Source organism: Euleptes europaea, chromosome 19, assembly GCF_029931775.1.
Source record: "Euleptes europaea isolate rEulEur1 chromosome 19, rEulEur1.hap1, whole genome shotgun sequence".
Classification (NCBI taxonomy): Eukaryota; Metazoa; Chordata; class Lepidosauria; order Squamata; family Sphaerodactylidae; genus Euleptes; species Euleptes europaea.
This window is the reverse complement of record NC_079330.1, coordinates 21,560,049-21,848,406: the sequence shown is the minus strand read 5'-3', so window position 1 is coordinate 21,848,406 and position 288,358 is coordinate 21,560,049. Positions and strand designations below refer to the sequence as shown.

At 46.1% G+C, this 288,358-nt stretch overlaps 4 protein-coding genes across 5 annotated transcripts; 2 read left to right on the top strand and 2 right to left on the bottom strand.

Moving 5' to 3' along the window:
- Nucleotides 1-14,583: 14,583 nt before the first annotated feature.
- RFC2 (replication factor C subunit 2) lies at nucleotides 14,584-27,333 on the top strand. The gene is made up of 11 exons (XM_056865170.1): nucleotides 14,584-14,672; nucleotides 16,264-16,333; nucleotides 16,734-16,775; nucleotides 17,388-17,494; nucleotides 18,235-18,336; nucleotides 19,507-19,607; nucleotides 20,964-21,121; nucleotides 24,003-24,068; nucleotides 24,206-24,286; nucleotides 25,462-25,575; nucleotides 27,205-27,333. Exons 1-11 carry the CDS (start codon nucleotides 14,584-14,586, stop codon nucleotides 27,313-27,315), a joined length of 1,041 nt encoding a protein of 346 aa, XP_056721148.1. The 3' UTR covers nucleotides 27,316-27,333.
- A 26,728-nt stretch (nucleotides 27,334-54,061) lies between these two features.
- On the bottom strand, nucleotides 54,062-86,758 carry EIF4H (eukaryotic translation initiation factor 4H). Its single transcript, XM_056864992.1, has 7 exons — nucleotides 86,643-86,758; nucleotides 71,457-71,641; nucleotides 68,777-68,841; nucleotides 68,573-68,672; nucleotides 64,856-64,921; nucleotides 56,067-56,216; nucleotides 54,062-54,204 (listed from the first exon to the last, which is right to left on the bottom strand). The coding sequence occupies exons 1-7, from the start codon at nucleotides 86,699-86,701 to the stop codon at nucleotides 54,062-54,064; spliced, it is 768 nt and encodes a 255-aa protein (XP_056720970.1). The 5' UTR covers nucleotides 86,702-86,758.
- A 5,975-nt stretch (nucleotides 86,759-92,733) lies between these two features.
- Nucleotides 92,734-145,973, top strand: MYBBP1A (MYB binding protein 1a). Its single transcript, XM_056865105.1, has 27 exons — nucleotides 92,734-92,913; nucleotides 95,052-95,150; nucleotides 95,988-96,071; nucleotides 96,802-96,876; nucleotides 98,226-98,333; nucleotides 98,793-98,983; nucleotides 100,723-100,890; nucleotides 101,869-101,986; nucleotides 102,206-102,495; nucleotides 102,834-102,950; nucleotides 103,508-103,633; nucleotides 104,842-105,048; nucleotides 106,844-106,952; nucleotides 107,513-107,606; nucleotides 107,697-107,851; nucleotides 110,361-110,450; nucleotides 111,636-111,821; nucleotides 112,088-112,252; nucleotides 113,594-113,751; nucleotides 114,622-114,756; nucleotides 117,524-117,641; nucleotides 118,969-119,100; nucleotides 119,345-119,413; nucleotides 133,991-134,104; nucleotides 141,683-141,784; nucleotides 143,466-143,590; nucleotides 145,471-145,973. Exons 1-27 carry the CDS (start codon nucleotides 92,734-92,736, stop codon nucleotides 145,874-145,876), a joined length of 3,921 nt encoding a protein of 1,306 aa, XP_056721083.1. The 3' UTR covers nucleotides 145,877-145,973.
- An 11,234-nt stretch (nucleotides 145,974-157,207) lies between these two features.
- LOC130491376 (sphingosine-1-phosphate transporter SPNS2-like) lies at nucleotides 157,208-280,188 on the bottom strand. Of its 2 annotated transcripts, XR_008933861.1 has the most exons (14): nucleotides 279,897-280,188; nucleotides 233,942-234,007; nucleotides 217,507-217,643; nucleotides 197,625-197,776; nucleotides 193,263-193,329; nucleotides 188,152-188,294; nucleotides 186,291-186,443; nucleotides 184,635-184,824; nucleotides 181,492-181,557; nucleotides 177,109-177,207; nucleotides 174,133-174,296; nucleotides 169,803-169,891; nucleotides 159,376-159,422; nucleotides 157,208-157,268 (listed from the first exon to the last, which is right to left on the bottom strand). XR_008933861.1 is itself a non-coding variant. In XM_056865096.1 (13 exons), exons 1-12 carry the CDS (start codon nucleotides 280,186-280,188, stop codon nucleotides 159,380-159,382), a joined length of 1,572 nt encoding a protein of 523 aa, XP_056721074.1. In that variant the 3' UTR covers nucleotides 157,208-157,268; nucleotides 159,376-159,379. The 2 variants fall into 2 exon arrangements, 1 of the variants encoding a protein (XP_056721074.1); XM_056865096.1 differs by lacking the exon at nucleotides 169,803-169,891.
- Nucleotides 280,189-288,358: the final 8,170 nt, after the last annotated feature.

Genomic DNA, 288,358 nt, shown 5'->3' with positions numbered 1-288,358 from the left:
TCCAAATACTAACCAGGGCTGATCCTACTTAGCTTCTGAGATCGGAGGAGATCAGGCTAGCCTGGGCCATCCAGGTCAGGGCCCTGTCCCTTTAATAGAGGCTTAATGTGTGTGGAAATGGGCAGATGAAGCTTTTTATGGCATGGGAGTAAAGAACATCACCTGGTAAATAACAGCCTATTAAACCTCTGTTAAAAGAATAGGAGAGTTTTTTCCTCCAGGTAGCTGGCAACCCCAGCACAGGATAGGAGAATTTAAAAAAAACCTTCCCCCCCCCACCTGATTTATATCCCTCCCAGTCCCTTGTGGCTGCTTTTTAAGGCCACAATACATACTGGAGGTTCAAATCAGACCGCTAACATCACCTGCATTTGCCTACCTGTGAGCCAGTCTGGCCTAGTGGTTATTGAGGGTGAGCTAGGATTGGGGGGAAACCCTACATTATCTTGGAGAGAAATTACTGGTGATGCATTTGACCGGTGAGCTGTGAATGATCCTAAATGATCCTAACAGGCCTGGAGAATAATGTCCTGTCTCTTTAACAGAGGTTTATTTTATGTTATTGTAATGTTTTGTATGGTGGATTGTGATGGCCTTCGGCCGCAGACAATAAACTTTATCACTTATCACTTTAATAGAGGTTGAATATGTGGAAATAGGCAAGGAGCCTTTTCACGGCATGGTGGTAAATAACATCCCATTAAGCCCCAATTAAAGGGATAAGACATATTTTCTCCAGGCAGTTGGCAACCCTTTGACCAGTAATGCTTGGTGGTTCTCTCTTTTTAGTTTTACCACATCAGACTAACACGGCTATTCCTCCTAAGAATATAAGGATAGCAACCATTCACAGCAGCAGAAAAAACACAAGCATCCCAATTTTGCTCAAATAATTTAACATCGGGTAGTGAGGGCAAACGTTTTGCCTCAGTTCATCCCACAAGAAACATAAATCAAATATTTCTGATATGTTCGAGTTCATCCATTTCACATCAGCAAGAAACTGGGGTGCTGATCTAGCCGGCTAGAGAGCCGGTGTGATGTAGTGGTTAAGAGAGGCGGACTCTAATCTGGAGAACTAGGTTTGATTCCTCACTCCTACGCATGAAGCCTGCTGGGTGACCTTGGGCTAGTCACAGTTCTCTCCCAACGCTCCCAGCCCCACCTACCTCACAAGGTGTCTGTTGTGGGGAGACGAAGGGAAGGCGATTGTAAGCCGGTTTGAGAGTCCTTAAAGGTAGAGAAGGAGCCTTGCGGCTCCTTCTGAGTGGTCAGCTGCAGCACTGCGGTCCCAGCTCTGCTCATGACCTGAGTTCGATCCCAACAGGAGTCAGTTTCAGGTAGCCGGCTCAAGGTTGACTCAGCCTTCCATCCTTCCGAGGTCGGTCAAATGAGTACCCAGCTTGCTGAGGGTAAAGGGAAGATGACTGGGAAAGGCACTGGCAAACCACCCCGTAAACAAAGTCTGCCTAGTAAACGTCAAGAGTCCAGTAGTACCTTAAAGACTAACAAAAATATTTTCTGGCAGGGTATGAGCTTTCGTGAGCCACAGCTCACTTCTTCAGTAAATGTCAGGATGTGACGTCACCCCATGGGTCAGGAATAACTCGGTGCTTGCATAGGGGACCTTTACCTTTGTAAAAGAAGGGGAAATTGGCGTATAAAAACCAGTCTTTCTCCTTCAGACCATTTTTCTGCTCCAGCAGAGCTCTTTTTTGTCTTCCTATGTTCCCTGCATGGGGTTCTTCTTTTTTCACATTTGGAATTGATCCGGCACACTGTCGCCAGTCAGCCAAATCTCGGTGATGAAATCCAGATGTCAAGATTACCCATAACATTTTTACAGACTACCCCGCAGACATAAAACATTCTCGCCTGTTTCCCAGCTACCTGTTCCTCGCATCTCAATAACAACCCTTCCGCAAAAAATATCTAAAACGTACTTTATGAACCAGGTCTGAATTAACAGTCCCTGCTGCAGATAAACAGGGATGTATGGGGCCAGATTCTTGCTCTCTGACAGTATTTGACATGTTTCAGCTACTCTGGACTTTTTTTAAAGAAATGCACAGCATATATCTGGCTTATTATTAATTGACTATTTATTGTATTTACTTTATTTACAGTCTGCCTTTCTTACTGAAACAGGCCTTTTATGCAGGGATGTTTCCCCGCGGTCACCCCTACTGACTGCTTCGGGGCTTCCTTTTGATTACGCGTGCCTTTTCCGCCCATCAGAGGTAGCCTTGCTCTCCCCGCACGTTTTCCAGTTTCTGGCTAAAATAGCATCTGGAAAACACAGGCAAAATCCGTGGGGAGAGCAAGATGACCTCTGACAGGTGGGGGAAAAGGTAAAGGCCCCCTGTGCAAGCACTGGGTCATTACTGACCCATGGGGTGACATCACATGCCAATGTTTCCTAGGCAGACTATATTTACGGGGTGGTTTGCCATTGCCTTCCCAGTCATCTTCCCTTTACCCCCAGCAAGCTTACTCATTTTACCGACCTCGGAAGGATGGAAGGCTGAGTCAACCTTGTCGTGAGCAGAGCTGGTACTGCAGTACTGCAGCTGACCACTCTGCGCCACGGGGCTCATTGACAGGCAAAAAAGGCATGCGTAATCCAATGGCAGCCCCAAAGCAGTCGGCAGGGGTGACAGCAGGGAAACGTCCTTGCATAAAAGGCCTCAAGGAAGATTACACAGTTCAAAACAACACAAAAAGAACAGTGTAATACAATTTAAAGGTGGGTCAGTAGGATGAGAAAGGTGTTTGGAAAGGTTGCAGGTCACAATCCAGAGAGACTGAATATGCATTCTCATTGCCCCTCCACCCCTCACTCTTACTTACGTTCAGCATAACTTGTGAACAACAGTCTCCTTGTGTACTAGTGTATTATACGTAGTGCTATCTTGTATGTGTGTTCTGTATCCTACATTTGGTGCAATTCCCAATTGTGAAGATAGCGCTTCTGTGCATTCCCTTGTATGCGTGCGGCCTCTCATTCACAAGCTGTAGGGAATGCTCTTACAGGCAGGATGAGCAAGCATTATGCCGTTCTCCTCCAATGCATGAGCTGTGCGCTATTCTGTCGCTTAGCAATATCCCCCATGTTCCAGGGCTATGTGGGGGGACTGCCATTTTGTTAGTATTATTCTTACAAATGTGGTATTGTGGTCCCCAGCCTTTTGAACCCGCAGGCACCTTTGGAATTCTATCAAAGTGTGGTGGGTATAGCCTAGGGTTGCCAACCTCCAGGTACTGTTTGAAAGAATAGTACAAGGCTCTCAAAATTCTACAAACAACATAGATTAATGGTGGTGACAATGTGAAAAGTGCTGTACGAACATCAAAGTTCAATAATGACAAAACTGAAATATGAGAGTCTTATGAGACTAATAACAAACTTAAAACAACTTTTGTAACATCTTTGTATTTGATACTATTATAGGTTAGCTACAATCTGTGGTTTTTGTCTTGTTCTGTTTGACTGTCAGTTTGTCATTAGTGAATGTTACCCTTCGTGGGAACTGATCTGTATCCAGCACTTTGTAATTTATTATCAAGATGTGCAATATAAGAGAAAACTGCTTGAAGGACTGATGAAGAATTCAAATCGCAAAGAATTTGAAACGGCCGTATCCTCCATGAAGTTATTCCTCCTGAATGAATATTTATTACATCTGCTTACTTACCTGCATGGGATGAATACAGAAGATTGCTGTGCATATTTTGAGAGAGACTGCACCTTTGAATCGAACTGTTTCTATTCACCACCATCCTAGAGATGGTTTTGTGTATGTGTGATACAACTGTATGAATGGTTCTTTTTGTGTATTTATGAGTGCGTATTATATTAGACACGGTAGCATATAAATAGTTTTTGCACTTATAAGTATTCTTCGCTCCTGTACTGATTTCCTAATCTCTTGATACTAGTACAGTGGTGTCTATTTTTTTCCGCCAACCTCCAGGTAATAGCTGGAGATCTCCTGCTATTACAACTGATATCCATCCGATAGAGATCAGTTCACCTGGAGAAAAATGACCGCTTTGGCAATTGGACTCTATGGCACCTTCCCAAACCCTGCCCTAATCAGGCTTCGGTGGCGAAGAGGGACCCAGCAACCTTGAGGGTTCAACTCATTCTTCAGGGTCTCTAGAAGTTAAAACTCCAAGCAGAGAAAAGATGCATCTTCTCTTAGGCACACATGAGTCTCAAAGCATGCGTAACCCAGGCAGGCCTAATGAACAATATCCTACACCTGCAATGAACATTATCACATACACACTAAGTACAGCTGCTAACCTATCATAGAGCAATTCTGTTCCTCTAGTATCAAGTCAACATGGTATAGAGTGTTGACTAGAATCTCAGAGACCCAGGTTCAAATACCCACTCAGCCATGGAGGTCGCTGGGTGACCTTGGGACAGTCACACGCCCTCAGCCTAACTTTCCTCACAGGACCATCGTTGTAAGAATATAATGAAAGAGGAGGAAATAACATTGTAAGCTTTTTTGGGAAGAAAATCAGGGTATAAATATCTAAATGAACATGCACCTATTTACTTAATTTAATTTCTTCCCAGTGGGGACCCAAAGTAGCTTATAACGTCCTTCCCTTCATCCATTTTATTCGCACAACAACCCTCTGAGGTAGCTTTGGCTGAGAGGTTGTGACTGGCCCAAGGTCAGCCAGTGGGCTTCCATGGCGTAGTGGAGATTCGAACCTGGGTCTCCCGGATCCTAGTCCCACATTCTAACCACTTCACCACACTAGCTTGTATATCTTTAGTTTAAAAAACTGCCCCTGTGGCTTTTAAATCAGTGGAAGACTGGTTATTTCAAAGCAAATGAATTCAGCATACAGCCAGGCAGATCTGAGCCATCTGTAATTTGTGACATTGGCTGAGGCTCGTTGGGTGTTTTAAAAATGCACACCTAATATTTTTCTCAATGACACACTAGTGATCACAGCCTTCTTTTGCTCCTCTTACAAGCCCTTTTGATGTCTATCAGCATTCACTGGTGTATCTTTAGGAAATCTGACATCCCCCGGAGGTGAGAAAGGAAGGTTGACATTGAACATGGCCCGATCTCCTTTCTTCAGCCTGTCACAGTAACACTGACAAGGCCATCCCCCAGTGGGCCTCCTGCCCATCCATCATTTCCTATCAAGGTAGCTGTTGCAAAATCTGGACAACTTTTCAGAGACAAGCCAGCTCCTTTCCCCCACCACCCTCTTCCATTCGACCTCACCTGCCCTTGAGCCTGCCGAATGGCGGATTACGAGCATCTCCCAGCACCCAGGTCTCTGTCGCCAGCGTACGGAGGCTGCGTGATTCTCATGAAAATTACTCTTCGAATGACACCCAGCAGTGACCTTTGAATCCCGAGAGGCCAGGGACAGGCAGCTAATGGCTCCCAATTCCCAGTTTATGGCGCCGCTCGTTCATCATTTTGAAATTATACAGATGCTGGGCCGGGAGCTGATAACAGAGAACCTCTCACCCATAGCAAGGTTGATGCTTTCTGCCCGGGCGAAGGAGGAAACGGGAAGGAGACCAGAGACCCGAGTACTGCCGGCTGGAGTCAGACATGCCAGAGGCTCGAGGGCCCGCCACCGGACGCTTTCTCCTCCTCCTCAGTTTTCTGTCCAGAATGTCGACTTTTTCAACATGCGTGACTGACGGATTGATTTCGAAAAGGTAGATGCCGCCTCTCCAGAACCTGCTCCAGACCGCTCACAACTTAAAACACAAAACAATGCCAACAAGTTAATAAAAACAAGTCAAGACAATAAAACAGGTCAGCACGAACATACAAACAGTGCTGCAGTCCAAGCTCTGCTCACGATCTGAGTTCGATCCCGACGGAAGTTGGGTTCAGGTAGCCGGCTCAAGGTTGGCTCAGCCTTCCATCTTTTCGAGGTTGGTAAAATGAGTACCCAGCTTGCTGGGGGTAAAGAGTAGACAACTAGAAGTTATTTCGGGTTTTGTGTATTTTTAAAATTTGGATTTGTCAGCCATTTTGAACCATTGGGAAAGAAAGGGTATAAATATTTTAATTTTTAAAAAATCTATGCTTCAACAGCAGATCTGAATTGACAAAATTACCCTTTGCAACTGGCCGGTAAACCCAAATCAGAAACTATGAAGAAATATGTCTGCAAATTAGGGTTTGTGTTAGCGACAGTTCAACATGATGTCTTATTTGCCACAACATAGTTGCAGTCCTCTGTCCATCTCTACAGGAGGTCTGAGCACCAGATGAAAAAGAAAAGCTGACTGGCAGCTCTAAACCACAGTTTGCCTGGAAGTTCAAACTAAGCAAACTGTGGATTGTGAACCATGGTTAACACCGTGGTTCAAGGCTCAAAGGTTACAAAAATGAGGCTAAAAACACTATAAATTCATATGAGTAACACACAAATGATGCCGTTTTACCTCAAGTCTAGCTGCATTCTCTGTTGCTCTTTGGAAGAGTCTCTTGGACTTTCTTAATAAAGGAGCACAATAGAAGTGTGAACAAGAGAATTAATGCTGGTGGGAGGTATTTATAAAATATATGATTTCTATTCGGCTAGTGCGTGAAATGCATCCCGTTAGTTTTCCTTGATACATACCATTTCTTTTTAAAAAAATACTTTTTATTGCTTTTTCCATAAAAATAATACATTTCTTATTCGGTATTCCATATAGCTTTTCTTTCCATATATTTATGAATAATAATGTATAGCTTAATGCATGAACTCCCCCCCACACTTCCTCTAATCCATTCTTAATCAAGTCACTCCTTTATATTACTATTTGTCTATACCTTCTAAACTAGTATATATTTATTTATAATTGTCTATTTCTTTCTAGTGTCCATATATACTCCATAACTTAGTAACCCAATCTCTAATATATTCAATTAGCATTAAGGATATTTAAAGATACTATTAGGATACATAATTTCTCCAAAAACAAGGATAGAACTATATATTCTTTACATTATCAAGTAAGTTAAAAAACTCATTGTTATTTCCCTGCACTTCCCCTTACTCCCAACATTTCAGTACCCTCCAACCCTTTATCCCTTCTTTTTGAACGACTTTTTCTGTCGGGGGTTTCTATTGGTTTTTTCTTGCTTTCTTAATGTAGTCTCTTGGAGTCCATGGTGACCAGTTACTTGATACATACCATTTCGAGGTCCTTCTCCCTACTTCAATAGAAGAAGAAGAGTTGGTTTTTATATGCCGACTTTCTCTACCAGTTAAGGGAGACTCATCCTGGCTTACAATCACCTTTCCCTCCCCCTCCCCACAACAGACACCCTGTGAGCTAGGTGGGGCTGAGAGAGCTCTAACAGAGCTGCATCTTGCCCAAGGTAACCCAGCTGGCTTCGTGTGTAGGAGTGGGGAAACAAATCCAGTTCACCAGATTAGCCTGCGCCGCTCATGTGGAAGAGAGGTGAATCAAATCCAGTTCTCCAGATCAGACTCCATCGCTCCAAACCACTGCTCTTAACCACTAAACCACGCTGGTTTTCCACATCCCATACCTCAAGAAGCAGGTGTGGGGTGCTGGGTGGTTAAAAATTGTACCCACTGGTTTTCTTTGTGCTGGGCCCAAATTAAATGAGACGGCAGCAATCTGCCTTTAAAAGATGGCTAGTCACATAAGACGTGGAGGAGAGTCTGTGTGGTGCGGTGGTTAAAGTGTCAGCCGACCACTGGAGCGACCCCAGTTTAAAACCCCACTCTGCCATGGGACCTTGGGTCGCTCTCTCAGTCTAACCCACCTTACAGGGCTGTTGTGAGGATGCACTAGTGGAAGAGCCATATACGCCACCCCTTAATTTTTCTCCCAGCCAAGCTCACCACTGACGTCAGAGCTCAGCTGAGCCTGACGCACCTATCAACGCTTACCATTTTCATTCAGGTTCCACCCATAACCCACCAAGTCCCTTTTGACTCAATAAATTCCACCCTAGCTTCTCCCCCAGACTAACCAGATTCCTCCCGGCTCTTAGAGCCGTTCTCGCCTCTGCTTACCTTGGCTCAGCTCTCCAGGTTCCACCCAAAAATTGGCCCAAAGCTTGAAAACACTTTTTCGAGCAAGGTATCTGATAAAGGGAACTTTGACTCTCGGAAGCGTATACCCTGGAAAAACTTTGTTGGTGCTACTGGACTTGAATCGTGCTCTGCTACCGGAGACCAACACAGCTGCCCATCTGAGATTTTTTTTGAGCAGTATCAGAAAACAGTCATGTAAATGCTCAATATTACAGGCATACCTCGATTTATTGTGCACCGCTTTATTGTGCTTGACTGATACTGCGTTTTTGAGCAAGTCTACTGGCGCCATTTTCCCCAACAGCACGTGCTCGCTTCATGTCTCTGTGTCACATTTTGGTAATTCTTGCAATATTTCAAACTTTTTCATTATTAATACAGTACACTGTTTTTTAGACATCACGCTATTACACACTTAACAGACTACAGTATAGTGTAAACATAACTTTTATATGCACTGGAAAACCACAAAAGTTGTGGGACTCACTTTATCATGATATTCGCTCTATTGCGGTGGTCTGGAACGTAACCTGCAATATCTCCAAGGTATGCTTGTTTTGTTATGGGATCTCTCACTTGGGACGCTGGGGTTTATTTTCTTCTAAAGAGGTTAAGATCATAAAATAGCTCGGAGGCATCCCATCTGGTTCCAGGCACAATATTTCTGGTTTCCATGGGGTGCTGTGTCTTCCCTAGGTTTATTGCAATGGCTCCCTTGATGTGAGCCATATGGGTTGAGGTGGGAGCAGTGCGAGAAAACAGAAACGTCTGTCTTCCGAGCAGGAGGTCTCATCAACCAAAGCAATACAGGGTCCTGGGCCACACCAGCTGGCAACAGTCCCCTCCTTTCATGACTCCGGTTCATATTATATTCATGAACAGCAAAGTGGGCAGGGGTGGCAGCGGCTCTGGGGGGCGGGGGAAGAATCTCAGAAGCAAAGATTTCTAGCAGGCACCCAGACTGCTATCTGTGTAAGTGCTGTCAAGTCGCTTCCAACTCATGGCGACTCTATGAATCAGTGTCCTCCAAAACGTCCTATCTTTAACAGCCTTGCTCAGGTCTCGCAAATTGAGGACTGTGACTTCCTTTATAGAGTCAATCCATCTCTTGTTGGGTCTTCCTCTTTTCCTGCTGCCTTCAACTTTTCTTAGCATGACTGTCTTTTCCAGTGACTCTCGTCTTCTCATCATGTGACCAAAGAACGATAGCCTCAGTTTAGTCATTTTAGCTTCTAGGGTCAGTTCAGGCTTGATTTGATCTAAACCCACTGATTTGTTTTTTGGGAAGTCCACGATATCCATAACACTCTCCTCCAACACCACATTTTAAAGGAATCTAAAAACCCAGACCCCAGAAACTGACCCAACTGCAGTAAGGCAGCATGGATTTTGGAAGGCATGCATGTCTTACCCCACTCCCAGTAAGAGCTGAGCTGTGCACCAAAAGCCTTGTAAAAGCTCAGTTCCACTCTCCGGGCTGTCCTGTGGTTGCAAAGTCATCCTCTTGTCTCGATGAATGATTGATTTCCAACGCCTAATGATGAGTCCCAAAGGGCTGAGATGCAAAGTGCTTAAATGGGGGCTCGATTGGCTGTAGGATGCTGGAGAACAGTGAAATCCACTCTTCCATGATCTGGAGCCCACCTTTACACCCAACCTGCAATGTGGGACCCAACTTTAATGTTTTAACAAATCCCCACCCCTCTGAATTTTTCCTTCTGTCTCCATACTGCAGATATATTGGGCATCAGCTACTCTTTCTCCCTAGGGGAAACTGAGAACTGTACTTCTGTGGCTGGATAGCTCCTCCTAATGGGGGCCCTTGGGTGAGCCTTTACCTCTCTTCTTCACCCACCCATCTGCCATATGATGTTGACATTTGGGAACCAACATACCTGAAGGACAGCCTACTCCTTTATTAACCTGCCCAACCACTACGGTCATCTTTGGAGGCCCTGCTTCCAGTACCCCTACCTTCTAAAATTAGGCAGGTTCAGAAAAGGGCTTTCTCCATCATGGCACAATTCATCTGTGTGGTGTAGCGTTTAAGAGCGGTGGACTCTAATCTGGAGCACCAGGTTTGATTCCCCGCTCCTCCACACGAATAGTAGACTCTAATCTGGTGAACCGAGTTTGTTTCCCCACTCCTTTACATGAAGCCAGCTGGATGACCTTGGGCCAGTCACAGTTCTCTTAGAGCTCTCTCAGCCTCGCCTACCTCACAAGGTTGTTGTGGGGAGAGGAAGGGAAGGAGTTTGTAAGCTGGTTTGATTCTCCTTAAAAGAACGAGAAAACCGGCATATAAAAACCATCCCTTCTTCCTTCTGTCGTCATTTTCCACCAGACTTTTTTTGTTTCGCCTTTTGTTCCCTCCATGATCCTTCCTTCCTGCCCTCTCAGCAACCTCTAATTGCATCTGGATGAGAACGGTATTCGTCCAGAAGTTAAAAATAAGAGTGTTGCAAAATATGTCCCTTGTCGTCATCTATGAATCTTCCATTTCCTTCTGAGAAGCTTGGAAAGGCACACATGGTTCCCATCTCCTCCATCTTATCCTCACAATAACCCTGTGAGGTAGGCTGAGTGAGTGGCTCAAAGTCACCAAGTCAAAGCCACCCCTTCATGGCACAGTGAGAATTGGAACTCGGCTTAGCCAAACAGTCTGACCACTGCACCATAGAATGGAAATGTCATTACAGTCAGTGACCAGCACAAGTAAAACAGGTAAGTTACCAATTTACAGTCGTCTAAAAAAACATCTGAATAAAACATGCTGGTTCATTAGTTAGTATAATGAATGAACCACTTGGTAAGAAAGGAGAGCACATATAATATAACTGTTTGCCTTCATTTTCAAGACTGCTGGTTAGCACAGCCCCTCCTCCGTCGTATGTCAATTGCAGCGGCACAGAATCTAGCAACTGAATACTTTATATCTGAGTTTACATCTTGTAGCAGGGATGACATATGGAACTGTCCAGACTGCCTGGAAGATTTATGAACTAGTGGTGAGATGAACCTTTCTCTGATAGCTGTATAATATTGACAGTGAAAAAGAACATGTTCAAGGGTTTCTATATATCCAGAACCACAGCCACTGCACCATTATTATGACATATTGAATAATAGCACTGGCAGAGTATTTTCAGAGTTTAAAGCACTTCACGTGCATCATCACAGTACGTCTCACAACAGCCCTGTAAGGCAGAACGGTATCATGACCCTGTATAACAGATGGGTGGTGGGGGAGTCTGGGGGAGAGAGAGTGGCTCACCCAGCAAGCTTGTGAATCCAATTTAATGTTGTAGCTACAGGTCATAACATAAGCATCAAACATAAACACATGCAAGAACAAACCATAAGTAAATAACCTAAGAATGTATCAAAATACAAGGATAAACTATAAATCCCATCCAATCACTATTTAAACTAGGCCCAGTACTCAACACCGCTAAAACGTAAGGCTATCATTTAGATAAAAATCCTTATTAAGTAAAGGATATAAACTGCTTTCTGATTTTAATAAAAACATTGAACTAACCATTTGAAAAGTAACATCTGCCAGTAAAAATGAAAGGTGCTCCTCATCACAACCAGAAAAATTAATAATGAACTGACGCAGCAGTTTGTTTCTTATATTTCCATAAAGAAGGCAACGTAATACATGATGCTCAATATTGTCGACCTGATCATAACCGCAGGGGCAAACCCACAGAGGAATTTTATGAAATCTGCCAAAAAGACAGGCAGAGGGGATGGTCTGGAAATGTACCCTTACAAATGCATTCCTTAAAGATGCATTAGTAAGATCACTGAAATAATGAGAGAGAAATTTGTTGTTCTTGACAGAAGTAAACCAAGTATCATGAGTAGCATCACACTCAAACAGCCAGTTACGGATTTTCTACATATCCCAGGATTTAACAACGTCATTTAACAGTGAGCTTATGGCTGAGACCAGAACCCCTGATCTCCTGAATCAAAGCTCATTGTATTCAGTCCTAAAAACTGGCGTGCCGTTTTAAGCCCATTGACTTCAACAGACTTAGAAGAGTGAACCTCTGTTTAGGACTACATTGTTAGCTGCAAGCTCCATACACCCTCTGACTCCTTTTTTTTCTTTGTCCCACCTTTTTATAATAAGCTGTAAAAAGAAATGCTTGCAAAATCCTAGTCCTAGAATGGAAATAAATTACGTTTACAAGCCTCCTTCATCCTGTGAGCTTCAGAAGGCAGAATATTGGGCTCGAACCTGACTTCAAATTCCACCTTTGCTCCGCAAGCAGGTCGTTTTGAGGAAACCTTTCTCACGAACACATGAAGATGCTTTATACTGAACCAGACCCTTGGTCCATCAAAGTCAGTATTGTCTACTCTGACCAACAGCGGCTCTCCAGGGTCTCAGACAGAGGTCTTTCATATCACCTACTTGCCTAGTCCCTTTAACTGGAGATGCCGGGGATTGAACCTGGGACCTTCTGCATGCCAAGCAGATGCTCTACCACTGAGCCACAGCCCCTCCCCTTCTTGCTCGGTTTCTCAGTCTAGGAAACAGTAGCTGTAAACACCAGCAATAATCCTAAATACAGTTACACACCCTTCTAACTCCAATGACAGCAATGGGCTTTGAAGGGTGCAACTCCGTTTTAAGATCACACTGCTAGTTTCTTTCAAATCTGCCCCCAGCCTTCTCCCACTCCATCCCATGGCATTTCTATGCCACTTTGGCCGTCTCCCATCTTTGCTTATGAACTACAACAGAATAATTCCGTTCCAGGCCAAAATGGGGCAAATCGGAGTGCCAAGTTTTCAGAGACAAAAGGAGTTTGTCCTTTCTCAGATTCAATGCCCCCCACCCCCATTTCTGGTTATCTCATATTTACAGACTCCCTCTTCCGGCCAATGTTGCAAACGGACACGGAGGGGGAGGTCCTGAATCAACAGAAAAACACTGAAAACAGTTTTTCACACACACACAAAACCAATATGTATCATATTTTGCAGAACTTGACTATGTATCACATTTTGCAGAACTCTGGCTATGAGAGAATATAATTCCTTCACCATTCATCCATTGCTGCTCTCTGGCTGCTGAGCGTAGGTAGGTTACCCACACATCAGATTTTTTTTTTGTATTTCACCGTTTTATTTTAATGATTGCTCTGCCAAACCCTCAACCATCAGACTTCCAGAGCAGCGACCAACCATCCCAAAAAGCTAGACTTAGCAATTAATTAAAAACGCAACAACAAAAGAAGTAGGAAGCCAAAAACTCAATGGAAGGGAACAGAATGAGAAAAAAAAAACATTTCCCAAAGGAGGTCAACAAAATAAATCACCCCAAGCAAAATCACCGCATAAGCAAAAACCTTTGCATTTTCTTTTAACCTGTTCCTGAAATTAAGATGTCAGTTGATGGACCTTTGATTTAGCCCAGCAAGAAAAAGAGGGGGGGGGGAAGAATCATAGAGTTGGAAGGGACCACCAGGGTCATCTAGTCCAACCCCCTGCACAATGCAGGAAATTTACAACTACCTCCCCCCCCCACACTCCCAGTGACCCCCACTACATGGCCAGCAGATGACCAAAATGCCCTCCCTCTCATCATCTGCTTAAGGTTATAGAATTGGAGGAAAAAAGGCTCTTGTGCTGTATAATATGGGAAACAGCAACAGCACAAATTATCAATGCAGTTATATATATTGGGTGCAAAAAAATATACATATAGTGACTACATAAATAACAAACAATACATGAAAGACAAAAATTCATTTAATAAAGGCAAGTACTAAACGTTGTAACTATCACTGATATGTCCATTTTCTTTTACAGAGTTCAAGCTTCCAGGTAAGTGCAAATGTCCCAAAAGTATATTGAAGACAAGTAAACAGCTGGAGAGAATCTTTCCAGCTGTTTACTTGTCTGCAATATACTTTGGGACATTTGCACTTACCTGGAAGCTTGAACTCTGTAAAAGAAAATGGACATATCAGTGATAGTTACAACGTTTAGTACTTGCCTTTATTAAGTGAATTTTTGTCTTTTATGTATTGTTTGTTATTTATGTAATCACTGTATGTATATTTTTTTTGCACCCAATATATATAACTGCATTGATAATTCGTGCTGTTAAGGTTATAATATCAGCATTGCTGACAGATGGCCATCTAGCCTCTTCTTAAAGAACCTCCAGAGAGTCGAGAGTCGAGAGACCCTTCCCTTTCATTTTCTCTTCTCCACCAAGGGCAGCTAGTTCTCGCCCACCTGCTGGCAAAAGCTTCAGCAGCCCCCACTGAGCATGCGTCAAGGAAGATGGTCTCTCCCCCACCCCCGCCCTTTCCCCGACTCACAGTTAAGGCGGCGTCCACAGCCGGCCCGTGACGCAATCAGGGGCGCGGCCGGCGAGCCGTCCGCGGCCGGCCCGTGACGCAATCAGGGGGCGCGGCCAGCGAGCCGTCCGCGGCCGGCCCGTGACGCAATCAGGGGGCGCGGCCAGCGAGGTTTTCGGCGCGCGAAGCCATCATGGCGGCGGTCGCTATGGACGCGGCCGGGCCGGAGAAGCGGGAAGGGACGGCGGTCGCCAGCGGGAGCGGCCATTACGAACTACCCTGGTGAGGAGGAGGAGGAGGAGGAGGAGGAGGAGGAGGAGGAGGGAGGTCGGTCTGTGACCGCTGCCTTGCGGGCAAGGGTGAATGCAGAGTCGGTGTAGGTTCGCTGCAGAGCTCACGCTTAAGCAAGGCGACGTGAGCAGCTGGGCCGAGGCCCCTTCAGTTTTCAGTAGCGGCCATCCAGATGTTTTCCCCGTTGCCTGTTCTGTCGGCTGCAGCTCTTACGCTAGACTGCTTCTGTACAGGGAGGCTCCATTGTCAACTGGCACGGCTCATGAGTACATCAGAAAGGGTTTCCCTGGATCAGCATCCTGTTGTGACCCCAGCAGTCGCACATGAAGCTGCCTTCTGCTGAATCGGACCCTTGGTCCATCAAAGTCAGCGTTTGTCTACTCAGACCGGCAGCTGCTCTCCGGGGTCTCCGGCAGGGGTCTTTCCCATCACCTACTTGCCTGGTCCCTTTAACTGGAGATGCCGGGATTGAACCTGGGACCTTCTGTATGCATGCCAAGCAGATGCTCTCCCACTGAGCCACAGCCCCTCCCCTAAAATATCTCTCATACAACTCTTAACACATGAAGCTGCCTTCTACTGAATCAGACCCTTGGTCCATCAAAGTCAGTATTGCCTACTCAGACGGGCAGCAGCTTTCCAGGGTCTCAGGCAGGGGTCTTTCACATCACCTGTCTGCCTAGTCCCTTTAACTGGAGACGCCTGGGATTGAACCTGGGACCTTCTGCATGCCAGGCAGAGGCTCTATCACTGAGCCACAACCTCTCCCCAATGTCCTACAATGGAAGACATGCAAAGGTCAGTCCCTCCCAATTGTTGCTGTTTAGTGACTTTTCCTTGGAAGCATACTGCCTCTGAATATGGAAGTTCATTTCCTAAACATCCTGGTTAATAGAGTTGCCCTCCCACTCAGGGGTTCTGTGGCTTTGGGGTGGGTGGTGGTTGTGTAGTGGCCAACCGCCACCCACCCCAAGGAGAGGAATGGGGAGCCTACAGTGGTTTGCTGTCAAGGAGATAACCAGACCTGACCCACCAGATCAAGACCACCATAATTTCCAGTTATGGCCAAGCAGATGTCTCTGGAGAGGTACCTTGTAAGTTTTCAAAATAAATAAAGAGTACAAGAAGAGCCGTAATGCTTCCTACACTTCAGCATCCTGTCAATCTGCAGCCAGTCAGATGCCTCTGAGAAATCCCAACAGTGTCCTATGCTCAGAGGTATACTGCCTCTGTCTGTGGAAGTTCCTTTCCCAAGTGCCTTAGATAATTAGAATGTAAGTTATGTCCTGCTGGATCAGGCTCAAGGTTCATCAATTTGTTTCTGGCTGTGGCCAGCTGGGAAGCATGCCAGGAAAACATTAAAACATCCTTCCACTGCTATCAAACCCCAATCCTGGCATTTGGCGATAGACTGCTTCTAAACATTAAGACTTCACTTTCAACTCTCTTGGGAAGTAAAACTATAACCCCTGGCAAAACTATACAGAGGAGTCATGTACCAAATTTCACGTCTTTTCCCTGCCCATGGGTGGTTTTTTTAATACTTGGAAGAGGTTTCATGTGATTTATTTTTTTGGCACAGGGTTGAAAAATACAGACCGACGAAACTCTCTGAAATAGTTGGGAATGAAGACACAGTTAGCAGACTGGAGGTACGTAGACAGCTTTACTATTGGAGAGAACCTTTTTTTCAAAAAGCTGCATTACATAAAACAGCTTATTCAGAATGGCCTCTTAAAGCCTGTGTGACCTCCCCTAGAGTCCATCTGGTTTTGAGGCCAGCTTAGTGTTGTAAATAGGTTTTGGCTATTGCTGAAGGTTCTCATTTATCACCCGCCCTACACACAAAAACTGCAAATCATTTATGAAGAAATTAAGTAGCACTGATGTCAATACTGGTCCTTATGAACAATTTCCCTTTTGACTTTTTACCATGTCCAATAGTCATAGAAGTTCATCCCATCACATCTGTTTGCTTCTTCAGTCACCCTAAAGAGAAAGCATGCTTGTTAATTTTTCACCAACTTAACCATTTTCTCATTTCTCCACCAGGTCTTTGCAAGGGAAGGGAATGTTCCAAATATTATTATTGCAGTGAGTATTTGCAGATTTGGTAAACTATCTTCTTGTGAATCTTTTCTGTTGGATGAGTATTAATTCCAGGAGAGGGCAGGTACAGAAGGCCCATAAGGACAGCACTGGTGCAAGGGTTTTTTTGTTTAAAAAATGGGTTCCGCGTTTCCCCTGAGAACCTTCTGAGAGGAAGGGGAGATGTCTTCAAAGAAGCAGGCTGCAAAATATCCCACAGGGACGCTGTTGACTTCACTGGGCCCCTGCAGGCTCCGTTCCCATTCAGAATTCCTGTGACACAGCTGGTGATCAACTGGGGTGGGGGCAAGCATACCTCTGAACTCACTGTGTGTGTGTGTAAAGTGATGTCAAATCGCACCCAGTTTATGGCAACCCATTGTGTGTGTGTGTGTGTGTATGTGCGTGTGTGTGTAAAGTGCCATCAAGTCGCAGCCGACTTATGGCGACCCCTTTTGGGGTTTTCATGGCAAGAGACTAACATAGGTGGTTTGCCAGTGCCTTCCTCTGCACAGCAACCCTGGTATTCCTTGATGGTCTCCCATCCAAATACTAACCAGGGCTGACCCTGCTTAGCCAGTGTCTTAAATTTCACTCTTTGCAATCTTGCATTTGCAGGGGCCTCCAGGAACTGGTAAAACCACCAGCATCTTGTGTCTGGCACGGGCGTTGCTGGGCCCTGCTTTAAAGGATGCTGTTTTGGAGCTGAATGCCTCAAATGACAGGTGAGTTGTCGGGCGTCAATGTGAGTTGGATTATGTCCGGCCTTGCGGGATCATATATTCCACAAATGGCACTGCGCTCCTGGCCAGAAGAATTTTCTAACAGAGCAGTTCCTCAGTGGAACAGGCTTCCTTGGGAGGTGGTAAGCTCTCCTTCTCTGGAGGTTTTTAAGGTTACATGGCAATCTGTCAGCAATGCTGATTCTATGACCTTAAGCAGATGATGAGAGGGAGGGCATCTTGGCCATCCTCTGGGGGTGTGGGGGGGAGGTAGTTGTGAATTTCCTGCATTGTGCAGGGGGTTGGACTAGATGATCCTGGTGGTCCCTTCCAACTCTATGATTGCCAGTGTGTCAGGTCTGCCCTGCCTGCTTGAAGCCCTGTCAAAAGCCCACTTGGCTCTCTCAGCAAAAACTTGTGGCTGATTTTCTGGTGTTTACCTGCCATTTTTACAAGTTGTAATTTGTATGTGTTGCAGAATAAAACTGACCTTTTCCCAGCACCTGAGTGGGTGATACGGACTCTACAATTTCTATCATTCTTGTTGCAGGGGTTGGGTCATTCCTTGAATTGGCTTTACCCAACAGGTGTAGCTTTTGCCATCTACATCTATGATAGAAACTGAATTTCACCTCTTTGTTCTTCTTTTTTTTTTTTAAGCATGCTGTCTTGTGGGTCCTCCAACTTGACATCCTTGACTGCAAAGTGCTGAACAAATGCTAACCAAACCTTTTGGTTTTCAGAGGCATCGATGTCGTGAGGAACAAAATCAAGATGTTTGCTCAGCAGAAGGTTACGCTTCCAAAAGGCCGGCACAAAATCATCATCTTGGATGAAGCGGACAGGTGTGTGACGCATTCCTTGAACCCCAGAGACCTTTGACTCGCCAGCTTATTTATTTGGACACTTGTACCTGCTTTTCTCCACAGGGCAGGGACTCAAAGCAGCTGACAGTATCACCATCACCCTGTGTAAACACAAAGAGAAAAACACAAACTCATGTTAACATCAAATGTACCTGGGCATCAACAAACTAAATGCACAGGGATGAGCAGGGTGGAGCAGACAGTACAGGTCTGCCATTGATAGTCTCTTCCCAGGCAAGGAGGCAGGCATTAATTTCCTTCCTCCAAACTTAAGAGCCGGGATGATTACACAATACAGCTTTTGGTTTGGTTGGGTGTTTTTTTATACGCCGACTTTCTCTACCACTTAAAGAAGAATCAAACCGGCTTACAATCACCTTCCCTTCCCCACAACTGACACCCTGTGAGATAGGTGGGGCTGAGAGATTGTGACTAGCCCAAGGTCACCCAGCTGGTTTTATGTGTAGGAATGGGGAATCAAACCCGGTTCTCCAGATCAGAGTCCACCGCTCCAACCACCGCTCTTAACCACTACACCACGCTGGCTTTTTAAAGTATCTATGGTTAGTTATGTTGTCTGAACGCTGCAATGCCTGAATGCAGCAATGAATCCGTACCCAAGAGCAGACCGAGGCAATTCAGTTAGGTGGAAGGGTTAGTTTTAGACTAGGACCTCGGAGACCCAGGTTCAAACCTCCCATTTCACCATGGAAGGTTGCTGGGTGTCCTGGGGCCAGTCGCACACTCCCAGCCTAATCTACCTCGCAAGGTTGTTGTGAAGTTAAGACAGAGGAGAGGAAAACGACGCCAGCCACTTTGGGTCCCCACTGCTGAGAAAGGTGGGATATAAATGAAAGTGAAAATGACCAGCCTAGCAGGTCATTATGGCATCAGTAGATAAACGATCCAGGAGCTGGGACCCAAGCGCTTATTTCTTTCCCCTTTCGCCCTCTTTCCTTTTTTAAATTATATTGAAGGAAGGTTTTTTGCATCGCAAAAGGCCTTGAATTCCCCAGCAGTAGAAAGGTGGTATATAAATATAGCCTGATTTCCACACAGGTCAAAAGCAGACAGCTGTGAGTGGCTATAAAAGGGCTGCCAGGGCCTAAATTGTGGCTTATTTCTCTCTTTCCCCTCATTCCCAACTAGCATGACAGATGGAGCTCAGCAAGCCCTGAGGCGGACAATGGAAATCTACTCCAAAACAACACGCTTTGCCCTGGCTTGCAATGCCTCTGACAAGATCATTGGTAAGAGGGAGTAGGCTTTGGGGCCTGTTTCCAAAGCTGGGGGTCCAGATCCTTCTTGTGCTGACTTCTGAAATTTTGAGACAGGCTAATAGACGCCGCTAGAAAATAACTGCCGTGGGGGCGGGGCCACTCACGAAGTGGAAGGGGCCAAGTTAAGAGCCCTCCCGCAACAGGGGCAGACATTGGAGACCAGCAAGGGTAGCGGTGCAGGAGGTAGGCCGGTGTTGGGCTGCCTTCACCCTTCTTGTTTATAATTTATTCCTTATATTTATAGCCCACCCTCATTCCCAACAAGTCGGGCTCAGATGCGGGTTACAACAATACGATCATAAAACATCGACTAAAGCATACTTTAAAACTTCATTAAAACTCCATATAGTAATAAAACCAGATAGCATTCAGTAATCCATAATAATCCTAAATAGCGGCCACTAGAAAACCCCAGCCAGGCAATAAGCCCTTGTATGCCACTTGGGGGAAGGATGGGGAGGGCGCAAACAATGACATGGGATAAAAACTTGCGGCTGCCCTCAGTTGTAAGCCTGGCGGGACAGTTCCATTTTACAGCCCTCGGAACTCATTTAGGTCTCGCAGGGCACTGATGTTGCTAGGGTGACTGTTCCGCCAGGCTGGGGCCAGGGCCAAAAAAGCCCTGGCCCTCATCGAGGACAGCCGCACTCTCCTCGGGACAGGGATCACCAGTAAATTGTTCGTAGAGCATAAGGCTCTCTGGGGGGCATACCAGAAGGGCAGTCTTCTGCACAGTTCCATTCATTTTGGTGAGGCTCATGCAAAAGAATTTGTACGCCGCTTTGAACCACGAGCAAAGGCAGACTAAAAATGTTTTAATAAATAAAATGAAGCTTACCAGTGGGGTCCTCCGAGTGTCAACTGTGTGTGTGTAAAGTGCCGTCAAGTTGCAGCCGACTTATGGCGACCCCCTTTTGGGGTTTTCATGGCAAGAAACTAACAGAGGTGGTTTGCCAGTGCCTTCCTCTGCACAGCAACCCTGGACTTCCTTGGTGGTCTCCCATCCAAATACTAACCAGGGCTGACCCTGCTTAGCTTCTGAGATCTGATGAGATCAGGCTAGCCTGGGCCATCCAGGTCAGGCCCCGAGTGTCAACTAGCAGGGCAGATATTTGGCTCCGCTGTTGCTGGCATCCAGCTGCCTCGGGCCAGGCCGCATTATAAACCAGGTAACAGTGGGTTTGGAAAAACTGCTTGCAGGAGTCAGAATGAGGGGCCTTTTCTCCAGGGGAAGGTATACAAGCGTGCGGCAATTGCGGGGGTGGGGGGAACAAGGCGAGTTTAAAAAAATAAAAACAAAGCGGCTTCCCCACCTTGTCTCCCCAGAGCCGATCCAGTCCCGCTGTGCAGTGCTCCGTTACACCAAGCTGACGGATGCCCAGATCCTCACTAGGCTGATGAAAATCGTGGAGAAGGAGAACGTGCAGTATACGGACGACGGGTTGGAAGCCATTATCTTCACGGCCCAGGGGGATATGAGGCAGGTGGGTCGAGACCGACAAGGGTCCTCAGCAAACAGGGGTTAGCGGACACCCCCAGTGAGGAGTCAGCGCCTGTATCAGGGTTGGGAAAGAAGCCCTCTTTCTTCACATCACCCTGGAGATACACTGCCAATCCAAGGATCCAGGACTGAGCTAAAGGGACCATTCATCTGACTTGATATAGAATCATAGAGTTGGAAGGTACCACCAGGGTCATCTAGTCCAACCCCCTGCACAATGCAGGAAATTCACAACTACCTCCCCACACACACACCCAGTGACCCCTACTCCAATGCTGATTGTATTAAGGTAATACAATCAGCATTCCTGGCAGATGGCCATCTAACCTCTTCTTAAAAATCTCCAGGGAAGGAGAGCTCACCACCTCCCGAGGAAGCCTGTTCCTCGGTTGCTTCCTATAACGTTGCTTCATGTTCGAAGCCAGGGCTGGGGGCTCACATGCTGTCGACTCTGATGTTTTTTCTGGTTTGTCTAGAGGTGTTATGGGAAACTCCCACCGTCTGATCTGCTACACGTTATGTGGCTTTGCAGTTGCCAGTTTTGAAGCCCTGCCCTCTGTCCAAAGTGAGTGCTCGCCTTGGCTGGAGAGAGTAGGCATTCTGCAGAGGACTTGTGGTCTCTGTTAAATAGGTCGTGTGGCAGGATTGATAATGTCATCTAAAAGCACATCGGGGACAGCACAAGACAGGGGTTCAAGACTCCATTTCCACGATGCCAGATTAACAGAAAGTCTCGGTTGTTCACTGGGCTATACATGGCCCACAAATATCGGTTAACATTATATTATTAGTTGCAACCCCTTCTTTGGTTTGGCTTCCTGCTGGAACCACAAGAAGTCCCTGATGTCAGTGTGGCAAAACAAACTATGACAATGTCATGGAGCAGGTAGAGCAAAAAGAACCGCCAACCTTGGGTGTGCCACAAAGCAGGTCTGCCCATCTACAAGTCCCTGTCCCTCTATCAGGCTACAAGCAGAAAAACAGTGCACTGTTAAATGTCTGTTAGCTAATGCCAGCTCAGCTCATTTTGCTGCCCTGGGTGATGGAAGTACCTGGGCACAGGTATCCACACACACACACCCATGCACAGTCCATCCTCGAGACGCGCAGTCACAATACAAATGCATGGGGCAGTCTTCTCCCAACCAGGAGAGTTTGGAATGGCTCTGTTACCATTCTCGACACACATGAAATCATTCCTTAGCGTGAATACAATCTTTTGGCGTTCAAAATGCTTCACGCGCATTCACGTGCAGTCCTTACAAACAAGCCCTGTAAAGTAAGCTAGTGTCATTTATCCCCATATTGCAGAGGCAGCCCCACCCCAGGTGGCTGACCTAAATCAACCATCGAGTTGGTTGCAGAGGAGAGATTTGAACCAGTAGCCCTTGCAGCCTACACCTTGGTCCCCGTGCGGCTGCCAACACTTCAGAGGATTCATGTGTCACGTACAGTCACATTATTTTCTGATGTCAGTTAATTCCTACAAGATGTGATTATGTATTGATGTTGATAGGTGGGCCTAGGTTCAGTATCATCAGATAAATTCCGTCTTTGTTCAGGATTTGAAAACAGGATTTTAAAAAAATAAATAAATTTTTCAAAAACTCTTATTGCATACAAATGATCATTTAATATCCAAAATGTACAAACTACTGTTAGAACTTTATTGTGAACAAGAACAAATAAAACCCACTATGATTAGCTGGGCACAGATGTTGAGCCATGATATACCATTAAATAAATGGGAAAGACTTTGGTCACGAGATATGAAACTCATACTTTCTCAATCTTTAAGGGAAAATATCTACAAAATGATGTATAGATGGTATTTGACACCTAAAAAACTGGCAATGACATACAAATCGATGTCCCCGAAGTGCTGGAAATGTAATAATGAAATAGGTTCATTTCATCATATGTGGTGGACTTGTGATAAAGCAAAAAACTTTTGGGACATGATCTACAATGAAATACGGTTAATTATACAAAACAATGAACCTAAAACACCTGAAACGATGTTACTAAGTATGATATCTGACTATTTTATCTGAGATCATTTTTAATATATGCCACCACAGCTGCAAGATTAATTTATGCAGCTAAATGGAAGACAATGGAAGTTCCAGACAAAAAAGACTGGATACAAAAGATGCTAGAAATGGTGGAAATGGCAAAACTTACTGCATTGATAAATCAAAAAGATAATATACAATTTATGGGTCAATGGGAGGCATGGAGGGTTTACTGTGAAACAGAAACTCAACTGGGGAAACTTAAAGGTTACTCATTGATCTAATCCATGTTTCAAAGATATTGTGGGAAATGCAATATGTTAATTTTGTTTTTAATTCTAAATTTATTACTATATACAATGCTTAATAATTAAAATTTATAATTGTTACATTATATTTGGTTTAAAACAATGAAATAAGCATTTCTGGTTTGAAACACTCTAACTATAGTTGAACTGATATGAGCAAAGGAATTATATTTAGTTACACAAAACAATATTCGTATTAGAATTATCAATACAAAAGAGCAAATAGGTTTATAACAAGATGGACGAAGGTGAAGGGGAAGTTTTTTTTATACTTTTATATTTACTTAATAACAAAGATGTATTTTCAACAATAATGCAAATTTATTCTCTTTTCTTTTTCTCACTGATAAATCATATATATTGTTGAAATGTTTGTTTATAATGTTGAAAATAATGAAAACTGTAAAAAAAAAAAAAGATATGTGGGCCTAGGTTGGGGAGAGAGAGCAGGGCATAAACAGATAAATAACGAGCCACCCTTCTGTTCTGTGTAAGTTGCTCATCGGCTTTGTATTTCTTTTAAAACTTGGTCTTCTAACAGGCACTGAACAACCTGCAGTCAACCCATTCCGGATTTGGCTTCATCAACAGCGACAACGTGTTCAAGGTGAGCGAACAGCCCTTCTGCGGAGCGGGCTGCACTCAAGTTGTGTTTCAACCTGTGGGCCCATCTGCAGCAAAAACAACAGCAGTCGGGGTTGTGTGTGTGGTCAAAGCCTTATTCCATTGTGTTCTCTCCCCCAGGTATGTGATGAGCCCCACCCCTTGCTGGTGAAGGAGATGATCGGCCACTGCGTCAGCGCCAATATCGATGAAGCTTACAAGGTGGGGTGGCCAGGGCCGAGCCTGCCTTTGGGGAGTTCTCTCCAGTTATGCCCAGGATACTGGCAAGGATCAGGCCCAGGGCCAAAGCAGCCACGAGGAAGACAATAGCTGCAAACATTAATTTGTGCGCGCTCCTTCAGTTAGGATTGGGACTGCCTGGGGAGAATGGACTTAACCAACCCTTGCTTAATTTTGCTACTGTTAACTCGCCCTTACGCTGAAATAGTTAATGCAACTCCCCTAGCTGCCTCTGGTCATGGCTCATTTTTATATTGGACAAAAGAAGAGGGTCGCACCAAACCAAAGACAGCAATTGGTGCCAGGGAAAATTTTTAATATGTAATAATAATTTTTTTTTAAAAGGTAAAGGTCCCCTGTGCAAGCACTAGGTCATTCCTGACCCATGGGGTGACGTCACATCCCGACGTTTACGAGGCAGACTTTGTTTACGGGGTGGTTTGCCAGTGCCTTCCCCCATCATCTTCCCTTTACCCCCAGCAAGCTGGGTACTCATTTTACCGACCTCGGAAGGATGGAAGGTGAAGTCGACCTTGAGCCGGCTACCTGAACCCGACTTCCCTCGGGATCAAACTCAGCCCGTGAGCAGAGTTTGGACTGCAGCACTGCAGCTTACCACTCTGCGCCACGGGGCTAATGATTAAATTGCCCCATAATTTAATATTTAATAATTGCATTCTTTTTCCTGGCACCAATTGCTGTTTTTTTTGTCTCCACTTTTATATTGATAAGTTGTTTTAATGGTAAGCCACCTCAAGCAGGACTCTGAAAAGGATGGCATATGTGTGTAAAGTGCTGTGTGGTCGCAACTGACTTATGTTGACCCCTCATGGGGTTTCCAAGGCAAGAGACATTCAGAGGTGGTTTGCCATTGCTCTGCCTCTGCATAACAACTCTGGGCTTCCTTGGTGGTCTCCCAAGTACTAACCAGGGCTGACCTTGCTCAGCTTCTGAGATCTGACGAGATCCAGCTAGCCTGGGCCATCCAGGTCAGGGCACTAAGAGGGTGGCAGAGACATCCCCTAAATAAGTCAGTTTTTAAGGTGCTGGCAGACTTTTGTTTTTGGCACATTAGTTCAACGGGGCTACCGCACAGCAATCCTTTAGACAACAGTGCTTTAAAACTAAAAATTACAGGTGACCTCTCCCATTCCCAGGTCCTTGCCCACCTATGGAGACTTGGCTACTCTCCAGAAGACATAATCGGCAACATTTTCAGAGTGTGTAAAACCTTCCAAATGGCAGAGTACCTGAAGCTGGAGTTTATCAAGGTTGGTTTTAGCATACAGCACGGTTGTGATGCAAGCAAGGATGACTGGCCCAAATCAGGCCAGGACTGACTTAATGCACAGACATATGCATGCTTGAAGCTCTGTGGCAGAGTGGGCACTCAGAAAGCACAGCAGTGGAAACAAAATCTTATCTGGCGCATGTTGCGTGTGAACCCAGGCCTCAGCTAGCCTCTTTCTGCTATGCAAAATCTTGGGACAACCCTGGCTATGAAGAACAGAATTGATGATACTCATGAACACAACCATGTGTTCACCATACTAACAGTGCAAACCTATGCAGAGTTACTCTAATCTGACCCCACTGAAATGAATAAAATTCAGGAAGAGTTCAAATTGCCTGTGTGGAATTGTTGTCATTTTAATTTACAGTGCAATCCTAAGGGGATTTACGCCAGTCTAAACCCATTCATTTCATTGGGCTTAGACTGGAGAAACTCTCTTTAGGATTGCACTGTAAATGAAAATAGCTGCTGTTCTACACAGGCAATTTGAACCCTTCCCAAATTTTATGCAGATGACATGAAATGTTGAAACTTTGCATGACTTCACCTGTACAGTTTAGAGGGACAAAAAAGGTTTGTACTACGGCAGGGGTAGTACAGTCATATCTCACACACACCCCAATTGCGCCACCCTTCAGGTTGCTAAGATGTCACACATTTTTCAAGTTAAACGCTACCAACGTCTAACACAAGTTGATTCTTAGGAAGTTTAATTCTCACAGTACCACATTTTGTACTTTACTGTGATCCCATGGAAACATTAATAACCAACCCTTTCTTGGCTTGTGCCATTTCAACAGCACTGGACTCACACTTTTCAAACACGTAGTTATCATCCTGAGGTCTAGCTACTTTAAAATCGTATACCTTACTGTTCGTTTTAACTGTCTCTTTGAATCTTTGTATTCTATGGTTGTTGGTTTTGGGGGGGGGGTTGGTTTCTTTGTTTTGTAGCTCTAACAGTGGCAAAGGTCTTGGCGCTCTGCTGTGGAGAAAGGCCCAATCTCAACCACCCCATATGGTGTACCCTTTATTCCACCAAGGGCCATTTGGATATTTATAACATCATTCGCGGGCCATACAAAATTATCAACTTAAAAATTAGCCGACCCAAGACGTTTCTTAATGTCCCGGGTGGGAAAGGGTTAACACAGTTTCTTGGGCGGTCCTAGCAGCTCCATAGTTAACGACTCTTCTGCAAGGGGGGGAAAAGGTTCCTTTTCTCGGCAAAACAAACTCACATCTGCCTTGAATAGAGCCTATTCCTGTCCACTGGAGGGGGGCGGATCACCAGTCTTAGATTCTTCTGAGCTAGAGATCTTCCAGGACCCATGAAGCACCAGATGAAATGATTTTGCGGGCCTTAAACGGCCCCCAGGCCTGACGTTCCCCCCCCCTGCTTTATTCAAATCCTTCTACCTGCCCGACAGTGACACAGGGGGTGTTCCTACTCCACATGCAAATGTATGTTTCATTTGCAATCTCAAGTCAAGGGAGTTTGCACCTTCCCCCCACCCCCTTGCCAGAGTTTTACTAGGCAAATCATTCCTTGTTGCAGAAGAGATGGATCCGACAGGTTCCTTAATAGCTGTCTTTCTACGACTAGGAAATCGGCTATACTCACATGAAGATAGCAGAAGGGGTGAACTCGCTGCTGCAGATGGCAGGCCTGCTGGCTCGGCTCTGTCAGAAGACTGCTGCCCCTACAGCAAGCTGAAGGAGGATGCATCAGTCCTGTGAGGCCTCCTTTCCACTGGGAGGAGAGAGTCGCGCAAAGCAAGCGTGCAGAAGACTGTTCACTCAACAGCTCGCAGGTGCCAGCCTCCCCTTACCCAGGGCGGTCCTGGCTAGAAGCATCCGAACTGTTTTGTGGTTTCATCAGGTTCCTAATTTTGTAACGTTTCAGATCAAATATACTTGCAAGACAAAAGCTGCGTAACTCTGTGGTTAAAGAAGATAAAAGCCACCTGGTTTTGTAGATTGCAGGTCTAATGTTGCTTTTTAAAGCTTTAAACCCAGCACTTGACAGTGCACACACACACCCAAGTTGGCAGCTAATGCTCCTTTAAAAGTAGCACCTGCAGCTTCTTGGTCCTTGGTTTGGGGAGTGACAGTATTGCTTTTGGAATGTGATGAGTATGGGGAGCTATGCCCAGGCTGAAGCTTAGGGGTCAACCCCCTGCTTTGCTGGAATTGAAGCTGTGAATTTCCACATGTACATCCAGGTAAAGGGCCTCTGATATCAGGGTCAGGAAAAGACCTCTCTCTGCTGACAGGGTGGATAATTCTGGGAGGTGGGCCAATGAGGCAGCTGCATATGGTCGGAGAGGGACTTTAGCAGCTGCTTTGCAGAAGATCCCAGTTGAGTCCTTCAGGCAAAGGATCTCAAGGTAGCAGGTCTTGGGGCACCTCAGTGAGCACACACTTAACAGACTGGGGAAGGTTTAAGAAATTTCTGAGTACGCTGCATTTGGTAAATTTGACAGGCACAGATTGAGGGCTGGGGAGCAGGTCGTACTAGGCTGCCAGGCCCTCCACTCCCGTCAACAGCGAGGTGTTCAGCATACTACAGGAGCTGCAATTAATCTACTGGAGATAAGAAAAAATGTGTTGAATGAATTGAAGGAAGGGAAAAGAGCCCTGCTGTACACATTTCTGTCTGCAGAAACTGGAGGCTCAGCATAAGAACATAAGAAAGACCATGCTGGATCAGATCAAGTCCAGCAATCTGTTCACACAAAGAAGAAGAGTTGGTTTTTAATTGCCAACTTTCTCTACCGCTTAAGGGAGACTCAAACCGGCTTACAATCAACTTTCCTTCCCCTCCCCACAACTGACACCCTGTGAGGTAAGTGGGGCTGAGAGAGCTCTAACAGCTGTAACTTGCCCAAGGTCACCCAGCTGGCTTCATGTGTAGGAGTGGGGAAACAAATACAGTCCACCAGATCAGCATCCGCCACTCATGTGGAGGAGTGGGGAATGGAACCTTGGCTTACCTGTGAGTTCCTTCTCTACTGAGGGAGGAGGACATCTTCATCAGCGGGTCTTATCATCCTATGCTCAGGGAGGAAGTTAAATTCTTCAAACCCTGTCCTCTGGCTAGGATTGCCCCCTGCTGGCCAGTTCTCCTGCCTTAGAGGGAGAAGCCGGTTTAGGGAATAGCTCAGTTGGTGAATCAAACCCGGTTCTCCAGATCAGATTCCACCGCTCTTAACCACTATACTACGCTGGCTCAAAGTAGCACCTGCAGCTACTCTAGGTGCCTCTAGGAAGCCCACAAACAAGACTGCAGCAGCATTGTCCTGCCTGTGTTCCACAGCACCTAATATAACAGGCATGCTCCTCTGGTCCTGGAGAGGACAGGGATGGATCATCACTAGTATCCATTTTTACTAATAGAGCACCAGCACAGTTAAAAGCCCTGAGGTAGCCGCCATTCGGAAAAGACCTTTCATCGTTCTGAGCTTCTGTACATCACACTAGGTAATCCTGAACCAGCTTAGAATGTAAGACAGCTTCACATTCATTCCTTCAACACAGCCATTAAAAAAATAAAGTACTCCTGTCATGCAAATATGAAGATGTATGTTTGGGCATTCAAAACTGCCAAAGGCACGCAAAGCTGTAGGATAAGCACTTCCTTTGAAGCAGGGGGCAAGAGAAGATAACTCTTCGCTGTTTTATGGCAAACAACAGCTTTATAAAACTATGACTCTTAAAGCTTCTAGACCTCTGTTTTACGACAAACAATAGCTTTATAAAACAATCACTCTAAAACTTCAAGATGTGAAGATTCGGCAACTTACATAGCACTGAAAGCTCTTTACCAATTAAAAAAAAACACTTCAGGAACTATTTCACAACACAGATTACTCTAGTTATTCCATCCCCTACTATTTGTGGTGTTAAGTTCCACCTGCGTCCCTTTTACTTTTGAAGTCACGGAAGTTGCATGAAGTTCATAAACCACCATCTGGCTATTTTTAAAGTATAAACTGTCCATTCCCCCCTCCCCAGTTCTGGTTGACTTTGGCGTGGAGTCCTGCTGTTGAAGTTTTATGCAGAGTTGTAGAGCAGCATGGAAGAGGCTGCATGAGACTCGGAAATCCTGAATGGCATCATGCTCTTGTCTGGGAGGACTGATGAGATCCTGGCAGCTGTTGAGTCATTCAATTCTTAAGCAGGAAACCTGGACAAGGAGAAGAATACTTAAACCTTCTAGAGTGTTTTTAGTGCTTCATGCATCTTATGTTGCAATCCTTACAACAGCCCAGTAAGGTAGACAAGCTTGATTACAGGGACTGATCAATAGCAGCTTGCCTAAGGCCACCCCAGATCAGCAGAAGAGATTTCTCTTCATTTATCCCATTTAATTCCTTTCCTTTATCCCTTAGAAGCTCTTTGATCCATTAATCCTGAGCAGAATAGTTTTAAATCTAATTATTTGGAGGATATAAGGACTGAAATGAATTTTGCCACTGTAGCCTTGGGATCACTTAATAAAAAAGGCATCATATCAGATACAGAGGTATTAGACTTGTCTGTTAAAAGAGGAGAAATATATCGTAATCTAAGATCCTCATAGAAACGACATTCCAAGAACATGTGAGCTAGTGAGTCGATGGAGCTGGAAGAGCACGAACAAGTCCCCTTTTAATTCCATCCAATTTGGAATTGGAACATTGGTTAATTATGTGGCTGTCCTTTTATTGAGTACTGTGCTGCAGAGGGGAAGCAGAAGAAGAAGAGTTGGTTTTTATATGCCGACTTTCTCTACCACTTAAGGGAGACTCAAACCGGATGACAATCAGCTTCCCTTCCCCTCCCCACAACAGTCACCCTGTGAGGTAGGTGGGGCTGAGAGAGCTCTAAGAGAGCTGTGACTAGCCCAAGGTCACCCAGCTGGCTTTGCGTGTGGGAGTGGGGAATCAAACCCGGTTCTCCAGATCAGCCTCCACTGCTCTTAACCACTACACAGCAGAATTTTTAAAACTGGGAAAAAGTATATAATTTTTTTAACTAAAGAAAACATGAGTTCCTGCAGAGCTGCTAGCAGCCAGCATTAGCAGGCGATTTGGAACCTCTCTATAGGCCACCCCACTGTGTATTGCTGTTTCCCTCACTGCATTCTTGACACTTGCTTTTAGCTAACCTCTTAGGGGAGGGGTGGAAGGAGATGGCTTTGGATTTTGTTATGGTTAGGGGAAAGAAGATTCAACACAGGGATTGTTCTTTTAATTTGTTTTGCAGCAAAGTGGATTTTGTTTCGTAGAAAACTTTATATGCTACCCTTTCCAGGTAGCTGCTCAAGGTGGCTCACAAAGTAAAAAATCTAAGTCATGAAATGAGCATAAATACTATTAAAATTTACAAGCCATTAAAAAACCCAAACAGAGCATAAAAACAGTACAAAATTCAGCTGCCTGAAACAGGGTAGACGGTTAAAAAAAAACTTAAACAGAACAAACCCTTTAGGTGAAAGCCTAGGTAAAGACAAATGTTTTGGCCTGCTGCCTAAAAACAAAGTAGGCTAGGTGCCAGGCAAGCCTCAGAGGGGAGGACAAGTCCACATGTGAGGGGCCGCCACTGAAAAAGCCCTCCCCCATCTGCAGGTGCGGGCCCAGATGGCAGGACTTATCAGAAGGGTATTAACTTGTGGTTTGGACAGCACCAGGGATGAAATCACTTGCAAAGGGGGTGAGCTGCTACGTCTTGGCTCACAAAGGAGACAGCCCAGAATGTTAATAGAACAAATAATAGAATTATAGAGTTGGAAGGGACCACCAGGGTCATCTAGTCCAACCCCCTGCACAATGCAGGAATTTCACAACTACCTCCCCCACACACACCAGTGACCCCTACTCCACGCCCAGAAGATGGCCAAGATGCCCTCCCTCTCATGACCTGTGTTAGGTCATAGAACGAGCATTGCCGACAGATGGCCGTCTAGCCTCTGCTTAAAAACCTCCAGGGAAGGAGAGCTCACCACCTCCCGAGGAAGCCTGTTCCACTGAGGAACTGCTCTAACAGTTATAAAATTCTTCACAAGAAAATTCCACACAAGCTACAGCCCAGTGTGATGTGGGAGACCTGCATATGAACCCATCCATGTGATTACCTGCTTTTGGGCACGCAGCCAGGCCCGGCATTGACATAATCCGCCTCACCATCATCACTGGAGCTCCCTGGAGGAAGAGAACCGTTCATGAGTGGAACAGAAGGAGAGAGGGGACGTTGTGCTTCCAAGGGCTGGACCCAATTACTTCGGCGCCTTGGAATGGGAGATCCAAACAGCCCCTGCCACATCGGTCGGCACAATGGATCAGCCACAGATGCCTTGACCTGCATTTTTTTTTTTTTATAGTGAGTGTGCCCTCATGCAGCCACCCTTCATCTGCAGAGAAGGTTCGGGAAGGTCATGCCCCTTGGAGGGCTCAGATTCTTCTCTCTCAAACAGCTGTCTCAGGGCTGATTGGGGCAGTTCCGTTTCCTGCAATTTCCCCAGTTGCCTTTTATCCCTTTTTCTCTCGGATATGCTCTTCTCATCGGCGCAAGGTCACTGACTATTTTGAAGACAGGCCTCACACTGGCATGCATAGAGCATTGTGCAAGAGGTGTGCATTGCACCTACAACAGTTCTGATCAACAGAGTGGAGAAGCCCGGCCCTTACCTGACCCAGGTGGAGTTTGCCATAACTTGAGAGCTGCGCTGTTTTCATAGACGCCCACCTCTGCAAATCCTAAAGAAGGAGAACAAAATGTAATGGAAAACCAGCAACTAAAACTGTATTGTGCCTTCACTTCAGGTGCTAGAATTAAAAGAATTAAAAGTATTGCGCCTTCTTTCCAAACATTTCCTCCCTCTCTCCAGTTAAATCCCTTATTTTCCTCCTGCGTTAATTTCTTTTTTAAAAAGTTTTTTATTTTAAGAATATACACAAAACTTGAAAGTAAAGAGAAACAAAAGGAAAGAAACAAAAAGAGAAACAAGACTCGGATGCGAGGCTCCGCACCTTTCCCGTCATTCACAAGCTGAGTTTATCGGACACAGCTGAGTGATTTTGGACTCCTTTGCTCTGTTTGCAGATTACCTGTTCATCTGCTGGATATTAGTATTGTATTTTTGTTAGTGATTGGTTACATTGGTATTTGTATTATTATATTCTTGAAATTTGAGCCATCTTTGCTTGTTTATTACCTATTACTCAGCATAGGTCATTTTTGTTTTTGCAAATTACATAAAGCCTGGACAAGCACATATATAAATCATTCCAGATGCACTTTTTAATAATGCTTTGCAGTGTATTAAACGGGAAAGGCAGAAAATCTCCTGGCCAACAGAACTTACCACACCCGGTGCCATTCGACGGCCCAGCAACATTTTGATAGGAGTGCGAAGAGTCCTCTGGTAGCGAGGAAAAGGTGACATTTACCACATAACAAAAGCGGAGGGGGGATATTGGGAGGGCTTGACCTAATCGCTTGAGGAAAACTAGTTAACTCTGGTTTTGAACACTGGGATGTTAGAGGAGTCCATTAAACTACAGCATCCCATTTCCTAACCAGAGGACTCAAGGAAGTCCAAAAGCGGGGCAGGAGGCCAAGACGCCTTCCCCCTGTTGTATGTCCCAGCACCTAGTACTCTGAGGTATACTACTACTGTGCCTGGAGGCTCCAGTCCCAACCAGCTACATTAGAGATCAGGTTTGTCTAGTCTAGCATTCTGTTTCCAATGGTGAGCAATCCTCCAGGAAGCCCACCAAGAGGGGAGAGTCATTGTGGGGTAATGTACTGGGATAGAGCCAGATCTGAGTTCAAATCTCAGTTCAACCAAGAAACTCATTGGATGACCTGGGGCCACTCACTCTCATAGGGTCATCAGGAACAAAAAATGAGGTGGGGGAAACTGCAGATGAACCCTGAGCTCCTTGGGAGACAGGCCAAAATAAAACGTGAGAGATAGACAAAGGGGTGCAAGGCTCTCCCCGTCCTGCCCCATGACTGCTTTTCAGCAGTTCACTGCCTCCAAGCATGAGGGAAGCAGCTGGCCTTTTGGTGGAGGGGTTTCCTGTTCCCTTCCATGTTTTGTGGGCTCCATCAGGGTTGGATCCAATGGATCTGTTCCACTAACGGTAGTGCTTTTCTCAGGTGCATGGAGTATTAGTAGAACAATTCCAGACACTTTCTCTCTTAAGGAGGTAAAGGTCCCCTGTGAAAGCACCGGGTCATTCCTGACCCATGGGGTGACGTCACATCCCGATGTTTACGAGGCAGACTTTGTTTACCGGGTGGTTTGCCAGTGCCTTCCCCAGTCATCTTCCCTTTACCCCCAGCAAGCTGGGTACTCATTTCACCGACCTCGGAAGGATGGAAGGCTGAGTCAACCTTGAGCCAGCGACCTGAAACCGACTCCCGTTGGGATCGAACTCAGGTCATGAGCAGAGCTTGGACTGCAGTACTGCAGCTTACTACTCTGTGCCACGGGGCTCCTCTTAAGGCAGTAGGGAGAGCTAAAACAGCCACTCCCCTCAACCTTCCACCTCTGCTTACTTCTGCCCTTTTCTCTGCATTACAAAACCAAATCACCTATGCTCCCCATTTTCCCTCTGCGACATTCTATACACAGTGTGCTGTTTTTATGCCTGGATTTGGCATTTTTAAAAAATAGGGATGAAAATAAAAAATATCTCCTTCCCCCATGAAACTATTCTCCATAGAGCTTTCTCCACACCCTTGTATCCTTCTTCACCACACATGAAGCTGCCTTATACAGAATAAGACCCTTGATCCATCGAAGTCAGTATTGTCTACTCAGACTGGCAGCGGCTCTCCAGGGTCTCAGGCAGGGGTCTTTCACCTCATCTACTTGCCTGGTCCCTTTAACTGGAGATGCCAGGGATTGAACCTGGGACCTTCTGCATGCCAAGCAGATGCTCTACCACTGAGCCACGGCCCTACCTTTTGTATTTAATTTTAAAGTCAGTGTACTTCAAGAAATCTGGATGCAAGACAGATACTACGTTAAAACGTTCTGTTAATTAAGATGTAACAAAGTTTTAAAAATCACCTATGCTCCTACACCAATCTTGGGAAGAATTGGCCAATCTCTTAATACAGGGTAGTTAAACTGTGTCTCTTTATCAAGCTTACCGCTGGGTCGTCTTAAGAATTTTCTGCAGTTGTAGTAATCCATACAGATGGGTTCACTGAAACAGGGAACAAAATGAAGATTGTAATTCATAAATACTGACTATTGGCATTAAAGATGAGAATGACCACCCATAAGTCAGAACAATGGTCTGTCCAGCTCTATAGTTTTCAAAAGCAGTCGTGGAGGGTGCTAATTATCCTGCTTGTTCTTTAGGGGTTCTATACTTCAGAATTCACTTCTGCCTCTCCAGATCAGTGGCAAAAGAGAGACATCCCCACCAAACATGAGAATAATCCTTTTTTCTACCAGCCAGTGAGAGCCAGTGTGGTGCAGTGGTTAGGAGCAGTGGATTCTAATCTGAACAACTGGGTTTGTTTCCCCGCTCCTCCACATGAAGCCTGCTGGGTGACCTTGGGCTAGTCATGTTCTCTCCGAACTCTCTCAGCCCCACCTACCTCACAAGGAGTCTGTTGTGGGGAGGGAAAGGGAAGGCGATTGTAAGCAGCTTTAAGACTCTTTAAACAGAGAGAGGAAAAAAAGGTAAAAGTCCCCTGTGCAAGCACTGGGTCATTCCTGGCCCATGGGGTGACGTCACATCCCGACGTTTACTAGGAAGACTTTGTTTACGGGGTGGTTTGCCATTGCCTTCCCCAGTCGTCTTCCCTTGACCCCCAGGAAGCTGGGGACTCATTTTACCGACCTCAGAAGGATGGAAGGCCAAGTCAACCTTGAGCCACAGCTACCTGAAACCAACTTCTGTCGGGATCGAACTCAGGTCGTGAGCAGAGCTTGGGCTGCAGTACTGCAGCTGACCACTCTGCACCACAGGGCCCTTAAGAGAAAAGTGAGGTATAAAAATCAACTTCTTCTTCTACCCTTTGGCCGTAATAAGGTGCAAACTCTGGGCACCTTTCTCAATCAAGCAATTCCTTGCTAGGAGAATTTTGAGGCTTTGGGACAAGGATTGCCGGACAACAAGCTGCTGGTTGTCTAGCCAGGGTGGGGTGACAAATGTCTCAAGACACCGCCCCACAGCCGATCGCTACTCTGGACTTACACATATGCAGCCTCCTGATCCGTCTGGATTTCTGAAAGGACAAGTGATTTGCAGTTAGTTCCCAAATACTTACAGACCAGCTGCACCTTATCAAGGTGCCCAAGCTGAGCCTCGAGACCATTTTCTAACCTAGCGCACAGGTGCTGGTGTAGGGCAGCGGCTGAGAGAGTTACAAATCAGGAAGCCACTGGTTCAAATCTCGCCACTGCCATGAACTCATCAGGTGGCCTCAGACAAGTCATCTTGTCTCAGACATTAGGAATAATTTTCTAACAGTTAGAGCGGTTCCTCAGTGGAACAGGCTTCCTTGGGAGGTGGTAAGCTCTCCTTCCCTGGTGGTTTTAAAGCAGAGGCTAGGTGGCCACCTGTCAGCAATGCTGGTTCTATGACCTTAGGCAGTTCATGAGAGGGAGGGCATCTTGGCCATCTTCTCGGCATGAAGTAGGGCTCCCTGGGGGTGTGTGGGGGAGGTAGTTGTGAATTTCCTGCATTGTGCAGGGGTTGGACTAGATGACCCTGGTGGTCCCTTCCATGATTCTATGATCTTCTCTCAGCCCTTCAGTCTACAATATGGGGCAGGATCCTACCACACCCAGTGTGCAGGACAGAGAGTTTTCCTGCATTCCTGTAGCCCCTTCCAAGTCCTTGAAAGATCATTCCCGACATTACAGGACCCACACAGAATAGCTGCATTAGTTAGGGAATGGAAGGAGGGAAAGGCAAGAGGGGTGGCTTTTCATCCCTTTGTCCCTCCCCACTGCACTTGCCCCCAGAAAGATCTTTGGGAGAATCAGAAGGGGCAGCAGGAAAGGGAAGTGCGAGGACTGTTGTAAGGATCACAATATATGTGAAGCAATTTGAACCCTCTAAAAGGAGCGTACGCAGGCCAAGTATTGTTATTAGATGGGCACGTGAGGCACGGAAGGAGGACAAAGAAAACCAACGAACTTAGGGGGGAAACGGTGTTGCTATTAGAGAGAGCTGGTGTTGTGTAGTGGCTAGAGCATCCAACTAGGATCTGGGAGACCCAGGTTCAAATTCCCACTCTGCTAGTGAAGCTTGCTGGGTGACCTTGGGCCAACCACACACAGCCTAACCAACCTCACAAGATTGCTGTGAAGATATATAAAGGAGGAGAGGAAAACGATTTAGCAGCTTTGGGTTCATCTTGGTGTGAAAGGCAAGGTTTAAATGAAGCAAATTACGTAAGAAGGCAGGTGGAATAGCAGGTACGCCAGGTATAAAAGACTGGACGAGATCTGGTATGCAAAAGAAGAGGGAATTCTAACTAGTGCAGCTTCTCTTCCAACCCTTCCTTTGCCAATTCTGTAGACACCAACAAACCTAGAATTACAGTCTCTGCTTCCTTCTTTTCACTTGAGACACGTTAAAAATTATACACATACCTTTCCCAGCATTTTGATATCTAGGCTGTGCACAGTCACCTGAAAGCAAAATAAATGGAAAGTCATTAGGTGGAGGAACTTCTCAAGCAACTGAGTTTTTTGTGCTATAATGTTTATTGAGCGTCCCATCCTGACGATTATATTGACTCGCTCAGCCTTGAGTCCAAGTGAGAAAGGCGGACTATAATTAATTGCAAATAAATAAATATATAAATAAGATTGTGTCTGTCCTCAGTTTACCATCTGTAGAATTTGTAACCTCCTATTTCACGTAACTGGAATGACAGTAAAGAATGGAGATTGCTGTGGGCACGATCCAACCAAACCCCTCTTCAATCTCATTGACACTAGTAGGAAAAACCTGACAACCGGCTACATGAGAGACTTAATTTTAGCTCAACTGTGCTTTCATTATAAAATATTTTTTTAAAAAAATACTTACCAGCATTACTTGGAATTGTACGATGTTTGCTGCTTTTGCTAAAATGAAAGGGGGGGAGGGAATGTATTTATGATTTTTAGCATTACTACCCGAAAGCACCACAACCAAAGCCCGTTCACTGCATGTTTGTCCTGCCCTACCTCCAAGGCAACTAAGGTGCCAAGGATGGTTCCCCCTTTTTTCTTCTCACAACAGCCCAGTGAGGTAGGCGAGACTGAGGGGCAGCGTTTGGCCCAAGGCCCACCCAGCAAGCTTCACAGCAGAGCAGGCATTTGAACCCAGATCCCGGCGCAACTGCAATACCACATTGGGTCTCAGCCTCCCCCAATAGGACATGCCCTACCTTGTCTTTGGGGTGCTGCGTGGCATCTTCAGCTGCTCTTGTCTTGACACTATAGGGAAAATGTGATATCGAGCGATCATTTTGAGGCGCAAACATGACACGAATATTTCCCAGACTATTTCCCATCCCCTATACTCGGTGCTTTCATGCATTGCTGTCCCTTATTTTTGCCTTTTGGGGGATGTCTTGTTAGGTTTAACACCCTTTCCCCCAGTCTCCTGAAGTTTTCTGTGAGGGGGAAGGGTTCATTTCCTCTAGCACGTCCATGTCAACACACACACATACACCAACACTAAAGCGCCCAGCAGGGCAGAGCTTGCCATTTTCAAACCCATGGCACCCACTGATACCTTTCCTGGCACCCACTAAGTGTTTTTAGGAAGTGGGTAGTGCCAGGTAGGGCTTCCCATTGGCTGTGCAGAATTTTTAAAATGTTGCTTAGGCAGCAGCTGCCACCATATCACAAGGAACTTCACTGTGTGACTGAAGTTAATCTGCGGCAGACATTTTGCAGCTTGGTCCACTTTCTGCAGCAGGCATTTTGCAGCAGCCCTTTTGTGGTGGCACCCACCACACCGTGACAGAATTCCAAAGGTACCCACAGGCTCAAAAAGGTTGGGAGCCTCTGGTATAAGTCATCTTTTTGGGAGAAACTACCCTGAGATTCACTTTCTCATGCCAGGGTACCTCAGCCTTCTGGACCTTCCTCCCAAGTGCTATGGAAGATTTTACCACATGTGAGAAGCAAGTCTGTGGTGTGGGAATTAGGGTTGCCAGGTCCCTCTTCGCCACCAACGGGAGATGTTTGGGGAGGGGAGGGACTTCAACACCACAGAGTTCAATTGCCAAAGCGGCCATTTTTCTCCAGGTGATCTGATCTCTATCAGCTGGAGATCAGTTGAATTAGCAGGAGATCTCCTGCTACTACCTGGCAGTTGGCAACCCTATGTGGGATAATGGCCCTTGTAACACGTCTATGTTGGCAACCCTATGTGGGATAATGGCCCTTGTAACATGTCTATGTTAGCAACTGCTCATTCTGATACACTCACTCGAGTAGGAGTGTACCACTTCAAATATTTGCTGGTCTTCATGCCTGGAAGGAGAGAGATAGAGAGAGATGTTGACTAATGTCCTGGGGGAACGACATTGCCAATGAAGATGGCCAACAAACTGTACAGATATCAGCCAGTGAGATTTCTGCGTTGATGCCCACTGGCACAGCCGGAACAGAAGAGTCAGCTTCCAAGTTAGAACATAAGAAAGGCCCTGCTGGATCAGACCAAGGTCCATCAAGTCCAGTAGTCTGTTCACACAGTGGCCGACCAGGTGCCTCTAGGAAGCCCCCAAACAAGACGACTGCAGCAGCATCCAGCCTGTGTTCCACAGCACCTAAGATAATAGACATACTCCTCTGATCCTGGAGAGAATAGGTCTGCATCATGACTAGTATTCGTTTTGACCAGTAGCCATGGATAGCCCTCTCACATGACTCACTGAGTACCTGGGCCTTCTGACTGGAGATGCTGGGGTCTAAACCTGGAACCGTCCACAATGAAAGCAGAGTCTCTACAACTGGCCGGTCACGCCAACATGCTGTCTGCTCTCTGGATAACAGAGCAGCCCCCAAGAATACACAGGGGCATTGCTTATCACTTTTTTGTGGTGGAAAAACTTTTTTGTGGTGAAATCACAGCCAACATACGGCAACCTCATAGGGCAGAGGTGTCAGACATAAGGCCCATGGCCCGGAACCGGCCCCTTGAGAGGCCTTAACTGGCACGCGAGCCAACCAGGCAGCTGCCGCCACCCTGCTCTTGATCTGGGCTGGCGAAGCACAGCATGGCCCAACAAAGACCTCCCAAGCCATGGTCTGACACTAACCATTCACCACACTGGCTCTCAGCACTTATTCCTTGTAGAGAAATACAGTAGACATGGTGATGGATTTACTTACTGATTCCTCTCACTGTTCAGTCCCTTTCCCTCCTGTTTACTCCCTATAGAGAAGGGGAGAGACACAGAAGAATTTGTGGGCGATGCTCAAAACCCAAAGAAAATGAAACGTGATTGAGAACAGCATCAGCACGGCAGCTAGAAAAAAGTGAGAACAGCAGAAACATGGAAGCTAGAAAAGAGGATGCAAAGGAAAGCAGCTTCACCCCAAGATCCGCCAAAGCAGGTACATTTATTCCATAGGTCTCCAACAGGTAGCTCACCAGCTGCTGCTACCTAGTGCCTTCCCTAGAGGACCCAGAAAAATATCTGCTCTCAGCGTTGTTGTTTTTTAAAGAAAGATTTTAAATTCATAAAAAATTTCCCCCTCTGTGCTGCTTAGCTGACAGCTTCCTTTCTGGTGTTCCCCCCACCCCGCATTCCACGTTCTGTTTCTCCCAGAGAACAAAACGTGGTAACATGCCTGCGGGTGACGGGGAGGAGTATGCCTGGGGCGTTTTTGTTACTCAGAAGAAGCTCTCGTTAAAGAAAAAAGGTTGGGGATCCCTGATTTAAACAGGCTGTCATTGTTATTATTTCTGTACCCGTTTTACGGATGGGCAAACTGAGGTTGAACACTTGTGGCTTCCCCAGCACCACATGCTGAGCACATGGTCCGGGCCAAGAGCCAAATTCAGATCCTCGTCCTACTCGCTCTTCACCTAGACAAGGGATGTCAAACATGCGGCCCGCGGGCCAGATCTGACCCCCAGAGGGCTTTTATCCGGCCCGCGGAGGCTAGGCACCTAGTCCCCCTTCCCCCCCGCCCCCAGCCTTTTCTGGGCTTCCCAGGGCCCATGCGTGGCCGGGGAAGGAGTGGGGAAGGCTTCTGTCCGGCCAGGCCACAAGGAGGGAGGCTTTGCTGGCAGCCGTGCTGGGCCGCAGGGTAGCTGGCGTGGCCAAGAGTGTGGGGGGGGAGGCTTTCCTCTTTCTGTTCTTCTCTCTCTTCTTTCTCTCCCTTTCTTCCTCTTTTTCTGTAACTCTCTCTTTCTTTCTGTCTCCCTCCTTTTCTTTCTCTTTCTTTCTGTCTCCCTCCTTTTTCTTTCTCTTTCTTTCTGTCTCCCTCCTTTTTCTTTCTCTTTCTTTCTGTCTCCCTCCTTTTTCTTTCTCTTTCTTTCTGTCTCCCTCCTTTTTCTTTCTTTCTTTCTTTCTTTCTTTCTTTCTTTCTTTCTTTCTTTCTTTCTTTCTTTCTTTCTTTCTTTCTTTCTTTCTTTCTGTCTCCCTCCTTTTTCTTTCTTTCTTTCTGTCTCCCTCCTTTTTCTTTCTTTCTTTCTGTCTCCCTCCTTTTTCTTTCTTTCTTTCTTTCTTATTTATTTATTTATTTATTTATGTAAACATGGCCCGGCCCAACCAAGTGACATTTATGTCATATCCAGCCATCCTTACAAATGAGTTTGACATCCCTGGCCTAGACTATGCCTACAGCTTCTTTTGGATAACGATTTAGATTTTGGGATTCCCCCCCGCCTCTTTCTGTAGGCAACTATCTCCGCCATGCAGCTGTATGAGAAGACCCAAAGAGCCATTGGGGAGGGAGAGGGCTAATCCTTACCGTCCCGGTGACATTTCATGCACATGCTCACAAGAGCTCCCAACAGCAACAAGGTCACGGCAGCCCAAAGCAACTCCACCTGGCTCATCGTTCAATCTTGCTCCGCTTTCAGTCTTGAACACATGAAAGCCGAATGGAACCGTGTAACCTCAGGCATCCATCAGATGTCACACAAGGAAATGGGTTATAAGGACTCTGGAGGATAGGATAGTTAATTCAGAGCAATCGCAACACACTACACAAAAAGATACCTAGCAAATTCAGAACAAGGACTGCTTTAAACAGAGAATAATAAACATACCAGCGTGGTGTAGTGATTAAGAACGGTGGTTTGGAGTGGTGGACTCTGATCTGGAGAACCGAGTTTGATTCCCCACTCCTCCACATGAGCGGCAAATGCTAATCTGGTGAACTGGGTTGGTTTCCGCACTCCTACACACGAAGCCAGCTGGGTGACCTTGGGCTAGTCACAGCTCTCTCAGCCCCACCTATACGGCTGCCAGGTACCTCTTCACCACCGGTGGGAGATTTTTGGGGCGGAGCCTGGGGAGGGTGGGGTTTGGGGAGGGGAGGGACTTCAATGCCATAGAGTCCAATTGCCAAAGAGGCCATTTTTCTCCAGGTGATCTGATCTCTATCGGCTGAAGATCAGTTGTATTAGCAGGAGATCTCCTGCTACTACCTGGCAGTTGGCAACCCTACTCACCTACCTCACAGGGTGTCTGTTGTGGGGAGGGGAAGGGAAGGCGATTGTAAACCAATTTGAGTCTCCCTTAAGTGGTAGAGAAAGTCGGCATACAAAAAACAACTCTTCTTCTTCTAATATAATATACATTGTAAAACCAAACGTACTTTGAAGAAATTATGGAATTCTAAATAGCTTAGACTAGTCGTTACCACGATAATTAACATATATAAGCCAGTGGAATTGCATCAGTGAGTTCCATAATTATTCCTATTCAACTCTACATGCCTTCAGTTTCTAGATAGTCTAAATAGTTACTTCAAATATGTTAATGGGTTATATATTTTTCTACTATCCATTCAAAACATGTATACGTTCCTTCCCCATCTCTTTTTAGGTATTGACCCCTCCAATATATATACACATTACACATAATCAAAAACAGGTAGACAATCTAGTTTATCCCGAAGCAATTTACAACAACTCAGTAAGGTAGGACATAGGAGGGTGGGTGGAGTGATCTGGGAGGGCCCTCCTAAAGCCCTCCAGTGTGCTGTTAGTGGTTCATATGTCAGACTAGGATCTGGGAGACCCAGGGTTGAGTTTCCACTCTGCCATGGAAGCTTGGTGGGTGACCTTGGGCCAGTCTCTACCTCACAGGGTTGTTGTGAGGATAAAATGGAGGAGAGGAGAATGACGTAAGCTGCCTTGGGGAGAAAGGAAGGGTATATATGAAGTGAATAAATGAAGCACTGAATTCATGGCTGAGGCAAGACTTGAACTGAAAACTTCCTGGATTATAGACCCCATATGAAGTCACAACAAGAGCCCCATGGCGCAGAGTGGTAAAGCTGCAGTACTGCAGTCCAAGCTCTGCTCACGACCTGAGTTCGATCCCAATGGAAGTTGCTTTCAGGTAGCCGGCTCAAGGTTGACTCCGCCTTCCATCCTTCCGAGGTCGGTCAAATGAGTGCCCAGCTTGCTAGGGGTAAAGGGAAGATGACTGGGGAAGGCACTGGCAAACCACCCCGCAAACAAAGTCTGCCTAGTAAACGCTGGGATGTGACGTCACCCCATGGGTCAGGAATGACCCGGTGCTTGCCCAGGGGACCTTTACCTTTTTTTTTTTTAATGAAGTCACAACACATAGGCAGTTCAGACCACCGACTTTTCAAGTGGTTAGAGGCACAGTTTGCAGCAGGGGAAAGGCTGTCTGCGGCGTGCATAAACTTGTCTGACGGCCCAGAAGCCAGCCTGAAAGCATCTGACGAGAAAGCTTGCTTCCCTCCGACCAATATTCGAATGGAACAAACCTTGTCACAAGGAGACTGATCACACGGTGAGGCAAGGGGAAAAAACCAAACAAACCCAATGACTCTTCTGAGCAGAAAGTCAGGGCAACTTATTTCAAATCTGCTCCAGCAGCCATTGGGAACTGTGGAATCTTAGGGCAGCGGATACCCAGAAGGTCAGCGCCAATGTACTCCTATCACAAAGAAGAATTCATTCTCCAGACTCTCCCAAGGCTCGCACACACCACCCTACACAGTCTGAGGACCACAGACCTATCCAAGACACAGTCGAGATGTGCTGCAGAAAAAGGTACCTTCAAGGCAAGATACTCAGCCGCCCCAAGAGAGCTCAAGCAAGCGAGCCAAACCACAAGCCCCAGCGGAAAACCAAGCTAGTCTGTGCATATGCCAAGAATTCTCTGTATCCCGTTTTTTGTTGAATGATACTATCCCTGGAGTCACTTTAAAGGTGGCGGAATTTTTGATGGAAGCTGTCAATATAAGGACTAAAGTCTAATCCATATTTAAATCGAAAAGGTATGGACAGTGAATTTTGTGTACTGCTTACGTCGTTTCTGAGTATATGCCAATAAAGGTCGATTGATTGATATGTGGCAGCAGCTAGTCAGTGGGAAAGGGGAGAGGGTTCAGTGGGAAGCTGAAACGGGAGGTCCGCTTCTGATTGGGGCGGGAAATATACTTATTCATTACAATGCTTACAAAACTCATAAGGCACTGACAAGTTCACGATAATATAATTATTGAATACCAGGGGCAAGAGACAAGGTTGCTGAAGCCAGGGGGAGGGGAGAACAAGGGGACACAACCCCCCTGGGACCTGGGGTGTTCTGCAGGCCTAAGAAGTCCACCTATTTTATTTTGCTCTCAAGCCAAGAGCAAGAAAGCAGTCAGCCAGAGGCCAATTGCTCAGATCTTGGGGCTTCACTAGAAGTCTACAAGAATAAAACAATTGCTCAATTTAACCCTTTGCTTCACTACAAACCATAGCAAGTGCTTTTCTGCAGCAATCTATCTCTTGTATTTTGCCAAATGAGCAAAGGGTTAAGGGCGGAAACTGAGATTCCTAGGAAGGCTTTGTTCTTCTCCAACACTGGGAAGGCCCTTTCCTCCTTTTCTCAATGTGCACCCATCAAAGGTCTCTCTCGCCCTGTGGTTTGCCATGTTAAGAGGAAGTAAGGAAGAAGTAAATCCGACAGAATCCAGTGGGGTTTATTTCTGCTTGCACGTTCCTTTTTCTCCCCACCCGCTTGCTTTCCTTCTTAATTTTGTGTTTCTTTAAACGTGCGAAAGGGGACAGGAGGAGTCTTTGTCCAAGGTCCTGAGCGGTTCTCAGCAATCCACATTAGGAACAAACAGGAGGGTTTTACCTTACTGCCCGGCATGTAGAGCCACCCCAGAGCATCTAGCTGGCCACTGTGACAGGACGGCCTTTTATGCATGGCTGTTTCACTCGCCATCACCCCTCCGACGACTTCAGGTCTTTGTTTGGATTATGCATGTTGTTTCCAGCCATCAGAGGTCGCCTCGCTCTCCCCCCTGCATTTTCCTGCGTTTTGCCCGCATTTCAAATTTGAGATAAAACAGGTCCCTGAAAAAGTGGGGGAAATGCAGGGGGAGAGCGAGGCGACCTCTGACAGTCAGAAAGAGCACGCATAATCAAAATAAAGATCAGAAGTTAGAGGGGTGACTGCAAGGGAAACAGCCATGCATAAAAGGCCGATCGAGCAAGACTCTTCTGATGTCTAAGGGCCAGTGTGATCTAGTGGTGGAGGTGTTGGACGAGAGCCTGGGAGACCCAGATTCGAATCCCCACTCTGCTGTGGAAGCTCACTGGGTAACCTTGGGCCAGTCATTCTCTCTCAGCCGAACCTTCCTCACAGCACTGTTGTCATGTGGACAAAGCGAGGAGAACGATGTTGTAAGCTGTTTTGGGTGCCCACTGGGGAGAAAATTATGTCTAAACAAACAATATTCTCCTATTCTCTGCTCGCACACTGAGCAGAGTCCAGAACTGAAGAGAGTAGCACCTCATAAAGCCCCCCCTCCCATATCGACAGTACAAACATACCTTTTCTCGAACAAACCTGTAATCCTTGTGCTTCTTGATCTAGGTTTGGAAACGCTACTCCGACATTTTTGTAACAACTGGAAAAAGAAGACACAAGTAATGAGGATGGAATAAAATTGTGCTATTTTTGGTAAATGCGTGGTAAAGAAAAACAGTATGGCTTAGGCACTTAGGGAAAGGTATCAGTGCAAAACAAATTTTTGATTATCAAGTGTGATGTACTATTTTAAGCAAAACTTCTAACATGGTTGTTTACCACTGCCTGATTTTGTGTAACAACCCTGGACTTCCTTAGTGGTCTCCCATCTAAATACTAACCAGGGCTGACCCTGCTTGGCTTCCAAGATCTGACAAAATTAGGCTAGCCCGGGCTATCCAAGACAGGCCCTAACACTTCTACTTCACTTAATTATATTTTAGGGGAATTGGTGTGTTACCATTTCTTTGTTTTATGTGTTAATTTTGACCCAGTTCTACTGAAATCTCTTTGAGGTGACTGTAAGAAAAGGTTAGATAAAAATTAAGATTTGGGAAACAGATTTTCTCTATATGGGAGGAAATTGTCTCGGCAAAGATGAGGATCTTTTTGCAAAATCATTTTGTAGCGATGAAGAACCATCCCGTGAGCAATGGGTTCTGAAAAGTCATCTCGCTGGGAAGCGTGGAAAATTTTGATGAAACCCACTTAGAAAGGTTAAAAGATAAATGAAAATACAAAACCTCTTGCACAGCTAAAGGCTGCGTAAGGCTACAAGAGGGAGCAGGGACTGAGTATTCATCTGAAGTCCCCTTCATTCTCTCACTGCAGTGCTAATGTAATTTCTGGTTGAAAATAAGTATGTATTTTCATCAATATTTGACATCATTATGCTAAAATTTTATGGCCTGGTAACTAAGGCCCCTTCCCCTAAAATACTTTTTAAAAAAACTATTCGCTTTCTTGCAAACTACAGCAGTCTTTCAGAAAAAATTGGATCCTTTCCTCTTTAGGTTTCGTACCAGAAGTTTAAGGAATTCTGAAAAGTAAAAGTTAGCTATGTAGACCTGGAGTTGATTATGGTCCCCTCGTCCCATTCTCCTGTCAGGCTTATCAGCCAAGCTATCGGCCTGCCAGGGTATGTGGGAGAAGGAAAGGCACGAATGGGGCTACGCAGAGATCCCATCTGCAGATCAAGTAAGGCAGTAAGAGCAGATCTCTCCCCTGAAGCCAATGGACCAGTAGACCAACCCCACAGTGCAATCCTATGCAGATTTACTCCCAGCTGAGCCCACTGATTTCAACAGGCTTACAGCGGAGTAACTCCGCACAGGAATGCAGTGCCAAAGGGTTGAATCCAGCCAGTTTTTCTACATTGGTGCAAAAGGGAGTCCCAATTGGCCGCCATAACATATTTTGGGGGTCATGAGACTTGCGTGAACAAAACCCATATGTGACAGGGGGCTTTAAGAACAAGGGGAATTGGACAAGGTTAAGAGAAAAAGGGGGCAGAACCCAACCCATTCCTGAAATCACACCTGGTGCTAGGTTACATTTTCACTGGCCAGCATAGAAAGAAAAGGGTCTGAACGTTCCAGATGTGGAAAAGAAAGTACAGGCAGCTCATGGGGATGTGGCCCCTCCCTATCCAAGCCCAAGGGCAATTGCCCACAAACACACACACACACACATTTTAAAAAGGGCTGGTAGAGCAGGAATAAAAACTCCCCAGAAAAAGTTGTTCAGTCCACCGGAAAGAAGGGGTTACTGCTGTGATTCTCAGCCGCCTTTGAAAAGAAATATTTTAAATAGAAATTTGAAGTACTTCATTCATAAATAAAAGCTGACGCTTAGCCATTTGGGGGATAATGATTTGGGGGGGGGATTTTTTGAATTAACTGATCATAATCAGTTAAGAAGTTTCAGAATCTCTTTATTATTGGATTCAGATTTTGTATTATTTGAAATGGGTTAAAGATGTTCAGGTTGTGTGCGTGTGTGTCCCCTGATTCAGCAGCTCATTTGACCATCTCCAAGTATTGGCAGGCAATGGCAAACCACCTGTTTGTCTCTTGCCTTGAAAACCCTATGGGGTTACCCTAAATCGGCTGCGACTTGACAGCACTTTTTACCACCACCAAGTACGAGAAGTTCAATTAATATTGGGTTCATTGTAGCAAACGTAATGTAACTCACCCAAAGGATCAACATTTGAGATTGCTCTAATCCCATATTTGTCAACAAGCTATGGTCCAAATGGGTATGGCATTATAAACACACATCCAAATTTTTGCTGTATCTTTTTTTCAAATGAACTATTTTTTGCTGGTTAAGTGATGCACAGCATGTGTTAAATTGTTACAAACTGTAGAGAGGAGGGGAAAAGAGGAGGAAGCAGCGGCTAAGCGGACAGAGAGGCTGTTCTCAGGACAAGGAAGCCAAAGTGGGGGGGAATGGAAAGGCAGGCATCCAAAAAGGCAAAAGGGGCAAGAAGCAACCCAGAGGTGGCCATACCTTGTAGTTCGGGGGCCGCTCTTGTCAGCCGGAGCAGACGCCAGTTTTTTCTAGTCTGGCCATCCCTCGCTCTCTCGCATGTTCCGTCTTGCAGACGCACCCGACCTCAATGTGGTCACTTGCTCACAGGGGACGGTGAATAGGCCTCTGGTTTCCTGTCAACCCTCTGAGTCAAGAAACCCGACATCCGCCGCTCGAGCACGGACGGCAGAGCTCTCTTTGACAACCACAAGGCCCAACAGAGACACATCTGGATCAGCAGGGTCCACTGGACTGAACAGCAGCGGCTGAATTTTGCACGGTTTCTCTCCATAGCCCACTTGTCTCTGACTGGCCCTATTGACAAACTTGGAGCAGGCGAACGCACATGAAGCCGCCTACTGAATCAGACCCTCGGTCCATCAAAATCAGTATTGTCTACTCTGACCGGCAGCAGCTCTCCAGGGTCTCAGGTAGAGATCCTCATAGGGTTTTCCACATCACCTACTTGCCTGGTCCCTTTAACTGGAGATGCCGGGGATTGAACCTGGGACCTTCTGCAAATCCCCTGGGACCTTCTGCATGCCAAGCAGATGCTCTACCACTGAGCCACAGCCCCTTGCCCCTAAGAAAGCAAGTTTTCTGTTCTGAAAGTTAGCAGTTTTCAAGATGCTGTTGAGTTGAGGAGGGGCTGTGGCTCAGTGGTAGAGCATCTGCTTGGCATGCAGAAGGTCCCAGGGGATTTGCAGAAGGTCCCAGGTTCAATCCCCGGCATCTCCAGTTAAAGGGACTAGGCAAATAGGTGATGTGGAAGACCTCTGCCTGAGAGCCTGGAGAGCCGCTGCTGGTCTGAGTACACAATACTGACTTTGATGGACCAAGGGTCTGATTCAGTATAAGGCAGCTTCATGTGTGAGTCCGGGCCACATTCAAAACGGCGTGTAAAATTGCTCACTGTGGCCAGCACCCACCCCAACCCACAAACTGCACTTTTCCTAAAGGAAGGACGTTAACGGCCACCGTACATGCCTCTTCAGAGGATCGGCACCTATTTTTCCTGCAAGTCACCCTTGCTTGAATTGCCTCATTGAGACTTCCTGATGAGAATTGTAGTTTATCCTCTCCACACGCATGCTTTCGGAAAGGCAGAAACTGGAGCTTGGTCAGAAAGTGGCAAAATGGAGACAGGCGTGTGACAGAGCGCGCGCACATACACATTTGGTGACCATCCCTTGAGAGACTTGCAAATGCCTACTGAACGTCTCTGAATGTTCAACAGTGACTCTCGATGAACACACAAGCATTCGGGGACGAGCACTGGGATGGTCTCCCATCCCTACCTCTGGCATAAGAGGAAGTCTTTCGATATATTAATCCCAAGCATTCCCCCCCCCAAAAAAAATCAGATAGCAGTGTCTCAGCACCCATTTCCTAGAACTGTAAAACAGGATGAAATTTCATCCTTGGCAATTCTGTCTTTCCATTTACATTACAATGTTCTTGGTTTCCATTTATTTGTAAATTATGGAGGTTCGGCTTTTTGTCTTGTATCAGGTAATCTCTTTAGAAGAAGAAGGGGTTGGTTTTTATATGCCGACTTTCTCTACCACTTAAGGGAGACTCAAACCAGCTGACAATCACCTTCCCTTCCCCACAAGAGACACCCTGCGAGGTAGGTGGAGCTGAGAGAGCTCTAACAGAGCTGTAACTTGCCCAAAGTCACCCAACTGGCTTCATGTGTAGGAGTGGGGAAACAAATCCAGTTCACCAGATTAGCCTCCGCCGCTCACGTGGAGGAGTGGGGAATCAAACCCGGTTCTCCAGATCAGAGTCCACCACTCCAAACCACCGTTCTTAACCACTACACCAAGCTGGTGTATCCATTGCAGGCCTTTGGGGGGAGGTTACTTAAGCAGCAAAAAACGACATGTGAAACTTAAAATGCCAACACTTCTTCGGTCAGGCCATTACTTCCTCCTCCCCATGAAGATGACAAACATTTCTCAAATCCTGAAATTGCATCTTCTAATCTGTAGAAGGCGACCTCAACTAGTTCGCATATAGCTGAGGGTTCTTTTGGATATTATCGGACTGGCAAAGTCACCGCAGGTTCCCAAATTGCCCCAGGAATCTCGGGATATGGGAAATTGAGAGGAAGCGTACCAATGCCACCATCGCTGTCCCAACCAACACGTTCCTGCACTTAGATATTACAAGAGTAGTATAGTATAGCGTCACAGGGACAGCAAAGAGCCAGAGCGGCATAGTGGATAAGAGTGGTGGACTCTAATCTGGTAAACCGTGTTTGATTCCCCATTCCTCCACATGAGCGGCAGACTCTAATCTGAACCAGGTTCAATGCCCCACACCTCCACATGAGTGGCAGACTCTAATCTGGTGAACCAGGTTGGTTTCCCCACTCCTCCACATGAAGCCTGCTGGGTGACCTTGGGCTAGTCACAGTTCTTTCCGAACTCTCTCAGCCCCACCTACTTCACAAGGTAAGCCACTTTTAGACACCTCAAAGGTAGAGAAAAGCAGAGTATAAAAACCAACTCTTCTACGTCAGCCTAGAATCTTGGTCCAAACGTCCTGTCAGGAAGCTCACTGAATGACTTTGGAACAGACGCGCTCTTTGCTTAATGTACCTCACAGGGTTGTTGTGCACATGAAATAAGATAGAAGATGCTTCTAGGAGAAGGACGGCGACATCATCAGAATGCAGGGGAAAGAGGGACATGTCCATACAGGGAAAGCCAGGTCTCAGCATCCCAACCAGGAGACATATGAGCCAACAAAGGGCAGGCAGCTTCCGAACAGGCTCGACTATCAGCGTAATTTTTCACAGCTACTGTAAGAACACACACCCTTCCCCGCTCAAACAGGAAGCCAAGACACAACAGTTGGAAACCATAATGTCTCCTTTTGCAGAGAAGTTGCAAAGAAATACTACAGATCAAAATAAACAAACTAAGCCTGGGTTGATGGCAGGGGAAGGGGGTGCTTCCTGGCCCACGGCTCTGGGAGCATCTTAGGGGTCGGGGTCTTCAGAGGCCCACATTGCCAGGAGGTCTGCATGCAAAGGTGAAGCTTCCAATGTATTGTAGCTCGGCTTGAGAGAACAAAGCTCCTTTTGCCACGCTGAAATCTCACCGAGAGGCCATCTGCACTGCTACAGGTGTGAACTCCTAGGAATTGAGCCTGCTAGCCCCTCCCCCTGCACTCCTCCCAGCCTGAGGGCCCAAATCAACATCCGCCTCCCATGAAGGAAAAGTGACTTTCCACCCTGACAGGCTCTTCTTTGCTTGGGATCCTCCTCCTGTCCGAACTTTCTCCCACCCCACCCCTTGGCTTGGCTGGCTACCAACACCAGCTTTGCTAACGGCATCACCAACCAACCCAGTCGTGATGGAGATGCTCCCCACAACACACGGTGCAAGCTTTCAACTTCACCAGAGCTCTTCATTGGCCTTGATGTTGCAAAATTTTTACAAGAGATAGAAGGGTAGATGGAAGGCAGAGAGCGCGGGCCATGATCTTAGTTTGATCTTGCAGGCATCTCGTGTGGGAGAACTCCACTAGGGTCAGGGCAGCCCCAAACACAGGTGTCCTATACCATTCTTCCCCCCCCCCCAAAACCCATTACCTCAGATCATTATATGAGAGATGCTGAAGACCTTCCGCATGCCGAGCAAGTGCTCTTCCACTGCGCCACATCCTCCCGCGCACATCTGAACCCAATTCTCTGCAACCCCTAGCACAACACTCCTACCACAACACTGCCATGGCCCTTCTGCCACTTGGAAGACTGGCAAGATTTTGGATCCCAGTGCAAGTTCTGCAATATGATTTGACCAAACATTGTCTGGTTTGCTTCTGCTGAAACAAACGACCTCCCCCGCTCCCAAAACAAACCTCCTTTACTATACTGAACAAGTTCTTCAATTACTGGAGTCTCTCCACTTTCCCGAATAGCAATACAAATTTCAGATTAGACCAGCCTTAAGTATTACTTAATGTTTTCTTTATTTAAAAGATCATTCACAAAATACCATATCCATAAATTTACTTTGTCATGAAGCAGAATGTGTTAAGTGTCTGGAAGGTTCGTTTGATATTTTACACATTTAAAAGCCAAATGTATCGACTCTCAGTGAGCTTTGCGTGGGAGCCTTTTCTAAATTTTTTTTGCTCTCAAAATCTTGGGGCTTTCCCGCATTTCAGAACAAAAGAGAGGGTCATTGGATGGATCTTGGTTTGGAACACAACCACACAAAAAATGCATGTCAAAGAACATTAGCGTTAAGTCAAATGGTTCTTATCCTCAGAAGTAGCTTTTAAGGGGGTGGGGGAAGTAAAGTAGAAGCCTCTACTTCCATCCGTTGCCGAGATCGGTCTATTTCCAAGAGGGGATTCTATTCGGTTGATCTAACTGGACCCCAACCTCCTGGTTTTACATAATGGACACAGCTTTTTTTAATGGGGGTGGAGGAGATCACACCTGAGGTTTAGAACTTCGCAATCTGTATGAGAGCAAGCTCCCACTGCAGCCTATCCTTTGGCCCCCCCTCGGGTAGCACAAGCATCCACATTGCCCAGAAAGAAAACTGAAACCTTCTCACCTGGGCGGAGGTGGACACCTTGACAGAAGCTGCTCTCCCCTCTCAACCGTTGTGTAAAACGGCCCACTCGCCTTTCCCTCAGACTTACATTCAAAGTTCCCAGAAGAACGACACCCCTTCAGGCGCGGAGATTCAGGTTAGCTTTATCTCTCTTGGAGATGCTTAATCGGGCCTTTGTGTCTTTCAGTGCCAATTTGGGGGAGGATTATGTAAAATCCACTATATAACCCACCAAGGGAGGCTAACCCAAGCATGAGCCAAATTGTGGCCTTCTGCCGGGGGTGTGTGTGTGTCCGAGAGACACGAAGCCCAATGCCAGAGCGGCAAAGGACAGACTCTTCTTCAGACAAACAAAGCCGAAATAAAAAACAAAACTGTTCGGGTTGTAAGAAACGAGTTAAAATGCTGGTAGCAAGCGTGTTGTTGTTGTTTTATTAAAAAGGAAAAGCTGGAAGAGGCAGTCATTGGGGGCTTAGATAGGCACAGAATTTTAGCACCGACCAGTGAGTGCTAAGGAGAATTATTGTCAGGCAGGGCAAGACAAGACATCAAGGAAGGCTGTGTCTTCCACTCTTAAACTTGCTAAATTCTGGATGCGTTTGAAACATACAGAAGTAATATATGCTCTGGTGCTCGGTTCGGATTGCCTCTCAATGATCTTGGGGCCATTTTCTTTTTTAAAAAGTTTTTTTAAGCTGCCTGCAAAAAAAAACAAAAAAAAAAAAACTGATGACTTCACATAGATTCCAGAGTGCCTGGTGACCCGAGGTGATGATCCTATTTTAATTCTGTGTTTATGTAAGCTATCTACGGGGAGCAGTATTCTAGGACTCAAGTGTCTTCCGCGAGGCCGGGACTCTAAGTCGAGGGCCACGGAAGGGGGTGCCAGCGTGCAGTGGGAAGAGAAGCACCGCGTGAGTCGGAACGATACGCAACAGGCCTCGAAGACTTGACCTGTGTGTCTTGGAAGAAGAGGCGGAGGAAGAAAGATGGAGTAGCACCTCAGTTTACAGAAGTCCACATCCGTGAAAGAAGGGAGCACTTTAGTGGCTAAAAGCCATGTACCGGGGTCGGTGGGGGAGAACTTAAGACAACGCAGGCACTAGATACAGCAAAGCCAAGAACATACTAAAAACCACTTGTTAACAGCTGACATGCATTCACAAGCTCTGGTTTGGGTTTTTTTTTCCCCATTTCTGTTTCAAGGAGGACTAGTGTCAGATGATAGGAACGGTGGCCGCAGGGTTAATATTCGAGCACAGGTAGAGACACACTGGGCTGTCTTGCGTTTTCTCCCATCCCGCCCTCCCCCCCTCAGTCCCTCCCTCAATCCCGTTCCCCAATTTCGCCCCCTCAAGCTCATTCCTGTTCTTCCTCCTTTACTACTTCCTCCCTTGGCTTGGCTCCACCGAAGATAGCAGAGTTGGGGTTGGCTACTTGGTTGAGGGGGGTAGCAACCGTCCGTGGTTTGAGCTGGAGTCTGGGCCGCTGGGCTCTTTCCTCTGGAAGCAAAGAGAAAGAGAGACGGGCTGGTTTGGGATGTGACAAGAATAAGGGAGTCCCCCAGGAGATGAGGAAAAGCAATGCCTGCTATGGATGCTTATTTATTTATTTTTTAGACTTATAACCCGCCCTCCCCAGCAAGCTGGCCCAGGGCGGGTAACATCATTAAAAGCACAACAATATATATAATCCATAATAAAATCCAACAATAAAATTCTAAAACCTAATATAATGGCGCACCAAGTCTAAAAGAAAAGCTGTAGGCATCATACCGTTGGCAACCCCTTCACTTTGTATTGTTCCCATTCAAGGGGGAGAAGTGGGGGGGAGGCCAGTAAAGATGGTATCAATAATATAAGCTGGTATAAGCAGCTGTCCTCAATCGTAGGCCTGGTGGAAAAGCTCTGTCTTACAGGCCCGGCGGAAGACTTTCAAATCTCGCTGGGCTGATGTCACCAGAGCATTCCACCAGGCTGGAGCCAGGGTCAAAAAAGCCCTGGCTCTTGTCGAGGACAGCCGCACGCTCTTAGGGCCAGGAACCACCAGTAGATTCTCACCGGACGATCTTAGTGTCCTTCAGGGGGTATACCAGAGGTGGTCTGCATGAAGAGTATGCTGCACTGCTTTGCCAGGGCTTGAGTGGAGGCGATGTGGCACACCGAGACTGCAGTGCTCCCCCTTCAAATCATAAAGCTTGAATCTCAAGTGTGCCACTTTGCACGCTGAGTGATGACTCATGTGGTCAGAGAGGAAGCCCTACCCAGTGCTTAAATGCTTAAACTGACCGATTAAAAACTGTCAGTAGACCACAGAGGCTTTTCCTGTTAACTTATGCAGATTTTAAAAAAATATTTCAAAGGACTTAATAATGGAGCATGTGTATGACACTATCAGCATTTGAAGAACTTTGCCATCATATATTATCTTCTTGCAATCCTTACAATGGCCCTTTTAGGTTGACTGGCCATATTATCCTTCCTGTTGTGGATGGAGAGAATGAATTGCCCAAGCTTCTCTTGACAGTTTGCAGCACAGGCAAGATTTGAACCGGGAACGTCCTAAATCACAGCTTGTTCTCTTCGCCACTACGCTAAACCAGCTACCAAGTATTTCACCAGAAAATAAACATTCCTCCAGTTAAAAAGAGGGCATGCCTCTTGTAAGAAAACATCTGCTCAACACACATAAGCATTTTTAAAGCTTCTCTTAGAACATGTGTTTTTCATATGCAAAGATATGTAGATTTAATGGATACACTCCCATGATTAAGTAAGAAAGTTATCAGCAGATTTAAGGCATTTATTTCCGCACGGCTAGCTTGTCTAGGAAAATGCTTCTAGCCTAGATTGCTCCAACATGCTGGTTTTCTGTACTGTACGTTTTAACATCCAATTTTGTGACACCCCCAGTTGGCATACACTGGGCACCCAGTGCTTCCATACACACCCACCCATTCCCTGGCATCTGTGCAATGTTCAATTCTCCAGTTCAGGACAGAAGCACTGAACAAAATTAGCAGAACTAAGTCTTGCGTGCTGCCTCCCCAATCAAACTCCAGAATGCTGAGCAGCCAGCCGAACTTTCACAGGTACACCCCACGAGGTAAGGAAGAGAACTAAACATTTGCACATGGGAGGCCTGAGCTGCCAAGCATGAAGGGTGCCCAGGCCAAAGGAAAAGAACAGACCCTTCAAAACATGTCAATACATTCCTTTCCTTTATCCCTTAGAAGCTCTTTGACCCATTGATCTTGAGCAGCAATAAGGACTGAAATAAATCTTTCCAGTCAATACATTCAGAAAGTGTGGACCAACCAGCCTTCTAGGAGTACCAGACCAGTTCTGCAGAAAACACAGCCTACCTTCTGTTGGCTCTCTGAAATCCATGGAAGACCCACGAAGAGGGGGGCCATCCCTAAAGCGACCAGTGCCCCCCATGGGTGGACCGCCTCCTCGCCGATCACCTGGACGCGTCCCGCCTCTGCCTCCCAAGAAGTCATCGTCTCGGAAGCCTGCTAAAGGGAACACGGGAGTCAGGACCTGTTCCTCTTAAGGTCTTGGGACCCAACAGAAGGCTGGGCTCAGTGAACAGTGAGGAAGCGGGGAAGCAAGAGAAAAAGGCACAAAGAAAGGGGTGTGTGTGTGTGTGCGTGTGTGAGAGAGAGAGGGGGGGGGAGAGAGAGAGAGAGAATTGCCGTCAAGTCGCTTCCGACTCATGGCGACCCTATGAATGAAAGTCCTCCAAAATGTCCTATCTTTGACAGCCTTGCTCAGATCCTGCAAATTGAAGGCTGTGGCTTCCTTTATAGAGTCAATCCATCTCTTGTTGGGTCTTCCTCTTTTCCTGCTGCCCTCAACTTTTCCTAGCATGACTGTCTTTTCCAGTGATTCTTGTCGTCTCATGACGTGACCAAAATACCATAGCCTCAGTTTAGTCATTTTAGCTTCTAGGGTCAGTTCAGGCTTGATTTGATCTATAACCCACTGATTTGTTTTTTTGGCAGTCCACAGTATCTGTAACTCTCTCCTCCAACACCACATTTCAAAGGAATCTATTTTCTTCCTATCAGCTTTCTTCAACGTCCAGCTTTCACACCCATACATAGTAATAGGGAATACGATGGCATGAATTAATCTAATCTTGGTGGCTAGTAACACATCCTTACACTTAAAAAAAAAAATTCTAGCTCCTTCATGGCTACCCTTCTCAGTCTCAATCTCCTTCTGATTTCTTGGCTGGAGCCTCCCTTTTGGTTGATGGTGGAGCCAAGGAATAGAAAGTCTTCAACAATTTCAATTTCCTCATTGTCAACCTTGAAGTTGTATAATTCTCCTGTAGTCATTACTTTCGATTTCTTGATGTTCAGCTGTAGTCCTGCTTTGGCACTTTCTCTTTTAACTTTCAGCAGTAGTTGTTTCAAATCTTCACTATTTTCTGCCAATAATGTAGCGTCATCAGCATATCTCAAATTATTAATGTTCCTCCCTCCAATTTTCACTCCACCTTCATCTCAATCTAATCCCATTTTCCTAATTATATGTTCTGCATATAGATTGAAGAGATGACAAGGATGTATTTTATCTCCCTAACACCTTCTCTAACAAAGAAAGGTACAACATCCTAAAAATGGAAACGCATGGCGCTGTTGAAATGACAATCCCATAAGGATTTCTCCCCCTTCCAAAGAATTTCAAGCTATGCTTTTTGTTGCAACACTGTTTTGCTCTCAAAAACAAAAGTCTCTTGGTGATATTTAGACGCAGAAATGCATTTTACTAAGGCTGCCTGTGACAAGTGTTCACTCTGATCTCAAGTTCAGAGGAAGGGCTACTGGGCACAGCGGGTGGTCTGGGAGCATCTGAAGCTCAGCAGGTGTGGCCAGCAAATCTGGACGAGAGACCCCACGGAGGTCCATGTAAGAGCTGGACAGAACAAAATGTTTCCCCGCCCCAAAGGATGAAAAAAAAACAGTTAAGAGCTGGCTACACATACCCACTGGTTTATCCCATAAATCCATATTAATGACACCCCCCCCCCCATTTTATTTAAAGAAGGCATGCAGGCTGAGCTAAGTTTGAAAAATAAGGAGCCAAGTAAAAAGAAGTCCATATCCACCAGGAGCCAGCCAGCAGAGGAGAATCAGGCCTTTCTGAATGCAAATTCCTTTATGGTCTGCAGCACACACAATACCCTCAGCATCTGCTGGACTAGTTGAGCATGGCCCAGCAGCCTGGAGAAAAATGTTCTTAACAGGATGTCATTTGCCAGGTGATGTTAAACACCACCATGCCATGAAAAGTTTCAGCTGCCCATTTCCACTCATTAAAGCTTCTCTTAAAGGAACTGTGAGAGATCCCCCTCTCTGAGTTTGCTTCTCCAAATCAGTTGCTCAGACGTTGATACAGAAACAATCGATTTATTGAAGCCTTCAGGAGATGAGACAGGCACAGGTAGAAAGTTGCAAGTGAGGGGCTATACGGGTTTACAGAATATATTGACTCCAGGGCACTGGGGCACTGGGGTTCACACTTATTGTTATGGGAAGTTACAAGCTTGGCATAATACAAAACATCAGACAGATCCCAGGAAGTCTGGGCGGCTATCACACTTCCAAGGCCGCATCGGCCTGAGGGAGTACTGGCAGGAAGAACAGCGGGGGGGGGAAGATACATGGGCCATCAGGCCTGGCGCCTGAGACCAGAAGGTGTGAACTGCTTTTACGAGTTCACTGATAACACAGCAGGTGATGGAAAGCAGAGACACAAAGACAGAGACCCTCACATTCTGCCCCCCTTAAGGCCCCCCCCCGGGGTCCCCGAGAGGACGAGGCTTATCGGGATAAGCAAGGTGGAATTCCCGGACTAAGCGAGGAGCCGCCATGTGGGGTGCGGCCACCCATTCGTCATGAGCGGAGCCAAGGTTTTTCCAGCGAACAAAGTAAAACAGTTTCCCTTTCTTCCATTTGGAGTCTAAAACCTTGGATATTTCCAAATGGGTGTCCCCTCCTACTACGGTAGGAATCTCGTGTGTGGGAGGGGGGTGGAACTGGGGGGCTGCCACATAGGGTTTGAGGAGGCTTATATGAAAGACTGGATGGACTCCTTTCAGAGTTTTTGGGAGGTCCAGTTCCACAGTAACCTCGTTGATTACTCTGGTAATGGGGAAAGGTCCCACATAACGGTCGCTCAGTTTTTTGCAGGGGCGAAGAGAGCGGAGGTTTTTGGTGGACAGATAGACTTGCTCCCCCACCTTGAGTTCCCATCCCGGAGACCGGTGTTTGTCTGCTTGTTCCTTGTACTTGCTTTTTGCCCTTTCCAGATTTTTGAGCAACCATGGCCAGGTGGATTTAACCACCTGAATCCACTCCTGAAGGTCAGGGGTAGACTGGAGCTCTGGCGAGACGGGGGCAGAACCGAAAGGGCCGAAATCCGTCCCGTATATAACTTGGAAGGGACTAAAGCCGGTAGAGGAATGAGGCGCATTGTTATACGCATATTCGGCAAATGGCAGCAGGTCGACCCAGTCGTCCTGGTGGAAATTTACATAGCAACGCAAATAACATTCTACCACCGCATTTACTCGTTCTGTTTGACCATCCGTTTGGGGGTGATAGGCGGAAGAAAGGCCCTGCTCTTCCACTCCCATTAACTTTAGGAAGGCCCGCCAGAATTTGGCAACAAACTGGACCCCCCGGTCGGAGAGGACCTTCCTCGGGATCGAGTGTAGCCTGAGGACGTGTGTGATGAACAGTTTAGCTAAGCCCTGGGCTGAAGGAAGGCCTGCACATGGAACGAAGTGAACCTGTTTGGAAAAGAGGTCTGTGATAACCCAAAGAACCGTTTTTCCCCGACTCGGAGGTAGGTCGGTGATAAAATCCATGGCGATGACTTCCCAGGGACGGGAGGGGCTCTCAAGCGGTTTGAGAAGCCCTGGGGGTTTTCCCATCCGTTTCTTGGCTGTGGCGCAGGTGGGGCAGCTGCGCACATACAACTCTACATCAGATCTCATACCGGGCCACCAGAATTGTCTTCGAACCAGGTGAAGCGTTTTTATGAAACCAAAATGACCCGCTAGCCTGGCACCATGTACAAGTCCCAATACTTCCTTGCGAAGAGAGGAGGGGACGTACAGTTTCCCCCCTTGCACCCACCAAGTGTTGGTACGTTCCAGACCAGTGGGGAGGAGATGATGCTCCTCCTCCTGCAAGGAGGCGTCCCGGAGTCGCTGTTGGAAGGCTTCCGGGATGCCTTTGAGTGTAGGGGGGGTCTCCGGTGGTCGGGCTTGGGACCGGGTGGTGACGGCTAAGCTAGGAACTTCCCCTCGCTGCTCGGGAGTGAACAGGGAGTCGACTGGGCGATCGAAATCGTTGCGATACTGGGGAAGTCGTGACAAAGCGTCGGCTAGGGCATTTTCTTTGCCAGGGACATGTCTGAGAGTGAACCGGAACTTAGCGAAAAATTGGGCCCACCGAACCTGTTTGGCATTGAGTTTTCTAGCCCCCTTGAGGGCCTCAAGATTCTTGTGATCGGTACACACTTCGAATGGCAGTTCGGCCCCTTCCAAGAAGTGTCGCCATATGGTAAGGGCATGTTTGACCGCTGCTGCCTCCTTCTCCCAAATGGCCCAGTTGATTTCAGACTGGGAAAACTTCTTGGAGAAGTAGGCGCATGGTCTCAACCTTCCCCCCTCATCCCTCTGCAATAGGGCCCCGCCCATGGCTACATCCGAGGCATCCACTTGCACCACAAAAGGCTTGGTGCAATCTGGGTGAGCCAAAACGGGTTCGGATGAAAAAAGTAGCTTCAAACGTTCAAAAGCTAGCTGGCACTGGGGGGACCATTGCAAACGGGCTGAGGGAAGCGCGGCGCTAGCCCCCTTGTCCTTGGTACGCAACAGGGCAGTGAGGGGAAGCGCAACTTGGGCAAAGTTAGGAATGAAGTTCCGGTAAAAATTGGCAAACCCCAAAAACTGCTGAAGTTGGCGGCGGGTAGTGGGGGGTTCCCAGTCCCGCACTGCCTGGACCTTGGCGGGGTCCATTTCCAACCCTTGGTGGGAGATCACATACCCCAGAAATGTAATGGAGGGTTGGTGGAATTCACATTTGGACACCTTAGCATACAGTTTGTGCTCCCGCAGCCGCTGGAGCACCTCTCGCACTAGGCGCACATGGTCTTCCATGGTTTCAGAGTAAATAAGGATGTCATCGAGAAATACCACCACCCCCCGAAACAGCAAATCATGCAAAACCTCATTAATTAATTGCATAAAGACACTCGGAGCCCCCGAAAGTCCGAACGGCATGACTAGGTACTCAAACATCCCAAAACAACTGGAAAAGGCCGTTTTGGGTTCGTCTCCTTCTTTGATGCGAATGCGGTGGTAGGCTTCTACCAAGTCCAGTTTGGTGAAGATTCGGCCCTCCTTTAATTGTGCTAGAAGGTCAGGAATAAGAGGGAGGGGGTAAGCATTAGACTGGGTGACTGCGTTCAGTCTGCGAAAGTCAATACACAGTCTTAAATCTCCCGTCTTTTTCTTTACAAAGAAAGCTGGGGCTGAATAAGGAGCCTTGGAGGGGCGTATGAAACCCCTCGCCAGATTGACATCCAGATAGTCTCGCAACACTGTCTTTTCACTAGGGCTCATGGGGTAAACCTTTCCCTTAGACAGTTTGCCTTCCCCTACAATCTCGATGGCACAGTCCGTTTCTCTGTGGGGAGGCAGTTCGTCGCACTCTCTAACATCAAAAACATCAGTAAATTGCGAGTACTCAGAGGGTAATTGAGGAGAGACTGGGGCGGGGGACCCTACCAGTGCGGCGGCTGGAGTCCTGAGTACCCGTTCCTTGTCATGCAACCCACAGGGGTTTTCGGGGAAGGAAAGCACCCGTTTAACCCAATCAATGGAGGGATTGTGCCCCCTTAACCAGTTCATCCCTAACACCACAGGGGTTACAATAGGGGCGATAGTGAAATACAACCGTTCCCAATGTTCCCCCACGGACATAATCACGGCTGCAGTTCTGTGGGTCACCGGGCCCCGTTTAAAGTCACTCCCGTCCATTTGGGAAAAACGGAGGGGTCCCGGAAGCCGCTTGCGCCGGACACCCAACTTCTTGGCAGTTTCCTCATTTATCATGGTGCGGGCACACCCCGAGTCGACCAACGCGGGGACCTCTAACGGGGGGCCCCCTTTGGGTAGGGACAGATGGACACGCACAAATACATTGTCCTCTTGGGCGCTTACCATCGGTGGAGCTCCTTGCACAACGATAGGGACGGTCTGCTGCGGAGCCCCCTCTACAGCAGACCGACGGCGTTTTTTGCCGGCTGTTCCCACTCTTCCTCCTCGCTGGAAGAGGGGGACGGGGTAGTGGCCTCCGGGGAGCCGTCCGAATCAAAGACGGTATTTGTAATCCGGGACCCCGATGGGACCGTAGAGTCGGATGCCCCATCCTGGGGACGTGCGTGGAGAGCGGAGGGTGCGCCGGAGCGCCGGCTCAGTGGTCCACTTCTGCGGCGAGGCTGGCTGTCGGCGGCCGGTTTCGTCGGCTCGGCCTGGGTTTGGCGGGGAGGGGTCGGACGGCCTGAGCGAGAGGGGCATTGCGATGCAAAGTGACCCTTTCCCCCGCAGATCAGGCAGACGCCGGCCTCGAACCGCTTGCGGCGTTCCGCGGCCGAGAGGACCCCGCCACCCCCTTGCCGGAGTTCCCGGCCACGGTCACCCCGGGGCCTGGGGTCTCGCCCAATCCGTTGCTTGGACAAGTTCAGGAGTTGTTTGCGATTCTCGATGTCAGCAGCATGGCGAACCCAACCTTCCACATCCGGGGGGTTCCCTTGCATGAAGGCCCAATGTTGGAGGTCTGGGTTGAGACCCTCCCTGAAACATTGTACCAAGGTAGCCTCACTCCAGTCCAGAATTCGGCTAGCCAGTGACTGGAACTCACTTGCATACTGCGCCACCGACTTAGTCCCTTGGCGCAGTTGCATCAGGGAGGCTTTAGCCCGCTCACCTAGAGTCGGGTCCTCAAAACGGTTTCGGAGTGCTACCATGAACTCGTCCAGGGTTCGCAGCACCGGCGAGCGGAGTTCATACTGCAACACCATCCAGGCAGCCGCCTCCCCTTGCAGTAAGGAAGCCACGTACTGCACCCGGGACTCCTCAGAAACGAAGGTTCGGCCTTGTTCCCGCATAAAAATGTCTACTTGGACCATAAAAAAGGTCAACTGGTCTCCCGACCCGTCATACGTGACTTTCAGGTCCCGACGGGCCGGGGGGGCAGGGGTTGCGGGCGGAACTACTGGCGCCCCGTCTGGGGGAGCACCGGCTGGAGGTTGCAATTTCAGCGCATCTAGGGTCGTGGCCATCTCACCCATTACGCGTTGCATGATCTCCATCTGCTCCTGCATAGCCCGGCGGTCTTCCTGCCACTGTTTTCGTTCTTCCTCCATGAGGGCCTCTTTGCGGGCCGGGTCCCCTTCGAGTCCCGTGCTGGGGAAGGCCAACCGGCGATCCTTCGCCGCAGTCCGCGAGAGCGACCAGCCCTTGGGAGAGTCCAGCCAATAAGTGAGCCCCCGGGGACGTCCGTCCCGATCTTGGTCGGGGGCGCGACCCTTCGGTTTCTTTGGCTTGGCTCCCTCCTCTTTAGGGTCCGGCTTCTCCGGCTCGTCCGGTTCCTTGGGGGCATCGGGGTTAGGGGTGGTGTCCTCGTCGGCTGACATTCTGTCCAAAGCGGTACAGCTGCAGTCCGAGAGGCAAGGACTTGCAACTTAATGTGAGAGATCCCCCTCTCTGAGTTTGCTTCTCCAAATCAGTTGCTCAGACGTTGATACAGAAACAATCGATTTATTGAAGCCTTCAGGAGATGAGACAGGCACAGGTAGAAAGTTGCAAGTGAGGGGCTATACGGGTTTACAGAATATATTGACTCCAGGGCACTGGGGCACTGGGGTTCACACTTATTGTTATGGGAAGTTACAAGCTTGGCATAATACAAAACATCAGACAGATCCCAGGAAGTCTGGGCGGCTATCACACTTCCAAGGCCGCATCGGCCTGAGGGAGTACTGGCAGGAAGAACAGCGGGGGGGGGAAGATACATGGGCCATCAGGCCTGGCGCCTGAGACCAGAAGGTGTGAACTGCTTTTACGAGTTCACTGATAACACAGCAGGTGATGGAAAGCAGAGACACAAAGACAGAGACCCTCACAGGAACACAACACTTTTCTCCAGGCCAGCTGGCAACCCTACAACAGCCAGGGAGCCCATTCTGGATGGGAGTGAAGAGTCCCACCTCTGCCATGAACTCCCATGTGAGCAGGCACGAGCAAATTTAAAGAGATACGTAGTGGCAAATGGCAGCAAGGCAAAGAAAAACCATTTAAGGTTTTAATTTGCAATAAATGAAGGCTATATACCTCCACTCTGAACCGTTCTGGCAGGGCTGATGAGTATAAGGACTCAACATCGTGCAGGGAGTTGGCACCCCACACTTCTCAGCTGTAAGCAAGTCTAAATTGTTCCCCTCCCTCCTTTCACAACCCACTGCCTGTTTACATCCCTATAGGAGAGAAGCTGTGATCAATGAGAAAGTTGTTAAGCCTTTGGTGGGGGGGAAGGTTAGCAGCCGATCATTCTCCTTCTACTTCTCTCAGAGGTGTGCCTGAAGCTTAAATTCAGCACTGATTGCTGTACCAGAAAGAAAGAGACAAACAGATGGGCAGATGGATACACAGCCTTACTGACAGCAAGGCGGAACAATCTGAAATGCTTTACATGGAAGTTAAATCAGTTTCTTCTGAAGGTGTTTAAAGCAACAGAGAAATATACATAGAGTTGCCAAGAAGTCTGCAGCATTTATGCCCTTGGACTTCAGGAAATATAAGCTCCTCCCTATCTCAGTGTAAGGTCTAGCCACAGCAGCTCTTCTAAAAGCAACCCCCTTCTCCCCACACAAGAACACACTTGGAACTTTTGCCAGTTCAGTCTTCCGCAAATGGAACCTTCCGGATAAAGCCTCGGGCTTCTGCCTTTGCGGCCATCAATACGGCCTCGTGACCGTCTCTGGAGCCAGCAAAGGAAAAGGAAAGATGCTGAGAACTTTTCAGTAATTAACAAAAATAAATAAATAGTAGTCGTAGAAATACCGCTACCAGCATTGAAGTCGTCTCTGGAATCCCATCCACCTCCTCGTGATTCCCGCGGACCTCCGCCCATGCCTAAAAAGGAAGCCACAGTGCAAGTGTGGGTCAAAAGAGGAAGTCGGGTCCCATATCCGAGCAGTAGAAACTCCGTCATGACACGAGCCTCATTAACATCAGGCCATCATACTCTGAAGGAATAGGTGACGCTTGGACACCTGGGAAAGGACTGCCCGGTCGGCTCTTGAAGGGAGCACATCTCCTCCTCGGAACAGTTAAAGAGCAGCAACGACTGAACCAGATGGGAGATTTATCTGTGCCCGAGCCCTTAAGGGCTGCAGTGAGCAGATCTGCCAAGTTCCAGCTTCTTCAGGACAGCTGCGACTTTAAAAGATGGCTCCCTTCTTTTCCCCAAGCTGGGCTGAAATCACTTACAGGCACAAGGCTGCAGGAGGACCGTTAAGCTTAGAGACGTTGTGGGGCTTGTCGCAGAACACACACCACACTGTTCTGCCAGCCGCTGCCTCCATTTTGAGAACCTCATGAACAATTCAAATCTATCCAGGTGTATGGAGGTACTCAGTAGAAAAGTCCAAGACTCTTGAGAAGGTACATTAGAAGATACACTCATTTCCCCTTGGCCAACCACAAATCATACCCTTTTCAACAGTTAGTAGCTGCGTAGGGCCCAGTGAGCGATCCCAGTACCCACCTTTCACACTAACCAACGACATGGGACCCAATCAATTCCTTTCTTTTTTCTGGTGGATGTTTGTTGAACTCCTCTCTCTAGCATGACCTGCTGTGAAAGCCAAAGGAGCTCCCGAATGTTTTCGCAGAACACAGAATTTGGGCAGGTATGCCTTTTATGTAGGAGTGAGAAAACATGCACCTTCCTGAAGGGCCAAAGGAAGTGGGTTGTGTCACCCTCCCGCTAGAATGGATATAGTGCAAAGACGAAGAAGAAGAGTTGGTTTTTATATGCTGATTTTCTCTACCTTTTAAGGAGAATCAAACCGGCTTACAATCTCCTTCCCTTCCTCTCCCCACAACAGACACCTTGTGAGGTAGGTGGGGCTGAGAGAGTTTGGAGGGAACTGTGATTAGCCCAAGGTCGCCCAGCTGGCTTCATGTGGAGGAGTGGGGAAACCAACCTGGTTCACCAGATTAGAGTCTGCCGCTCATGTGGAAGAGTGGGGAATCAAACTCGGTTTTCCAGATTAGAGTCAGCCACTCTTAATCACTACACCACGCAAGCATTTCTCTATCTAAAGCAAGTGAGAGGAGGAAAGCACTCCTGAACCTTCACCCTTGAAACAGAAGAGCAATTTCCATGCAGGTGTGGGAGATGGCGTGCCTTCTTCTCCACACTACTGAAAGCAAAGGCGCACTCTGCTGCCTCACATGCAGTTGTCTCCCCCCGCATTCTAATCTTGCTCTCTTTTTCTGGCAGCTTAAAAAAAACTGGTTCATGGTGAAGGTGACTGGGCAACTGACCTTATGCTGGGGGTCACACTGGAACTGACCCACACACTGGAAAACACTGAGCTGAGCAGTGCACCACGTGGAAGAGCACCCACAGTGGATCAGAGAGTCTTTAAATGAAATATTTTAAGTACCCTGATCCCAGGCGAGGGCCAAAAAAAACAACAACAAGCGCACACAAAGGCCCCAGCCAGGTCGAAACGAAGGAGGGTGGTATCTGGTCAAGACCTGGATGGGAGACCTCCTGAGACACCCCTTCCCCGTGCTTTCCGTTCCAAGATGGAAGGCAGGCAAGGTAAATCTATCCATACTCCCTTCTTTAGGTCACCTGCCAATACCTGGTATATATCTTGCCCAGCAGCATATCTTTCGACATTAGAAATAAATACTACTAGAAGCCCGCTTATACTTATTATTTGACAACTCCTCATCTTTCTAGAGCCTTCGGTTTAGCTAGACTGAATGCTAACCCTTCTATGGTTATGCAGGGCAGAATTTTGAATATACCATACCCAGACAGGACCTGTCCTTGCTCTTCTGGCTCTATTGATTCATTAGATCATGCCCTCTTGGAATGCTGCTTTTATGAGGAGCTCTGATCACATTATATCTCTCCCCTTTTAACATATAAATCTAGTGCCTCTGTGTCTGACATAATGCCTTTTTTATTAAGTGACAGGGATCCCAAGGCTACATTGTCAGTGGCAAGATTTGTTTCGGTCCTTATATCCCTCAAACATTAGATTTACGCTACTCAAGATCAACGGATCAAGGAGCTTCTAAGGAATAAAGGACTATAAGGAGAGCATTTACTTTAGCTCGCTGTTCGGCTTTGCCCTCGGCAATACTGAAAGGGAAATTTAAAAAGATTCCACATTCACAAAGGCTCTGTCTTTGTGGTAGTGGAGAACCGCAAACACTGGACCAGGTCCTTCTTAGTTGCAGTTATTATCATGAGGACCGAGAGAAGATTCTACGCCCTCTTTTGAGAAAGACAACTGGTTATCCTGCAGAGCCAATATCCTCTTTAAGGACGAATTTCCACAGGTAACAAACCCGGTGGCCAAGTTTTGTAAAATAGTATGTAATTTCCGGAAATTTAAACAGAAATGAAAAGATCTTTGTCATTATTGGTTGAATAAATTTATACTCTTTTATTAGTTTTTAATCATTTTAAAGACATTAACATTTTGTACAGTGTTTTAACCAAAAAGTATTAGTTTCATACTATTGCAATGGGTAAGCAATATAATTTTCTGAAATTATATTTTTGGTTCAATGACCATAATAATAAATTGGGTGGGGCTGTGGATCAGTGGTAGAGCATCTGCTTGGTGTGCAAAAAGTCCCAGGTTCAATCCCCGGCATCTCCAGTTAAAGGGACTAGGCAGGTAGGTGATGGGAAAGACCTCTGCCTGAGACCCTGGAGAGCCGCTGCCAGTCTGAGTAGACAATACTGACTTTGATGGACCAAGGATCTGATTCAGTATAAGGCAGCTTCATGTGTTCAAACTGATTGATTGATTATCCATACTCAGTGTAGCTCCGAAGTGGGCATCTAGTATTTGAAGATACTGACTTGCTCAATAAGAGCCTATGATTCACTTGCTCTCTCTCTCTCTCTCTAAGAGAAACTCACAGCCCCAAGATATGCTCTGCCTCTTAATGCGTGTAATTAAAAACTACTTGAGTAGGATACTTCAGAATTACGCATCCCAGGCCATCCGCTAAGTATCTTTCTGTGGCTCATCCTTGTTGCTCTGCTCTCTTTATTGTGTTTATTGTTGACTAGAAATGTTATGGGTTTTAGACATGGTTTTATTGCCAGTTTCACAGCTGGCGACACTGTTAATTGTTCTCTTGTTTTTATTTATCGTTTCAACTAGTGTTGGAATCTGCTCTGAGCAAAAATTGCAAGGAGGGGCTTAAAGAATTCCATCATATAACAAACAGAAGACCTCCCTGCTTCCCCACCCTAGATTTGAATCCCAGCTGTCTTCCTTGATGGATGCAAGCAAATGAAACGGAGTTCACTTCCCCATTCACCTGCCTGGTTCTGAGCCTGTTCTGAGAGCAAGCATTAAAAGCTGGCTACACTCGGTGACAGTCAAGAATGCTTCAAGCCCCCAACGCACATCTGCTGGTGCTTCACATTATACACGTTAACATGTTAGCTTGTGGCAATCAAATTCAGTACAATAATTCCCGTTTGAAACATATTAAGAACCCCGTTTAAAACATCACCTCTGTCATCTGGGCCGCCACCTTTTCTAAAACCAAAACCACCTTTGTCTTGTTTCCGGCCTTCAGCTATGTCCACTCGGAGCGACCGGTCACCCAAAAGCTGTCAAATAGAGGGAATAAAAGAGATCTTGCTGTTTATAATGCCTATTCTAGACAGCTGCTACCATTTCTCGAAACGCACTTTACAGAAATAGGCACACTCACCGCTCCATCGTATGTCAGCGCTTCCTTAAGCGACTCGACCTCATCAAATTCTACGTAACAAAACCCTGTGAGACCAAAAAAAAAAGAGACTTTAAAAAGATTTAAAACTAACTTTCATGTCTGTTGCTGGAAGGCTACGATGCTCACCAGTGAGCCTGGGTCAGCTGCTCTCTCTGGCTAACCTCACTGGATATGAAGAGGAAGAGAGCCATGTGACCACCCTAAATTCCATAGCCAAAAGGATGGGAAAAAAACAGAATACTTGCTCAGGGGACTGATTGTTCAACTGCTGCTGACCCATACTCAATTTACAGAAGAGACTATTTATTTAGATTTTTATCCCGCTCTCAATGCCGGCCAAGGCTGGGCTCAGGGTGGCTAACACATAATACATAAAATGCAATAAAATATACTAAAATCACTATATAAGAGAAAAACAATTTTACCACCCCATATTTAACTTAAAAGGGCAAGTGCTTTGGTGTCTGAGCAGGAACCTACCTCATCTGACATTTCAGGTTTGTTATTATTTGTTACTGTTTTACAAAAGGGGTGCGTGCATAGGTGTTTTCCAGATTTCCCAAAAGCATCACTTGCTCTTTTCGTTCTGATACAGGAAAGCCGGAGTAATTCTAGTCGGTAGAGAAGTCTCAGAGGGCCAGGAAGCTCCTTGCAGTGGCATAAATCAAAGGTGAAATGTTTTTACACGGTTACGGCCGTGTTTCACATGGAAACAGGCACAGATGTTGTTTATTCTTGATATGCCTTTCCCAACCCTGGTTAAGCCATACAAAGTAAGCCAGGGGAGCAACAGCATGATATAAGCTTGTATGCTTCCACCCTTTGAAATGTCTAGAGCAAGCAACACTCCCCAAAAAGGTTAGGCCAGAACCAGCCATCCACACATGTATTTTTCAGCAGAGAGCCTTCATTGGCTCCCAATAACTGAAACAGTGACTCTCAAGATTCGTCCCTAGTAAGCCTTTTGTGTGAAAAGCACCTCAAATTCTTAGACCTGTAACAGACAAAGAAGATCTCTTCAAGACACACAATTGGAACATCAGAAATAAAACATGAAAATGTGTGTACAATGAGGATAAATGATTCAGAGAGCTATCACAAACTAAAGAGAGACTAGCAAGCATATAAATGATTTTAAAGAGGAACAAAATGAGAACCTTGACACTTTTATATCTGGATGTTCCTTTTAAATACCTAAAAATGATTCCCACAAAGCATAGCCAGTTCCTTCCATTTTTCCTCACTGGCTTAAGGCTTGGCTTTCAAGAATCTTCTTTACAGTTCTTCTCGGAATAACTTCCCAATACCCTACCCTGAGCTATGGCTCCCAGCAACACACGCAGGATTCCCGACTTTGTTTAACCCTAACTGCACAGAGCGATACAATGCCTTCCCCCAAGTCTGGGAAACAACGCTCTAGGTGGGATAACACAGGAATTGCCTTTCTGAACCACAGCATCATGCTGCCGTTCAAAATAAACCCTTGAAACAGCCTCAGAGGTACCACTGTGACAGAATGGAACCAGCTTGCTACTGGAGTTTACAGCTTTGTAATCTGTATGTGACTGGTACCCAAGGTATACATGAGGAGGCCACGACAGCACAGTGGGCTTTCCAGATGAATTGGGCTAAGTGATGAACAGACCCCAACCGCTTCATCAACAAATGATCAATAAAAGCCACAGAAGAGACACGCTTTAAAAGTCACCTTCAAAGAGTTTTGGCTTTTTTACTCCACTAACTGCTTACGCTTTACTTACAGCTGGCTGCGTGTTTTTCCCCCCTTGCTTTATTTTATCTTATCTTTATGGGGTACAGAAATGAAAAAGGAAGGAAAAACGTATGGGGGAAATGTAGCATTTAGTTCCATTCTTAGTCCGTGCCCATTACTGCCCACTTTCAAAGTCGCTTTGCAAAGAATTACAGAACATAATTAATAAATCTTATTTCATATATTTTCATTTTGTTTCAGTTTTCGAAGTTCAATTAAATAAGCCAATCAATTATCTTTAATCAGCCACCAAGCGTATGAACTATCTTATGCTTATAAACCATTATACCTTATATCGACATCTAATATCCGCTTACTAGACCCCAGCTCTGCTATTAACCAATATGTAACTTTACAACTCTAATGTCTATCCTCGTCTCCTCTTTTAGGCATATGTGTCAAAGAACAGTTGCCATCTCAGCTTGTATTCATCAACTGGCCTCCTTCGAAGCAAGTTTGTTTGGCATAAAGCATGCAGCTATGTCGAGCCTATTTACAGCATACAATAAATTCTACATGATGCTTGCAAAACAATTATAGCTTTACAATCTTTCCTCAGACTAACTTTTATTTTCCCGTTTGTATTCTCTGGTTGCTGATCTTATAAAGAAAAGTCTTCCTCGATGAAAGCTAGATTTGAGTCCAGCAGCACCTTAGAGACCAACAAGATTTTGGGGGCATAAGCCTTTGAAGAACACAGCTGCCTAGTCAGTTATCAACAGGTACTTGGTTCCTGCATACAAGGCTGTGGTCTTCGTTCACAGGGCACAAGCAGGCAAGGAGCCACTTCTTCTAAGGAGTCACTAGTCAGATGCTCCCTGTGGACAACTGAAGCAGCCATCCCCTCCTCAAAAACTAATGATCAAGAGAAGCCATGGAAGCATTTACCTTTAAATTTGTCTGTCTCTTTGTCTCGGACCAGTCTCACGCTCCTGACACTGAGATCCTTGAAGATGGCATCAATGTCTCCTTGGACTGTGTTGAAGGGAAGGTTTCCGACGTACGCCGTGAAGGGGGGCTCTGTTGGCAGATCTTTCTGTTTGCGTGGGCCAAGGCCAGAACTGCCACGGGACCTGTTGACAAGTACAGGATTACAGCCTCTGCCCTGAGAGCGCTCCCAGCGGGATGGAGCAGCAGCAGTTGGCTTCCGCTCAGAAAACGCCCTTGCAGTGAAGTGCCTTTGGCATTAAGCTGGCATCTGACACTTTATAAAAAGAAGAAGAAAACAGAAGAACATTGGGAGAAACTATTTGTAGTGTAGAAAAAAAAAAGGTCCAAATCAAACTCAGACGCATCCTCTAAGCAGAATGATTTCTCAAGAAACCTACTGCATGGTAAGCAGACTATAGCATGGTGGTTGTACCACACTGTAAACAGATGAGGATGTTTTATATAAACAGCACTTCCTAGAACAGTACAGAAAAAATATGCCTTTGATCCGAGGACTTTAGGATCTACATTTAGACAGAGGAAGGGAAGGGACAACCTTCAGGGTGACTGGAAGTGGCAAAGCCCAGTGGGATAGTACATGCCCCAGAAGGTCGGACCAGAACCAACGAGTTTAAATTAAATCAAAAGCGTTTCCATCTTGACATTAGGAAGAATTTTCTAACAATTAGAACAGTTCCTCAGTGGAACAGGCTTCCTCGGGAGGTGGTAAGGGCTCCTTCCCTGGAGGTTTTTAAGCAGAGACTAGATGGCCATCTGTCAGCAATGCTGATTCTATGACCTTCGGCAGATCATGAGAGGGAGGGCATCTTGGCCATCTTCTGGGCATGAAGTAGAGGTCACTGCGGGTGTGGGGGGGGAGGTAGTTGTGAAATTCCTGCATTGTGCAGGGGGCTGGACTAGCTGACCCTGGTGGTCCCTTCCAACTCTATGATTCTATGCTTTGCATACAGAAGAATCCAGGCTCTATTCCCGGCATCCCGAGTTTAAAGGCTCTCAGGTAGCATGTTTTGAGAAACGAGTTCCCTCTAGCGCTGGCACTGCGGTCACACAATAGCAAATATTCCAGAAGCCGACAACTGTATCACTGGCAGCTTTTCAAGAGTCACTATGATGCATTTGCTAGGAAGCGAGAGATATCAGAGACAAGACTAGCAAAGCTCCCCCTGCTGGTCACTTGTTAAGATTGCAGGCACCTCTGGACAGGAAGAATACAAGGAGTCAGCAGTGGCCACAGCCATGGGGTTAGGCCCGCCCACGACTCCCTCTGAGACCCCTGCAGGAATCAGGGAATACTCTGTCCAGGAAACTAGCTTTATCTTTACCTCTAGCAGGAGCTCTCAACTGCACTCTATTCCTTTCAAGGCACCACTGAAAGCACCTGGCCCGAATACTACCCTGAAGACATCATAACCTTCCTCTGTGTGTGTGTTAAGTGCCATCAAGTCGCTTCCAACTCATGGCGACCCTTCCTCTACACCCTCCCAAACCTGCTTCCCAAAGCCAAGATCATCACCAGACTATTCTTCTGCAACTGCTGTTCCCATACCTCTCCACCCATAATAATTTGCAGACCCACACGGCGAAAAAGTAACTGGTGGACTGTGGGCCAGGAAGCTGCCTACTGCTCTGTAAAGCAGGCCTGGGGCTCGGGTCTAGAAGAAACAGCCTGCTCCTTGCATAGCACCGCTGATTTTTTTGGGGGGGAGAGGGAAGAATGATGTTCACTACAGGCCAGCCCTGGCACTTTGTGATAAAAGCAAGAGACCAAAAAAAGTCACCTTACCTAGAATTATTAATTTTTAAAAAATAATGAATGACAGCCAGTGGGGTTACAGCAGTTAGAGCAACTAGTGTCTGGGAGAACAAGGTTTGAGTTGCCAGTCTGCCACAGAGGTTCACTGGACGACCATGGGCCAGTCACACTCTCTCAGCCTGACCCGTCTCACAGGGTTGTTGCTGTGAGGATAAAACAGAGAAGGGGAGAACAATGTGATAAGCCACTCTAGGTCTCCAGTGGGGGGGGGGGAGCAGGGTACAAACATCTAATAAATTGCAATTTTAAAAAAAAACTTTTTGCAGGCACAACGGTAATTTATCTTTTTTTTAAACTGACAAGTACCAAGCCTACTGATAACCGGAAAAAAATTCAACAACATCTGACCAGTCAATTGACCAAACCTTTTTGGACTGGACAAAAAAAATATTCTCTGCCTAAGATCTTGGAGAACCACTGCCAGGATACCACTGAGCTGAAATGGACTGCTGGTCTATGTGCACAGCCATTTCATATGCCCATGCACATATAACAAGCCAAAGCAGTTCCACACAGCGTCGAAAATATGATCAACGCCTAGAAGCCATCAACGGGTGTCAAGGAAATGAAGTATTACATTTACAAAGTATTACATTTTAAAAAGTATTCCTGTGTTTTTAGGTCTACGCTCCTGCCACTATCTAATATGAGGCCAGTTATGCAGCGTTTACTGGATGCAATGCTTTGTACATGGAAGCGTGCAAAGGATTATGCCTGTGCAAATCCCAGACATATCAACACAAGGTCTGCAGGACTATAGTCTGGAAAAACACATCTTAAAGCTCTCCCATTAGGGCATACACCAATTAGCTGCAAGCATTTTTATGCAAATTTTCACTGTCAAGTCATTGCTACAACTGGGGATCCTATGCTATCTCAACACACACATTTTGAAATATCACCCCTTCCCTGAATAGTCAATGCAGGCTCCTTGTATTATTAGGAATCTGCAGCCGGACGGTTTATATGCCAATGATGCAATGGGATGGCTGTCTCCCAGAGGCTGGAACTCTGCCACTGCTCAGGCAACATCAGAAACCCAAAATAGCATGCTAAGAGCCATAAGACACCTTTCTGCTAGCCTCTCAGGTCCAACAAGGGTCTATATGCATTCACTGTCCTTCTCATCGCAGTTATATGCTGGGAGATGGCAGAGTGCTCCTGAAGCACTACAGTTCATGCGCCAAGTGGCAAGGACATGCAAAAGCATTCCTGGTGACTGTTCCACAGTTAAGGGACATCCTTCCTTTGGAATTTTTACCAGGACAAATCTAAGGGCACAAGTCAATTTATAGTAAGACTGAACTTTTGATATATATTTTTTACTGTGGGGAATAACAGAATCAGCATGTGTTTTTGTTTTTACACTGGTGAGAGTCAGTGTGGTGTATCAAATAGTGGCCTGCGTCCAGTCAGGCAGCTGAGAAAACTTAAGGGTCCATGAGATCTCTTAAGAAGGGGGGTTCTCCACCAAATCCTGCTCCAACCTCCTGAGCCCCCTGACATCTTGTTCCTGGAGATAAGCAGATCCTCAGGAACAACTCAGTGAGGGTCTGCAGGGTGTGTGAGTGGGGGGGGGAGTTGTTGGAAATTGATGTCCCCTCTTAAGAAAACGTAAAGGTCATGGTTTTTTAACTGCATGGTTGGATAGAGGCCAGTGTTTACACTTCCAAAATCCAATCCAGATTAATATTGTCTATGCAGCAAGCTGGGCAAACATGGGCCTGTGTGCCAGGATTGCTGCGAGGCTAAAATACTACTCTTACATTCTTTGGAAGACAAATACCATGTACCAGTGTTGAGTACTTTGTTTACATCCATCCTGGGCATGCAGGAAAGGATAGATTACAAAGATTAGTAAAGAAACAGGGCCACAGCTCTGTCAGGTACTTTCTCTTAAAACAGCACAGTACATTTTCTAGGGATTGGAGGGGGGGGGAGAAACTCCAGGTCCCCTCCCTCTACAAGCGTATAGCACATTCTCTTGACTCAAGCTTTTTCACCAAGACCGGCTCCAAAAATAAAAGGAGAGAGGAAGTAGCAACAAATTCTCCAAGCATGTAGTCAGAAGTCCCAGTAGAGAGCAGGACGCTGACAACTGTAGTAAGTTGCATAAGGCTTAGCAAGTAGTATTTGTTTGGAACCATCGACTATGCTATCACAGAATAAGGTTCTCTCAATTAAAAATTAAATTAGGAACATGGCGCAGAGTGGTAAGCTGTAGTACTGCAGTTCAAGCTCTGCTCACGACCTGAGTTCGATCCCGACGGAAGTTGGTGTCATCCCAGCTCAAGGTTGACTCAGCCTTCCAAGGTCGGTAAAAGGAGTACCCAGCTTGCTGGGGGTAAAGGGAAGATGACTGGGGAAGGCACTGGCAAACCACCCCGTAAACAAAGTGTGCCTAGGAAACGTCAGGATGTGACGTAACCCCATGGGTCAGGAATGACCTGGGGCTTGCACAGGGGACCTTCACCTTTATCTTAGTGTTTAGTGAGACATACTAGGATGGAAGAAAAAAACTAGAATCAACCCCCAAAAAGTGTAGTTTTGTTGACATTCACAGAGGTAAACTCTAAAATACTCAACCCAGTTGGAAAGATAGGCTGCAAAATGAGGGTGGTTTCCTCCCAGCATCCCCATCAACAGTGACACACAACTGGGATAAAAGATTGTGATTTGGCAAGAGCCACTCAAAAGAGAATACTGCTTAGCAGAAGTAAGTGTGGATCTTCCTTGGGCAGGAAAGCACAGAGCTTCCTACAATATTATTTTAATACATACTGGCATATACACACCTTCCTATCTCTAACCTGCCACTTACCTGTACAAGGAATCATTCACACAAGTCCTTTGGGGACAGAAACAGGCCCTTCTTTTATCATAAGCATGTAATTAAGTAACAATTTTAATTTATTCTTTGGCCACAAGCCATAAATATCACACATGAACTCAGGAAAAATAAAATGCTTTACATAGACATGTACCCTGGAGGTAAGCATAGTGCATAACCAAGCCTCACTTACCTATAAGATTTGCTGTCAAAATATGATCGACAGCTTAATAATACACAGTATGCTTTTGTTACAGGCAGCAAATACACGGATTGTATTCCAAGCCCTGACTGAAGCCTTGCAAACTTAAGCCAGTAATTTTTAAACTGTGTTGCAGGGAACTGTGAAGTTTCTCGAGTTTCTTCCATGGGATAGTTAATAACTGTAGACAACTTATCACATTTTTATCCTGCCCCTCCCTGCAAGGATTTGAGGGTGACGTGCATGATTTACCTCTCCTCCATCTTATCCTAGCCTGAAGTCCTCCAGTGAGCTTCACGGTTGAATGGAGATTTGAACCTGGAACTCCCAAATTCTTGCCTGACACTCTGACCATTACACCACAATACCAACTGTGAATGACTGTTAAGACTTTATCAATCTTTCCTTGCTATGTGCAGCCACGAGAAAGGAGTATGCATGTTCCAAAGTTTGCAGAATGGCTGATTTTAAGGCTTACCATTTATCCATGAGGCCCAGCACAAACCAAGAATGCACTCCACAATGGATTCAAGAATCCATGAGAGGTGTGACAGAGTTCTACACATAAGCATCTCTTGAAAACAAGATGGTTTTAATCCACTGAAAGAAGGGATGGTTTACAAGCATCCAGTGCACAGGTAAAACGTATTTAAGCAGTGGTACTCACCCTCAACTCATAAAGAACCACACTTGCCATTAAGAGCCACAGCTCCATCCGTGGCACGAGGCCCACACCTCAGGGAGGCTCACAGTTACCTGTTCCTCTGGCAGCTGTTTCAAGGTGGGAAACACCTGGCAATGACCTTGCCCACTTTCCTAAAATATGGGGCAGGTGCCCCACGAGGAACAGTGCTTGGAAGAGCCACAAGGCAGTGTACTAGACAGCCCAAGCCACTGAGTATAAGTGTAGTAAGGGGATCATTCACTCTGCTTCTCTACCCTTCTTAATATCCTTTAACCCAGAGTTTTGAACCTGTGGGTCAGGACCCAAAAGTGGGTTGTGGGACAGCCCACTCCTACACTTTGCATCATCCTTTCTCTCCTTGTCAACATCTCAAATTCTTGCCTTCCACCTTCCCTTGTGACAATGGGGCGGGGGGGGGAGAATGTGTCTGGTAACTAGTAACTTTATGGTAGTCGCTAGGAGGGTGAAATAGAATGCCACTTGCTTGGGGCAGGTTCACCCTTTGTGTGATGTTTGAGGGTTTCTCAACAACATCTGGTTGGCCATTGTAGAAAATGTAATGCTGGACTAGATGAGGCACAAGGTCATAGTTCACCTAGGGCACCAAAAAACCTGGGGCTGGTTCTGAATGGGTCACTTGTCCTTGTGGGTCACCATACCAATAAGGTTAGGAACCCTGCTTCAGCTACATCTGCTGTACATGTAACTGGGATGGTTAGAACGGGGAAAGAGAAAGTGTCCCTCACCATTTCAGAGCATGGAATGTTCAACACAATAGGTTTAATGACTGTGAATACAGATCTGAGGGGCGACAATCACTATTAACGCAAAATGATTAGGTCTACATGGCGTTAAGCTTATCAACTCACCCAACTCACCCTTAAACTAAGTGCATAAATCTACTCCCTCATCCTTGAAGGTATTTGGAATGATAAAGTATCCCAGCCAGCTGGCTCTGTCAATTGGAGCTCATCATCGAGATGTTGACAGGCAGTTAACACATCACACATGCTGCCAGCCACATCCAGGCAATTTTCTATGCTTAGAACATATTGATAACACAAAATGCTTTCTACATGGCTGCCACTTTCCCAGGACAATTTTTCTGCAACCAGTGCGAGAGATTGTCTAACAACCAAATTATGGATTTGATCACAAAACATTTACTGGTTCCCTCATAGATTCTGCTAGTGCAGCTATCATTTAGACCAATGGTTCCCAAACTTTTCGGGCTACTGCCCCCTTAGTTCCACAAACTCTGCCCCAGCACCCCCTACTCTATCTAACAACACAGTTGAAGTGGCCCACCTCTAGTGCCCCCCTAGGTAATCCCACCGCCCCCCAGGGGTTGGTACTGCCCACTTTGGGAACCACTGATTTAGACGAACAGTATCACATTGATAGGTTATTACATAAACATCAAAAGAAATAGATTTAAGGAACAAAGCAGGACCACAGGAGAGGAGGGGAAGAGAAGTAAATTCTGAAGCAGAATGTGAACACCCTAACAAAATGCTTGGCACGTTCCATTAATTCCATCCTTTGGAATAATCTCAGTTGTTACATCTTCAACTGCAACATGCCTGAGCGGCCCAGAAAAATCACCCATATGCCTCCAATGCCAACAGACCAAATCCAAGCAATCCTTAACGTGCTTCAGCACTTCCATGAAAGCTAGCAAGGAAGGAGCCCAGAAATGCAGAAGATAACCAGGCATTGCTATTGGGAACATCTGAGTAGAAAGGCATAGCTTGCGTTAAAATACTATTGCACTGATGAAGTTTCAGGCTTATCTTTTGCTCAATCTGGAATAAAGGACAAAGAAGTAAACATAAAAGATGAAGGTTCTAAGTGTGTAATAGCATGATATGAGAGACTGATAGTGTCCAATCATGGACTGTGCTTCTGACAGTCTCATCCACACAGACTTTGAATTTCACACTTTGGAGGTTGCCAATACAACGGAGTAGAAAGTCATTCCGTTTTTTCTTGAAGTAGAAACATAAAACTGGTTTTGCCATCTCCTAGTTTTTGCTGGAGCAAGAAGAAAGGATTGTGCTGTATAAATTCAGCAAGTCAAATCAAGAAAAACAGCACAAAGCTCGTAACTTACAAAAAGTGCAATACTGTAATATGAATATCTACAAACTATTACAAAGCCACCAATTAGATTACGAGTAACAAACTGTACCGATTAATACATGGCAACAAAATATATCACGAAGGAATTCTAAAGGTTACAATCACCTAACAATATGAACATGAAAAAGTAGAAATGGATGATCAACACCAAAAAAGTTTCATATTAGACCCGTTGGTTCAAGCTTAAAATTAAGGATCAATCTAAGGATCTCAACTAAGGGTCAATCTAAGGATCCTTAGATTGATCCTTAATTTGAAGTTTGAACCCACGGGTCTAATATGAAACAGCACTGACTGAAAATTAAATAACTAAACATTAGGCTGATGAAGCCCTTCCACGAAACGTGATAATATCTAGATTTCACGTTCCCCTGGATCTGTTTATCTGTAGCCGGTTTTTCATATTGCCAATATGATTGTTTTTGTGCTAACAATGTTCCATTTTGCAGTTTACTCAGTGAAAACAAGCCAGAGTTCACGTATACTGCGCATGACCAACTTTTGAAGCCGACCTGCCCGCTTTACTTCAGTTTTCGACACTGCGCATGATCCAACTGCACAGAAGCAGATTCTGCTGTCTCATCCTCGCCCTTAACTCAGTTTCACTGTTTGTGAATTTTCCTGAAGGAAAGTATTTGAACTTTTTTGGTGTTGATCATCCATTTCTACTTTTTCATGTTCATATTGTTAGGTGATTGTAACCTTTAGAATTCCTTCGTGATATATTTTGTTGCCATGTATCAATTGGTACAGTTTGTTACTCGTAATCTAATTGGTGTCTTTGTAATAGTTTGTAGTTATTCATATTTCAGTATTGCACTTTTTGTAAGTTATGAGCCTTGAGCTGTTTTTCTTTATTTGACTTGATCTCCTAGTTTTTGGCATCAAGTTCTACTCCCATTTGTGCTCAAGACTATCTACTGCACGTTGGTCATGCACTCTGCAGATAAAATGCCACCAGTATTACAAACTCCTTATTTGCACACTATGTTTCCAAGTGCACGACAAATTACATCTTATCAAGCACCAAAGCAAACTGCTCAGGTAAGATGACTCATGCACAAAAGTTGCAAGTTTCAGTCTTGGTCTGTCTCCTCCTTTTCATCCCATAAACTGGCTGTTAATACAGACAGCAGAGTAGTGGCTCTTCTTCAGGGAACTAGACTGCAGAAACGTCTGGCTCATACGTTCAAGATGAGCAACCATGAATCATTAACTTGGTTTTGTAAAGACATAAGGAGAAATGCAGCATTCTGAACACTTTAGACCAGTCATTCAATTAATTTGACTGGGGGAGGGGTCAGCATCACCACATGGCCAAGTGCCCGGGTAAGATGGCACCCCTTGCTCCCAATGGCTAATAACAGACCAATCCCAACCACTATGTTCATGGTGACATTGTATATACATGTACCTTAAGGACATGCTAGCCAGGATGAGACCAGGTACCCACTGGAGATGTCATAAGAGCACTGGGAGGAGAAGTAGAAGCAGAGGTCACACTATCCAATGTGATTAAAACAGCACCGATTTTTGCAGATGCCTGCCAGTGGAATAGACGCATCTGCCACAATTCCATGTGAAACAAATGCTTTCATTTAAACAGCAACAGTTAACAGAGTAGTCATCACTACAGCATGAGAGCAGCAGATAGTCTTGAAGGTATATGCCTGTGAACGAGAACCAAAATTCTTAGGCATCATTCCTATGTAACCATTCACAGGCTCCAATTTTGCTTGGGCAAGTTAGCGGCCCTGATTCGAGGCCTGACATTACTCAGATGCCTGACAATAATGTCTGAAATATGCTTGTAATCCCTTGGAGAGACTGCCTGTGTAACACAGGGGAGCTGGAAACCACTGAGCATGTATTTTTTAGGTGTCCCCTCTACAAGTCAGCCCACTTCAATATTATTGACCCTTTGATTAGGAAAATGGGCTCTGGTGATGAGGGTGAATGGACCAAAAGGTTTCTGCTGGGAGACAGCTCACCAATCACCACCTAGGTTGCAAAATATTGTGCGGTAGCAATGAAGCTACGTCGCCTTAATGTACATCCTTAATGTGTGGAAATGTAAAATTGGGTGATTCCTAATTTTGTTGGCCTTGGTTGGAAACATCTACTCTGTGTGGTCAGTTTCTGTTTTACCTGGCATACTAGCCGCTAATAAAATTTATTATGCTTGTAATCCCCAACCTATAATTGGGGCCCGCATTAGGCAACAACGAATCATGATTGAATTCTGGCATGAGGGCGAGAAGGGTAAACAACGAACTATGGTGTGGTGCAAACACAGAAATGATGAACCAGCCACATGGAAGAGGGTGGTGAGGGAGAGAAGCACACACATGAGCCCAAGGATAAACCAGGCTTGTTCCTGTCACCTGCAACGACAAACAGTGAAGCCTATGTAAAATGTTTGTACCATCTAGCACAACTACTGAGCCATAAACTCAGCAAAAAGGAAGAAAGAAGAAGTGGAACACCAATCTTAGCTCAAAACAATTCTCTGGGAGGAAAACTCATCTGTAAATGTTGCAGGAATTTATAAAATTAAAAAATTTTTTTGCAAAAGATCTGAGACTAGATCTTGTCCAACACCCACACAATTTGCCCAAAAAGTAATAAATTTTTTTGCCATAGATTATTTGCAGCTCACAAAGGAAGATAACACCTTTGCTTTGTAATTATAGAAAAGCTGCACTTGCAGATTGTTTCACTTCAATTCACAGAGGGTAACTGAAAGCAAAATGGGGAGGGGGAAAATCAAGGAACAATGAAGCAATTAGAAATTAATAGCATGGTACAGTAGCCATCAAGATGCACAGTTTTGGCATCTCTGGAAAGGTTTAAATAATTGAGCACCACTCTTTCAGGCTTGACCTCCACTGTTATTAAAACTTAAAAGTCAGGCCATGCAACCTTCAAATAATCCATGCAATTTCAGTAATCTACAAAAGGGCTACTGAGGTCAACAGTTAGGAAGAAGCTAGTTACTGGATGAGATCTCCAAGGGTTTTCATCATACTACTGTGACCAGGAGCTTCTAAATGAAAACAGCATAAACACATTAAGACCACAATACCATGTCTATAATACAGCTTTCTCCATCCTATGAAGTGCCCCTAGTTTTACATGTACTTCTACCACCTATAGTACTGGTTTGAAGAAAACAGTGTTGCACTTACCTGTTGTTTATCGAGTGGTCTTCTATGCAGGCACACATGTGGGACTGCACAGAAGCCACGAAGATTAACCATGATATCAAAAGGAAGCTTCAATACATAAGTTACCCCAGCCAGGTAACTCCAACAATCAAAGGGTCAGGTATGGCTCCCTCCCCACACCTTCACACCATGTGACCCAAAGCCTTCTTCCAACCCTCAAGGATGCCCCTTTGACCATCACTAGCCTTATCTTTACCTCTAGCAGGTGCTCTCAACTGCACTTTCAAGGCACCACTGAAAGGACCTGGCCTGAATACTACCCTGAAGAGATCATGACCTTCCTCTACAACCCCCAAACCTGCTTCCCAAACCCAAGATCATCATCAGACTATTCTTCTGTAACTGCTGTTGCCATACCTCCCCACCCATAATAATTTGCATTCCCACAGGGCAAAAAAAGTAACTGGTAGACTGTGGGATATAGTACTGTGTATAGTTCGGACTGGGCTATGCAATTTCTTCATCACATAACGTGTCATGCTAAAGTTTATGCTTTGTTCCAGCTCTGTGCAGATTTCTGCTTGGCTCCAGATTTCGGGAATCCAAACCTTATTGCTTTGTTTATTGGATGTCCTATTCTATTGATTTATTGACTTCCACTGTGTAATCTGCCTTGAGACTGAGAAAAGCAGACTTTAAATAATGTAAACAAATAAATAAGCCCATCAACACAAGCACAAAAACCAACTTCAACTTCCTTCCCTTTTAATTTTCCACTATTGCCTTTGAAGGAGATAACAATAAACTATCCAGGAACTATTGTCGAAGGCTTTCACGGTCAAGAACCAATATCCAGGAACTCTTCGTCATGAATCAGTACAGTTTATTGGAACAGTCCATGACCAGTAAAATATCCATCATCATGAATCAAAGACCCATCCACGCCCAAGAGCTCCATTCCCTCAGTTCTCAGGGTTCATGCCCATCCCACCACATGCCCCATATTCCTATCCAGAAGCAACACTCCTACGTCTGCTAGAAAAAATATTTTTATTTCTTCTGCTCCCTTGACCTCTCTTAGCCATACCACATACCTCATTTTTAAAAAACATTTGGCATTTTTACTGCCCATCTCAAGTACATGAAATGTTGGCATATCCGTAGTATTCACCTGCACATAAACTAAGTAGGCATGTACAACTGTTCTTGCCTACGTTCATCCCTTGACATTTTTCCCTCCATCACTTATTTCCTCTGCTCTGCTATCAAAATTACTGGTCAACTCATCAGGACAGGAATTTAGCTTTTACATCTAACATACCTGGTGATTAGTGTTTACATACACAAAGGGCAAGTTAGGTGCTGCAAAAAAAGTTTTAATAGTGCAATTCCATGCAGTCTAAGCATTGGGCTCCAATGGAAAAACTCTACATAGAACTGCATCGTAGGTCAGCCCATGAGGGTTTTCAGCAACTAATGCAACCATTTTGTGCAACTTGTTAATCTGAGCTTCCATAAGGAAAATATCTTATTTCAGAAACACCAACAATTCTTGATGATAGATCACGATGGGTAGCATTGTTAGTCTGTCAATAGCAGTAGAAAAGAGCAAGAGCCCAGTAGCACCTTAAAGACTAACAAAATTTCTGGCAGGGTATGAACTTTTGTGAGCTACAGCTCACTTTTTGCTCTTTTCTAATTCTTTATGAGAATGCCTTGTGAGCCCAAACTACATCAGCATAAATATTGACTTTCCTGGAGCTACAATTTAGACTCTCTCCTCTGTCATAAATTTACTAGGCTGCCTTTGGTGAGCTGTTCTGCCATCTGCCTTGTAACTCCCCAAGCAATACTATATAATGCTTATCTGGTTGTTTACTGTTTCCATTTATATGCCACTTTTTAGCTGCAATAGTTCCCAAAGTGCATACAACAAAATTAGACTCAAAGTCTTCATTATTCTACAATTATAGCAAATGCTCATCAAGTTAATGGCACATTGACTAAGGGGGAGAAAAGAGCAGCAAAAACTGATGTACAGGAAACTTAAAATGTTTATTATTTTAAAATATGCCAGCTTTCTATCATGTCAGGTTAGAAGCACAAGCCCATTTTGAACCCATTATCCCATAAGCTTTAGTGACCCTACTGATCCCCCTTCCATTCCACTCATCCAATTTTAACAAACATAAAAATAGCCAGCCAAGAAAGCAGAATACAAAATAATGACCTGGATGAAAAAAAGGGGAGGCTAGGTAGACAGGGCAGGGCTCGTAAACTCAACCAAAACATTTCAGGCTGGCTCTATGAATGAAACTATTGCCTAATAGTAAATGGTGTATTTATGCAAGAAAAACACCAAATTAAAAAAGAGCAAGGTGGAAAGGTTAATTCCTTTTTAGCGTCTACGTCCATTCCTGCTTGCGTAGCAGAGGGAAGAAGGCCGACAAGAAAACCTGTTCAGCTCCCACCAAAATTTAGTTCTCCTGCCCCAACTGGTTACCTTTCTCTTATTATTAATCCCTAATCCTGACGTTGCTGGTTACTCATTTCCCATATAATGTTCATCCATCCCTATTTATCAACTCAATATTGCTAAAAGTTTATTGTTTGTTGCTGAAGGCCATCACAACGTCATATCATATATCAACTCTTATTTCACCTCCTTCCCTTGCTCAACCCCATATTCTGGGTGCATCCCTTCACCCAGCCATATCAATCTGCAGGTTCTTTCCCCTGACTTATAGTGTTACTTGGGCTTTTAGTTACAATCCCCCGCCCAATGTGTGAAAGACTTCTGAACTAGACACAAATGTATAGCTCTCCCTCACATAACTTCCCTTTGCTTTTTAACCTCTTTTGCCTGACACGACTTAAAAACAACACCTTCCTTGAGAAAGTAGCAAATTCCAGATTTTCCTCCCTGTTTAACATTACTTGATAGGGGCGTGGCACAGTGATAGAGTACCTGCTTGGCATGCAGAAAGTCCCCGATTCAAACACCAACCTCTCCAGTTAAAAGGGTCAGGTAGCAAGTGATGTCAAAGGCCTGAAACCCCGTCAGGTTGCTGCATTTCGGAGTAGACAACAGTGACCTTGATAGACCAACGGTCTCAGAATAAGGCAGCTTCATGCATCCATCCCAATCCCCCCTCCCTTCATAAAACCAGATCTACATCCCGATCCTGCGCCAACCCCCCCTTCTCTGTAGGCCTGCGCCCAAAAAAAACCCCACCCTTCTCTGTAGGCTTTACTTAACCTCTACACGCACATTCTACATGCACACATTCAATCCTTCCCTTTTCCTCCGGATCAACGAGCGCAATAGAGAGCCTGATCCACCCTTCACCCACCCTCAGATTCTGTTTCCACCACGCGCCGATTTACACCCTCAGAGCCAGACAAACCCTCTTTTATCAGCCCATACGCACCTTTGCTTTTGGATCCTTTCCTTCCCAATGAAAAGCAACTTGCACCCCCCCCTCAATATTAACCCCACCCCGATATACGCCCCCTTCCCAAACAAAAGCAAAAAATTGGAACCCACGTTCTTTTACCAAGTCTTCCACCTCGCCACCTCCCCTTTCCAGAGCCAGACAAACCCTCTTATCAGCCCATACGCACCTGTGCTTTTGGATCCTTTCCTTCCCAATGAAAAGCAACTTGCACCCCCCCTCAATATTAACCCCACCCCGATATACGCCCCCTTCCCAAACAAAAGCAAAAAAAATGGAACCCACGTCCTTTTACCAAGTCTTCCACCTCCCCTTTCCAAAGCCAGACAAACCCTCTTATCAGCCCATACGCACCTGTGCTTTTGGATCCTTTCCTTCCCAACGAAAAGTAACTTGCACCCCCCCAATATTAACCCCCCCGATATACGCCCCCTTCCCAAACAAAAGCAAAAAAATTGGAACCCACGTCCTTTTACCAAGTCTTCCACCTCCCCTTTCACAGACCCAACTGCTACGGGGCTGGGGGCGGCGAGTAGGAAGTCCCCCCCCCCACCCAGCCCCTACCTAAAACCCAGACCGTCCTCCCTCTTCCGCCTTGCAGCTTGCTTTGTATCCCAGCCCCGACATAGAAGCGCAGGCCCTGCTGCGAACCCCTCCCCCCCCCCACCCGGGCCTCACTGACCCCGATTCCCTTTTGCCCCCCCCCGCATCATAATCTCCCTCCCCGCGTAGCGGCGCCCCTTCCCCGACCAGGCCCCGAGGCGGCCCTTCGCGCTGCCTGGAGCGGCCCGCCAACCCGCCTGGCGCTCTCCCTTCCCCGCCCCCTCACCCGCGGCCGCCGCCGAAGCTGCTGTAGGCCCGGTCGTCATAAGCGTCGAAATCCGCCATCGCTGCTGTTGCGCCTGCCGCCGCCGCCTCAGCCTCCCCCGAGCGCGAGCGAGAGCCGCAGGACCCCGCGCCGCTTATATAGCGGGCCTAAAGGAGCGGTCGTCCGCGGCGCTGCCTGACGCCAAGGCGCGCTCTGCGCTTGCGCGGTGCGGGGTTGGCTTCGGGGGTGCCTGACAGGAGGGGAGGGAATGGGAGGGGATAAACAGGCGGAAATAAACCCTTCGGTCTCTCCAGTCAGGATTCAAAGGCAGGGAAGCACGTGCTTCGCAGGGGCTGCGGCTTGCTCCTAGTTTATAGCCCCAGTTTGGAAGGGGGGGGGGAAAGGAGGAGCAGTCCAGCCTTCCATTCTATGGGGAGGACCCACCGAGCACATGTCTTTGCATTTGAACAGTTAGACTTGGGTTCAGTAGCACCTCCTTCAGTACACCAATGAGAATTTTTTTTATAACCTTTTATTATTGTTTTTTATATTACAGTGGTTTCCATCATTCATTAAGATGATTATATGAAATAAACAATATTTATCTAGTCTATATAACTAATTAATTCATATATTTACGTCGACTTCCCCTCTCTCCTCCTCTATCTTTTTAATAACTTTATTGTCACCTTTGCATTTAGTTTCTAATACAATACTTCATATATAAATCGGAACAATTCTTAAAATCTAAATCATTAATCTTAATAGTATTTCTACCTTAATCAGTTGAATTAGAACAAAACATAACCTTCAGTACTTCCCAATTTAAATTCATTTTGACTATTGTCCATGCCTCCCATTCTCCCACAAATTCTGTATTCTCCTTGTGATTTACTAATGCCGTAAGTTTAGCCATTTCTGCTAGTTCCAGCATTTTATTTATCCAGTCCATCTTATCCGGTATCTCTGAAAGTTTCCATTTTGCTGCATGACCAACAAGAATTTCAGAGTATAAGCTTGCGAGAATCAAAGGTCCCTTCGTCAGACAGTCAGCTTTGACTCTCGCAAGCTTATATCCTGAAACTTGCTGGTCTCTTAGGTGCTACTGGACTCAAGTCTATACGTCTTTGCATGTGCACAAGTTCTCTGGTTCATTCTCTGCCAGCTCCAGTTTGTTCCCTCCCCGCCCCCCATTATTATTAACTAAAGGATGTCAGAAAACAACACCGGCAAACAAAACATAAAGAAGGGCCTGGAATTTGGAAAGCACATGACCAGACCTCAGTTACATAATTTTTATCTCACAATGTCTTACTCTCAGAATTCTAAAGACTCTCTTGTGGTGACTTCTAATACACAAAAAGAAAATATTAATATATCTATACTGATCTCCACAGGGATATATTGTGCATATACAACAATGTATATACATGTGTGTATGTACAAACTATATAGTGTACTATAGCTACACACTCCACATGATTTTATAGATACATTATTTAATCAAGAAAGTAACCATTTGTTTTTTTGAAAACTCAATATTAAGTTTTTGAAAAAAAGTTTTCACTCAATGAAGCCACATCCCTCAGTTTGCAAGAGCTGAGCAGTTAACGACAGGACATTTTGGAGGTCATTCATTCACAGGGTCACCGTAAGTTGGAAGTGACCTGACAGAACTTAACACACACACAAATGTAGATACTCATTCCATTCCCTTCCACTATGCTGCTTGTTTGCGTAACTCATTATTGAACTCTCATGCCTGTTATAATATCAGTGCAGACATGCAGTTTTCTGATTCTTGTAGGTTATCCGGGCTATGTAACCGTGGTCTCGGTATTTTACCAAGACCACGGTTACACAGCCCTGATAACCTACAAAAACCAATGAACTCTGACCATGAAAGCCTTCGACAATATGCAGTTTTCTGTTTATTCAAACAGTTCAGTGGTACATCAAAGGCTAACAAAATTAATTCCAGTATAGGCTTTCATATATCAGAGTTCATTTTTTCAGTTGCATCTGATATAAATCCATCAGGCCCACTTTACATACACAACAGAAAGGTGGGTCATCAAAGCCTCTCTTTGTAAAATCTCCCACAGCTTTCTGTAATGTATATACAAGTCAAGCCTAATTTATTTACACTCCAATGCATTCTCTCCAGGATCAGAGGAGCATGCCTATTATATTAGGTGCTGTGGAACACAGACAGGATACTGCTGCAGTCATCTTGCTTGTGGGCTTCCTAGAAGCACCTGGATGGCCACTGTGTGAACAGACTGCTGGACTTGATGGGCCTTGGTCTGATCCAGCAGGGCTTTTCTTATGTTCTTATGACAAAGTGATCCAGTGATCCCTCAAAAGCTTATGCAACCATTGGTTTTTAAAGCTAATTCACAGTGGGTAGCCGTGTTAGTCTGTCTGCAGTAGTAGAAAAGAGCAAGAGTCCAGTAGCACCTTAAAGACTAACAAAAATATTTTCTGGCAGGGTATGAGCTTTCTGAAGAAGTGAGCTGTGGCTCACGAAAGCTCATATCCTGCCAGAAAATATTTTTGATTCTTCCTTATCTGGTAGAGAAAGTCGGCATATAAAAACCAACTCTTTTTCTTCTTTTATTTTGGTGAAACAGACGTGCAAAGTGCCATCAAGTCACAGCGGACTTATGGCGACACCGTAGAGTTTTCAAGGTAAGAGACTAACAGAGGTGGTTTGGCATTGCCTTCCTCTACATAAGTACCCTGGTAGCCCTCAATGATCTCCCAATTTAGGGTTGCCAGGTCCCTCTTTGCCACTGGCGGGAGTTTTTTGGGGCGGTGCCTGAGGAGGGCGGGGTTTGGGGAGGGGAGGGATTTCAATGCCGTAGAGTCCAATTGCCAAAGTGGCCATTTTCTCCAGGTGAACTGATCTCTATCGGCTGGAGATCAGTTGTAATAGCAGATCCCCAGCTAGTATCTGGAGGGTAATACAAAAGAACAGCACAGGCTCTAAATTTAGCAAAGAACAATGCTATATTCTAGGACAATAGCATTGTTCTTTGCTAAATCTAGAGCCTGTGCTGTTCTTTTGTATTGACGTGTCATATACAGTGCGAATCGTTTTTGTACTTGCATTTAGTATCTGGAGGTTGGCAACCCTATCTCCCATCCAACTAGGGTTGCCAGGTCCCGCTTCGTCACGGGCGGGAGGTTTTTGGGGCGGAACCTGAGGAGGGCGGGGTTTGGGGAGGGGAGGGACTTCAATGCCATAGAGTCCAATTACCAAAGTGGGCATTTCCTTCAGGGGAACTGATCTCTATCGGCTGGAGATTAGCTGTAATAGCAGGAGATCTCCAGCTACAACCTGGAGGTTGGCAACCCTACACCCAACTACGAACCAGGGCCAACCCTGCTTAGCTTCTGAGATCTGATGAGATCAGGCTAGCCTGGGCCATCCAGGCCAGGTAGGGTTGCCAGGTCCCTCTTTGCTACCGGCGGGAGATTTTTTGGGGCGGAGCCTGAGGAGGGCGAGTTTGGGGAGGGGAGGGACTTCAATGCCATAGAGTCCAATGGCCAAAGCGGCCCTTTCCTCCAGGTGAACCGATCTCTATCGGCTGGAGATCAGTTGTAATACCGGTAGCAGGAGATCTCCAGCTAGTCCCTGGAGGTTGGCAACCCTAAGGGAAGGGTCCAGGGCCAGATTTCGGTTTGATGAGGCCCAAAGCTATTGAAGGGAATGGGGCCCCTTATACGTCCAGCTGTCCTTTGTCAACAACAAATTGTCGCTGTTTTTCATGTTGAATATATGCTATATGTAGTAGAAAAGGGCAAGAGTCCAGTAGCACCTTAAAGACTAACAAAAATATTTTCTGGTAGGGTATGAGCTTTCGTGAGCCACAGCTCCCTTCTTCAGATACCTGAAGTTGTAATAGCAGTATCTGAAGAAGTGAGCTGTGGCTCATACCCTATCAGGAAAATATTTTTGTTAGTCTATAAGGTGCTACTGGACTCTTGCCCTTTTCTACTACTGCAGACTAACACGGCTACCCACTGTGGAATATGCTATATGGTAATTTATGGACCTGATAGGTATCTAAAGCCATTTGCACAGAACAAAATATGTATTTTAACAAAGCAACTGTAGAAAAGAGCAAGAGTCCAGTAGCACCATAAAGACTAACAAAAATATTTTCTGGCGGCTCAAGGTGGACTCAGCCTTCCATCCTTCCGAGGTCGGTGAAATGAGTACCCAGCTTGCTGGGGGTCAAGGGAAGATGACTGGGGAAGGCACTGGAAAACCACCCCATAAACAAAGTCAGCCTAGTAAACGTTGGGATGTGACGTCACCCCATGGGTCAGGAATGACCTAGTGCTTGCAACAGGGGACCTTTACCTTTACCTTTATGAGCTTTCGTGAGCCACAGCTCACTACTTCAGGTGCTTCTTAAGGTGCTACTGGACCCTTGCTCTTTTCTACTACTGCAGACAGACTAACACGGCTACCCACTGTGAATTATCAAAGCAATTGCTGAACTGAAATATTTTCAGTTATATTTTGGAAAGGTACATCCAGTTTTTTTTTTCCCCTGTAAATTTTTTTTTGGGGGGGGGGCTCCAAGAGAGTGGGGCCCTAAGCTATAGCTTGATGGTTTATGGGTCAATCCGTCCCTGCAAGAGTCCAACGTGGCTGCCCTCTGGGATTGCAAAACTAACAGGTATCTAAGGCCATTTGCCCGTAACAGAATATGTATTTTATCAAAGCAGTTGTTGAACTGAAATATTTTCAGTTATATTTTGGAAATAGTTTTTTTCCCCTTTAAATTTTTGCGGGGGCTCCAAGAGAGTGGGGTGTAACGCGGCCGCCCTCTGGGATTGCAAAACCGATAGGCATCTAAAGCCATTTTCACGTAACAGAATACGTATTTTATCAAAGCAACTGTTGAACTGAAATATTTTCAGTTATATTTTGGAAATAGTTTTTTTCCCCCTTTAATTTTTTTTGGGGGGGGCTCCAAGAGAGTGGGGTGCAACGCGGCCGCCCTCTGGGATTGCAAAACTGATAGGCATCTAAAGCCATTTGCCCATAACAGAATATGTATTTTATCAAAGCAGTTGTTGAACTGAAATATTTTCAGTTATATTTTGGAAATAATTTAAAGGGGGGAAAAACTTTTTTGGGGGGCTCCAAGAGAGTGGGGTGTAACGTGGCCACCCTCTGGGATTGCAAAACCGATAGGCATCTAAAGCCATTTGCACGGAACAGAATCTGTATTTTATCAAAGCAATTGCTGAACTGAAATATTTTCAGTTATATTTTGGGGAAAAAAATTTTCCCCTTTAATTTTTTTTTGGGGGGGGCCTCCAAGAGAGTGGGGTGCAACGCGGCCGCCCTCTGGGATTGCAAAACTGATAGGCATCTAAAGCCATTTGCCCGTAACAGAATATGTATTTTATCCAAGCAGTTGTTGAACGGAAATATTTTCAGTTATATTTTGGAAATAGTTTTTTTTTCCTTTAAATTTTTTGGGGGGGCTCCAAAAGAGTGGGGTGCAACGCGGCCGCCCCCTGGGATTGCAAAACCGATAGGCATCTAAAGCCATTTGCACGGAACAGAATATGTATTTTATCAAAGCAATTGCTGAACTGAAATATTTTCAGTTATATTTTGGAAATAGTTTTTTTCCCCCTTTAATTTTTTTTTGGGGGGGGGGGCTCCAAGAGAGTGGGGTGTAACGCGGCCGCCCTCGGGGATTGCAAAACCGATAGGCATCTAAAGCCATTTGCCCATAACAGAATATGTATTTTATCAAAGCAGTTGTTGAACTGAAATATTTTCAGTTCTATTTTGGAAATGGTTTTTTTCCCCTTTAATTTTTTGGGGGGGCCTCCAAGAGAGTGGGGTGCAACGCGGCCGCCCCCTGGGATTGCAAACCCCCGCCGCCGAATCTCCCGCACCGGGCGTGCCAAAGCTGGGAGTTTCCACGTGGGGCGGCCGAGGGTTTCGCCGAGAAGGGACGTGCCCATGTTGGGCTCGGCCTCTGCAGAGGAGGCTCCTGACCCGGAAGGGGAGGACCGCCTGCCAGCTGCTGCTGGCCCCGTCCCCACGTGCGCTTCGACAAGCGCCGTGTGCAGCATGGCCGGAGAGAGCCGCGCTGGCTGCCCCGGGCAGGAGGCGCCGGTTGCGCGGCCGGGCAGGCTCCTGGGGCAGAACCGGCAGTTCCTGGACTTCTTTTGGGACATCGCGAAGCCCGACCAGGAGATCCGCTTGGCGGCCACCGAGGGCTTGATCCGCTACTTGCAGGAGAACCGAAAGGTAACGGGGGGACTTTTGAAGTCCTGCAAAATGGGCAGCGCAGGGTTGCTTTACAAAACAACAAAAAAAGTTCCCCAGGGTTTAGTTTTAAATCAGTGGAGCTTCCATAGTCAGGGGAAGTCTACCTGCTGTCACACCCCTGGGGGCTTGGAACGCACTCTAAGCGTGCTCAGATGCACGGTTGCTTCTAGACATTCTCTTGGAACTGGATCTGAAGAAGTATCTGAAGAAGTGTGCTGTGGCTCCCAAAAGCTCCTACCCTACCAGGAAATGTTTTTGTTAGTCTTTAAGGCAGGGGTGGGGAACCTTTTTTCTGCCAAGGGCCATTTGGATATTTATAATATCATTCAGGGGCCGTACAAAATTATCAACTTAAAAATTAGCCTGCTATATTTGGTCAAACATTTAGCCAAGAGGCACGACCGGAGATGGCTCCGAGTGTCTGCCACATAGAGCGACTCGCTTTTGAGCTCTGGTGTCCCCAGCTGGGCCCAAGAGATTCAGGCACGGCAGCATCCTTCTGAGCTAGAGATCTGCCAGGACTCATGAAGGGCCAGACCAAATGATTTCAAGGGCCTTATACGGCCCCCAGGCCTGACGTTCCCCACCCCTGCTTTAAGGTGCTACTGAACTCTTGCCCTTCTCTACTCTTGGGACTGGTTAGAACGGAACAGAAGAATGGTAATTGAAATCGTTGGAGGCTTTCTATTCCTGGGCTCCACCATCAACCGAAAGGGAGACTGCAGCCAAGAAATCGGGAGGAGATTGAGACTGGGACGGGCAGCCATGAAGGAGCTAGAAAATATTGTCGAAGGCTTTCACGGTCAGAGTTCATTGGTTCTTGTAGGTTATCCGGGCTGTGTGACCATGGTCTTGGTATTTTCTTTCCTGACGTTTCGCCAGTGGCTGTGGCAGGCATCTTCAGAGGAGTGTCCTTCAGTGTTACTCCTCTGAAGATGCCTCTGAAGATGAGGAGTGTCCTTCAGTGTTACTCCTCTGAAGATGCCTCTGAAGATGAGTGTCCTTCAGTGTTACTCCTCTGAAGATGCCTCTGAAGATGAGGAGTGTCCTTCAGTGTTACTCCTCTGAAGATGCCTGCCACAGCTGTGGGCGAAACGTCAGGAAAGAAAATACCAAGACCACGGTCACACAGCCCGGATAACCTACAAGAACCAACGAGCTAGAAAATATTTTGAAGTGTAAGGATGTGTCACTGGCCACCAAGATCAGGTTAATTCATGCCATTGTATTCCCTATTACTATGTATGGGTGTGAGAGTTGTCAGTGAAGAAAGCTGATAGGAAGAAAATAGATTCCTTTGAAATGTGATGTTGGAGGAGAGTGTACGGATTCCGTGGACTGCCAAAAAAAAAAAAATCAGTGGGTTATAGATCAAATCAAGCCTGACCCTAGAAGCTAAAATGACTAAACTGAGGCTATCGTACTTTGGTCACGTCATGAGACGACAAGAGTCACTGGAAAAGACAGTCATGCTAGGAAAAGTTGAGGGCAGCAGGAAAAGAGGAAGACCCAACAAGAGATGGATTGACTCAATAAAGGAAGCCACAGCCTTCAATTTGCAAGATCTGAGCAAGGCTGTCAAAGATAGGACATATATTAAAACAAGCAAATATAATCCATTAATTGGTTCTTGTAGGTTATCCGGGCTGTGTAACCGTGGTCTTGGAATTTTCTTTCCTGATGTTTCGCCAGCAACTGTGGCAGGCATCTTCAGAGGAGTAACACTGAAGGACAGTGTCTCTCAGTGTCAAGTGTGTAGGAAGAGTCAGAGAGGGGTTGGGTTTGAGCTTAGTACTGTCCTGCAGACGTAATGTGCTAATCATTGTCCTGTAAGTATCAAGATAATGTAATGATGAGAGTGTGGTATGTTAATATGGAAGCATTGTATCCTGAAATGATCTGGTAATGTGTGAAATCCAAAGCTAATCTGCATGGCTATTGTTGACTGTAGCCTTTGTAACCTACAAGAACCAATGAACTCTGACCGTGAAAGCCTTCGACAATATAATCCATTAAATTAATATAGAACTGGATCCCTTTTTAAAAACTTGTGTGACATTAGCCACTTTCTAGTCATCTGGCGTCTGACTGTACTCGCTTTTTATTTATTTTTTTAGGATGATGATACGTTGAAATACACATTGAAACGCCTGATTGATGGATTGGCAGCCACTCGGGAGGCATCCCGGCCAGGATTCAGTTTGGCGCTGGCTCAGGTTCGTGTTCCTCCCTGGAATTTGTTGACCTAGGATGGGGAGCTTTTGTAAGGTGCTGGCTAGAAGACTGAACTGCAGGAAATCGGTTCTCTCTCAGCCATAGTTGAATAATCTGCAGCAGGGCTCCCCAACCTTTTTTAGTCTGTGAGTGCTTTTGGAATTCTGACATAGGGTGGTGGGAGAATTTGGGTGGGTTGGGGGTAGAGATCTCGAAATATTTTCTTCATTCCTCTCTGAGATTCTTGCTGGGTCAGCAATCCCCCCTCCCATAGTAAGCTTCATGTTGAAGTGTCTGTTGTGAAGCCAGCAAAAAGCACCCCTGATCAAAAACAATAACAACACAAAACCCTTGGGGTTTCTGTAGAGAGGAGTGATTCCCTAGGACAATTTACTGAGACAACTGGTAACCAGAGGGCAATATTTAAAACAAGTTACATGTGCATTCGAGGTTATGGTCCTTTATGGCTGTTGTGCAAAAGTTGAGATCCTTATGAACCATGTGGATCTCAGGATTTCACATGGCTCGTGTTGATTGCCAAGCGATTGCCCTTTAATAATCTTGATAAGATTTGAAATACCTAATCTGTGGTAGAGAATTGAAGAGCAGTGCTGTGGGTTTGACCAGAGAGCCCTGCGTTCAAATCCACACTCTGCTAGGAAGTTTTCTGGCGTGATCTTGAGTCATTTCTCAGCCTAACCAGTCTCAAAAAGTTGTAGGGAAGGTTTTTTTTAGAAAAATAATTGAGATCCTAGTTCCTATGTGTGATTCTGTTTGTGTTTCTTTTGTTAAAAGGGGTGTGTGGCAGAGCAGTGGTGTGAGTTTGCTTTCTTTTTCAGGTGTTGCAAGTTTTTGAAGAGATTCCATTGCTCAGGGTCCTGGAACAGATCAAAGAAAAACATAACCTTGGCAGAATAAAGAAGGTAAATTTTCAATGTGCCATTCATGCTTGTGATGAACTGAACAATTGTAAAATGCTTTGAAGTTGTAAGATGCTTTCCAAGCAAGCACTGGAGCCAAAAGTGCCCTAAAGAGCCTTGAAAAAATAACGGGGGAATGCCAACTTTTAAACTGGCTGCTGTTACTGTGTCTTTAACAGTAGAAAAGCGCAACAGTCCAGTACCACCTTAAAGACTAACAAAATTTCTGGCAGGGCGATTAAATAATTGGCTTGATAAGGTTAAAGAAACCTATGCTTTAATTAAGTTGACATATTATAATAATGACAAAAATATGGAAGAACTGGATGCTCGCTGGAATGTAACAATCTCAAGGATGGAAAAAACGCTCCTTTGTGCAAATCGAAGAGAGGGAGGGATGTAATTATCATTGGATTTTAGATAACTAGATAGCGTATTGTTTGGGTCAATGGTATAGATATTTTAGTTATATTGCAGCACGGTTTTAGTTTATTTTCAAGAATTTGTAGTATGTGTATTTTAGTAATGTTGTATTTCCGTTTTATTGTTATATTCTCATTTTCTCTTAATACAAGAATTTTAAAAAAAATTCTGGCAGGGCGTATGAGCTTTCGTGATCACAGCTCACTTCTTCAGTATGTGAGCTGTGACTCACTCCTTCTGTCTGGGATGGCTGTTTTGTGACTTCTTTGTCACAGAAGATCTCTCCCATTCGGATTTTCTGTTGTTTCAGAAACTCTTCAGAAATGCTCTGTTTGGCAACTTCTTCGGAGTGCTGGCCTTGTTTCAATCGGGACGCCTCGCAAAGGTAATGCAAGATACCGCGGCAGTGTTTCAGGGCTCTGTGTGTGAATTCTCTGCCAAGCAATGGGATTCTGGCAGCCTGTGTACATTTGTAGAGAGGAATGAGAGTGGTAGTTAAAAAAGATGGAGGCCAGAAAGTGTTACAGACTTGATTGAATTAAATGGTTCTAGGCTTGCCAAATCTTGTCCGCTCTCGGAAGCTAAGCAGGATAGGCCCTGGTTAGTACTTGGATGGGAGACCACCAAGGAAGACCAGGGTTGCTACACAGAGGCAAGCAATGACAAGCCACCTCTGTTCGTCTTCTGCCTTCAAAGCCCTAGGGGGTTGCCTTGAGTTGGTTGTGACTTGACAGCATTAAGAAAAAGTGCAAAACAGAATTAAAGTTGCACAAAAGCTTACTGGGACAAAGAAGTGGGGAAATGCTTTGCTCCCTATATAAAATACAGCAGTAATTTGGACCTGGCTCCTTGGCTAAGCAAAAATATCCAGGTCCCGCATAAGACAGAAGTTTAAAAAAATGGCCCTCTTCAGTGGATGTCTTCTTCAGCCTCCTGCTGTGTCTGAAATACCACACCTAGGCCATGTTTTTCAGGCGTTCTTCCGTAATGAGGTCTAGAAGGGTTTTTTTTTAAGCTTACACTGAAGCTGGATTTTACCCTATCTTTTGACTTCTGGACTTGACTGGGGGAAGAGGGGTGGGGTTGCTCAGAATATAAGGTAAAGGTCCCCTGTGCAAGCACCGGGTCATTCCTGACCCATGGGGTGACATCACATCCCGACGTTTTCTAGGCAGACTTTGTTTACGGGGTGGTTTGGCAGTGCCTTCCCCAGTCATCTTCCCTTGACCACCAGCAAGCTGGATACTCATTTTACCGACCTCGGAAGGATGGAAGGCTGAGTTAACCTTGAGCTGGCTACCTGAAACCAACTTCCATTGGGATCGAACTCAGGTCGTGAGCAGAGCTTGGACGGCAGTACTGCAGCTTACCACTCTGTTCCACGGGCTCAGAATATACAGTCTTAAATCTTTTGGGTAGAGGGTAGAGTTCCCACGTGCCTATTAATGGCGGGCAATCGCCCTCCAATTCCTGCTGCTGCCCGCCAACACTCACCTGATTGGCAGGCAAAAGCAGGCCAGCTGAAGTGGCAGCGATCAGCATGTGCACAATGACATCACTTCTGGCATGCAGAAGCGACATCATCGTATACATGTGCTGATCGCCACCCCCTTTACCTGCCCCCCAAGGTCTCCTGCTAGTTGCCAGGAGGTACAGAGGGTGAGGAGAGGAGTGAATGGTGGGCTAGAATCTCCAGAATGGACTCCTTCTTGAAGCTTCCTCTCTCATATTTAGGACCCAAAGGCTCTCCTGGGGTGTGTGCAACTCCTCCAGAGCCTTTCTGAGCATCATGCGCACCTGAAAGATCTCCCCAGGAAGACATTGGCTGACATAGTCTCTGAGGTAAGCCTGTGACGCAGCCTTCTACTCTTCCCTCGTGAGCAGCCATGAATCTCCAAAGTATCCAGCAGAGGAAGGGCTTTCCCGCCCAATTAAGAAGCACACATTTGCTCTTTGTAGGGACCCAAGAGGCCCCGCTGTTTTCACCTGCACTACCACAAGCTTGATTTAGTGACACCCCAAACCAAGCATTTGTTAACAAAGAGGGAAAGTGTTAATTCATGCCAGCATTTCCTCTTCTCTTTCCCCCACCCCCTAAATAAAGATATATGGGGAAATTATCTGTGCTGCTTTGATTTCCTAAGAGGGAAGGTGCCATAAAATTGGACTAAGACAGACACAGCTATTTATATGGCAAACTGCTTTTCTCTCCAGTTCCCTCTACAGACTCTTGCATGGCGTCTTTGTCCTTCCCAGCCTGCCGCCTTTTTGTTTGTCTAAATTTCTGTTTGGCCCTTTTAGATTCCAGAAGGTGTGTTTGAAGAAGTCCTCTTCAGTGCCCTAGAGGATGACCTCACGTCTGCTTTCAGCACTCCAGGGCAGCTATATCTCTTGCTCGTTGGCATCCAGAAATTCCCAGGAGTTCTCCACCCAGAAAAGCTGAAGGAACTCTTGGGGACAGACGCCGTCATTACAGCAGAAAACATTCCCAAGTAAGTTGAGCAGGTAGAGTCCACCGTCTTTGGTCTGCACTTCCCCTAAGGCAGTGGTCGGCAAACTCATTACTCAACAGAGCCAAATATCAACAGTACAAAGATTGAGATTTCTTTTGAGAGCCAAACGTAAACTATATAGGTAGGTACACTGTTTATTAACTTAATAAACTTTAATTAAAGTTTTAAGTCTTAATTAAACTATAGGTACACTGAATAAAACTTGATATCATACTTAATAATGATCTTATTTATTGATAAAAATTAAATTGTAAGTAAGGTATCCATAAAATTAAATCATGACAATGACTGACAAACACTTAATGTGAACAATGGCCTTGCATTTCCTTGGAAAGTTTGGGTAAGTCAGGTTTGTATGTTGTTGTTTTTAATTTTAGGCATGATTCCAGGTTCTCATCAATAAGATGACTTCTCAATTTACTCTTGATAAGGTTAATGCTTGAAAAAGATTGTTCACATGAATATGTAGAACAGAAAAAGGGAAAGAACAGCAAACGCTGGTTTTTTCAACTGATCATATGAGTCAGGAATACTATTCCAGGTGTTAAAAAAGCCCCCCCTCTCTCCACTGATTCCCCCTTCTGTCTCCTTCCCTCTCTTTGCATGCAACCTCCCCTTCCACGCTTACCTAGGAGTAAGCCCCATGAATACACAGACAGTGGGGGGCATCCCTGCCCAGCCCACACACACAGCCAGGGGCTCGCCTGCGCCTATCTCAGTGCAAAAGAAGTCTCCCTCCATCCTAGGAGTAAGCCCTAAGGATGCACAGCATGTGGGGGGCTGTGTGGGAGATAAGGGGCTTCCTTCCCACCCAGCCCTTCTTCCCCTCGGCCAGCGGCCCTGACTCACCCAGGCAGATGGCAGCCAGCGGCCCCAACATGCCCGGCAGCCCTGGCTCTGCGGACGCCGCCGGCGGGTCCGTGGCGGGTCCCTCCGCCGGGGGAAGATGAGGAGGAAGAAGGAGGGAGAAAGGAAGGAAGGTGCGTCGCGGCTACGGCTGCCTCTCCCCCCTCACAGCACGGCCGAACTCGGGGAAGAGGAGGAGGTGGCGGCCCTGGGCCGGGCTGCGGGGCCGGAGGGTCCCGCCGCCTCCCCATGGCCATCGGCCTCGTCCCGCCACCGCTCCTGGAGACGGGGCCACAAGACCGCCATCGCCCGGCCGCCCAGGCCCATCCCCACGTGACGCGGCGGCTCTGAGGGGCCGGCGGAGGGCGGGGCCGGCCTGGGAGAGGAGTCAGGCGAGGGGTGGGGAGAAGAAGCCAGAGGGTGGCTCGGGAGAGCAGAGGAACGTGGAGGAGAAGCCGTTGCCGGGTCAGGCCAAGGCCCGTCGAGTCTAGTGGCCTGTGCCCACAGTGGCAGAGCTGGACTCAAGGGGTTAAAGAGCCACATGCTGCTCGTGAGCCGCGGTTTGCCGACCACTGCCCTAAGGAGTGCATAAGAACATAAGAAAAGCCATGCTGGATCAGACCAAGGCCCATCAAATCCAGCAGTCTGTTCACACAGTGGCCAACCAGGTGCCTCTAGGAAGCCCCCAAACAAGACAACAGCAGCATTGTCCTGCCTGTGTTCCAAAGCACCTAATATCATAGGCATGCTCTTCTGATCCTGGAGAGGGTAGGTATGCATCATGACTAGTATCCATTTTTACTAGTAGCCCTCTCCTCTATGAACATGTCCACTCCCCTTTTAGTTTGAATTTTTTTGCTCTCCCTTTCCAGGTTGGTGGAGGTTTTGAAAATGGCTGCAAAGTCAGAGAAGAAGGACCGAACGCTGCCAAGTGTTGGGCTGGACTTGATGAAAGTGGCCCTGAAGGAAGGTTCCTTTGAGCTGTTTTGGAAAGAAGTCGTTGAGAATGGGCTCCTCAAAGATAACGTTGGACCCTGCAGGTTTGTTGCGAAACCTGCCCAGCGTTTCTCTCTGAAAGGATCTTTCCTTTCAGCTGTTTCTTTATTGTTCCTCTTCTCAATTTCATTCCAGAGAACTCTGCAGATCCTGAGAAGCTCTGAAGCTTCCCTACCCACTGCTAATGACTCCTGTCTGTGTTGTTGTGGAGGAAGCAGTGAGTTGGATCTAGTAGAAAAGTTCTCAGAAGAAGGCCTCGTCCTCCAGGTGTTGCCTGAAAGTTGTGTGGTGTGGTCCGAAAGGTGCTGTGTGGTCTGCAAGTCCTCTTGGAGAGTCAAGAGAGCCCTGTGAATAAAACGCACCAAGGCAGTGCAGGGGCCAGAGGGAAGTGGATCAGACCATCTTCTCCTCCCTTCTCTACTGCTGCAAGCCACCAGTGGAAGAAAGGGAGAAAGCCCGTTTCAGAAAGGTGCTTGGGTAAAGGGATTAGGGACTGTGGAGAAGGGGAGAGCATTTCAAGCCAGTGTGGTGTAGTGGTTAAGAGCGGTGGTATGGAGCAGTGGACTCTGATCTGGAAAACCGGGTTTAATTCCCCACTCCTCCACATGAGCGGCGGAGGCTAATCTGGTGAACTGGATTTGTTTCCCCGCTCCTACACACAATGCCAGCTGGGTGACCTTGGGCAAGTTACTGCTCTGTTAGAGCTCTCTCGGCCCCACCTACCTCACATGGTGTCTGTTGTGGGGAGGGTAAGGGAAGGTGATTGTAAGCCAGTTTGAGTCTCTTAAGTGGAAGAGAAAGTCGGCATATAAAAACCAACTCCTCTTCTTCTTCTAAGCCTCTTCAGGTCCCCATGGGGAGAGAATTAGGGTATAAATGAAGTAAATAAACCAATAAGAACAAGTTCTGTGGATGGGCTTGAATTCAAACTGAGCCCGGGAGTCTGGTATATTTGTTTCCATCCTGTCTTCTTGGCTCTGCATTTGGCTTCTGTCTGAGCCGTGTGTCTTATACTCCCACAGTTACATGTGCTATCGGTTGCTGGGCAGTGCTCTCCCACTCCTGCCTCTTTGCCAGCTGAACGTGATTCTTCGAGGGGAGGTCATGCGCCAGTACGGGACCCACGTGGTGTGCACTCAGGTAAAGGAATACAGCAAAATTGGGGCTGCTTCACGGTGGATGATGGTTTGATCGAGCCCTGGTTGGTTATGACCACTTCATGCAAACTGGGGTTTCAAACCAAAGGTTGCAGCTGGTTTGTTTAACCACAGCGTTTGTGAGATCATCTTATACGGTGGGGGCGCACCATGCAGATCCTGCCTCCTGCTGCCATGCTTCTCTCTTGCCTGTTGATTTCAGCTACCCGACAGGTTCAAGTTTGCCCCCGAGATGGAAGCCTACGTCAGTTCCTTCCTGGAGGGTTGCCCCGATGCTGAGAAACAATTGGCGGTGATGGTGGGTTTCTCCACCCTCACCAACCAAGGGCATCCCGTCGTGCCGAGCTTCTGGAGAGTGGTGAAGCACTTGCTTCCCACAGCCTTGCTGAAATACATCAGTTGGCTTAAGGACATGTTCCTGGAACCGGATTTAGACTCCTGTGTGGATTTTGCTACCAAGCGGCAGAAGCAGAGCGAGAAGCAAACCCATGTGTAAGTTCCTCCTGTGATGCAGGACTGAGCATGCATTAGGCAGAAGTGTCTTGGTTCAGCTGCTACTAGCTTTATTTTTGGACTGAATGAATGTCCTCTAAGCCCGCATTTCAGCCAGTTTGGCCAATCCTGTTGGGCAAAAAAGTTCTCCAAGGCGGCTGTCACTTAAAACCAGCAGAAAACAGCAAAATGCACAGAAATGTAACCGGGTGAACCAAAGCGAGCAACGACTCAAACAAGAAATTGTATCCGAAACAAACCCCTCATTGCATACCCAAGTTCAAATTAATTCATTTCCTAATAACTAACCATGGTTTTTGTTTTCCCTGTTGAGGCAGAGAAAAGAGTGAGCACAGCATCACACGGCTAAGGAAATGGATAATTGCCCGGCTGGTTGGGATAGCTGAAAACCCACAAATAAAGAGGGAAGAGGAGTTTGTGATGGATATTGCCAGGTAAGAAAAGTGAGAGGTCTGCGAACTGGCTCATGCCACCCTCTGATACATACTTTTTCTATCCCTGAGAGCTGTAACCTCACAGTGTTCGTAAGATTGAGGGAACAACCATGGGTGCCTAGCAACCATGGCCTAGGGGGGTTGAAATATGGCTTCAGAAAGCAGGCCATGCTTTTTCAGATCTCTTATCTCTTTCCTTCCTAACCCTTAACAATTATTGGCTCTGTCCATTGAACCAGATGCTCAGGGGCTGCACCGTTAACACATTTTCACTGTATCCCTGAAAGCAGACATTCTAATTTATGGTCTTCAAATAATTGTTGAGCACATGTTTTTTAGAAGAGTTTGCCTTGAGATAGCACAGTCCAGGCACCTCTGTCAACATCTGCCCCAATCTTTTTTGTTTTATCTTGTGCTACCAATGAGGACCAGAAGCTTATTTTCATGTGGAAGTTAATATTGTTAATATTCTTGGAGTGGAGTTGCCCGTCTTTTATGTAGACTGTTTTCTGGAGGCAGCTGGTATTAAGACACTGTGGTTTGTCTGGTTCTTCCAGGTTTTGCTTCTTCCATGCTTTTTTTGAGACAAAGAAGCCGACCTCTAAAATCCCAGAGACTGAAGCTGTTCCATCGGGGCTTCTGAACGAACCGTCTCGCTTGGCAGCTGCAAGTTCGTTTTTCAGGTAGCCAAGTTGCCTGTTTACTAGCTTGGCTCAGTGGGCAGAGTTAGACTTTAGCCTGAAGGACGTGTGGGTGACCGGGGCCAGAGCTGGGGGTGGCACACCGGCTTAATCCTGGGCTAATTTCCTGCAGCTTAACCAGACCAAAGGTGGTCTTGAGCCATGATGTACAGATAGATCTGACAGTTTTCTGGATGCCCTGCAAGGCCAGCACTTGGGATGTGTCTAAACTACTTTAGGTAAGACAACGAGGTCTCACCTGACTTGGTGTTGGAGCATCTGCTTTGCATCCAGAAGATCTTAGGTTCAGTCCCCAGCATCTTCAGCTAAAAGGCTCCCAACAGTAGTGTTTGGAAAGATCTTTCTCTGCCTGAAGCCCTGGAGGGTCCCTGCCATTCTGCCTAAATAATACTGAAGTTGATGGACCAATGGTCTGACTTGATATAAGGCAGCATCATATGATTAAATTAAGCCACTGTACTTTCCCAGGTTTAATCCCTGACATCTTCATCTAAAGCAAGGGTATCGAACTCATTTGTTACAAGAGCCGGATATGACATAAATGTCAGTTTACCTCTCCAGCCCAGATTTGGAGGGTGGGGTGGCTGCCTCAGCTGTCTCGTGGGCTGGATGAGAGCTCTCAAGGGGTCTGATCTAGCCCATGGGCCTTATGTTTGACATCCCTAATTTAAAGGATCTTAAGAAACAGGAAAGAACTTATTTGCCTGAGATCCTGGAGAGTGGCAGCCAATCAGTGGAAGACTACAGGGCTTGATGGACCAATAGCTCAGCTCAGTTTGTGTTAGCTTTAAATGCTGGGAATGCCCATAGAGTTCAGAGCTAAAGCATGGGTTTGGCTTTCCACATCTGGGCCTGGACATCCTGCTTGCTAGCTATGGCACAGGGTCTCCTGGCTGCTATAGGTGGTCTCAGTCAGGATGAGCACAAGACAGTGTGTGAGACAGGAAAAGATTAAATTACACCTCTCATATTCTACGCGGGGCACAACTTGGTCAGGATTCCACAAGGCCCTCTTTCGGGAGCTTCTTGTTGACCCAGGGGGAGCTGGTTGCTGGACTGGGTGGACCATTGGTGTGATCCAGGAAGGCCGCTCTTAGATTCAAAGTCCCCGGCTTCCATCCTGAACCATCTCAGATATATCATGCACTGTCTGAAGCCTGTTCTTTCTGCTGGTTGGGGTTTCTCTGCAGCGTGCTCCAGCACTTGAGCTCAATGCCTGCCCTGGGGGATTCTGTGAAAGCGGAAGAGATGAGGAAGAAGCACCTCCACGGCTTGACGGCTAGTGGGGATCCCTGGATCTACGTCATTGTCCAGTATGCAAACATCCTCCTTTCTCACCCCAAACACGTCAAGGTTGTGACACCATTCAGTAACGAAGCAAAGGCTGCTTGGGACCGGTAAGAGTCAACAGTGGGGTCTCAGCCATGTAAGGCAATTCATGAATTGCCTAAAAACTAGTGTTAGTGGAAAGTGTTGGAATAGGACCTGGGAGAACTAAAGCACTACTCAGCTATGAAGTTTACTGCCTCATCTACCTTGCAGGGATGTTACTTAGCATGCGGGGCTGTGGCTCAGAGGAAGAAGTGCTTCTTTGCATGTAGAAGGTCCCAGGTTCAATCCCTGGCATCTCCAGTTAAAAAGACCTGGCAGTGGGTGATGTGAAAGACCTCTGCCTGAGACCCTGGAGAGCCGCTGTCAATCTGAGTAGACTGTACTGACCTTGGTAGTCTGATTTGGTATAAGGCAGCTTCATGTGTGTTCATGTGAACATCTCAGCTCAGTCCCCCCACTTCACAGGGCTGTTGTGAGGAAAAATGGGGGAGAGTTAGAGAATCAAGCCACTATCACCCTGATGTGGTGGTTAAGAGCGGTGAACTCTCATCTGGATAATTGGGTTTGATTCCCCACTCCTCCACATGAGCGGCGGACTCTAATCTGGTGAACCGGGCTTGATTCCCACTCCTCCACATGCTGGGTGACCTTGGGCCAGTCTCAGTTCTCAGAACTCTCTCAGCCTCACCTACCTCACAAGGTGTCTGTTGTGGGGAGGGGAAGGGAAAGTGATTGTAAGCCGCTTTGAGACTCCGTAAAGGTAGAGAAAAGCAAGGTATCAAAACCAACTCTTCTTGGAATCATACCACTCACCTTGAGAAAGGCTGGGATTAGAAGTGCTCCATGTTTTTTTTTAAATACATTCTTGCATGCAGAAACCTATCATATCAAGGATAACACTAGGCTAGAAGAACTCTTTTCTCTTAATGTGCTTGTTTTCTACATACTGATTTGTGCGTATATGTAGGAGCGCTTAATCGTACGAACAGCTGTTTGCAGACACAGGTTTGCCACCTAAATGAGAACAAGAAACCTATTGTTTGGCTCTAGCTCTGCCTTCCAGATTCCTGGCCATTCCAGAACAGGGAGGTGTGGAGCCGACAATTTAACCACTTAAGTGCCAGAAGTACTTCTTTGCTGGAAGTTGCAGCTGAGGTTACAGGCCAAGTAAGGCAAGATCAAGGAGCCCCGTGGTGCAGAGTGGTAAGCTGGAGTACTGCAGTCAAAAGCTCTGCTCACAACCTGAGTTCGATCCCGACGGAAGTTGGTTTCAGGTAGCCAGCTCGAGGTTGACTCAGCCTTCCATCCTTCCGAGGTCGGTGAAATGAGTACCCAGCTTGCTGGGGGTAAAGGGAAGATGACTGGGGAAGGCACTGGCAAACCACCCTGCAAACAAAGTCTGCCTAGGAAACATCGGGATGTGACGTCACCCCATGGGTCAGGAATGACCTGGTGCTTGCACAGGGGACCTTTACCTTTACCTTTTTAAGGCAAGATCACAGCTCTCCCTGTCTTTGATAAGAAAGTAGGGAGGCAGGTTGATTTCTTAGTTGATTTCATTGATTGGCTTCTCTGGGTACCATGTTTTGTGAACACAAAGAGTGAGGTTGTTTCAGCAATGGCTTGCCTGCTTTATTTGGCCTCAGTGTCTGCCTCTTTTTAGGAAATCCACGAGAATGGGGAGGCCTCTGTTTGCTGTTTTTAGATCAGCTGTTTTTTGTTGGTTGGTTTCAGCGGATTCCAGCGTTTGTCATTTTTAGCATGTTATACCACTTTGAGTCCTGCTGTTGTAAAGGAATTGTTGACCATTTGTAAATTGTCGATAGCTGTATACTGCAGTGTGACAATTTCCCGCTGCAGGATGCTGGAGATGGTGGAAGACCTGCGGAAGAAAGAGAAAAAAAACCCTGCCCTGAAGACTTCTGCCTTCCAGCATCTTCTGCTGTTGGTGGGCATTCACCTTTTCAAGGTAATCTCCAGCGTGCTGTTGAATTTGTGTGTGTGTGACATGTTGTCATGTTGCTTCCAACTTGTGTTGGCCGTCTGACTTAATGACCTCCAAAACATCCTATCATTGACAGCCTTGCTCATGTCTTCAGGCTGAAGACTGAGGCTCCCTAAATTCTGAATTCAAAGATTTCAGAAATTTTATTTACTAAATTTCAAGCTACGAACACACACGAGCCATTTGCTTTTATAAGCTTTTGTCCAGGGATCAAGAGTATCATAGAATCATAGAGTTGGAAGGGACCACCAGGGTCATCTAGTCCAACCCTTCACAATGCAGGAAATTAACAACTACCTCCCCCCACATCCTCAGTGACCCCAACCCTCCTCCCACCATGCAGGATCTCACAATCAGGATCTCACACTCCCGACAGATGGCCATCCAGCCTCTGCTTAAAGACCTCCAAAGACAGTGACTCCACCACCCTCCGAGGCAGTGCATTCTACCATCGAACAGTAGCATTGGATACTTGATCATTTTCCCTTGTTCTGTTTCTGATTGCTTGTTTCTCACCTGATTAGTCCCCTGCAGAGTGTATGGATCTTCTGAACGACCTGCAGAATTGCACCACGAGGGCCTTTGGGGAGAAACCAAAGAAGAAGATGGCGGCTGCTGGTGAGTTCCTCTCCTGAGATGACTTCTAGTCTGGGCTGGTCACGTAGAGGCGCCAAGAGAATTCAAGCTGGCTGTTTTTGTTCTGCGCAGGTGGCGAAGAAGAGCCGGAATGGGTGGAGGTGACCGTGGAGGTCCTCCTTTCCCTTTTAGCCCAGTCCAGCGGGCTGATCCGTAAGGTCTGCAAAAACGTGTTTGGACTCGTCGCTCAGCACATGACCAAGAGGGCTTTGCAGCTCATCCTGGATGTGAGTTGCAGGTCTCGAGCGTTGCTTGTGCGACTGCAGGGCTTGTTGCCTAATTACTGGAACCTTACAGCGCCATCCTAAGAGCACTTTCCTGGGAGTAAGCCCCACTGAATTGACTTGAATAAGATTCTGAGTAGACCTGCCTGTGATTGCTCTCATAGTCGATTAAGTTTGCAAACAGTTGCATACGGAAGGCCATGTCGCGGTTCGGGCCGTTAAGTGCCTACACTCTTAGAATGTACCATTTACTGAGAAATGGAGTTATCTATTCAGCGAGACACCACTAGACCGGAATCAACGGTTCCTAGAAACTTGTTATTGTTCCTAGGACATCTCTTGAACACGCCAATAAATTTATAATAATGGACAAGAGTAGAAGTATATATAAAAAACACATTTATTTGCATTATACAATATATGCTTTTTGGTTGCAAAGCCTTAAAATATCATATAAGGATAGACATCATTAGTCTTAAACATGTTTATGTAGCAAGTAATCATTCACATTCTCTATGCCTCCATAAAGGAGTATTTTAGTCAGAATATACTCATAAAGTATCCTTAGTGCAATGCACCTTCATTCAGAATATAAGGTTACAGAAATCCTGTCAAAATATGGTTAATTCTTTGGAGAAAGATTTGGTTAGAAGTATCCTAACTTAAATCATTCAAAACATAACATTTCTGTACAGAAGACACACTATACCTTGCTGTGTCATCTGTATCATCTGGAGTCCTTTAAGAGTCTAAGCTCTATGAGAACATATGAAGTTATCCCAGAGCATCTGTATTTGCTAAGTCTTGAATCCTTTAAAGACTTCTATTAATATTCTTAACTGATCATCATTAAGATCAGGCATTGTCTATGTACATGCTATGCATGCTCTTTCTAGTTTTAGACAGCAATGCTGAATATATAAATACTATGTGTTAGCTTGAAGCTGTTTACAGTCTCTTTGACTGTGCCAATCTGTGTATGTGCATTGTGCATATCTCACAGAGTACAGAAAGTCTCCTTTCCCTTCAGGAACATTTCTGGTCTCTTGCTCTGAGGAGGTTCAGAAGTCCCTCTGTTAAGTAGAGGACGTTCTGACACAATCTCAGAGGTCTAGCTATTATCCCTGTGTTCAGGATGCTTCTTAGCATTGGTAAGCCAAATAGGCTTAGTTTGTAAGAATCCATAAATACAATGGACTCTCAGTGTTCCAATACATGGAAAGATCACCTCACTTAGATTCCTATTCAAAGAATAGGAATTCTAAGGGTCTCTATCCTCTTCTAGGAATAGAGCAGTCTCACAAGAAGACTGTAAGTAAGATATGTTGAAATATCCAGATCTTGATACTTCAAGATATCTCTGAGAACTGCTGTCCACGCAAGAACAGAGTTTCAATGTTTTACATCTCAAGCCTTTTGAGATGGAGGTGCTACATCAGACAGCTGCAGTCTGCCAGCCATAGCACTCTAAAGTGCCAGCTGTACTGTGGCTGTTATTTATACTATTTCTAGACCCATTAAGAGTGTTCCTTTATCCCCTCTTCCTTATCCTTCAAAAGGGTACCTTTATTCTCTCTTATCAGATACCAGGAGCTTAGTGGCATCTGCTCCTGTCCTCTGATATCTTATTGTCCAAATATGGACATCCTTCCCTTTCATTCCTCTGTGCCTAAAGTATAAATACTCATTTCTGAGTTACATGATCACGTTACATATTTAATTTCTATACCATCCTCTTCGTTAGGACTATACGCATTAAATGAGACTACTTAGAAATCTGTAGCACAACGTTTAACTATATAACTCATGAAACACAATTATTGTTTACATTTGTCATTTTGTAACATCTTTTAGTAACTGACAGCCTTGGGCAGATTACAGAAGAGCAAGTAAGCCTGTTACTCTTATCTTTAAGAGAACTTAAATGCCTCAGTAGCACAGTTTCAGCTATTGAGACCTTGAAAAGGCCAAGTATTCTGACATCTGGCAGCTGAGTCAGAAAGGTGACTTTTGCTGCCCCTTCAAGGGAAGGTGCTCAGCTCTGTCCCTTCAAGGACAAAGCCAGAGTAACTTTAGTAGTTAGCTTTGATAGAGCTAACCTTGAGAGTAGTCTGTCAGCCTGACACAGAGCTAGCCTGTCAGCATGACACAGACTTTCATTATACATTACACAAACCTCTGTATGTGTATGATGTGTTTAAGCTCTATAAGGAATTAATTCTGCACATGTTCACAAGATACCATGATCATGTCAGGGCCTGTCATAGCCAGTGCTACTGAAAAAAAAAAGCACACTTTCCTTGCTTTTGATGATTCACATGTGTGTTATACCAGGTGGGAGAGAGCCTGTTTTGAGGTACTGCTGTATTTAGCACAGTTTTCCTCTTGGCTGATGTTTGGGGTTTTTTTTTAGTGTCTGAAATTACTCAGTTTTGAGGATTATGTGGGGATTTATTTTTGGGAGAAAACAACCAGCTGATCACCTGCAAATACATTTTGAATTCTCCCCTAGGTTTTTGACCCACAGCAAGATCAGGACGAAGAAGGTGCCATTGTGGTGGTGGAAGAAACACAAAAGAAGAAAACTTTGCAGAAGGATGTGGTTAGTGCAGTGGAGTTCTACATATTAATCCCTCAGATTTGAGTGCTCTTTCCTAAGTGATGTAATGGCCACTTCTTTGTTCCTGAACCATTTTATCATTGAACTGAAGTTAAAGACGCCACGGTTTGGTGTGTTGTCTGAACTGGCAGACTGTAGTGCCCCTGAACCTCAGGACTGGAGTCCTGAGCAGACTGAAAACAAAAAGCCAGCTCTAAGCCATGATTTGCACATGCGTTTGCTGTTGCAAACTGTGGTTATGTCTGAATTGAGGTATCATTTGGCATAAGCCAGGATTTACTATCCAGCTATGATTTCTGATTGCCAGCAAGTTTCAAACCATGGTTTGTCAAGCTTCCTTAACCTTGGTTTGCCCTATGACGAGCGGATAAAACTCTTTGGGCTGTTCAGCTTGGAAAGAAGGTGGTTAAGGGGACACATGATAGAGGTCTAGAAAATTATACATGGTATGGAAAGATTGGACCGGGAGAAGCTTTTATCCCTGTCTCAATACTAGAACGTGGGGTCATCTGCTGAAGCTGGAGGGTGAGAGATTCAAAACAGAGAAAAGGAAGTATTTTTTCACACAATGCATAGTTCAGTAGTGGAATTCTGCCCCAGGATGTGGTGATGGCTGCCTGCTTGGAAGGCTTTATGAGGGGAGTGGACATGTTCATGGAGGAGAGGGCTATTCATGGCTACTAGTCAAAATGGATACTAGTCATGATGCATACCTATTCTCTCCAGGATCAAATGAGCATGCCTATTATATTAGGTGCTGTGGAATACAGGCAGAATAATGCTGTTGCAGTCTTCTTGTTTGTGGGCTTCCTAGAGGCACCTGGTTGGCCACTGTGAACAGACTGCTGGACTTGATGGACCTTGGTCTGATCCAGCATGGCCTTTCTTATGTTCCTATGTTCATACTTTCTCAGTTGGTCCTAGGTGGTCAGAAAAATTAGTGCCTCAACACCTAAAATGCAGCCATGGGATTTTTTTTTTAATCAACTCTTTGCTTAATCTGCTGCATCTGTTTAATGGTAGCTCATAGTCAGTTGAATCTCCCAAAAAGGATACCTCTCTTTCCCCCCCTACCCCTTTCATTGTATTTTTGGTATACCCTTTGGGGCCGGAAAACCAAAACCTCTGGGTTGCAGCTGGCTAAAAGGATCTTTCTTTTGGGGGCAGAGAGGAGATGACGCTGCTGAAAAGAGTTCCGAGTCTTCTTGTGAAGAAGACTCTGAAGATGACGACGAGAGTGATGATGAGGAAGCAGAGAATGGGAAGACGGACAGCGAAGACGAGAAAGATGAAGAGATGGATGAGAACTTCCGTCATCAGCTGATGAACGTTCTGCAGGCTGGGAATGCGCTGGTAAGTGGTCAGAGAGCAGAGGAGTCAACAGAAGGAAGAAAGAAGTTTTGAAGCTAAGTGTGGAAGGGAAAGCATCATCCTGGGGGTAGCAGCAAAATATCCCTCCATCAAATCTTGGCCAGGCTAGCATTGGGTAATGAGGGTTCTCACAGAGAGAGCACCATCTATGAATCTAGGCAAGTTGTTATGGGTGGCTGTAGTTCTTCAGGTACCGTAGACTCAGATTCTAAAGGTGTCTTATCCCGTGGACCATTTTAAAACCTCAGGGAGGAGACGACAGCGACGAGGACGTCGATGATGAGACCATGATGTCCCTGGACAAGAACCTGTCAGCTCTCTTTGCCGAACAGCAGAAGCGCATTCAAGCCAAGAAGGACGAGAAGGAGAAGATGCGGAAGGAGAAGATTTTACGCAGGGACTTCAAGATTAAGGTGAGAGGGCCAGAGTTACAGACCTCTTATTACGTATGTCAAGCGCTTAGGGTGTCTTGAAAGTGCGACGTAAATGCTAAATACTAATTCAGGGCTGCAGCTGGGGGGTGCAGCACCCTGTCTGGAGCACTGGTTTTTAATTTTAAGATCTCCATTTAATGATAGTTTGTTTTCGAAACAGCAACATTTTTAACATGCATTCCTGGTGCTAATAATACGATAAGCACTGAGAGACCTTTGAGCTTGATACAGAGTTTCTGTAGGCGTCCCAGTTTTCTGGAAATGGTAAGAGAGGATCGATGCATCCCAAGGTGGTGAGAAGGTGGCTACCACCTTCCAAGCAGCTTTGGGAAGCAGCCCCCACAACAGCGAGTGTGGGGCTTGGGAAGTGTGAAGCAAGCAGCTCCCGTGCTTCCAAACAAGAGCAATATGTCTCAACCAGACTCAAAGCAACCCTACATTGAAAGTTGGGGATCTGGAGGATGAAATTGTAATGTTGCTTTTTCTGAGTCTGGAGATGTCGAGTTCTTCTCCATAGGGAAACTGACCTCTGGATCTGAGGTTGGAGAAGTTTCTGCTAAACGACAGACCTCTTTTGCTCCAAGCAGGATGCCAAATATTTTATTTTGAATCGTTCTCCTTTGTGTGCCCGACCTCACTGGAGGACCAGACTTTGCACAGGATTATTTTAACTGTGGTCTCTAGAGGTCAGTAAATGCTTGTGTGATGGAAACGGGAATTGCTAACACACAAGAGCATTTGCTGGCAGGTTAGTTGTCATTTGATGGAAATAATGTGCCTTAAAGCCATGCAGCTTTAAACAAAAATGCAGAAAATGTGTTACCCCTTATTTCAGCACATGAGAATATATGAAGGTTCATTTGAACACATGAAGCTGCCTTATACTGAATCAGACCCTTGGTCCATCAAAGTCAGTACCGTCTACTCTGACCAGCAGTGGCTCTCCAGGGTCTCAGGTAGAGGTCTTTCGCATCACCTACTTGCCTAGTCCCTTTACCTGGAGATGCCGGGGATTGAACCTGGGACCTTCTGCATTCCAGGCAGATTCTCTACCACTAAGCCACAGTCCCTTGTGCGAGGGATTTGAATCTGGATCTAACCAGCCCTTGCATTATCTGGCTTTCATGGCCACTGGCTGCTTTCAGTTTCATACTGGGCTCTGTAATACATGGGTCCAGACACTAAAGAAGTCCCATTCCTCTGAACATCACATTCACATGGGCCCTGTCTTGATCAGCATGTGAGTATCGCCTCTCAATTTTCCTCATGCCTGAAGCTCATGTTGGTCCCATATGACTCCATTCCATTTTCCATGTCCAGGTTCTGGATCTAGTGGAGGTATTCCTGACAAAGCAGGCAGAGAACCCCCTCGTCTTCGACATCGTCGACCCGCTGCTGCTGGTGATTGAGCAGAGCATGAGCTCGGAGGCCAGCAAACAAGAGCAGGATTATCTCCGGAAGACAGCCGACATCTTCACGTGAGTTTCAGGGGTACTATTTGAGGTTAGTTGTGCAGTGCATATTTGAAAGCGCGGGTTTATATCCCCTTAACAGTTTTGATGGAAGTGATAAAATTACAGTTTTTCATTGGAGATCACGGATTTGTTCAGACATTGCTGTCATGTCTGAACCGAGCTGATCCGATTAACGTCCATCTAGTCCTTTGTCCTTTCTCCAGCAGTGGCCTAACATGCCCATGAAGAGTTCACAAACAGATCGTGGTGAAGATAAACAACTTCTGATGCATTTGCCAGGCTTCTGATTAATTGGAGGTCTCCTGCCCCTGAACATATTTATTATTCATTCATACCTCGCCTTTCTCCCCGATGCGGAGGCAAAGTGGCTTACGCCATTCTCCTCTCCTCCATTTTATCTTCACAACAATCCTATGAGGTAGGCTAGGCTGAGAGACTGTGAATGGAGGCTCTATTAAATAAATAATTAAATAGAGGTCACAGGATGAGTAGTGTTGAGTACGCTTTTGTGTGCCTCGTTTTCAAAAGTATAGTCTTGATTTCTTTTTTTATAGTGGTTTGCTAAACAGTACTTGGTAATCCTTCATCCCTGCTCGGGGCATTTCTTAAGTGACTCAGGAGCAAAGCACCTCATGATCAGCCATTCTTTCTTTGGCGCAGCGGAGATTTATTTTAAGGACCTGTGCTATATTTTTTTACCAGAGGTGTAAAGGGAGCTGGGAGATGCACACCTCGTGTTTGCCTTCTTGCTGATGCAGTTCTAACAGCATGGTGTCGGGAAGATTTCTTTTATGGACGGACCCCATTGAGAAATAGTTTGCGCTGTTTCCTGAGTTATTGACAACGTCGTGGGGTGTTTGTCTTGGCTTTCAGGAATCATTTGTGTAGATCCAAGCAGTACTGCAAAAACGTGGCCCCCATCCGGGCGGAACTGCACACCCATCTGGAAAGCCTGGTGAAGCGAGCTTGCAGGCAGAGCGACTCCTCGGTGGCCCTCTACTGCTTCAGGTGGGCCCTTTTCAGCAGATGAGCCTGAGACTCTTACACTGCTTTTAAATATTGAGCACTGCGGCAAAAGATGTTTGTGTTTGTACGAACAAATCCTGGTGGCTGGCATCCCAAGATCCCCAGCCCCCAATTAGAATCACCAGCACCAGTTCCTAGTCCTCATGATTTTAGAGGAAATCTGCAGGCAGTGTCAGTTGTGTACACCAGACGAGAGTCTACAACAGCCCCACGGGTTCACTGAGCATGGGAGGAGGGTGGGGGGCTCAAGCTCCCTGGCCCCCTGCCTCTGTGTGATCTCCTTATCATGAACACATGAAGCTGCCTTCTACTGAATCAGACCCTTGGTCCATTGAAGTCAGTACTGTCTGCTCTGACCAGCAGTGGCTCTCCAGGGTCTCAGGTAGGGGTCTTTCACATCACCTACCCCTTATTTCAGCACATGAGAAGATATGAAGGTTCATATGAACATATGAACACATGAAGCTGCCTTATGCTAAATCAGACCCTTGGTCCATCAAAGTCAGTACCGTCTGCTCTGACCAGCAGTGGCTCTCCAGGGTCTCAGGTAGAGGTCTTTTGCATCACCTACTTGCCTAGTCCCTTTAACTGGAGATGCTGGGGATTGAACCTGGGACCTTCTGCATACCAAGCAGATGCTCTACCACTGAGCCACCGCCACAGGGGCAACCATGCAGAGCATGAGGCAGCACAAACTCTCCGTCATCTGTGACATTCCAAGACAGCTTTGCTGATCATGTGGAAGGGAGTTCATGCAGCTGCCTCCTCTGTGCGATCTCACCTGCAGACGACCAGGTGATCTTGCACAGGCAGGGGGGGAGGCCAGCACTCTTGCTCCTATTCTTCCTCCCTGCACCTTGAGTAAACCTGTGGCGCTGTCATAGGTGCCGGTCTCCTATAGAATTTGTGTGTGTTGGCATGTGACATTTGGACGTTGCAGGTTGGAGAATATGGCAGTGCGCTCCCATAACTGGTGTTTGTGGTGTGTGTGTGTGTGTGGTACGTGTGGAAAAGCAGTGCAGCTTTAGGAATATATAACTTCTGGTAAACTGGCATCTCCACTGAAGTCTTCAGGGTACAACACCGATTGCTGACCTTAAGAATAGCTGCTTTCCCCCAAACTGTATAAATTAGGCAAATTGAAACTTGTTATGCATATTTTATTCTTCTAGCTGTAGGAAGGATGATGTGGCATATTAAAAGATCCATTTCCTAACCGTTAGGAAATTTGTCTTGGTCCCCTTTTCTTTGCTTGACTACCCAAGCCTTGTCCACCTGCATTCAAGCCTATTCTTGTAGCCATAAAGTTTAAAAACTTGGCTTCCATATTTACCTTTTTATGAAGCAAGAAAACTGATATTCTGAGGATTCTGAATTAGATGCTAATGCAAAATCCGGTGTTGAGTCACTGTATAATACACACAGTTTTGATTCTGGTTTCCCCAAGCAATTCTCTCCACTCTAAGTGAGGGGGTGTTAGGGTTGAATTGAATCCAGGTTCAAAATTGAATCCAGGTTCAAAATCTGTTTGACCTGACTGGTGCTCTTGCATTGAGCATTCAATTATTAAATGTTGGTCCATAAGCCAAATGTACAGTCTGGACCAAAACTGTTTACCATTCCTGGGTCTCAGGCAGAGAAAGGTTCTTTCCCAATCCGGCAACATCCTTTAATTGGAGGTTCTGGGGATTGAACCAGAGACCGTCTGCATGCAAAGCACGTGCACTACCACTGAGCTACAGCTTATCCTAGGATATGTTTACTGCCTGGATATTGAAAAAAGTGGATAGGAAGAAATTAGATTCCTTTGAAATGTGGTGTTGGAGGAGAGTGATACGGATACCGTGGACTGCCAAAAAAACAAATCAGTGGGTTATAGATCAAATCAGGCCTGAACTGATCTTAGAAGCTTAAATGACTAAATTGAGTCTTTATCGTATTTTGGTCACATTATGAGAAGACAAGAGTCATTAGAAAAGACAGTCATGCTAGGAAAAGTTGAAGGCAGCAGGAAAAGAGGAAGACCCAACAAGAGATGGATTGACTCAATAAAGAAGCCACAGCCCTCAATTTGCAAGATCTGAGCAAGGCTGTCAAAGATAGGACATTTTGGAGGACGTTGATTCATAGGGTCGCCATGAGTCGGAAGCGACTTGATGGCACTTAACACACACCATGTTTACTGCCAATGATTTCTTGGGGCTCAAAAAATTTTTGGGAGGGAGGGAGCTGTTGCTTTTAGATTAACAATCCCAGTGGCTTAGTTACTTCAGAGGTATTGAGATCACCTGGTTGGAGCATTCTGTGCATGCTGAGAGGCAGCCTCTTCGGTTTCCCTGTGTTCTGTTCTCAAATCCTCGTGCCTCTGCCTAGTTGGGTCCAACACAATTTAAAGTCTCCTGAACTCGTGTGCGAAGTCTCATGGGGATCACCTGCAGTAGGCAAAGTGATATTTTTAACTTCAGCTCCATGCAGTGACTTGGAAAGCCCGTTGGTTTCACTGAAACCTATTTCCTTGTGCGCTTCAGGAATGCAGCTTACTGTGGCCCAGTCTCTCTGCTGCTGCAGAGACTGTAACAAATCTCCTTCTGTGCAGGGAGCTTTTTCCCAGTACAAGAGAACTTGCATGGGCTAAAATTCTCCCATCTGCTCAGATCATATAACAAAGCACCTCTTTCCTGTGTGAGACCTGCTAATGCTGAGCCTGAACCCACGTCAGGGCTTTGACGCCTCCTTGTCTCTCCTGCAGTGCGTCTTTGTACATCTTCCGAGTGTTGAGGGGAAATCCAGGCAGCGAAGCAGCCCTACAAAGTGCTGAGCTGGAAAAGAAGCCAAAAAACAAAAGGAAGAGTGCACAAATTCTTCAGGTGAGAAGATCCTGTTTTGATTAATTTGCTTATTCGACATTCTACGGGTGTCAGTATGCTCCTGGCTGCCGATGAAGTTCTGTTGACGTGTGGGGTTAATTGTGTGTGTGTGTGTGTGTGTGGGGGAGACAAAAAAACAGCAAGGCAAATAATGTGATCGCAGGAAGTGCTGTCCACAAGCAGGCTAATATTAACAAAACCCTGGCCAAAGGAATTTTTTTTCACTTGTATCTGAAGGACTGAGTGTCAAGCAGATCTTTGTAGGTAAGCTATTCCATAGCTGAGGCACTACCACTGAGAAGACCCTGTTTCTGGTCACCACCCATCTCACTTCAGAAGGTGGGGGCACACAGAACGGGGTTTCATTAGCTCGGCTTAACTGGTGGGTGGGTTGATAGAGGCGGATCAGTCACATTTTTATCCCGGCATTCCTCCAGAGGTTGAGGCAGCATGTGTGGTTCTCCCCCCCATTCCATTGGTCTTGCCAGCCAGATCTTCTTAGTTTCTTACCTAATTCACTTTATCTAATCAAGCTTCTTGATTAGCCAGCATGGTGTAGTGGTTAAGAGCGGTGGTTTGGAGTGGTGGACTCTGATCTGGAGATCTGGGTTTGATTCCCCATTCCTCTACATGAGCGGCGGAGGCTAATCTGGTGAACTGGATTTGTTTCCCCATTCCTACACATGAAGCCAGCTGGGTGACCTTGGGCTAGTCACAGCTCTCTCAGCCCCACCTACCTCACAGGGTGTCTGTTGTGGGGAGGGGGAGGTAAGGTGATTGTAAGCCGGTTTGATTCTGCCTTAAGTGGTAGAGAAAGTTAACTCTTCTTCTTCAACTAACTCTTCTTCTTCTTCTTATGTATCCATCTATTATGTTTTTGTCCTGCCTTTCATTCAGAGGAACTTAGGGGTACATAGTTCTCCTTTCTCCACTTTATCTTTACAATAGCCCTGTGAGGCAGGTTAGACTGAGAGAGAGAGTGACTAGCTCCAAGTCACCCAGTAAGCGTCATGGTTGAGTGGGGATGGCCTTCGACTTCCCAGGTCCCATACTCTCACACTGGATGTGATCAGCGCAAGGGGGCCCCATCCAGCCATGTTCAACTGAACATTATAGTTAAAATTCTGGAGATGCAAAATTCTATGCCGTACCCTGCATTCTGAGTTTATGTTCATTTGTTTAGACTGCAACCTTTTCCAGGCATGGACTACTTCTCTGCAGCATGTAGCACCCTACCCAGGGCTGTTCTGAATAAATATGCCGAGTCTTGGCGATGTCAGCATGACTTACAAAATACACATATTCCCTTTGTGTGTTCTCTTCACAGGCCTCTGTTGTAGGAAGCCTGGACCTGGAGCGAGTGACCACAGTGTACAGGGATGCCTTGAACTTGTTTCTGACAAAGCGCAACAGCCCCCTCACTGGATCTATGTTTCTTGATCTTTTTGAACGTCATCCGGTAGGTGGAAGCTGGAGTCTCTCTTTACAGTCATGCTAGGAAAAAGCCCACCAACCTGACCCTTTTTTTTACTTGAAGAATTTTGTGGGGGTTGTCATTTCAGTTTTGAAATGACTGCTTGGTGGACTGATATCTGACATTAACCGCCTTCAGAAGTTGAACAAGAAGGGGTTGGGGGGAGACATTTTCGATCTGTGAAACAAGCATGAGCCTCCAGTAACCATCAGCTTTTCTTGGGTTCTAGATCATGTGCAAACAACTCATTGACACGGTTGCAAAGTCTATCACTGCAGGGGCCAGGCAGCACCAGCAGGTAAGCTGTGTATGCCAGTTGGCTAAGAAATCGTACGTTTTATGTGCTGGAGTGAAATCCTGTGCGTGGTGCAGAAGTAAACCTGGTGGGTAGAAAGTGCCGTCAAGTCACAGCCAACTTATGGCGACCCTTTAGGGTTTTCAAGGCAAGAGACAAGCAAAGGTGGTCGGTCATTGCCTGCCTCTGCGGAGCAACCCTGGACTTCCTTGGTGGTCTTCCATCCAAGTACTAACCAGAGCTCAACCTTCTTCGCTTTCTGAGATCTGATGAGAAAGGTGCTAGCCTGGGCCATCCCAGGTCAGGGCAGTAACCCCAGAGGTCTCTTTAACTATTGGTAGAAGTAGATCACGATGGGTAGCCATGTTTGTCTGTTTAATGTTACAAAACATTTACATGTTATTGCTACTGGGTGTCTAAATTCACTCTTCTCTACTTGCTAGTGGGTCACATCAAAGTTCTGGCAATTTCAGTACTTATAAGAGCCAATGTGGTGTAGTGTTTAGGAGTGGTGGGCGCTAATCTGGAGAACCGGGTTTGATTTCCCACTCCTCCAATCTGGTGGAAGAGTTTCCCCACTCTTCCACATGAAGCCAGCTGGGTGACCTTGGGCTAGTCATAGTTTTCTTTGAACTCTCTTAGCCCCACCTACCTCACAAGGTGTCTGTTATGGGGAGAGGAAGGGGAAGGAGATTGTAAGCCGGTCTGATTCTCCTTAAAAGGTAGAGAAAGTCGGCATGTAAAAACCAACTCCTCTTCCTCTTCTTGTGAGGAAGAAAAAGCTTAAGATATTAACGGATGTGGAAAGATTTGTAATGTGGCTCCTGTTTATTTTTGCTTTTCCTGGGGGTCTTTGGCTTTCTGCCAGCATCAGTCTGACATTGCCCCTAAGCCCTGAACTCTGCTTTACAAATTCCAGTCTGAAGCATGCATGGGTGGAGTTTAATTCCCTTTGCCTCCTCCCTGATGTAGTTTGATCTTATTGCTGTGGCAATACCCTGGGGAAGTGTTGACCTTCCAAATGGCTTCCCTGAGTCATCTCTCCTTCCGTAGAGGCCGTTCATTTTATTTTCTGAGCACGTGTGGGGTTCTCAGGACTGGAGGTTTTGTGTGAGTACGTGCCTCTTTTCCTGGATATAATTTAATTTAGGAACTGGGTACCCAAGGTTGGGTAAAAGGAAAATATATATATATATCTGCTCTACTAGGTTGATACCTGCACACATAGTATATGAGAGACATATACTAACCAGTATTACAACTAGAACTAATCTGACCAGATGTTTGAGTAATTGGCAATAGATTTTACAACCTATACACATGCCTGGTTGGGTCTGAACTGTTTTTATGTGTATTTATTTATTTCTGTAAATGTGTGCAGGCTAACATGGGTTTTAATTAACCACTGATGAAGGCCCAATAGGCCGAAACGCGTTTGGTTGTGGTTACAGATGTCAACCTTAGGAAATGCCATTGTGCTATTTTAATGTTTTAAAAATATTTTTAACCTTTACATAGCTTCTGTTTTTAGGTTGGGTCTTATTCCCCTCTTTTTTCTTCCGCTATAATTTAATTTATCCTTGTATAACTTAGCTGCTGCCTCCCTGAATCTCTTGTGTTTTAAGTGAGACAGTAGCTTAGTAGTTTTTTATTTTTAATGTTTAGTAATGGGTCTGATGATCTTGACAGTTCTTTTTTTCTCTGTAATGGCATAGGTTTTTCTCCCCCCTCGTTTTTACAAAAAAAACCCCAAAAAACAAACAAACCAATGAATCATAGTTGGTATGAAATATTGCCAAAAATAACGTGTCAGCACACAATCTCTCTGGTATGTGGGGAGCACGCTTAGGCATGATTCCAGCACTGAGGCTTCTCTTTTCCATTCCATTTGCAATGCTTTGAAATAGTACCGAGAAAATCTCCCCCCCCCCCCCCGTGGGGAGGGTCTGTGGCATGTAGTGGCAATCCAGCCTCCTCAAACAATCAAGAAAAGTGTGATGTGGTGAGGGGCTCTTGGAAGGAGAAGATCTGAAAGCTGTCATAGCATAATAGCCGCTTAAACTGCCTGCTATGAGATGGGGAAATACCCAGTTGAGACCTCATTGCGTTTGACATAAGAAAGCACTGCTGAGTTGGATCAAAATTCCAGTCTAGTCTAATGTCCTGTTGCCAGCCAGATGCTTCCAGGAAGTCCTCCGGCAGGGTGTGAAGTCAATAGCTCCTTCCCCATGTGTGTCTCCTAAGCATCTGGTATCCCAAGGTAGGTAGAGGGGATAGGATAACCATCTTCAAGTACTTGACAGGGCTGTCATATAGAGGATGGTTCCAAGTTGATTTCTGTTGCCCCAGAAGGTTGGACCAGAACCAGCGGGTTGAAATTAAATCAAAAGAGTTTCCGTCTAGACATTAGGAAGAATTTCCTAACCGAGCGGTTCCTCAGTGGAACAGGCTTCCTCGGGAGGTGGCGAGCTCTCCTTTCCTGGAGGTTTTTAAGCAGAGGCTAGATGGCCATCTGTCAGCAATGCTGATTCTGTTACCTTAGGCAGATGATGAGAGGGAGGGCATCTTGGCCTGGAGTAGGGGTCACTGGGGGTGTGTGGGGGAGGTAGTTGTGAAATTCCTGCATTGTGCAGTGGGTTGGACTAGATGACCCTGGTGGTCCCTTCCAACTCTATGATTCTAAGGAAGTCCCCTGTGCAAGTACCATGTCGTTACTGACCCATGGGGTGACGTCACATCACAACATTTACTAGGCAGACTATGTTTATGGGGTGGTTTGCCATTGCCTTCCCCAGCCATCTACACTTTACCCCCAACTTTGTCGGCAAGCTGTGCTTCTGCGTGCTCTTTTTTTCTGTGCTTCTCATCTGCAACCTAAAGACAGCAGTGCTGGCTTACCTCACAAAGCGGTCATAGGGGCTGTTGAAAAAACTTCTAAAACTGTGTGAGAAAGCTCAAAACGTACCCATGCATGGGTAGGCACATTTTGATTAATCTTTAGTTTGTTCCAAGCGCATTAACAGCTCTGAGCGGTAGCTGTGTTGTTTTGAGAGTACAAGGGATGTACTGTTGAGGAGAGCTCAGCCTCCCCCCTCCCAAACTCTTCACAGAGGGAGGAGAAGTATATGAAGGTAAACTCCAGAAAGGGAAGGTTCTGCTCCACTACACATTTGTTTAGAAGGACACATCCTCGTGCTAAATAATCATACCAACACGCTGCAATTTTGGTAGCATTTCGGAATGTTCAAAATGCTTTTTGTGCGTTATCTTTCTGTAATCCTTATAAACAGCCCTGTAAGGCAGGCCAGTATTATCCCGTATTGCAGATTGCGGAAAAGGAGTTTGAGAGAGAGACTTGAAGGAGAAGAGTTGGTTTTTATATCCCGATTTTCTCTACCTTTTTAAAGGCAAATCAAACCGGCTTACAATCTCCTTCCCTTCCTCTCCCCGCAACATACCCCTTGTGAGGTAGGTGAGGCTGAAATAGCTCTAAGAGAACTGTGACTAGCCCGAGGTCACCCAGCTGGCTTCATGTTTAAGGGTGGGGAAACCAACCTAGTTCACCAGATTAGAATCCACCTCCCTTAACCGCTACGCCCCATTGGCCCCAATGTGTTTGTGGGACAGGAAGGATTTGGAACAGGGACTCTGAGATTGACAACTTGGTGTTCATTGTAGTATTCTGTCCTTACAACAGCCCTGTGAAGCTGTCCTTTTACAGATGGAGAACTGAACCTGGGGTGTGTGTGACCTGTTCAAGGCTGTACACTGAGCCCATAGATGAAAAGACAGGAATATTTTCTAAGGGTGAAAATAAAATGGAGTTTGGCTGATATTTTTAGACCACTAGCCTGTCTGTGTGACCTCAAGAGTCTTTGTGTGGGTTTTTTAAATAAAAAGCTGAAAATTAATTACATTTCCCACTTATACTTTACCTATGGCTAAAAGGCAGCAGAGCATTAAAAGCAAAGATTTCTCCCTCCCCACCCAGTAAAGCATTTGCTTCTGCCCACGTTGACGATAAAGTAAATGACTCATTTTCGCTCAAGGATCTGACGTCGAGCACCTCCTCCTAGGATGTTTTCCAGCAGGTGGTAAAGGGAGAATTCATTATAGAACACTTGCCACAAAGTACTGGAGATTATAAAGGATATTTTAGAGTGATTTTTTTTAATTCACTTGGGTTAATGTTGCTCTCCATCCTTTTGAAATGCTCTTGAAGCAGCGTGAGATCGCGAGCTTTTGAGCACGAGAGTCCCACGCGATTATGCCCATTTGGTGAGATCTTCATTAGAGGCTTTTCGCTGGTTCCCACTGCCTCTGGGAGTGAGGTAGGCACCTCTCAGATAGAAGGCCTTATGGGTGGGCAGTGTCTAAAATATCTAATAAAAAAATAAGTGAATGAATTAATAGATGGGGTACAGTATTTAGGGGGAGGATCTGTGCTGTTTATGGTCACCTGTCTCTCATTCATGCGCTGATTTCCTCATCCGTACATCCATTTTGCAGGGGGGGGGCATTATCCTTATGTCTTTTCCTTTCTTCTTGCGTATTCTTTGGAGAAACTAAAAGGAAACCGGTCAGGGTCAGCCCACAAAGTTGACTGGTAGTCTATTCAGGACAAAAGTACTGATTTGCACAGGCAAAATTAACTTGTGGAATTCTCTGCCCCTGGTTGCCATGGTGGCTGCTGGCTTGGATAGCTTTAAAAAATATTAAATTCATGCTATGATAGATCTATCAGTGGTGGTTGGATGCCAAATGGAGCATCTATGTTCAGAGGCAGCATACCTCGGAGTACTAGATGCTGAGGATGAAGAACGGGACAGGCTGTTGCATTTGTGCCCTGGTTGTGGCTTCCTGGAAACATCTGGCTGGCCACTGTTGGCAACGGGGGAAGTGGTACCGGACTAGGCGGACTTTGCTTGGATCCAGCAGTCCTTACGTTTCTAAAAAATGCTTTGCCATAAAGCTTTAAACCAGCATTTATTTTCTAGACCGCCGAGTATACAATGTAATATCCCTGGCATAGAATTTGTAATTGGGGGAGGAAGGGTGGACAGCAGGAAATTGGAACAAATCGGTTTGGAAAATCCAGGATCCTCACATTGCGTCCTGCTGACAGATTTAAGGCCCATTTGCGCCAATTCGGAGCCTGTCTGGCTTTGTTAGGGCCATGGCTTCCCAGGTCTGTGTTACCTTTCTTATCTCCACTGCCACAGGTTGCAAGGGATAATGAGGACTCCCCCTTTGGAGCAAAATGGATGAATTGCTCACTGGGGCGTAGCAAACCTGTCTCTCAACAGCCGACTCTCTTAGCTGAAATGCACAGGGCAGTCAGGGAGGACTTGTAAGGTTGAGTAATTTCCCTAACACGTTTGAATTATATTTGCCATTTGATGCGTAGAGAGCCGAGGCTTTTAAAGAGATACGAGCTTGACATGAATCCCTACCCGGCGCGTTTTTGCAGCATCTGTCAAGCGTAGCCTGAGGGGGGAAGTGTATTTGCTCAGTTGCAAGGTCATCGGTGGGTTGTAATTTTGATGTAGCGTTAAGGCCCCCGTTGCTAAGAGATCTCCTGGTACGGCTCTTTTTCCCGATTTATCACTTTTGGTACCCTTTCTGTGAAAAGTTCAGGCCAGCAAATTGTAGGGTTATCCCAATTTATCCTTGTGAGGCTGGGGGACTGGGAAACCTTCAATGACCTTCATGGCCAAGCAGCAGCTTGGGCCCAGATTATGATCGAGGTACGGTAGGCTAAGGGGCTGGATGTTCAGTGACCTTCACAACAAACAGATTGAACCTGTGTTGCTAGCATTCACAGTAGCCTGTGAGGTAGAGTAGGCCAAGATGTGGCCAAGCAGCAACTTAGGGCTTGTTGTGTAGAGAGAGGGCTTGTGGGGCCGGAGATCTTCTGGAATTACAGCTGATCTCCAGACGACAGAGATCAGTCCCCTTGGAGAAAATGGGCTGCCTTGGAGGGTGGACTTCATGGCATTATACCCTGCTGAGATCCCTCCCCTCTCCAAACCCCATCCTTCCCAGGATCCACGCCTCCCCCCCCCCCCAAAGAACAGGCAGTGCTTAGCTAGCTGAACCAATGGTCTTGATTTGGGATAAGGCTTTATATGTTTATATTCTCCTGCCAAAAAAACAAATCAGTGGGTTATAGATCAAATCAAGACTGAACTGACCCTAGAAGCTAAAATGACTAAACTGAGGCTGTCGTATTTTGGTCACGTCATGAGACGACAAGAGTCACTGGAAAAGACAGTCATGCTAGGAAAAGTTGAGGGCAGCAGGAAAAGAGGAAGACCCAACAAGAGGTGGATTGACTCAATAAAGGAAGCCACAGCCTTCAGTTTGCAAGATCTGAGCAAGGCTGTCAAAGATAGGGCATTTTGGAGGACGTTCATTTATAGGGTCGCCATGAGTCGGAAGCGACTTGACGGCACTTAACACACACACATTCTCCTTTTATATGTGTGAGTGAAACCTTAGAGGCTCCGAATGGATGGGAGACTTAGAATCAGCAAACACGCAAAGCTATCTTTAGCAACAGGGGGCTATATCCCCAGTGACAAAATGTTTGCTTTGCAGGGGGGAAAAATCTCAGGTTCAGTCCACTGCATTCCTTGGATTGGGTGTGTGTGTGTATGGCTCTTTGGTAGAAGGTCCCAGGTCCAATCCTTGGCATCCCTGTTTAGAGGATCTCCGGTAGCAGATAGTGTGTGTGTGTGGGTTCCTTTCACTGACCCTGGAGAGCCTCTGCCATGGTAGACAGTTGAGCTAGAAGGGTCAATGGTCTGAGTTGATATAAAACAGGTTCCGTGTTTTCTTTTTGGGATGGGGGTCTGTGACTCAGTGGTATATCTCCTGCTTGGAACGGAGAAGGCCACGGCTTCTGTCTCTGCAAACTCCAGTTAAAGAATCTCAGGTAGCTTGTATTGGGGAAGATGCTTTTCCACTTGAGATATTGGACCACCCCAGACAGCGGTAACAGTACGGAGCAAGACAGTTTAACTCAGTAATAGATCGCTCCTATGTGTCTCCTAAGCCCCGTGAAGCCTTGCTAGAAAAAAAGAAATGTTTTGAGGAAGAAGTAGAGAGGGGTTGTTTTTTTTAACGGAAGGTTTGTGCTTTAAACGGCCAGCCCTCAAAATGCCTCCATAGGAAACCTCCTCGTGTTGAAGAAGAAGAGTTGGTTTTTATATGCCGACTTTCTCCACCACTTAAGGAAGAATCAAACCGGCTTACAACCCCCTTCCCCTCCCCACAACAAACACCCTGTGAGATAGGTGGGGCTGAGAGAGTGTGACTAGCCCAAGATTACCCAGCTGACTTCATGTGTAGGAGTGGGGAAACACACCTAGTTCACCAGATCAGCCTCCGCTGCTCATGTGGAGGAGTGGGGAATCAAATCCGGTTCCCCAGATCGGAGTCCTTCGCTCCAAACCACCGCTCTTAACCACTGCACCACGCTGGCTTTTTTAAGGGGTTGGGCATTGACACCTTTCCCCATAATGGTGTAAGCTCAGCGAGCCAAGTATGCGACGGGATTATTACTACAGAGCTAATAAGCCGGCTGCTGTAAGTTAGCGGAAAGGTCTTTAGGATGGGAAGCGGGCCCTCGCTTCTGCCAGCCTCTCCATTATTTTTATCGAGGCGCTGCGACGACGGCTGTCATCGCCTGCTGATTTAAGGGTTGCTCCGAAGGAGTGTGAGCTGCTCGCTCGGAAGCGTTGGTGGTGTCTGAGAGCGGGCGGGATTGTAGATCGGAGGCGTGTGTGTGTGTTGTGCAAGAGTGTATAACACAGTGTTTCTCGCTTGTCAAAGGAGTGATAAAATGTGAAGCTTTAAGTGGCTCTTAAGAATGCCTGGTGTAGTGATTTAGCCTGCCGTGTACAATCCCAACCCCTCCGCCTTCTGGAGTCTCGTTAACACGTGCCGAAAGAAGGGAACGTGGTGACGGTTTTCACTTAAAAATGATTGAGAAGGAAGAGAAACACGCTGGCACCGAGTGACCCTTTTTATCGCCCATTAGCGGTGTTTTGCTGCTGCTATTAATCTACTGTCCAATTGTAATTAATAATAATACTTAGCACTTATTTTAGTTCTTTCAGATGGTCAAAGCACGCCATGCACTTCTCGACAATCCTTACAACACCCCTGTAAGATAGGTCAGTGTTTTTGTAATCCCCCCCCCATGTTGGGAAGGAGTGGTTTGAGATTCAGAAAGAAGAAGAGTTGGTTTTTATATGCCGACTTGCTCTACCATTTAAGGGAGACTCAAACCGGTTTACAATCACCTTCCCTTCCCCGCCCCACAACAGACACCCTGTGAGGTAGGTGGGGCTGAGAGAGTGTGACTAGCCCAAGGTCACCCAGCTGGCTTCGTGTGTAGGAGTGGGGAAACAAATCCAGTTCACCAGAGAGAGGTTTGGCTGAGGCTGTTTTAAGGACACTTTCCTGGGAGTGAGCCCCATCGAATAACATGGGACGTACATTAGGACCGCTCATTTAATGAGTTTGGGGCGCAGGCGAGATTCGAACAGGGGTCTTCTTGAGTCATATCTCCTCCTGTTATACAATAGCAGTGGCATATACGTCCCCCTCTGCGAACTGGACTACAGGCCCCGTCACTGCTAGCAGTTGTCCCTGTACAAAGCGGTATACGGGAAACTGTTGAGGGCAAAGTTTGGCTAATTTATCTTCATATTGGGTATTTTTGCCTGTTTCCAGCCATCTGGGAGCTCCCCTGCATGTCAGTCCTTTGCACATTCTCTTAATTGGCTTCTGTGTTGGCCCTCTGTATAAAACGACATGCTTCTCTCTGCCCAGAAGGAAGACGGATTAATTGTCTGGTTTCTTGGTGTCAGGCTCTATAAACCACAAGGTAATGAGGCTCGCTTCTTGCTGCTGAAATAGATTTCCAGTGCAGCTCAAAACATCTTTTTGCTGGACTTCAGCCCACCCCCCTTCTGTAACATAAAAGAAATGAAGATTGTAGGTTTGTGTGCATTGACTGCATTTGTTTCCATTGTGTATGCGCCGTGCTTACGGATGTCTTGAAAGTTTGCTTCTTGGATGGGGAAGGACTGTTTAAATCAGGAATGCAGCGTGGAGAGGAAGAGGTTAAGACATAAGCACCTTTCCCCAGGGCCGTTGACAACTTAGAGGGAGATCTGATCACAGATCAGGAAGGGGCTGTGGCTCAGTGGCAGAGTATCTGCTTAGCATGCAAAAGGTCCCAGGTTCAATCCCCAGCATCTCCAGGTAAAGGATCAGCTTGCAGATGATGTAAAAGACATCTAATTTAAAATCCTGGAGAGTCGCTGCCTGCCTTTAACAAGGGACTAGAGTTCTACTGATTATAAGACTATCGATGGCTGCCAACTGCGATAGGAATGGAACTTCCATGTTTGAGTGCAGTGTGCTCTTGAATACCAGTTGCTGGGGAGAAATGACTGAAGGAAGACTGCTGACTGTATATCGTGCTTGTGCCCATCGTAGAATCATTTGGTTGGCCACTGTGGGGAACCCTTGGTCTGAGCTAGATGGGTGGTTGTTACCTTTTTATATTAGTGTGTAAATAGAGTTTGATACAGGTGGACATAAAACTGAATTTTGAGCTGCTTTTTACCAAGTTTGATAATCTAGTTTGCAAAATATATAACCAAGCTTCACACCCACCCCTATTCTGGAGGAACATGGGCAATCATTAAGTATTTTATAGGGAGAAAGTCTTGGTAAATGAAATTTAGGATATGGTATTATGGTGAAATGTGGGTAAGGCTGGCGGTATTCTGTACTTGGAAGCAAAAAACATCTCCGACTGAAATATGTGCCAGGTAAATGTTACATTCCACATCCAGGTTAAGTGGATCCGCACATGTTTGTCTAGCTTTTGTGATTCTCTCGGGCTACCCTAACTCCCTGCTTGTTTAAGAAGAATAAAAAGAAGAGCTGGTTTTTATATGCCGACTTTCTCTACTACTTAAGGGGAAATCAAACCGGCTTACAATCACCTTCCCTTCCCCACAACAGACACCCTGTGAGGTAGGTAAGGCTGAGAGGCTGTGACTAGCCCAAGGTCACCCAACTGGCTTTGTGTGTAGGAGTGGGGAAACAAATCCAGTTCACCAGATTAGCCTCCACCGCTCATGTGGTGTAGGGAATCAAACCCGGTTCTCCAGATCAGACTCCACTGCTCCAAACCACTGCTCTTAACCACTACACCACACTGTCTCTCTAACCAGCTAGCAGGAAACGAGGCACCACTCTTCCTAGAGGCTAGCGGGGATGTGTTTACTCTGAGGGAAACCCAACCTTCCCTTTGGGGATCCTTCACTGCCCCTCTCAACCTCAGCTTTGTCGGGCCTTGCAGTAACCACCACCACCTCCTGAGACATGCCCCTCTCACTGGTTTGATGCCCCGAGGACAATCCTAATCCTACCCCATTGCTTATTGGATGCCCCATCCTGTTGATCGTATTGACTTACACTCTGTGATCTTCCTTAAGTCTCAATGAGAAAGGCAGACTATAAATAATGTAAATAAATGTTTGTTCATTTGGCATAAGGTTTGCTTTGATGGTCAGCAAGGCACAGTGGTTAGAATGGTGGACTAGGATCTGAGAAGCCCGTGTTTGAATTCTGACTATGCCACGGAAACTCACAGGGTAGCCTTGTGCCAGTTACTCTCTTTCAGGATCACCAACCTCATAGAGTGGGTTGTGGGGATAAAAACAGGATGGGAGAACTGTGTTGTAAGTTGCTTTGGGTTTCCATTGGGGAGAAGTGGGTTATAAATAACTAAATATAAATATATAGACAAATTCACGGAGGAGAAATGTATCAATAGTTATGAATGGTTCCTCCATATTCAGAGGCAGCGTATCTCTAAATGCCCGTTGCTAAGGGCTTGGCCGTTCTGGCAGCATCATGTTGGCTAACGTGGGAAACAGGAGGTTGGCCAAGATTTAACCCCTGATTCGATCCACCAGAGCTGCTGTTCTGTTTGTGAAGGATGTAGTCTAGCCTTCCAGTGGGCATGCCAGTTGTTCTTGCAGTCAAATGATTCCCTTCATACAGAAAACAACAAATGCATCAGGGAAAAGGCCAAGCGAGAAGACTTGCTTGAGAGATGCTGAGTCAGTAAGAGTCGATTGTTCCTTTGTTATTTCCCAAAGTAATTGACTCTTAAGGAGAAAACCGTCCTAAGCAACTTTGCGGAGAGAGAATAGTGTCTGTTGAGGGAGGGAGATCTATACCATCGTTTTTCGCTCAGGTGTTCAATGATTCGGGCTCCTGCGGCCTGTCTATGGCTTTCATCTCCCCCAGCGACTGCGTGTTTTCCCTTCCCCAGCTGCTTTCACATAGTCTATTAATCCAGCATGTGAAGATAACGTGGTTAGGTTCTGGGGGAAGTACAGTAGGGTTTCCCCATGCCAGTGGCGGTTGGCATTCTTAATGCTCAAGTTTAATATTGGGACTTCCAAGGCAGGTCTGTGCACACACAACAGACAAGAGGTTGCTAGACAGAGGTTGCAATGGTGCTTAAGACTGTGGGTGTAGGGCAGTGGTTCCCAACGTGGGGCACATGCCCCACAGGGGGGCAGTTTGATTTTTAAGGGGGGCAATTCGAGAATGAGTTATTAACAGTGAACTTTTTGCATTTCTTATGGTTCTAGGGGCCTCATATACAGTATATAAATATATATTGTGACTTACAAATTTTTAAAATTAAAATGTACACGGCGGTCAGCTGGTGACAATGGAGAGGGGGAAAGCCCGCTAAGAATTATATGTCACGGGGGGGGGGGGCAATCAGGATTTTAGAGATGCTTAGGTGAGGCATGGCCCAAAAAAAAAGGTTAGGAACCACTGGTGTAGGGTAACTGGTTGTACACAGAAAAACTTTGGCTGCATTGTGGTTCGAGGGGGGGGCAGTAGAGTTCTCTAGGAGAGGAGAGGCTTGTGTCTATATCCATTGACTTGGCAGTCAATATGAGAGAAGGCTTGAGGTTCAGGGTGGGATGCAGATCATAGAGATATAATTCCTGGAGTAACACCTGCCCTTTGGCTTCCTCTTTGATAGGAGATCCATTAATCTCTTCCTGATATGTCTGTGTAATGAGACAGGGTCTCCTTGGTAGCGTCACCACCCTCTAGTGACCTGCTCCCTCAAAGGGGGATCAGATGCTCTGTTTGTGCCCAGAGTTCCCCCTTTATTTTGCCCTTGACTGGTAACTCTTAGCTTTCGTAGGCTGCCCAGCCACCGCCCTCCTCCTTGGCTGTCTAATAGGGTTTCCAACCTCCAGGTATTTAGCACGGGAAAGTGGTACACAAATGCACATAAACAGGTTGCAAAAAACACGTCTATAATGAGTAATGAAGATGGAAAGAACAAAACAAGTGTACAACATGAAAGCTTATCAACTAAGTGATTGGTTCTATACAAATGTACAAGTAAGCATGAAACAGTACTAGTATCCCATTGGGAATCTGTTGACAGTGCTGCTGCAGAATGTTGAATTGAAATGGACTTGTATATGTAATTGACTTACTACAAAATGTATGATGCAATGTGGGGCTGAAGAAACGAATGTGAAACAGCCGTCCCCTAGCTTTTGGATTTATACCTACTATTGGATATCCTGCTGAACTGATTAATTTTGAAACTCAGAAGAGGACTTTTTGCCTCCAGATACACACCAATAGACTGTTTCATGCTTACTTGTACATTTGTATATAACCAATCACTTAGTTGCTAAGCTTTCATGTTGTACACTTGTTTTGTTCTTTCCATCTTCATTACTCATTATAGACATGTTTTTTGCAACCTGTTTATGTGCATTTGTGTACCACTTTCCCGTGCTAATTTCCAAACCTATTTGGTATAGGCACGGAGGTGCCTTTGTTTTTGTTTTGCTCAACCTCCAGGTATTAGCTGGAGATCATCTGCTATTACTATTGATCTCCAGCAAATAGAGATCAGTTCACCTGGAGAAAATGGCCGCTTTGGCAATTGGATTCTGTGACATTGAAGTCCCTCCCCTTCCCAAACCCCGCCCTCCTTAGGCTCCACCCCAAAAACCTACCAGTGGCAAAGAGAGACCTGGCAACCCTACTGTCAGAGCCCTGGTCCCAGAATCAAATACAGGTTGAGTATCCCTTATCTTATAGGAAAAGTGGAGGGCAGCAGGAAAAGAGGAAGACCCAACAAGAGATGGATTGACTCAATAAAGGAAGCCACAACCTTCAATTTGCAAGATCTGAGCAAGGCTGTCAAAGATAGGACATTTTGGAGGACTTTCATTCATAGGGTCGCCATGAGTCGGAAGTGACTTGATGGCACTTAACACACACACACACATCCCTTATCTGGAAATCCGATATCTGAAATCTTCCAAAACTTTTTGAGCACCCTCAAAGTGTAATAAAATGGCAAGTGCGCAGGCTGTTCGCACCAACGGCAGGCTCCCTACAATGCCCCGCATGCAAAAAAATATTTAAAATATTGTATAAAAATTACCTTCAGGCTATGTGTATAAGGTGTACATAAAACAAATGAATTTCGCGTTTAGACTTGGGTCACACCCCCAAGATACCTCATTATGTACACGGAAATATTCCAAAATCCGAAACACTTCTGGTCTCAATTATTTTGGATAAGGGATACTCAACCTGTAAACAAAAATGGCACGATTTAGTGGACGTGGCAAGTGGTGATTGATGGTGCCTACTAAATTTGATAATGCACGGGTGCTGCTGAGCGCTGCAGATGTTGTGCCTCTGCCCAGGACTGCATTTTGGTGAAGAGATGGTGGAAACAGGCTGGCCTACCGATTGGGGAGTCAGTGATGTGTATTACACCTGTGCTTAGAACTTCCAGAAGAACTATAGTAGGGGGATAACTAAGATTAAAAGTATCAGATGGAGTTTGTAATGTTAGAGTTTAGAGCTTTGTCTAAAGAACAGAGTGGAAGATGAAAAGGCTCATATGAGTTACATGCAATGTAGAACAGTTTATTACTAAGTAGAATTGATAGTATGAAACAATATTCTTGATTATTTATTGGCTTATTCACAATTGTTTGCTGATTTCCTTGGAAGAAGGTATAATGTGTATGTGTGTGCAATATTTAAGTGCATGTAATGTTTAAATAGTTAATAAATTTTTTTTTAAGAATTACACCTGTGCTTACAACTTGCTTAGTTGCCTCATGCAAGCCGTCGCAAGCCTCCCTGTTTACAATGTGGGAATAATCAACTTGAGGGTTGATTTCAGGATTACAAGCAAACGTGTCTTCAGTTGGACACCCAGAGAGTTACATGGCAGATCAGGGATTTGAACTCAGGTCATCCTAGTCTGACCCTCTAACCTCTATACCCCAATTTCTCTTTCTTCCCAAGAGCACAAGGCAGGATAGAAGGTGCTCTTATTTCCCCCCGTCACTTCTCCCCCTCCCCACAGTTCATCCTTTCGAAATATTCAGTTAATGTATTAACTTCCTGACTGTTTTTTAATATGATCCCTGCAGTATTTCAATGGTCTTTTTCCTTTGTCTGTTCCAGGCTCAGGCCTGTATGCTTCTCCAGAAAGCCCTGCAGACGCGGCAGTTCCGACTTTCAATTACAGATGAGGAATGGGAGGAGTTAATTAGAGAGAGCACCAATCAAGTCACAGAGGTGAGATCTTCTTGGTTCAATTAAAGCAGATTTTTCAGTCCAGGCACCTTTCCCCACTAAAGCCTGCCTGTGTTCGAGCTTCATGGAAACATAAGAAGAGCCCCGCTGGACCAGTCCAAAATTCCATCTAGTTTAGCATCCTGTTTCTCACAGTGGCCAATCAGACCCCCCTCCCCAAAGGCATAGAATCAGGGTACGGCAGCCAAAAACTCCCTAACCGGTGTTTGAATTACAGTGGGGCCGGAGGGTCTCTTTCCCCTTATCTCTTGTGATGGGCCCCCTTGTGACTTGTCTTAGAATGCGCTGCTGTGGTGGTGAAACTCCCCCTCCTCTATTCAAGGGCACACCGTGCCCCCCCTTCCTGCATTTCTCCATGGAGGGTCTTCTCTCATTGCTTTGATTTCTCTCCCTGGACCCCCCTGTGTTACAATCCCAGTCCGGATCTCTCTTCAGCCAGATTGCCGCATGCTTACCCCTTCTTTGTTGGGTCAGATGCTGCCTCATGCCAGTCTGAGACTCTTGAAAAATGCCAAGAGGCTCGGTTGCATTGGAGTCCACTTCTCACACTGGCTGAATGAAACTCCCTAACTGCTTTAAAGCTTCCCTTTAAATATCAGGATCCAAAAGAATCATGACCAGGCCCAAGGGGGGTACTATATAGTCTTGAATTCCAGCAGGGATATGAACAAGAAGAGAGGCTTGGGGCGGGGAGGGGGGAGAGTCCAACTCAGAAGTGGCCATCCAGAGCTATATAGAAGAGGATAGAACCTGGTCTATTTGGGCTGGCTGGCAGGCAACCCTGGTATTAAGAGGATGACAGCCCAGAACAAGATGAGGCGGTGGGAAAGGGTTATGGCTCAGCGGGAGAGCATCTGCTTTGTATGCAGAAGGTCCCAGGTTCAATCCCTGTCATCTCCAGTGGAAAGGACCAGGTACAAGGTGATGTGACCCTGTAGAGCTGCTTCCAGTCTGAGTAGACAACAGTGATCTTGATAGACCGATTGATTCAGTATAAGGCTGCTTCATGTGTATGTGAAGCCCCCATGAATGTTATGTTGTCACAGTGTGGAGAGAATCCGGGCGGTGGAAAGTGCTGTCAAGTCGCAGCTTCTCCCCCCCCCCCCCGTATTTTGGACATTTTGCATATACATTATGCAAAAATCTTGGGGATGGGGCCCAAGTCTAAACACGAAATTTATTTGTTTTATATATGCTTTATACACATAGTCTGAATGTAATTTTAAACAATATTTTTAAATACTTTTGTGTACATTGAACCATCAGTGGCACTGCTGAGGGCCTGTGAGTAATGCCAGCACGCCGGCTCAAAAGGTCCAGTTTTCGGATCAGTCCAGATATCAGATGTCCGGAAAAGGGATACTCAACCAGTACCATCTATTCTAAGTTGCAGTCCTTATCTTTCCAAAGCCCCCTCTGCAAATAACCAGCTGCGTGGCTGTGGGAGGACTTATTAAAAGAGGATCTCTCCAACAGTTGGAATCCTTACTCTTCCCCAGCATTATTTCCTGCCAGGGCTGAAGGGAATTGTAATTTTCTTGGCTTCCCAATAATCCGTTGCCAGTTACTCCCCCTTTACCTGGTAAGAGTTTTGGCTTTGAAGGTGGGGGGGGACTGGCAAGGAGGGCTGCTTATTGGTAGTTGGCAAATGAGAGTCCCCTTTAATGTTGGGCCGGGTTTAAAGAGTCTGCACTAAAAAATGAGGTGAGGTCTTGTGTTGTCATCCCCCCAGCTCAGAATTCATCAGCATCACTAGATTTCCGGGAGGCCGCTCTTGGTTTATAACTAATTGTGACAAAGTGATACGCTTCCTCGTGAGCATACAAGTGGCCCTGGGCGCATGGGTGCAGGAGTAGATGCATTGTGTCAGTCTGGCAACCTGTTTTAAGTATTACATGTGCCTCTTGTGCCGTGAGACGTCAACGGACTGGGAGAAATCTGTCGAGAGACTCTGGCAGTCCCCTGAAATAGCATCTCCAGCTAGCTGTAGGGCTCTGTGCGCTTACGTAAGGGCGCCTGACCTTGTTTGTGTCCGAGTTTATTAAAATGTGCAGAGATGCCACCGAAAGGGGTCGGATGTCTTACAAGCCCTCAGCCCTGCTCAGAATAGCAGACAACCTGAGTGGGATCTGGGGCAGCTCATCTGTCTTTGCACACAGCTTGGAAAACAGTTACAGAAATAGGACATTATTCCGCTCCTGAGAAGTTCAGCTTAAACCAAAAAAAAGCTAGGTGCCCCCTTTCCCAATCAGGAATGGTTTGAAGAGATGCCAAGAGTGGGTAACGTTCCAGGAACACACAAACTGCTTTTCCTACCACTGCATCACCTAGGTGCAGGAAGGGATGTTGGTGGGGGCTGTGGCTCAGAGGTAGAGCATCTGCTTTGCGTGCAGAAGATCCCAGGTTCAATCCCCGGCATATCCACTTAGTAGGTAGTAGGTGATGTGAAAGAATTCTGCCTGTGACCTGGAGAGCCACTGCCAGTCAGAGTAGACAATACAGATCTTCATAGACCAATGGCCTGACTCAGTATAAGGCAGCTTCGTGAACAACTGGGGAAGCTGCAATGGGGAGGGCTATGCTGCAGTCAAGCAAAGAGGTGGCTTCAGATGCTACCACGGGGACTATCCGAGGTGAAGGCAGGAAGCAGCCAGGCATTCCTCCATCATTCCTGGGTGCTGCTTCAGCTCAAGAAATTTCCTTGCCACTTGAAATTTTGATTCCTGTGAGTCTGCAGAAGAAGAGTTGGTTTTATACCCCCCCCTTTTCCCTACCTTTAAGGAGTCTCAAACTGGCTTACAAACACTGCCCTTTCCCCTCCCCACAACCAACACCTTGTGAGGTAGGTGGGGCTGAGAGTTTGGAAAGAACTGTGACTAGCCCAAGGTCACTTAACAGGCTTCATGTGTAGGAGTTGGAAAACCAACCCGGTTCACCAGATTAGAGTCCATCTCTCTTAACCACTACTCCACACTGGCTGAAAAGCAGAATAAATCTATAACACATAACTGTTGTCAAACTGTCCAGAAATCCATTAGTGCAGTATCTTCCCACCCACTCCTGCACTAGCAGCTGTTTAGCTAAACATTGTGTCCCTTTACAGACAAAATCCAACTCTTCTCAAACTTGTTGTCATCTTCTCTTTCCTTATATAGAATCATAGAGTTGGAAGCGACCACCAGGGTCATCTAGTCCAACCCCCTGCACAATGCAGGAATTTCACAACTACCTCCCCCACACACCACCAGTGACCCCTACTCCATGCCCAGAAGATGGCCAAGATGCCCTACCTCTCATGAACTGCCTAAGTTCATAGAATCAGCATTGTTGGGTGTGTGTTTGTTTTTTTGGCAGAACTTGTATTGTTTTGCTCTTACTAAACCAAAGTGCTTGAGGGCATGTCCCGTTTCAATCCGTCCTGTGTTTTATTTTAAACAAACCAGATCACCAGTGGCATAAATCTGGTGGCTTGGAAAAGTAAGTGAGCGGCAAGACCAGGGGAAAAATATTTACTGCATTATTATCCCACTTTTCAACCAAAAAGAGCCCCTCCTTTTAAAGGTCTCCTGCAAATGCCGGTTGAAATGTAATAGAAAAGGCTGCTTGGGAGCCTCAGCAAGGCCAGCATCCAGGCACGGTGAAGGAGTGCCTGGCTAACGTCACTTCTCCCCCTGGCTTAAGAACATAAGAAAGGCCATGCTGGATTAGACCAAGGTCCATCAAGTCCAGCAGTCTGTTCACACAGTGGCCGACCAGGTGCCTCTAGGAAGGCCACAAACAAGACAGCTGCAGCAGCACCATCCTGCCTGTGTTCCACAGCACTTAATAGAATAAGCTTGCTCCTCTGATCCTGGAGAGAATAGGTCAGCTGGGAAGAGGGAGATTCTCTGCTGGAGGTGAGTCCAGGCATGAAGAAGGCCTGGCTGCTTCCTGCCCTCCCACTGATGCCAGTTGGAAGCTGGCAGGGGAGAGCTCAAAGCTGGGTCTGGCTGCAGCCATAGTGGAGAGGTACCTGGCTGCTCCCTGCCAACCATAGCGTAATACTTTATGGCTCTAGGTGTGGCGTACTAGCAGGGTGTGAGACAGTAATCCAATTGGCCTGATTTGTAGCATGGTGTGGTGGTTAAGAATGGTTGGTTTGGAGTGGTGCACTCTAATCCGGGTTTGATTCCCCACTCCTCCACATGAGTGGCGGACGCTAATCTGGTGAACCAGTTTGGTTTCCCCACTCCTGCACAGGAAATCAGCTGGGTGACCTTGGGCTAGTGACACTCTGTCAGCCTCACCTACCTCACAGGGTGTCTGTTGTGGGGAAGGGAAGGTGATTGTAAGCCAGTTTGATTTTTCCTTAAGTAGTAGAGAAAGTCGGCATATAAAAACCAACTCTTCTTCTTCCTCCTCTTCCTCCTCCTGCTGCCATTAGCGTAACCAAGGTGCTCTGTGCTTAGAACTTAATGGCTCCTTCCCTCTCCCCATCATTTTCCCCCCACTCCTCCACATGAAAACTGTGGGTGACCTTGGTCCAGTCACAGTTCTATCAGAACTCTCTCATCCCCACCTACCTCTCAAGGTGCCTGTTGTGGGGAGGGGAAGGGAAAGTGATTGTAAGCCGCTTTGAGACTCCTTAAGGTAGAGAAAAGCGGGGTATAAAAACAACCTCTTCTTATTCCAGCTGTGAGTTTGCAACGGCGTCCCTGCTTGTGGACCAAGTGTAGTCACAAATACAGAAATATTGCAGTTAATTTTTGAATGAAGGGTTTTCCCTACACTATTACAACTCTCTGTGTTTTTTCTAGCTGGGATCCAGTTTTAAGTCTTAGGAAGATTTAAAAAAAATATTTTTAAATGTTTGTAAACTCAGATGTAAGCTGGCACAGAAGTGAAAGTATGTTTGCATGCATCTGTGTGCATGGATGTGTGTGTATTGTATCTTAGGATTGCCAAACCCAGGATTTACCGGGAATTCTGATAGATAAAAGCGTACATGTTTTATTAGATCTGATAAGCAGTCCTATAAATAACAGCGTTTGTCAAAGAACAAGCCCAGACTCATGGATTAACTGTGGCATTCCAGGAAGACGTACCAATCCAGTAATGGGGATGGTACTGGGTACCACGCATTGCTTGGCAAAGGTGTTTCCGTGGCAACACTAAGGCGCACCTGGAGGCACTAGGCAGTACAAGGAGGCTGGATGGCTGAGCCAGTTGCTGACATCTGGCAGGGGATTCCCTCATGAATTTGCGGGGTTGTTCTTTTGGCATTTGGGGGGAGGCACACAGAAGGAATTCAGCTTGGCTGGGCAGTCACATGGGAGACAGGCTGATCTTTACTTAAATATATATGGGGTTGGGCCTTTAGGAGAAGAGGGCCTCCTGTTCTAAATAATGCAAGGAAGATGGACAAAGAATGTCAAGTTTATTAGTAGTGCTAGGAATTTAGGTTTTACCATTTTGGGAGGGGGGCCAGTGCTGCCCCAAATTACGTAGCTGTAGATTCTAGTCAGACATCATATAATAATAAGCATATGGAATTTGCTGATGGCCCCTGGTTTACATGTCTTTGAAACAGACACATCCATAAAATAGGTTAGGTCTATCAACAACCCTTATCCACAATTCCTAGTGGGGAACCTCCATGTTCAACTGGTAGTGTATCAAAGGTGGATAAGGTAAGGGGTATTCATTTGTATCCTGCTTATGGGCTTTCTGAAAGCCTCAACTTTTTAGGCTGTGTGAAACAGAATTCAAGCCTAGATGGACCTTTGGTCTGATTCTTCTTAGCCATTACTGTTAGGAATAGAACCTCCATGTACAGTGACAGTATACCTCTGTGTACAAGGTTTTGGGATGAGTGACCGGGGAGAGCTGTTTGGAAGCTTCCCAGAAGCCTCTGGTTGGTGGCACCTGTGAGAGACAGGATGTTGGGGGGGTGTCTTTATTTCAGCCTGTTTAATTGTTTTAATGCAACCGATTCCACAATAATTGTATAGAATGTCTGAAATAGGCTTTCTGGTGGTGATAAGACACCTTGCAGTGGGGGTACATTAAAGGGAGGGTGGTCTGCAGTCTCACTGACTTTGTGTGTGTATGAATGCAGTCATACTGGCGGAGAGAGTGGGTGTGTGATGCATCACTCTCTCCTCCCCCTCCCCAATTATTTTAACTCCATAATGGTCATTAGTCATTATTCAGATTCCAAGTGGGGATAGAAAGCAGGTTTCCCCCCAAACCAGCTTGAGGTTATGGTGTGTTGTTCACTGTCCCCCTCCTCCCCCTTAATTAAAACTAAACCATCTCAATGCAAAGACGCAGGAGCGTGGGCACATTTGCCCTTCAGATTACTCTCCCCAAAGGCAGAGCTGGGTAAATTATGTTCTTGCAAATGCTTTAATCCTTCAAGCCCTGTGAAACGGGAGGTGGGATCACAGTACAGTAATTTCTGGAATGTGTCCTGATAATTGCAGATTTGTCATGGACAAGGGTAGGATCATTTTGACCATTTGCAGGAGAACCAGGAAGCAGGGCACCCCAGTCTTCAGCAGGGAGTTGATTTCCCCAGAGAACAATCCTGCTATTTAAAAGCAGCCAAGACCCAGCTGGAGATGGTACCATTGGATCCTTGGCTGAGAAGAAATCAGACTTGCAATGCCCTAGCTGTCTTTTCCCTTCCCCCCTCATGCTTCATTTCCTCCCCCCTTCTTTGTTCTGGAAAATAACCAGTCCCAGATCTCTCTGCCAGAAGAGAGTTCCAAGAATGGTTCTGATCAGGAGGAAGGATCCTCTTGAAGCAGCTGTGATAGGCGCTGAACCTGTTGATAAATGCAACATCTCTGCATTGGGAAGTATCCCCTGGTCTGGCAGAAGGCAATTAACTAGCAGGAAAGAGGCAATAGTGACAGCTGCAAACACTAGCAGAGCAGATTTGGAGTAAGTGCTGAGAGATTGAATCCTTCTGCAGTGGAGTAGCTCAAACCTTTCCAGCATTTTCCTCATCCCCCACTAAGGCTGCAGGAGCTTTGCTGGATCAGACCAAAGATCTGCAGAGCGACCTGTTTCACTCAGCAGGCAACTGAATGCTCCAGACAAGATACGAAGCCAATAGACAACTCTTGCTGTTGACGCCATCCCCTCCAGCAGTTAGCATTCAGAGGTACACTGCCTCTATACATGGAGGTTCCATACCTAGTAGCAAGGGCAAAGGAGAACCCTGCTTTTTGTGGGGGGGACCTCTGGCAATCCAATAATTTAAAAGAGTAAAGAATGACAGAATAAAACGTCGCAGCAAAATGAAACAAAGCAACAAGGAAATCTTTTATATGAAAATAGGGAGTTAGACTTACCTGCAGCCACCTAGAGGAGAATGCAATGGAGGACCTGCCACCAACTTTTTTTTCTTCTTGAAATCCTCCTTCCGTGGTTGAATGGAGCTTTTCTGAACATGGAGCTTGACTTTGTGAGCAGGGGTTATCCAAACTTGGGAGGCTCGCTATGATAATACCTGGGACCCTTCCAAGAGAGGAGGGGATCTTCTCTGACTTGACATTTGCTTTTCTTCTGCAGACTTTGAAGATGGTGAGCGAGTTCAAAGTCAAAGTCGACCAGGAGAAGGTCCTAAAATGTCTGGATCTCCTGAACTTTCTCCTGAGAACTGTGACTCAGCAGGTACGCATATCATTCTTCCTCCCTGGCTCTTTGCTGTTTATCTTTGCCCTTTATCCAGATCACACACATTTCTTGTGGAGGTGCTTTTAAAAATCATTTAAGGCAATTCCAGATGATTTGGGTGGTTCCGGAGTCTCTCTCGATAAGGGTGCCTGCATGGGACACTTTAGGCAGGTTACTTTGGAAAATACCATATTACCTGAAAGAAAGACAAACCTAAATGTGAGAAAACCCTTTTAAAAAGTTATACACAAAACAATGTAATACTCTAAGCAAATTTGAAACAGACCCCTCTTTTTTTCTTGATGACACATTTAAGGGGGGGAAACTGAGTCTTCATTTCACATACATAGGGTAACTCTTTTCATACGGGAACCCCTTGCAGATAATCCTAGGCTGACTGTGCATAGAAGTGACTGGGATCATGCCTGCAAGCCCTTCCTGGTGTTTGCTCATTTAGGAAAATATCAGACCCTTGTAAACATCTGCCTTAGTCTCTCCATTTTTATCCTGCCCTTCTTAGAATCATAGATTTGGAAGAGACCACCATGGTCATCTAGTCCAACCCCCTGCACAATGCAAAATTCACAACTACCACCCCCAGTGACCCCTACTCTATGTTCAGAAGATGGCAAAACAACCCTCCAGGATCCCTGGCCAATCTGGCCTGAAGGAAAATTGCTTCCTGACCCCAAAGTGGCGATTGAACGGCATTACCCTGGGCATGTAAGAAGGGGCCACAAGAGCCAAGCACTGATGCAACCCTTCCTGCCCTCCCTCTCATGACCTGCCTAAGTTCGCAGAAGCAGCATTGCTGTCAGATGGCCATCTAGCCTCTGCTTAAAAACCTCCAAAGAAGGAGTTCTTCTAAGGAGCTCAGGGCAGCACACAAAGTTTCCCCCTGTTGTAGGTCAGCACTCTAGCCACCACACGGTACCCTCTGTCGTTTTGTATATGATCTGGAATGCTGTGAAAAATGGGGTCCCAATCCTAGGTATATATACATTTGTGTGTGCACAGAGCTCTCTGCAGGTGTTCTGTGGAATGCAGGCATTTGGAGGTGAGGAGTTATACCTGCAGGCAAAGTCCCTTTCCCCTCTACCTACCTAGGAACATTTCACCAGGCCAGGGGTAGCAGTGAGAGAGAGAATATGAATGAATCTTTTTATTAAAATTGATTCAATCACTGAATCAGTCATTCATGTTCTCTTTCTGAATGAATCTGATCAGGACCACAGAAATAACATGAAGGAGAACAACAGTGTACAGTATCCCAAAATCTGACTGTGCCTAACAATTACAGTATTCCATGTTCGCTTTTGGGAGGGGGGAGTCCTTGGTGTCAGTTCCAGTTGCACTTAAAAAAAAGGAGTAATATCACCTCAAGGTGATTCTTCCCTTCTGTTTTTGGAAGTAGTGAATCTTTCTTTTTGAGTGAACTCTCCTGCAGCTAGTCAGCCCAGGAGGGAAGGCCCATTGAAAAGAGAGTTTTATCTCATCAAAATGAAGGAGGGGAGAAACCCGGAACATTGACTTCACCAAACTGAAATAGTATACAGAATTGGGTCACCGGAGACAGATCTGCGTGTTTCTTTCTTCACATGATTAATATGTATTTCAGAATTTGGTTTTCCTCGGGTTACCGAATAACATTTGCTGTGGTTTTATGGCCTTTTTCTAGAAGCTGAATGTGGATCTAACAGACTTGCGGGTTGTGCTGCAAGCACTGAGTCAGCACGAAGGATTTGGGAAGTCCACACGACTCGGGAATATCTACTGGAATGTCATGACGCTCCTGGGCTTCACGTGAGTGCTTTCGATCTGCCACTTGAGACTTGAACCCAGATCTCTCCAAGTCCCGAATTGTGTCTGCTGTGATCTCACCTGCGCTTTGCACTTTCCTTTTCCTTCTTTGCTCCCATGACCCATAGGTCCTGAGCAGTTATTTCTTAGAGGAGATTATGATCGAGAGATACTTGGCCACAGCCAATGTTATACTTGGATCTCTATCTACCAGCAAAAAGGGGACTATTTTATCTCTTGTTATGGTGGCAGGGATTCTTGCCAATATGTGGGTAATCCATTTATCTCGGTGGTGTTTAAAGAGGGGGCATTCCATCATCTTATGAGATAATGTGTCAATTTTCTTTGTATTACATGGACATCTGCACTTCGTAAAAGGGCTTGAGGGGAGAGAATGAGCACCAGGATCTTGTGCAGGCTGTTCCATTCTGGAGTGCATTTGGCAATATTTTACTCCTTGGCATTATTTTAATCTGCAGCTAATAGCTATTGATGGGCCTCTCCTCCTCCTCCATGAATGTGTGTGATTCCCCTTTCAAAAGCCATCTAAGCCACTGGCCACCACCTCAGCTTATGCAGTTAGTTCTGCATGTTTATTTAGCAGTGGGTATAAAAGTAACAGCCGTGACCTGAATGGCCCAGGCTAGCCTGATCTCGTCAGATCTCAGAAGCTAAGCAGGGTTAGCCCTGGTTAGTATTTGGATGGGAGACCACCAAGGAAGTCCAGGGTTGCTGTGCAGAGGAAGGCACTGGCAAACCACCTCTGTTAGTCTCTTGCCATGAAAACCCCAAAAGGGGTCGCCATAAGTCGGCTGTGACTTGACGGCACTTTACACACACACACACACACACAAAAAGTAACAAGAGGAGGGCTTGCAGGGGAGGGAAAACCCATCACCTGCTGGACCCCTACTTCTGCTCCATTTGCTCTGCTTAACTGCTTGGTTCCCCCCACCTTCCCAACCCACGCAGTCAGATGTTTTCCTTCTGCCTCACCTTCCCGACCTAACTGCCTGGTTTCCTCCAGGCAGCGTGGTGTAGTGGTTAAGAGTGGTGGACTCCAATCTGGAGAACTGGGTTCAATTCCCTGCTCCTCCACATGCAGCCTGCTGGATGACTTTGGGCTAGTCACAGTTTTCTCAGAACTCTCAGCCCCACCTACATCACAAAGTGTCTGTTGGATGGGGTGATTGTAAGCCATTTGGAGACTCTTTATGGTAAAGAAAAGCAGGGTATAAAAACCAACCTTCTTCCTTCCTCCCAACTGCTGCAAAACACCCAGTTCACTCCCCACTTCTCAATCTGCCCAATTGGCCAGTTCAGTCTCCCTTACCAAGGCACATTATTTTCTTCCTGCTTTCATGTGTTCCTTTAATGTGATGTCTGCACAGGCATCATTGGGTACTTTTGGGAAGGTTTTAGCCCACACACACAGAATTTTGGGGACAATTTTATGTATTTCCCCCCTGAAAACCTAGGATTACTCCAAGTTCACAGAAATATGAACTCTATCCTTGGGTGCCCACTCCCCCTTGTGAATCACAGAAGGGCCCCCTCTTGCTATTGTTTCTTGTGTCTGTCCTGAATCTACTACCCAGTGAGTAATGCCCTCCAACAACTCTTTTCTGCCATAGCGGGGAGTTTAGCTAAAGGAGGAGAGGGGAACACAGAACAATTTGTACTCCTTGTTTGCTTCAGAACATCTAGTACTTGTCTCAATATGAGAACCAGCCTCATAAAGCAGACACTTTGGTCTGTCCATGAATGTTTGATTTGCTTTAACATCCTTTACTAGCTCAAAGTCTTATCAAGCAAAGCCCTTTTGCTTAGTTCATCTCTTTGTTGGCACAGACCGTATGTACATTTCCTCTCTTGACTTACAGCCGGCCGGCGAAGGAGAAGGTGCCAGCCCAGCCAAAGAACCCAACTGAAGCAGAACCTGTGAAGCGGAAGAAAAAAGGTTTCCTGCCAGCTACTAAAAAACGCAGCAATCGCAAAAAGGTTCCTGAGCAGCCCCGGGAGAACGGTGCTGAAAGTGGCGGCAAACAGACCGTTGTGGATGGCGCAGAGGCTATTCCTTCCAGGAAGAGGAAGAAGAGAAAGAACAAGAAAAAGAGAGGGGCAGGAGGGAGCCAGGACCAAGTCCCCAATCAGCAGGGTCCTCCGGCCAAAAAGCCAAAGTTACCACCAGGCAGTGCCAAAGACACTGACTCAAAACTTGGCAATTTGAAGAAGAAAAAGAAGAAAGAAAAAAAAGGCAAGAAGCCAGTTCATGTAGATGGGAACTGATTTCACAGCTGTGGGGTGGGAGTGGCTTTTATAAATGTATAGAGAGTTGCATTTTGCACCATTGTATTATTTTAATAAACTATCTGCGTTGCTAATAACGCACACCCAGGTTGTCTGAGTCTTGGTTCAACACCCGACTCTCCAATTATAACTGGAATGCCATATTGAGTCAGCCAGTTACCACCGATAATTAAAAAGTGTTTTAATCACCTATGATGGGATCCTCCAATTGATCAGGAAGCAGGCTTCTCAAACTAGGTGGTTGTTTTGCATATGTTACTCAGAAGCAATGCCGACAGCGGGCGCCATCTTAGAAAAGGCACTCTGCCTTTCTCCTTCACCACAGGCGGGAGCAGGTTTCTCAAACTAGGTGGTGGTTTTCCATACGTTACTTAGAAACACTGCGAATAGTGGGCGCCATCTTAGAAGAGGCATCCCACCTTTCTCCTTCACCACAGGTAGGAGCAGTTTTCTCAAACTAGGTGGTTGTTTTCCATACGTTACTTAGAAACATGGCTGACAGCGGGTGCCATCGTAGAAGAGGCATTCCACCTTTCTCTTTCACCACAGGCAGGAGCAGGTTTCTCAAACTAGGTGGTTGTTTTCTATACGTTACTTAGAAGCACTGCTGACAGTGGGCACCATCATAGAAGAGGCACTCCGCCTTTCTCCTTCACCACAGGCAGGAGCAGGTTTCTCAGACTGGGTGGTGGTTTTCCATATGTCATCTTAGAAAAGGCATTCCGCCTTTTTCCTTTATCATAGGTGGGAGCACATCTTCTAAGATGGTGCCTAACACATAAAAAAATTCTTTTTCTTTTATGCATGTTTGAATCAACTGACCCTCACATGAAGAATCACATGAAGAATGGGGAAGGGGCCGTGGCTCAGTGGTAGAGCATCTCCTTGGCATTCAGAAGGTCCCAGGTTCAATCCCCTGCATCTCCAGTTAAAGGGACCAGGCAAGTAGGTGATGTGAAAGACCTCTGCCTGAGTCCCTGGAGAGCTGCTGCCGGTCTGAGTAGACAGTACTGGCTTTGATGGACCAAGGGTCTGATTCAGTATAAGGCAGCTTCATGTGTGTTCATGTGTTCAAGAATAGGTTAAAATTTCCTTTAATGGCGTGGCAACTCTAATTAGAGCATTCCCCCCCACCCCGAACCGTAGTAACCTTCAACCTACAAATGGTCAGGCCTGTGTGTTTTTTAAAAGTGGGTTACCCTATATCCCTCCGTAGGAAAAAAAATGGATGTGTTCCATTTACAGTCAATAGCCGATCAATTCTCATACTGACCTAAAATGGTTTGTATGCTATGCAAAAGCTGCCCATAAATCAAATACGAAGAGCGTGCAGATATTTTAAAAAACATTTGCCCTTTTAATGCCACTGTATATTAAGCTTAGGGCAACAGGAAAAGAGGAAGACCCAACAAGAGATGGCTTGACTCCATAAAGGAAGCCCTGGCCCTCAATTTGCAAGATCTGAGCAAGGCTGTCAAAGATAGGACATTTTGGAGGACGTTGAGTCATAGGGTCGCCATGAATCGGAAGCGACTTGACGGCACTTAACACATATTAAGCTTGCTCACATAACTATATCAGGCTGATGGTGAGCTCAGCTCCGGATCTGCTAATTAATTGCATGTTTTTTTGTGGTTTTAAATTCTTCCAGGACTGGGGAGATCTATGCTTCAAATTTTCTCCCAGCCACAAAGCTCCCTGGGAGACGGGGTATTGTTTCATTCATTTAAAACATTTGATCCCGCCTGACCCCCTCAGACTCAAGGCAGCTGACAATATAACCACCAGATTGCGAGGACACAAAATATACTTGTCGGATCAGGAAGATGAAAACAGATTAAAATGCACAAATTACACATTAAGAGGCATTCAAATAATTAAAAAAAACCTTCCAGAACTAAAAAAATCATGTAGAATTAAAATGAACACAGCTAAATTTGGTGAAAGCATTTGCCTTCAGGCTTTCTTTGATACCTCACAAAGTGGTTGTGAGGAGAAAAGCTATATTGCCATTCTGGACTCTGTAAAGGTAACGTCTAGGTGAAAATGTAATAGATTTTTTAAAATCTATTTTTAAACCTGACTTATAAGGATTGGAAAACATTAATACAAAGGAGACACCAGATATTTGTAGGGAGGGAGGAAGTCGGTGAGGAAGTCAATTATTATTCAGTATATTTAATACTGAAGACATGCACCTAATAATTTTTAATGTTTTATCGAGTCAAAGATTGGTATATAGGATGTATTGTCAAGTGAGATGTATAGTAATTATTGAAAAATTAATATATATATATATAAAACTAGATTTAAAAAATGAATGTTTTTCCACAGGTCATGTGTTTTAGTTTCTGTGAGGAACATATTTACCTCAGCACGAAAGGCAGTGTAGTTAGAAAAAAAGGTTTCTTCTCTAAATAATAGCTAAATAATAAGGGTGCTGAATTGCTCTCAAGATTTTTTTTCCACCTTCAGGAACTTGGATATTGGAAGAACCAAGCAATGTCAGGCTTGGTTCTTCCAATATCCAAAAAGACTTCCAAAAAGTCCTGCAGTTTATCAAAAGGGGGGGTTCTCAGTTCTTGGCTGCCAAACTTGTCTGGAAGACAGTGAAATGTACAGATGGAGAAACTTCCAAATGGTAAGAGGGCTGTGAAGAAATGTTTCCAAACCCCTACCCAGCCATAGGAATCCATCGGGTGGCCTTGGGTTAGTCGCACTCAGCTTAACCTATTTGCAAGGTTGTCGTTGTGAGGATAAAATAAGAGGCATGCATGCAGCACCACGGGTTGGGAAATACCTGGAGATTTTTGGGGCGGAGCCTAGGGTTGCCAGTCCCCTCTTTGCAACCAGCGGGAGGTTTTTGGGGCGGAGCCTGAGGAGGGTGGGGTTGGGGGAGGGGAGGGACTTCAATACCATAGAGTCCAATTGCCAAAGCGGCCTTTTTTCCTCCAGGTGAACTGATGGAGATCAGTTTTAATAGCAGGAGATCACCGAGCACCATGAGGTTGGCAACCCTAGTGGAGCCTGAGGAGGAGGGGGTTTGGTGAGGGGAGGGGCTTCAATGCCATAGAGTCCAATGGGTAAAGTGGCCATTTTCTCCAGGTGAACTGTCCTTTATCAGCTGGAGATCGATTGCAATAGCAGGAGATCTGCAGCCACCACCTGGAGGTTCTGCCACGGAGTCTCCAATACAAAAGTAGCAAAAAATTCTTATTGGTGCTTACACATGTAACATCAACAATACAAGAGTGAAAGATACATATAAGAACAATCAGAGTTATATACAGTATGTACAATCTAAGTAAGGTGCAATCTCAGTGCACCCATTGCCATGTTATTTCAAGTAAATGTATTTTCTTCAAAAAGTCCAATAGTAGGTACTATCCCAAAAGCACACTTTTTGGGAAAAGGTGGGAAAAAGTGTGCTTTTGGGATAGTACCTACTATTGGACTTTTTGAAGAAAATACAACATTTACTTGAAAGAACATGGCAATGGGTGCACTGAGACTGCACCTTACTTAGATTGTACATACTGTATATGACTCTGATTGTTCTTATATGTATCTTTCACTCTTGTATTGTTGATGTCATATGTGTAAGCCCCAATAAGAATTTTTTGCTACTTTTGTATTGGAGACTCCGTGGCAGATTTTCTAACCATTGGTATTGGCAAGGAGGTGCGGATTTTGTATTGTACCACCTGGAGGTTGGCAACCCTAGTGGGATACAAACATGCTTGGGCTTGAAGCCACGCCCCACCTTCCACATAGCCAGGAGGACACACCTTCCCTGACTGGTTGCTCAATTAGCCTGCTTGGTTGCCTAGATTACTGACCGCTCATTCCCTGCTGGCTCCTTCTGCACATGGCAGTTTGTGCCATCTTTCCCACCGCCACCGAGTTTGTCCTGCAAATAGTGGATGGGGTTATGGGGTGAGCCGGTAGTAGTCTCCTAGACTGCATTACTTTTTACTGTAGAGAACACATCAGCCATTGAACCTGTTCGCGTTGCACAGGATTGCGGGAAACGATCTAGAGAATGATCACCGTTTCATGGAGTGAGGGCGATGTCCAACAGGTCTAGCTGTGCTTGAACATGAGCTGAGCCACGTAGGGGCTGTGTTTCCTGCCTCCCTCCCCTGGCATTGCATAATGCAATGGCAGTATAGTTGGCTTTAAAAAAAAAATCTCCCCCTCCTCTTTCTACTTCAGCCTTTCTTGTCCTGTTCCAGTGTGCGTGGGGGAAAAGATTGGATGTTGATGGCAGCGTAGGAGGTAAAGAGTGCAGCAAGACCATTAGCTCTTCGCTGGCTTCCCCCATCTTCCCCCTCTTTTCAAATTTGCGGTTTTAATTATTCTTTAATGATACCGTCAGAGAGCTCCCCCCTGCGAATGTGCCTTTGAGGAAACAGCTGTTCCATCTATTGTGTGTGTGCGTGCGGAGAAAACTCCTGTTGGAGAACATTCACAATAGCTGTGAAGTTTTTAGTTAAGGGAAACCAATCTTGGCTTTGGCACCAAAGGGCTGCCGAAGCACACACCAGGCAGCTCAAGCTGTCGGCCCCCTCGAGGCACACTGCTATGTTGATGCTGTCTTCATCACCCTTGGTCCAGAGGCCTTTTGACGTGTCTCATATGGGTCTCCCCCGGCGTGGTGTAGTGGTTTAAGAGCGGCATATAAACTGGAGAACGGGGTTCGATTCCCCACTCCTCCACATGAAGCCTGCTGTGACCTTGGGCCAGTCACAGTTCTCTCAGAACTCTCTCAGTCTCACCTGTCTCACAAGGTGTCTGTCGTGGGGAGGGGAAGGGATTGTGATTGCAGTTTTGAGACTCCTTTCGGGGTATAAATACCAGCTCTTCTTCTTCTTGCATCTCTATCAGGAATGTACGATGAGGATTAAGTATTTGAGCGAAAGCATGATCTAAGATGGTTAACACCGACAACTCCATTCTCAGTTGCCCAGGGGTTTCATCCTAGGGAATTCTTGGTATTTGGTGCCAGACTCAACCATCTGGCTAGTTCAGTTTGGAGGACTAGGCTAACCACCAGGTGTAGTATTTCTTGATGTGATGCTTAGCTCCCTGAGTAGTTATGAGTACACAAGGCTGCTTTATACCGAGTCAGACTGTCGGACCATCAAGCTCTCTGTTTTCTTCTCTGTGGGTCAGTGGCTCTCTGGGGTCTCAGGTAGAGAAAGATCCTTTCCTCTGGTATATAATTTCTAAACACTCCCGCTTGTCAAAACAGTATTCCCAACTGATCCATAGAGAGACAGTGTATAGTGTAATTGAGAGATGTGAGGGCCAGCCCTGTATTTATCAGTGCCACCGTGATATCTTTGTAGAAGTGGTTAAGATACAATGGATGGTGGCTGAAACAAAGCATGTGAGTATGCTTAATGCTGGACCTCGGGAGGTGATGAGCTTTCCTTCCCTGGAAGTTTTTAAGAAGAGGCTAGATGGCCATCTGTCAGCAATGTTGATTCTATGACCGTAGGCAGATCATGAGAGGGAGGGCATCTTGGGCATCTTCTGGACATGGAGTAGGAGCTGCTGGGGGTGTAGGTACTTGTGAATTTCCTGCATTGTGCAGTGGGTTGGACTAGATGACCCTGGTGGTACCTTCCAACTCTTATGATTCTATGATCTCTGGAAAGGGTTCAGATGTGTGCATGGGTGTAAGTGTGAGAGAACCTCTCCCACATTGAGTGGTATTCACACAATAAAAATTCTCAGTAGGATGTGAACATGAGCAGTGAACATACCCAGGTCTAAGCAAGCCTGCCACTGGTGATCACAGAGGGGAGGGAGTTCTTCAGGATCCTCTCAATTCAGTCTCAGTCACTTGATTTTGCTGAATATGTAATTAGGCTCCACAACTATGTAGATTGGCATTTATTCTCTGGAGGAATAAGCCCCCTCCATCACACACCCAAGCGTACCAATATCACATTTTGCATACAAGCTGCTGTTGCATGCCGAATCAGTAGTCTGTATCAGGGCTTGCTGGGCTGTGGAATCTTGTCTAGACTGGCATAAAACTGTCTATCCATGTGCCTTTGCAAGGATGTATTACAATTCTGCACATTTCAGCACTGGGGGAAATGAGATGCATAACCATTTCACAGTCCTTTTCTCCTGCGTTGTATTGATTTATTCAGCAGTATCCTGGTCAGGGCTGATTTAAAAGCTGATGTTCCTTTGATTTAAAGGTTCTCCAGAAAAGCATCGTCCTATTCCTCAATAGTTCAAACTGAGCTCACTAGGTATCAGGTAGCACTGCATTGTGCCACAGTATTCCTGCGTGTTTACATACTTGTATAGTACCATCAGGATGCATTAATTCACTTAGGAAGAGGGCCTTCTAGGGTTGCTAACTCAGGGTTTAGGGAATTCTTGGCGATTTGGAGGTGGAACCTGGGGGAGAGACCTCAGCAGGGCCTAATGCCATAGACTCCCCTCCCCCTCCAAAGGAGCCATTTTTTTCAGGCAACTGATCTCTGTTGTCTAGAGATCGGTTATAATTCCTGGAGACCTCCAGGCCCTATCTGGAGGTTGGCAATCCTAGGGCCTTCCACTATGACGAATGGCAGCTAATGGCTTTAACCTTAGGAAATCCTAAACTGTTTGGGACTATGATAGTTAAAAGCCTCCCCCTCTTCCCAGCTTGAGTCTAACCAGACCTTCAAGATCATGCCTGAGAGCCAGTACGAGGCCCTGATTCATATGCCACTATCATCCAAGTGTTAAACAGATGACTAGGTACAACAGGGCCTTTTTGGTGATGGTGCCAAGACTCCAGACTTACCCCGAAAAGCACTTTCGGCCCTTTTCACATCCAGGAAGGCAGTAAGCACATTTCTTTTTCAGTAGAACTCTGTCCTATTCATCAGTGAGGATCCTATAAAAAGTTGAATATAACTCTTTTAACAGAGTGCCAGGCTCAGGGCGTTTAACAACACATCAATACAATAAATATTACAAAATACAATAAAACCCAACAGATAAAAACAATTTAGCTATCCCCATAAAATGAGGGATACATCACATCTCGTGAGTCGTTTGGTTGAGGTGGTGAAAAATTTACCTTCCCATTTTGTACAATTTATTTGCATTTCCATTACAGGCAAATTGGGTGGGTGGGCGGGCAGGCAGGGGGACTATGGCTGCATCTCTGCTCAGAAAGGCATCCTACCGTAATGGAAAACCTTCGATCTTTGTAACTTGCCAGCATCTGGCATGTTCTCTTGTCTTTCTAATGCGAAACTTGCATGACTCTGTCCACTGCAGGCTGGCAAACGTCTTTCTGCCTTCTCCAGAGAGGCAACAGATGGGACTGCGTTGTGGACAAAAACAAAGCAACCCAGGGGAGTCTGATTGTTCAAAGAGGAGTTGTCAGGGCACCGGGTGCACGCTACCAGGAACAGCGCAACAGCTGGGATGCTCCGAAAAGCTAATCTCTCAAGAGGGATTTAGAGATCCTATTTTCACACTTAGAAAATAAGATAAACTGGATTGCTTCAAATCTGCCAAGAGCCTAGCTTGGAGGAGTATTGATTTGCAACAGGTAGGGGTTGCTGTGCTTTGGGAATAAGAACAGGAAAAGAAACCTGGACAGCTGTTAGCGTCAACGCTATGGCCTGGCGAGACAGGAGCCTGTGCTTTGCATTTTGATTAAGGCAGTTCAGGGCTGCCATTTCCGATGGTTGAGAGAGCTTGGCTAACGCACACGAGCTCCAAGCTGAACAGGCAAACAGGGTGGGCACACCATATTATGGAACACAGCAGCCACTATTCAAATAATGTTAAACAATGCAGAACAAACAGTCACACTCCCAAAGTGCAGGTGAAAATGCCTGCTCAGAGGCTTACTTAGGGCAGCAGGCCCAGCAGCGTGGTATAGGAGGAGCTTCTTGCCGGTGGTGTCTGCAGGCCAACACAGCAAAACATGTTTGGGGGAAGAAGAGGAGTTGGTTTTTATATATGCCAACTTTCTCTACCACTTAAGGGAGACTCAAACCGGCTTACAGTCACCTTCCCTTCCGCTCCCCACAACAGACACTTTCTGTGAGGTAGGTGGGGCTAAGAGAGCTCTAACAGAGCTGTAACTTGCCCAAGGTCACCCAGCTGGCTTCGTGTGTAGGAGTGGGGAAACAAATCCAGTTCACCAGATTAGCCTCCGCCGCTCATGTGGGGAATCAAAGCTAGTTCTCCAGATCAGAGTCTGCCACTCCAAACCACCAATCTTAACCACTACACCACGCTGGTGTAGCAAGCAGGCGCCAGCAGTATTTGTGCAGCTGAGCTTCTAAGCAAGCATGGGCTTAGCAACAGTTAACTTTTGTTGGTTCAATTTTAAATAATTCCGCATCTTCCACACCAGACCCTTAAAAAATGCCCCCCCATCACCCCAAGCCTCCTCCCTTTCAGGCATGTGGCTCTAATATACTACCCTTTTATATGCAAACATAACAGGAGAAGGAAACAAAACTTTCATCTTGGATTTAGCGACCAAAGAACAAAAATGTACGGAGGGGCCCTTCCCTGTTTGCTGCTGCTTTCGTCAGGTCTCTTGTAGGACCTGCAGTAAACCCATGTGGAAAAGAAGTACCAAAGCTTGATTTCCATGCAAGCATCTCTTCTCAAACAGTTCCCCCTCCTCCGCATTCCTCAGTGTCGACCAGACATCTTTAAGTGGCGGCAAGAGCCGTGCAGCCAATGGAAAAATAACGGCAAGGTGAATGTTGTGTTTAAATACTTTTTATTTCTTAATTTACATAAACATATCTATGTTTTTAATATATATATATGTATATATATTGGACTATTTTTTTCCTTATACTCTGAAATTCGCCATCCGTTTCGTTGCTCTTAAAAAATAAAATAGCCATTTGAATATATATATATCTTCTTCTGAAAGAAATCAGAAAACAATTGAGTCCTGCCTTGTATAACAAGAAAACATCCATTAATGCTCCCCATTCCTTCATGTTGTCAAAGTGATTGAAGTCTCGCTTCGTGGAAACTGCAGAGCAAGTGACAAATCCGGTAAATATGGGTCGGGAAAAGATGGGAAAGGAGGAAAACATCTTCCCAGGTTGCAGGGATACCCTTTGATATGTATGTTTATACTATAATCATTCACTCTTCTGATGTTCCTTTGTGGATGAGGTTCAGATATGAACAACCATGTTTTCCAGCTCCTCGCTGCATTTCTGCCCAGTTTTAAAAGTCTGCACATCTGATTTCTCCCCGTATTTGTCTGATGAAGCATTCATTGTAACTCAGAGGTTTGCTAGCATGTTCCCACTACCCCAACACCAGGACGGTTGAATAGCGATATTACTTCAGGTCAAGTTTTGTATTTCATAGTGCTTTTCTGGATGGCAGTTTCCCTTGCGACGGTAGCACCAATGAAAATGGAACAGGAAGGACCTCCGAAAGGTGCTTCAGTTACTTAGAGGGCTTTGGCACTGATCTCTATCTTCATTAGCCACACGGGTCCAACTAGTGTGTTTGGATTAGCAAGTGATCTGGCACAAGACTTGGCCCTGTGCAGCTTGAGGAGAATGGCTGTGCAATTCAGCCCTGTCGCTTGAGATTATCAGGAACAACTGACCAAAGTGAATTAGTTGAACATACAATGATGTATTTTGCACAAAGCCAGGCCATCGGTCTGTCTAATTCAGCACTGCCTACTCTGTCTGGCAGCAGCTCTCCTGGATCTCAGTCAGGGAAAGATTTTTCTCAGTACCTGCTGCGTGATATTTTCTAACTGGAGACTGAATCCAGGACCTTCTGCATGCAACCCAAGACTCTAGGCCTGCTATCCGGAGCCCCTCACCCAGACAAGGGCAAAGGCAAGGGCCTGAAACCTGAATATGAGAGAGAGCAGGAACTCTGTAAGCACCTGTCCCCGGAGGCGGTTGAAACAAAATCCACCCGAACTCCCGCGTAGAATTTGGTACTGTTTACCTCGTAATCCTCACCACTTAGCTGGATGAATTGACAGAGGTGAAGGACTGCCTGCTGAGATCTTCCTTAAGGTGGGAGTTTGTTGCTTGTGGTCTTCCTCTCTAATTAAAGCCTCCATGGAACAGGGACTGTAGCATGGAACCGAAAGATGAAAACTGAAGGACATGGGTATCAGTGGGATTTCTAGTGGGTCTCAGACCAGCTGGCCTTCACCAAAATTTGAGTGCAAGGCTGTCTCCAAACAGCAGCCAGCTATTTTACTCCTGTAGTGTAAACTTCAGCAGCATATTTCAAATGAAAATACAAAAAGTTAAGGCCCCCGTTCCTCTCTGCTTAGCCCCCGCCCCAGGCTGGCCTAACTGTAGCAGCTTTTTCATAATCCTTTGCACTGAGTAGAAGAATATGGAGGATGCTGCCTTTCAGAAATGGCCCCTCTATCCAACTCTTTCTGCCACGGGGGACCAGTAGTACTTAGCGTGGAGAATACATGAACACATGAAGCTGCCTTATACTGAATCAGGCCCTTGGTCCACCGAAGTCAGCATTGTCTACTCAGACTGGCAGTGGCTCTCCAAGGGTCTCAGGTAGAGGTCTTTCACATCACCTACTTGCCTAGTCCCTTTAACTGGAGATGCCGGGGATTGAACCTGGGACCTTCTGCATGCCAAGCAGATGCTCTGTCACTGAGCCACAGCCCCTCCCATGCTATCTGATTTATTATCATCTTCCCTCAAGCCTCCCCCCACCAATATATTTGAATTTACTCCATGATTTCCTATTGGAAATTTTACATAAAATTGCTGCTGGTCCGAGGTAGCTCCAGCAGTTAACTCTGAATGCAAATAAACCCTTGATTAAAAAGAAAAAGTCCATCTGGTCCCCTCTCTTTAGCCTTCTGCAAAGAGAGAGATAGAGTCTCCTATGAGATGACTGAATAATAAACGTGTATTGGGGCTTGATTCTTAGGCAAGACTTGCTTCTCCCACTGGGATAACATCTCTGGCTGGAAACGGGGTTGCTGGCAAAGGCATCCGGGTTTTAAATCGGATGGAGGTTTGCCCCAATGAACGAGGCAAGGATCGCCACCGGCTGAAAGGCCAGCTGTACCACAATCTTCAAGGTGACTCCTATTGGGGGGAAGGGACAATTCCGGCCAGAAGGGTACCGCTGGGCAGCGGCGAGGACAGTCCTTGCTGATGTAGCTTTAAGCATATCCACATGCGCCACTGACGTCGCCACAGCCGACATGTTCCGCATCTGAATTTTCCTTTGGCTCCAACCGCAGAGAGGCTGGAGAGGGGGGGAGGGCCCCACCATGCAGGTGGTCGTTTTCGACGCCTTGCGGCAGCAGGAGATCACAAAAGGTCTCCTTCATCGTCTGAGATGGCAGCTGCAAGTAAGCAAACAAAGGAGATGGTCAGCGTGGCACAAGAGAGAGATAAAACTACACACAGAGAGACGCTGGACGCTGTATGCAGGCTTTTGTACTGGGACATGGACCATTAAGTGGAAGTGGCCAGGATCCAGTGGACTAGGAAACAGATTCTGTTTTCCAAGAAAAGGGTCACTTGGGTCTTTGTGACTGACTGAATTGTGCCTTTAAGGTACGGGCTCGGTGATATATTTAGATTTTGCGATCTGAAAAGCCAAATTGCTTGTTGTTTGTTGTTAGGGCTGGCTGCTCCTGCAGAAAGCATTTCTGGCGGATTCTTTGTCTCTGTTCTGATGAATCGGTTGATTAAAGCAATGAAGTTTAAATAAAATATTCATAGTGGCAAGAATACAGTATTGCCCTCTTTTCAGACTCGAAGAAAAGTGTTAAGGACGCTTCCAACTTAACAAGAAAACACTGTAATAGTTGCACTTAGCTGAAATTGTTGGGAAAATTCAATCAAGAGAGGCCAGTATGAATTACAGCCCATTGTAATCAATGGGGCTAACAGCACGATGATATTGTTGGGAAAATATCATTACAAAGCCATTAATAGCTCACTGAAAGCAGAATAAATGCTCTGAGCCTCATTGATCACAATGTGCCTTAATTGATTAATCAGCTCAACTTTTGGTGATTTGGTCTAAACTTTGCACCATCTATGGATTTAGCCATTACAAAGTGCATGCTAAAAAACACAGAATGACATTTCTGTAAGCCTGATTCCTCTGTGATCCTCTACCATCCCTCTCTAATGGAAAAATATGATACGGGTGGGGGGAGAGGGATTCGAGGATGTACATGTTGACAACAAAAACGGGAGTTCATTCTTTTGATTTGGCTCCAATTTAAAGGTGGAAATCAGCTGTCGATTCTATTACAAGGTGGGTTTCTCCAATCCATTGTGGTCGGTTTGCTGGAATCGTGCTCCAGTTCTAACAACACACTTGAAACTGCTGGTGATAAAAGTTTTAACCATGGCACATGCATGCTTGTAACAGTGGCTTTTAACCCTCCTGATGAAATGTGCCACAGTCCCTGAATTTGGACCGCAAATATTTGCAGGGGAAATTAAAACACATACACAAAACGGTTAGCTTTCTAAACGGAGACCTTTCTGCACTACAAACAGTAGAGAATTGCTTGGTTAGTTTATCCACTGCAAACATAACCAACAGGGCAGGTTTTCTTTATCTGGCCCCTCCTGTTCCAAGATGCACTGCTGTTAGCTGGATATTGCTCACGCATGGCATGGCGCCGAGGCCTCTTTGTGTAATCATCCAGTGCCACATCAGCTCAAATGCCACATTTTCCAGTGGAATATACATAGGATGTGGCTTTATACACAGCCAGACCTTTGTCCCATCTCTAATGTGACTAGCAGCAGCTTTCCAGTCTCAAGCAGGAACAAAAAAGATCAACACCTGAGACCTCTTTCGCTGGGGATGCCAGAGATTTCTAAGATATTTTTCACCTCTCTACTATGCAGGGCAGTTCCCTCCACTCCCCACAAACACCCACAAGATTTTTTTCCAACTGGACTGAAGATGACCAGTAAGGAGAAGAAAAAGAGTTTGTTTTTATACCCTGATTTTCTCTACCTTTAAGGAGTCTCAAACCGGCTTACAATCGCCTTCCTTTCCTCTCTCCATCACAGACACCTTGTGAGGTAGGTGGGGCTGAGAGAGTTTGGAGAGAACTGTGAGTAGCCCAAGGTCAGCCAGCAGGCTTCATGTGTAGGAGTGGGGAAAGCAACCCGGTTCTCCAGATTAGAGTCCACCGCTCTTAACCACTACACCACGCTGGTTCTCCAAGAAGGAAGAGAAAGTGGCAGAATAGAAAAGATTAAAAATTCAGAGGAAATCAGGAAGAGGAAATGACCATATTCATGTTCTATTTCCTTTCCAAATCTCTTTATTCTGAAGGAGCAGCCTCCTTCAGTGATGTGATATACATGCCTAGGCAACCACTTTCCCTAAAAGAAAAGCAAACAAATGCTTATGCACACAAGGATGCAAACATATGGGTTTACTCCAGCGGCATTTCTCAAATGCAGGTCACTCACCGCCTTAAACTTTCACGGAAGCTGGAGGCATCATGAGTTGATTTACCCTAGAAAGGAAGCAAAAAAACGGAAACGTCAGTTGTAGAAATACTTCTCCTCCCCCCGGCTACCGAGAGTAGGTGTCTGCCTCGCCACCCGGCTGCACTGAGGCCCATTGTTGGCATGCCTCTTGGTTTGTTTTTGATAAGCAATCAGTTTTGAGATAGGAAAAAATAAAGCAAACGAGTAAGCAAAATTCATTGCCCAGCTGTGTTGTAAAGGAGGTGTTCCGCAAAGAGGTCATTTTGTTAGCACTTCACTGTTGAGTACTGGCAAGGGCCCAACCAGCCAACTCCGCAGAGCTTGCCCAGAGCAGAGCAAGGTCGCCTTTGGTTGCCAAAGCTTTGGCAGAGAACATGTTGATGGATGGTTCCTCTGACCGACACTTTGCAGTTCAATGGGTTTGCTACTCTCTCATCAGAACATAAGGCCATGCTGGATCAGATCCAGGCCCATCAAGTCCAGCAGTCTGTTCACACAGCGGCCAACCAGGTGCCTCTAGGAAGCCCACAAACAAGGCGACTGCAGCAGCACCATCCTGCCTGTGTTTCACAGAATCTAATATAATAAGCATGCTCCTCTGATCCTGGAGAGAACAGGTATGCATCATGACTAGTATCCATTTTTACATGAACAGCCCTCTCCTCCATGAACATGGCCACTCCCCTCTTAAAGCCTTCCAAGTTGGCAGCCATCACCACATCCTGGGGCAGGGAGTTCCACAATTTAACTACGCGTTGTGTGAAGAAATACTTCCTGTTATCTGTTCTGAATCTCTCACCCTCCAGCTTCAACAGATGACCCTGCGTTATGGTATTATGAGAGAGGGAGAAAAGTTCTCCCGACAATATTCTCTTTTATAACCGCAACAAGAAAATTTTAAGGCATTCCAAGCTCTTCTGTTCTTCAGCTCATACTGCTTTTCTGCTAAGAAGGTTGAGTTTCTCTCAAGCAAAGGTTCTCTTGTGTGCTCTGTGCTACAGCCATTAAAATTCTGCCCCAAGGAAAACTGGATCCCGTGACCTATCGAAACTGCACAGTGAGCACACATTTGCATTTCTCTTATTTTGCACAATTCATTCACGATTTTAGAAGTCACAGGGAGCCTCGTTCGCAACTAGTGAAAGTCTCACTTTCAAACATATCATCCCAGGTCCAAGGGCTAGAAGCTTGGGTTCTGGAATTGATTTTTTTTTTTTTTAATGGATTGGATCACAGTCCAAAAACATGGCAAAGGTCCCAGGGTTAAGATCCCTGAAATCTCCCCCAAACACCACGCCCCCCAATCCACATCGCTCCCCTAATCCCCCCTGGCTGCTTTTTAACGTTCTCATACAGGCTGTGAGACTCAACCCATGGACTCACAACTTGTGGAATTTGGCTCTCAAGCTGAACAAGGCAAGAGCATCACTGTGCTTCATGGGGGACAGCCTGTCACTTACTTGGGAAGAAATAGCTGCTTTATGAGAAGACCCTCCTAAGCATTTCTAATTTTTTTTCTTTGCCATTGCAAATATTTTTGTTTGTTAATAGGAATTGGAGGAGGAGGCAATCTTTCTGCAACTTCCTGGCAGAGGAAGAAATAGCTCTGATACTGTGTGTGTGTATAAAGTGCCGTCAAGTCGAAACTGCCTTATGGCGACCCCTTTTGGGGTTTTCATGGCAAGAGACTAACAGAGGTGGTTTGCCAGTGCTTTCTTTTGCACAGCAACCCTGGTATTCCTTGGTGGTCTCCCATCCAAATACTAACCAGGGCTGACCCTGCTTAGCTTCAGGCTAAGCAGATGAGGCTAGCCTGGGCCACCCAGGTCAGGGCAGCTCTAATATCACCCCCTTCTTTTTTTTAACAAGGAGGAAAACAAAATAAAAATTCTAGCTGCAGTCGCTTAAAATACATCCAATCCTTTCTGTTTGTCCCACATACAGTTTGCTGCTTGCAAAGATTCTCAGTCTTTCTCCCCAACTGGATGAGCTGCAACTCATTCCACAAATCCATGGGAACTGCTATAATTAAGGGCAGTGTGTAGCAGCAGTTATTTTATCCTGGACTGCATGCTTCAAAATGAGTCAAGAAGTTTTTTATATGCATGTGAAAGATCTAAACTGCTGCCATGCCAGGTTTACTGGAGAACGCAAAGGGTGTGTGTGCCCATAACCCTTCCACCCCCGGCTTCTCTTCCTCTGGTAAACCATTGGTTTCATCTGCACGCTGCAATTTTGCCCGGTGTTATTAAATGCTCCACTTGAAACGAACATTGCCTGAAAACCACCGCCCCTGAGCACCATCACTGCAAAGGTGTGGTTGTTCAAACAAGATGGCCGACCGATAACCTCACTGCGTAGCAGCTGCATCCCTGTGAAAAGGTGGACGTTTGTGGTACGGGGCAGTTGATCCCGCCCCATCTTTGCCAGCGTGGTGTAGAGGTTAAGAGTGGTGGTTTGGAGCGGTGGAATTCTGATCTGGAGAACCGGGTTCGATTCCCCACTCCTCCACATGAGCGGCGGACGCTAATCTTGGGAACCGGGTTAGTTTTCCCACTCCTACACATGAAGCCAGCTGGGTGACCTTGGGCTAGTCACAGTTCTCTCCAAACTCTCTCAGCCCCACCTACCTCATAGGGTGTCTGTTGTGGGGAGGGAAAGGGAAGGTGATTGTAAGCCGGTTTGATTCTGCCTTAAGTAGTAGAGAAAGTCGACATATAAAAACCAACGATATAGGTCTATATGCTTGTGGTAGAAAAGGGTCTGCACCATCCTTTGGAATTAGTGTGATGTGGGCATCTCTCCAATTAAATTGGATGTGTATAGATAGTCAACCGAAACATTTTCAATCAGTCGATACCAAAATTAACCAGCTAAAAACTGCAGGTGGACATGAAGGGATTTGGAAGAAGGGGAAGAGGAGGCAAAGGTTGACCACAGCTGAGCTAAAAATATTCCATCCAGTAACAAATCGCTTGATACGGCAGGACAGCAACTCCTGGCCTTCGAAGGAGCCGGGCCTGGTTCACGAACCAGAGGCCAGTTTGCCCAAAGGAAAATCCACTACCGATTAGACTGCTTAAAAATGCTGGCGTCAGAGGCAGTAGCAGAAGATACAGCTTCCGACAGCCTCAGATCCATGCCTGGGCATATAACGTGGCAGAGGGAGGCTTATTTTAGCAAAGCCCGGAAGGATGAAGGGAAAATGGGAAGAATAGGACATTAAAAGGAACAGTCCCCTGCCCTTTCGCCTGAGAATAAGCCCCGCTGAACTCAGTGGACTTCCCAAAATCCTCATGATGGAAATGTAAGAGAATAACAAATAAATTGAATGTTAAACCCCTGGCCAGTTTTATCACATTCTCCTTTGGCTAACAGAGTGGGTTTGTTTCCCCACTCCTCCACATGAGCGGTAGACTCTAATCTGGTGAACTGGATTTGTTTCCCCACTCATACACATGAAGCCAGCTGGGTGACCTAGTGCTAGTCACACTCTGTCATCCCCACCTACCTCACAGGGTGTCTGCTGTGGGGAGAGGAAGGGAAGGAGATTGTAAGCTGGTTTGATCCTCCTTAAAAGGTACAGAAAGTCGTCATATAAAAACCAGCTCTTCTAAATAAATAAAGCCTGTGCTGCTTGCAAGCCGTTGCTTCACCAACAGCACCACCCCACCGCAGACAGCCTGAGCCTTATCATTTGTGTCTATGACTGCATCTTCCCTTGGCACTTCCACACATGCCAAATAATGCACTTTCAATCCACTTTGTCACTTTACCGATCGTTTGCAAGTGGATTTTGCCAGTTCACACAGTAAAATCCAGCTTCACAGTGCATTGAAAGTGGATTGAAAATGCATTATTCGGCATGTGTGAAAGTGCCCTTTAAAGTGTGATCTGTATGAATTCCAAGATTCTAATCCTCACTTCTAAAACCTCCTCTCGTGCTCTCGACTTCCTTTCCCCGTGGTCTCCCCTTTACGCCTTAATTGTCCGCACAAGCTCAATTCCCTCTCCTCAAACTCCTTTTGATTCTCCTCCTTACTTGTCTCCAAAAAACGGCGGTTGAGAAATTACCTTTTGCTAACTTTAATTCAGGTGCTAAACCTGTTTTGCTTCAATAGCTGGGGAGAAACGCAGGTCTCTTCTCCCCGCCCCCCCAAGACATCAAGAGGATAACCGCAAGAAAAAAAGAAAACAAAATCAATAGTATTCTGTTCTGTCCTCCACAGGCAGTGAGGTTTTGAGGACGAGCCTTGTTAAGCACTGAGGACTTGGAATGAACTAAACCTCAAAAAGAACAAGGGACTGAAACCCCGCTAGCAAATTTGCCCAAGACCCCATCCCCTTATGCCATGTACATATATATTCACAGTCTGAAGCACAGCCCTTTGGCCACAGTGCTTCTCAAAAGCGGTCCACAACAACAATTAAAATATCCAATAAAACCACTGGTTTAAGACAACAAATCGACAGTTGCACGACTGAATCAACAGCCCAGCATCAAGGCTTTGAGGCCGTCCGGTAAGATCAAGCAGAAAAGGAACAACGCCATAGGCAAAAAGAAAGGGTGGGAGGGTATCAAGTGGACCTTAAGTAGGGAGGAAATCTGGCAGTTCAGAGGGACACCAGCTTTAAGGCCCCGGCTGTAGGTGATTCGAAGCCTGAAGTGCAAAGGAGTCATGTTTCCATAGCAGAACACCTGCATGGTATGTAAAATGTTTGTTTGGCGATTTCTAGCCTGCCCTCCCCGGCCGAAGCCAGGCTCAGGGTGGGTAGCATCATTTAATAGAGGATCTATTTGGCCAACATGGTCCTTGATGAACCTCTCTTCTATCCCAAGCTCCACGGCACACTCCCGCTGTTTAAGAGAAGTAATTGCACTGCGGGGTGTTAGATGCTTTACTGCCCCCCCACCCCGCAAAACAAGTGCAGAATTAGAACCAGTGTTTGCATATCTAAAGTAAAGGTAAAGCATTGCAACTGACTCGTGGTGACCCCATGAAGTTTCACGTCATTGGGTTTTCAAGACAAGAGATGAGCAGAGGTGGGTTTGCCATTGCCTTCCTCTGCATAGCATCCCCCATCTTCCTTGGTGGTCTTCCATCCAAGTACCCGCCCTGCTGAGCTTCCAAGCTCTGATGAGATCAGGCTAGCCTGGGCTATTAGGGCTGCTCCAGTTCACATATCTAAAAGCGCTAAAATTTGGATTCTGAACATGGGCACCAAGTATCATTCCAATATTTTCAGCGTGCGACAAGAGAGATCATGCGAAAGCACACACAGAATGCCAAGAGGTACGTTGAACCCAGGGTCTCGTTTTGGTTGGTTAAACCTAAAGCTCTTTTTCTGACAAAAAGGAGCTACCTTGTATAGAAAATCTGTCCTGTTTAAAAAAAGATATTTGACAGCTGTGCTCGCTGCAGCACATTTTCAAGATCTGCTTCTGGGTGTCTCCCGCTAAACCCACAAGCCCATATTGAAAGGATGAGGGTGGGAGGAAATTTACCCTTTTTCCATTCATTAATTATGCTAATCATGAGTATGGTATATGGCAGGGATATTAATGGTTGCTCTGATTCTTTTCTCTCTTTTTTTTACCGTTAAGTCACAGCTGACTTAGGGCAATCCCGTAGGGTTTTCAAGGCAAAAGACGTTCAGAGGTGGTTTTCCATTGCCTGCCTCTGCTTCAAGACCCTGGTATTCCTTGGAGGTTTCCCTTCCAAATACTTGCCAGGGTCGAGGCTGAGTGTGTGTAACTGGCCCAAGGTCACCCAGCAAGTTTCCACGGCAGAGCGAGGATTTGAACCTGGGTTTCCCAGATCTTAGTCCGACACCTGAACCACTACACCACACTGGCTCTCTGCTCTGATTCTACATAAACTCAAAATGTACACACAGGTATTATTCTCATTCTGTCTGTATAAGATGCCATACATTAGGCAACACCTGGATTAATTCATTAGTGAAGCCTGCAACCCCTGACCCCTAGCGAACCAGCCTTGCTTCTGATTAATGGGTTTAATCTTAAGTGTATGTGCCAGAACGTATTACAAACCAGTGTGCCCAAGGGCCCCATGCATATGCAGCCTTTCCGGTCGATCCGTCGGCTGCCTTCGGTGTGATAAACTGGGACCTGCTCTGCTTTAAATGGGGGAATAGAATTATCGACGAAAGGCACTGAATTCTGATTAGACTTTTGTACCCAGCAGCTGATATTAGAGTTTTTTTTAAAAAAGGCCTGTGGAAGAGAGTGATCATAATTTGCTGCATAGCTCTTAGTATTCGCCTCACAGGAGACAATTGTTATCAGAGGGTACAGAATGGCCTGGAAAGAGAAACTATTCATTGCACAAAGGTAGCCAATGCCTTATCTATAGAAGAGCTCGATTTGCTACAGCGGCACTGAAGTCAGAAAGGGTCCTTTATCACGGAAAATGGGGAGAGCGCAGGCATGAGGACATATGGCCAACAACCATGGCATTTACTCATGGATATACAACACTTTAGGTGCAAATAATTCCTTTGGGTGGGAGATTGGTAGGAGGGTAGCCTTACAGTCAATTTTTTTTTCTATCTCCTCTCTGAAGTCCTCCCTCTTTCTGCCATTTCAATTAGATGCTGGATGAGTTTCCAGGGCTTTTTCCTTTCTCAGTTGGAAAAGAGCAAGTTACCAGCCCTCTTGAGGGTCCTCTTCCATTTATATTTATCCTAAGCCATTGACAGACTGGTGGAAGAAAAACCCTAGCTTCGATTTGCATTAAAACCTGTCTCAAGTCGAATTAGGGCGTTGTTTACTCAGCGTGTTTTCACCTTGATTCCCTTTATCGAGTTTACTTTACCGGTCTTTTCATAAGAAGCAAGTTATTGGCGCGAGTGAATGGAAAACAAAGAAAGATCTCGAAGGCAAGGCTCAATCCCTGGTATTCACAGTTAACAGACCTCAGATAGCACGTATCCGGAAAATATTTCTCTACTTGACACTTTGGAGAGATGCTGCTCACCAGAGAAGAAAATACTGAGCTACCAAGAGTCTGACTATGTCTAAGGCAGGGGATTGAAGGGTTGTCATATAGAGCAGGGCTTCTTAAACTTTTCCCCCTCGTGACCCCTTTTCGCTCAAGAAAGTTTTACGCAACCCCGGGTATACAGGTATATAAAATAGGTATACAAATCAAACATTTACTAATACATCAAATTTTTCACGACTCCCAAATTCAGTTATGTGACCCCATATGGGGTCGCGACCCACAGTTTGAGAAGCTTTGATATAGAGGATGGTGCCAAGTTGTTTTCTGTTGCCTCAGAAGGTTGGACCAGAACCAATGGGTTGAAATTAAATCGAAAGAGTTTCCGTCTAGACATTAGGAAGAATTTTCTAACAGAGCGGTTCCTCAGTGGAACAGGCTTCCTTGGGAGGTGGTGGGCTCTCCTTCCCTGGAGGTTTTTAAGCAGAGGCTAGATGGCCATCTGTCAGCAATGCTGATTCTATGACCTTAGGCAGATCATGAGAGGGAGGGCACCTTGGCCATCTTCTGGGCATGGAGTAGGGGTCACTGGGGGTCCAGTAACACTTTAAAGACAAACAAAATTTCTGGTAGGATTTGAGCTTTCTTGAGTCACAGCTCACTTCAGATATGGCTAGAATGTGAGTCCATCTATCCTATCTGAATTCACTCTGAATTCACTCTTCTCTATTTAAGGATAGATAGCTTATACCCTGCCAGAAATTTTGTTACTTTACAGTGCTACTGGACTCTTGCTCGTTTCTACTGCTACAGACAGACAAACACGGCTACCCATCGTGATCTATCTGTATAAGGCAGTTTCCTAGATTTTTGGGTGCAGATAAAGGCCGTTCCTGATCCTTTTGCCACTCTTCTGCTTGCCTCTGCGGAAGTGCTCTTAGAACAAGCCCTGCTGCACCAAAACAGGTGGGAAGTGAATGCATTAGCCATGTGATAGAGAAACCAGCTTGGGGGGGGGGTTGTTGTTCCCAGGGAAAGACTTCGCACAGGGGTGATTGAGGGCTGAATAATATTCCTAGACAAGTCAGACAGTGCGAGTGGAAAGAGGAAGGATGTCAGAGGGGAGACAGAAATAAAAATAGACAGGTCTGTGCTCAGGAGTCTTTCACCGCCACCCCTTCTCTCCCCCCCCCCCGCCTCCATTTTGCATCTACAAGAAGGAAGTGAACCAGGAGGTTTTTTTGCTAGAAGGAGATGGCTCAGCCAGTGACCTTTGCTCAAAGACATTTGTCCCTAATGCCAGCCTTAAAGGGGATGGCACAGCTGCTGCCTCCCCGATGGGGGGTAATGAAGATGCTGCAAGCAAAGTTAGTTTCTCAAGCTTTCTACCAGTTTCTCTTGCCCATATTTTCTTCCCTCTAGTTACCCTCCTACAGTGGTCAAGAATCCATACTGAAAAACTAACACATTCAAGAAAAACACTTAAAACCACATGTAACAGGCTCAGACTCAACGATGCAGCTGCAGCAGGTTTATAAAGAAAGAAACTCTGGCTATTTAATCTGCTTGCATGATTTAATTTGATGTTGGGTCTCTTTCAGGGCAGAGTAATAAATGCCACCCTCCACACACTCACACACTGTATACACGTCACTTCTCTTCCTCGAAAATTGTTCTGCCAGGAACTCTGTTAAGAAATCCTCCAAGCGGTGCAATTCCTGAATGCAGATGCACGCAAGACAAAACCCAGGAACCACATCCATTTGTAGCACCGACTGGGGTTTGGATTTGAAAACTTAGGTGTCTGCAGAAATAGCACATCAAGAAATCCATGCATGACTTGGAGGGACAAGCCCACAAAGGCAAGCCTGAACGCCTTCCAAGGCACCAAACTCTCTGTCTTCTGCTTCTAGCAGAACCGTTTCCTCCCTACCTTCAGACCAGAGTCCAGAGTGTGTTCTTCTGTGTTAATGACAGTTATGTGGGCGCGGGGGGTTGATATGAATCGTGCTTGCAATGCTGGACATGGTTTGCTGGCGGTGGGGTCATGCCACCTCTAGAGCACTTTCAGCCCCCCGCGCTCAGGAACTGGCTGAATGTCTCTCATTCATGCAACACAACTGTGAGCCCTGTGTAAGCCTGTTGGTCTACAGAAGGAACAGGTGCTTGCAGAAGAGTATTTCAACCTCGTCCTCCATCTGCACGGAAGCTGTATTGCTTCCTCCCCCAGCAGTATTGCATCCTCCCACTCCTGAACAAGTATTTCTTTAACCCCACTCCTGATTTAGAAGCCAATCTTGTATGAGCTTGATTTGTGGCGTTGCTTTTTAAATCAATGGAGGCCAACAATGCCAATCCTCCTGAGCGAGTGGCTGTCAAGGAAAAAAACCGCGGTCATCTGCTAGCAGAGATGATCCCCCAAACCCCACCGTACACATAAATATTTTAAAGATTCTGGTTCTGCCTATTTTAACCTGTTACTATACTGTTTTAGATTGTAATGGCCTATGGCCTTATACAATAAACTTGACTTGACATAAATATTTGATGAAGTCCCACTCCTCCTTCCTAAAAACAACCCTGAAGAACCACCCTCTTTCGTAAGAAAAAAAGCGACAAGCATCTATCAGAGATGCTATAAAGCACGGACACCACCGGGGAAGGTAAGAGATTAAGGGGGTTACCGCACTTTGTATTCCCAGCGATGTATTAAGAGTTTGAAAATGTTATAAAAAACATCGCTTTAAAAGGGTTTTTGGATACCACAGCTTATAAATGGTTGGAAGACGTCTTGACAGCTAAAGGGGCTAAACAAAGTGCGAACAGTATTTTTTATAACGTTTTCGAACTCTTAATACATCGGTGGGAAAACACAGAAAGCGCGAACAGTATTTTTTACAACATTTTCAAACTGTTAATACATCGCTGGGAATACAAGTGCGGTAACCCTCATAAAATGTGGTTGGGAGCCACTCCTGTGGCTAGCAAAGCCAGAATAAATTAGGCAGATTTGCTTCATGTTCCGTGATTTAAGCAGATAACAGAAGCCAGCTTTTACTGGCACAGGATTAATCTCTTTAAACAAGGAGTATATTCTCCTGCGTAAAGGAAGAGGCCTGGAAATTGCCTTCCTGAGCAATGACAGGAATGCAAGGGTTAGAACCCTAAATTCATAATCCATTAAAAATAAAATTGTAGAGTACTGAAAAACATATTGCATAATGTAAAGGACACTCCCACAAAAGAGCACACGAGACCACGGGTTTTGGAACATTTGTCCATAAAAATCTGCCAGCTTCAAACTTTTTCTGTTCTTTTTTTTTAAAATGGAAAGTCAGATTTCCTCTTGGCATTGAAAATATTTACATATATGGTAGACTCCTTCCCCACTCCCACCTCTTGGCCAGTGAGTAGAAAAGAAAAGAAAAAACCACAACTAACCCCTAAAAAGCTCTTGTGGCTATCATGTGGTAGAACCTTCTGAGTTACTGGAGTTGCCAACAGGGAGGTGATCCAAATCAGTTTCTGTACTGAAAAACACATAGCCCAACATTTAATTTTTGTTTTGTTTTGACAAGGCTCAGAAATAATTTTCTTTTATGGCATGATTGTGCACCCTTGTGCGTATACAGACATAGAAGAAGAGTTGGTTTTTATATGCCAACTTTCTCTACCACTTAAGGGAGAATCAAACTGGCTATCACCTTCCCTCCCCCACCCCACAACAGACACCCTGTGAGGTCGGTGGGGCTGAGAGAGTCGGGAGAGAACTGTGACTAGCCCAAGGTCACCCAGCTGGCTTCATGTGGAGGAGTGGGGAAACAAATCCAGTTCACCAGATTAGCCTCCACTGCTCATGTGGAGGAGTGGGGAATTAAACCCGGTTCTCCAGATCAGAGTCCACTACTCCAAACCACCGCTCTTAACCACCACACCACCAGAGAACAAAATCTGGCACAGTGACAAAATACCCAAGTCAAAGCACTGGAATCTGCCATGTACCACTGGAATTTGTTTATATTCCTCTTTAACCAGACTTGAGCCATGAGTGCGCTGCAATTTAAATCGGTTTAAAAAAATGGTTTGGCTGCCACAGCTTGTTCATAAGTCCAAACTGTTCCAAACCCAGGGAAAGCGAATTTTATGAGGATGCGAATGTTTCTTGGTTAGGGATCACAGGCCCTTCCTGCAGAAAGATAAACCCTCAGCTCCTTTGTTCAGGAATCACAACAGGCTTGGAACAGGTTAAAATTGGCTCTTTGTCTTCAGAAATTCAGCTTAAATTGTGCATGAACCTAGCACGTGTACATGCACTGCTGTTCCCCCCACCTTTGCCCCCATCCTGCGTGGTGTAGAATGAAGGAATGGCAGCTTAAATCTAGCTCTAGTTATCCATGATGTACAAATGCAGAGACATGTGGCTTAACCAAAGTTAGATTTCCTTCCGCTAGTTCCAAACCAGGATTGGTTTAAACCAGTGGTTCCCAAAGTGGGCAGTACCACCCCCTGGGGGGGGGGGTTGGGATTACCTAGGGGGTCAAAAGAGGTAAGGGGGCAGCAGGGGCCCGCGAGAGGTGGGCCCCTTCAACTGTGTTGTTGGATAGGGTAGGGGCGTTGGGGTTGAGTTTGTGGAACCAAGGGGGCGATGGTCCGAAAAGTTTGGGAGCCACTGGTTTAAACTCTAATAATTCCAGTTTTTGTGTGGGGGAATGGACTAACTGTGGTTCAGCGGCGCACCCGCATCCATACTTCATGGATTACTGGAGTTGATCTTAAACTACCATTCTTTGTGTGGAAAGGACAGGAGAGGCAATGAAGGGACTAGTCACACACAAGCCAGGGTTGTACATTCTTTTTTGTAACCATGGTTAAAGTGAACATGTGAATGCAGCCTTAGGCTCAGTCCAGACAAAATGCAAGTTTGTAGTTAATTACATTAATTTGTGAAACCAGGGTGCAGCTCACAGATGATCATTCACACCCTGGTTTGCCTTGACAGATCCTAGTTTCATTAGATTTTCTCTGTAGCCTGGGAAGGCGCTGCCAGGATTAATAGGGTTGCCAACCTCCAGGTACTGGCGGCACGAGGGCTCAAATACAAAACCACACTGGGAATTGAACAAAGATCATATATTATGCTGAACTGCATTCACTCATGCATGGATTCCAGATCAGAACCATCTCCTCCCACCCATTTCCTTATGAGTTTGCTTGACATCCTCTTTGAGAACAATTTTTTTTGTTACCAAGATACATTTTTTCTTCAAATCAGTGGCGTTTCCATGGGGCAACTTGCGCCCCCTCCATTGCCAATATTTTCATGGCTCATTTTGAAAAGACTCATCTTTTTTCATCTTTCATTTTCTCCAATCAAGTACTCTGGTACAAACGGTACATTGATGACATCTGTGCTATACTGTCTGGCGTGGAATCCTACCAAGAGTTCTCCTTATGGCCTAATTCCCTACATGAATCTTTAACCTTTTCAGGCAACATCAATACTCAAGAGATCGCCTTTTTGGATGTCACTATTTTTAGACTTCATAACAACACTTTAGCCGTTAAACCCTATACCAAACCCACTGATTCTGGTTCCAATCTTCACTTTTCTTCATTTCACCCCTTACATCTGCGCTCCAATTTACCCTTCAGTCAGTTCCTGCGCATTAAAAGGAACTCCTCTAGAGAACAGGATTTCATTGCGGCTGCAGAGTCACTAAAATCTAGGTTCCTAAGAAGAGGTTACCCCCCTACAGTTGTTCAACAGTCCCTTGACAAGACCTTCTTAAAATCTCGAAGACAACTTCTTGAAAAAGATCCTTCCATCCCTTCTACCCGATCTCATCATTCTAGAGTGGTAGCCTCTTTCCAATTTTCACATCTAACATATGACATTAAAAAGATCTTGTCGCGCCATTGGCACTTACTTCAGCACATCCCTGATTGCAATTTGCCGCCACTACTGGGCATGAGGAAGACTGCCTCAATACGGGACATGCTTATAAAAACTGACGTGCTTCGAACCAAGGAAACACCTTTTACTACAGGTCATCATAAATGTGGGCATTGCTCCATGTGTCCCTTCAGTCTACCCATTAAAGAAGTGCATTCCACTTCTTCTAAATTTTCTTACACCTTACGGCAGTTTAGTAATTGTGGCACGCCCATGTCTGTATACGCGGTCCTCTGCCCGTGCCGTTTGATGTACGTTGGCTGCTCCTCTCGCCCCATCAGACTTAGGATCGGTGAGCATAGGGCACGGATCAGGGCACGGAATCTTGAGGCTCCGCTCGTCCAACATTATGTTCAAGCACATCATTCTGACACAGATTTATTATTTTTTGTTCTTTGGCAGTTTAAACCCAAACCTTATTGTACACAGGACGCCAAGAAAATATTACTCCAACAGGAATCCCGCCTAATTTACGCTTTCCAAACCCTTATCCCTAAGGGTTTGAACAATGAGTTTGATCTGTCATGCTTCATTTGAAATAATCCGCCCGTCAGGATGGCACTCTTTCATTTATCTATTTCCTTCTAGGTATGTCCCTTTAAAAGTCTCTGCATGTTAAGTGCATTCCAGATATAAACCCCTCCCTACACTCACCCTTACCGCAGATTCTAAGACAATGTGATACTATATGATGATTTTTGGGTAAGCTCTATCTGTATATGATGTTTATGGTTGCACTTATATGTCATTGGCATTGCATTCATTGTATTATTATTATTTTCTAATTATTTACTTCACAGCTGACGGTCTTCGAGACAACTTGCTTATCACCAAATTTGGATTAAAAGCTTTAGTTGCCTTATAATTTGGAGCTGAAGAAAGCCTTTGAAACGTGCACCAACGACTAGCCACACGTTCTCCCTTGTTTCCGTTTGTTGGACTTTAGTTTGTCACTACGGACCTTTTGAACTAGTGACTTGGACTTAGATGACGGGAATTTCCCGTTTGTACTTGATTGTTATTGGCTACATTGGGAGCTTTCTCCCTTATTTTCGTTGTGGTTTCTTTTTTGTGCTGAGCATGTTTATATTTATTTCTGTTTTGTACTGTATGCATGAGTGAATGCAGTTCAGCATAATATATGATCTTTGTTCAATTCCCAGTGTGGTTTTGTATTTGAGCCCTCGTGCCGCCATTTTCTTTAACGCAGTTAAATACGGCACAGGTGTGTTTGTTATTGTAACCTCCAGGTACTACCTGGAGATCTCCTGCTGTTACAACTGATCTCCAGCCGATAGAGATCAGTTCACCTGGAGAAAATGGCCGCTTTGGCAATTGGACTCTATGGCATTGAAGTTCTTCCCCTCTCCAAACCCCACCCTCCTCAGGCTCCGCCCCAAAAACCTCCCATCGGTGGCAAAGAGGGACCTGGATATCTGGATTCAAACCACAGTGTGAGACTAACGGTGGTTAATAAACAATCTTGAGATCCTGGGTTTTTGGACCTCACCAAACCATAGTTAGCGGAGCAGGGCTGGGCTTTCACCATTAATGAAATCATGGGTTTGCGTGATGTTTAAACCCGATCTTAGAGTGCTAACATAAAGCTGATTTTATCACGCACGATTTAAATTGTTAGCAGCCTTGGTGGCCTTTGTAAGGGTAGAAAGGAAGGATACAAATTCTGTAAATACATAAATAAAACTGGACAGGCGTTTTCTTGTATATAGAGAGACTGGGATTTCGTTGAACGGGATGCAGCTAGAGAACAGCCACCCCCACCCCGCTCCCTTCCTTTCCCTGGTTTTGAATACTTACTGTTGTTCAGCTTTGGCTCGATCGCTTAGGAAGAAGAGGGCCGTAGCGAGGAAAAACATTCCCCCCAGGACGACGACAAAAGGGCACAGCATGAGAGCGTAGCCTAAGCTGAGGAATTCCCAGAGCGGGGACTCTTTTGTGCTCTGGCGTATCAGGTCGGAGATCTGGAGAGGAAGCAGAGGAAGGTGGGGGGAGAGGTTAGCTTATTTCCAGGGGCTCCGATTGTCACAGGAGTGCAGTTTATTTAATATGACAAGGCAAAAGTGATTACTTCCTTACAGAGATGCGTGGGGAACTCTGCAGCAGAAAAATAACCCTTGTGACGAAAGGAGATCCTCCAGATAAACTAGCTCCCTCACTTTCAACTTGCAAGATGTATAGAAAGGTCCCCCCCAAGTTGGGTTGCCAACCTCCAGGTACTAGCTGGAGATCTCCTGCTATTACAACTGATCTCCAGCCAATAGAGATCAGTTCACCTGGAGAAAATGGCCACTTGGGCAATGGGACTCTATGGCGTTGAAGTCTCACCCCTCCCCAAACCCTGCCTTCCTCAAGCTCCGTCCAAAAAACCTCCCGCCGGTGGCAAAGAGAGACCTGGCAACTTTACCCCAAGCCTGGAGGGCTTTCATTGTCACTCTCACCAATGGAGGCCATTACACACCGCCCTGGTTCACACATGCATGCTCAGTGGCTCTATGCGCAATGCACTAAATGTGCAATTGAGTTGAAAGGTGTCAAGTGTGAGCATTTCTTTATGCCAGCCCTGGCCTTTGGTTGACGTTTATTCTTCTTCTTCTTATTTTTAATTATAAGGCTTTTCTGATTTTAAAGATTTAAAAAATTGTTTAGTTGCAGCTGTGTTGAATAGCTGGTTTATTCTGATTCCAGCTTGGGAAAATGTCATTGAGAGGAGGCTTAACTCCCCCCTCCCACCAATACTGTAATGCTGACCTGAATCAGGCCTCCATGCACTTGATAACTATGTGTTTAAAAAACAAATGCACACAGTCCTTAGTGGAGACTGAGGAGGCGAGTGTGAAGCTGGCAATAAGTGCTGGACGAGATCAGAGCCAGGGTTTGATGGGCCACTTGCTGGAGGCAACTCACACCGGAGTCAGGGTTGTTAATTTGCAAATAAATAAGCAAAAGCTTGTGTCTTTGTCCGATTGCTTCTTTTTAAAAAAAGGCTTAAAATAAAGCGAATTTTTGAAAAAACGAGATGGGCAGGAAATCTTGCACTGCATCCCGAGACATAAAACACACAAAGCTGCCTTATACTGAATCAGACCATCAGTCCATCAAAGTCAGTATTGTCTACTCAGACTGGCAGTGGCTCTCCAGGGTCTCGGGCAGAGGTCTTTCACATCACTTACTGTCTGATCCCTTAACTGGAGATGCTGGGGATTGAATCTGGGACCTTCTGCATGCAAAGCAGATGCTCTGCCACTTAGCCACGGCCCCTCCACATCTACAGTTCACCTAAACCTATCAGTGGTTTGGCTGGGGTGGTGGTGCATGGGGAGGGTGCTCCCTTGGTGCCGGGCAGAAGTCGACTGAACCCTAGCTGCAGTACATCGGGGGTGTTTGGTGAGACGCAGCACAATTTTGTGCAGAAAATATATATGATTCCCCCTGCCCCCCAAACAAACAAAAACCCAACAACAACCATACAGGGAGCTGTGGGAAATGGGGCCCTTCGAGGGGGTAGTCGTATTTTGAGCGAACTGTAATTGCTGCTGACACGTGCATGTCGGATTTAGATTGGAAGAGCAAATTAGCACACTAGACTCTTTAGGACCAAAGTTGCAAGGCAGATGTGTGAAGAGAGTAAACACTCAGAGGACTGCAAGGTCAATCAACAGGAATGTTAGTTAGCACTCCTTTATCCCCTTGCCTGATGGCTCCTAATTGTTAAACCTAATTACTCTTCTTGCACCTCTGCAGCTTGACACTGGAGCGGTCCCTCGGCATCTGCAACAGTCAGTGCTCCGCACAGCACAATGCTCATCTTGTCGGCAGAAGAGATGTGCCACAATCCTCTGTTTTTCATAGAATCATAGAGTTGGAAGGGACCACCAGGGTCATCTAGTCCAACCCCCTGCACAATACAGGAAATTCACAACTACCTCCTCCCCAAACCCCCAATGACCCCCCCCCTACTCCATGCCCAGAAGATGGCCAAGGTGCCCTCCCTCTCATGATCTCCCTAAGGTCATAGAATCAAGTTTTTGTTTTGTTTTTTGCCAATTTGGTCTCCGGAGTCCCCTCAGATTCACACATGAGAAAGCCCTCATGTTTTCTGGTGGGCAACCCAAGGACTTTGCATTCGTCTGTTTATAGTTCGCCTTTCTCACTGAGGCTCAAGGTAGACTGCATGAATGAATAATGCGTGGTGGAGTGGGAACTGAAGCAGAAGAGTTGGTTTTTATACCCTGCTTTTCTCTACCTTTAAGGAGTCTCAAAGCGGCTTACAATCACCTTCCCCTCCCCACAACAGACACCCTGTGAGGTAGGTGGGGCTGAGAGAGTTCTGAGAGAACTATGACTGGCCCTAGGTTACCTGGCAAGCTATGTGGAGGAGTGGGGAATCTAAGCGAGTTCTCCAGAGTCCACCGCTTATGTGGAGGAGCGGGGAATCAAAGCCAGTTCTCCATATTAGAGTCTGCGCTCTTAACCACTACACCACACTGGTTCTCTGATGGCGACCGCACCCATGGGATATTCCAGGCAAGAGATGAGGTGGTTTTGCCATTGCCTTCCTCTGTGTAGCAACCTCAGTCTTCCCTGGTGGTGTGCCATCCAATAGTAACCGAGGCCGACTCTGCTTAGCTCCCAAGCTCTGGGCTAACACGGGTGAACTACACAGTTAATAAGCAATTTAAAAGGAACGATACCGAACAATGCAATAAAAACATAAATACAAACAATGCAATAAAGCAAACAAACAGTGCACTAAATAAAAAAGCGAGCCCTTACAAATCCAATCAGGTAGGGACTCCCGGCGTCTCCCAGAAGGTGTGATGTGAAGCTCTGCAAAGCCACAGCTGTAGCCCGGCGTGTCGGGATGACCACATACTAAGAAGAAGAAAAAAGATACATCAAGAGATAAAGCTTGTGTGTGTGTGTTAAGTGCCGTTAGGTCGCTTCCGACTCATGGCGACCCTATGAATGAAAGTCCTCCAAAATGTCCTATCTTTGACAGCCTTGCTCAGATCCTGCAAATTGAAGGCTCTGGCTTCCTTTATTGAGTCAATCCATCTCTTGTTGGGTCTTCCTCTTTTCCTACTGCTCTCAACTTTTCCTAGCATGACTGTCTTTTCCAGTGACTCTTGTCATCTCATGACGTGACCAAAATACGATAGCCTCAGTTTAGTCATTTTAGCTTCTAGGGTCAGTTCAGGCTTGATTTGATCTATAACCCACTGATTTGTTTTTTTGGCAGTCCACAGTATCCGTAACACTCTCCTCCAACACCACATTTCAAAGGAATCTATTTTCTTTCTATCAGCTTTCTTCACTGTCCAGCTTTCACACCCATACACAGTAATAGGGAATACGATGGCATGAATTAATCTAGCCTTGGTGGAAAGTGACACATCCCTACACTTCAAAATATTTTCTAGCTCCTTCATGGCTGCCCTTCCCAGCCTCAATCTCCTTCTGATTTCTTGGCTGCAGTCTCCCTTTTGGTAGATGGTGGAGCTAAGGAATAGAAAGTCTTGAACAATTTCAATTTCCTCATTGTCAACCTTAAAGTTGTGTAATTCTCCTGTAGATAAAGCTTTGCTGTACTCTAAGCTCTCATAACAAGTGACAAGAGGGGAGGGATTTTTTTCCAGATGGTTGGCCCTAACCTAGATGGTCCAGCTAACCTGATCTCGTCAGATCTCAGAAGCTAAGGAGGGTTGGTCCTGGTTAGTACTTGGATGGGAGACCTCCAAGGAATACCAGTGTCGCTATGCAGAGGAGGAGGAGGAGGAAGAAGAAGGTGAGTGGGGCTTCTTTGTGAAGGGTGGGACAGAGAGAGCTCTAAGAGAACTGTGACTAGCCCAAAGTTACTCAGCTGGTTTCATGTATAGGAGTGCGGAAACCAACCCAGTTCACTAGATTAGAGTCCGCCGCTCATGTGGAGGAGTGGGGAATCAAACCCAGCTCTCTAGATGAGTCCCCCGCTCTTAACTACTACACCATGCTGGCTCCCTAGAGACTGGTCATAGCACTGGGTCAGGAGTAGCTGGAGCTCCTCACCCAATTCTGTGCCCAGAGAAGCAGCCCCACCCGTGTGATGCCACTGGGGGCTTCAGCAGTGGGGTCGCTGAGTAGACAAATCATCATGGGAAAGGTTTCCTGAAAGCAAATCATTGAACAGCAGTGTGGAAAATTCCAATTAACCAACAGCTTTGCTTTTGTGGGACTCGATTGATCAGAAAGGTTTGCATTCTGGGTTTTGTGTGTGTGTGTGTGCGCGCGCCATGAAGTCGCAGCCAGCTTGTGGCGACCCGTAGGGTTTTCAAGGCAAGAGACGTTTGGAGGAGGTTTGCCATTGCCTGCCTCCCCGAGGGTTGAGAGAACTGTGACTAGCCCAAAGTCACCCAGCAGGCTTCATGTGGAGAAGTGGGGAGTCGAACCTGGTTCTTCCGATTAGAGTCTGCCATTCTTAACCACCACACCGCACTGGCTCTTTTCATTCTGGGTTACCCTGCACTATTTATGCCGTTGCTAGGAAGATGTCGGTGGAGAAATTAATCACCCTGGATGCAAAAGGATGATGATGTATCTAAAATAATCTATCTTTTGTCTGAACGGGAAAAGCATGTAATCTACAGAATAGCAAGGTTTGGGGCAGCCATACAAAACCTTAGAAGTGAGTTTCTTAAAGCAACCATAATAAAAATGTAAAGGCAGCCCAAAGAGATTTAAAATGCTTGCTCCTTTTTCCTCATTCCAACACTATATTATGAAAGGGGCATAATTACATGCCCTTGCTGTTTCAAATGCTTCTTTGTTCATTACCCAAAAGTTGCTAATTGAAAGCAAATATAATTAAACAGAATGGTGCTCCTCTTTGCATCCCATTCTTTTATGAGTATTTTGATGACCCTTTTGGTTGATAATGAAAGTTGAAAACCACTGCCCTAGGGAAAAATAGTTAAAGGAAAGGGCCGCACAGGCTGCAGAAGCTGACAATTCCCTGACCGTTCAAATCCGTGGCCTTATCTCACTGGGCTTGGGGCCCTCAATATTCACAATACCATATACTGTATATGTTTTGGGCACAACATGAGCATTCATTTTTTTTAAATGGGGAAAACACTGAAATTCCCAGAAAAATTGGCCCACAATGTGCAAAATGTGGGGTTGGGCTGTGGCTCAAGAGCATCTGCTTGGCATGCAGAAGGTCCCTAGTTCAATCCCTGGCATCCCCAGTTAAAAGGACTAGGCAAGTAGGTGATGTGAAAGATCCCTGTCTGAGACCCTGTGCAAGACCCCTGTCTGAGACCCTGGAGAGCCACTGCCGGTCTGAGTAGACCATACTGACTTTGATGGACCCAAGGGTCTGATTCAGTATAAGGCAGCTTCATGTGTTCGTCATGGGTACACACAGAATCCAGAATTTAAAATAATTTATTCATACTGTAGAGACAGGAAACTTCTCTTCTCTCTCTCTCATAACAAGAAAATCCAGGGAGCACACACTAAAAATGACTGGCGATAGATTCAAGGCAAGCAAAAGAAAGGATTTCTTCATACAACATATAACTGACTTATGAAACTTGCTGCCACATTTAGGTAGATAGCTTTAAAGGAAAATGGACAAACTAATGGAGAATTAGGTGTTCTCTTCAATGGCTATAAGTCCTTGTCAGTTCAATACTAGTTGCTAGTTCAATACTAGTCAGTTGAATACTAGTTGCTAGGACAGCTTTGGTTCCTGCGTTCCCCGTGTAGAGGCCTTCTGGGGCATCTGACTGGCCACTAAGAACCAGGATGTACAACTAGCGGTTTGGTCCATTAGTTTGATCCAGCGGAGTTCTTCGGCATGTTCTTATTCTCTTAAGAAAACAGTAGCCAAGATGACAGAGGGAAATGGTAGTAAACAGAGGAGGCCGCGTTTTGTGCACCAGAGACTGAATTCCATACATATGTGGCAAGCCCCCAGCTGTTTTTATGTAACTCCATTAAAATAATACAAGAACGAGGGATGGGAGACTCCCTTCCCTTAAAAAAACCCCAGGGAAATAGAAAGAGCGCTTAGTAAAAACATCAGCTACTGCACGAGTTTGGAGACAATTACAGAGCCACACTGGCATTTCTAGTACGAAAATAGAGCCCAAACCAAAACCCCTGCCCACAGGGCTGGCTTTAAACGTCCCTGGCCAGGGATGAGAGTTGGTTGGTGAAGTCAGCCAGCTCTTGGAGAGGGAAGGGAGAGATTGCCTTGCTTCCTCTAAGTGGCACACACCACTCAGGAAGCCCCGAGAAAGACCGAGGGGGCGACTCTGGTAGGCCTCAACCAGAGCCTGAGGAAAGCTTTGGCCATGCCACCAATGTCCTCTCTTCCCACCACAAAAATCCGGCAGAGCTATTCGTAGCATCCCAGAGAACCAAAGTGGTGTTGGGGTTAGCGTGCTGGATTAGGGAGAGCCATGACCAAACTGCCTCTCTGCCATGCAGCTGACTGGGCAAACCGGGAGCAGTCGCCAGCTCTGAGGTCTACCTACCTCACAGGGGGGTGATGAGGATAAAACGCGAGAGGAACTATCCATGTACGCTGAACCACCCTGAACATCTTTGGAAGGAGGGTGAGATTAAAAATGTACATAAAGATAGAAGGAACACCGCTAAACCAACATTACGCATACTCGGCAGTGGCTGAAATCAACATGGAACACCTCCACTGGCAAAAAAAACCACATTGGTTTTCCACCTACAAGCAATGCAGTGTTACACTGACTCCTTCTAACATCCACGGTTTGTTTGCTTCTTTAGATATTTCACCTCACTTTTCTCCCCTCCCCCGTTTTATCCTCATAACAGCAACCCTGTGAGGAAGGTTGGGCTGAGAGAGAGTCTCTGGCCCAAGGTCACTAAATGAGCTTTTGTGGTAGAATGGGGTACTCGAACCCTCTCAGATCCTTGTCCAACCCAGGATCAGCTAACCACCACAACACACTGGCTCTCTTGCTTACAGTTAGGAGATTGAGAGCCGGCCACCGGACTGCAGATTCCTCCTTCCTTCCACCCTTCACCGCCCTGGATCCTGTTAGAATTAACCAGGGTTGCCTTTGATCCACAGTCAGCACTGTGAGCATGGAATGCACATGGCCCTGAGCTCGAGAGCACCCTGCTCCCACTCACCATCAGTATGTCGGCTGTAATGGCCCAGTTGGAGAAGAGGAGAGTTTCGCCGATGAAAATGCAGACCTGTTGGGGATGCACACAAAAAGTCCTTATTAGCTGTCCAAACTTAATATCGATGTTAAAGCCAAACTATACACAACACTGGAGTTCAGGGACTGGAACTCCAGATCTGTGCAGATGTGTTACTGACAAAGGGAAGAAGCTGGACAGGGCTGCAGAACTCAGGAAGGGGTTTTATTTATTTAAAACATCTGTATGCTCCCTTTTCAGCCCACTCAGGGTCTCTAAGGTGGCAAACAAACATTAAAACAGTGTTTAAAATACAGACAGACAAGACAGATAGATTTTTAAAAATTAAATAAAACACATAAACACATAGGCCTTTTCCGCATTCTCTTTTTCCTCCTCTCTAAGTTCCTGATTCTTCGGGGGGTTTTAAAGTTCCACACGTGTTTTACTCTCTCTAGTGGTCCATTCGATACAGCAGAAGATTAAATCTAGTTTATTTCCCCTGCTGACTTAAACAGCAGCTTTTTACTCTCGATAAAATCAGGTGTGATATTGAATCAACCACTAGGGGGAAGAAACCACGTGCAAAACTTAATAAAAAAAAACCCCACACACAAAACAGGAACTTTGAGACAAGGAAAAGGAGAATGTGGAAAAGCCCATAAACAGACACACAAACAGGGAAGAGGGCCAATGAGTTAGGGAATGCCTAAGCAAAACAAAAAAGTCTTCACCCTTTGGCAGAAGACAATGATAGAGGGAGACAAACGAATCTCCCCAGGGAGAGAGATCCAAAGTTTTGGAGCACAGCCAAGAAGGCCCTTTCTCAGGTTGCGACATGCCTAGCTTCAGACGGTAGGGGCACCCAAAGCAGGACCTCTGAAGATGACCAGAGCGGTCAGGTAGGCTCATATGGGAGTAGACAGCCATTCAGGTCCTCTTAACCATGTAAAGGTCCTTTTAACCATTTCTATGATCCAAAAATGTCCTCCCAGCTGCATTATCCCCTGGTAGAAGGCTAGGAGCCAAAGCTATGGGCGGGGGGAGGGTATTTTTGATCAGGGTAATGGTCTAGGGGAGGAGCCCCGTGGCACAGAGTGTTAAGCTGCAGTACTGCAGTCAAAAGCTCTGCTCATGACCTGAGTTCGATCCTGACGGAAGTCGGTTTCAGGTAGCCGGCTCAAGGTTGACTCAGCCTTCCATCCTTCCAAGGTCGGTGAAATGAGTACCCAGCTTGCTGGGGGTAAAGGGAAGATGACTGGGGAAGGCACTGGCAAACCACCCCGCAAACAAAGTCTGCCTTGGAAATGTCAGGATGTGACGTCACCCCATGGGTCAGGAATGACCCGGTGCTTGCACAGGGGACCTTTACCTAATGGTCTGGGGAGCGAAGAGTTAAAAAATTGATCCTTTATGTTACTGGGAAAACTCCCAGTGGGCTCCTGTTGCGAAGGGGTTGCTAGTAGTAAGGAGCGAGCTGACTGGCTCAGATTGCTTCAGGCCTGTTTTAACATCCCAATCCGCCCTGATCCCTTCTCCAGTGAGGCAGCCCTGATCATTCTCTCCCCCAGGGCTATGTTTAAGAAGCAAACATGATTTTCAATAGTAATAAATAATAATAACTCGCATTATTTATCCTGCTTCCAAATTATCCCTTAACAGTTCTCTACCTGCTAGGTCAAAACCATCCGTCAAATCAACTACAGTAATATATGAGTTCTTTGTGAAACTTGCTGCATATTTAGCTACTACATGGGCTGGAACGAAACAATGATCTATCACACGGCTCCCCTCCCTATAACCATCCTGTTCTTATGAATAAATCTGATGGTCATCACCTCAGGCTTATTTAACAAATTACACCTCTAGAGATTAGGTATGTCTGACAGATGAATGGGCATACTGGGATCATATTTCCACTTCATTTCTTATGTATTCCTCCAGAACACCACCCATTCCATAGCGAGCCTGACACATTTTAATATAAGTAAATAAATTCAGCCAACGTTGAGATTAAATTGCCCAGGGAGGAAGTATCCCATATAGACCAGCCTGGATGCCGAGGTGATCTTTGGAGGTTCTTAGGACCACAATCCAAAGAATGATGGGTGGCCGTGAAAGACAGAACGTTCTTGGGGGCAGTCCCATGACGCTGAAGCGCCAACAGAGATTCGCTTTGCTGGCGGCTCTTCAACGCTTGTAAACGCTTGTAGATTTTGTCCGGTTGCCAAATCGTGAATTGCTTTCTCAGAAGCGGCTTTTAATGATGGGAAACATTTTAGAAGTGACACCAGGTTGCAAATTGTGATGTGTTGGTTGTATTTTGCTTTTATATCATTTTGAGTATGTTGTTACTTGCCATAGGTGTCTGTGAGGATCAGAAGGGGGGACAGGTTTGTAAATCTTGTTAACAAACCAACAAATAATTAAGCCCGCCCTTGGCTACATAACCCTGTTCTAAGAGTCCAGCTATTCATTCCACTACAGCATGAGAATCCTGGATACAGGCATTTTTGAGCAAGTCTATCGGCACAATATTTCCAAACAGAATGTGCTCACTTTGTGTTCCTGTGCCATATTTTGGTAATTCTCGCAGTATTTCAAACGTTTTCATTATTATTACAGTACTTTTTAAAAAGATAATGCTATTGCATGCTTAATAGACCACAGTTTAGTGTAAGCAACTGTTATCTGTGCTGTGAAACCACAAAATTCGTGTGGCTCGCTTTATTGCGGTGGTCTGGAACCAAACCTGCAATATCTCCGAGGTATGCTTGTACTAAGAATCCTGAAACTGGAGGAAATTGGAGGAGATTAAAAATCACATACACAGGGAAGCAGGAGCAACCAACGGGTTTTCTCCATTCCTTGTTTATGCCCCGCCTTTTGAGAGGCTGATCTCCCCTGCACTTCTTTGTGCTACTCCCAATCTTCTAACAAACGCTGCTTGAAAGAGGTAAGTTGTGAACAGTCTCCTAGGGCTAACATAACACATAGCTCGGTTTTGAGTTCCTTCTCCGGGTAGTGCTAGGAGTCTGGACAAAATGTTTGGAACTTGGAAAGCTAAGTAAGTTAGAGAAGCTCGAGTCATATAGCAACAATGCACTTCAGTCTTTCCCATCTATACGTACATAGGCTCCCACGATGCTGCTCTTGGCTGCGACGAAGATTAGACAGGTGAAGATGGCTGACCCCAGCATCCCCACGGCGCACACAAGAGGGTCCGCTCGCTGAGTTTTCAACCGACACCACTTGGTAGCCCCGGCTCCGGTGATCACACCCAGGAAACCGGTGAAGCAGGTGATGGCTCCAAAAATCAAACTAAGGACATAAAATGTTCCAAAGAAAAATCTATGAGCATAATTTTTATATACGAACAGTAAGGTGAAAGACAGGTGGTTGCTTTTTAAAGAGGAATTAAAAGGATGACTGAAGGGTTTAAAAGTTGATTGACAAAATCCTGAAAATGTAATTGACAAGTATTATTAACTTGTTAATTAAATGTATTAACTTCAAGGTCAATCGAAGGACCGTCTCTGCACTTTGCTTGGAAATTCTACCATCTTTCAAAATTAAGATAAATCATCACGCGCCTCAAGTTGAAAAATAACCCACTGCAGGGCTACTACAATATGCAAATACATTTAAATTTAATCAGCCAAAAACACTATATTGCATTTCAGTCAAGGTCCCTCCTCTACCATTTACTTATTATCGGTTCTTGGTAAAGTCATATTGCTCAAGCCTCAGTTCCACCACCTGTTAAAAAAGTGGGGTTCCTACCATACAGGGCTGTTGTGAGAATTAACTAAGAGTTAAGGACTAAAGCACATTAAAAACTGAGGAAAAAAGGAAAAGTGGGAAGCAAACTGTTGAAGTAAATAATGCGTAACACACTGTATAAAATGAGTAGTTGGGAGGAAATACAGGTTGCTTTACACATGGATATACAGGGACTGACTGATTAAAAAGTTTTATATGCCGCTTTTACTACCACTTAGTACTTTAAGGGGGCTTACAAACGCGTTTGAATAAAATCCCTTTCAATCTCACATGGGATCGGTCCGCCATATGCTAGAATGAGGGAAAGGACTCATTTGCCCTACATAATCTCTTCTCCAAAGAATGATCTCTGGACCTTTGGTGACCCCCCCCAATGGGCACGATGCCAACATAGTTCTGGTGATGAGGCAAAGACCAAGCCCTCCCGCAATGCCCCTGCCCTCCCTCCCCCAACAAATCTGAAAGCAGACCAGATCATAGAATCATAGCGGTGGAAGGGACCTCAAGGGTCATCCAGTCCAACCCCCTGCACAATGCAGGAAATTCGCAAATGCCTCCTCCCCACACTCCCAGTGACCCCTGCTCCATGTCCAGAAGATGGGGGGGGGGGAACCCTCCAGGATCCCTGGCCAATCTGGCCTGAAGGAAAATTGCTTCCTGACCCCAAAGTGGCGATCGGCATTTCCCTGGGCATGTAAGACAGGGCCACGAGAGCCAAGCACTGATGCAACCCTCCCTGCCCTCCCTCTCATGATCTGCTTAAGTTCACAATAAGGGAGGTCAGAGTAGCTCTTCATCCAGACAGTTGATTTGATGACATATTAATAACCCCTTTATGTCTTGCAGCTGAACATGTAAACTGACCCCACTAAAAAGCATTACTTTGTTTGAAGCGACATGAAGGTTCCAGTTCTGGCATTACCTCCACAAAGATTTATCCGTGCCAGAAGCCACCCATGGTGACCAAGTGGTGGATCAGAGTCCATACAACCAGCAAGCCTCACCTGTCCTTGGTCCCACAGGGCTGCGACGTGCAGGTCTCTGCTGTTTTCTGGACCACCTGTGCTCTGTGGAGGTAGAGGGGGATCCACATCCCCAGAGCCCCCGTGGCGAAGGAGACGGCCGAGGTAGCCAGGGAGGAGAACACGTAGCTGCGACTGTGGGGACAAAAGGGTTTGCGTGTGTGAGGAAAGATTGTAGGTCATTTTGAATGCAGTTTCACCATCACGATTTCCTCCAAAGAATCCTGAGATCTGTAAGGGTGCTCTGAATTCTCTGTAGGATGTCCCTCACATTTCTCAGGATTTCCTAGGAAGAAAGAGAGGCTATTAAGACAGTTTAAGTCTGTGGGTGCAGACGATCCCAAAGTCCCCCAGGTTAGGACTGCCTCACTGCAGTGGCATGTACAGCACCTAGCACACTGCTAGTGTTGAATGGCAACATTCATAATTGCCACCATGGGAGACATATGGGCAGTCTAATGCAATACTCAAGGCTCATGCATTTGGGGGAGGGCACAATTTTGCCCTTTGCTTGAATTTGCACAACAGGAAAGTCCAAAGTTTCTAACGAAGGAAACTTACCGACTTCAAAAAATTAGCAGCAACAGTACCTGAGGTCTCATGTCTAAAATGCATTCCCTGCTACTAGCCGGCTCTATCATCTGAATCTCCCAACCCAATTCCTGGGTCTACTAGAAAAATTCTACTGGAAGTACATAACAAAATGTTGAGGTGTTATGAGCATATGTGGCATAGAACTGTAGCTTATGAACTAGATGCCCAAACAAGGAACATGAAGATCATTGTTCTATGGAATTATATATCCATGCAGGAAGATTTTTGCTCTCTGTCAGTTTGCAGATTAGATAAAATTGTTTTAAAATGGTACAGCAGTGACATACGATTCCATGGAGAATCTCTAAGATATACAGCATGATTGGAACAGTGCCAACCATTGCCTGCAAAGAAAACTGGCTACACTGAAAGGCTACAAGGAGGGAATACACTGGGAATCCCATTGGCTCCCAATGCTCTGTTATACTGTGAAGGAGATGTTTGGGTGAATTAGCTTATGAATACCTATGCTACATACATAACTGTATTTGAAGCATGTTGATTATCTTTAACTTTGTATTTTCCTTAAGCAACTATGGCAAAACTGGCATCTTTTATACATATACATAAAAGGACAATCTCAGAATTTCAAGAAAAATGCGATGTGCTTTTCAATTATATAGCTAGAAATTTGGAACATTATTGAATTAAATTGAGACAGAATGAGGAAGATTTAGGTAGTATATGTTTAATAAACAAGTAATCAATACATGACTAGATATGGAAAAATATGTGGAGAACAAAGAATACACATGAACACATGAAGCTGCCTTATACTGAACCAGACCCTTGGTCCATCAAAGTCAGTATTGTCTACTCAAGACTGGCAGCAGCTCTCCAGGGTCTCAGGCAGAGAGGTCTTTCACATCACCTACTTGCCTAGTCCCTTTAACTGGAGATGCCGGAGATTGAACCTGGGACCTTCTGCATGCCAAGCAGATGCTCTACAAACTGAGCCACAGCCCCTCACCCCAAATGTAATGTAATGCAATGCAAAGAGTGATATAATTCAAAGAAGTTGCTAATTGAATTGTAACTTTGAGTGGTAAGCTTCACGCTGATAATTACATAGTGCTTAAGCTTTAAAGCTTTAATGTTTGTTTGTTGGTGCTTGTTAAAAATAAAATTTTATACCAACCCCCCTCCGCCTTTGTATTTTTCTAAAGTAAAAAAGATTTGTCAGCTATGCAATAAGGATACAATTAAAAGAAAAAAAAGAATGGGCCCTGCTTGGGCACAGCCTGCTTACTTTCTTATTAGGGCCTTCATGTCTCTCAGCCAGGAGGTCCGAGCCTTCAACTGCGCCCCCAGCTGTTCAGCATTGCCTCTCTTAGCAGCAGGAACAAATATCAAGATGAGAGTCCCCGTGATCATTCCTAAAAGTGGAGACACCTGAAAAAGAGAGAGGGAAGAAGGAAGGGCCAGTGGTGAGTACTGTCTGGCTATGCCTTTTTTTAAAACACAGGTAATAGTGTGACCGTGACCTCCTGAGCCAATCTAACAGCCCCCTCAACATAGAATCATAGAGTTGGAAGGGACCACCAAGGTCATCTAGTCCAACATGAAAAATAAGAAGAGCTGGTTTTTATATGCTGACTTTCTCTACCACTCTAGGAAGAATCAAACCAGCTTACCATCACCTTCCCTTCCCCTCCCCACAACAGACACCCTGTGAGGTAGGTGGGGCTGAGAGAGCTGTGACTAGCCCAAGGTGCATGGGTTGAACTCAATGGTTGAGCGATTTTAGACTTATATTTATGTTGATTCCAATTATGTATTATATTTTAAAATCATGCTCTCAGAGGCTTTTTATGAGTGAGTGATTACTCATGACAAGTATTTATTGGGGTATATACTTGCTATCCTTTTTATGTATATATATGTATATTTATGTATATCTTTTATTTGCAGGTCTTGGACCGTATTAAACTTATTGAATTGACTAGCCCAAGGTCCCCCAGCTGGCTTCATGTGCAGGAGCGGGGAAACAAATCCAGTTCACCAGATTAGCCTCCGCTGCTCATGTGGAGGAGTGGGGAATCAAACCCGGTTCTCCAGATCAGAGTCCACTGCTCCAAACCACTGCTCTTAACCACCACACCACCAGAGAAGAAAATCTGGCACAGTGACAAAATACCCAAGTCAAAGCACTGGAATCTGCTATATACCACTGGAATTTGTTTATATGCCTCTTTAACCAGACTTGAGCCATGAGTGCGCTGCCATTGAAATCGGTTTGAAAAAATGGTTTGACTGCCACAGCTTGTTTATAAGTCCAAACTGTTCCAAATCCAGGGAAAGCTAATTTTGTGAGGATGCAAATGTTTCTTGGTTAGGGATCACAGGCCCTTCCTGCAGAACGATAAACCCTCAGCTCCTTTGTTCAGGAATCACAACAGGCTTGAAACTGGTTAAAATTGGCTCTTTGTCTTCAGAAATTCAGCTTAAATTGTGCATGAAGTGGGGAATCAAACCCGGTTCTCCAGATCAGAGTCCACTGCTCCATACCACCACTCTTAACCACTACACCACACTGGTTTTTACCCCCCAGAACAACATATAGACAAAACTTCCTCTGGAAGCGTCCAAGCAAAGGCTGGACAGTCATCTGGACAGTCATCATGCTCTAGCTTCTTTGGATTTCCTGTGTCTGCGCAAGCGGCTGGGCTAGATGGTCTATAAGGGCCCCTTCCAACTCTATGACCTTTCAGGAAACATTGCAGGCCCCCTTGTCTCATGGAAAACGTTGTCCAAAAAAATTCAGCCCAGCTGAGCTTCATGGAGAGTTGGCCAGAATGCGGCCTAGCCCATCTCATGACCGCAGAGAGGGTATGCACGTGGGTCTACGAAAGGAGGCATTAGCATGGCTTCACTAGAAGGACTCTCCCACAGAGTAATATTTTATTTATCTCCATTCGATCAAACATGCATTGAATGCTTATAGCAAAATGCTTGCTCTTTGCGGTTCCTTTGGTCTCCCAAACTTAATTTTCAGTCATCCCATTTTGGAGCTAGAAGAGCTACATGCTTCCTGGAAAAGTATGTTTTTTGGGGAACTCTGTGCCATTTATTCAAGTCCAGGCTTGCACACCAGAATCCCATACATGCCTGTTTCCTGTGGCCTGGCTTATGACTGCAGTTCCCTACAACAAATTGCATTTTTGCCTTGTTGATGAGGTTTTAAAGAGAACTGTCAACTGCGTGAAGAATTCAAGTTGATCAATCAGTTAGCAGGCAGATGGTTCACAGGCAAATTAATTCGTTACATTTAATTAATTCACATATTATAAATTTGCATATTACACATTTGCTAATGATGTACTTAAACACATTTTGCAATATGCAGATTAAATATATTTTCATGTTGCTAATTGGCTAGTATGGAATACTTTTCTGAGATGCTGAAAGAAGGGTAAGTTAATTTAACAGACTATCACTCATTGTTAGGAGGAAAGGCATTCTCTTTTCCATTCCATATAACAGTTAATAGTCCAGAATGGAAACACACACACCCCCAACACACTAACAAGTCCTTTACATTGACAGCCAATGTAGCGTAGTGGTTAGAGTGCTCGATTAGGATCTGGGAGACACACGTTCAAGACCCCACTCAGCAATGGAAGGTTGGCTAGATGACCATGGGCCAGTCACACACTCTTAGCCTAACCTACCTCACAGGGTTGTTGTGAGAGAAAAAAATAGATGAGATATCAATATAATTCCCCCATGGGATTCATTAGGATCTGAATATACAGAAATATCATGGCCTGAATTTCTCATTTGCAGATGGAGGTGGGAGAAAGCCAAGATATGACAGATAGAGATGTCTATTTAGCGTTAAAAGTATGACCCTTTCAACAGCCACAAATGATCCCGCCACGAGATTCCACTCCCTGAAACGGCATTAACGAGAAAAGGACGGAGCATCACTTTGTGCTGGCAAAACTCCAGTTGGGGGTCGAAGGTCAGGAAACAGTACTGCTGGCCCGTTTCCTGTGGGCTATTTTGGCCAAGACATCTTTTTTATCCATGCATTGTGCACTATTCTTCTCCGCGCATTCTTTCACAACCCCCGAGGAAATAAAATAGAAGGAAACAGAATGTCTGGATGCAGGAAAATAAGTGCGAAGTGAGGCGAAGCGTCGTTCCACCCAACCCCGCCGCCAAACCTCCCGAAAACAGGAAAGCATCCTTGGCTCTGTTTATTGACAGCCAATGAAACTAAGAGACAGCAGAGTTAATGTCTGGCTGCAATCTTTGCTTTCCTGCCCTGACAATAATCTACTAAGAACTGGTAATATCCTGAACACTCACAGATCATACGGTTCAGCAAGGCTACACCATGTGCTGTTTAGCCTAGATTCAGTTTTCCTGACAAGCAGCTTATTATCATAATGTATATAAACTGGGATGGAGCTAGAAAAGATTCTGAAGTGTAAGGATGTGTCACTGGCAACCAAGATCAAGTTAATTCATGCCATCGTATTCCCTATTACTACATATGGGTGTGAAAGCTGGACGTTGAAGAAAGCTGATAGGAAGAAAGTAAATTCCTTTGAAATGTGGTGTTGGAAGAGAGTGTTACGGATACCATAAAAAAAAGTAAAAGGTAAAGGTCCCCTGTGCAAGCACCGGGTCATTCCTGACCCATGGGGTGACGTCACATCCCGACGTTTACTAGGCAGACTTGGTTTACGGGGTGGTTTGCCAGTGCCTTCCCCAGTCATCTTCCCTTGACCCCCAGCAAGCTGGGTACTCATTTTACCGACCTCAGAAAGATGGAAGGTGGAGTCAACCTTGAGCTGGCCACCTGAAACTGACTTCCGTTGGGATCGAACTTAGTTCGTGAGCAGAGCTTGGACTGCAGTACTGCAGCTTACCACTCTGCGCCATGGGGCTCTTTACGGATACCATGGACCACCAAAAAAACAAAAACAAATCAGTGGGTTCTAGATCTGAACTGACCCTAGAAGTTAAAATGACCAAACTGAGGCTATTGTACTATTGTCACATTATGAGAAGACAAGAGTCACTAGAAATGACAATCAGGCTAGGAAAAGTGGAAGGCAGCAGGGAAAGAGGAAGATCCAACTGGAGATGGATTGACTCTATAAAGGAAGCCACAGACCTGAATTTGCAAGACGTTTTGGAGGGCATTGATTCGTAGGGTCGCCATGAGTCAGAAGCGACTTGACAGCACACACACATATAGCACCATATACACACATGGCAGCGATAATAGCCCAGACTAGCCTGAGCTTGCTCAGAATTTATGCAGGGTTTGTACTCGGATGGGATACCACCAAGGAAGACTGGGGATTCTATGCAGAGAGAGGCAATGGCAAACCCACCTCTGCTCATCTCGTGCCTTGAAAACCCCACGAGGTGGAACTCCATGGGGTTGCCATGAGCCGGTTGCGACTTGATGGCACACTTTACTTTTATATAGCACCGTTTACACACACACACGGCACCTTGCTAAAGCACAGGGTCCCTGACCCCAAGAAGCTTACAATTAAAATATGGCATAGGGGAGAAAACAAACTTAGGCCAGGGTGGTGGGGATATGCGCGGGGAAGCAGCAGGTGTGAGGGACTAAAAACCATTGTCGTTATCATTGCGATGTTCAAACCCCCTCCACACCTACAGTCCGAAGTGGTACAGCCCAGCAGCGGATTCATGGTGTGGGGTTCCCGCTTGCCCTTTCCGGCTCTCACGCCCATTCCTCTGAATCAAGCTGTTTCTGGACTGTACCACTTCAGGCTATTGGCAGGAGACAGAAGGGTCAGGTCTGAAGACTCACCATAAACGGAAAAAAAACATTTCCAGAGGTAGAAAAACTATCATGACAAGGAGAAGGCTAGGTGGAAATATGTCATTGGCAAGGCACAAGTGCTTACCCATGGGACTTGCACACAGTCTCACTTAGTGATATCACCCACATAAAGCAATGGCGCGTGCTCAGCACCAGCACCCTAGAGATTGGTACCCCACACCAGAGTTGAGCTGAAGTGCTAATTCAGCATGCACAGCTACTTCGCATGAGTTCAAACAAGACCCTGTGCGAACCCCACATATAGGTTTGTTCTCCTCGTTCTTGTCACATTTAAAATCGAACCTCAGTCCTCTTTCCTGGCATGTTAGCTTTCTACATGCAAGGTGATGCCTGGGCATTTTAGCTGTTTGAAAGGAGGCATTAAAACGCGTGACTTTCTTCTCCTCCCCACTGCGCGTCGGGAAGTGGTACAGCCTGGGAAAGCATTCTCACTTACTAAATACAGAAACCAGGCCTCGGTCAGCAATAAAGGATCTTTAATACAGATGTTTAAACAAAACATTTTAAAATTGGCTGCTACTCACCCGCAGGGCCCAGTGCCAGTCACCGGCTACTTGCTTGACGCTTGATCCAGTGATATACCCTAAACCGCTGAAGAGACAAAACAAAACCAAATCCAAGCTTGTTAGGGGAAGATAAAGCACTATTCCTTTCACTTGTTCACGCTTCCTAGCGTGCCCAGTCCCCCAGTGCATCTAGAAAAGGAAGCAGTACAATCTAACATGTATAAAACAGAAACAGATTAAAACACTGGGGGTTTAACACTCCAGAGATGTAAAAAAACATCCACCCAGCAGCTTAAATGGCAATATTAAAAGCCTGTTCAAGCGCCTCTGGAGAAGTTCCACTTTTCTGATCTTCATGAGGCAGGGAATTCCACAGCTGCGAACTCCCAGAACAGTGCGACTGTTGTGAGCCCATCAACAACTGCAAAAACCATAGGAGCACGGTGATCAATGTCAGATGAAGAAGAAATCTCCTAGAAATCTGTGTTTTTAAAAAAATTAAAACCCAACATTTTTCTAGCTCCCAAGAGGAAGATGACAAGACGGCAAATGTTCAATCAGGATTATAGATGTTCTACCTGTTGTAATGGTTATTCTTTCTCTCCATAGAAATACTAGGGGAGGGGCTGTGGCTCAGTGGTAGAGCCTCTGCTTGGCATGCAGAAGGTCCCAGGTTCAATCCCTGGCATCTACAGTTAAAGGGACCAGGCAAGGAGGTGATGTGAAAAACCTCTCTGCCTGAGACCCAGGAGAGCTGCTGCTGGTCTGAGTAGACAATGCTGACTTTGATGGACTAAGGGTCTGATTCAATATAAGGCAGCTTCATGTGTTCATGTGTAGGAGCCACAGTTCTGTAAGGGGAGGTCTCAGAACCTGCATTTTCCAGGATTCTTTGGGAGAAGGCAGGACGGTTAACCAGGCCTACAACCGACAGCAATTTGTAATGCAGATATGCCCTGATTGGAGGCAGCTCTCCATGCAAAGGCCTTTCTCATCCATATAAGCCTTTAATCAGAGAGACCTGGCACCCTGTGATTTCTTAATGCTAGTACCTTTCAGCTATTCTTAAACGAATACATAAGCTTAGGGGAGACTCATTTGGGAGGCTTATGCTTGTACATTACATGAATAAGCAAAGATTTGCGTAAATTTGCTATCACATGACAGGGATAAATTGTGCATCGAGGCATTGGAATGAGCTACAAATGCAGTTATTTGAATACTTTGTATTGCAACTGTAATGCAAGTATTTCTTTAACAGCTGAGTGTTCAAATGAAGGGAGGGTGTTGAAGATGTATCTCACCTGGAGTGATGTTGGGTCAAGGGCCAATCTTGCAAAACAGGGTATTCTAACATTAAACACCATCTCGCCCAAAAATCCTGGGAGCCAGCGTGGTATAGCGGTTAAGAGTGGTGGACTCTAATCTGGAGAACCGGGTTCGATTCCCCACTCCTCTGCATGAAGCCCGCTGAGTGACCTAGGGCCGGTCGCTCTTCTTTCAGAACTCTGTCAGCCCACATGGAGGCAGGCAATGGCAAACCACCCCTGAATGTCTCTTGCCTTGAAAATCCAACAGGGCTGCCATAAGCCAGCTGTGACTTGATGGCACATGCACACACCCAAAGTATGAAGGAATAGAGTTCAACAACAGATACACCTCATATCACTTTTAGGTCTATCTAAGGATAATTTATTAAGCATGGGGAAAAGGAAATCTATATCAGTTATTAAGAGCTATACAAAAAAGTGGATTATTCCAGCTCCACAATGCGTGCTCGAAGAGTACGCTCTACTCAGTTCTTAGGTATCCTTCCTCCTCTGCGAACTCCACCATATTTCAGTAACTTAACAGTCCCGGGTTTCCGAAGAGCCTATATGCTTGCTCGTTTGAACGCCGCGCCTTCAGCAATGCTAAATGGAAGATTTGGAAATTTACCCTACCCTGAAAGACTTTGCTCATGTAATGATGAAGACAATTGATACACTTTCTCACATGATGCTGGAGTGTCCCCACTTTGAACTCCAATGTGATCAATGGATCACTCCTATTTTAATGAAATTATCTACCACCACAACAGATGATAAAATAGTCCCCTTTTTGCTGGTGGATAGAGATCCAAGTATCCACCATATTTCCCTTAAATATAATTTTTTTTTAAAAAAACTCCCCATTAACTGCTCAAGACCCGTAGGTCATGGGAGCTTGAAAGGAAAAAGTAAAGGTACACCTCATAAAGCTACCAAGAGTGAACTATGGAGCGTACAGCAGAGGTATGTAAGGTGTAAGCCAGGCAGACTTCAGCCAAAATCTCCACTCCTTCATGAAACTCACCAGGTGATCTAAAGCCAGTCACTCAGCCTCATCCTAACCTAACAGGGCTGTTGTGACAATCAAATGCAGAGGCAAGGGAACCACATACCCAGGAAGGGAGAGATAAATAATGTGATATATGGGAAGAAGGTCTGAAGGCCCAGGGCCTCTGATTCAGGGAACTCTGCTCCTGTTTTTAAAACACACAGGAAAGGCACAAATTCCCTGTTCAGTTTCCTGGAGTTCTCCGCAGGAAAAAGCTGCCTTTATCAATATTACAAGCCCTGGGATGCATTTTTTCCCCTGAAGAGCAAAAGGAATGCTTTCAACTCTTTGTTTCAAGGCTGCACATGACAAGTCTGGGATAGTGTGTTCAACTATCCCGTCACACAGATGTTTTGTCACCCGGCCGATTACTGGAAAGATTTCCCTTGGTGGAAACCGAGACTCACAACACCGACTGGCTCTGCAGGAAACAGCCCTGCCAGCTGGAATTTGGAGCCGAGCCTTGCATGCCCACCCTGTCTGCAACTTTACCCTGCTGGGGTCAGGCATTGTGAAGGCAGCAAATTCCTTCTGGCTACAGAATCAGATACGGCATCAAGCTGATAAAGGAAACTTGTCAAGCGGAAAGAAAACAGCAGTCCCAAAGTTTTGGCGGAACACCTGCTTTCTTGTGGAAGGCTCCAGGTTCAACTCTTGACATCTCCAACTAAAGCACTTCTTAGCTCCAGGTGTTGGGAAGAAGAAGAAGAGTTGTTTTTTACATGCTGACTTTCTCTACCACTTAAGGAAGAATCAAACCAGCTTACAATCCCCTTCCCTTCCCCTCCCCACAACAGACACCCTGTGAGGTAGGTGAGGCTGAGAGAGGGTGACTAGCCCAAGGTCACCCAGCTGGCTTCATGTGGAGGAGTGGGAAAACAAATCCAGTTCACCAGATTAGCCTCCACTGCTCATATGGAGGAGTGGGGAATCAAACCCGGTTCTCCAGGCTTTGCGTGCAACATGGGGAATCTGCATGACCAAGGATTCAATCCCTGGCCCTTCCCATTCAAAGGATCACCAGAGTAGCACAGATCAGGAAAGACCTCTGCCTAAGACCCTGGAGAACCACTGCCAGCCAGCTGTGGTCCGTTGGAAAAGCATCTGTTTTGCATGCAGAAGGTCTCCATTTCAGTCCCTGGCACCTCCAAATAAAGGTTCTCAACAGCTGAGAAAGACCTTGGAGAATGACTAGTGCCCCTCCTTCCAGTCACAGTAGACTCTGCAGAGATAGATGGACCAATGGCCTGACTCAGTATAAGAAAGCTTCCTATGTTCATATAAATGCATTCCGAGGAGCAACCTATGTGCTGATAGGTTAAGGGGGGAGCACCTGCTTTGCATGCAGAAGATCCAAGGTTCAGTTTCTTTACTTAAAATGATCTCAGGCAACAGGTACTGGGAATTGCCTTTCTTTTCCTGAAACCCTAGAGAGCTGCTGTCAGTCAGCATGGACAGTACTGAATTAAGTGGTCTGACTTGGTATAAGGCAGTTTAAATGCTCAGTCGATCTGCACCAACAAAGTGACATTTGACAGGCTAGCAAAAAGTCACTCACTGACCTTAGAATACTAAAGCCTATAATTCTCCAGTTCTCTCCAGTTCTCTCCCAGTCTACTGTGGAGAGCCAGCTTGGTGTAGTGGTTAGAGCGGTGGTTTGGAGCAATCAATTGAGGTGGGGTCATAATACTTAAGAGACTGAAATATGTTATCGGGAGGTCCCGGGTTTGAGTCTCACCTGTGCCACAAACTCACTTAATGAATTTAGGTATGCCACTGTCCTCGACTGAGGAGTCCCGTGGTGCAGAGTGGTAAGCTGCAGTATGGCAGTCCAAGCTCTGCTCATGACCTGAATTCGATCCCAACGGAAGTCAGTTTCAGGTTATGGACTCAAGGTTGACTCAGCCTTCCATCCTTCCGAAACAGGAATCAATAGTCCAGACACATTGTTCAATTCAGGCCACTCCCCTGTAGTCAGTTACTTCAGGGTGTAGAAGCACAGAGACATAACGCAGACCATACCTGCCCAGGGGGATTGCAAAATAGAAGACGGAGAGCATCAGCGTCCGGGTGTTTTTGGTGAAGAGATCTCCAATGATGGTGGGGGCGATGGTCGAGTAGCTGGCTTCGCCAATTCCAACCAAGCCTCGTGAGAGGACGAAGAGCCAGAAATACTAAGGGAAGACAGAGAAAAGGTAAATACTCACGCCAGTAAATTGGCATTATCATCACCATAGACAGTTTAAAGCATTTTGACAGCATATCTTGGTCAATTTCCCTTGGAGCAAGCAATTGAGGTGGGATCGTAGTACTTAAGAGACAAGTGTGTGTGTGCGTGCGCGTGCGCAAAGTGCTGTGAAGTCCCAGCCAATTTATGGCGACCCCATAGGGTTTTCAAGGCAAGAGACATTTGGATGGTGGTTTGCCATTGCCTGCCTCTGCCTGGACTGAGAGAGTTCTGAGAGAACGACGGCTGGCCAAAGGTTTCCCAGCAGGCTTCCTGTGGAGGACTGGGGAATCGAACCTGGTTCTCCAGATTAGAGTCCACCGCACTTAACCACTACACCATGCTGGCTCTCACCACCATTATTAAGGCTTTATATTTCTGCATAGCTCAGGCTGTACGCTTGCTGAAAGCTCCAGGATCCCACCCAGCCCCCTTTGGGGAGGGGCCATGGCTCAGTGATAGAGCATCTGCTTGGCATGCAGAAAGTCCCAGGTTCAATCCCCAGCATCTCCAGTTAAAGGGATCAGGCAAGTAGGTGATGTGAAAGACCTCTGCCTGAGACCCTGAAGAGCCGCTGCTGGTCTTAGACAACACTGACTTTGATGGACCAAGGGTCTGATTCAGTAGAAGGCAGCTTCATGTGTTCATGTGTTCAAAAGCAAGCCACCAACTCGTCACTTCTGTAAGGTAAGCTCAAAGTACATCGAATGTGCTATCCCAGCACCTCTTCCAAACACACGCTTCAAATCCACCGTCACCTCTCCTCCTTTTGGTGCTAGAAACTCCACCTTGATATCCATTTTGAGAACTGTAACGTGCCCTATAATTACAGGTATAATTACCATCTTCCGCAGCCCTTGTCATATTGAAGCCAGATGTGTGTGGGTCGAGCCCTAAAGGGCAAACTCATGACTCAAGGCCATTTAATTAGTGTCCGTTGCCCAATGCTAAACCACGCTGGGAATACTGCAGAGATCAGCTGATGCCCAGGAAAGCCGCATTTTAGAGGGGCGGTAATTTTCACAAAAGGGCACGCATGCTGAATGAATTAGCTGGGCAGAAGAAATTAGCAATGGGAATAAACGGGGAGAGGCAAGTTTTTTTAATTTTCTGCAACACAGCAATATACGCGCACAAGGGAAAAAAACACAATCCAACACAGGATTGGCCCCCACAGCAAATTTTAAACGGCTACATTTTCCTCTAAAATGGCGTCAGCAGCCACAGGTTAGATGCGTGGCCGCCATAACATGTAGTTTGATTCTAAGAGAATGAGCTGTGATCCAGGTGGTCACCGGTTCACATCTCATCTCTGCTACAAACTCTAGTTAGCCAAGTCATTCCTCCTTCACCCCACACCCTCGTCCGCAAAATGGGGAGAATACTGATTCACTATTGCAAGGGAAAAGTCTAATTTAGAACATTTACATGCTGCCTCTTCGGAGACAGACCTGCTTGATGTGGTTCACAAGTAAAAACAGTACAATAAAGTACTAAACAATAGCATTAAAACAAGCCATAAAGGTATATGAAGTACTTTCAACACAGCACTATAAAAATCCTTCGTAGCAGTATCAAAAGGAGTCGGTTGCATTCAAGAGCGTTGGACCCCTAACTCAACAGAGGAGTATTCCCTTTCAGTGCAGAAGGTCCCAGTTAAAGGATCTGAGTCTTGGAATGCCCCCTCTGCCTAAAACCTTGGTGGCCCAGAGCAGACTCTACTGGTAAAGAAGGATAAGTGGTTTACCTCCATACAAAGGATGTTAATACAGCCATACAGTGCTTTTTGTTGGCAAACGGCTTGTCTTTCTCGAATAACAATCCTGAGGGTAGTGAGGAGGAGAAGAAGGGACTTAACTGAATGCTCCCCTTCTGCCTTGTAAGCAGTTGTTGACAATTGGGAAGCAAGTTCTTGAGAGGGGGGGGGGTCTAATTTTGGCAGGATTCCAATTGAACAGCAGAAAGAATGGCTACGGAGACCACCTACTGGCAAGTACTTATGTCATCGTCGGTAAATCTCCTTCACCCCAGAACAGATTGTTTTCAAACTTTAAAAAAAAAATGTTTGTGATCATTCTTTTTTAAAGATCAATGTATATATGAATAAGTATATGAGTTGCATTAAACAGTGGATAGCTTAGCTGGGGGAGGGAAGGCAGCATGGTATAGCCTGATCTTGTCAGATCTTGGAAGCTAAACAGGGTCAACCTTGGTGAGTATTTGGAAGGGAGACCACCAAGGACACACATGAACACATGGAGCTGCCTTATACTGAATCAGACCCTTGGTCCATCAAAGTCAGTATTGTCTACTCAGACCGGCAGCGGCCCTCCAGGGTCTCAGATAGAGGCCTTTCTCATCACCTACTTTCCTAGTCCCTTTAACTGGAATACCAGGAATACCAGGGTTGCTGTGCCGAGGAAGGCAATGCTAGTCTCTTGCCTTGAAAACCCCATAAGGGGTTGTCATGAGTCACCTGCGACTTGACAGCACTTTAAACACACAGCTTAGCTGGTATATCAGGGAGCCAAGTCTAATGTGGTGTTTTACGTGCTGGTATGGATATCTGGGCCCAGGCTCGCCCAATCTTGTCAGATCTTGGAAGCTAAGCAGGGTCGGCCCCGGTTAGTATTTGGATGGGAGTCCACCAAGGAAGTCCAGGGCTGCTACGCCGAGGCAGGCAATAGCAAACCACCTCTGAACGTCTCTTGCCTTGAAAACCCCTGTGAAAGCTCCCATAAGTCAGCTGCGACTTTGACAGCACTTTCCACCACCATGGATATCTGCAGTGCAAAGCCCCGCACGCGCCAATCTGCTGCGTCTGCTTCTATAATAAAATGCCTGTCCTCCGCTGAAAGGGGAAAAGCTTGGCTGGTGTGTCTAGAAAAAAAAAATCTGAAGAGTGACAAGAGCAGAAATGCCACCCTCTTCCCCTCAAGCATTCCCTTCCCCAAGTTTAATTTTACATGAAAATAAGACCTGTCAACGTACTGAAAGGTGAGCTGAGTTTTTATAGCCCCTCTGCAGAGTGAAGTATTTTGTACAAAGAAGGTACAGCTTACAGGAATGCTCCAAGGGTAATGTTTATGGGAAGAAGCTTCCTAATGCGTAGAAATCCCGCTCAGGGGATAATTCAACTGAAATCCCTCCCCCTTTTTTTTTAAGTTTTTGAAACTGAAATGCATAGAAGGAGCTGGTTGATAGAAGGAGTGTAGTTGCTAGGAGTGTAGTTGCTAGAGCACTGGAATTGGAACAAAAGGATCTGGGTTCAAATCCAGAAAGCTCTCCTGTGTACCTAACTTTATAGTTAAGCAAGGACTAATGACTGTGGTTCTCAGTTTTTCCTCCATCAGTTGAGAGATATTGGGACTCCTTATATCTTGACATGTCCATGAAAGATGTGGAAGGTTCTGGGTTCAAATCCAGAAAGCTCTCCTGTGTATCCAACTTTATAGTTAATCACATACTAATGACTGTGGTTTTCAGTTTTTCCTTCCTTAGTCAAGAGAGATATTGGGATTCCTGATATTTTGACATGTCCACAAAAGATGTACCGTGCCAATCAGAAAATGAGTGGTCCAACGGGTGGTATCCAAAGTGGTGCACCAACTGGTCCACGGGTCTTTCAAATTCACACTTGTAAACCTCACCAGCCACTGGTGACATCTCTTGAGGTTTCTCTCTCTCTGTACCTTCAGAGTTGCAGCGAACAGCCACAAGAGAGTGACTTTATAGAGGCATTCAGCCAAAGGACGTCCAGCTGGCTTCCCTCCTTTGAACTGCTGATAAAGCCACACACACTGAAAAGGCTCTTGGAGTCTAAACTGAGGACTGAATCTCAGCGTCTAGCTATTGACTATTATTGTATTTGACTGATGGCTAGGGTTGCCAGGTCCCTCTTTGCCACCGGTGGGAGGTTTTTGGGGTGGAGCATGAGGAGGGTGGGGTTTGGGGAGGGGAAGGACTTCAATGCCATAGAGTCCAATTGCCAAAGTGGCCATTTTCTCCAGGTGAACTGATCTCTATCAGCTGGAGATTAGTTGTAACAGCGGGAGATCTCCAGCTAGTACCTGGAGGTTGGTAACCCTACTGATGGCTGATTTCTTATCCAAGTAGTTCTAGCTTTGTGGGGCTCACCATTTTTAGAGTTAGAGCTGTGTCGGATTAGGATCAGGGAGACCTGGAATCCAATCTTCACTGAAGCTGCTTGGGAAATCTTGGGCCAGACTCCCTCTCTCTCATCCTAAACTACCTCACAAGGTTGTTGCAAAGATGGAATAGATCAGGGGAAATCCATGTGTGCTGTCCTCGGAGGAAAAACGTAACAGGTCTTCCTGTAATTTTGGCAATCAGGCGCCCTGAGATACTGAATGGTATGGAACAGTGGCACGGAAATGTTATAATCACCAAGGCCACAGCCAGGAGTGTTGGAGAGCCGGGGCCAGAGGGGAAAGGGATCGATCCAAAACTGGCAGAACTCAATTGCCATGCTGACAATAGTCATGATAAGAAGTCTGACACTAATTTCGTATTTCTTTTTGAGAAGCAACAAGATGTATATCTGAAAGATCAGCTTTTTTTAAAAAAAGTGTGCAATACTCTTTGCAGACTTACTTTGCCCCACAACCCTTACGCAGCAATATTATATGGAACAACCCCCCCATGTTTTAAAAAAAGCTTGAGAAGGGCACCTCGCACCTTCAATGCCCCCCTCTCCCATTCATCCTCCAACTGTGAGTATCTGAGCAAGTATAATCCACGCTGTAATAAGCCTTAAGCACGTTCTTGTGCTCTCCTTCTAAATTACTTCACAAAAAGAGAATTACGCTACTGTTCCTTCGCGGCCACCGATAAAAACTAATCTGCTCAAGTATGTCTAAAGCCTAGAGGCAGCAGCCTTGCCATCGCAAAAGACACATGATCCTTAAATCCCGGGTCACGAAGCATTCAAAAGTGCATGTGACACGACAGAGGCTACAAAGCGCGCTGGCAATTCTAGGCAAGGCTTTTTACACATCCAGATGCCAAAAACGACAATGGAACACTTCTGGTGGTCACGTACAGCTCACAACTCAAGCCAGTCCAACGTATTATTAACAGTCTACAATCATTGCTGGATTGTGACACTTCCCTCGATAAGGCACTGGGGGGGGGGGCAACCCTTTCTTGCTTACAGACAGCCTGCTAACCTAAAACAACTTCTCATCTCATTGTCTGTTACTTTGGAGAGCCAGCGTGGTGTAGTGGTTAAAAGCAGTGGTTTGGACTGTGATCTGGACAACCGGGTTTGATTCCCCGCTCCTCCACATGAGGGGCAGAGGCTAATCTGGTGAACCGGGTTGGTTTCCCCACTCCTACACACGAAGCTAGTCACAGTTCTTGGGCTAGTCACAGTTCTCTTCGAGCTCTCTCAGCCCCACCCACCTCACAGGGTGTCTGTTGTGGGGAGGAGAAGGAAAGGGAATTGTAAGCTTGTTTGATTCTTCTCGGGAGGTGGTGCTCCTTCCCTGGAGGTTTTTAAGAAGAGGCTAGATGGCCATCTGTCAGCAATGCTGATTCTATGAACTTAGGCAGTTTATGAGAGGGAGGGCACCTTGGCCATCTTCTGGGCATGGAGTAGGTGTCACTGGGTGTGTGTGGGGGAGGCAGTTGTGAAAATCCTGCATTGTGAAGGAGGTTGGACTAGATGACCATGGTGGTCCCTTCCAACTCTATGATTCCTTAAGTGGTAGAAAAAGTTGACATATAAAAACCAACTCTTCTTCTTCATCATCCACAATGATAAACTATTTAACAGTAGCACTGACTCCAGTACCAAGGCCTGCAACAAACCAAGGAGCCAACTTTGCTCTCATATAGATCCTAGCAACACCATCACTGGGCCCAGCAACGTCAGCCATACTATCTCAGGTTCATAATCCTGTTTATTTTCTAACGTGATTTATTTCATCACATGCCAGTAATGCCCTTCCACCCTCTACATTGGACAAACAGGCCAGTTCCTGCAACAAAGATTAAATGGACATAAGTCTGACATCAGAAACCACAACATTCAAAAACCAGTGGGGGAACATTTTAAACTTCCAGGGCATTCAGTGGCTAATTTAAGAGTAGCGGTTCTCTTACAAAGGGATTTCAAAGGGAGATTAGAAAGCGAGCCTGTTGAATTACAACTAATAATGAAGCTCAAGACAATGCATTCTCCTGGACTGAACTGAGATCTGGGATTCCTGTCTCATTACCAATGCTAATTTCTTCACGCCTACTACCCCACTGCATATCACACCTAATCCAATCACAGCCTGCTAATGTCCTTTACTTGCTTTTGACATTTACATTGCCATTGGGTGTCTAATTAACTCTTCTCTAATTAAGGATGTATGGACTCACTTTCTAGCTGTATCTGAAGAAGTGAGCTGTGGCTTACGAAAGCTCATACCTTGCCAGAAATTTTGTTAGTCCTTAAGATGCTACTGGGCTCTTGCTCTTTTCTTCAGATACCAGAACTGTTCACTTGGAAATGTACCACTGCTTCCTTGGCGGCTGATTGCCAACTTTGAAATCATCAAGGGTCTCCAAATGGGAAACAGACACATCTGACCTGTTGGGATTCATCTGTCAGAGTGTCCTCCTGTACAAGCACTGCGAAAATGAACAGGAGCTGCATGGTTACACACAAAACAACCTGAGCTCAGGATGTCAGACTCCCCGTCCACACGCACTCAGCACTTAGTCAACGCATTGGATGGCCTCCTTATAGGTCCCACCCAACTCCACCTCCAGAAGTGGAGTGGATGGCGACTAGAGAAAGCGTCTCACTTGTCACGGTGTCTTGTCTTTGAAACACCTGAAAAGCCCACCTGGCATTTAGACACTAGACAAAGATCTTTCCTATTTTCTTTGGCCTAGAGCAGATTTCTGCTTTTGTGTTGTTGTTTCACTGTCGAGTCACAGCTGGCCTATGGCAACTGCTGGTGAGCTTTGTCAAAGCAAGAGGTGGTTTGCTTTTGCCTGCCCTGGTATTCCTTGGAGATCTCCCATCCAAATAGAGTCAGAGCTGAGACCCAGCTTCGAATCCTCACTCCATCATGAAAGCTTGCCGGGTGACCTTGGGCCAGTCACACACCCTCAGCCTAGCCTACCTCACAAGGTTGGTGTGAGGATAAAATGGAGAAGAGAACAATGTAAACTGCTGTGGGATGCCACTGGCGGGAAAGGTAGGCATAATTGACGTAAATCATTTTTAAAAAAAAATAACAACTGCATAAGATCTGCTGAGTTTGTTCACCTCTGCACACTGGGACCTATTTATTTATTTAGGATCTTTCTTTGCCACATCTTCAGAGTCTTGCTCTAGGCGGTCTACAATTAAAATTACCACAACATTAAAAACAAGCCATTAAAAACAAATGAAGCTTGGCTTCAGATCAGGGCGTGCCCAGAACTGCAAGCGCAAGGGAAGGAGCCAAAGGGTTCTTGTCCTTTGACTCTAAGGCTGAGAGCTGGGCAGCATATCATGTCCCGCAGAGAAGGAAGACCTGCTTTGGACAAAGAAGCTTTAGAAGCCTGCTTATCTCAGAGGTTGTGCAGGACTGGTGAATCACCCCAGCACTAGTTAAAATCTTGGAGGTAAAGCTCAGCTCACAGAATGCCATGCTTTGGCAGGGCAGCGCGCTGTCCGCTGTGCTCCCATTGTTGCACTGAGAAAGAAGAATTAAATTCTGGGAAAGGGCTCCCCCCCTTTTAACCTTCTGAAAGTCAAGTAGAGCCCAGGTTTTTGGCAAGCGCTTTGGAGCTGGCACGGGCCAATAATGGGTTTCCTTTCTGGGCCGCCGATGGTCCTGCTGTATAATTAGCTTTGTTTTTAATTGCTGTTTTTGTGCAATAGACAGTCCCTTTCATCAATGATTCCACTGTGGCTGTTTTTAATAGATTTTCAGGTTGCCTCGAAAAATAGGAGAGGTAGGCTAAAAATAGCAAAAAAAAAAATTCAAAATCAAACCAGATGCAAGAGCATGAGTTGTGGGTTAGGTCCAGTTTCTAGGGTTAGATATGGTGTAAATCCTAATAAGTACTGTTTGTTTTAATTTGGCACAGAAGCTTAAAAAAATACACAAGTCCACTTAAAGTGGAATAACCTCTCACAGGTAGGGATCCCACCTCCAGGTTGGGTTTGAGATTTAGAGGTGGAACCTGAGAAGGGCAGGGTTTGAGTTTGATATTTAGTTTGAGTTTGGTTGAGTATGAGATTTAGAGGTGGAACCTGAGAAGGGCAGGGTTTGGGGAGGGGAGGGACCTCAACGGGGTATAATGCTATACAACCCACCCTCCAAATAAGCCATTTTGTCCAGGGGAACTGTTCTCTGTAGTCTGGAGATCAGTTGTAATTCCTGGAGATATCCCTACATTAACTACTCCCCTAGGGTTTGGGGGGCTCCAGTTCTGTACAGGTGTATGGAATTAGCGTGGATAACCAGATTCTCCCTTTGAGCACCTGCTCTTTTACCGGGTCACCTTCCATGCTCCCATTGTGCACACCCAGATGGAGTTCTGGCAGGAGTTGGAAAGCACAAGAAACTCTGAATGCTTACTTACAACTGAAATTTAGAGATGGGAAGCTCAATCCTAACGGGGGTGGTGGTTAAGGAGTACCCGGGGTCAGTGCAGGAAAGTTCAGGAAAGTTTAGGAGAAAAAGAAAAGTCCTCCTAGAACTATGCCCTCAACATTAATGAGTTTTAAACTGGGCAGGCATCTGAAGCCAGCACAATATGGGGCCCCTGGCGAGGGTCAACCCCAATGTAGACACTGGGTTGCTATCTCCCTCCAGAGACCCCTTCAGACTGACCCAGAGACACCTGTAACATTACAAAGGATTTGGGGGCAATCTCCCTCTAACAGAAGAGGAAGAAGAGGAGGAAGAAGGAGAAGGAAGAAGAGGAAGAGTTGGTTTTTATATGCCGACTTTCTCTACCACTTAAGGGAGAATCAAACCAGCTTACAATCACCTTCCCTTCCCCTCCCCACAACAGACACCCTGTGAGGTAGGTGGGGGCTGAGAGAGTGTGACTAGCCCAAAGTCACCCAGCTGGATTCATGTGTAGGAGTGGGGAAACAAACCCAGTTCACCAAGTTAGCCTCCGCCACTCATGTGGAGGAGTGGGGAATCAAACCCAGTTCTCCAGATCAGAGTCCACCGCTGCAAACCACTGCTCTTAACCACTACACCACACTGGGTCTCCTTTCGCCAGAAAATGGGAGCAGATGGCTTCTAAGTTTTACCTCCTTAGATAACCTCCAAGTTTTACATTAAATTACTGAAGTGCTTAAAAGAATCCCTGCTTTACCCTGAAACACGTTTACTGGAAGGTTGATGGAAATCTATTTTTACACCGTCTCAATTGAGTGCACGAGGATAAAGATACGGAGTTATTTTGGGGATCCCCAAGCAATTCTGTGTCTGCACAATTCCGTATCTCCACAATACGGGGAAACCTTTGCTAGCTGCTAAAAAAATTCCCCGGCCAAGGATGACAGAAAGGAGAAAAGGAACAAAAGTTATAATTTAATGTGCCAACATGGGAGCGTGATGAAGCACACTGACTCCGCCAGATTTCCTGTTAATTGCCTGCGTGTCGAGTCCTCCCGGGAAGACACATCAGCTGGTTTGGCAGTAGAGAAGGGGCAGAGAAGCACTAAATAAAATTCAACATTAAAAAAAAATCCGGTCACGTTAGATAAAATGTGAAGTGCTATTCAGGGGCAGTGAGACAGGGGAGATTTGTTGGAAACAATGAACACATGAAAGGAGCTGCTAATTTTAGGAACATGCTACTATTTTTATAGCATGTTGGAAAGGAAAACCGCTCCTTTTGAGATGTGCGGTCTCAAGACACTGAAGGTGATGGGTTTGTATTGTCTATTCTGACTAGTAGCGGCTCCCCACGGTCTTTCCCGACAATGCTAAATGGGGGCCAAGCTAGGCCAGACACCTTCCTCGTGGCCACCACGAGGACACTGCTGCCATTTTAAAGTCAGAAGAAGCAGAAGAAAAAGCAGAAGCAGAATTGTTTTTTATACGCTGACTTCCTCTACCTTTTAGGGAGAATCAAACCGGCTTCCAATCTCCTTCCCTTCCCCTCCCTACAACAGACACCCTGTGAGGTAGGTGGGACCGAGAGAGTTCAGAGAGAACTGTGACTAGCCCACGGTCACCCAGCAGGCTTCATGTGGAGGAGTGGGGAATCAAACCCGGTTCTACAGATTAGAGTCCACCGCTCTTAACCACTACACTACGCTGGCTCTCATGCCACGAAGCACGGCACTTCCGTTACCCCTCTGGCTGCACCTTATTGAATACTGAAATGGCTACACCCCTTTCCACACAAACCTGTTTTGGCACTTGAAAAAGTGTGTGGAGAGGGACAAATTTAGTTTGTTTAACACGTCTAATTTGGCCCTGAGATCCAGAAGCTGAAGATGCCAGAGGCTGAAATGAGAACCTTCTGCATGCAAAGCAGGGGATCTGCCGCTGAGCCTCTACCTCCATGTAGGTGGGCAGTACTTTTAATTTGATCAAAATTATGGACGTGAAATTCTCTATCTTCCTTTGAAGAGTCCATTCTGCCCAGAGGAAGCGCTCTCCCAACAAAGCCCTTGTTCAAATTTCCACTCCAAGCCAAAGCTGGCTGAAGTAAGGTGGTATGGGTGGGTCACATTTTTAAAGCCCATGTATTAAACGTTCCCTGCAAACAATTGATTAGCACACCAGGGAGGAAAGTTTTGGCTCAGTTCTGTGCTAGTTTTCCTCTTGCAAGTGATTGTTAATACAGGGGGATTTTGAGCCATGTGATTCCTGCAGTCTCCAGTGGTACAGCCCATTCTACCACGTCAGTCCTCTGCCACTTCACTGTGTTGCACGTGGAGACCAGAGCTTAGTGCTGAATGGGAAGTCAAAATAGCTCCAGGGCATCCAAAATAAGATTCAGCAGAAATCACAGCCCGGGGTGAGTGAGTGTCCCGGATCAAAGCGTTTCATCTGCTTAGTTAAAAGATGTATAACCTGCCTTTCTACTGGAAGAGGACCCAAAGCAGTCCAAGCTGAAGTCAGAAATTGGTATCTTTGAATGCACATCTAAAGGATCCCCTCCTCCCACATATTCACATAAACCAGCCACCGACTTCAGGTTGAGCGACAGTTACTAGCCCAAGGTTACCCAGTAGGGTTGCTAACCTCCAGGTAGTGGCAGTAGATCTCCTGCTATTACAACTCATCTCCAGCCAACAGAGATCAGTTCACCTGGAGAAAATGGCTGCTTTGGCAATTGGACTCTATGGCATTGAAGTCCTTTCCTGCCCCAAACCCCGCCCTCCTCAGGCTCTGCCCTAAAAACCTCCCACCGGTGGCAAAGAGGGACCTGGCAACCCTATTACCCAGTGAGCTTCATGGCTGAGTATGGATTTGAACCAAGGGCTCTTCAGCCTTCGTCAGACACTAACCACTGTACCCCACTCTCTCAGCATAACCTACCCTTGAGGGTGACTGTGAGAATAAAATGGGGGAAAGGGAGAACCATATATGCAATCCTAAACTCCCTGGAAGAAGTGCAGGATAAAAATGGATGTAGAGAAATGCTATACATGAAGAAAATTAGTATGTCAAAATGGGCTCCAGAGAGATTTCTTCTTGACATAGCAACTTTTTGCAAGCAGGGAGGGTCTTATTTTCCCCAAGGACAAGAGTGCTGGAGTTCTGAAGCACTTTACCAGCTGACTTTGCTATATGCGTAAAGTGGCCCTCAACTTAGGAGGGCCAGCCCCCAAAATGAAAGTTTTCTTCACAGGAATCTTCACAGCTAAATAATGTCTTTTCTGAGGGTTTGGATTTTAATGAGCAGCCACAGAGGACCCCACAGATAAGCGTTTTGTTTCTGTCAGCATCCTTGATCAGAACTGCTTGCCGTCAGCAAGAGTTTAGATGATTAGATTATAATTATGTCTCCGTGCAACGGGCAGACACACTTGCTGAAGGAACAGGAAAGCATACTTCTGGTAGAAGAAGAAGAGGAGTTGGATTTAATATGCCGACTTTCTCTACCACTTAAGGAAGGATCAAACTAGCTTACAATCACCTTCCGTTCCTCTCCGCACAACAGGCACCCTGTGAGGTAGGTGGGGCTGCGAGAGCTCTAAGAGAGCTGTGACTAGCCCAAGGTCACCCAGCTGGCTTCGTGTGGAGGAGCAGGGAAGCAAACCCAGTTCACCAGATTAGCCTCCGCCGCTCCTAACCACCGCTCTTAACCATTACACCATGCTGGCTACAGAGACGGAAAAGAAGCCCACATGCCATTCATGGGTCGTTTCAAGCCATTCTCACAACACCAGTAAATGCAGATTAGCAGAAGAAACTGAAAGGGGGGGGGGACGGGACAGAAGCATTCAGAAAATAAATCTTTTGCTCATGTGTTTCCCACCCCCACTGTCTTTTGGAAAAAGAAAAAAAAACCCAAACACACAAAAAAAGGGGGGAACCTTCTTTTAGAATGAGTGAAATCTAGTTCAAGACATGGTTTCACTCACTCACTCTAAACAAACTTTTCTATAAAAAAAAACTTCATACTATCTCCAGCATTAAGGAATAATTCTTGTAGGCTGGGATTGCTTGAGTCCCTAAAAGCATACAGGATCCTGTTTTTAGGGATGTGTGAGTGTGCATGGGGGAGAAAATAACCAATTTTTATCCACACACTCACCCCCGCCTCGATTCCTTGTGGGCTCTCACTCTATTTTTTTCCCCGATCAGGTAGTTCAGTGTTTTCCAAACTGAAGAGGCAGCGCTCTTTCAGCAGCAGATATTCAACTCCCCACTGGCATGGTAGATAGTATCAACAGGCACTTCCGGAAAAACTAAGGAAAATGGTCCTCTGTTCCGACATCACAGACAGCCATGAAGGAGGCTTGCATCCTTGTCTAAACAGTTGCTTTTCTTTTTTTTCCCTCCCTGCAACAGCCGCTGCACGAACAGCGTTCTCTCTACAACTTCCAAACACGCTGCTATTAAAGTCCTGCATCTTCTACTCTTCAAGACATTGCAACTTGTCTGCTTATTAGAGAATTCCATAGATGGGGTGACGTCACATCCTAACATTTTCTAGGGAGATTATGTTTATGGGGTGGTTTGCCATTGCCTTCCCCAGTCATCTACACTTTACCCCCAGCAAGCTGGGTACTCGTTTTACCGACCTCGCAAGGATGGAAGGCTGAGTCAACCTGGAGCCCATTACCTGAAACTGACTTCCATGGGGATCGACCTCAGGTCGTGAGCAGAGCTTTTGACTGCAGTACTGCAGCTTACCATTCTGCGCCATGGGGCTCCTGACATGCCCTAAAGCAGGGATGTCAAGCATAAGGCCTGAGGATCCAGCCCCTTGACAGCTCTTACCTGGCCCACAAGCTAGCTGAGGCCGCCACCCCCCTCCCATTCTCGATCTGGGCTGGCGAGGCATGGCCTGGCCCAACCAGGTGACATTTATGTCATATCCGGCCCTCGTAACAATTAAGTCTGACACCCCTGCCTGGCAGGATGGTAGTATAGAGATAACAGAACATGTGATATTTGATTGCAGGATTTACAATCAAATTTGGCAAGAATTGATACTACTCATTTTGGCTGGCCTTCCAACTAGTCAAAGATCCACCCAACTAATGAAAATGCTTTCAGATAGGAACAATGAGATAACCCATAAAGTTCCCAAATACGCGAGGTTAGGTATTAAGCATAGAAGCACTTGGTCTAACTATAATAAGGGAAGTGGAACATATCACTGAACGGGTAATATTAAGTAAATATTTGATTCTGTTGTAAATATTTTATTCTAATTGGTGTTTTTACAAACTAATATATTGTTATATTTTACCTTTTTAAGCAACGTTAATCCTTTTGAATATTTGCTTGCTGGTCAGTGACTGTAATAAATTGAATTGAATCGACACCCCCTGCCCTAAAGGTTTTATATCACGGATGCCGCCTGCAGATGGTTGGAATTACTCAGTTTCAGCCGCACAACCAATAACAAAGGGACCCCAGCATGTACCCATTAAGATAATTAAACACGTATTTTTATCCTCAAGGTACCTAAACTCGATTTAAAAAAAAAAAAAATGTTTCGACAGGCACAAACAAGCTTCACCTCAAGATAGTAAACTCTAGTAAGCCACAGCGTTTGGAACAACTCCCTGTTTCCTACCCTTAGGTTTAAAAAAAGAAAGACGTGAACTCATGGCAAAAGGTGGGGTCCCTTTTCCTTCCAAGGAACCTCCTGTGAAGTGACCGCAGGAAACTGGTTGTGTGGGCCAGACAGCCCCGTGGCGAGGTGTGGCAGGGGCCTTAACATACTGCTGGAAACAGAAAGAGCCAACAGCCCCTGTGCCATCTCTTTCTACATTCATCTTTTATTTTTTCGACCAAGCCTTTAGCTGTTGGCCAAGGTGATTCATTTGCCTTTAGTGCGCGTAGATCTTTTTATAGGCAATTTAGATGCACACTACTGATTTTACTGATGTGTGGAATTTTAACAAAATGAGTATATTTTATAGGAAGTTTGGTGTGGAGAGAATAGAAAACAGGTAGAATTTAAAAAAAAGCACAAGTGAAAAGCACAATTGAAATGGGGATTTATTTTTTATTTGGGTTTTTTTTGAAGGATGAAACATCCAAGATGAGAAATTTGAAATCGTCCCCACTGAAAATGCCTTGGCTGGGTTTCTTTGTTTTGCCATCAAGTCACAAATGATTTATGGTGACCACTCCGGTGGGGTTTTCAAGGTAAGAGACATTCAGAAGTGGTTTGCCATTGTCTGCCTCCAGGGTCACAACCATGGTATTCCTTGGAGGTCTCCCATCCAAATACTAGGCAGGGCCGATCCTGCTTAGAGATAAGGCTATCCTGGGGCTATCCAGGGCAGGGGCTTGGCTAGTTAAGGATTGCATAAACTCAGTCTACCTGATCTACAACAGAGGACGCATGAACACATGAAGCTGCCTTATACTGAATTAGGCCTTGGTCCATCAAAGCAAATATTGTCTATTCAGACTGGCAGCAGCTCTCCAGGTTCTCAAATGGAGGTCTTTCACATCACCTACTACCTGAACCCTTCAACTGGAGATGCCAAGGATTGAAACTGGGACCTTCTGCATGCCAAGCAGATGCTCTACCAGGGAGCCACAGCTGCTCCCTCAAGACTGCCTTTTCTCCATCCATAACCTTTGCCCAAGAAAGTTGCATTCAGTTTTAACAGGTGTGTAATAGGCAGAGCCCCGTGGCCAGAGTGTTAAGCTGCAGTACTGCAGTCAAAAGCTCTATTCACGACCTGAGTTCGATCCCAACGGAAGTCGGTTTCAGGTAGCCGGCTCAAGGTTGACTCAGCCTTCCATCCTTCCGAGGTCGGTGAAATGAGTACCCAGCTTGCTGGGGGGTCAAGGGAAGATGACTGGGGAAGGCACTGGCAAACCACCCTGCAAACAAAGTCTGCCTTGGAAATGTCAGGATGTGACATCTCCCCATGGGTCAGGAATGACCCGGTGCTTGCACAGGGGACCTTTACCTTTATCTTAATAGGCAGGAATCCAACTGATGAGGTTTCCCCAGTCACTGCCTCCCTGTGCAAGGAGAGATCTAGTTCCCCCTCCACCTGCTGTGTAGCTGGCAAACTACCTGAGAGGTGACTAGTCCAAAAGCCTCCATTTCCGTTTCAGCATTTAGAGTATGGCTGAGGACCCAAAGATGCAGCTTCCTCCTTCAGAACTGAGACGATGGGCAAAATGACACCTCCTTAATTCTATCTCTTTTGGACTAGTAGCACCCTCCTTCGCTCTAATAGCGGTCATGAATATTCAAACAGCACTTTCTGGGCTCAACACTGTTAACGCCACCCGCAGGTCACGCTAAGGATTCGGCTCTTGGTGCTTTGTCCAAGTATGAAATAACCACAGGCAAAAATAAAGTAAAAATCTTTGGTTTGTTGTGCACAATAAAGGCCACTGCTAGCAAGCAAAGGTTGCTGAATGCAGAGAGCATCTGACACAAGCATAATGTCACCTTATATACCTTTTTGCTGGTGTGTAGTAATACAACATTATGACTTGCACGTGACATATAGCAGTACATGACAAAAACGTACTAATGACACCTGAGTTCGTATAATCAATATTGGAATGTGGACTGGTGATACATTGGTTGTTGGGGTCTTCTTTGAAATACGTAGACAACCTTGAGAATGTGTGTTCTACTGATATGCATAGAAGTCAGATTGGCATCATTGCTTTAAGACATACATTCTTCTAGCATAGCGTCTGGATACTCACTGTCCTTGTAAGGTTCCATAAACAATATGCCTTAGATCTCTGTTGGCGCTTCAGGCCTTCTATCTATGCATATCGCTCATGTTATTTACAACAGCTCCCTGTGGCATTTTTTCAAGGAATCTTTCCTTTCACCATTCTTTCCCATAACATTCCCGCTCAGTAGGGGAGAGTGTAATCAAAGCATGGATTAATACAAAATCTAATAAAGGATTGATTCAAGATCTAATATGGCATGTCCCCTATCAACACAACCCATGATGTAGTAGTTTGAGCATCAGGCCATGAGGAAATCTGGCTTCAAAAGCCCCACTCAGCAATGCAAGCTCACCGGGTAACCTTGTGCCCCTCACTCTCCCTCAGTCTAACCTACCACACAGGGTTGTTGTGAAGATAGAGGGGCATGTTCCTCAGTTTCCCTTTAGAAGAAAAAAATATATCAATCTGTCTCCTAGTAGTCCTGCAGGCAGGTGATACAGTTATCTCCATATAAATTTTTTAAAGGAAGGCTGAGGCAGAGATATTGTGGTCCATCCAATGAACCCAAACGCACTTGTGCTTCTGATATGATAGCACTGAATCTTATTGTTGGGTTTCCTAATCAGGGTACTACTGGTGCTCAAGCTAGCACATAATATTATTACATCTATGAGTAAAGGTGACATGCCAATCAGGAAACATGAAAAACCAGGCCGCCCACATATTAGACAGGGGTTTCCATAATCTTGGGATTTACTTTGGTTTGTAAATTAGCCCAAGGGACAGGGGAAATAGCCCGAGGAGGACTGTGTTCTAAGAGGTATGGAATATTGATGGGAGTTGAGTGTCATGAAAGAAGGAGGGGGGAAAATCAGAGGGAGATGAGAAACCCCTGAGAAATTATAGAATCCTAAAGGGAAAAGAAAGGTGTGGGGGGATTTCCAAAGTATTTATCTCCCTCATTTCATGGGCCCCCAGGCGTGTTATCTATTCCTGGTTGAATATCAATAAGGCGGCAAATCAGGGATATCCCTGACCGCTTTTGCAATAGTTTCTGCAAACACAGTTGCCTTTCCAGGAATGCAGAGAAATACTAGTTTCTGGATTTAAAAAGAAGAGGACTGAGCGTGCCCATTGTCCACTAGGTGCCATTTTATAGGTGGGGCTTATTTACAGGGCACCTTTTTTTTTGCAACTATGAATGACACAACCAAGATAGGTGCTGTCTGGGAAATACACCTGTAGGACTGGTCGACTTACTATTCCCGCTCTCACTCTGAGCCAGCAGCCGTGATTTAACAGAAACTCCCGCCTGTGGGACAGGGCGGGTGACCAGCTAGGTGTGACGGGACCCGGGCGAGAGGTGGAATGTTTCCGGGCTGAGAGAATGAGCAAAGCCCCGCTGTTTGCCTGGAGCGAAAAATCGCTCAGTGGAGCCAGAGCTGCCTACAGTCGCTTTGATCTCTCTCCCCAGGAATGCATCAATTAGCCCTCCTCCGTGGCAGGTTTCAAAAGAGCAGCACCTCTGTTCTCAGGAGTCCCTGCTTGTCACATCACACAGCACCAGCAACAACAGAGACCCACGTTGACACAAACGGCCTCCTCCACTTGTGGTGCGGAAGAGGGCATATTGAGCAACTCGCTGGGCGCCGTCCAAGGCTGCTAAATTTAGCCTTACAAAATTAGGTGCGAACAGCATCTTTAGCCTACGTACAAACTAAATTAACATCTCACAGGCTTGTAGCTAGAAGAGAGATGTAAAGGCCTAGAAAAGAGACTGAGGACTCCCCCCCCCCCGCCCCCAAATATTTCAAATGGGAAATTGGGTTTTTTTCTCTTCGAATGAATGAAATGTTTCTTAAAATATCACCAACTTGTAATGTGTAGCATGAGGACAAGCCAGATAAGGATCGTTCCTGTGTGTACAGTATATATACTTTCAATGGGATAAACAATGTGCACTCATTCTGTGCACAATTAGTATGCTATAATGTGTATGATAATACACTATTGAAAAGTTCAATTTGTTCAATGTTACAAAGTTTGACATCCAAATCTGCTACTGGTCCTATTAAGACTATATGGAACTGTTTATGTCCAAATAGGGCACACTCTTTTTGTGTTTTCTATTTCTAACTTTAATTCCCACACACACACACCCCTCTCAGACAACAGAAATTAAGATACATGCACTAAGGAAGCCCAGTGTTTAGCATCTTACTCTCTCTGGCTGCAATCCTAACCACACTTACTAGGGAGTGACAGTGCAATCCTAAGGAGAGTTACTCCAGTCTAAGCCCATTCATTTCAATGGGCTTAGACTGAACTCAGCAGAGATTACTCTCTCAAATACTGGGCATATTCCTAATTTTCCTTGTAGAAAACAAAGGCATTTATACTTCAATTTAAATCTGTCAAATAGTAGGGCGCAAAAGATGCATTTTATGCCGTTAAAACACTAAAACGAGTTTAAGTTCTATGAACTTATTGTACATATTTCATTCATCTCTAAGTGAGAGCAATTAAATGAAGGGAGGACATAGAAGTCCTCTTGACAAACAGCAGCAACTGACTGATTTTATGCTTCTCTTTGGCTGAGGAATGCTTTGTCTAGGGCAGCTAATGACGATAGCAAAATATTATTATATTAATAACAAGAAGAATGCATTTAAACAATGTTGAAAGAGCTTCACATATATTACCTTGTTGCTGTCTTGACAACAACTCTGTAGAGTATGCCAGTATTATTACCCCCATAAAAGACCTTCAGGCCAGCAGTCTATCTAGTCCAGTACCCTGTTTCATACAATGGCCAACCAGGTACCCCGGAAGGACCAACCAACAGGGCATAGTGCTAGGTTTCCACCTAGTGCTCAGAGGTTTAGTGTCTTTTAGAAAGAGAAAGGATTATCCCCCCCCCCAAAAAAAACCACCTACATGCAAACGTGTGTTCTTTACACTAGATATAGGATTAGGCATTGTAAAGACAAGGCAGGATTTTATTCAGTTTCTCCTCTGCTGCCCCCCTCCAAACCAGAGACTTCTTTTTATTTATTTGTTAAAAAATCTAACACCTTTATCCTAAGAGGTGACTATAGTTATTCTGGCGGAAAAAATTTGTTTTTTAACCCCCCTCCCTTTCACAAGTATTGAGTAGCTCCCCCAAGCAGGACTTAGTGCATTTCCCATTTTAGACACCAAGCAACATTTGGACCCTCCTTTGCCAGATGTTCTCTCTCTTTTCAGAACTAGCTTCCCCTTTCTCCTGACCAAACTGAGAAAGCTACTGAAGCAGCCCTGTTCCAGCTGCAGAGCTACATTCCCCCTCCAAATGTCTTACCTGCTCTGTGATGAAGGAGCTGGAAAAAGTGATCGCTGACCAGAAAAAGATGCCACAGCTCAGAATAATCTTTCGGTTGAAACGGTCGCCAAGGTAACCGAATATCGGCGCTGCCACCATGAAGCTACAGATGAAAACTGCAGGACAACGACAGAGAGAGAAAGAAGAGATGGGTTAAGCCAGAATGTCTCACATTTTTGCAATTGGGGACGGGGTCCTCCTCTTAACTTTGGCTCCTTCCAAATGCAGCATCAACCATCTAGGGACAGAATCTGCTCTTCTGTGTGGGGTGTGTACAGACTGGGGTAGTAATGCTACAACAGAGAGGAACACAGAAAGATCTCACTGACCACCCCCTCCTAAAGCCAAGCAAAAAGGAAACATGAGAACAAACGAGTAGCTCCCTTCTCCCTATGCATTGAGAAGATGCGACCTGTCAGCAGCCATCGCGGATATTAGAGAAGCCATCTTGGATGTGAAACCTGCATAAAGTGATTGCACTGTTCAGATAAGACCATTCAAATATGGTGTGTGCGTCACATGAGTATGTGATACAGTCCTCTCCTGTGGGCTGCTCTTGAATTTTCCCTCCCTATCTATATGCTTTCCAGGCTCAGGGAGCTTTGGACATGGGGCGTTTTCCCAACAAGCAATCCACCCTGCCTATAGTGTGCGTTTGAGCAGACTGAAGGCAAAGACCAGTGGAACAAATGGAGTAAAAGAGACGAACCTATACAAACAATGCGGCCAAAGAAGCCTGCCACAGCAGTGTATTTTAAGATCTCTCCAATTCTGTGTGACGCTGATTGACTTATGAACAAATTCAGAAAATGACTGCTAAGTCTGTCAGACAGATTGCAAGCCAGCTTGTCTTGTTAGCTACCAATCAATTCCCCGGGCCTGTGGTCATGCATGATGGATGAGGCCCAGCAGCTGCAACAGGGACTGGTGGGTGGCTGGTTTATCTTCAGGTGTAACTGAAGCTGTCTATATACACACTCAACAGACAGCCACTGGACCAAATTTGGCTCTGTTGAGGAAAGCGGCTTTGGACTCTCATCAGTTGCCACCCCACAACCCCACAGATGTGTGAAAAGTATTGTGTTGCAAGTAGGGTTGCCAGCTCTGGGTTGGGAAATACCTGGAAATTTTTGAGGTGGAGCCTGAGGGGGCAAGATATGGGGAGAGGAGGGACTCCAATTGCCAAAGCGGCCGTTTTCTCCAGGGGAACTGATCTCTATTGGCTGGAGATCAGTTGTCATAGAGGGAGATCTCCAGCTAGTACCTGGAGGTTGGCAACCCTGGTTGCAAGACCAGCACTCTGACACACATTGTTGTGCTTAGCTAGGAAATGTCTGCGAAAATACCACTTGGAAATCCAAGTCAGATTTGTTAAAAGAAACAACAAATACTACAGCCCGATGGAGTTCCTGCAGTCTAAATCCACTGAAACCATCGGGCGTAGAACGAAGTAACTCTGCATAGGACTAAGCTGAAAAACACTTATTTCCAGCTCTGACTTTGGCTCTAGCTCATACTGAAGTCCCGGAACTAAAACAGCAGCTGTCTCCTAACACAAAAGCAGCATCCCTCTTGCTGAACTGCAATGCTGCAAAACTGCTAACAATTTATTTATTTATATGTACTCAGCTTTTCTTCCTAATGGAGACCCCAAAGCATCTTACAACACGGTCTTTCCCTCCTCCACGTTATCTTGACAACAACTCTGTGAGGTGGGTTAAGTCAAGGGAGAGTGACTTAGCCCAGGTCACCCAGTGAGCTTCCATGGCAGAATGGGAATTCGAACCCAGGTCTCCCAGATCCTAGTCTCCCAGTCTGAAACTCTAACCACTATACCACTCTAACCACTATGAAGGAGGATCTGCTATCCCTATACCATGCCAAATTTTATAAATCACAATCCTAGCCCCATTTAATCTTTTTTTCTAAACCAAGAAAAAGGCACAAGCTCTTCTGACCTTCTTCATAAGGATGGTGATGAAAGAAGCTGTTAATTATAACCCCCTTTTTGAAACAACACGCCAGTTGGGTAACCCAAAATTCAGTTTTGAGGTGGGATGGAGAATAGGGTCACACAACTCAGTAGAAGAACACATGCTTTGAATTACAAAAGTCCCAGGTCTAATTCCTAATACCGCCAATGTTGGGAAAGACATTTTTATGCCAGAGAGTTGCTACCAGTCATAGTAGACAATTGGGTCTAGATCAGTGGTTCCCAAACCTTTTGGGCCACCACCCCCTTGGTTCCACAAACTCAACCCCAGCGCCCCAACCCTATCCTATTCAAAGCATTATTCAAAATAGGGATTTGCAAGGCTCACTAAATATAAGAATAAAATTCCAAAACTAACAATTGCACATATATTGAAAATAAATTTAAAACTTTTTAGTTGAAATTAATTCAACGAAACTGATGAACTTGATTCAGTGGTACCAGCTCTTCAATGTCCGGAAAAAAATTCTTATAGTTCCCACCAAATTTGCCAGCATGGTGCCATAGCTTGATCTATTGTATATTAGTGAACAACACAATTGAAGGGTCCCACCTCTAGCGCCCCCCCCTGCTGCCCCATTGCTTCTTAGTGCCCCCCAGGTAATCCCACCGCCCCCTAGGGGGTGGTAATGCCCACTTTGGGAACCACTGGTCTAGATGAACAAATGGTCTGATTCAGCGTAATGCAGCTTCTTATGTTACTGGGGAGGGGATAGAGCAGGACGGAAGAGCACCTACTTTGCATGAAGTCAGTCCCAGGTTCAGTTCCTCACATTTCCAGTTGAAAGGATCCTGGCTATCATGGCTGGATAAGATCCCTTCCTAGGGCACCTGTTACATCCTGCATGCACCCGCACTCTCATATCTTTCCATAACAGTGCTAAAATCGGTGCTTCAAGTGGCCACTTCATCATGCCTTTGAATTATGTAGGTCAAAACTGCCACCATTTGAAAACCAAAACTCCACAAAACCCATGTTTAATATCCCCCCCAAAAAAACACCTATAAAACTATCATATCTTGTTTCTAAAAACAGCCTTTAACAATTAAAACAGCATCTAGAGAACAGAATGTACAACAGGTGAGCAGCTATTTTGTAGGCCAAGAGGACCATCACTTTAGGAGACAGGCCATACAGAAGAAATTACAAAGTGGCACCTAGAAAGACGCCACCCTATTTCTAGCACAGAACAGTGCTTTGGTGGAGCCAAAATACCAACCGGAGGCCAGGTGAATAAAAATAAACAAAAGCAGCTGGGGGGAAAAAAAAACCACCCTTCCAGTTTATGGTTCCTCCACCCAAAAAACCAAAGGGGTTTGGGTTGATATTTCGGAACAAGAATGAAAAAACCCATTTGTTTCTCAGTGTCACCACAGTTACAGAGAAAACACAGGAAAGGTTTAATTATCCTGACGGGATGGATGGCTCCGGTATCTATTTCTGCCTTCAGCTGCCTGACCCACCCTGATACAGGTGGGCCGGAAACTGTATTTTTGCTCTCTTGGTTTTTTGTGCGTGCGCGCGGCTGGGTTTTTCCTCTCTCTGTTTAATTATGTGAAGGGAGAAACACAGTCCATCTTCTCCAAGCTCCACTGCATCCTTCATGCGCCACCGCCCACCAGGGCCTGCGCAGATATTCCACCCGGGGCTGCCTTTCAACTGGACACCTTTTCTCCCTTGGGAAATTTAAAGGTGCTACCGATTCACTTGAATGAAAAAGACAGCACAGTGCCTTGAAACAAAGGTCGGGCTGGGGAGGGAAGGGAGGGAGATTAGTAGCTCTTAATATTTTGGCAACCCCATACAAACCAAGTGTGCCTCTTCAACAAGTGGGGCAGGGTAGGGGTGAACAACTGGGATCCTACATGCCAAATCTGAGCCTACAAGTAAATACCATCTGGAACTATGGCTGTCAGCCCCAGAGGCAAGAGAAGGACAAAAGGAAGCCTGTCAAAATGTAATTTGGAAAGATGAAGACGACGACGAAGAAGACGACGGAGAAGGTTTTTATATGCCCACTTTCTCTACCACTTAAGGAAGAATCAAACTGGCTTACAATCACCTGCCCTTCCCCTCCCCACAACAGACACCCTGTGAGGCAGGTGGGGCTGAGAGAGCTGTGACTAGCCCACGGTCACCCAGCTGGCTTCATGCGTAGGAGTGGGGAAACCAACCCTGTTCACCAGATTAGCCTCCGCCGCTCATGTGGAGGAGCGGGGAATCAAACCCGGTTCTCCAGATTAAGAGTCCAACGCTCCAAGCCACCACTCTTAACCACTACACCATGCTGGGAAGGGCAGGATGGGGACCTCACCTCCCTGCCTCCCCATCTTGTCAACGTATAACTCTTTGGCAAGCCAGCTGACGAAGGTCACTGGGGTTCCTCAAAATTATCAACGTGGCAAGGGCCCTCTGAAGACGGGAATTTTGAAAAACTGCTGGTTTAGCAGGCGACGCGGCATCTGTACACAGACTAAGAGTACTGCTGAGACCATCCTGCTCCTACTTCTTCACAGAGATGACTGGCCGCCTTGGAAAGTGAGGCGGGGGGGGGGGGGGAATAACAGATTACAAGCTTTCAGGGCTCAAAGCCACAAACCTGCTTGCACAGAAGGACAGGCAACCGTGTGCACCCAACTCAAGAAACCGCCTGTGTGAGAATTTCCAGCACGGCTGGCCTTCGCCCACGGCCTTTTCCTTACTACGTTATTCCTGCAATTTCAGCACAGAAGAAAGAGGCTGACACTTGCTGGCCTACATCTACCCTGAGGATTTGTAACGGAGCCAGAACTTGAACCCAGGCCACGCAGACACGGGTTTGGGCATCTTACCTCATTTTTTTTTGTGCTGCAACAAAGGGAGGGGAAAAACCACCACCACCCCATCATTTCGTGCCTCTCACCTTGTTAAGAGCGTTCAGGGGGAAGGGTCATTCCTATCAGAGTGCTCATAACTGAATGGTAGATCGCATGCCTGGTATGTGGAACGTCCAAGGTTCAATTCTGAGCATTGCCAGTAAACGGAACTTGGATTTTAATAAAACAAAACAAAACCTCTGCCCTCCTGCAAGAATAACCTCTGCCAGCCAAGAGAGGCAGCAAGTAATGGACAGAGGTGCAGTACACTGGGAAAGGACCATGCTCCATGGTAGAGCACGCACTTTGCATGCAAAAGGTCCCAGTCCCAATTCACAGAACTAACAATTAAGACCTTGTATGCACCTCTCTCTCTCTCTCTCTCTCTCACACACACACACACACACACACACAAACACAAACACACGGTACTTAGTTTTCATTACGCACATTTTCTCCAACCTTTAGAAGTCACTGTGGCTCAGTGGTAGCATCTGCTTGGCATGCAGAAGGTCCCAGGTCCAATCCCCGGCATCTCCAAAGGGACTAGGCAGGTAGGTGACGTGAAAGAACCCTGCCTGAGACCCTGGAGAGCTGCTGCCGGTCTGAGTAGACAATACTGACTTTGATGGACTAAGGATCTGATTCCGTAGAAGGCAGCTTCATGTGTTCATGTGTTTCCCTCATGTTTTCACTGGCACATGCAGAAATTTACTCTGAGTAATCCCAAGTACTCCGAGAATTTATTCGGGGGTGGGGGGGAGGTCTCTGTGCAGAATGTGTTGAGAATTCGACTGCAAAACACTGTGCATCGAAAGAGCAGCATATCCAACTGAAACAACACGTACATAAAAGGCCTAAGAAAGTTTCAGGCAGCCAGCCATGTTCATCTGCAGTAGGGTTGCCAACCTCCAGGTACTACCTGGGGATCGCCCGCTATTACAACTTATCTCCAGATGACAGATATCAGTTCAGTTGGAGAAAGTGGCCGCTTTGGCAATTGGACTCTATGGCACTGAAGTCCCTCCCCTCCCCAAACCCCACCCTCCTCAGGCTCTGCCCCAAAAACCTCCCGCCAGTGGCAAAGAGGGACCTGGCAACGCTAGTCTGCAGTAGAAAAGCAAGATTTGAGCCCAGTACCACCTTAAAGACCAACAAGATTTCCAGTGTTTAAGCTTGCTCAATTCAGAAGGGTGGCAGGTAGCAGGACTTGGGGGGGGGGGGGAGAACCAGATATTTTTTAGCAATGCTGCCAATCTAAATAGATAATACTGGACTAGATACCTGGAAATCCTGCTACAAGCAGCTTTACATGACATCCCCTTGTATCTTAGCAAAGGATATCCTCTGGTGCTGTGTTCCTCTTTAGCTAGTGCGAGTAACTGTATCAAAGGGAACTGCTGGGAAATCCACTCCTTTAAGGGGGCAGGAAAAAACCCCCAAAGTAGATAACAATAGAAAGTGAATCGCCCAAACAACATATTTTACCCCAAAATGTTTACAACTGCTTCTAAATCTAAGAATGTGCCAGATAAAACCAAGAAAAATCTATTTGGTCAAGCTTTCCATTTTTACATTCTAAAAAGGAGAATATGGTTGCTTAGCGAACCTGTGGCTTGCCCTAAGCATCTGGCAGTCACAAAAGTAGGCCCTCTTTAAACATAAAGGTAAAGGCAGTCCTCTGTGCAAGCACCAGATCATAACTGACCCTGGGGTGACGTCACATCCCGACATTTACTGAGCAGACTATGTTTACGGAGTGGTTTGCCATTGCCTTCCCCAGTCGTATACACTTTACCCCCGGCAAGCTGAGTACTCATTTCACCGACCTTGGAAGGATGGGCGGCTGAGTCAACCCTCTAAACATGGGGCTTGTAAACAGCCTTGTTATAGTTAGTAGTGAATCTAATTCTGCAGCCCTCCTCCTATGACTAACTCTTCTTAGATAGCCAGTGTGGTGTTGTGGTTAAGGTGTCGGATTAGGATCTGCAGTGTGGATAGCAATCACCCCTGCCTCGCGTAGGCCATGAATGCAAAAAGCGACTTCACTACTGCCAGCTCCAGGCTGGGAAATACCTGGAGATTTTGGGGGTGGAGCCTGAGGAGGGCAGGGTTTGGAGAGGGGAGGGACTTCAATGGGGTATGATGACATAGATACCAACTTCCAAAGCGGCTTTTTTTTTCCATTGGCAGTAGCTCTCCAGAGTCTTGAGCAGAGAGAGGTCTCTCTTAACATCAGCTATCCAAAACCCTTAAGCCAGAGCTGTCCGGAACTGATCTCTGTCGCTTGGAGATCTGTTGTAATCCCAGGAGATCGCCAGGCACTACCTGGAGATTCGCAACTCTGTTTATTACTGATGGACACAAACATTGTTCTCTTGATGTGCTAGGGATGCCAGCCTCCAGTTGGGGCCTGGGGATCCCCTGGGATTACAGCTCATCTCCAGATTACAGAGATTGGTTCCCCTGGAGAAAATAGATGCTTGGGAGGATGAACTCTATGGCATTGTACCCCACTGAGGTCCCTGTCCTCCCCAGGCTCCATCCCCAACCTCTCCAAGAGTTTCCCAATCTGGATCTTGTAATCCTATCCATCCCCCACTGGTGGCCAGGGTGTACCTGGCCCCCCTATTGATAGGGGACATGCCATATTAGATCCTGAATCAATCCTTTTCTGTATTAGATTTTGTATTAATCCATGCTTTGATTACACTCTGCCCTACTGAGCGGGAATGTTATGGGAAAGAATGGTGAAAGGAAAGATTCCTTGAGAACATGCCATAGGGAGCTGTTGTAAATAACAAGCCTATAGAGCCAACAGAGATCTAAGGCATATTGTTTATGGAACCTCACAAGGACAGTGAGCATCCAGAGGCTATGCTAGAAAAATGTATGTCTTAAAGCAATGATGCCAATCTGACTTCTATGCATATCAGTAGAACACACATTCTCAAGGTTGTCCACGTATTTCAAAGAAAACCCCAACAACCAATGTATCGCCAGTCCACATTCCAATATTGATTATACTAGCTCAGGTGTCACTAGTACGTTTTTGTCACGTACTGCTATATGTCACGTGCAAGTCATAATGTTGTATTACTACAAATCAGCGAAAAGGTATATAAGGTGACATTATGCTCGTGTCAAACGCGCACTGTCTTAGCAACCCATTGAGTTGCTGGCAGTGGCCTATTATGCATAATAAATCTTTTTTTTTTTCTTAACTGGTTTGTGTGTCTGGCTATTTGACTTGGGACAAAAGCACCAAGGCCCGAACCTTAGCGTAACCTATGGGTGGCGCTAACAGTTTTGGCGAGCCAGCGGGATTTTTGGGGTCCTTGGTCCGGGCAATCTTGGCTCCCTCAAGGGTACACTTGCGCGCACCCGTTTTTCTTTCGGGGATGGTGTCACCATTGCTGGGTTCTGTAGACTGCACGGTCTAATAGTATGACGTGTACTTTTGCATATGTTCAGTAACATCATTCTCCAGCTAGCCCATGAGGAAAGAGATATAACAGACCAGTGAACGTGCAGAGAAAGAGTGAGTGTTGTTTCAGGAACAGGGTGCAGGATCTAGCTTGAAAGACCCCCTTCCCAGCTCTAATAATAATTATTATTATTTAAGAGCCCTGTCTTAGACTCATGGGTCTTCCATTTTCATTCAGCCTCAGTAGCTCCGATAGTTTGCAAACAGAAAAGGAACAAACTCTCTTTTCAAAGCTAACTGTGGAACACTTGGAATAAATGCCAAATGTCTGTGTGCCTCATAACAATTTGGCTACAGATTCCCCTTGATACCCAAGCTGGCTGGAATAGGTCTGCGCGCGAATCAAAAGGTCATGTGAAGGAAAGGGCAGCTACTGAGATCGAGCCATAATTTTCAGAGCATTAGGTATTCTCGGGCATTTCCCATTGGGTTGGTTTTGCATTCTGCAGTCCCATCCTTGCAGAGCAGGTCCACAAGATGGTCAACGTTCAGGGTAGGATCTGAACTATGATGAAGGAGATGATGAAGGAGAAGGAGACGGAGGTGAAGATGATGGTGGAAACAGAGGTGAAGGAGGTGGTGAAGAAGGTGAAAATGGAGATGAAGACGGAGACAGAGATGAAGAGAACAGTGAAGAGGAAGGAGATGATGGTGGAGATGATGGTGGGAATGATGAAGAAGAGGAAAAAGATGAAGATGGAGAAGGAGATGGGGTGAAGGTGATGGAGGTGAGGAGAAATGAAGAGAACAGTGAAGAGGAAGGAGATGATGATGGAGATGATGAAGAGGAAAAAGATGGAGAAGGAGATGGGGGTGAAGGTGATGGAGGAGATGGGGGTGAAGGTGATGGAGGTGAGGGAGGAGATGGAGGTGAAGGTGAGGGAGGAGAGGGAGGTGAAGGTGAGGGAGGTGAAGAAGGTGAAAATGGAGATGGAGACGGAGATTAAGAGAACGGTGACGAGAAAGATGATGATGGAGATGATATAGAGATGATGAAGAAGAGGAAGGAGATGATGAAGATGAAGAGGATGAAGATGAAGGTGAAGATGCAGGTGAAGAAGAAGAGTTAGTTTTTATATGCCGACTTTCTCTACCACTTAAAGAAGACTCAAACTGCCTTACAATCACCTTCCCTTCTCCACAACAGACACTCTGTGAGAACTATGACTAGCCCAACATCACCCAGCTGGCTTCATGTGTAGGAGTAGGGAAACAAATCCAGTTCACCAGATTAGCCTCCGTCGCTCATGTGGAGGAGTGGGAAATCAAACCCAGTTCTCCATATCAGAGTCCACCGCTCCAAATCACTGCTCTTAACCACTACACCACGCTAGCTTTCAAGAGCAAGAGTCCAGCAAGAAGATAAAATGGGGACTGTTATTTTTTTTAAGGTCAACTTGCTTGGGCTCTTACTTACAAACAGATGTACACATGCAGGATATGCACACACTCGCTGTAACTCATCTATAGGGCTACTGTCTACACTCATTGGCAGTGGCTCTCTAGGGTCTTGAGCAGAGAGTGGTCTCTCCTAACACTAGCTATCCAAAACCCTTTAGCCAGAGATGCCCAGAACTGAGCCTGTCAAGTTCCACATGTTAAGCATGTGTTCCACCTTTGGATCTGAAAGAACCACAGTTGACCATTCAAGCCACAGCCAGCCACCACCACCAACAGAAAGAAGACATCAGAGGACACCCTACCAAAGGTACCAGCAGAACCTATCGCTCAACCAAGGAAGGGAAGCCACAAAATACAACAACAAAAGAGACTAAGAAACCTAAAACAGAACAATATCGCGCATCAGGATCACCAACATATCTAATAACAGCTCCAGAATGGTAGCCATATTAGTCTTTGGCAGCAAAATTGAACACAACTATTCTTTTTCATTTAAAAAAACCTGGCCTTGGCTTTTGAAAGTTTATTTTACTTTATTCCGTGTTTAATTTTTAAGTATTTTGGAACTGTAGGCCAACACCCACCCAATCCCTGTGAGATGTTCCATGATAAGAGTTAAAGAGAACTATTCATGTATAGAAAAGCCTGCCCAACTGTGAGGTTGTAACAACTCATTACAATATTTTAAAAGTTAATTTCACTGTTGCACCACAATAGAGAATTGCATTCCTTTTTGTAATTAGCATAATTATCAAACCTGATGATGATCAAAATATTTTTTCCTGTAGTGCTATCAGAACGAAAGCTTTACATATATTAGCTCAGTATGTGATTAAACTACATTTGACCAATTTTACATTTCTCCAGCTTTACAGTTCTCCTCCCCAGGGAGATCAGTCTGCCTCCCTCTATCATTGCCTTCTGCCAGCAGGTGAACACTTTTTTTTGTCTCTGCTGAAGACCCCCCAATAACTGTTATTGGCCCTCCTCCCTGGTTTTGGTGTCATGTGTGTTTTAATGTTTTATTGAATTATTTTATATAAAAATTATTTATATATACTTTACTTAAATGCTGCTTTAGTGGTGAAACATTTAAATGTTTTGATGTTTGCAGCTTTGGGGACCCTATTTGGACATTCAGTAATACTCTGCCTCTGAACATGGAGGTTCCATGTAGTCGTCACGGCTAATAGGTCTAATCCTTTTTAAAACCGCTGTTACTCTATCCTAGAGATGCCAGCCTCCAGGTGGGACCTGGGGATCCCCCAGAATTAAAGCTCATCTCCAGACTACAAAGATCACTTCCCCTGGAGAAAATTGATGCTTTGGAGGGTGGATTCTATGGTACTGTACCCCACTGAGGTCCCTGTCTTCCCCAGGCTCCACCCCAAAATCTCCAGGAGTTTTCCAACCTGGATCTGGAAATCCTACCCCCACGCCCCCGCCAGTGGCCAGGGAGGACTTGCCAACCCTACCCTGAATTGTGTTAAGAAGTGCTTACTTTCAACCCTGTTTGGTCCCAGTGTGTAAATCAGAGATCCAGGTCAGTGATTTCTATGTACTCAACCCTATGGCTTATTTACTGAGGGAATTATCACAGCCATCCTTCCACTCTATTCACCAAATCGATATCTGTGTCAACTGGAGGTTTTCTGTCACAAAAGCATCTCTGACCATCTACGCAGAGCAAATTTCACTTCTCACTACTGAATAACCAGAGCTGTGCTTAGAGGATAAAATCAACCAACCCCCAAGAACGCGGCCAAGAAATTTTCGGAGTTAGTATGTAAGACCAAAATTAACCCAAGAAGGGTTTCAACATGGTTGTTGAATAAAGAAATTTGTTTTCTACTGTCCATCTCTGTTTGATCACTGATTCAGAACTGCGTGTTTGGTGCAGAAATGCATGTTAAGAAATTCCTTGTTGGGCTGTAGAGAAAGATACCTGGTGGAAAGCACTCCCCCCACCCCAGTACTTTCTTGGCAGTCCTGAGATATGTAACTGCTGCTCCCGAAGGAAGGAAAAACTGTTTCACATAACCCACTTTCTAAATCCAGATCAAGGTCCCTCTAAAGGAGGGGTGTCAAATTCACTTGTTACGAGGGCCGGATATGACATAAACGTCGCTTGGTCGGGCTCGCCAGCCCAGATCGAGAGTGGGGTGGTGGTGGGTACTTTGGGGGCTGGATAACAGTTCTCAAGGGGCCAAATTCGGCCCACAGGCCATATGTTTGACACCCCTGCTCTAAAGAGAGAGGAGCTCCGAAAACATATTGCCTTGACTTTGCTTCCAGATACGTTTCTGACCTTTTCTATCAAATAACAATCCCATACGTGCACAGTAGAAAAATTCATTAACAGCCACGGGGATAAGACTCATTTCCCCCTCTCTGTCTGAGGAATCTATGAATATTGTTAAAATGCAGATACGTTGCTTTAAACTGTGCCAGCCGATTGTCACCGAGGTTAACTCAAATCCTCCCAAAATGTCTAAACGTGTTCGGCAAAAGCCAGCCTCCTCTGATTCTCATTCTTCAAGAGTGGGCGAGCCATTTGTCAGATGAAATTGGAGGAATGCAAGGGAAGGGGGGGCGAAATGTGCTATCATGCATCTTGTAAGGAGAAGCTGCACACGGATTGTGAAAATAGCCTGTCTTGGCTCACCAGCCCAGTCGGGCCTTGTGGGACAGCATCCAGTCCCATCTGCTCTTTGAGGCTTCATTTCCCTCTCTAGGGACACACACACACACACAAACGCACACTGTGGACAGGGAAAAGTTGAAGGAGCTGGGTATGTTTAGCCTGAAGAGGAGAAGACTGAGAGGGGATATGAGAACCATCTTCAAGTATCTGAAGGGCTGTCATATGGAGGAGGGTGCCGAGTTGTTTTCTGTTGCCCCAGAAAGTCGGACCAGAACCAGCGGGTTGAAATTAAATCAAAAGAGTTTCCGTCTTGACATTAGGAAGAATTTTCTAACAGAGTGGTTCCTCAGTGGAACAGACTTCCTTGAGAGGTGGTAAGTGCTCCTTCCCTGGAGGTTTTTAAGCAGAGGCTAGATGGCCATCTGTCAGCAATGCTGATTCTATGTCCTTGGGCAGTTCATGGGAGAGAGGGCATCTTGGCCATCTTCTAGGCCTGAAGTAGGGGTCACTGGGTGTGTGTGGAGGAGGTAGTTGTGAGTTTCCTGCATTGTGCAGGGGGTTTGACTAGATGACCCTGGTGGTACCTTCCGACTATGATTCTATGAACATAAATCAATGCCAGTGCAAAACTAATTGTCCATAAATAGTCCCAGGGTACGATCTGCAGGCATGCAATACAATTGCTGTCCAGAATGGAACTTCCACCTTCAGAGGGAGTATACCTCTAAGGTTGGAGCAGGAACAAAAAATGGAAGAGGGCCTTTGTGCCCAGCTTATGGCTTTTCAGAAACATCCAGTTTCCCACTGTGAGAAGCCAAAAGATTTACCTTTGATCCAGCTGGGTTCATTTTATGCTAAGGTTCTTTTATTCCAGCAAATGAGACCGCTGGCTGTTTAAATTTGTTCTGATGTTCACCTGTGTTTAATGGCAAATACTGCATTTTTATTGAGGCTGTATTGGATTTTTAAGTGCTAGGAACTCTGCACAAGTAGTTCTATACTTTTTTTTTTTTAATGTATGAGTTCGATGTGCTGTGACTGCACAAATCCCACATCTTTGCAAGGCCACATTTTGGGCAAGTAACCTCTCATCTCTCTCCCACACTGGTCCCAGGATCAGGCAAGCCATCCAACAGCATAAGCCATTAACAACCGAAAGAGAGAGAAAGAGAGGACCTTCTCAGCACATCCTGTGCTGAAAAAAAGAGATTTTAAAAAAATAATTAAGTTATTTGGCATTCAGGGCGACACAGTGGGGATGTTTCGGCGCCGAGCTGCTCCTTCTCTGACGCCAAACTTTAATCTAGACATCATTTTGAATGCAGAGACCTGCCCAAAATCATTATGCTTTATAAATTGGAATTGCTCTGTTCTCATCTCTCTGAACGCTGTCATAGGTAATGAGATATACATTGAAGAGATGAGAAGGGGGGCGGGGCACGAGAGGAGTGAAAAACAGAAAGAGGAAGGACAAGGCAAGGAGAGATGCTATTTGCAGAGTTCCTCCTTCTGCGCCGTAAAGGTTTATGCAACAGCTATTAAGGGGACCCCTAGCCCTATCCGTCCCGAAGCAATTTACAGCTCTGTTTGCAACTTCCTTTGAAAAGCACTGAAAGCCACGGAGCAGTGCATGCAAGGAAGAGCACAACAGTGCACCCTGCAGCCTACTCTTACGGTCATGCTGATGTAAACATGGCTTCAGCTAAGGATAGCTAGGATCCGTTTAACTGTTACTTGGCATCCCCGTGACTGCCACTGAAAACCCTTTCCCTGTGCGAACGATGGGAATGTACAATGGTTCCAGCCATTTTGACTGGAAGACAATCCGCATTACTATTCAGCGTGTGGGAGAGAGAGAACATCTTTTGCATGCAGCATCCCAGGTTCAATCTCTCCAGTTAACGGGTTTTAGGAAGCAGGTGTTGGGGAAGACCTTGAAACCCTGGAGAGCCGCTGCAAGCCAGAGGAAACGTGACTGAGCTACATGGATCAGTGGTCTGCCAGAATTCTGGCAGCTTCGTGCGTCTACATTTGGATCTGTATCAGTGGTAAAGCTCATACTCTGCATATAAAACTTCCTCAACATCTGCAGTTAACCCTCAGCAACTCCAGGTAAAGGATCTCAAGTAATGGGAAAGACTTGTCTCTGCCTGAGTCCCTGGAGAACAGATGCCAGTCAGATTGGATAGTATTGAATAGAAGGGCGAAAGGCCTGTCTGGGTAGGAAGGAGCTTTTTATGTTCCACTTGTCCTTTTTAATCAGGAATAGTCCCCAGGGAATTCACTGACCCTATCGTGAGTATAGGGGGGAGAGTTTAGGGTTGCCTTTTCAAACTTTTGTTCACTTGGGTGCTAGAGCGGCTATTCTTGAGGTTCCAGTCACTTTCTCATTTGACATTCCCAAGTTAAATATCAGTGAAATCCTAAGTAAAGTTATACCCTTCTAAATCCATTAAGTCCACGGGCTTAGAAGTGTGTAACTTTGCACAGGATGTCACTGTAGGTGGGGAAGGAGATGAATCACATCTCCAGCTGACATAAGAATAGCTCATCTAGTCCAACATGCTGAGTCCCATAGTGCCCCCCCACACAGGCGTACAAGTAGCACAAAAAGACGAACACACACACACCATGCCGATTGCCCTTCCAGCAGTGATTATTTACTGGAATAGCATCTCTGGACAAAGAGGTCCCCTTTTCATCCACATGTCAAAGAGGATACAGAAACATAAACACTAAGGCACTGTGTCATGCACAACCTTTCTATGTACATGCTGCAATTTGGACAGTTTATCTCTGGCAAGTTTTATGGGGCAAATTGGTTCCCCCTCCCCTCAGTTTAGATTTAACGGTAATGAACAGCATAAAGCAAGTGAAGAAGAATCTTTAGCAAGCTTTAATAATGATGCAGGACTGAGACTGGGGAGGGGGCGATAATAAGTTGTTACAAGCACACCCGGTCCACAAAATGTTAGATGGTCCTGAACCAGCAGGAAACAGAATGAGATCTTTAGTGCGCATGCGTGCTTACACTGCCTGGGATGCAGGTGACAGATGCTACTTCTCCCTAGCAACACGTTGGCAAAGTTGTCCTTCTGCCTTCCACACACATATTGGCTTAGCCAAATGTGGCTTTTTTAAAAAAAGAACACCATCTGGCCACATGTTCACACTCAGACTGCCCAGAATTCTTTAATCTGCAAATTGGGACTGAAAAGAACCCACAGGCCCCGAGAGAAAGAGACTGGGCCAAAGTCACCAACAGGAAGCTTCACTTTAGAGTGGGGGTTTGAACCTGGGTCTCCCAGATCCTAGTCTGACACTCTAACCACTACACCATACTGGACACATGAACACAGGAAGCTGCCTTATACTGAATCAGACCCTTGGTCCATCAAAGTCAGTACTGTCTACTCAGACCACCAGCGGCTCTCCAGGGTCTCAGGCAGACAAAGGTCTTTCACATCACCTCCTTCCTTAGTCCCTTTAACTGGTGATGCCGGGGATTGAACCTGGGACCTTCTGCATGCCAAGCAGATGCTCTACCACTGAGCCACAGCCCCTCCCTACAGGCTCTTCCCCTTGAAACCAGTGGAAATGGATTTAACGACTAATACATTTAATCGTGCTTACAAAAAATCCAAATGTTTCCAAATTCAGAGAAATCCCCCAGCTCCAAGTCTCTGCACATCCATCAGCTACTCTACGCTGCTAGAACCTCATTTCACTCCCGAAAGCTGCACAGACTCACCAACCGGCCTGCTTTCTTGTATTGCAGAGAGATGCTGGCCCTGAGGCAAATGATGCAATGGACACGGGTGGCATTCTGCTCCATTCTGTGGGTCGCTCAAACTCAAAAGACCAAAAAGCTGCAACTAAGCTACAGCCAAACAGAGGCAGAAAACACATTTTCGAATAACAAGCCAGATTTGCCAGCTAATTAACATTTAAAACAAAGCCAGCACAGCCTCCCAAGGGCGCTGCAACCTTGGCTCATGCAAGCATGCCGATCGAGCTCGAGTCAGCCTCTTACCTGTTTGCAACAAGCCGGCTCCGCTGTCTTTGACTCCAAAGTGCTGCTGGATGTCCAACAAGACCCCTGGAGGAGAGAAAGGAAAACCTGGGTTTATATATACAGATATATACACACACACGCGTGCCTATATCAGAAATCATTGCAAAAGCTTGTTAAAGCAGATGTTTCTAAACCGGATGCCAAGGAACCTTGCAGACTCCAAGAGGCTTATGAGGATTTGCTCCATATGAAGATCCACATGAAGGGGCTGTGGCTCAGCGGCAGAGCATCTGTTTGGCATGCAGAAGGTCCCAGGTTCAATCTCCGGCATCTCCAGTTAAAGGGACTAGGCAAGTAGGTGATGTGAAAGACCCCTGCCTGAGACCCTGGAGAGCCGCTGGTGGTCTGAGTAGACAATACTGACTTTGATGGACCAAGGGTCTGATTCAGTATAAGGCAGCTTCATATGTTCAAATATCTTCTTAGGGGAGGGGCTGTGGATCACTGGTACAGCCTCTGCTTTGCATGCAGAAGGTCCCAGGTTCAATCGCCAGCATCTCCAGTTAAAGGGACTAAGCAAGTAGGTGATGTGAAACACCTCTACCTGAGACCCTGAAGAGCCGCTGCCAGTCTGAGTAGACCACACTGAGTTTGATGGACCAAGGGTCTGATTCAGTTTCAGGCAGCTTCATGTGTTCAGAGGTCACTGCTTCTACCTGCTAGCCACCATGGATGGTAGACTGGAGGGACTGCCGCTAAGAAGAGTGAGATGCCAGCCTAGGCAAGGGGCAATGTCTGGGCTCATACCTGCCTACTCTCTCCTCTCCCCACTAGTGGTGACCAGGGAAGGGGGTGATGAATCCCACCTCCAAATGGAGGCCCGAATCCAAGGTCAGCCAGTGGTTGTTCCCAGGACACAACAATTGGCAATGCCAGAAACTTCTAGGAGCGGTGGACCCTCAGCAGTTTTCAACGGCACTGACCACGAGAGACAGTTGTACCAGTATCCTCTGGAAAGCATGAGAATTCTGTGGCGGACATGCAGGGTTTCCTCAAAATGCTAGTTGCTGCGAAAAGCTTTATGCCCCAAATTGGAAAAACCACAGAGTTGCAGAGTCAATATACCAGCATGGTGTAGGGGTTAGGAGCAGTGGAGTCTAATCTGGAGAACTCGGTTTGATTCCCCACTCCTTGGAATGAGCGGCAGACTCTAAGCTGGAGAACCTGGGTTTGATTCCCCACTCCTCTACATGAGCTGTGGACTCTAATATGGAGAGCTGGGTTCCCCCACACACACTCCTACATATGAAGCCTGATGGGTGACTTTGGGCCAGTCACAGTTCTCTGAATTCTCAGCCCCACCTACCTCACAAGCAGGGTTGCCAACCTCCAGGTACTAGCTGGAGATCTCCTGCTATTACAACTGATCTCCAGCCGATAGAGATCAGTTCACCTGGAGCAAATGGCCACTTTGGCAATTGGACTCTATGGCACTGAAGTCCCTCCCCTCCCCAAACACCACCCTCCTCAGGCTCCACCCCAAAAACCTCCCGCCACTGGTGAAAAGGGACCTGGCAACCCTACTCACAAGGTATCTGTTGTGGGGAGAGGAAGGGAAGGAGATTGTAAGCCAGTTTGATTCTCCTTAAAAGGTAGAGAAAATCAGCATTAAAAAAACCAACTCTTCTTCTTCCTCTAATTAGGCCTCTTCAGAGTTTTGAGTTCTTTTCGACTCCAGCTCAGCTCCAGAAGGGTAACTGGACTGGTCTGCCACAGCTGAAATGCCACAGTGCCCCACGGCACTCCAAAGACTACAGTCCTCTTTTTTTTTGGCCAGAGCCCCCTTGGTCAGATGCATGAAGTGCTACTTCCCATTAGCAGATACAAATATATAGCTAAGTACGACACTCCTGGCAGGCAGCCGGGAGAGATGTTATTACAAAAGAATCTGGAAGATGCAGTCATCTGACAGATCATGGATGTTATGGCTTAAAAAGCCCGTCGGAAACCAGTGAGGCAAGCTTAAAAACTAAGCCGGGTGGCTGAATTTTAAAGGCAACAAAGAGTCAACTCCCTGGAGTCTTGCTTTTTCTAAAACCCCTTAATCTAACTAGTAGTCCCTATCGAGGGCATTGGGTGGGAGGAAAAAGAAACCCCAAACAAATTGCAGTTGCTATAAATGAATGCAAATTAGAAGCATTTCGCCTGAGAGTTTCTCTCTGGGCAAATTTATTTCTGCTCTAACACTCTGCATCTGTAATCACTTGCTCTTGGGGCCACGCCCCACACCCCCCATGCCACCATAGCTTCCTTCTCCAAGCTAATTTATTCTTAGAGACCTATAAACTGCATTTTGAAAGCTTTCTAAAGAGGCGGCAGGCAAGCCAACCCACAGACGATACCGAAGAATGCAAGGATTTTCCATGGAGCATCCAAAACAATTCCGGGAAAGCAATCATGTTTTTTAAAAGATTAAAAAATAAAATAAAGCACATTTTAAAAAAGCAGGAAAAGGAGAAAATAGACAAGGGTGCTCAATTTTCCAGATCTGGGTCAACTAATTATGCTCTGAATCCAGAGGGACAACCGGGTCAGTCTGTTCCTGCCAAGTTATGCAGAAGTTCAGCGGCACCTTAAAGACGAACAAAATTTATTCCGGCGTAAGCTCTTGTGAATCAGAACTAACTTCATCGGATGCATGGAAAGAACATCCACCCCTGTATTTATTTATGCAATTTAGAAAATATGTACTCCAACGCATCTGATGAAGTGAGCTCTTGCGTCACAACAGCTTTGCTGGAATAAATTTTGTTAGTCTTTAAGCTGCCGCTGGACTTCTGCTTAATTATGCTATAATAATTAAGATGCACAAATTTCTAGACGCTGGCAGTATTCTTCTCTCCCACCCAATGTCCCTGCCATCCATTCAATGAGCTATTTTCACAGCCCCTTTCAGTTGAACCACCAGATCAATTAATACACGAAGGACTAATAAAAGCTCACCGACTCATTTCGAGGAGAGAAAAACGATCCACGGCTCCAACACCGTGGATTCATTATCACAAGATGAGAAGACGGTCACAAGTCTGAGCTGTCTTTATTTAAATAAAAGAATTAGACATATTTGGAGGCGGGACAGATCTTACGGACAGCTATTTGCCTTGAGAGCTAAATGGAACCCCCATGTTCCGAAGCAGTGTACTTCAAAGCATAATACTGCTGGAGGACAAATAATAGCCATTATATCAAGCTTCCTGGAGACAAAAAAAAATATCTGGAAACAAAAATGCAGCACTCAGTGAATCTTTGGTTTCATTAGCTGTGCCGTGTTTAAAATAAAAGCCCTTTTTAAAAACTAGGTCTTCATGCACTGGGCAATGGACCATTCAAATACAAAATTAAAAAAAAACATAAGAGTGCTGTAACATTAAAATGTAGTTAAGTAATTAGTAACAGAATGTTTCCTTCCAGCTTCAATTTATATGTGCAGTAGCCACTCCTAGCAGGCACACACAGCCAGAGAGATAGCATGGTGTAGTGGTTTGCATGTTGGACCAGGACCCGGAAGGCCAATGTCCATATGCCCACTCTGCCACAGAAGCTCACTGGGCAAAGGGCCAGTCACACTCTCAGCTCAAACTACCTCGCAGGGTTGTAGAGCAAGGATAAAATTAGAAGAGGGGTTGTAAATTGCTCTGAGTCCCCACTGGGGAGAAAAACAGAATACCAACATCTTCATCAAAATCAATCAAATGTCTTAGAAGAAGCCATCAAATATGTCGACTTTGTGCCGGCACCGAAACGTCAACCTGCTGGCCTGAGAATAAGCCCCCCAAACCTGATTCTCTGGGGCAAAACCTGGCAGCCCTATTATGTTGCATTGCACAGAATATAGGCAGGTAATAAACATCCGACAGCCAGCACGGTATACTGGTTAAGAACAGCAGTCTCTAATCTGCAGAAGTGGGTTCAATTCCCCACTCCTCCACATGAAGCCTGCTGGGTGACCTTGGGCCGGTCACAGTTCTCTCGGAACTCTCTCAGCCCACGCTGAGGCAAGCAACGGCAAAGCACCTCCAAACGTCTCTTGCCTTGAAAACCCTACAGGGTCGTCATTAGTCAGCTGTCACTTGACAGCACTGTTCACCACTGTAAACATCCAACAAACAGTCTCAACCGTCCTCTCGTATCTCGGCTTGTTTCATAGGCCTCCGCGCCACATTTAAAATCACTGGGGATGGAACTCCGGCGTGCTGCCCCAATTCCTGCGCGAACACTTCGGAAAGAAATCTCCAGGGCTTTCATGGAGATCCACCTTACTAATTGGAACCAATTTCCTCTTTCACACATGAGCCCGCTTGCAATACCCTCTGGGCCTTCTGGATGTTTTTGCTACAGTTTCTGAAGGACTGCACCCAAGATACAGCAGGGAGACCAAATGCACACATAACACACTGATGCAACACGCAACCAGGGGAAGGAAGAGAGAGTCTCCCGGTGTATGGGTGACTTTTTGCCCTCAAACGTTCGCTGGGGAGTTGCTGTTTTTACTACCTTTCCTCAATTACGTTTGCTGCTCTCGTGAGCATCCGCAAATTACCCAGAGGCATTTCTCACAGGCTTTTATAGACATGGCTCTCCAAGTTCAAGGGGAGCTCCCTCAGCAAGATACAGGCCGTTGCTGGCAAGACCAAAAGCGCCTTCCTGTCTCAATCCCCTTATGCGCCCACAGTGTAGGCATTACTGCGCAGTTGTCCAGACCCCACAGTCTTGGGAGAAGAAGGAGTTGGTTTTTATATGCCGACTTCCTCTACCACTTAAGGAAGAATCAAAGCGGCTTACAATCGCCTTCCCTTCCCCTCCCAACAACAGACACCCTGTGAGGTAGGTGGGGCTGAGAGAGCTCTAAGAGAGCTGTGGCTAGCCCAAAGTCGCCCAGTTGTCTTCCTGTGTAGGAGTGGGGAAACCAACCCGGTTCACCAGATTAGCGTCCGCCACTCATGTGGAGGAGTGGGGAATCAAACCCGGTTCTCCAGATTAGAGTCCTCCGCTCCAAACCACCACTCTTAACCACCACACCATGCTGGCTCTCCTGTCATAGGGTTGCCAACCTCCAGGTGGCGGCTGGAGATCTCCCGCTATTACAACGGATCTCCAGGCGACAGAGATCAGTTCACCTGGAGAAAATGGCCACTTTGGAAGGTGGACTCTATGGCATTATACCCCCTTGAAGCCCCTCCCCAAACTCTGCCCTCCTCAGTCACCACTCCATAAACAAAACATAAAGGCAACCACCCTTTTCCTTCTTCACTAGAAACTGAGTGTACACTGCCTCTGAACATGGAGTCTCCGCTTAGCTATCATGACTGATAGTTGTCAACAGAACTATCCTCCTCTGTGAACTGTCTTGGCCTTTTATAAACCCCTCTAAAGCCAGGGCCTTCATCACTTCTTGTGGCAGATAATTCCACAACTTAATCATCTGTCCACTTAATATGCTTTATATCCCACTCTTCATCCAAGGAGCTCAACGTGGATTATGCGGCTCTTCTTTCTTCATTTTATGGTCATAAGTAACAACCCTATGAGAGAAAGTGTCCAGCCCAAGTTTCATGTTGGAAAGAAGAATAGGAAGAAGAGCTGGTTTTTATATGCCGAATTTCTCTACCACTTACGGGAGAATCAAACCGGCTTACAATCACCTTCCCTTCCCCTCCCCACAACAGACACCCTGTGAGGTAGGTGGGGTTGAGAGAATGTGACTAGCCCAAGGTCCCCCAGCTGGCTTCATGTGTAGGAGCGGGGAAACAAATCCAGTTCACCAGATTAGCCTCCGCTGCTCATGTGGAGGAGTGGGGAGTCAAATCCGGTTCTCCAGATCAGACTCCACCCCTCCAAACCACCGCTCTTAACCACTACACCACGCTAGCTGGAAAGAAGACTTGAACCCACATCTCTGTGCTCTTAGTCCTTTAACCATTAGATCCCACTGGATCGTGCCTTTTACTGATCACATTAAATCACATATCACACTGGAACCTTTGTTTCTTCCCAGGAGTTGAAGGTGGCATAGAAGAGGACTATACTCACAACTGGACCCTCACAACAACCCTACAAAGTAGGCTAAGCTGAAAGATGGTGTCTTACCACCCAGTGTGCTTGTCTGATGGGCTCTCTCATCTCTCTCCTGCCTCCATCGATCACTCTATTCCAGACTGATATTTCCAGTATTTGCCCAACAAGAACAAAATCCATGCAATACCTTTTATTGGACCAACCAAATTAACACAAAACATTGTGCAAGCTTTTGAACCCGCCGGGACTCTTAGGGCGCTTTCACACATGCCGAATAATACACTTTCAATCCACTTTGTAGCTGGATTTTACTGTGTGATACAACAAAATTCACTTGCAAACAATCTTTAAAGTGCATTGAAAGTGCATTATTTGGCATGTGTAAAAGAGCCCTGTATCAGGCCTGACATTACAAGATGTAAAAGGATAGAAGGGAGGAAAGCAGCTCTCTTTCTCTGGCTTTCTGGAACAACAGGAGCTGCGCATACACGTCCATGCAACATGTTCCAGTGCCCGGTTATGCAAGTGGGCAAGGAATCAGGGTGGGCCGGGGTCTTCCCCTGCGACGTTGTGAAGGGTAGGGGTGGGGAAGGCAGAAACAAATGACCGCACAGGGTACTGGCCCAGACAGCCGTTACAAACGCCTGAAAAACCATTTACCAGTTTTGAGCGATACACTCCACCCCTCCCCACGGCGCGCAGGCACCTGACGCAACTAGCAAAACAGCTGCCGGTGGCAGACGATGGTTGACCTAATCAGAACATTCAATCACCGTGTCTCAGGAGACGCTGTGGGGCGACACGCCAGCCGGCTGGCGACACCCTCACCTGAGAACCTCAGCCCGACGCTGACGAGATCTTTGTCATTTGATCCAACTGGATGCCGCTTACAACACCATTCAGCTATTGCCAATGTCAGGCAGGAATTCTGCATCTCATTATGCACATGGTACCTGCCGAGGACGCGCCCTAGATGTACGGCTCTGACTCTGAATTAGGTTAGCCACCCACCTCATGGAGCCATCGCCTCGCACCCCAGGATACTGAAAAGATGGCAACCTCAGCCGGTGTCGGATGAGACAGTGTGCCAAGAGTGCTGACAGCCAAATCAAAAGGAGATGCAGAGAACACAGAAAGGAAAGCCGCAAGATGAGGCATGATGAGGGGGCGTCTGCTTTGGGCATTGTTTGCTGATTTCCATTCATCAGGTTTTGTGTGTGTGTGTGTGGGCATATCGGTGTGCTACACCTTGTTTGGCGCTGTTGGATAAGGACCTCAAAGTCCTCAATGCTTTCTCTTTAGGAGTGAGAACGGGACCCAATTACCCGGCACACAAGTAGGCTTGCCAACATCCAGGTGGCAGCTGGAGATCTCTCGCTATTACAACTGAGCTCCAGGTGATAGAGATCAGTTCACCTGGAGAAAATGGCCGCTTTGGAAGGTGGACTCTACGGCATTATTTCCCATTGAAGCCCCTCCCCTCCCCCAAACCCCACCCTCCTCAGGCTCCACCCCCAAAATCCCCAGGTATTTCCTAACCCGGCGCTGGCAACCCTACACACAAGTGATCTGTGCAGCTTGGAGTTCTGATCAAGCAGAAGCCACAACGTGTACTAGAAAATGTCTCTGTTCTTAAAAAATAAAGAAATCGAATGCATAACCAGTGGTTTCTATCAATCCACAGAACGCAGAACAAATAACCAAAAGGGTAACACTATGATAACTAAAGGATTTGGGTTCCGAAGTTACTAGAAACCCAGCTCTAAATCCCTGTTCAGCCACAATAGATTGAGAAGGCGGGTGAGCTGCTTCATAGGATACTTCACAGGGTTACTGCCATCAGTCAATCAAAATTTTATTCTACCCACCCCTTCCAGAAACTCAGGGCAGCTTACATGGTTCTCAGTTCCTCCATGCTATCTGCACAACAACTGTGAGGCAAAGCCAGCATGGTGTAATGGTTAGGGTAGGATCTGGAAGACGCAGGTTCAAATCCCTACTCTGCCTTCGAAACTCAGTGGGTGGGTCATTCATCAAGCTTCCATGACTGGGTGGAGATTCGAGCCTGCATCTCCCAGATCTAGAGTTGACAACCTCCAGGAACTAGTTGGCGATCTCCCGCTATTACAGCTGATCTCCAGCCGATAGAGATCAGTTCACCTGGAGAAAAGGGCCACTTTGACAATTGGACTCTATGGCAATTGGACCCGCCCTGCCCAGGCTCCACCCAAAAGACCTCCCGCTGGTGGCAAAGATGGACTTGGCAACCCTACCCAGATCCCAGACTGATAATCTAACCATTATACCACAATGGCTCTAACCTACCTCATAGTGTTGTTGTTGCGAGGATAAAAATAGAGGGGAGAAGAACGAAGTTGAAAACTGATTTGGGTCCACAGTGGGGAGAAAAGCAAGGTGTAACTATCTAAATAAATAAAATAAAATATCTTTTAAGCCAAGAACGCAAAACTGGCCCAAGGTCACCCAACAGAACGTTGCGAACGAGTGGCGATTAGATCCTGGCTCTCCCCACTCTAACCGCTATACTATACTGCCTCTCACCATGCCACATACTCCCACTTGCTAATAAATACTGCGGTTGCTACGCATCCAGATCGGGTTGCTTAATACAGAAGACTTCCCCCCAAGGCATGCTGGCTTGCGCTTCTGGAAACCGTCCCACTCTCAGTAGGAGAGCAACAGTTTCGCCGAGCACTACACTGCCCGTCCCCACCCAAGAATATTCACGTTGCCCAATCCGATTCACCCTTTCTAGCTGTCATCCCTGTGGGAAGAGGACCGCTCTTCTGTTCCTTCCTCCCCCAAAGGATTCTGGCTCGGCTCCAGCGCATGCAACAGGTAATTACAGACATCAAGAGGGGAGGAAAATGAAATGCAATTAGCATGGAGAGAGAGAAAAAAACAGCTTTAAAAATAAAATGCCTTTCACTGGGGGGGGGGAGATTAGCAGAGATTTGTTAAAACCAATTATGTGCTGGCATGAACCATACAATTCTTATTTATTAATCTGGTTTTTTTTTTAATCCCACCCTTTCTTCCAAGAAGCTAAGAGCTATATACATCCCCCCTCCCTACCAGCTTATCCTCACCAAAATCCTGTGAGGAAGGCTGACTGACCCGTTGAGTGAGAATTTGAACTCAGGTCCGCTGGACTGAAGTGATATCACAGTAACAACCAGCGGCTCTACCAACTTTTGGATAGAACACAAGTCAACTTTTTGTATGCTGAATGTGCCGTTGGCACTTTCGGTGTGCACAATCCATCCATCTTCTCTCAAGGACACATTTCTCCTAGGAGGGAAGGAGTAGTCCTACACCTGGAAGTACAATATTCTTACTTATTTCCCTTTCAAGCTCCCATGACCCAAAAGAGCAGTAAATGGGGAGTCTTTATTTATTAAAGGAAAATATGGCGGAGAGATACTTGGCCACTGCCACTGTTATTTTTGGATCTCTACCCACCAGCAGAAAGGGGACTGCTTTGTCTTTTGGTACGGTGGCAGATAATTTAATTAGAATAGCAGTAATCCACTGATCGTGTCAAGTATTGTATAGGGGATATTACCACATCATGAGAGATATAGTGTGCCAACTCTCTTCAGGTCACATGGACAAAGTCTATCTGAATAAGGTAAGCTAGCGTATCTTCCTTCTAGCACTGCCAAAGGAGCTAGCACAGCTGGAAGTACAATATTCTATACCTGGGGAAATCTCTGTTAGCACAACTGTACAATGCAACTCATCAGGTGTCAAGCGTGAGCCCTTCCTGGAAATCAACATGTGTCACCCATAGAGGAACCCCCCTCGATCTCATCCTCATGCTCCCCCCTTTGTGAAGTTCCCCTTAGTAGAATTTTTGCTTCTTTTTTCATTTTGGGGAATGAATCTTAACCTTGTGCTCATTCACTGCAACCGCAGCTCTTGAGTACTATTCAAAAAAGCAGTGAGCACAGGGCTGCCAGGTCCCTCTTTGCCACCGGTGGGAGGTTGTGGGGGCGGAGCCTGAAGAGGGTGTGGTTTGGGGAGGGGAGGGACTTCAATGTCATAGAGTCCAATTGCCAAAGTGGCCATTTTCTTCAGCTGAACTGATCTCTATCTGCTGAAGATCAGTTGTAATAGTGGGAGATCTCCAGCTAGTACCTGGAGGTTGGCAACCTTAAGTGAGCAACAGATGTGTCTCTCACACACAAACACCCTTTTCAGCTTTTCTCAAGAGGGAGGGAGCTAATGAATGTACATGGGAAACCGGAGGACCATGGACTGAACTCCACATCCAATCCATGTAATTTATAGGACGTATGTAATGACTCCATGAACATACTGATGCATGCACATAGGCTTTCTCTTACGAGCACTTTTCAGCCATTACATTTTACCACACATGCTGGGCCTGCCTGTAAATTATCCAAAGTTATGGATGATTTTGCAATTACTGAAGAAATTGCACACGATACATTATTTGTATTCTAAAGTTTGTGTTCTACAAGCTGAAAATTTATGATATGAATGATATGAAACTCGTGACCTGTTGCAACTCTGACTCTGGCTATATTGTAACATCCTCTATTATGACTGAAGATCAAAATTATCTTTTGTCAACCAGCAGAGGAAAATTGTGGGAAATTTAAAATATAAAACCAGTGTAGTTGCAGTAGTTAAAGTGTCAGACCAGATCTGGGAATTCCAGGTTCAAAACCCAACTCTGCCATGGAAGCTTGCTGGGTGACCTTGGGCAGGTCACACGCTCTCATCTTGACCTACCTCAAAGAGTTGTTGTGAGGATAAAAAGAAGGAGAGGAGAACGATATAAGCCACTTCAGGTCCCCATTCGGGAGAAGGGCGGGATATAAGTAAATAAACAGAAGAAGAGTTGGTTTCTATATACCGATTTTCTCTACCTTTTAAGGAGAATCAAACCAGCTTACAATCTCTGTCCTTTCCTATCCCCACAACAGACACCCTGTGAGGTAGGTGGGGATGAGAGAGTTCGGAGAGAACTGTGACTAGCCCAAGGTCACCCAGCAGGCTTCATATGGAGAAGTGGGGAAACTAACCTGGTTCACCAGATTAGAGTCCACCGCTCATGTGGAGGAGTGGGGAATCAGACCAGGTTCTCCAGATTAGAGTTCACTGCTCCTAACCGCTACACCACGATGGCTCTCTAAATAAATAAATAAATAAGTATTGATTTGCATCATTTAGCTATTCCTTGCCAACACTGGGTTGGGTGGGATTTTTTGCACTATCTGGATTCTGTAAAAACTTGGGGATAAACAGCTATCAAGAGATCCTGGCCTGTATTCAGCCAGAACTGTTGCTTACTGTACTGACGCAGCACAAAGCACCAAGCAGATTCAAAGTCTGCTTTGCATTCTTCTTGGAGCATTTGCGGCTGTGGGGTTTGCATAGGTGCTCACTCCGCAAGAATCTTTGTGCATTTCTCCTGACACCAGGTGTTCTTGAGGGGCGGAGATAAGAAAGGTGCTGTCTGCCAGGTTGGGGAAGCCGACGCCCTTTTTTCAACTCTGAAAAATGTCCATAAAGTGGGGGGGGGAAGCAAATTCAGTTCAAATCAAAACTGGCCACAAAGAATCCTTATGCAATTTACTTTACATTAGTCTGCATTAATTATTCCTTACCCACAAGAAAGGTGTGGGGTCATCACGACCGCTTGCATGTGGAAGATTCGTATAACTACCTGGCAGTGAGGCTACACCCAAATCAAGACTTTGATCTCAGTCATTAAAAAAACCCCAACCAGAAGCAAAAATGCTGGCCTGCCGGTTCTCACGTTATGATGCCTGGGAAGCGGAGCTCTTTGCAGGTTGAGCAGAGGACAGAAATCTAAAGGGTATGGAACAAAAGGAAAAGAAACAAAAGGGGGAGAGAAATACCTCGCAGACCTTTCTGTCCCTTGGGTTCTCATTTTTATTTTTCTCTCACCCTTCCCCTACATTTCAGGGCCAGCAAGAACATTTGAGGCTCTTCACCTGCTCTTTTAGCAACTGGCCAAGGCCTGATACTGGGGGGCTCATTTGCTTTCCCTGATGCGCAAACACTCCTGCATTTGACCTGAAAATCCTCGCATTTTGGTAGGTGCCCCTGCTGAACCCTCACAATTGTTCAACAGGACACCTGTAAAATATGTGAGCATGCGCTTAACCTTCCACCTTAGGTTTGCCAATTTCCAGGTACTAGCTGTAATCTCCTGCTATTACAACTGATCTCCAGCCCATAGAGATCAGTTCGCCAGGAGAAAATGGCTGCTTTGGCAATTGGACTCTATGGCATTGAAGTCCCTCCCCACCCCAAACCCCTTAAGCACACATCATGTTGAATCCCCTCTCAAAAGAATTGCATGGGTTTTTTTGAGGGGGGGGAGAGCAACGTATGAAAACAACTGACAGTAACACCCAATAGGTTTATATTCCCTTCAGGATCACCGATACCGGGATGTTAGTATCATGCACATTAACTTAATTGGCTAGCAAGCAAAAAAAAAAAATCAACCAGTCAAGCTTTCATTAAAGAATGTAATTAAGAATTTAAAATAATGTAATGGGCTCATGAATTAACTGATCAACTGTCTTCTGCCTTGACTGATTTCCTTAAATTTGCACAAGCCTCAGAAGAGGTTGTAGGTTTGTTCGTTTTACAAGTTAGCAAAAAGCAGCTCAGAACAGCTTTATAAGCAAGTCAGACCATTGGCCCATGTAGCTGAGTATTGATTTCTCTGGCTGGCAGCCGCTCTCAAGGGTCTCAGGCCGAAAAAGCTCTTTTCAAACACCTGGGGCCCTTTAAATGGAGATGCTGGGGGTTCAGACTGAGAAACTTCTGCCAATGCGCAGGCATCAAATAGGGTTGCCAACCTCCAGGTACTAGCTGGAGATCTCCGGCTATTACAACTGATATCCAGCCAACAGAGATCAGTACAACAGGGGAAAATGGCAGCTTTGGCAATTGGACTCTATGGCATTGAAGACCCTTCCCTCCTCTCAGCCTCACCAGGCTCCACCCCAAAAATCTCCCACCAGTCAGTGGCAACCCTAGCATCAAACCACTGCCCCTCTCTTCTAACTGACTTTTAGAAGGAAAAGCCATATTTAATAGTTTCATTCTCACATTATGAGATGTTATTTGTAGACAAATCCAGAAGGAATCTTTATCAGTATTTCTTGACAAGCAGCCTTGTGTAGTGGTTAGAGTGTCGAACTAGGATGAAGAAGAAAAAGAGTTGGTTTTTATATGCTGACTTTCTCTACCTTTTAAGGCGAATCAAACCAGCTTACAATCGCCTTCCTTTCCTCTCCCCACAACAGACACCTTGTGAGGTTAGGTGCAGCTGAGAGAGTTTGGAGAGAACTGTGACTACCCCAAGGTCACCCAGCAAGCTTCATATGTATGAGTGGGGAAACCAATCTGGTACGCCAGATTAGAGTCCACTGCTCTCTACCTCTACACTATGCTGGCTCTGGGAGATGTAGGTTCAGATCCCCACTTTGCGATGAAAGCCTGCTGGGTAACCTTGGGCCAGTCACATACTGTTAGCCTAACCTACCTCACAGGGTTGTTGTGGGGATAAAACAGAAAAGGAGAAAGGTGTCAGCTTTGGGTAATCGCTAGGCAGAAACATGGGTTATAAACAAACCTTTTCACTATTCAGTGACTGCTTGAGTCTCTGTAAGAAAAGCTGACTAAGGTAAAAGTAAAGGTCCCCTGTGCAAGCTCCAGACTGTGCAAGCACCGGACTGCGCAAGCTGACTACAAACGAATAAATAAATTCCTGTTCTCCGCGGCTTTTAATAGCTGGACTGTGCTCTGTTTTGCCTGTTTTTAAATCCGATTCCCTGCTCCCATGTATTCTGACCAAAATGTACTATTTTAATTTCAGCTGTTTCTTTGAAAGGCACCGAAAAAATAACAACCATAACACCAAAAAAGCAAACAATTACAATACTGCAAACACACAAACTGAATCTGCTTCCAAAAGACTATCCATTAGAACTTCAGCCCAGAGCCTCCACAAAACCATGCATTTCTGAAACCTTCCAGGGTCAAATTAACCAGTTAATGCCAGGAGCTGAGTGAACACATGAACAGCGGAAGCTGCCTTATACTGAATCGGACCCTTGGTCCATCAAAGACAGTAGTGGTCTACTCAGACCGGCAGCGGCTCTCCAGGGTCTCCGCTGAGGCCTTCCACATCACCTACCTGACTAGTCTCTTTAACTGGAGATGCCCGGGATTGAACCTGGGGCCTTCTGCATGCCAAGCAGTTGCTCTACCACTGAGCCACAGCCCCTCCCCGGGCTTCTCCTGTAACCCCAGAGAAGGTCAAGGAATGCATTTCCTCCTTCCATGTATTTCCAAATGTCAGAGATGATATCAAGACGGCAAGTTTTCTGCCTCATCATTTCCAAGATACGGCCTCTCAGTCTAGACTGTGTGTATTATTGTTTTTTGTCTTTTGACCAAACCAAACAAAGCTCATAAATAATCCAGCAAGGAAAGCCGCGTGGAGATTGCAAGCGAAGGATGATTCACCCCCCTCCCATATTTTACTGGAAACATTAAGATGACCAAAGAGCTCCAAGGGATGGTGGGTCTGGGGAGAACTGACAACAGCCGGCAAATGTGAAGCCTTCAACAATGTCCTGTTACTATTTTGGGAGAATTTGTTTATTGGAGGCTACACAGCAGCAAAAGACTCTTCGATCAGCCACCCAAAAGATGCCAGCCTTCCAGGATTTAACAAGATGGTCTCTTGAGTGTTTCTATGTGTTTATATCACACAATTTAATTAAATTGTGGTATATATAATTTATTTCAAGTGTTTTTAATGCTAAACATGCTTTCATGTTTGGTGTTTGCCATCTTAGGGACACTGTTTAGGAAAGGCAGCACAGGCACAGAAGTGTTTAAAATAAATAAAATAAACGTTGGCACATTTTAATTTGGTTATTTTCATAAACCATCACTTACGAATGAGTGACAGGTTGATTATTGTTGTTGTAAAATGGAAGAACTCTCTCCCTTATCCCCCCTTGGTAGTTTGTTCTGTATATTCTTGACGTAGGGAGAGAAACTCACAACTGGTCCATTTTTCTAACAGCAAGGTTGCTTCCACATGGAGTGCCTGCCCTACACACCCCCTCCACAACAACTGCAACGGTTTTTATTTTGGCTTCCGCGCAGTGCCACAATGCTTTCAGCAAGCATCCAGCTTTTCCTCACTTCTATTGTGAGTGGGAAGATCATATCCAAAGTGGGTTTGGGGAAAGTGCCGACAGGAAGATTTCCATACCTTCCCACCCACATCAGATGATATACCCCCGACCCGATGACTTTTTGCCATTTCTTACCAGTGGTCTATATACGGTCCCCCATGCAGAGGCAAACCTAATTGAAGCCACATCCCTTAGCAACGAAATTGACTAGACCACATTACAGGTCAATTCTGGGCCAGACAAATCTCGTTTCTAAAGAGAAACGTCACTATCTGCCCCACATGAGCACATAAGAAAATCATGTGTATGCAGGCAATCAAATGAAAAAGACCGGTATGCCACTTGCTAAACTTCTCTAGTTTTCTACTTCCCAACATCACACACTTCCCCAGCTTCCCTACAACCTCAACAGAGAGATGAAATTGACGCTAATCTGGTGAACTGGATTTGTTTCCTCACCCCTACACATGAAGCCAGCTGCTAGTCACAGCTCTCTTAGAGCTCTCTCAGCCCCACCTACCTCACAGGGTGTCTGTTGTGGGGAGGGGAAGGTGATTGTAAGCCGGTTTGATTCCTCCTTAAGTGGTAGAGAAAGTCGGCATACAAATTCCAACTCTACCACGTTTGCAAGCAGATGACGGGCCAGTCAATTTCACCCTTAAGAAAAGAAGGGTGAAATTGACTGGACCGTCATCTGCTTGCAAACGTGGTCCAGTCAATTTCAGTACTTGGAGGAGAGCCTGGAGGAGGAAGTCCACATCTAGCAATGAGAACGATGGAGAAGACAGCACAGCTAAGCAAATAGTATGTCCTACATCTTTCTCTGAGCTGCCATTTGTCATCACTACCGCCAAGAGAGAGAACACTGCCAGAAACAGAGAGCAGGGCCAAGGACAGTTTCCTTTCGCTACCCCTGCTTCGAACACACAGCCTCGGCAACCGCCAGCAGGAGAGCAAGGTGCCAGCCCTCAGTTTTCCATTCGACACCAACGTTAGCAATTCCTTTGTGTTGTTCCGATTTCGCTAGCCCTCCGGATGAATATTAACAAAAGGGCTGGATACAAACTTAATCACTTGTCTTGTTTCCTGCCACCCCCAATGCACGCATATACAGTTGCTGCCACAATCCCCCACAAATGTTCTCACAGAACATGAAGGGGAAATGCTAATTAGCCACTGATTCTTATAGCAGATGACAGCTCGTTTGTCCAGTTACCAAGGGCTGCGTCAAACTTGTAACAAGGCGCATAAACAGCCAGATGTGTCTGCTCCAGGCTTGCCCTCATTATATTTGCCACATCTGGTTATACATTCCTCACTTCCCCAAGTGGTATGGAGTTCCAAGGGCAGTGCCGAAGGGTCTAGTTTCCCTTAGACTCAGTGTGATGTCGTTCCATGTGTTTACATCCTAGGGAAGGGCCTTGGCTCAATAGGAACAGCCTCCTTCCTTTGCACGTGGCAAAAGAAAACAGGAGTCCAGTGGCACTTTAAAAGACTACCAAACTTTATTTCAGCAGAGCCAGAGCTCACACGCCAGATATGAAACCACTAGAATGCATCTTGCTGTACAAATTGCAGGAGGAACGGTACTGGCTGGATATTAAGGGGGGGAATTTACAGTAAGGGTTGTTCGACAGTGGACTCAGCAACCTAGGGAGGTGGTGAGCTCCCCCTCACTGGCAGTCTTTAAGCAGAGGCTGGACAAGCACTTGTCAGGGATGCTCTAAGCTGATCCTGCCTTAAGCAGGGGGTTGGACTAGATGGCCTTTATGGACCCTCCCAACTCTATGATTCTATGAATACATTTGGTAGACTTTAAGGTACCACTGCCCTGACCTGGATGGATCAGGCAAACCCAGTCTTGTCAAATCTCGGAAGCTAAGCAGGATTGGTCCTGGGTAGTACATGGATGGGAGGCCACCAAGGAAGTCCAGGGTCGGACAGCAGAAGCAGGGAATGGCAAATCAACTCTGAACGTCTCTTGCCTTGCAAACCCTACAGAGACACCATCAGTCGGCTGCGACTCAATGGAACTTTCCACTACCACCAAAGTACCATTGGATTGCCTGTACTATTTGGCTGCTACGAACTAAACCATCTAGAATTTAAACCATCTAGACATTTTATCAAGCCTTGCCTGCAGAAAATCCTACATTCAAGCTTTTAGAATTGCTGCACAGAGGATTACAGATAGCAAGCCTTATGAGGGGTCTCTGGTCGAGCTGCAAAAAGAAGAGTTGGTTTTTATATGCCGACTTTCTCTATCTTTTAAGGAAAATCAAACCAGCTTACAATCGCCTTCCCTTCCTCTCCCCACAACAGACACCTTGTGAAGGTAGGTGTGGCTGAGAGAGTTCGGAGAGAGCTGTGACTTGCCCAATGTCATCCAGCTGGCTTTGTGTGTAGGAAGAAGAAGAGTTGGTTTTTATATGCCGACTTTCTCTACCACTTAAGGGAGACTCAAACCAGCTTACAATCGCCTTCCCTTCCCCTCCCCACAACAGACACCCTGTGAGGTGGGTGGGGCTGAGAGAGTGTGACTAGCCCAAGGTCACCCAGCTGGATTCGTGCGTAGGAGTGCGGAAACAAATCCAGTTCACCAGATTAGCCTCCGCCACTCATGTGGAGGAGTGGGGAATCAAACCCAGTTCTCCAGATCAGACTCCACCACTCCAAACCACTGCTCTTAACCACTACACCACACTGGCTCTCAGGAGTGGGGAAACCAACCCGGTTCACCAGATTAGAGTCCGCTGCTCTTAACCACTACGCCACACTGGCTCTCAAGAGCCACTGCCAGCAATAATGGGCAATTCGGGGCTAGACTGATGAAGGATCATGACTTGGTATACAACTCAACAGTTTCATGTGATCTTAAAAGATCATGCCTTTCCCAGACAGAATCGCAACAATCTTTTCCACACTGAGTTGAACTCAATGCTATGCATTCAGAAATAACATGCATGCCAACAGGAGAGATTGACTGGCAACCCAGAGCCTGGCACATGGATTACAGCAGAGAGTTTCTCAAGGATTTATAGATCAGTGGATAATTGCAGCATGCTGATTATAGCATGCCATCATTCCCAAGCTTACATCACAACAGCTCACCTTTTATGAAGTCATTTACTCATTAGTGCATAACAGAAGAAGAAGAGTTGGTTTTTATATGCCGACTTTCTCTACCATTTAAGGAAGAGTCAAACCGGCTTACAATCGCCTTCCCTTCCCCTCCCCACAACAGACACCCTGTGAGGTAGGTGGGGCTGAGAGAGTGTGACTAGCCCAAGGTCACCCAGCTGGCTTCGTGTGTAAGGGTGGGGAAACAAATCCACTTCACCAGATTAGCCTCTGCCACCCATGTGGAGGAGTAAGGAATCGAACCCGGTTCTCAAGATCAGAGTCTACCACTCCAAACCACCATTCTTACCCATTACACCACGCTGGCTCCCATATGAATCAATCCATGTGAATGGTGACCCTTCACTGCTTCTATAAGGCTTTTGGGGCATGATAAAGACTGACTTGACCCTTCATTTAAAAAAAAAAATCTACATTTTATCTTCCCTGGTCTCCCTTCTATAGAAGATTTAAAGAAATGCCACAGCAAAAACCAGCAAGCATTTTGGTCCAGTGCATTACTCTCCCAGTGACCAGACTATTTTACCTTGCTTTTCTGCTAAAAAGTACACAATGATGCTTGCAAATTAAAAAAAAAAAAAACCAAAAAGAAAGAGGGGGAGAAACAAATTAGCAGCAGGTAGAAACACAGCTGTCATAGAAACAGCAAAAATTAATAATAATTAAAAGATCAATGACAGCACGATCAGTAATATGCCAGGAGAATCAATTATCCATGCTTATCATCTAATATTCTCCAATATGGAAAAGGCTATCAGTGGGCTCTCCTGTTCCTCTTTTGCCCCTGCAGCGGTCACACACACACACACACACACATGCACACAAACACACAATGTCCTCAACAAGGTACAAAGCGCTTTCCTTTGTTTAAGCCACAGCCACTCTCCAAAATCCTGAGATCAGGAGAAAGGGGCTTCCAGGCCAAAGCCTCTTATTCATTTCATAGACAAATTTAATCAATAACAATACAATACAAAAACCTTTAATGGCATAGATACAATGGTTCGACAAATTTAATCAATGCCTGTGGATTGGACCAGAAGATTCCTAATGTTAGTGTGCATAAGAAAATACAGCGCAGGTGCGCAAACTACCAAGAGAGATGTCAGCAAGGATCAACAAGGATCCCTCAGTAGTTTCTGGGCCCAATAAATGCACAACCTTGATGGAAAGTCCAACCACTGCCAGTCCTGTTCCCCACATTTGCTTCCAACAGTGGCCAGGCCAGATACATCTGAGAAACTCCTACACAGGGCAGAAAGGCCCTGGAATTCAGAGGTATACTGCCTCTGAACATGAAGTTCCATTTAGCTATCATGGCCCACAGTCATTGGCATGATCCTTATCCTTTTTTAGGAAATATATGAAGAGGAGCATATTCATTCAGGGCATCATTATGGACGGAAGTAACAGGCCACAATAAAAATAATATTTAGGAAATGCACTCACCACCCCCACCCTGCCCAGGTATTGCCCTGAAGCTGAAATGGGAGATCCTGCGATGGAGAAAGATAATGAGGCAGGAAACATTATGATAAGGGATGACTTCAAATACTCTGAAGACACTGCGGGTTGTATGTTCCAAGATGGAGAACTGACTCCTGGAGATATTTAGATACTTATATCCTGCTTTTCTGCCCAATGAGGACCCAAAGCAGGTTACAACGTTGTTCTCTCCTCTTCCATTTTATCTTCCTTAAAATCAACTTTAAAAGGTCTCCGGCCCTATTGAACACATGAAGCTACCTTATACTGAATCAGATCCTTGGTCCATCAAAGTCTGTATTGTCTACTCAGACTGGCAGTGGCTCTCCAGGGTCTCTGGCAGAGGTCTTTCACATCACCTACTTGCCTAGTCCCTTTAACTGGAGATGCCAGGGATTGAACCTGGGACCTTCTGCATGCCAAGCAGATGCTCTACCACTGAGCCACGGCCCCTCCCCATGAGCTCTTACTCATTCATCAACTGCAAGCCACTGGGGGGGGGGGAACACCCTGAATTTCATTTCTGGGAGTCAACGCTATTATCCACCTTGGTTCTAAGCACAGCTGTACCCCTTTCCTCCCACATCCAAGTCCAGGTCCCTGCTTGAGAGAAAACATTCATGGCTCTGAAGAGAGGCGACAGGAAAAGATTCACACACACTCGCTCACTCTGGGGCCACGTGGAAGAGAGATGACTGTTAGAAACCACCTGTGTTCTCCTCTCAAGGCTCAGCATCCTTCAGAGGAGAAAGATGTTCATGGAATCTGTGCTCAAAGTGGCAAAGGGCAACCATAGTTAGTTATCCCAATTCAAACTTGTCCTCTCCAATGTTAAGATGCCAGTTTATGTTGGCACACTTAAATCTACTTCTAACAGCAATGATTAGAGACAGATACATCAAAATCCCTTACGAAGAGAGAATCGTTGTATGCACAAAGAGGCAACCCGAATCGGCAGCCCATGTCTTACTACACTGCGATCTTTATGTGCCCCCGTGGGAAAAATTCCTGCTACCACTATTTAAGGATAGTCTAGTCCAAACAGATGTGGGCCTAGTGCGCTACCTATTAGGAGACAGTAATGCGCATACAACATTGATGGTAGCAAGATTCTTGGAAACCTCTTTAGGAGCACTGTGCCAAGCTCCTCGACAGAGTTAGACTTTGTCAAACGGGTTACCTAGCACTTTTAAGATTTATAGATTTTAACTAGTTTATTGATATTTTATTGCTCAAAGATTTTATTTTAACCATTGATTACTGTATTTTAAAGATCTACGCCAATAAAGGTTTGAATTGAATAGCTATCCCAAAGTGGGATGTTTTACGACTAAGCCTGATGAGAAACACAACAGTTCATTAATACAACCAGAGACAATCCTACCAGAAAACAGCCGTCTAGTCTAGAGTGATGGATTTTGGGCACCTTGAAAACTTAAGACAACTGGGGTGCGATTTGTCTTAGGGGGTCCAATCCACCAGGAAAGCTCTCTTATGAAACAACAATACAAAACTCACAGTGCAGTAGGTGTAAGTAAGGATACCAACTTCAAGGTAGGGTCTGGGGTTGTCCCAGATGTACAGCTGATCTCCAGACTATAATGATCAGCTCCCCTAAATGAAGGGACAACTTTGAAGGGCGGATTCTATGGTATACCATAGACTGTAGGAGAACCTGAAGTCCTAGAATGATGTCACGTCCCTGATGAGCTCCCTCACCTCTCCAAACTCCACTCCCCCAAATCCCCAGGAATTCCCCCAGCTGCATTTGGCTGGTCCTCAACAATTATACCCTTCTAAACCCACTGAAATCAACGGGCTTAGATGGGCGTAACTTTACTGAGAATTGCGACGAAGACAGACCAACATTCTGACTAAGTCAGCTTTATAACAGAGCACAAACATTCTATGCAGAAAGTCCAAGGTTCAACCTCTGGCATTTCCGGTGAGTGAATCTTGGGTCACAAGTGTGAGTCAAGACTTTTCATTTACCATTTCCCGAAACCAATGGAAACCACTGCCAGCCAAAGGAGACAGCGGGTTGGATCCAACCCATTTCCCTGCTGCTGAAAAAAAGGTAGAGGGTGAAAAAGGCTATGCTGGAGATCATGAGACTTGCATGTACAAAAGCCATGTGGTTGGGGGCTGTAGAAAGCAGGGGATTGGGGCAAGATGAAGGGCCCTCAGATGGGCAGCAGTACCATACTGGGTCATGAGCTCCTACAGAAGAGGTGGTGGAAAGTGCCATCAAGTTGCAGCCAACCCATGGCGACCCTGCAGAGGACCGAAGTGGCTTGCCATTGCCTGCCCCTGCGTAACAACCCCCAACTTCATGGGTGGTGTCCCAACCAAATTCTAACCAGGGTCAACCCTGCTTAGCTTCCAAGATCAGGCTAGCCTGGGCCATCCAGGTCAGAATTACTGTGGTCGTTTATGCATGGGTACTTTCAACTCACGTTCGCACCTGGTCTGAATCGGTTGATCCTTGGAGTTACGCATGAGTTTTCCGTCCATTAGAGATGACCTCGCTGCTAGCCCTCACAATGTCCAGGTCTTCCCATTCCTCTGTTAACCCGCCTCTTCCATCTTCCCTGAGCAAAGCCCGGGTGAAATCCCCATGCATAAGGCAAAGTGTGGGGCACACAAGCCTGGTTTTGCTCACAGCCAATTACAAAGCAGCATGTCCAGAGGTGAGGACTGAAATACTTCCTGCTTCCTCGGAGCTTGTTCTGAGCAGAAGAAAATCTTTTTCAAACTGAAGCTTGGATTTCTCCTCCCCCCCCTTCCTTTCAGATTGCTCTGATTTTTGTTTGTTTGTTCTCAAAATGCTTTTTTATGTGGCAATTGGGTTTGGGGGGGGATATTTTCTCTCACATTAAGCACTACAAGTAAGCCGATTACAATGCAGCATTTAAAGGGGCGGGGACTTGATTTGAGCTTGGAGACTGCTGGTGCATAGATTCCCAACAGGAAAATGTGGGTCCAGTGAGCAACGAACCTCAGGTAAAACTCCCACGCATAAACAACCTCTGTTTGTGCTTTCTTTGGGAAGGACCTGATGCTGGAACACATGCCTAGACAGCAAGGACGCCACACCTCCCATCTCTGTTTGGACGCACACTAAGAAGCAGCAGAGTGGCAAGGTGTTGCCGCTCAGTGGTGGAGAGGATTCATTCATGCCTTCTTCCTTACTGCACCTCCTGGTTATCAGTTTGTCTTTCCCATCCCCATCTTTTTGAGCCTGCTGCCCCCAGTCCTTGTTTTGATACCACTGAGGTTGCAACTCTGGATCCTTCTCTTTCAGTCAACTGCTTGCACGACGTGCTCAGCCGGGTCTGGCAAGACAAAAGACAGCTGAGCTGGACAGACAGAGGTCTTTTATGCGTAGCTGTTCCACTCGCCGTCACCCCTCCGACGACTTCGGGTCTTTGATTGGGTGATGCATACTGTTTCCAACCGTAAGATCACCCCGCTCTTCCCCTACGTTCCCCCGCGTTTTCAGAGACCTGTTTTATCTCAAATTTGAAAACCTGGGCAAAACGCGGGGAAACGCAGGGGGAGAGCGAGGCGACCTCTGACTACTGGAAACGGTGTGCATAATCAACACCAAGACCCGAAGTCGTGGGAGGGGTGACGGCGAGTGAAACAGCCATGCATAAAAGACCTGACAGTCAGACTTGGGTGCTTCAGGCAACTTCTTTGGTAGGACTTCTTTAGGGGAGGGGCCGTGGCTCAGTGGTAGAGCATCTGCTTGGCATGCAGAAGGTCCCAGGTTCAATCCCCGGCAGCTCCTATTAAAGGGACCAGGCAAGTAGGTTATGTGAAAGACCTCTGCCTGAGACCCTGGAGAGCTGCTGCCGGTCTGAGTAGACAATACTGACTTTGATGGACCAAGGGTCTGATTCAGTATGCGGCAGCTTCATGTATTCATGTGTGATGCCAAGCTCCCTGACAGAGCACCTCCTTGCATGTGGAAGGCTGCAAATTCAATCCCTCCCGCTAAAAAAGGTAGCAGGCGCTGGGAGAGACATTCCCTGGCTTTGGCAGAAGCGTTACCAGCCTGAGCAGATCGCTCAGGGCTAGGTGACTCAGGAGAAGACAGCTGAATGCATTCCTATGAAGGCAGAACTCATCACCAGTTTCTGGCCTGCCTAGGTAAAATGCTGCAGGCATTGCTTACAGCGCGGCTTTGAACCCCCTGCTGGGAACAGAGTGTGCCGTACGTCTCCATTAGGAGGAACTGCACAGGAAGACGGATAGAAATGCACCAGTTCTGTCTCCCAGAGTGAGATATTTGCTCCCCCTGCCTTTTCAAAGCCCTTATCTCCTTTGCCTGTCAGTATTCTCTGCAAGGAAAAGGTAATTAAGGCCATCTCCGCACAAGCCAGCTCCTGCATAGGATCTCCCACAAGAGACTGATAGCGGCCACAGCCTGCAATTGTGAATCCCACACACACACACACACAAATACAGCAGCCACAGATCTTCCAGAGCTGCAAACAAGCCACAAGTCACCCAAACAGTAACAGCTACTTCTGCAGCAGGGTTACATTTTTTAAAAGAGAGAGAGAGAGTGAGTTCAGATCGCTAGAAGCCAGCGAGAGACGGTTGAGGAAGCAGGCCCTGCATCGTGTTGGAAAAAGTATTTTTATTTTCCTTTCACGTTCACAAACCAGGCTGAGTAGTACTTGGCTTAAAATAAACCCCAAACCTAAATTCTGTACCTTGCATTCATTATAAAGCAAGAGGCAAATCTTGCAAACTGACTCTATGCATGCTTATTGAGGTCTGAGAAAAGGCTACCCAGAGATTTAATATGCAGCTGCTGGAGGTGGGGGGGGGGGGGAAGAAGCAATGAATGCCTTGTGTGTGTGTGTGTGTGTGTGTGTGTAAAAGTGCCTTCAAGTCGCAGCCGACTTATGGCAACCCCTCATGGGGTTTTCAAGGCAAGAGACTAACAGAGGTGGTTTGCCAGTGCCTGCCTCTGCTTAGCGACCCTGGACTTCCTTGGTGGTCTTCCATCCAAATACTAACCAGGGCTGACCCTACTTAGCTTCTGAGATCTGATGAGATCTCTATGGGATTTCAACCAGCTATCCGGATGTCCACCCTGACCTGGATGGCCCAGGCTAGTCAGATCTCATCAGATCTCAGAAGCTAAGAAGGGTCGGCCCTGGTTAGTACTTGGATGGGAGACCACCAGGCAATACCAGGGTCGTCATGCAGAGGAAGCCTGTGGCAAATCACCTCTGTTAGTCTCTTGCTTTGAAAACCCTACGGGGTTTCCATAACTCCACAGCAACCTGATGGCACTTTACACACACACACACACACACACACACACACACACCTGGAAGTCCACTCTCAGGGCCAGGAAAGACCTCTGCAGAAGACCCCGGAAAGCCACCGCCAGTAAGCTATGGCCTATTGATGGAGCATCGGCTTTGCATGCAGCAGGTGCCATGTTTGACCCTCGGCACCTCCAGTTAAAGACCTCTCTGGCAGCAGATAGTGGGAAAGGCCCTTCTTGGCCCAGCATCCCGGAAGACCTTCTGCCTTGTCAGAGACACAGAGATAACCGGGCCAATGTTTTGCCACGGGGGGAAAGCAGCTTCATACTTTCCAAGTTGTGCTACTGCCGGTGTCAGTTCCCTCTCCCTACGACTCCCGCCCGCAACACGCATTTTCGATCCTCTATTTTGGGACGCATCAAAGCACGCGCTCCCAAGCCGGCTGAAAGCGAGCGAGGCGCCAGTGCGCAAGAAGGCAGTCGCCGGGTTGCGAGGAGGACAAAAATTACAACCTTGAGGGAACCACAGTCCCACAGACAAACCTGCAATCTGCAAAGAATGTGAACTACCGGGGAGAAAAACAAATTAAGACCACAGTGAAAGAAAACACAGACTTAAGCAGGCCTCTCATTTTTACTTTTTTTTTTTTTTAAAGCAGAGCACTCTCTAGTTTGTTTTTTTGAGGTCAGAGATGAAGGAGAAAGGAGAGGGTTTTGTTTGTTGGTGAGCTTTTCAAGTTCCCGTGAAATTGGGCGGACAGCAACCATCCTCCCCCCCCAATTAGCTCTCGCTTTCACAGGCAGCGCAATGAGTCCCGTGTGCTAGGAGGAGAGGTCTCTCTAGGTTTTTTCTCGAGTCTCGGGGGGGATGCATGTCTTCGAGAAGCAGATAATTTACTGCTCTGCAAAGCCGGGAGCTTCTGAGGAACCCGTCTGCTTATCTGCCGGCCTGCTGAGGAACCCATGTCTTTGCCACAGAAACCTGAACGTGGGAACAGTACCAGCCCCCCTGGAAGCTGGCCCTGGGTCTACTGCTCCAGGAAGGCCCATAGCCGGACACCCACCCATGACCAACCCCCAACACGCCACCAGTCCCAGGCCCACCTCCTGGCAGGGGTGCCAGCTCCGGGTTGGGAAATACCTGGAGATTTTGGGGGTGGAGTCCGAGAGTGGAGTTTGGGGAGGGAAGGGACTTCAATGGACCATACTGCCATAGAGTCCAACTTCCACAGTAGCCATTTTCTCCAGGTGAACTGGCGTGTCGCCTGGGGATCTCCAGCTACTACCTGGAGGCAGTGTGAATACAGCTAGCGTTGAGCCCCTGAGGAAGGCTGACATAAGCCGAAACAGAAAGTGAACCGGACTTCTGTAGCATTGGCTTATTACCTTACCTCTTGAAGAGAAAAGATGCTCTCAAGCCCAGGACTGTAAATATTCCCTGCGGTGGCTTCAATTGTATACAGAATTTACTTGGCTGGACATTGTCCATGTTGGTTGTACCATATGTATGGTGCATGACTATTTGTTGCTTAATACAAACTTGTATTGTTTTGCAGTTTGAAGCTGTTTGTTTGCTAACTACCTGGAGGTTGGCAACCCTAGGGTGTACACATGCAGCACGGGGGGGGGGGGGGGGCTAGTTAGTGGCACTGGGTCTTACCAGAGGTCAAATGGCCAAGCTCCTTGGACACCTGGAAATGGCCCTGCTGGGTAGTGTTCTGGGATGTTTGATTCTGACAAAGTGGTGACTACTTGCTCAGCCTCACCGCTGCTTGCCAGGTCTGCTTGCTAGGCCTCATTAAACATGCTTCATCAATGACACCAAGTACTTCTCTGTGGTTGCGGGCTTTGGGAGACTATCAATAATGGTGGGGAAGCTGTTATTTCATGGAACAGAATGCTGCCTTCTAATTGTGGAAGGCCCCAGAGGAACCAAAGTTTTAAAACCACCAGTCTGAAGTGCCTCTCTGAATATGCCATCTTTAAAAAGAAGAAGGAACTGTAGGTATGCTGAATGCTCCTTCCAAAGGTTCTTGCTGAACTGGGAATAGGCCAGGCACAAAGACGGCGGTGGTGCTAGACTGGTGAGGCTCATTATTGATAAAGGATAATGAGCCAAACGAGACAGAGCACTAAACGCAGAACTGTTGCAAAAAAAATGGCCCGCACGTCGTGTGGTCTCCTCTACCCCACATGACATCCTAATGACTCCGGTCTCCCTACCCCACCACCATCGGCGACTAGTGACATGTAGTCGGATGGGAGAAACACAGAACACTGCAATGCCTTCCGACAAGATCGCAAGCTCGGTCTACAACCAAGAGGGAAATCCAGCTGCAGTTTTCTGTTGTGAGCATGCAGCTGCTCCGTCCTGCATAAATTATGCAAAACTGAGCAAATGTTACATAAGGGGGGAAGGGAGAACCGCGTGAGCCATTCTGAGCTCCTTGGAGGAAGGGTGGGATAAAAGTGTGGTAACTTGCTAAATTACATAATATTATTTTTGCAAATTAGTTCGCATAATCCATTTTGCTTCAGGGAGCGCTGGAAAAGAGCAAACTAGTTTACACAGCAAAACCTGACCCACGGTCGTCAGGTTTCAGCCTCTATCCTCATCATTGTTCTAATCTAAGGCATCCCTGGGCTGCCTTCCTAAACCATAAAGACTAGAAACGTGTTTTGTTTTAAAAAAGAAAGCCAAGCATTTCATGGTGCTGAATTTTGCATCCAGTATCTAATCCCGCATTTTGGTGCTGCACTCACAGGATTTGTAGGAGATGCTGAGAGAAGCTAACCTCCCATTTGAGCAGAGGATTTCCTTCCACGGAGGAAATCCGTTTTTGCCATAAAGGCCCTCTTTTCCTCTGGGACAAAAATGTCACTTAAAGTAGGAGTTAGTGGGTATTGGCATTTCCCCATGTCCGTTTACATTACAGATGTGCACAAGCACATTGATTAAAACATCCATTTATGATTACATTAAGATTCTTTTTGTGCTGTGTTTTACTGATGTGCACGGTTGTGCTCTGGTAAAACACCACAGAAAAAGAAACTAGATACAAACCATGCGCACAAGGGGGAGAGACTAAGCCACTTTCCTTATTTCTATCAAAATTGCTTTTTTGCACTGTTTTATCAACATTTGCCAGTGATCTAGTAATGGAAAAATAAACAAATGAGCCGAACGAACCTGAAGAGTTCTATACAAAAGGTTTCTTTCTTTAAAAGCAGCAACAGAGGATCTTCTGATGCACCAGTTCCACTTTAGAAACAAGACCAAGTAATTCAAAAATTCCAAACTCTGGGAAGAAATCTAGACCATATAAATTTCAAAAGCATCCCCAAGTTAAACGCTGATGCCCTGATAGCTGCTCGCCTTACCAAAACACAAGACCAGCAAACTACAGCAACTATTCTGCCCCAGCAACTATTCTGTGGCAAGCCAATTTCCTTACTTGTCAACAGGCCAAAGTTTTGAGCAACAGGCTATAGCTCAGCGACAGGGAGTAATGCACAACGCCGCTGGAGCCTCAGTAATTTGCAGTTTTTAAAAAGTGCGACTTGTGCTCCCCAGAGCAAGTTACACATGTGGCCACTGGCTAAAAGAGTCCACCTTGCCTTTTCAAAGGGAACGTGTACAGACCGTTCGAGGTTCAAAACCGAACGTATGCATATTTATACCCCTGCTTTTCTCCCCAACGAGGATAGGGTTGCCAATGGGCCTGCAGAAAAATGTCCTCTCTTTTAAATAGAGGCTTAATATGTGGAAATGGGCAGCTGAAGTTTCTCATGGCATGGCTATAAATAACATCATCAAATTTTTAAAAAAACCCATTAAGCATCTATATGGGGCAGGCCATTTTCTCTCTCCAGGAAGTTGGCAAGGCTAAATAGGAGACTCAAAGTTACTTATAACATCATTCTCCTGTCCTACCTTTTATCCTCACAACTACCACCCTTAGGGTTGCCAATGGAGTTGGGAAATACCTGATTATTGGGGCAGAACCTGACGAGGGCAGGGTTTGGGGAGGGGAAGGACTTCAGTGCCATAAAGTCCAATTACCAAAATGGCCATTTTCTCCAGGGGAACTGATCTCTGTCAGCTGGAGATCAGTTGCAATAGCAGGAGATCGCCAGCTAGTACCTGGCAGTTGGCAATCCTAACAGCAGAGAATGGCCTCAGACCTGGGTCCTCCAGTCTGATACTAAGGTGCTATTCACACAGCCCAAATGCACTTTCAATCCACTTCCAATGCACTTTGAAGGTGGATTTTACCGTGGGAACTGGCAAAATCCACTTGCAAACGATCGTTGTGCAGTGAAGGTGGACTGAAAGTGCATTATTTGGGCTGTATAAATGGCACCTTAGTCTAACAATTATACTACACAGGTTCCCATGCATATGAAGTAGTGGGAAATGGCTCTGTAGGACCTGGATCACTCATCTTGATACCCAAGACTTCAGGGGACGCAAGCACACACCGGTTCCCCATTCCCACACTCCCCAGGATATCTCTTAAAAAAAAAAAAAGAATTATTTTGCTACTCACAGACCCCCAAAGTCCTCCTGTTAAAAACGGTGACAACACTACAGCAGAATCTAAATTATATATTCTAAATTATATACATTAATATGCTAAGGTTGTCATTGGAAAGGACGTGTGTAATTACAGCATACTCTTATAACCACAGTTCCTCACACAAAAGGCCATTTTGTTGCTCCCCCCCCCCCATTTTCAAAATTAGAAGCAACTTTGTGCCTCTCCCTTTCGGGCCCGCAGGAGCCGTGAACTACATGAATCTGGTTTCCAGGATTTCAACTGCATACGGTGTAATCTGCTCTTGCTATTCTGAAGGGCAATGCAGACTTCGTTCTTTTTCCACACATCCCCATGTGCTACCAAAGACGGAGGCAGAAAACGTTGCCTTAGAATGGGGACCTAAATTTAGGCACCTCTCTGTTCCTTCAAGTGAAACAGGGGTCTGCTGGTCACACACGCAAGGAAGTTGGAGGATAGTAGATGACTTAGGGGGGCACATTTAGAGATTTAGAGAGCAATCCTTAACATGTCGACTCAGAGTCCTACCTGGATCTATTCAGCGGGACTAACTCCCAGGAAAGTGTCTTTAAGATGCTGCCAAGTTCTGCGCTGTTGCTATTAAAATACGCAGTACTTTGTTGGAAAAGGATTGTTCATACACGTTATAATTTTAAGGTGATAATTTTAACCAGGGGTTGTTTTCATTGATCTTATACCTTTATTTATACAAGCAGTTTGTAACCCTACGGTACAAAACTATCAAGTCTAGATACTCTGATGTATTAACAAGTGACTGGTCAATGGACCGTATTAATAAAATTTGATTTGATTTGTGTTCTTAAGCTGGCACTATTATAAAAGTTATATGTGGTGCAGAGAAAGCAGAGGGCCCTGACCTGGATGGCCCAGGCAAGCCCGATCTTGGCAGATCTCAGAAGCTAAGCAGGGTCGGTCCTGGCAAGTACTTAGATGGGAGGCCACCAAGGAATACCAGGGTCGCTATGCAGAGGAAGGCAATGGCAAACCACCTCTCTCAGTCTCTTGCCTTGAAAACCCTACTGGGTTGCCATAAACCAGCTACAACTTGACAGCACTTTACACACAGAGAAAGTAGAGAGAACATGAGCTTATTTTCCCTTTCCCATAATACTAGAAGTTGGGCTCATCAAAAGCAGCTGATGGGCAGCAGACTTAAGACAGTCAAATGGAACGACTTATTTTCCCAGCGCAACATCTTGTGGCAGTGAATCCCACAGGAAAATTACACACTGTATGAAGAAGTGCTTTCTTTTCTCCATCCTGAATCTTCCGCCCATCACCTTACCTGGCTGGCCCTTGCTTTATACATGAAGAGGCCAGATTAAGGGCTAAAAGTGGCAGCCTCCATCGTGTTGACTATGACCCTGAATCTGTTCAAGTAGCTGGCCCTGGAGTTCTGATCTGGGTCACATCTAACACCATTCTCAATGAAGCAGGCCAAATTAGATTGGGAAAGGCAGAAAGTTCCTTCCATGAAACATCATTTGCAGAATATTGGGCACAGAATCCAGAACATTATGATCCTTCCATTTCTTTCTCTCTTTCCCCCACCCCCACAAAGTAACCCCACCATTTACCCATCTTATATAAGCACCCTTTAAAAAAAGAAGAAGCTCCCTTTACTTGCCTAATGCAAAATCAGCACTTCCCAGGTTTCAAAACTGCAGGCAAACCCGCTTGTTCAGCCTTTAGTAGAATATGGTTAACAATATAAACACTACATCTGCAGGAAACAAGCAGAACGGCAGATGCTTCAAAGAAAGATTACCCGGGAAAGTTAGTCAGCAGTTTGAACAGCTCAGGACGAATACAACTTATAAACCGCATTAAAATTCATGTTGCTGCAGCAGCATTCAGCCCCCTCCTTTTTATATTCCTCTCACCATCGGACTGTTAAAATGTTGGTATTTAAAGATTTCCTGGTTTAATCAGCTAAAACTTAAGCTTTACAAACACTTTTTTGGGGGGTATACTCAAAGAAAAAGATTCATGGTTAAGGGCTAGAGAAACTTCTGGGCACGCAGGGAGGGAATAAATCTTTTACTATTGAGTATCGAGTACAAAATTCTGCAGATTTAAACAAAAAAACTTCTAGTCTTAAGACTGTGGAGGAAGGCAACGATTAAGCAGGCAGCTATCAGTACGCTGAGCCAGAGGCCATTTATGCACGGGAGGGTTTGCCTTGGATTTGCCGCTCTCTAGGTGCACAGTCCAAATTCTCCAAACTCTGCCTGGGGGCTTATTGTTGAGTTTCGAGAATCTGGATGGGGAAAGTGTGCATCTAAAGAGTAGCAAATCAAAGGCAAAACCTCCCATGAATAAATGGCCAGAGAAAGACTGAAGGATCCCCGGTGGTCGGGACGTAGAGTCTCTGTGGCCTTTTACGCACAGGCTGTTTGCGCTGGATATACTGCTCTCTCGATGAACAGTATTTGGAGTCGCATTCTCAAATCGCTCTACACAGGGGCTCCCCCCCACAAGAATTAACTCCTGGATTTACTTGGGATTACTCGGAGTACATTTCTGCATGTGGCCAGAAAAAAACGTGCACCCGACAGATTCTCACTGCCACCAGCCAATGGGGACGACACGTTTCAGAGAATGCCTTTCTGGAAAGCACCCCAGTTTGCTTTACGTATGCACTTTTGAACAGATGCCACTCGAATGGAGAGCAGGCTGCACTACGTGCCTGGCTCAAAACAAAAAATCAGGCCCCTCCAGCTCCTGTGCAGGAGTGCCGCTGATTGGCCATTCATATGGCAAAGAAAGAAAAGGTAATTGAAAAGAAAAAGCACCTTGCTGAGAACCCAGCTGGCTTAGATGGACCTCTGGCCGGGCCCAGCAAGCCTTTTCTTCTGTTCTTATTAGCTGTAACGGTTAGGAATAGAGCCTCCACGAAAAAGCACTCTACCTCTGAGCACTGGGGTGGGCGGGACAGCAGGAATGCTGGTTGGCTTCCAAGGACAATATGGCTGGTCACAGCAGGAAACAGGAGGACGCCAGACTAGGTGGAACCTTTGGTCTGAAAAAGGTCCTTTTTAGCCAGGAATGGGACCTCCAGGTGGACAAAATGCCTCCAAATGTCAACTGTTGAAGGGGCAGCAAAAGAGAGCTGTTGCCTCCATGCCCTGCTCGTAGGCCTTCTGGATAGGGTTGCCATGACCCTCTTCACCACTGGCAGGAGGTTTTGGGTGTGGAGCCTGAGGAGTGCGGGTTTTGGCAAGGGGAGGGATTTCAATGCCATAGAGTCCAATGGCCAAAGCGGCCATTTTCTCCAGGTGAACTGATCTCTGTCGGCTGGAGATCAGTTGTAATAGTGGGAGATCTCCAGCTAGCACCTGGAGGTTGGCAACCCTACTTCTGGAGACAACTGGCTGGCCACTTTGGAAAGCAGGGCGTAGGTCTAAACGGAGCTTGGCCAACAGGAAATTGAAGAGCCGCTACACACACAATACCTTCCAGAGACGTACGGTGATTCACAAACTGTGTTCCTTTTGCCACTGAGCTGGCATAGATCAAACAGAGGTGTGTGCGGAAAAAGAGTAAATGCACAGGTCAAAAGCACCAACCCACATTTTGTTCACACTAGGAGAGTGACGTCTGCATTTCTCTCCTCTGGTTCTGACTGCCGGCTCCTCCTCACCCCAGACCCAAAACTCTGGCCCCTTGGGGCCCAATCCCTGCCAACCCAGCCTGATTATGCCATGCTGAGGCCCTAAACTTTGTCAAATTTAAGAGTCCAAGGGTTGTTCTCCTCCAGGTAGGACCTGAAGTTCTCCTGGAACTACAACTGATTGCCGGACAAGGGAGATCGGTTCCCCCAGAGAAAACGGCAGCTTCGGAGGGTGGACTCTATGGCATCACATCCTCGCTGAGCATTCTCCCCTCTCCAAAATCCACCTTCCCCAGGCTCTGCCCCCAAATCTCCAGGAATTTTCCCAATTCAGGCTTGGTAACCTGAAAGCGGCCCTATAGCATTCCAAAAAGAAGGTAACTTTTTTTTTTTTTTGGTGTTTAGGGGTCCTCATAATTTGAGACCCCTATCTAGCTCTGACTGACAGACCTTGACATAAGAACAGGCCTGCTGGACCAGCCCAAAGACCCGGCCTCCTGCTTCCTTCAATAGCCAAGAAGATGCCTCAGAAGACCTACAATCAGGGTGGAGAAGCCTCCTCCTGCTGTGCCCCATCCCAAGCAACTGGCATACTGCCTCTGAACATGCAGGCTCCATTTAGCCATCACGTTTAATAGCCTCCACAAATTTACCTCATCCCCATTTAAAACTACTTATGCTAATGGCTATCGCTAGATCTTGGGGCAGCCGGTTGCACAAACTGAATTATGCATTTGTGAGAACCGCATGTTAATTAGGCTCTCTTAATTAAAAAAAGGGGTTGATTTGAAATGGATCTTGATCAATTTGCCAACTCTTAAGTGGCCGCCTAGAGGCTCACGGGATGCCTCATTTGTGAGCATCTGCCCAGTATGTAAAGGAAGGAAATTCCACAACCTTCTGAGGAAGTCTCCTCGAATTGAGCCTTAACAGCTGTCCGCTGCTGCAAAACCAAATGCAGCAACCGTAAGGCAAATAAGTGGTTTAATTTTTACACTTGCCCATGCATTCCACAACAAAAGACCTAGGGACTCTTGACTCTGAAACTGGTTTCAGTTCACGGACATGCAAAAGGAGCCAGCGTGGTATAGCAGAGTGTCGGACTCAGATCTGGGTGACCCCGGTTCAAATCCCGCACTCTGCCATAGAAGCTTTCCGCACGATCTTGGGCCAGCCGCACACTCTCAGTCTAACCTTCCTCAAAGGATTTTTGCAAGAATAAGATGGCGGAATGAATAATGTAAGCTGCACTGGGTCCCCATTGGGGAGAAAGGTGGGGTATAAATATAGTTCTCTTTATGCATGGCGGTTTCACTCACCATCACCCCTCCAACCACTTCAGGTCTTTGTTTGGATTATGCGTGCCGTTTCCGACCGTCGCCTCGCTCTACCCCTGCGTTTTGAGGGACCGGTTTCATCTCAAATTTGAAAACACAGGCAAAACACCCGAAGTCGTCGGAGGGATGACGGCGAGTGAAACAGCTATGCATAAAAGACCATAGTTAATAAATAAGTACAGCTCTAATCTAAGACTGGGGAGAGACGCAGGATCAAATCCCTGCTCAGCAACAAAACACTGGGTGACTTTTGGCCTGTGCTTCTCTCTTAGCCTGGCCTACATCACAGGGGTCTCAGGATAAAGTCAAGGACGGGAGAACCACATGCATCGTTCTCAGCTCCTTGAAGGAACAGCAGGATAAAAATGTGATGGATAATTCTGGTTTTAGTCCCGCCATACCCTGTGTATTACGGGGTCTGTCTAAAATTACACATCGTGTAGAGAGAACATTTTCTTCCTCTCCCATAATACTTAGGGACATTCAATTAATTTGATGGGCAACAGACTGAGAGGAAACAAAAGATATTGTTCAATCTGATTAGACTGGGGGATGCATTGCCACAAGAAGCCGAGACAGGCACCAGTTCACATGAACACATGAAGCTGCCTTATACTGAATCAGACCCTTGGTCCATCAAAGTCAGTATTGGTCTACTCAGACTGGTAGCGGCTCTCCAGGGTCGCAGACAGAGGTCTTTCACATCACCTACTTGCCTAGCCCTTTAACTGGAGATGCCGGGGATTGAACCTGGGACCTTCTGCACGCCAAGCAGATGCTCTATCACTGAGCCACAGCCCCTCCCCAGTTGGCTTTAACAGGAGAACTGGGTTGGGGCACATTCAGGACAGATAAGTCCATCAGTAGTTCATCACCACAAAGGCAAAACAGAACCCCCATGTTCAGAGGCAGTGTATCTCTGAGTACTAGTCACTGGGGAGGGCAACAGCGGGGGAACCTGTCTGAGCTTTTCTGAGAGGCACCTGATTAGCCTCTCTGGGAAACGGCAAACTGGACTATACAGACTTTGGGTAGCAATCCAAAAAGGTCATTTTACATTCCTGCAATACTATGCCAGATTGAAAAGGGGGAGGAAGAGAATGTAGCCTGAACACAGTAATCACCTTACAAAGAGAGAATCTCTGCAAGTTCTGCCCTTACATGAAAAAAAAGTGTTTTAAAAACATAAGACAGCTCTGAGAGGCAGCATTGTTACTCTGGTTAGATTAGGATCTGGATTACATGAGTTCAAATGCCCACTCAGCCACGAAGTTCCGCAGGTGATCTCAGGTGAGCCCTACTCTCAGAAGCTAACCCGCCTCACAGGGTTGTTGGGAGGATTCACTGAGTAAGGCGGGACCGCGCACACGGCTCCGAGCCTCCCTAAAGGCGGGGCGGGGCAACATTGTACTAGACAGAGAGAGGTATTTGTGTACAAGGTTGACAACCAGGAAAAATGTAAGAGGAATCACAAAAAGAGATATGCAACGAATGAGTCAGTGGCAGCGTGCACCGCAAAACAACATTCCTTAGCCCTGAAAGCAACGTGACTTCCCCGGAAACGTCACCTGTGAGTATATATATTTTTAACACCCCGTGCCAAAGAGGCTTCTCTGGAATGCTGCTGCACAGTTCTCTCACCTGGACTTCTAATTGCCTCCGATGACAACCCGCTCGCTCATATCCTCACAATTTCCTTTCTTAGCGACACCACACACAGCTCAACAGGAAACAGCCAGGTGGTGGGCAGCTCCTTTTTGGCATGGGCTCAAGATATTACGGCCGGGATACCGTAGGCAAAGGTGCTTCCGCTCTTGGGGGGGGGGTTGGATTGCCAACTTTCTTTCCAAGCAGCTCCCTGCTCCGGAGTCTTTAACAGACGCGCGACCCGCAAAGACGAGAGGGCAACGGTGCTTATTTCTAAAGCCGTGAAAAATGTCACCCTCGGCAGATCTCGCGGGCACAAGAGCAGCTTCCGCTCTGGGAAGTTGGCAACCCAGATGGAGCGCCGCTCGGTTCGGAACTCTGTCATGATACAGCAAGAGGGCCAAGGCCAAAAGTGAGAGACGCTGTGGTGTAGCGGTTATAGCCGGTCTCTCTCCCTCTTCCGCCTCACAGGGTGGTGGTTGTGAGAATATGATAGAGATAGGGAGCATAATTTTGTAAGCCACTTCAGGTCCCCGCTGGGCAGAAAAAGCAGGGTATAACTAAATAACTAGCTATGGAAGGAAATATGGGTTGTTGGTCTTTCCCCTCAGCCCTAAATCCTTAAGGAATTTGAATTTTTCATATCTTCAGCCATCTCTACAAAAAAAAAAAAGCTGTTTCAGCTTTTCATTTTGGGTGCTTTCACACTTACTGAATAATGCACTTTCAATCACCTTTCAATGCACTTGAATGATCGTTTGCAAGTGGATTTTGCCATTTCACACAGTAAAATCCGGCTGCAGAGCACATCCTTGGTTTCCCAACCATTCTCCCAAGGAAGCTAAACTTCTGCACTGTGGACTTATTTGCTCACTGATTATTCAGGCTCTTCCCCCAACAGATAGTTTGCTTCTACCGTACAGGTGTTCTCCCCACCTTGTTAGGACGCTTAGCCTGCCTCCTGTGGCCAGTGGTCCAGCATTGCACAAACCAATGCACACACAGGATGGATTGCTGGGAGAGCATTCATATCTTCACCCACCTGAAGCATCCTCAGATTGGGACCTGTTAGGATTCACAGGGGCAGCCAGGAATGTCAAGCCAGTCAATAGCAGCCTTGGATTGGAACGAGAAGGTCTGCAATGGCAGCCAGGAACGTGAATCCTGTCGAGCGCCATCTCTGATCCGGCTAAGAAAAGGGTTTTTTGATGGCGGCCAGAAATGCAAATGAATGAATCTGGCAGTGGGCCATGCCAGAAGCCCTTCGACACTCTCTTGCAATCTCTGCAATGAAGGGGTAGGTGTGTTTGCAGTGGCAGCCAGCAATGTAGCCCTGCTTGAAAAACGTTAAGCTGTATTTACTCGCGGAGTTGTTGGTATTACTAAACTGTGTTTATCCTTGTCCACCAAATGCTTACTCAAATAATACCTTTAGCCAGACGCTTTTGAGACGTAAAATTTGGCCCTCCAGGGGATGGAAGTGCATAGCTGCAGAGCAGACACTCAAGATGTCAGGCTATATTCCTGGCCACCGCTTTGGGGGAAGCGGCCAAGGGTTGCCAGGCTCCAGCTGATGGCTGGGGATCTCCAGGAATTACAACTGGTCTCCAGGTTACAGAGATCAGTTCCCCTGGAGCAAATAGCTGCTTTGGAAGGTGGACTCCCTGGCATTATACCCCGCTGAGACCCCTCCCCAAACCTCGCCCTCCTCAGGTTCCACCCCCAAATCTCCAGGCATTTCCCAACCCGGAGCTGGCAACCCCAGGAAAGCCCTTTCAAGAATCCTGCCTGAGCACTGATTAAGATGTGTAGGGCCCATCAATGTGTCATCTGCACGAACTGCTAGGTATCAATCAAGATGATTTAACTGTCAGTTTTGCCCAAGGAACTGGAGAAGTTACTGTTCCGTTAGGGCAGCGGTTCCCAAACTGTGCTCCAGAGAGCACTTGGTGCTCTGCGAAACATCTCCCAGTGCTCCGTGAAGAGATTGGAAAGAAAAATACTACTGTCATTCGGTTTAGTATATAGGTGCTAGGTGGAAATTAGTGCTCTGTGAAAAACAGCTTTCCTGAAAAGTGCTCCATGACTCAAAAAGTTTGGAACCCGCTGCGTTAGGGTATTAGAAGTCTCTCTCTAGCTCCCTTCTCAGAACCAAGGTTTCCTGCAAAGCACTGGGCCTGCCCACCTCTTACCCACTCAGCATGCAACCCACCACCAAAAGATGGAAGCTGTGGCATCTCCTTTCCTCCCCCGCTAGACAGAGGGCAGAGAGCACAAGGCTGCGGCATTAATTGCCCAAGTGAGAAGTGATAGTAGGAGTAGCAAGAACTGCCAGTGGGGGGGGCTATCCTTGTGCCCCACACTGTATGGTTTTAAGGCCCCCATATTGTACGGTTTTATGCTGCCTAGGGATGCATTCACCCAACCTTTCACACACAAACACCTGAAGCTGCCTTATACTGAATCGGACCCTTGGTCCATCAAAGTCAGTATTGTCTACGCAGACCGGCAGCGGTTCTCCAGGGTCTCGGGCAGAGGTCTTTCACATCACCTACTTGCCTAGTCCTTTTAACTGGCGATGCCAGGGATTGAACCTGGGACCGTCTGCACGCCAAGCAGATGCTCTACAGCTGAGCCACGGCCCCTCACCTTCGACCTCTAGGGCAACAGCTTACTGCAGTGCTCCCCATGGGCGCCCCCCCCCCGTAAGACCCACCAATGTGTTTCCTGGTGCCTGCTTGCCACTTCCCTGAAACAGGGAGCCAATTATTGCTCTCCTGCACTTCAATGGAGTGGGAGGTGCTTTAGAAAAAGCCCAGAAGGCATCACCTTTGTGTCTGCAGGGAACACTCATTTGGAAACAGCTGTCTCCATCGTGGGAGGATGCTTGGCTTGCAACTTCCTAGCACTTTGAAGAGCCTCCCAATGTTTTATGAACTGGGTCCAACCTCCGTAACTGCATCTTGCAGTGCCCCCAACGACCTGTTCTCAACATTCCCGAAGTGCCCACATGGTCAACAACGTTCCAGCGTACTGTCTCAACTAGGAAGCCTGCCGGCTAGCAAATCAGCATTTATGGCTGCTGGAGTATATTCTCTAACACAACCACCCTGCGAGGCAGGCTGAGAGAGAGTATGGCAGGCCCAAGGTCACTTGGAGCGCTTCCAGGGCAAAGCGGGGGTTCGAACCAGGTCCCTTTGGTCCTCAACTGACATCCTGTCCCTTACAGCCCAAGGTCAACAGGTAAAAAACATGCGCTGCAAACCAGGAATCAGGAAACTGACGCACAAATACCTGGATTGCATCGCCGAGCCAACTTTAGCTGTGACTTATCTGCTAAAAACAAGGATGTGGCCAGGGCAGAAACCAGTCTCAGTTCTGACACATGCTGTATTTCTGGCCTCGCAGATGTCCCAACCTCTGATTCCATTTCCTCCTCTCCAATTGGGGCAGAGTCCACATGGCAAATCTCTGGAGTTATTAACGAGCGTAATGTGCTTTGAAGGTTTAAGAGCGCAGCGTATGCTAATTGCCACCTGCCCTGAGATACAAACCGGATTTTTCACCTGGTGACCTGATTCACACAACACACATGCACACGCCTGACACCTGTCTGGAGCTGAATGCCAGGTTAATCCAAAAAAACATGCTGAATCACCGATTCCAAATTAGAAACGGGGGGGGGGAATAGATTAAGAAAAATATTACAGGCTCGGGAGTTAACCTTAATTAATATTTTCATTGCCTCGGTGCTGCTGCATTTCCATTCATAAGGAAAAGCTCCCCAGGACTTGTACCCAAGTCACAATCCAATTATATTGGCCCATAGTGACAGCCCACATCAACTTCAAGGTTCTAATCCTCATTAAGGAAAGGGGGGGGGAAACTCCACCACGTACCTTCTCACCGTAATGATGGGCAGCAACACACACACAAAACGGCTACCGCACGGAGGTCACCTCAGATTCCTCCCCCATGGCAGCCATTACAATATGGTAAGCCACATAAGAGTGCAGGACTCGGGTCTGGGAGAGCCGTGTTCAAATCCCCACTCCACCACTCTAACCTTGAGGCAGTCAACTCTCTTCCTCGGTCTCATCTACCTCGCAGGGCTGTTACTGGGAGGATAAAAAGGAGAAGGGGATAATGTTGTTGTAAGGCCGCTTTAGGACCTTATTTGGGAGAAAAATGGGATTATAAAAACCCAAACAAATAATGCAGACACTTTGCCATGGCTGTCCTCAATACTATTTGCGTGTGCAGATTACAGAGTAGGATAACATATTGGCAATTAGTTGTTTCTTATTACCCTATCTTTTGGAGATATTGTAATTCTCCACCAGAACATATTACCATAAAGGCAGGATGGTGTAATTGTTTCAGCTCTGATTTTGGAAGTGGAAGGGTAACAACCCACAATCAAACCTTTCCTCTTCCATAAAACTGCGTGCATAGACAAGACAGTCTTAGCCAAGCCTACCTTAGAGGGTTGTTGTGAAGGTGAACAAAATCAGCAAGAAGCAATGCCAGTAAAAATCTTTGGTTAGAATAGATATCTCAACGAAGCATACTTGCTGTGATTTAAATGCTATAACAATTCAAAGGATGGTACCTAGGGATAGTCGCATAGAAAACAAGTTCATCTCTTTGAAAGTGACAGGTATCATATCCATACCTTAGTAACTGATGAAATGATACATTTTTGAAAATGGACATAAAAAACTGATTTAAATCTACCGTTGAGGAGAATTTTCTTGCCCTACGTTTCCAAGAAAGACAGGTATGCAAGATCAGAACCACGGGGCATCTACCCACATGAAGCTGCCTTATACTGAATCAGACCCTTGTCCATCACAATCAATATTGTCTACTCAGACTGGCAATCTTCAGGGTCTCCGGAGGACATCTTTCACATCACCTATGACCTGATCCTTAACTGGAGATGCCGGGGATTGAACCTGAGACCTTCTGCGTGCCAGGCAGATACTCTACCACTGAGCCACAGCCCATCCATCCAAAAGTAGAGTCCAACCATTATGTAACCAGATGGTAACCTAAGTCCTGACCAACAGCTATGCCCAGTGGGAACCCATTTCAGCTTTTAAGGACTCCAACACCAGAGGCCTAGCTTACAAAGGACAATATGAAACAAGATGCTATGATCCATTATGCCATTTATTCCATGGAGCAGCCCTGATACCCTCCCAGTAACTGTTTAGACAGACATTTCCTGGCCTTCCTGAAAAATGGCCACTCTGTACATTCTTTGCTATCAGAAGTCCCCTCAATACTCTCTATTTCCTGTAAGTCGTCAACTTCAGGTCTCATTTCTAATGGACATTAGGATCCAGGAAGAGAAAAAATAAGGATCCCTGGTCTTTGGAAATTCAAAGGAGGGCGTTTCTGCGTGTGAAGCAAAAATATCTAAAATTCCAATGATACAAAATGGGTCCCCTCCCCACCTGCCCAAAATTTCTTTGTGTTTTTTAGTTCTTTGTAAGAAAATGCAAAACCTTTTTAAAAAAATCATTTATTGGAAGGCTTCTGCCACATTCCTCAAAACACCCAACCGGTGCGTTCACACATTAGTCAATGACTTCATTCAGAAGCGACTTTTTAACAAGCTGTAAGACAGGATGTATACGAGCCACGGTGGCCAGCCAGATACCCTAGAAGGCCTGGATGGCAAAGGCCACGGCCTCACCCCTGCTGCTGCCCCCAGAAACTGGCATTCAGAGGTACACCACCTCTGAACATGCGAGCTAATTTAGCCATCATGGCTAATAACCATTAATGGGCTTATCCATCCAGGAATCCTCTTTTAAAGCAATCTAAGAAAGTGCTGCCCTGACCTGGATGGCCCAGGCGAGCCCGATCTTATCAGATCTCGAAAGCTAAGCAAGGTCAGCCAAGGTTAGTACTTGGATGGGAGACCACCAAGGAAGACCAGGGTTGCTACGCAGAGGCAGGCAATGGCAAACCACCTCTGAATGTCTCTTGCCTTGAAAACCCCAAAGGGCTGCCATAAGTCGGCTTTGACTTGATGGCACTTTCCACCATGAGAGCACTTTGCAATGCGATCCATGTGTTGCTACAGCGTATGGTGTGCTATTCCCACTCTACCTCTGAAAGCAGCAGCACACAGAGCAGGGTTTTTCTGAGTGATCTGTTTGGGGGAGGTTTTTATGAGCCGCCCTGCCTGGCAGGGTACAAATCTTATAAATATTAATAAAATTAAATATGTACATGACTAAATGCTTGTTGCAAGCAACCAGGGGCCCCCCTCCACTCTAGATGGTGGGAGCAGCCTTGCCTTTTACTGAGCAGCTGGACAAGAAATTGGCTCAGTTCCATTTGGCAACAACCTTATTTCACAAAACCTGGGGACGGGTGAATTTTATCAGCACTCCTGACAATTTAAGTTAGTCCAGCCCTGAGAACACTCAGTGATCTTAAATAAATGCTAAACGTTATAGAAGATGCTGTATAGTGCGGCTGTCTGGCACGGGGGAACCCCAGGAAGCCGATCTCTCTCTGCCTGAGCTACCTTGCAGGGTTGTTGGCAGGATTAAATGTTGCTCTGAGCTTCTTGGAAGCAAGTCAGAACACGCCATTAAGCACGGAATATGAATGCCTACAGCTACGGTCATGCACAGCCCAGCTAAGGGGGAAACACACACTTTTGTCTCATTCCACCATGCAACAGGCTTGCAAGGTATACATGGACACAAGAAGCAGTCTTATATCGAATCAGACCCTTGGTCCATCAAAGTCAGTATTGTCTACTCTGACTGGCAGCAACTCTCCAGGGTCTCAGGAAGAGGTCTTTCACATCACCTACTTGCCTAGTCCCTTTAACTGGAGATGCCAGGGATTGAACCTGGGACCTTCTGCATGCCAAGCAGATGCTCTACCACTGAGCCACAGCCCCTCCCCTTAATGTGTTTAAGCCATTAAGCACAGAATATGAATGCCTACAGCTACTGCCATGCACAGCCCAGCTAAGGGGAAAACGCACACTTATGTCTCCTTCCGCCATGCAACAGGCCTGCAAGGTAGGCCAAAGTCATTTTATCTGGCCACCGGGGACTGTGAGAAGCCCAAGCCCCCACCTAGTAAGCTGTCCACTAAACGCAGAAATGTTGAACCATAACACTGCAAAGTGGGATGCACAACTGTCTTGTGGAATTACACCATTTTGAAACATTTAGGTTGGGGGGGGGGAGGCAGACACACGTCTTTATTCTTGCTACTTTCTGGCATGTCCCCTTCTTTCTAGGTAAAAATCAGAACCCCAGCTAAAAAGGAGCTCTGCTTACAAGCTACCCGTAGATGCTCAAAAAAGCCTTCAAGAGACAGAAGCCACAGCCAACCGCAGTGCTGTTTGGGTTTCAGAAAACTGGCTGGGGAGGAGGGGGAGACAAGAAAGTGATCTGGCTACGTAGGTGACACAAACCATATTTCCCAGCAGACCCCGGGTGTTCAACGGGCCTCTTCTCTCACAAGCAGCTCCACCTGTCATCCTTGGACCATCCAGATAGCCGCCAGCAACTCCGACCCTCTCTTTTTCCCACTGCACCCCTCCCAAGAATCTGGGATTTGCAAACGCACCAGCACTTCTCAGCGTTCACGGCCAGAACTGCCGAAACCCCATTTGCTAAGCAATCCCCCCCAAGACTGATCGCTAAACTGAAGGAAAAGGCGTAGAGAGAAATGAGCACACTTTGCGCGGTGGCGTGGATAACAATGCCTTCCAAACCAGACCAATTATACACAACCATTTTTACCTAAAGCGCTGCAATTCAGCCATTGTGCGGGAGGGGGGCTCGTATGTGCAGAAAGAGTGGGTGCCTCCTAGGATCTTTTCAACCCGCGGGTGGTTTTTAAACGGAGAAGCAGAGAGAATATTTTGGCTCTGGAACCAACCTCTAGCCAACCTGCCCCAAATCAGAGACATTTCAAGATTAAACAAAGCCACCAGCAAAAAGCCCATCATAAGGGATTTTGTGTTTTTGAAGCATGCCCTCCCCCTGCAGAGACGGGGCCAATCTATCCCTGCCACCCTCTACTCTGGGCATCCCCTGAAGCACATCCTAAAATCCAGAAGGATGCCTGGTTTCCAGGCGCTGACGAGACCTCATTGGCTCTTTCCCCGGCCCGGCGGCTTTTGTATGCAAGTCTCTGTTCCAGCCAAGGGAGCTGCTTATTTCTAACAGCAGAGCAGCATGCGGCAGATCCCGAGCAGATGGAACCAGGCAGACTGATCGGCTGGGGAGAGATGGAGAGAAAAGGGGCGGAAGCACTGGGGGGAAAGACGGGGAAGGGAAGGGGAACCAACGGCTACAGAAATGGGGAGATAGTGTTGGGGGGGAAATGAACAAGAGGGGAAATAGGAGGGCAAGGGGAAACAGGAGGAATGGAGCGAAAGGGGGGAAATGGAATGGAGGAAGAGACATGAATGGGGGGACAGGCCTCAGGAAAAGGGAAGGAAGAGAGAAAGAAGGAAGAGAGAAAGAGAGGAATCGAATAGAGAGCAGGGGGTCAACAAGAGGGGAAATAGGAATGGAGCGAAAAGGGGGAAATGAATGGAGGAAGAGACATGAATGGGGGGACAGGCCTCATGAAAAGGGAAGGAAGAGAGGAATGGAATAGAGAGCAGGGGGTCAACAAGAGGGGAAATAGGAAGAATGGAGCGAAAGGGGGAAACGGAATGGAGGAAGAGCAATGAACGGGGGAACAGGCTTCATGAAAGGGGGGGAAAGGGAATGGAAGAGAGAGCAGGATATATGAAAAGGAGGGGGAAGAATAAAGGGGAAGTGGAAGGTGGAAAAGGAGGAAAAGAGGGGGAAAGAGAGGGGGAACGGAAGAGGGCGCAGGATAAGTGTAAAGGAGGGGGAAAGAATAAAGGGGAAGCATAAGGAGGAAAAGGAAGAGAGGAATGGACGAGAGGGCAGGATAAATGAAAAGGAGGGGGAAGAATAAAGGGGAAGTGTAAGGTGGAAAAGGAGGAAAAGAGGGGGAAATAGAGGGGGAACGGAAGAGAGCACAGGATAAATGTAAAGGAGGGGGAAAGAATAAAGGGGAGGCGTAAGGAGGAAAAGGAAGAGAGAGAGGAAGAGAGGAATGGAAGAGGGCAGAATAAATGAAAAGGAGGGGGAAAGAATAAAGGGGAAGTATAAGGTTGAAAAGGAGGAAAAGAGGGGGAAAGAGAGGGGGAACGGAAGAGAGCGCAGGATAAATGTAAAGGAGGGGGAAAGAATAAAGGGGAAGCGTAAGGAGGAAAAGGAAGAGAGGAATGGACGAGAGGGCAGGATAAATTAAAAGGAGGGGGGAAGAATAACGGGGAAGCGTAAGGTTGAAAAATTGGGAAGGAAGAGGGGAGATAAAGACACGCGAACAGCCACTCTCCCAATAATAATTCTCCCCCCATAATAATTCTGATCAAACTAATAACAGCGCTAATAATTAAAAAAAAAGAGAGAGAGAGAGATTGAAAGGAAGTCAGAAGACCACAACGGGGGGAAAAAAGGGGGGAAGCCGCCGAGGCTCCCGCTCACCTGCCACCGTGTACCTGTCCAGGTAGTTGAGGACGTTGCCCACGCTGAGGATGCCGGCGGCGGCCACGCGGGCTCTGCCCAGGCCGGGCGCCGCGGCCGCCTTGGAGCTCTTGGCCCCGCCGGGCGCGCGGGGGGCGGCGGCGGCGGCGGCGGCGAGGGTCTGCACCTCGCCGCCGCGCCCGCAGCAGCCCCGCTCCTCCTCCTCCTCCTCCTGCTCCTCCTCGCCGTCGGCCGAGGCGCGGAGGCGGCCGCCGCAGCCCGACGCCCCGCCGTCGCTCTCCAGGCACATCATGGGACGCGGCGGCGGCGGCGGCAACGCACCTGCTGCCCGGGCGGCGATCAGCGCCGCATCTCGGGCCGGCCGGCTGCGCGCGGGGAGCTGCTGCCGCTGCCGCTGCAGGGCCAGGCACCGCCGGCAGGGGGCGGGCCAGGCCCCGCCCCCCAGGCGCCGGGGCTCCGCGGGGAGGGGCCCGGCCCAGGGGCCCGAGAGCCAGAGCGCGCCGGCCCGGGAGTCGCGCGCAGGCAGCATCGCGGCGCTGCACCCCGCCGCACGCACGCACGCACGCCTGCCTGCTCGGGGGATCGAGCCCGCGGACTTCGGGCTGGGGGGGGGGCGGTTCAGTGCGCGCGCGCGCTTCCGTGGAGAGATCAGCCCCAGCGTTGGGCTGCGGGGCTGGCGGGCTTCCGTTTATGCGCGGGGCTGCAATCAATCCGAAGCTGCACTGCCTACCAGTAGCAAATTAGTCGGTTTGGCTGGGGCAGGCTTTAAAGCTGCAATGCCTACTAGTAGCAAAAAAGTCGGTTTGGGTGGGCCAGGCTTTAAAGTTGCAATGCCTATCAGTAGCAAATTAGTCGGTTTGGCTGGGCCAGGTTTTTAAGCTGCAATGCCTATTAGTAGTAAATAAGTCAGTTTGGCTGGGGCAGGCTTTAAAGCTGCAATGCCTACCAGTAGCAAATAAGTCGGTTTGGGTGGGCCAGGCTTTAAAGTTGCAATGCCTATCAGTAGCAAATTAGTCGGTTTGGCTGGGCCAGGTTTTCAAGCTGCAATGCCTATTAGTAGTAAATAAGTCGGTTTGTGTGGGCCAGGCTTTAAAGCTGCAATGCCTACTAGTAGCAAATAAGTCGGTTTGGGTGGGCCAGGCTTTAAAGTTGCAATGCCTATCAGTAGCAAATTAGTCGGTTTGGCTGGGCAAGGTTTTTAAGCTGCAATGCCTATTAGTAGTAAATAAGTCAGTTTGGCTGGGGCAGGCTTTAAAGCTGCAATGCCTACTAGTAGCAAATAAGTCGGTTTGGGTGGGCCAGGCTTTAAAGTTGCAATGCCTACCAGTAGCAAATAAGTCAGTTTGGCTGGGCCAGGCTTTAAAGCTGCAGTGCCTACCAGTAGCAAATAAGTCGGTTTGGGTGGGCCAGGTTTTAAAGCTGCAATGCCTACTAGTAGCAAATAAGTCGGTTTGGCTGGGCCAGGCTTTAAAGCTGCAATGCCTACCAGTAGCAAATAAGTCAGTTTGGCTGGGGTAGGCTTTAAAGCTGCAATGCCTACCAGTAGAAAATTAGTCGTTTTGGCTGGGCCAGGCTTTAAAGCTGCAGTGCCTACCAGTAGCAAGTTAGTCGGTTTGGCTGGGCCAGGCTTTAAAGCTGCAATGCCTACTAGTAGGTCGCACTGCTCTTGTGCTTACTTCTGAGTAAATTCACCTAGAATTGAACAGGTCTTTGGAAGACCCGGGCCATTTTTGCATGGTCAATTTTGATGCTCGCTCAAAGCTTTTTTTCAAAATGCGACCTTTAAAAATGCCTTTTCGTGGTCCCGATGCAAAAGGAGAAGTTCCACTCCCCCCCACTTGCCTGCTCCTTTGTTCTTGTTTGCGTAGCTATTAGAAAATGCATAGCTAATGCGCCTCTGTTGTTTTGCAATGTTCCTTGACGGGGATTCTTCACAGCAAACACCAAAGGTCGCTTTAAATGGCCGCTTTAGTAATGTGAAGCAGGTAAGCCCTGGCTTCGCAGTCACTTCCGGGATGACTGTTCAGCGTGCAAATTTAAAAAGAAAATATGCCGGGCAATTCAGCCTGGAACGCGCTGCTAATTACCATGCAAAAATGGCCCCAGTTATTTCAACGTAGGCCATTTATGTATGGGAGGTTTTGCCTTGGATTTGCTGCTCTCGAGATGCACATTTCCCCCCATCTAAATTCTCAGAACTCAACAATAAGCCCCTACGCAGAGTTCTGAGAGTTCGGGTGGGGAAAATGTGCATCTACAGAGCAGCAAATCCAAGGCAAAACCTCCCATGCATAAATGGCCTTACTGATGAGAAAACAGAGGATTGGGCTGTAGAAACAATTTGGCTTGTGCGTTTACTCCGTAAGGGCTCTTAAGTGTTCCCTCAAAGAGCTGTATTTCTGAGTAAATACGTAAATGATCTGTTCGCATACGGCCCTCCAATGCGTAGTTACTGAAGGGGTAAATCCCATTGTGCTGATTGGGATTTGCTTCTTAGCACCGAGTTGCAGGTTGTGATGGGTCTTAGAGGTGCCGGTCCTTTCACCTCGGGGAGGCGGACTGATAACCCTAACTAGGTACTCAGCACAGAGATATCAGTACAAATATCCGATGCAGTCTTTATGCAAAAAGGTTTTCTTGCGTGATGGTAATTGTAGGAGAATTCTTAAAACAGTCCATAAGGTACTTCAATAAATATCTTCATAGGGAAACAGTAGATGGGGGACGGCCGTTTCAAGAAAATTTCTTCGGCCCCAATTAAATTCAATCTTACAAAGTATATCACATATCTTACACTCAGTTAGCTGGTTGCCGTAGGGTACTCCCGAGTGCAGTAGCTAAGCTTAGCAACCTTTTTGCATAAAGACTGCATCAGAAAAAGAATTGTATATCTGTATATAGTTGTATATGTTTCTTGTATGTATCACTGCACTTAGGTTTCAATATATGTTTAAACCAGTGGTTCCCAACCTTTTTTTGACCAGGGACCCCTAGGACTTTTTTGTTCGGTGCAGGGACCCCAAGGTTCAAAATAAAAATTCCGAGAATTTGAAAATAAACTTTAATCATAACTGTTAGTTAAACATTAAACTTAGAATAATATTTGAATATATATTTTTATAATAAAGAACTTTTAATTGAAAATATTTATTATGGGTTTATAACTTTGTTTCGCGGACCTTAATTTAGTTCTCGCGGACCCCTGGGGGTCCACGGACCCCTGGTTGGGAACCAGTGGTTTAAACACTACTACACTGTGTCCACTTTGTACTGATATCTCTGTGCTGATTTCCTAACCATATGGTACTAGCACAGGTGTGCTTTATTTCTGTGGTTTGCTAACCTGCAGGTACTAGCTGGAGATCTCCTGCTATTACGACCGCACCCCAGGCGACAGAGATCAGTTCACCTGGAGAAAATGGCCGCTTTGGCCATTGGACTCTACGGCATTGAAGTCCCTCCCCAAAGCCCACCCTCCTCCAACTCCGCCCCAAAAACCTGGTGGCAAAGAGGGACCTGGCAACCCGACTGACCGATCCCAGCCTGGGTTCTGGTTTTGCCATTAGCTACCCAAGCAGCGAAGAGCTCCCTGGCCGTTGCACGGGTGCCTGACAGGCAGAAATTAAACTGGGATAGCCCAGTCCTCTATGAAGGCGGTGAAAACGGAGCGTTACTCTCGGAAAGCAGTGTGTGGTTATAGGGTTAGACCGGCACAGGGGTCCCCGCCGTTGGAATGATGAGGATGCCGCCACAAAATGGCTGCCTCAGGGCCCAAGGCCTGTCACAAAATGGCGGCCGTGAGGTACCCAGGCCAAGCGCAAAACGTTTGGAAGTTGAAAGCCGAGTGTCGTTCTATGGCGGAGCCAGGTGTCCCTAAATGGGGTGAGGCCTTCTGGGTTCCTCTGAAGTACCCTCTCCTGCCCCAGTGACGGCTAAGGAAAAAAAGGTACTTATATAATGTAGCCGATTTTTACCAGCTCCCCACTCCTGCACATCCCCACTAGCATGTTCCTGAGGTAGGGTTGCCAACCTCCAGGTACCTATAAACGTACAATGTACAAATACAAGTAACCACACTATAACCAACACACAGTATGTACAAAATATGCAATAAAGGAGCAAAAAACCTTTCAGAGGTCTCAGCAGAGTACCAAGTATGTATAAGTTCAAGTTCAATTTTCAGATGAATAAGAAGCCACAATCTTCAGATTGTATAAGTTCAAGTTCAATTTTCAGATGAATAAGAAGCCACAATCTTCAGATTGTGGCTTCTTATTCATCTGAAAATTGAACTTGAACTTATCCATACTTGGGACTCTGCTGAGACCTTTGAAAGATTTTTTTGCTCCTTTATTGTATATTTTGTACATACTATGTGTTGGTTATAGTGTGGTTACTTGTATTTGCACATTGTATGTTTATAGGAAGCTCAGTAGCTTATATAAAAATTGCACCTTGTTTGTAAATGTTTTTCGCTCCTATACTGTTTTCCTAACCTTTGGTATTGGTATAGAGGTGCCTGTTTCTCCCCCAACCTCCAGGTACCAGCTGGAGATCCCCTGCTATTACTACTGATCTCCAGCCAATAGAGATCAGTTCCCCTGGAGAAAATGGCCGCTTGGGCAATTGGACTCTATGGCGTTGAAGTCCCTCCCCAAACCCCGCCCTCCTCAGGCTTCGCCCCAAAAACCTATCTGGCTGAGGGGGGCAAGCCAACACACCAAGGTCAAATCTTGGGAGAACCACATAAAAAAAGGGCAAGAGTCCAGTAGCACCTTAAAGACTAACAAAAATATTTTTGGTAGGGTATGAGCTTTTGTGAGCCACAGCTCACTTCTTCAGGTAGTCTTTTGTTAGTCTTTAAGGTGCTACTGGACTCTTGCCCTTTTCTACTACTGCAGACAGACTAGCACGGCTACCCACTGTGAATTATCCACATAAAAAAGGTACTGGTAGTCAATACCAAGAAATCAGAAGGAGATTGAGACTGGGAAGGGCAGCCATGAAGGAGCTAGAAAAGATTCTGAAGTTTAAGGATGTGTCACTGGCCACCAAGATTAAGCAAATTCATGCCATCGTATTCCCTATTACTATGTATGGGTGTGAAAGCTGGACAGTGAAGAAAGCGGATAGGAAGAAAGTAGATTCCTTTGAAACGTGGTGTTGGAGGAGAGTGTTACGGATACCGTGGACTGCCAAAAAAACAAATCAGTGGGTTCTAGATCAAATCAAGCCTGAACTGACCCTAGAAGCTAAAATGACTAAACTGAGGCTATCATACTTTGGTCACATTATGAGAAGGCAAGAGTCACTGGAAAAGACAGTCATGCTAGGAAAAGTGGAGGGCAGCAGGAAAAGAGGAAGACCCAACAAGAGATGGATTGACTCAATAAAGGAACCCACGGCCCTCAATTTGCAAGGCCTGAGCAAGGCTGTTAAAGATAGGACATTTTGGAGGACATAGATTCATAGGGTCGCCATGAGTCGGAAGCGACTTGACGGCACTTAACACACAGTCTATACCACTGCGTGTTGTCACAAAAAAAGCCCTGTGGGTAAGAAAGCCAGAACTGGCTCTTTTCTTTCGGGAAGGAGTGTATGGGTGGCGGGGAATTCCTCGGCAGGTGCCATGGTACCCATAAGTGCCACCCTGAGGATCACTTGACTAAGGCCTGGGAAGTCTCTCTCCAGCACGTTCGGCAGTCATGCATCCGATGCGGTGTAAACAGGAGGATACTGGACTGACCAGCGTGATGCTCGCTAGGTGACCTTGGGCCAGTCATATTCCCTCTGCCTAACTTGCCATACAGGATTGTTGTGAGGATGAAATGGAGAAGGGAAGAACCATCTGTTCTAGCCCGAGTTCCTTGAAGGGTAGGATAAAACTGCTATAAGAAACAAATATATCCTCTCCCTCGAAAGGTTGCGAGAAAACCGTGTTGACTGCTTCAAAAAAGAAGAGCAAGATAAAAATAGAGAATGGTTATTGTATTTCTATAGAACAGAGTTATATGACACTGATTTTTATCCTACCTAATATATATTTAAACCCAGCCTTCCCCCCCCCCTCGTAGGTTTTGGTAATACATTATTTTGAAGTAAAGTTGAGTCATGGTTGTTCCGATGGCAAGAACAATGCAAAAGCTGTAATAAGGCAAAACTGAAAATAGAAACAGATAAAAATCTCAGAGCATCACCGCAACTGTGACAGTACATTGGTTATCCAGTTTGCAATTCCACAGGGGTAGCTGGGCTTGTCTGTTGGTTTAACAGCCAACAGGAGTCTCGTAAAACATCAGAAGTGGATGAGTTTGTTATGGAATAAATTTTGCCTGGTCCAGCATCTCTTGCTCAGATGTGCAAATGGTCACCTGGGTGAGGAGGTATGTGTTCGCACGTCCCTAAAGGAATAAAAATCAGCATAGAGCACCAGCGTGGTGTGGTGGTTAGAATGCTGGGCTAGGATCTGGAAGGCCTGGGTTCAAATCCCCACTCTGCCATAGAAACTCACTGGGTGACCTTGAGCCTGTTATTCTCTCTCAGCCGAGCCTACCTCACAGGATTGTTGCGAGGATAAAACAGGAGGAGAGAATGGTGCACGCAGCCCCTGAGATTCTTGGAGGAAGAGATAAAAATGTTCTAAAATAAATAAGCATAAGAGGGCATAATATGACAGTCAAATGCTGCATTAACAGTCTAAATTAAAAACCATAAAAGTAAATGGAGACAACAGATCTAAAAATTATGAACAGTTGTTAGGGATAGAAGGCTACTCCCCTCACTACACCACGTAGCCAGCATGGTGTAGTGGTTAAGAACGGTGGTTTGGAGCGGTGGACTCTGATCTGGAGAACTGGATTTGTTTCCCCACTCCTACACATAAGGCCAGCTGAGTGACCTTGGGCTAGTCACAGCTCTCTCAGGCCCACCTACCTCACAGGGTGTCTGTTGTGAGGAGGGGAAGGGAAGGCGATTGTAAGCCTGCTTGATTCTTCCTTAAGTGGCAGAGAAAGTTGGCATATAAAAAACAACTCTTCTTCACCCCAATGCGTACACACGCACACACACACAAAACCAATTAATTTGCAAATGCTTGGGCAATCAGAAAAAGCTTTAGCCTGGCGGCCCAAAGTTAGCAAATTATGTGTATTCTCAGTGCAGAGAAAAGAAAAAATACCCTTTTTCTTTTTGCACAGCAAGGCCAGAAGGTCATGCTGTGGAAGAGATAACCGGAGGTGTGTTACATTCCGCTGCGGAACACAAACCATGACAGAATCCCACCAAATGAATAGGGTCCAATTAGTGTGGGTGCGGCCCTTTCCTGTACAAGGATGATGAACAGCTTTGGCAAGATCAATCGAGTACACAAAACCTCCAAAAGACGATTACTTTGAGAAATTCCCAGGAACAAGGAAGCCTGCATTTGCTAATGAATGAATTCTGTTGCGGCAGCTTCCCCTGGGAATCCGTCGTGGAAGGTTGATTTTGTTGCTTTTGTTTTTTAAAGCCTAGATTACAATGGTTTTAAGATCTATAGAATATCTTTGGAGACTGAACTATATCCACACTGGTTTTAGTGTTTAATTTTGCGCATTGTCCTGCATGCAGGCTGGCTTATTTGTCCGGTGTAAACTGGAAAAGAGCCGCCGTTTCGTAATGGTGGTCTTTGTTGATATCCAGAAATTCAGGACGAACAATCGCCCCCGCACATCACAGCAATGGGAAAATACAGTATCTTAAGTTATTGCCTGTAACAGAAGCTGCACAAAAGCCCTACCTATAAAGCAGGGGGTTAACCAACTTAATTTTTCTCCATCTGTACTGGTCTCTTCCCACAGCCTTCTCTCTGGTATTCCTTTAGGAAGACCCTAATCCTGCTTTTCCCATGGTCTAGCTAAGTGAGCTCAGCCCCCCCCCCCATGTTGCCTCAGCCCATTCCCTTATTCTGCAATATGGGTGACCCAAAGTGGTAACATTGTTTCCTTCTCCATTTTATCCAAACAACAACCCAGAGAGGTAGGTTAGGTTGAGAGTATATGACTGGTCCAAGGTCACTTAGCAAGCTTCCATGGCAGACGGGGTTCGAACCTGGGCCTCCCAGATCCTAGTCCGACACTCTAACCAGTACACCATGCAGGCTTTCCTAAATAAAGTTATAATGCACGTGGTAAAAAGTAAAGGTAGTCTCCTGTGCAAGCGGTGGCTCGTTACTGACCCATGGGGTGACATCACATCACAACGTTTACTAGGTAGATTATGTTTACGGGGTTGTTTGCCATCCCCTTCCCCAGTCCTCTACACTTTACCCCCAGCAAACTGGGTACTCATTTTACCAACCTCCGAAGGATGGAAGGCTGAATCAGCCTTGAGCTGGCTACCTGAAACCGACTTCTGTCAGGATTGAACTCAGCATGGTGTAGTGGTTAAGAGCGGTGGTTTGGAGTGGTGGAGTCTAATCTGGA

Coding starts and splice junctions, on each gene's coding strand:
- RFC2 (XM_056865170.1), top strand. CDS start 14,584: ATGGCGGCGGTCGCTATGGACGCGGCCGGGCCGGAGAAGCGGGAAGGG. Junction 18,337..19,506: donor ATCTTGGATGAAGCGGACAG/GTGTGTGACGCA, acceptor ATTCCCAACTAG/CATGACAGATGGAGCTCAGC. Junction 21,122..24,002: donor CCCAGGGGGATATGAGGCAG/GTGGGTCGAGAC, acceptor GTCTTCTAACAG/GCACTGAACAACCTGCAGTC.
- EIF4H (XM_056864992.1), bottom strand. CDS start 86,701: ATGGCGGATTTCGACGCTTATGACGACCGGGCCTACAGCAGCTTCGGC. Junction 68,673..68,776: donor CGCTGACATACGATGGAGCG/GTGAGTGTGCCT, acceptor TCTATTTGACAG/CTTTTGGGTGACCGGTCGCT. Junction 56,217..64,855: donor CAGAGACGACTTCAATGCTG/GTAGCGGTATTT, acceptor TCCCTTTAGCAG/GCTTCCGAGACGATGACTTC.
- MYBBP1A (XM_056865105.1), top strand. CDS start 92,734: ATGGCCGGAGAGAGCCGCGCTGGCTGCCCCGGGCAGGAGGCGCCGGTT. Junction 106,953..107,512: donor TGGGCATTCACCTTTTCAAG/GTAATCTCCAGC, acceptor TCACCTGATTAG/TCCCCTGCAGAGTGTATGGA. Junction 107,607..107,696: donor GAAGAAGATGGCGGCTGCTG/GTGAGTTCCTCT, acceptor TGTTCTGCGCAG/GTGGCGAAGAAGAGCCGGAA.
- LOC130491376 (XM_056865096.1), bottom strand. CDS start 280,188: ATGATGTGCCTGGAGAGCGACGGCGGGGCGTCGGGCTGCGGCGGCCGC. Junction 188,295..193,262: donor ACTGGCACTGGGCCCTGCGG/GTGAGTAGCAGC, acceptor TCTCTTTTTCAG/GTGTCTCCACTTTTAGGAAT. Junction 181,558..184,634: donor GCAGCATCGTGGGAGCCTAT/GTACGTATAGAT, acceptor CATCCCCAACAG/GTCTGCATTTTCATCGGCGA.